Raw genomic sequence first — 238,282 nt, 5'->3', positions numbered from 1 at the left:
TGTGGGGCCAGATTTTTCTTGAGTCAAACCAGTCTCCTGGTGCTTGAAGGTTTCATGCACAGGATGCAAAGAAAAGTCACAGTCAGCACTCTTTACCAGGGAAATAAGGCAGTATTTGAATCACAAGATATATTTTTTATCTGTAACCATGGATTCAGTGAAATATAGAGCTTTTTCATTCATTAGCTGTCACGGTGTGAAGGACTGACAGCCTGTAAAGATAAAAGATATTTATATTTTTGTATAGTTGTTTTCATAGATTTCTCAAAGGCTGACGTTTTCAACCTAGAAGATGATGAGATTTGTACTGAGTATAGAAATGTTTCCTATCTAGTTTGTAAATAATCATGGTGCACTTGAGGGGTCTCTTGGAAACTCCTAGGGACAAGAATCACTATTCTGAAAAATGTATGGACTGGGAGTTAGTTGCTGCATTTTGCCTTTCTTAAATAATTATATTTTGGAATGTAATCCCTGTTCTGTCTTCATTGACAGGATTTGCTTGTGTTGTAAAACACTAACACAAGAGCTTCCAGTGCCTGGGCTGTGCCTAGGTGATTGTGTTTCTTCTACGTCCCTTGACTATATCCCAAATCCCACTCAACGTATCTTCAGACCTGGGTTGTGAGAGCACCTGAGAAGTGGATCTAGCCAGTAAATTGTTATTTCCATGTTTGGTTCCCCTTCTGTTAACTCTGGTAATCAACAGACTGTGAGGGTGTATGACATGTGCAAGTTACAGATGAGTGAATTCTTTACTTTCTAGACTCGCTCATCAATGCTTAAACTTTCCTCCACTGAAAGTAACTCAAGAAGCTTGGAGTAGGTGAAGAGTGCTCCTCAGCCTCTCGTCCTTTTTGTTTTTCTGCCCAGCAGATTGCGTTCAATGCCTTAGCCAAGGAATCCAGCACCTGTCTCCCTACTAATACTTGTCCTGGAGATGCTAGTACTTTAACCCAGGTAGTCGCAGTTTTCCCACTGTTTTTTCTTGCTTGTCTCTTCCCCACATTGTCTCCTGACTTTCCAAGGCTCTTAATGGCTTTTGAAGGTCAGCCAAAGAACAGGCAAGTAAATAATCCTCAGGAAAAGGACCATTTTAGCTTCTGAGCTTTCCTTTTTATGGAAGAAAATAAGAAAACCAGTGGTAATCTTGATGGGAGGGTGTTTGACTCTGTTTATGAACGGTGTGCAAACATGGAGATGGGGTTGAATCTGTGTTCAGGGAAGGATGCAGATGTCATATTGCAGATTCCCAAGATAAAGTGCTCTCAAGACCTGTTAGAACTAAGAATTGCCAGAGCTAATTAGAGGAGGGCTTAGTCTTCAGAAAAATTTTGTAGGCTTGACAGAAATCTGAAATCTCCAAAAACTTTAATGTAACCCAGGAGAAACTGGTCTATGAAAATTACACGTGTGGTTCTGAAAGATGAAGTTGAGTGAGAAGCGTTGAGGAACCTGAAAGACAGTGAGCTTTCACTCTCTTTTAAGAAGCATGATCTCACTAGATAAATAATTTGCCTTTTTATACACATCTGTAAATAAATGGAATGTTTTTAAGAATATAATTATGCCAGATTTAGCATTTCCTTTTATATATTAAATATATATATATATCTTTGCTTTTCTGCTTTTGAAAAGTGACTATTTTTTTAGAAATTGAACAGAATAAGTTTGGTGACTGAAAGGCATAATTTAAATCTGAAGTAAATTAGCTGTACTAATTTAAAGCAAGGTTTGTTGTTGGGAGATCTGTGCTGAGTTGGAAATAGAGAATTCTAATCCCCTGAGGTGTGTTTGAGAGAGGTGTCACCTTGTTTTATCACAGGAATTCCTTTCTGTTCTCAGAAGTTTCTAAAATGCCATTTGGGGGAAGTTTTTGAAGTTTTGATACTATAAGACTTTGAAATTTTGTACAGCTCAGTTACAGGTATTTGTTTCAGAAGTCATCCTACAGTAAAGAAAGGCTGACGTCATGGCACCAGCATGTGCAAGGCTGTTGTTATCTATTACCTCGAAGAATAATGAGACATAAACAATCTTAGTGGCTAAGGACAGTAGGTGTTCTTAAGATATGTGAGGGCACTCCAAATAGTTTGTGGAAAATTAAATGAAGAGATGTTTATTTTGGTGCAGAAAAAGTTTGAGATGTATAGTTTTTTCATAATTACATTTTTCCATGAACTTTTTTGGAGACCCCCCCTTATGTGTTAACTATTTTCATAATTTACAAAGAGGTTTTATTAAAGCAGTCCTTTAGACATTGAGCTACTCTTAATCTATTTAAGGTCACTAACAGATCAAGCCCAGTTGTGTAAGTTTCATACAAATTGTACACTTTGTGTAATTTTATAGTTCATGAAGTTTTCTCAGAATTATGAATGAAATACCTGATGTTAAGCTTTTCTGTAGCAAAGTTTGAAAATGTTTTGAACACGGAAGAAAAGGAAACAATCCTTATGTTATTTTGGGCAGGGTTTAGCCATATAAATTTTTTTTCCAGCTGTACTGGTTAAGATGCTTGAATGGGGTGAAGCTAAATGAGAAACAAATGTAATTTGAAGACTGATGTGGAAAATAGTGATAATTCATGGTCCTCACTACCAGAAACCTTAGAAATGAACAAAAGCCAAAAATCATGTAGGCAGCACATTTCCAGGTGTTAATAGAGATGACTGATAACCAAGAATCAGAATATGTTTCTTGCAGATTGGTTTTTGAAGCAAGAGTTGTAAGGGTGTCAATACTTTTATGTCATTGTATTCTTGTTATTGAAGTTTTAAAAGTAGCTGAGTGCTGAGAAAAAGCTGAAGAATTCAAACTCACTGCCAGGTGGGGGAAAAAAGCAGTTAAAATGCATTTTTGGAGTGGAAGTAATTGACATGTACAACTTTTTAAACTGAGGTGTAACTGTAGAATATTAAATGTGAACTGCTCTACAAAAGCATCTAAGTGTTGAGTGATAGTGGTGGAGGTGTGTTGGAGGATGGGGAAGCTACACAATGAGAACCTGAAGGAACAAATCTAGACTGTTAAATTCTGTTGTAAACTCTGCTGGTAGGAGAGATTGTTAAATGGGAAAGCAGCCTTGGGAGTGTTGTTTTAGACCCATCTTGTTTCCAGTTGCATTCACTGATCTCTGCTGTCTCACAGTGCCTTGCATGGAAAGGTGCTCAATAAATATTTGAATTGATGAGCAAATGTTTACCCTAGCCTATTAGCATCCAGGATCTTATAATTGCATCTATTTGCATGTTAACCCTAGAGTGAATTTAAGAATTTGAGCATAATGCTAAACAAACAACTGTATACCATCTTATTTTCCCCCATCCCCTGACATCTGGAATTTCACAATCTGGCAAACACCTTGTATGTATGTTTAGGACACACAAAGCAGAATAAAAAGTGAAATAGTATATGAATGATGACATACTTAGCATAAAGTTCAACTGCATTTGGAGGGTGGGATGGCAAGTATTTACTTTTAGTGGAGAAAAAAGGAGTTAATACTTAGCCTGTTCACATTGGACTCAGGACTGCTGTTCTCTGCTGAATTCATGAAGCATGGGAGCAGCATGTTCTCTTGGCACCTCAAAGGCAGTGTAATAAACAAAGTCTGACTGTAGTATGACCCTAGATGCGAAGTATGCATATTCCAGACTTAAAACCCCATATTACAGTGTTCTTAACTGTTCATCTAGAGGATCATAGACAAGGAAAGTAAGAGCTGGGACTTGCCTGTGCTTGGGGAATTTTTTTTTTAATACACTTTTAAAAATATTTTTATTGGAAAGTCAGATATACAGAGAGGAGGAGACAGAGGAAGATCTTCTGTCCGATGATTCACTGCCCAAGTGACCTCAACGGCCGGAGCTGAGCTGATCCGAAGCCAGGAGCCAGGGATTTTTTTCCAGGTCTCCCACGCAGGTGCAGGGTCCCAAGGCTTTAGGCTGTCCTCGACTGCTTTCCCAGGCCACAGGCAGGGACTGGATGGGAAGATGGGATGCTGGTGTTAGAACCGGCGCCCATATGCGATCCTGGCCCGTTCAAGGCAAGGACTTTAGCCGCTAGGCCGCTGGACCTGGGGAATATTTCTTGGGGGTTAAACCAGAGTAATTTGGGATAGGAAATGTCCAGTGATACTTAGTAAACTTATTTGCTTGAGTGGTTAGAAAATACTAAATGAAGAAACTGCTACTGCACAGAAAAAATGACCTGGAGTACATTAGGGAGAATCGCGTGGACATCTTGTTTTGTAGGTGGGATGGCAGTCACTAGGGTGTGCAGCATACTGGTCACCAGGGGGCAGCATTTATTAGCATTCAGTTATGCCAAGGTGCGGTCAAATCACCAGGGGTTGAAGGAAGCCATCTCTCATGCAGTTGTGCCTGTAGATTGACCTTGTGTCAAAGTTTGAGAAATAAATCTGAGAATCCTGTTTTATGTTGCATTACATCTGTAGTGTGTGGTTGAAGAGGGAAGGAAGACTTGTGCCCTGGGGAGCAATTGCCAGTTGGTCTAGGGAACGACGGCCGTCATCTCTGTACCAAATCGTAAGCTTTACAAATCTTCCGTTTCACGTGTAGATGCGGTACACTACAAGCACATGCCTGCATTGTCACTTGACTGTACCAAGCCCGTCTACTGCAAAGTTAACTCTTGCCAACATGTCATCTTCAGGGATTCCAAAGGTTTGTAAGGGGACAGACAACTGGTCTGAACGTCTCAGGTCCGAGTCTTCCAGGTTAGACTAATTTCTGATAAGATTTAGTTTCTTTAATAACTTTAGAGAGTCCAGGGGCTTCTAGAAAATAAATTGCAAAGTAGCAGGTAAGATATCACTCCTTGCACAAGGTTGGAAAAACAATTTAGCACCAGCAAACTTGGGTGGCTTAAGTAACAGTCCCAGGGTGAAGAATTCACAAATTTTGACGTAAGCGAGGAAGGCATCTGGAGTAAGAAATCCTGTTTTAACTGGATATAAGAGCATGCGGAGGGATGCTGGATGTCGACGACGAAACCGTGAAGCAAATAGATGTTGTAGGCGTGTTGGCTGTCTTCCCTGCAACTTGACCAGCACACCCCCCCACACCCCAGCCATTCCTTGTATTGGATGAGTCAGGTAGCGAGTGCAAAACGCTGTTCCTTGCGTTTGGAGTGAGTGGGTCGACGGCGCGCTAAAAATATTGAAGACCTTGGGAGTACTCAAACGGTGCATGTTGAGGGCAGAACTTTTCGCCTCACCGCGACTTTATGTAATCCAACCAGAACTTAAGTTTGATCTGCGGCTATGAAATGCCAACCTTGGCTCCCGGGAGGCGTGGCTAGCGTCCTGGGGCTTCGGGAGGCGCAGTTCCCTGGGACAACAGTCCTGGCAATACCATAAAAGGCCTGATTGCCTTATTCTGGAGCCAGGCTCCGTGGGCAACAATTCCTACAGACCATGATTGTGTGAAATCCTTGGTTCCCGAGTCCTTAGTCCTCTGCTTCCTTGCCTGCCTGCTGACTCCGCCCCTCGATAGCCTGGCCTGTCCACCCTGGCAACGCCCTCCTGGCTGTGGGCCGCCCCGTCTCGTGGGCCCCGCCTACCCAGCCCCTAGCTCGGCCCAACCGGCAGTTCGCGTTTTGAGCCGCTCGTGCCACCATAGCTGCGGCTGCGGCTGCCGCTATCGCGGCGGAGGTGAAATCGCTGAGCGCGATGCCTGAGGGCGCAGTGAGCCGGGCGACCCTCGCGCTGCGGGGCTGGTGAGGCTGGGCGCGAGCGGGGCGCTGGGAGTGCGCGAGGTGGCGGCCTTGTGAGTGGGGCGAGAGAGAAGTCGAGGGCCGTCCTGGGGCGAGGGGGTGGAAGAGGGAGAGCGAGCTCCCGAGGGTCGGGGGTGGGGGAGGAGGCTCCCGAGGCTGGGTCGGTTGTCGGGCCACTTGGAGACCCCGCGACCGCCGGCACAGGTGCCCCGGCTCCCTACGGGACGCGACGAGGGGCCTGGGCAGCTTTCTGGCTTGGTTCCCCAGTTGCCATGGGAACAGTTGGGCTTTAACGGGGAGCAGACCTGCACTGGCCCTGCTCGGGGCCCATCCCATCTCTAATGTTAAACGCCTCTGGAGGGTGTGGGCCTGGCATTTCTTTGGGACTCAGGATTCTCCCGCCCCCCCTTTTCATGGGGTTTCCGTTCGGCGTTGTGAGAAACCACTCAGGGCGTGAAGGTAGGGATAAAGGGAAAAAACGTGGAGGTCTGAGCCATAAGTCGCCTCATGCGATGCTTAGGCGGCATCTGTCACCTCAGGCAAGGGCTTATTGGAAGGTCCTGTGGAGTGAGAGGGCAGTGCCAATGTTGAGACACGACCAGAGGGCTCCTCACCGTGATGGCTGTGGAAGGATCAACCATTACCAGCCGGATCAAGAACCTGCTGCGCTCTCCCTCCATCAAACTGCGCAGGAGTAAGGCAGGAAACCGGCGGGAGGACCTCGGCTCCAAGGTGAGTCCCAACCCTCGCCTCTCCTCTGGGTTCCTCTTTCTTGGGAAGCCCCTGTTGGCTCCAAACGATCAAACGTGCCCAGAGAGCAGACAGGGATCTGGCTTTAGTAAGGTTGAGGGGAAAGGCAGCAGGGGTGGGCGAACATGCTGAGATTGGTTTGTGAAATGGTGAGTAAGAGGAAGGTAACACAGGTTCATTTGTGACCTCACTCTAAGTGTGGGCTTGGGGAAGCTGGTTGATATGCCGTGACTCAGTTTCCCTTCTTGGAAGCTGCTAGTGGGGCCCTGTAAAAGGCTGAAGTTATGACTAATGGAGCTACAGATGTTACTGAAACAGCTGGAGTTACGTAAGATTGTAGTAGCAGAAAAAGAAGCAAACACTTTGATGACTTAACTTGGTAATTGGTCTTGTGTGGATTCAAACAGATTTATTAGTATGTTTAAGAGACCTAGGTTAGGTGGAGCTTCCTGGTTTGTAACTTGCAAAGAGCCAGATATCTGATTTGCCCCTGAATGTTGCTTATCTGATGTACTGTATGCCGAGAGCCACATCCATCCTGGTTACGGAAATTCCTCGGAGGCAAAAATCCTTTTCATTTCCTTCACTTTGTCTAGGTTGGGGTCCTTATCCTCTGTCCAGTTCAGTTGAGTCCCAAAACTTTGGGAATGCAAAAATAGATAAACTGAAATGTATTTAATCCCTTGAGGGAATCCAGGGCTTTGTTCGCACAGGATCAGATTAGATTTTGTGTCCTTCTAGGTGACCTGTAAATACAGTAGCTATGCTTGGTCCAGTCTGGCTTGCCACAGGCAGAGTCATTTCAGACAACAGCATTTTATTGCCTTGCCTGGGTCGCTTCAGAGATGAGTAAACCCAGTGAGGAATGATTTAGAGTGTTAACGTATAACGTGGCAGGGTTCTGGGAGGACTTGGTTCAGATCCCTGTTCCTTAGAGGAACCTTAACTGAATTTGGCAAGAGGGTAAATAGTTTTCCTGTGAATCCAAATCTGCCACATGGTGCCATGGTGGTGGAGATAAGGACCCTTCCAAAGCCTCTTGTTCACCCTCCATGGCTCCCGTGCCCTGGGAGCTGGAGCGTGAGTCTGACTGGGGGAAGACGTCTCTACTCCCTCATCTGCAAGTGCTCTTCCCAAGTTCACGGAAAATGAGTATCATGAGCAAATTGTGCACGGCTGTGCGATTTGTGTGTGTGCCAAAATAAACATGCTTTGATTCCGTTTTTCCAAGAATGTCTTGAAGTGCTCTTGTATTCTTTTTTCTTTTTAAGTCAGATATACATAAAGGAGGAGAGACAGAGGAAGATCTTCTGTCTGTTGATTTACTCCCCAGGTGGCCTCAACGGCTGGAGCTGAGCTGATCCAAAGCCAGGAGCCCGGAGTCTCTTGCAAGTCTCCCACACAGGTGTAGGGTTCTAAGACTTTGGGACGTCCTTTCGCAGACCACAAGCAGGGAGCTGGATGGGAAGCAGGGCTGCCAGGATTAAAACCGAGGCCCATATGGGATCCCAGCACGTTAAGGACGAGAACTTTAGCCACTAGGCTATTGTGCAGGGCCCGCCCATGTATTCCTGACAGGTGATTTGGTGCTGACCAGCATGTGAACGCAGTCTCATTGTCTTTGGCTCCTGCGTGTGTGTGTGTGGCCAAGAACGGTATGTGCAGTAGGAACATATAATGGAAGGTTAGTTTAAATTGTTAATACTCACTGAAATTTTGGTCTGGGATCCACAGGATAGTCATTCAACAGTAACACATTCAACAGATGTTTGTTGAATGTCTATTAGGTGTGGAATCAGTGATGAATAAAACATAATCCTTGCCATCAAGGAGCTTGTGGCTAGTCAGACATGTAAACAGATAATTACCAGTGGTATGGCGAGTGCTGGCTTGTAGGTAGTTCTTGGAAGCATGCAGGGGGTGGGGAGGGCTCTCGTCAGCTTAGGGGAATTAGGAAAGACTTCACATACTTACCTGGCAGGAGAGATACCATGATCAAGGAAAGACTTCACAACCAGAGAGGCAAAGGGAGAAGAACTCTCCAGACAAACAGCAGAGGGGATAATGAGTGTTCCTGGCATTGCCACCAAACCCCATTGTTTCCAATATAAGTTCAGTGTTTCAGATAGCTGCCAATGGCTTCATCCATCCCAAAGCTGGGTCGGAAGGGAACGACCTCTCAGCTGAATATAGTCTTACATAGTCTGTGGAGCCAGAGCAAAGAGATGGATATTTAGCCCCCAGTGTAATAGCTGTCTGTGTGCGCAGGAACTTTGCTGGGGCCCGTCTCCTGTTGTGATACTGAATATCTACCTGGTAGGAACAACCCGTAGGACCTGCACCATGGCTGTGGGCAGTCACCTTCAGGGAGCTTGTTTTTTTCCTTTACATCACACTGTTTAGAAAAGTGTAGACAACAGGTACTAAAGGAATACATGAGTTAGAACAGTTTCTTTACCCAAATATAGTGGAGATAAACTTGGAAGTGCAGAAGAACACAAAATGCTTAGAAGGAATTTGTGATCTTTTTAGAAGAAAAATCAAAACTAGGAATAATAAAATGGTGAAAAAGGAGTTGAGATGTTGCCTGTTTGTGAAAGCCCTAAGAAGGAGAGGTACACAGATGCAGAGTGATGCACATTAAGGACGTTTAATACAGGAGAAATGTGGGCCCAGCACAGTAGCCTAGTATCTAAAGTCCTCTCCTCACATGTGTCGGGATCCCCTAGGGGTGTCGGTTCTAATCCCGGCAGCTCCACTTCCCATCCAGCTCCCTGCTTGTGCCTAGGAAAGCAGTCAAGGACATCCCAAAGCCTTGGGACCCTGCATCTGCGTGGGAGACCCAGAGGAGGTTCCTGGCTCCTGGCTTCAGATTGGTGCAGTTCCAGCCATTGTAGCCATTTGGGGAGAGAACCCCTTTCTCTGTGTCTCTCCTTTTCTATCTGTAAAATAAGACTTTGAAATAAGTAAATTTTATATGAATATATACATATGTATATGATAAAAATAGAGTTGGAAGCTGCAGTAAGAAAGCCAGAAGAGTTGGGATTTTATTAAAGAATAAATGAGAACTAGGATTTTTATAAAGTTTTTTCAAAAGGAGAGGGGTGTCTGTACTGAAAGGAATAGAAAAAACAGCAACTTTTTTTTTTCAGAATTTAAAAACGTATTTTCTTTTTTCTTTTCTTTTTTTTAAACATTTTTATTGCATTTCATTTTTTTTTTAAATTAATTACATTGCATTATGTGATACATTTTTTATGCACTGGGATTCCCCCCGCCCCTCCCCTCCCCTCCCCCCACGGCGGATTGCTCCACCTAAAAACAGCAACATTTTATGCCATTTCTGCTGAGTCTTGTTGAAATGTAATTGTAAGTTTTTGGTGTACATTTGTCAGTTCCTGAAGTTAGAGCTGTGTTTTCTTTAAGAAGCAAATGTGTATGTTGTTCTTAGCTCACTCTCCCTGTCCTAAAGTTTCTAAAAGATTTTTTTTTAAGATTTATTTATTTTTTTAAGATTTATTGATTTTTTTATTACAGCCAGATATACACAGAGGAGGAGAGATAGAGAGGAAGATCTTCCGTCCGATGATTCACTCCCCAAGTGAGCCGCAACGGGCCGATGCGCGCCGATTCGAAGCCGGGAACCAGGAACCTCTTCCGGGTCTCCCACACGGGTGCAGTGTCCCAATGCATTGGGCATTGGGTCGTCCTCAACTGCTTTCCCAGGCCACAAGCAGGGAGCTGGATGGAAAGTGGAGCTGCCGGGATTAGAACCGGCGCCCATATGGGATCCCGGGGCTTTCAAGGTGAGGACTTTAGCTGCTAGGCCATGCCGCCGGGCCCAGACAATGATTTATTTATTTTTATTGGAAAGTCAGATATACAGAGAGGAGGAGAGGCAGAGAAGAAGATCTTCCATCTGTTAATTCACTCCCTAAGTGGCCGCAACCGGAGTTGAGTTGATCCAAAGCCAAGGCCAGCAGCTTCTTCCAAGTCTCCCACGCGGGTGCAGTGTCCCAAGGCTTTGGGCCATCCTCGACTGCTTTCCCAGGCCACAAGCAGGGAGCTGGATGGGAAGTGGAGCTGCCGTGATTAGAACCGGTACTCATCTGGGATTCTGACAGATGCAAGGCGAGGGCTTTAGCCAAGCTAGGCTACCATGCTGGGCGCAGTGGTTTGTTGTTGTGTGTGATTTTTTGTTTGTTTGTTTTAATGGTTGCTGATGTAATACTTTTCTTCCCCCAGGTTTCTTGTATGATTATAAGGTGGCCTGTTGAGCCTTTTAATATGTGGTTCCAATAAGAGTTTGTATAGGTGGGTTTCATGAAGGAAAGAACACTGACACTAATGTAATTTCAGCTTTTTCTCAGTGTTTAACCAGATATCAGTATTGGAAGTCTTTATTGTGTATATTTGGTAATAGAAAACACTTTTTAAAAAATATTTATGTTTGGGCCCGGCGGCGTGGCCTAGCGGCTAAAGTCCTCGCCTTGAAAGCCCCGGGATCCCATATGGGCGCCGGTTCTAATCCCGGCAGCTCCACTTCCCATCCAGCTCCCTGCTTGTGGCCTGGGAAAGCAGTTGAGGACGGCCCAATGCATTGGGACACTGCACCCGCGTGGGAGACTTGGAAGAGGTTCCTGGTTCCCGGCTTCGGATCGGCGCGCACCGGCCCGTTGCGGCTCACTTGGGGAGTGAATCATCAGACGGAAGATCTTCCTCTCTGTCTCTCCTCCTCTGTGTATATCTGGCTGTAATAAAATGAATAAAATCTTTAAAAAAAAAAAAAAAAATTATGTTTTTTTAAAGGGAGAGTTGCGAAGAGATGGGGGGGAGAGAGAGATCTTCCATCTGCTGCTTTACTCCCCAATGGCAGCAACAACTGCGCCTGGGCCAAGCCAAAGCCAGGAACCAGGGGCTTATTCAGGGTCTCCCATATGAATTCATGGGCCCAGGAACTTGAGCTCTATTCCACTGCTTTCTCATGCATATTAGTAGAAAGCCGGATCAGAAATGGAGCAGTTGGACTCCAGCCCACACGGATGGACATATGTGATGCTGGCTCTGCAAGCTGTGGCTTATCTGGCTATGCCACATCACTGGCCCCAGGAATATGTGTATACACACACACACACAGAGCACACTTATGGACCATTAACTCCAAATTGATGTCTCTTCACATGGGAGATAGGCTAGGATGACAATGAGGTATCAGAATAACTATACAGCATTTTAAAAATACACATTCCTGGGTCCCATTCTGTTAGAACCATTAGGGTTAGAGTTTGGTAGCAAGGTATTTGTTGAGTCGTACCAGAAGCCTGCTGCATCAAGGTACAAAACCCTGGTCTTTGTGGAAGGACCCTGAAGCCTGTTGGACTCATGCCAAGTCTTCACTGAGGTGTCCTGGAAGGACTAACAACCCCAGCCTGGGAAGTGTATTTTCTTTCTCTCTCTCTTCTTTTTTTTACTTATTTGAAAGGCAGATTTATATAGAGAGAAAGAGATCTTCCATTCTCTAGTTCACTACTCGAGTGTCTACAATTGCCAGAGCTGATCTGTTCTCAAACCAGGATCTTCTTCCCATTCACGCACATGGGTGCAGGGCCCCAACTACTTCGGCCATCCTTTGGTGCTTTCCCAGGTACAGAAGCAGAGAGCTGGAAATAGAGCATCTAGGATATGAACCAGTGCCCACTTCGAATGCCAGTTTTGCAGGCAGTAGTTTTGTCCGCTATGTCAATGGTGCTAAATCCGTAAGTGTACTTTTCCTCTTGAGTAGATTTTATCTCCTCTGTATCTTCTATCCTCTGTAAAATGTCAGGGATAGTGAGAGAACTACACTGTTAGAGGTTAGATCTGAGGAGCTGATTATTGCCTTGCTGAGGAATTTCCCTTGTGGGCAGAAATAAGAAAGTTGGTGATAATATCCCTGAGTCCAAGCCAGTCTTTTATGTCACTGTTCCACTACCCGATTCCCTGTGGACTCATTGAAACCATCATATTTTAGTGTTTGGTGTGCACTGTCTGGGCTCCCTGCCTAGAACAGATGATGGAGGGTAGAGATCCATATGACATTAACTCTGCCCCTCATTGGTGTTTGTGTGAGTGAACAATCTCAGTCTAGTTTGCATTGGGTTGTCCAACTCTCATATGTTCTTGTATTAAGGCATGTGAAGTGTCTTGAGCTCCTCAGAACAGGTGCTCTTCTGGTTTTGCTTCTTTGATCTCCATTTCATTTCTTCCGGTGCCTGCAGCTGCCCTCAGCCTTCAAAGTGATTCTCCCAGGACACCCTCTGAACTCAACAACACCTCTTCCTTTACTGCCTAAAAATAGCCCAGCCTCCTCAGACTCAGTTGTCTTGGGAAGCCCTCCCTCCCCGCCTTGGTTTCAGGGCTCACAGTGCCACTGCTGTCCAAGCTTTTCCCTCAGCCAGTTCCACCTTGTTGGATCAATTGGAGTGACTATCTTATTCCCTATCAGTATTTTGAATGTCTTTGGGCCACTGATATTTGTCTGACTTCACTATCTTCTACTGGTCACCTGTGTGTTGTTTCTTGATTAATGAAAAATCTCAAGTTGGAGTGTGCCTTCAGTCTGCCCCCCACCCCCGCCCCGCCACCCTCCCGGAGCCTGCCAGCCACCCTTGTCCACGCCCTGGGTCTGAAGTTGGGCTTGTGGGTATTCTCACTGCCCCTTTGTTTGGAGAAGAGTTCAATTTGGAACTGTGTTTATCCAAACTAAGCTTCTGTAAGAACAGTGGTCTGTTCCTCTGTTCTCATAGTAACTTGGTTTTATTCATGTTCAGGCATCAGTGTTGGCAAGGGGGGAAATGCTCAGTGTTTTCAGTGGGATTTGTTGCATTACACATCACATTCCCTCTGCTACAAGTTCAGCCTCTCTGGGATCGATTGTTGAACATGGGACAAGACCAAGTTTTCTGTCAGTTTCCTTTTTGTGGCAATTCTCAGCAGACTGGAATGAGAATTGCTCACCTTCTTGGGTGTTTATAACCCCATCTATGGATTTTATTGTAACTTCTTAAAAAGGGGGGGGGGACCCAGCGGCATGGCCTAGCAGCTAAAGTCCTCGCCTTGAACACCCCAGGATCCCATATGGGTGCCGGTTCTAATCCCGGCAGCCCCACTTCCCCTCCAGCTCCCTGTCTGTGGCCTGGGAAGGCAGTCGAGGATGGCCCAGTGCTTTGGGACCCTGCACCCGCGTGGGAGACCCGGAAGAGGTTCCTGGTTCCTGGCTTTGGATCTGCGCAGCACCGGCCGTTGCGGCTCACTTGGGGAGTGAATCATCGGATGGAAGATCTTCCTCTGTCTCTCCTCCTCTCTGTATATCTGACTTTGTAATAAAAATAAGTACGTCTTGAAATAAAAAAGGGGGGGGGATATGGCAGAGATCAGCAGAAGTGGGCTGGGGTTGGGGGTTGAGAAATAAATGGCTGGCTGCCAGACTGAGCAGTGCAGGCTTTTAGGGTGGCTACTGGATATTCAGATTTTCCAACTCTTTGCTTCCTTGAGATAGTTCCAGCAGCAAGTTCATAGTCCTTCTTAGTGGACCGCAGTGTTTGCTTCTGCTTTGGAAGGATGCTTGGAGAAGAGTGAGTTCACAGTGTGTACAGCTCCTCTTGGTCTTCTAGGGAGGGAATTCCGCCCTCCCATTGTATCATTTTATCACAGAGAATGTTTGCAATGCTTTTTGTTTCCCTAGTTCATAAAACAATGTTGTTTAGAGTGGGTTCCCAAGTTTACCCACTTTGTCTCTCCCCCTACAACTGAAATCAAACTAAAGAGGCCAATGTCTTTCCTTTCCTGCCCTTTCATTCATACTTGAGATTTAAATTCACTTGAAGATCTTGGAACAACCTTTCCTGATGCCATATGGCTGAGCTTTTTCCTCATCACTCTGTCAGATGCTCTTTTGGAGGGATCCTGAGCAGGGAATTGATTCAATCCTCAGGATTTAAACATTGCTTCTTTTTCCTGCTGAGCTCACCACATTCTCTAACTTCTCATTACAAGTCTCATCTGGTTTTGAATTCTGTCTTCCCGTAGTGGTACTTCTTGCTGGTCATTTATTCAGAAGTTCAGCTCACACCATTTTAATGCTGGTACAAAAAAATGAAAGAAAAAAGGTTTATTTGTACGTATATATGTATGTATGTATTTATTGCAGAGAAGGAAAGACAGAGACTTTCTTCCATCTGCTGGTTCACTCCACAAATGGCTGCAGTGGCCAGAGCTGAGCTGATCTGAAGTGGGAAGCTAGGAGCCTCTTCCTGGCCTACCATGTGGGTACAGGGCACAAGGCTGTCCTCCCCTACTTTCTTAAGCTACAAGCAGAGAGCTGGATGGAAAGTGGAGCAGCCGAGACACAAATCAGCTCCCATATGGGATGCTGGTGCTTGTGGGAGAATTGTCATGCTAGCCCAAACAGAACAAATTCTTATAGTACACAGGAAAGTTGATGAAGTATAATACTCTCCTGTGAATAATCACACAGTGATTCGCTCACACAACTACAACACAAATAAAAAATAGATAAATGCCATGGTGTTAGCTGTTTCCACAGTATAATGCTAATAATATTAGTGGGGCGTGAGGGTAGAGATGAGGTTTTTACCTTGTATAATCAAGTTTTTTGTTTGTCTTAAAGACTTAACTATTTATTTGAAAGACCTACAGAGAGAGAGAGATCGACCTTCTGTCCGCCGGTTCACTCTGAGGATGACTGCAATGGCCAGGGCTGGACCAGGCTGAAGCCAGGAGCCAGAAGTTTCCTCTGGTCTTCCATACAAATGCCAGAGTCCTAATAATTGGGACATTTTCCACTGCTTTCCCGAGGCCATGAGCAGGGAGCTGGTTCTGAAGCAGAACAGTCAGGTTTGGGACACCTGCGCTACAGATAGCAGTTTAACTTACTGCACCGCGATGCCAGCCTCAAGCTGTTTTTGTTTTGTTCTGTTTTGTTTCTTTTAATTAAAATATCTTGGGACTAACTCTTGACCTTTTCCCAGCTCTTACAGATTTGTGTCTTTTAGCATTTTCAGGCAGTGTGTTTACCAGAACCATCGCTGTGCAACCTTTGTTGGCAAGGGGCAGTGGTTCTTGACTTCACTGTACTCTCTCAACAATTATTTAAAAAAATGATAGTCTTCCTAGTAGTAATAATAACTTTTATTGAATTTTTGCTGTGACCCAGGCACAGTGCTAAGCATTTTACATATATTGTCTTGTTTAAGCTCTGTGCAGCTCTGTTCTAAATACTGTTACTGTCCTCATTTTGTAGATCAGGAAATTGATAAGTGAGGTTAGGTGAGTAGTTGGTGGTGACACAGCCAGTAAGTGGCTGAGCTGGAATCCAAAAGCAGGCTAAGCCCAGTGCCCACCCCTCATCTTTCTTCTGTCCTCCTATGAGGGGGTCCTACAGGGTGGGTAGCACATGACATTGAGCATGGAAGTATGGCTAGTATTGCTCTAACCAGTCATACCCTGCTTTAAGGTTGGGAAAAAGTAGTTTAAAAAAAAATCGCACTGCTTCCCTCTGTGGGTCTGCGTTAATAAATCTCTCAAACTGTTATTTTAGATCTATCATTTAGTAACCTCGTCTCTCCACATCCTTGCTCCTCTTCTGCCTGCTCTCCAACTCCAGATTGCCTGAACTGGCGTTTCCACCTCCACCCTGCGCTATTGCTAGGAGCTGTGCCACTGGTGGTTCTGTGGGGGGATTTAAAGGTTTAATTGACAAAAATGCAGCTGCATGGTTCCAGATGCTGCATCTTCCTTGGGATTGGAGGAGGCACAAAGTGGAGACTGACAGATGCTGTGGTTGTTTTTGTGTGTGGGTGTCCTGGGGCTTCAAACTGTTGTGCTCTTGCTTGACAGACTGATTGTGTGGTTTATGCTCTTGCTTAAATCCGAGTGCTACCCCACATCGCTTCCTCTGAACTTCACTTGGGTAGTCTACAACTGACTTGTTTGTTTTTGAAGCTGTGTAGAATAGCTGGGTCAAAATGCCCTTTTCTATGGTGTGTGTGGGGGAGCGGGGAACCCTGGATCTAGCTGCCCTGGGCCAAGGCTGGCCTGGATGGTGACAGGATTTAGTGAATTTGAACGTGGGCAGAAATGAGATCTCTTATTCACTTGACTCCATTTGGCTGTTTGGGCACCAACGTTGCTAAGTTTCTTGAACAAATGCCTTGATCTCTTTTGTATTATTCTGGTTTCTTTTCCCAAATAATCAACTTTGCTACATTCTAGGTACAAAAGTGTATTGGCTGAAGGTCTGCTGCCCTGCACCTCCCCAGGCTGTCTTCAGCAAAGGAAGCAGCAAGTCAGAGGGACTGAATGGAGGGCAGCCCTCAGCTTGCTGGGGAGGTGGCGGAAGCTGCAGCTCGCAGATCCTGACCTTTGCCTCCTCTCAACCCCTCCTTGGTAAAGAGAAAGCAGCTGCTTGTTAGGACTGAACTTGCAACTGGCCAACCTGCCTGTGTTACCGTGATGCTCATTGGCTGCTTTTCTCAGATTTTGGACTTTATGATAATTTTCCTATGATGTAATAACTTGCTGCTGACTCTTCTAAACACGTCCTTTCTGCTTATGATGCCCTTCCTTCTCCAGGCAGCTTTAATCTCCTTTTGCTCATAACAGACCCAGAACTGACTAGTCAGCAGGACATCTCAAGGTTAATTTGTAGATCGCTAGAACAGGATTGGAAAGAGGACAGAAGACTTTAAAATTCAGAATTAGGGCCACCCTGACACTTTGCTTGCCTACCAAGCTCCCAAGCATGGGCACTGCTCTTGGTTGAGTCACACCAGGCTGTGTGTGTGTGTGTGTGTGTGTGTGTGTGATGGGGAAGGGGCTGTGGGTACCTTCCTCACATCTGAGGGAACTGGATTCTGACTATAAAGTTGAAATCCCAAAGCTTGCTTTCTGGGGGTTGCTGTCAGGCTTAAGTGAGATTGAATGTGAAAGCACATTTTAAGGTCTAGCTAATATTATCAGGGTCTTTCTAGAATCCCAAAGAATTTCGTTCTAATTTTCTGGCAAGATTTTATTTCTTCAGGTTTCTATTTATGAGAAGTGTCTTTCATGTGTTCAGGTCTATCTGTTCCAACATTTAATAGCCTCTGCATGGTTTTCACTGGAACCTATCTTCAGTACCTTTGTCTTGCCAATATTGTAACTTGTATCCACAACACACACAAAAAGGAGGACTTAGCAAATGTTCTTTTTTGATACTAGTTACTGCATAATTTATCTCAGACTATGGTTTTGATTTTGGGGGTAATTTTTTAAAAAAATCAAATCAGTGAAATCCAGGAATAAGAGAGTTCCAGTTTTCCGTGTCTGATTAGAAACCGTTTGAATGATTAACATGCTTTTCAACAAGAGTAATTTCTTTTCTAGGCAAAGACATTTCTTTTTCCTCTTTTGGGACTAATTAATTTATATTTAGAAATAATTGGAGAAGTGTATGATTAGTCCAGTAGCATCCTTTTAGACTAAGAATTTACAGGAAGAGTGAAAATGTGTTAATTTTATAACTTACTGTTTTACATTTCCAAAGTTGTGACCCAAGTAAAATATTTTTTTTTAAAGATTTATTCATTTTATTACAGCCAGATATACAGAGAGGAGGAGAGACAGAGAGGAAGATCTTCCGTCCGATGTTTCACTCCCCAAGTGAGCCGCAATGGCCGGTTCTGTGCCAATCTGATGCTGGGAACCAGGAACCTCTTCCGGGTCTCCCACGCGGGTGCAGGGTCCCAATGCATTGGGCCATCCACAACTGCTTTCCCAGGCCACAAGCATGGAGCTGGATGGGAAGTGGGACTGCCGGGATTAGAACCGGCGCCCATATGGGATCCCGGGGCATTCAAGGCGAGGACTTTAGCCGCTAGGCCACGCTGCCGGGCAAGTAAAATATTTTGTCTCAACCATTTTGCCTAAATATATGTACACACACACACACACAGGCTGTAGGTACAGTGGTGCTCTGGTACTGCCAGTGAAAGAGTGCATGAGTTCAGCTTTGGATTGCAAGTTGGAAAGACCCATTTGAAAAAAAATTTGTGTATCCTACGTTTGGGTCTAACCATTAAAGTGCTGGCGTCGTACCCTATATAAACGCACAGGCTGCACAAAGGTATACATAACAGGACATTTTTTGGTGTTATTCGTAATAGTGAAATCTTTGAGATAACCCAAGTAGCTATGAATATATTTTATTGTACATGCATAAAAGGAAATTCCTTGTGCTTGCTGCAAAGAATGAGGTCAGTGTAAATGTGCTGACAGAGAAGGATATGCATGTGACAGGTGGAGCAAAATAGCAAGTTGTGTAACAGTGTTTTTGTGTTAATAATTATTTGGGTTTTTGTTAAAGTTGTGGATGTGTTCATACATGCATATAAAAAAGCAAAGCTATAAATACCAAACTGCTGTCAGCTGTTCTCAGGGAGGGATGGTGGATCATGGTGGACTTGGACATTTGACGTTATGTATTTCTGTAATGTTTGAATTTTTCACAGTGAGCCTGTATTTTTGTAACTAGGGAAAAAAATAAAGGTGAGAGTCTCTCCAATTTTAACATGTGTATTTGGTATTTAAATCTAAGATATTTAAATTTAAAATTGGTATATTCATTAAGGCAGTTATGCACAAATGTCATTCAAAAATATATCTGGTATAATAAGCTCACTTGTTTTTGATGTTTCTTTTTGTACCCAGTGGACATAGAAATATCTTCCTGAAAAATCCATAATTAGCTTTTGAATTTGATTTTTTTAAAAGATTTATTTATTTTTATTGGAAAGCTGGATATACAGAGAGGAGAGACAGGAAGATCTTCCGTCCGATGTTTCACTCCCCAAGTGAGCCGCAATGGCCGGTGCTGCGCCGATCCGAAGCCGGGAACCTGGAACCTCTTCTGGGTCTCCCACATGGTTGCAGGGTCGCAAAGCTTTGGGCCGTCCTCAACTGCTTTCCCAGGCCACAGACAGGGAGCTGGAGGGGAAGTGGAGCTGCCGGGATTAGAACTGGCGCCCATATGGGATCCCGGGGGCGTTCAAGGCGAGGACTTTAGCCACTAGCCGCCGGGCCCAGCTTTTGAATTTGAAATAATTGATTTCTGAAATTTTCAAAAATATTTCCTTGGTTAGCTTTGATACATATGCTTTCTAGAAAGATATTATACAGAGAAGTATTGTGAAGAAAATGTCCCATCCACAGTGTCAACATCCAAAGATAACACTGTGAATGTTCTTATAATTACATCTATTTCTGTTTGTAATACATACTTAAAGATTTTTTTAAAGCAACAACACCGTCACTTTTGTCATTGATAATAATCCCAGTTGGATTCATGAAAGCTGTGCCATGCATGGTTTTCCCCAGGTCAATGTTTGTGATCATTTCAGACACATGGATTACTCCGTCTATTCCTCCCTCCATCTTTCCAAAATGTATTATAACCTTGCTTCTAGGGCAGGCCATGATAAATAGTGAATTCTTTTACTTCCTAGTGAATTATCCAACGAAGATTAACAAAAGTGTACTTATACTTTTTTTTTAGGTTATGTATTTATTTGGAAGGAAGAGTTGAACGAGAGACATGAGAGAGAGAGGTCTTCTATCCATTAGTTTACTTCCAAAATACTTGAAACAGATGGGCCTCCCGAAGGCAGAAGATCTGAATCCCATCTGGGTCTCCCAAATGGATGGCAAGGATTCAATGACTTGAGCCATAACCCAGGGTGCACATTAACAGGAAATGACATCAAAAGTGAAGCAGTGACTCAAATCTTGGCATAAATCTGGGATGTGGGTGTTTTAGCTGCTGCACCAAATGAATTGCCACTATTTTTGAATATTTTTTGAGTCCATGAATGAGTAGTAAACAGTGCCCTGTGCTTTAGAATTATACCATTAATGGCTTTTGCCCTCTAGCAGATTATAAATTAACAGGAGAGATAAGACAAATTATGAAAAGACACAGTAGAAATTCATCGTAAGGTACTAAGTAGAACACCCATGTGGATGATGCAAAATGTGTGCTGTGTAGAAATCCTACAAGGGAAAGAGTTATTTCTGGGTAGGTGTCTCAGAGAGGATCAGAGGCTATGTGACATTTGAGCTGGTCCTTGAAGGAAAGGTAGGATTTCAGTGTGGGTTGGTGAAAGCGGAGGGCACATCAGGTAGAGGAGTACTAAAACCCTGAGGCTCCTTCCCAAAATAATGACTAATCCAGATTGACAAATGCATATGATTCAGTGAGTAGGAGAAAGGCAGGGCACGTGGGTGCCTGACTGACATTTGTACATTAGTTGACAGTCAAGAGTCCTTGAAGGCTCGGCAGCGTGGCCTAGTGGCTAAGGTCCTCGCCTTGATCCCATATGGCCGCTGGTTCTAATCCCGGCAGCTCCACTTCCTCTCTATCTCTCCTCCTCTCAGTATATCTGACTTTGTAATAAAAATAAAAAAATAAAGCTTTAAAAAAAAAAAAGAGTCCTTGAAAATTCTTGAGCAAGGGAACAGATATATGGCTAATGCTATTCCCTGAAAAGATTATGCTGGTGGGTTGGGAAGTGCACAGCATCTACGAATAAACTGTCAGTTGGGGCTGGTGATGTGGTTTAGTAAGTTAAGCCACTGCTTGTAACTGCAGTATCTTGTATGGGCACTGATTAGAGTCCTGGCTGCTCCACTTCTGATCCAGCTCCCTGCTAGTGCATGCGGGAAAAGCAGCAGAAGATGGCCCAAGTACTTCATTATCTGCCGCCCACATAGGAGACCTGGAAGATACTCTGGGCTCCTGATTTCAGCCTGGTCCGTCCCTGGTCACTACAGTGCATATGGGAATGAGCCAGCAGACAGAAAATCTCTCTAATTCGGACTATCAAATAAATAATTAAAACAAACAAGCAAAAAAGTGGTGATTATACCCAGCAATGTGGTATAGTCCCAACACCTGAACTAGAGTGTTGGGATTGAGAATGGAAGAGAAGGAAGCATTTTATAGAGAGTAATAAATCAAAGAAATCTTTCCAGTTGATGTGATCACGGGGCACTAAGAGCCTGTCCACTGCCAGTTTTGTGCCTGAACACCCAATCACTTTGTACACTTAGTTCAGATAAGGAATAATGTTCTCTGTGGTTACAAAGTTGGAAACTAAGAGATTACGTAGAGTTAGTGGATGAAGAGGAATTAGTCACCTTTGATGATCAAACTCTTAGCTCAGAAAGCTCAGTGGTTCTGGTCTTGCTGTAGAGAGGGCCGAATTCTCACTGCATACCACCCCATGCCACCCACCCCTGTGCTGTTTATTTAACTGTGGAAGATAAAGAGCATGTAGAATTATCTCTTATTCCAGGAATGTGCTTTTTTTGTTTTGTTCCATGTTTCCTTTAAAGATTTGTTTGAAAGGGCTCGGCAGCATGGCCTAGTGGCTAAGGTCCTCTCCTTGATCCCATATGGCCGCTGGTTCTAATCCCGGCAGCTCCACTTCCTCTCTATCTCTCCTCCTCTCAGTATATCTGACTTTGTAATAAAAATAAAGTAAATCTTTAAAAAAAAAAAAAAAAAGATTTGAAAGGCAGAGTTCTAGAGAGATGAGGAGAGACAGAGATCTCTGTTGGTTCACACCCTAAATGGCTGCAGCGACTGGGACAGAGCCCAGCCAAAGCCATGACTTCTGGGTCTCCCACATGGGTGGTAGGAGCCCAAGCACATAGGCCATTTTCTGCTGCTTTCCCAGGCACATTAACAAGGAGCTGGATCAGAAGTGGAGCAGTTGGATTTCAAATCGGTGCCAATTTTTAATGCCGACATTGTAGGGAGAAGCTTAACTTGCTGTACCACAGTGCCAGTCCCAGGCATGTGCTCTTTCTGTTTTGCTTTTAAGATTTATTTTTTTCTTAAAAGTTAGAGAGCGGTCTTCCATCCATTATTTCATTCTGTAAATGGCCACACTGTCCAAAGCTGAGCTGATAATGAAGCTAGGGGTCAGGACCTCCTTCCAAGCCTCCCATGTGGGAACAGGGGCCGAGGGACTTGAACCACCTTCTGCTATTACCCAGGCAGAGAGCTGGGTCAGAAGTGGAGCAGCTGGGACTAGAATCAAACCCATGCGGAATGCTGTTGCCACAGGCAGAAGATTAGCTTGTATGCTGCCGTGCCAGCCCTCAGGCCTGTGCTCTTAAAGCTGCTTTCTGGGGCCCGGCGGTATGGCCTAGCGGCTAAAGTCCTCGCCTTGAACGCCCCCGGGATCCCATATGGGCGCCAGTTCTAATCCCGGCAGCTCCACTTCCCCTCCACCTCCCTGCTTGTGGCCTGCGAAAGCAGTCGAGGACGGCCCAAAGCTTTGGGACCCTGCAACCATGTGGGAGACCCGGAAGAGGTTGCAGGTTCCCGGCTTTGGATTGGCACAGAACCGGCCATTGCGGCTCACTTGGGGAGTGAAACATCGGACGGAAGATCTTCCTCTCTGTCTCTCCTCCTCTCTGTATATCTGACTGTAATAAAGTGAATAAATCTTTAAAAAAAAAGAAGCTGCTTTCTGAACTTGGACACGTGCTGATGACTGTACACTAAGTGAACCCTTTACCTAGAGTTCCTCATTCCTCTCTTTCCAGGCTGACGCCTTACTTGTCTCTTTCTCAGTTTGCATACAGAATTAGATTCTCTTGCTGTTGACACTGCAGTTCTGGTTGCCCTGGAAACAGGCTGTTAGCTGTCCTTTTGATTGTAAGCTGTAGCACAGCCTGGACATGGGTTAGTGCTAACCACATAGGATATTCTGTCTCCTTTTTCTCTGTAAGTGTCTCAGTGAACAGAAATCAGAACCATTTTAGAGACCTATTTCAGCTACTGATAAACTTTAGGTTGGTTTGGTTTGGTTTGGTTTTAGGAAATATTAAAGCTGAAGCCAGCAATGTAGATGCTACCTGCAATGCCATATGGACACTAGTTCATCCCCAGCTGCTGCACTGTTAATGCAGCTCCCTGCTAATGTACCTGGGAAAGCAGCAGAGAATGGTCCATGTGCTTGGGTCCTTACGCCTTTGTGGAAGAAACTGTTAGCTCCTGGTTGTGACTTGGCTCAGCCCTGGCTGTTATGGCCATTTGGGGAGTTAATCAGAGAATGGAAGCTTCCCCCCTCCATTCTTTCAGCCCCTCCCCCACTTCTCTCTCTAACTCTGCCTTTCAAGTAAGTAAAATGAATATATATTAAATATTTATCTTTATTGGAAAGACAGATTTTACACAGAAAAGGAGAGAGAAAGATCTTCCATCTGCCAGTTTGCTCCCCATTTGTAGCCATTGTGACCAAATGACTGGAGCTGAGTATATCCGAAGCCAGGAGCTTCTTCTGGGTCTCCCACACGTGTGCAGGGGCCAAGTGCTTTGGGCTGTTCTTCACTTCCTTCCCAGGCCACAAGCAGGGATCTGAAAGGGAAGTGGAGCAGCTGGGGCACTAACTGGCATCCTTTGTGGGATCCGGGCGCTTGCAAGGATGAGGACTAGCCAATTGAGCCATGCACTGGGGTCTAAAATAAATATTTTAAAGAAAAGAAAAAGGGGAGCATTACAGCTAGCATGAGAGAGGTACTTGTTGTTCTACTTCATCCTGCTGCCCTCTGCCTTATGTCTTGGTTTTAGGCCTGTCCCCGAGGCCTGCGCAAAGGTGTCGTGAGTTTCAGAAACTGACCCTCTGGTGATGTTAGAGACCCTAAACAGCCCTGGGTTTAATTCTTGGTTCCTCCACTTACTACTTACCTTGTAAAGTGGAGATGCTATTATTAGTCTTTCATGACATTGTTAAGAGTGAGATAATCAGCATGAAGTGCTTAAAACGGTTCTCACAGAGTTCACATTCAGTTAAAGGGAGCTTCTGTTTCTCTCTTCACAAAACTCATCCTGGGTTTTCTTATAATAATACTTGAAACATTGTTTCCTCTTATTCCCAGAAAGGGCTAAGGTTGGGCAAATAAAATGCATTAGTCTAATAGTTCCCAGCCAGATTAATCATTAGAAACACCTGGGGAACTTTGACTATGCAGCTCCTTAAATCCTGCTCTGCATCTGCTGGTTGAGAATCTTTCAGGAGTGTGGGCTAGAGTGGGAACTGCTGTGTGAAAAAAACCCTGGAATCATTTGCATAATTCTGTTGATCTGCCAGGTTTGGAAGCTTGTTCTACTTTCCTTGTCTCCGAGGGCTTCTGGCTGGAGGATATCGAAGGTCACCCCCTTGCAGACAGTGGCAGGTTTACCTCCTTAAAAGCTGAGCACAGGAGAATGGGCTGAACTCTCATTCTGGAGTGCGAAGCAGGAGAGCCTGGTGTTTCTGTCCTGTTGCCTCTGGGAGGTTGTGGTATAGAGGGCAGAAGTGCACATCAGTCACACTGGGTAGAGCAGGAGAAAGCAGGGGCAGAGAGACAGGGTCTGTTCCCCCATCTTGGGGTGGCCAGTGCTGCCTCACCTACCTCCTGCCAGGTGGCACTTGAACTGTGAAGGGGTAGAAGTGAATGAGCATGGCATGGTGACATGGTCCAGTCACTGGGTCCCTGCCCAGCTGCTGGACTCTCTGCACAAAGCCTCTGGCCTTGGACTTCCTCTGTGGGTTTTGCATAAGTGGCAATTTTCAGAATCTCATCCAGAATGTGCTTTGTGAGATTAGAGTGCAGTGTGTGGGCAAGAGACAGTTATTCTTAACCTGCAGGAAGAGAGGGTAAAGCAGAGTGCTCTGTCTTGGACAGATCTCCGACAAGCTTGTTTATAGAAATAGCAAGCTGGTGGTTTGGCTGGAATGTTTTACAACTCAGAGATGGAGGAGTGGGGGAAGGTAGTAAGAAGAAAATGGAAGCTAGTGGCAACACAACGTGGCAAGGAAAACAGATCAGTTTTCTTCCAGTTGCTGGAGTTTCCTTACCAGTTTGAGGTCAGCCAAATCCGAGGTAACCCTGGCCTTTTGTGACTCTGCCCCTTCTTTCTCTGTCTCAAGGGAGCAGCCACTCCCCTGCCAGTGCAGATTCCCTCCCTGTACACCGAGAAGGGGAGAGCACATCCTACTAACAAAAGCTGTGGGGGCAAGCAAAAAACCGTCCCCCCGGCAGTGGCTCCACGGATGGGCTCTTTGTGGACTGGTGCCTCTGCTCTAATTGGGAACTTACTGGGACACTGGACTTGAGAGAGAGACTGTGATTAGAAAAGTTTAGATGGGCCCGGCAGTGTGGCCTAGCGGCTAAAGTCCTTGCCTTGAACACGCCAGGATCCCATATGGGCTCCCGTTCTAATCCCGGCAGCTCCACTTCTCCTCCACCTCCCTGCTTGTGGCCTGCGAAAGCAGTCGAGGACGACCCAAAGCTTTGGGACCCTGCACCCGCATGGGAGAACGGGAAGAGGTTCCAGGTTCCCGGCTTCGGATTGGCAGCACCGGCTGTTGCGGCTCACTTGGGGAGTGAATCATTGGATGGAGGATCTTCCTCTCTGTCTCTCCTCCTCTCTGTATATCCAGCTTTCCAATAAAAGTAAATAAATCTTTAGAAAAATTTAGATGGCTCTACTCACAGAGTTCCAGGGTATTTTAGGGTTGGGGACTATTTGGGACACTGTGCTGTGCCATCTGTGTTACCTTTGGCTCTGGACTTTCTTCTGTTTTCTTTCTTTTTTTAATATTTATTTTATTTTTTATTGGAAAGCCAGATATACAGAGAGGAGGAGAGACAGAGAGGAAGACCTTCCATCTGTTTATCCACTTCCCAAGTGGCCACAATGGCTGGAGCTGAGCCAATCCAAAGCCAGGAACCAGGAGTTTCTTCCAGGTCTCCTGCGCAGGTGCAGGGTCCCAAGGCTTTGGGCCATCCTCTGCTGCTTTCCCAGGCCTCAGGCGCATGCAAGGCAAGAACTTTATCTGTTAGGTTACTGTGCTGGATGCCTTTTTTTTTTTTTAAGGATTTATTTATGTATTTGAAAGGCAGGGCTCAGAGAGAGAGAGCCCTCTGTTAGTTTACTCCCTAAATGGCCACAATTGTCAGAACTAAGCAAGTCTGCAGCCGGGAGCCAGTTTTTCCTGGTCTCCCACGTGGTGCAAGGGCCCACGGACTTGGGTCATCCCCTGCTGCTTTCCCAGGCACTAGACACCTTGGTAGGGAGGTGGGTGCGAAGTGGCGTGCCCTTCTAATAACAGGCTGCCTACACCATAGGCCCCTGCAGCAGCAGCTCCTAGACTCCTTTCCTGCCTCCTTCATTTACAGCATTTACATCCATTGTTTCTCCTTTCTGGAAATTTTCTCCTTCACTCACTTTTTGGTTCTCTTCCTTTCCAACATCTCAGACACCTCATGTTCTCTGTTTTCTAAAAGTAGATATTCCCCGATGTTTTCTCCTCTTCTCCCTTTGCCTTTTCCTTCCCTGTTTATGTACATCTTACATACCTCATCACCAAAACATAGTTTTCATCATGTCCTCAGCTTGAAATCTTCCCATGACTTCCTAGAATCTACAGTTGAGCCTATAGAAGTCCCAGTAAAAGTACTGCTCTAAACCGTCTTTGCTTTTACCGTTGCTCCACTCTGCTGCAGTTTCCTGCTGCTAAACTTTAGCTCATATAGCTTCCTCAAGGGAGAATTGCTTTTAAATTTCTACCTGTCAGGATCCTTTTACAGTTTGAGGCATAGTGCCTTACACCATCTTACCTTCCAAGAAAACTTTCTTGGTCCTCTCTTTGATCCTGTTCAGAAATCATCTTTCTCCTGTTTGAGCACTTCACAGCTTTTTTATGACCCTTGTCACATACTGGATTGCTTAGTTGTAAATCTTCTGTTTTCCCTGATGGATGTTGACGATGGGGGATAGAGTTTGTTTATCCTTCATCCCAGGATCCTGGATTGCATCCCAGTAGCTTTCAAATGTTTTGGAGGACAACCTACAGCAAGAAATGCGTTTTGTGTTTTGACTGAGGACACACGTATGCCCATGAACCCAAAGTTTCAGAATGAATGCTTAGCCTTGCTACATGCCGTGTGGTTCATTTCTTTATTCTACTTATTCATTACCAACTAATCGGATGTCAGGTTTCATTAATAGGTTGCAATCTGCAGGTTAGAAAATAACTCTTGTCTGGTATGAATGAGTAGTCCTGTCTCGCCTCCGAACCACCTGCTTTTTCCATCTTACTTAATAAGAGCCAGAAGAGCACTTAAACACATGGCTTTATTCTTCCCTTCTCCCTTGGGAACTGGCCATTATGAGGTTACCCTTTATCTCATTGAAGTGGGGGATGATTTTGCCTGCAGCCTTTCCCTCAGGAGTCTGTACTCCTGCCCTGCCCTGTTCCTCGGGGGAGCCCTCCCTCAGTCTGCCTGTGGTAATCCTCCCTTCCACAGCTGTACTTCAGGGGAAAGATGACACCTCACTGGGGTTCACTTAGACTTTCCCTGGCTAGTATTCCTCACCTGCCAAAACAAAAGCAGGGCCACCACCTGGGTGTCTTCCCGCTGCCTGGCTGCGTTTTGGATGTGGAGACTCTGCAGAATACAGAATGAGCGCCCTATGTTCTCTTTTTTCCTTTGCGTCTGAGGCAGTGTCCCCAGAGCTGTGGGTGTGTGCCAGCTGCCTGTAGCTGTTGTGCCTCCACCCACTGCCTGGGCGCATGTCTCCTTTGGGTTACATTTCAATGCCATGTTGGTCTGACAGGTTTGAAGTGAAGTTCTTATCAGAACTTGAGAAACATCCAGACACTAAGCGTGGCTGTTTTCTCAGAGGGTCCCTTCCCTGCCTCCATGAGCTCGCTTGCTCTGTTGGAAAGATGCCAAGGTGTTTCCGAGAGACTGGGTCATTGGTTCTCACTTGGTCTAAGAACATGTGTGATCCACAAAATGTTCTTAGGTGACCTGGAACATCCTCCCTTTCCCTACTGGATATCCAAATGAGGCCTGATTTTCTTCCTATACTTAGAATAACATCATAGCATATAGAAGGCAGGTGCAGATAGGAGAATTTTGTTCTATTAAGTCAGACATGAAAAAAGTTTGCAAGAAAACCAGTGCCACTTTTCTCAATATTTTTTTAGAAAACAGTTACCTATAATAAAAATGTTAATGTATAATTTGCTTATTTAATGATGTTTTAAAATAAATTAATAAATACAAATATTTTCCATTGTAACGTCAAGTATAATGAATATAGGTGAGTATAATCTGTATAAACAAAAGCTCTTGGGAGTCCTTGACATTTCATATTTAATTCTGCATTTCAAATGAGCAAATCTTTTTTCTTAAATTATTTTTATCTTGAAAAGCAGAGTTAGAGAGCGAGAGACAGAGAGATGTCTTGTGTCTATTGGTTCGCTCCCCAAATGGCCACAATGGCTAGAATTGAGCCAGGCCAGAGCCAGTCTAAAGCTAGGAGCTAGGAGCTTCTTCCGGGCCTCCTACATGAGTGCAGGGACCCCAGGACTAGGGTCATCCCCTGCTGCTTTCACAAGCAGGAAGTTAGATGGGAAGTACAGCAGCCAGTATATGAACCAGGCCCATTTGGGATGCTAATGAGGCAGAGAGAAGTGCCTACTGTACTATAGCACCGGTCCCCAAATAAATAAATCTTTTTTATTTTATTTAAAGATTTATTTATTTCACTACAAAGTCAGATATACAGAGAGGAGAGACAGAGAGGAAGATCTTCCGTCCAATGATTCACTCCCCAAGTGAGCCACAACGGGCCGGTGCGTGCCGATCCGATGCCGGGAACCAGGAACCTCTTCCCGTTCTCCCATTCGGGTGCAGGGTCCCAATACATTGGGCCGTCCTCGACCGCTTTCCCAGGCCACAAGCAGGGAGGTGGAGGGGAAGTGGAGCTGCCAGGATTAGAACGGGAGCCCATATGGGATCCTGGCGTGTTCAAGGCGAGGACTTTAGCCGCTAGGCCACGCTGCCGGGCCCATAAATCTTAAAAAAAATAGAAAAGAATCACTATGACATGACATAGAAGGCAGGGGGCAGGGAGGACACTTGGCAGTCAGAGTCATCACCACATTGAGAGGGGAAAGTGACGGGAGCCCTGTGGTGCCCGCCTAAAGGTTTACAACTGGGTGGGGAAGAGAAGCTAGGACTTGTGAACTTGTGCTGCTTCCTCTGTGTCTTCAGCTTCTACCCCTGTGCTGCTTTCCAGGCTTCCTTGTGCTGGTCCTGGACACACAAAGCAATGCACAGTTGGCGTTCCTGAGCTGCTGTGAGGCAGCAGTAGCACAGCGCCAATGGCACATGGGCACCTTCAGCCTGTGCTGTTTTCTCAGGGTCTCCAGGGTTGGCTCCATTTTCTAGAGCAGGTGGAAGCTTTCTCTCGTTTTTGGAAAGAGAGGGTCCAGGAAGAAAGTTATCTGAGGGAGAGAGTCCATTTCTAACATCGATTGCTTTGGAACTTTGCAAAATAAAAGCCTAGATGTTGGAGGCCTGCAGGAGCTCCTGACTCTTGGCTCCTTGCAAAGTAGAGCCCTGCCCCAAACCTCTCTGCAAACAGGAAGCTGGGTCGAGTTAAGAACATAAAATAAAAACCAGCTGATGCCCCTGAATGTTTTCCCTGCTCCTCCCCTTCCACAGAGCCAAAAGAAACTGCTCCCCCCCCCCCGCCCCCTTTGGATAGCTGCTTAGAAAGCCAGAAAAGGCGAAAAAACATAAATCCTTTGAGAAGAAGCCAAGCTTTGAACCCAGGCAAACTCATGCCCATGGGTTTTCCGGGTCCGGAAGTGTGTTCTGCTGTGCGGAGTTCCCGGAGGAGAGTGACAGGAACACAGCAGAGCCAGTGTGGGTTTCCCAGACTTGAGCTTCCAGCCCATTAGTAGCTCATGGGATTGTCCTGTGCAATTGTTTTAATGAAATTAAATAAATAAATAGAGTATGTCACATGCAATATTGTTTTTGTAAAGCTTTTACTTGCTTTATACACAGACACACACATACATGTGTATGTGTGCATTGGGTGATAATGTCGACTGTGTTTCTCACTGCGGATGGTGGTCCAAACAGTGAGAAACACTGGACTAAAGTACCCCTCTGAGTACCCTGAGTCTTCTTCCTGCTTTGAGCTGCCATTGAAAAAAAGCTAGTTTCAGAATCAGTTCCCTATAGAAGCACATCGTCTGCCCACAGGACACCCACTCCCCACATTCCTGGGCAGCTGAGACCCAGCACATTTGGTCTGATTCTTTGGGAGCAACATTCGGGAGGAAAGTGGTGGGAGCAAATGTGATTCCAAAGAATCTGAAGGGTCATTTTGGGGGCTGAGCAGTGTTCTGATTCACTGCACTGGCTTTGCGACCTCTTCCATCTGTGGGGTGCGGCTGGCCTTAGGCTCCTTGCTCTCCTCTCCTCAGTAGGTAGTGAGGGCAGCAGGAACACCTGTCCCCCTGGACAGCCACAGGCACCCTGCAGGGGACTGGGCATAGTGACCTGAACTTTCAGTCAGTGTCAGGTGACGGGTGTGGGGGTGTCATGAATTCAGGAGAAAGTGGAAGGAGGCCTGAGTCCAGGCAGACTACCACGAATGTCTAAGGTAGGCTGAAGGCAGCGCATTCCATGTTAGAGTTAGTGTCTCATAGACATCAGGGTTCTTGCCAGTTGGCTGCATGTTGATGCTCTCTACCTACATTGCTTCTGTGACTGAGTAGACACTTGTTGGTGTCCACATCTCAAGAAGGGTAGAAGCTTCTTGGGGACCTACTTGTATCTAATCCTAGAGACTTATTTTTGTCTTTGGCCACCACAGGGCATTTCTTTTCAAACTCATTTAAACTAAAATGGTCCTCAGAGATGAAAATTTAAATAGGCCCTTTAGGAGTACTTCCAGTTCTCCCAATGGGATAGTGAGAGAAGAGAAATCCTAAAGCTGTCTTAATTGATCCCTGGCTTCCTGCCTCTAGACACTTAACCTGGTGGAGGAGTAGACCACCGAGAACCCCTGAAGTGTCTCTGGTTCCTGTCACCCTCTTGGGACCTCCAGGGTTCTCCTCAGAAGCAGGATTTTCTAGCAGAATATGCAGCCATTAGTACATATTTCCTAGCCTGTGTACACAGCTGTTCTACCTCTAGAAGCCCAGGTAGGGCATGGGCATCCCTGAGCAGGGCAGGTGCAAAGAGTGCAGATGATTCTAGCGGAGGCTGACCTGAACAGAGGCCACAACAGGGCAGTGCCTCTCACACGGCATCATTTAGCAGAGATTAGGGTGCTGATTGAAAGTTAGCCCTTTTCAGTCCCAGGGACTGCAGACAGTAGGAGACAGACAACACTGAGGATGAGAGAGGTGGCCGCCTGCTGTGACCCTGTCCTCTAGCACGTGACACAAGTCTCCCTTTCATCTCTATGGGAGTTGTGGTTTAATAATAGTCATTAGCCTACACTGCATCTGTACTTTGCTGAACACAGCATCAAGCTGTACTTCTGCCTTCTCAGCTTGTCATCTGTATGAATTGGTACACATCTGGGAGGTGGAGCCGTTCAGTGGTGAGAAGGGTTTGATGGGGTGTGATGGTCAGGGACACTATGAGTCACCTAATTTATACCTAACATTGGCTCTTGCTGAGTTGGAATGCCTTTTTTTTGTTTGTTTTTTTTTTTTTAAGATTTGTATTGGAAATGCAGACTTACTGCGAGGAGAGACAGAAAGATGTTCTATCCATTGGTTCATTTCCCAAATCCCCTGCTGCTTTCCTAGAACATAAGCAGGGAGCTGGATCAGAAGTGGAGCAGCAGGAACATGAACCAGTGCCCATGTGGGATGCTGACACTGGCAGGTAGAGGATTAACTAATTGAGCCACCACACTGCCCTCCCTCCACCCTCAAAAAGGTTTTTTCTTCATCCCTTCTGTGGTACGAAAAACGGTGACCACTAAGTCTCTCAAATCCAAGAGCTCAGGCTGAGGACCCAAGGACTTAGCTTGTAAATGATGCCTTGCTGGATTGGGAGAGTGTTTGTTGCTTTATAGCAGGGCTGTGCTTGAACTAGTTGACATTCTGCCCTGCGGTACCAGCTCACCGAACCTTGCTCAATTCAGATGATGCCCAGTGGCTCTTTCCCGTAGGATTGAGAGTCTGCGTCCAGAACCAAGCCTGGAGAGATCATAGCCGTGTTCTCCTGAAGACAGGGCCATGAGGAAAGCAGTCAGCACTGTAGGATAATCGAGGTGCCTTTAGCACCTCCTGTCCACAGTCACTCTGTCTATGACATGTTACTTCTCTGTCTTGCTCAACAGGTGACCTTGGAGAAGGTTCTGGGAATAACAGTGTCTGGAGGCCAAGGACTTGCCTGTGACCCCCGATCAGGTTTAGTTGCCTATCCAGCTGGGTAAGTGCCTTGGGAGAGATCTTGGTGTGTGAGAGCTTATAGCTAGCTATGCTGGCTGATTGCAGTGGGCAAGTGGTTCTGTTGTTCTGGGAGAAGTGCTTAGGTTGAGCTGGTACTGTTGTGCCGGATTTTGATAACCCCAGAAAATCATCAAGTCTGAAGTTTGTGCTAAGGCATAAAGGTGGTTTATTCAGGTTAACCTAGGTCTCCCAGCCGTCTCCTGTAGCCCAGCAGGGCTGGAGGGGGAGGGGCAGCCGCAGCCAACAAAGGAGAGGGAGAGAGAGCCCCTGGTCGAACAGCGCAGGGGTTCTTATACATTTTAGGCTATTAATTATACAGTCATGATTTAACAGGCTTCTATTGGTGGGTTTGAAGCGAGCAACTTTCAAAAAGTACAAATTGATGAGCTATAGGGCGGAGGATCTTAACAAACACCAAGCTACCTCCTTCCTGAGGAGTGGTCTGCCTACGTGACCTGCCAGGTGACCTGCCAGGTGACCTGCCAGGTGTCCTGCTGGGTGTCACATAGACTATCAGGCCTGGAGTTCACACAGCCCCCAGCCAATCAATTAAGGCAGAATCACAAAAGGCAGAAAACACCTAGGTTCTTCAGTACGGGCCAGATAGATGTTCACTGCTATGAGTTGCCCATGTATACATATGTATTGACACTTTCTTTGCCACATGGCTCCTAGCACCATCTGTAATGGCTACCTTCTGACCACTTTTATAAACAGCTGTGTGAGGTGTGATACCACACATTTAAAAAACATCCAATTCAGTGTTTTTTAATGTATCTGCTAAGGGATGCAGCCATCACCACAACCAATTTTAGAACATTGCATCACCCATAACCAAACTACACCCCCATCAGCAGCCATTTGTCTAACTCCTTGCTGGCCCCCAATTCCTCATCCCTGGAGGCAACCACTTTCTGTCTTCACCACTGAGCTCATTCAGACACTCTGTATAAATGGGATCATGCTACACGTGGTTTCTGTAAAGAGCTTAGCACCATGCTTCCAGAGCTCCTCTGGGTCAGCATGTGTCGGTGCTTGTATTCTTTTTTATGGCTGAATAACAGTCCATGTTATGTGGTGTGTGTGGATACACCCTGTTTTGCCTGTCAGTTGATGACGTTTGAGTTGCTTCCACTGTCTAGCCATTACAGATACTGCTACTGCAAGTGTCCATCCATGTAATCACTGTGAGAGATGCCGGCACCACGGAGAAGCAGAGGCCTCAGGTGCCTGGGGTGCCTTGGGTTGACAGTGATCGCTCTCTGGCTGCATCTTCACACACACACACCCTGTGCTCCTGCAAATGAGAAACTCGCATCAACAGTTTCTGAGGTTACATGTTTCCTTTTTGTATGAATTTTTAAGATTTATTTGACAGGCAGAATTACAACAGAGAGAGAGAGAGAGAGAGAGAGAGAGAGAGAAGTTCCATCCTCTGCTTCATATCCCAAAAGGTTGCAACGGCTAGAGCTTGGCTGATCCAAAACGAGGACTATCAGGAGCTTCTTCTTGGTCTCTCATATAGGTGGAGGGTCCCAAAAATTTGAGCCATCCTCTGCTGCTTTCCCAAACCATAAGCAGGGAGTGGATTGGAACTGAAACAGCTAGGACTTGAACTGCATCCTATATGGGATACTGATACCACAGGAGAAGGCTAACGTGCTAAGCCACAGCTCTGGCCCTGGAAGAATGTCTTTTGAGGAAGCTTAGGGCTCTTTGTCCTCCATTTGTCTGTCAACCTCAGTTGCTTGCTCAGTTGTCCAGGAATACAAAAATGAGAAGAGTGGCTTCTCTACTTTTCTACCATGCTATGCTTTCAAGAATGTGTAGTTTCCCAATATGGTTTCCATAGCAACCTTTGGTTTTTGTCCATGGTTACATGATTTGCTCAGCTTAGTCCTCACAGGAGGATAAGAAAAAAAGCTGTCTTCAGCAAATGCTTCTGCGCCAGGCCCTTTTAAAAGACTTTGCACATAGCGTTTCTCAGAACCAGCCTCTGAGGTTGGTACTGTCACCCCGCTATTCTAGTGGGGGTAACAGAGCTCTAAGGAGGTTATGGATGTGCTGTAGGACACAGAGCTGGTATGGCTCCAGGCTTCCAGTTCAGGTAGTCAGAAGGAGGAGCTCTGACTCTTAAAATGGCCTCAGGGGGAGACCACAGGGCTGGCTGCTTATTTTTAAAGCTGCAGACCTGCCATTTGAATAAGAGCCCTGTCTGGGGGCAGCTCAGCCTGTGCTTGGGAGACATTGGCACCTGGGTTCTGGGGTCACTGTCTCTCCTGAGTGGCCTTGCTGGGGCGGTGCTGTTGGATGGCCCAGTGCAGCCTGCCTCAGGGGAATTCCACTGGGCTCTTGCCTTTGCCTGGGAAAGCCAGGTTTCTTCTTGTTGGAGGTGGGGCAGGGCGGGGGCTTGATGCAGGATAGGCAAGACAGGCCTGGGGTGCTGCTCAGTGCATGCTGAGCCCTGTGTCCCTGCCCTGGGGAGGGTGCAGCCCTGCCCTCCACCCTTTCCCACCTCCACCCCAGGCCTGGCACCATCCAGGATGTGTGCTGGTATTTATGGGTAGGTCCCAGCCCAGCCCGCGTGCCCAGAGTCCTTCCAGGTAATGGATGGAAGTTTTCCCGCTACCACCCCTAGTCAGTTTTCTTGAAGGTACTTGGTTCAGACTGCTCTGGGCCGTGCCCTTACTCTGTTTTCTAACCTCCTCACTTCTTAGAATTTTAAGTTTTCTCTTTGCAAATGGCTCCCTTCTGGGTATTTTAGTTTTCTTCTGTGCTGAAGTCCCCTGATGTTGTTTTGGGGTGTCTGGAGCCCAGCAGTTTGTAAGCACCTAAATAGGTTTGTTCCCTTCCTTGCCTGCCTTTTCTTGCTATCTGGTAATTCTACATCACTCCCAGCCCCCGCTTGCTCTCTAGTTTCTATTGCGCCTGTTGCTCTAGCAGCCAGCTCAGGTATCCTAGAAACAAGAAGAGAAACAAAACTCCGAAAATGCTCCCAGAGGCCTAGAGGCAAGTATCAAACCAAAACAAAGTTTTCTGAAAGGAAATGAAACAGCACAGGGAAGGGGGTGGCAGTGTGGGTTGGGCCAAGGTGGTTGGCTGGAGAGTGCTGAGTCTTTGGGCAGAGGCTTTTTTGTTTTGCTGGCCCCTGCTTCTCTCCTCCAAAGGCTCCTTCTGCCATCGTTTTCCCCTCAGGAAGTCGCCTCTCACCTGTCACACTGAAAGCCCTCTGCTGTAGGGTGCCAGGCTGGTTGCCAGACAGCTCTTGGGAGGACTTAACTGGATTGAATAGCCTAACTGGATTGAGAGCCCCTGATGTCAGTGTGGAACAAGGAATTCTGAAAGTGGGCTTCTGCATGGCCAGAGTGGCTGCGTGAGTGCTATGCATGGGCTGCTCCTGGCCTGCCGGACGTGTCCTGGCAAGGGGACCAAGTCTGCGCAGAGGCTAAGCAGAGACCTTTTGGTTGCCTTCTGTGGGGAGAAGGACAGGGAAAGCTGGTGCACCTGAGAAGCCCCCTGTCTGCTCAGCCCAGGCTGCACATGGTGCAGAGCTGCACAGCACTGGGAAGGCTGGGCAGGACCTCCTCAGTGCTCACCTGACCTCTGTGCTGAAGCCTCACCGTGTGGGATGGTGGAGAGATGGAATGGCCTGAGGGAGAGAGTTAGGTCTCCTGCTTGGGTGGCAGGAGAATCTGCCTGTTTACTTGGTTTGTAAGTGTTAACGGTTCACAGAGATTCACCTCTTGTCTGAGAAAGGTGATTGAGTCCTAAGGGCAGGAAGCAGCTTACTGATAACTGGCCACCAATGACTATGTTTTAAAAAAACCAAACATTTATTTGTTTTTATTGGAAAGTCAAATATACAAAGAGGAGGAGAGACAGAGAGAAAGATCTTCTGTCTGTTGATTTACTCCCCAAGTAGCCTCAACTACCAGGGCTAAACCGATCTGAAGCCAGGAGCCTCTTCCGGGTCTCCCACGCAGGTGCAGGGTCCCAAGGTTTTGGGCTGTCTTTGACTGCTTTCCCAGGCCGCAAGCAAGGAGCTGGATGGGAAGCGAGGCCGCTGGGATTAGAACTGGCGCCCATATGGGATCCCCACACGTGCAAGGCAAGGGCTTTAGCCACTAGACCAGCATACCGGGCCCTGACCATGTTGTTAACACCCTGTCTTATGCCTTTGATTAGGCATTTTGTATGTATGTAATAGAAGCAGAAATGTCAGTGGGTCTCAGAGCCTTGGCCAGATTGCAATCATTGGATTCCAGTCATAAAGAGGGCCACAACCAAGGATACCCTGTCGCTGTCCTGCAGCGATGGACTTGGTGCACGGAGCCGATAATAACACGCTTGCACTACTGACTGATGATCAATAGCCAAAATTTATTAGGGGCAACAGACTTTATATGCTGAGGGTCATACAGGATTAGGGTAGAGATACTTAGTTCATCAACAGAACCATCAACTGTTTCTATGCCTTAGTTTGGAAGTCCTTTTGCCTTTATATTACTTCCCAATCAACTGTTTTTATACAAATGATATCTCATCAGGTATACAAAAGGTAGCCATACAGTTGTTCTCATGCAAAGGATATCCAATCAGTCACACACAAGACATCCATTCAGTTGTTTATCATACAAATATTGTCCCATCAACTGTAATCCTGTGCTCCCTGACTACGGTCGCTGACCTACAGTCGCTGACCTACGGTCACAATGTCCTCCTACAATACCCTAAGAAACATCCTAGAATGAGTGTCTTTTGGAGTATATAAAGCTGTAAGATTTCCCCTTTGGAATTGAAACTGTAATTCCAAACCTGGGTGAGAGTCCTAACCTATCAGCAGTCTCCAGCAAGTCCTGCATGGAATGCATAGTGGGACTTCCCTACTGCAACTGCTGCCCCCCAGTCTCTTTTTGTTATTGATGTACATGGATCCCCTTCAGGAAGTTGACTGAGAGAACCATGCAGATTGCTTAGTATAATACCACTTTCAGTGCACACAATCCTGTAAAGTACACACTGTGTGTGTGTGTGTGTGTGTGTTAAGATTTATTTGTTTATTTGAAAGAGAGCAAGTGAGCAATCTTCCATCCACTATTTCACTCTGCAAGACCACAATGGCAGGTGTTGTGCCAGGCTGAAGCAAGACTCTTAGAGTTTCTTCCAGGCTTCCCACATAAATGCAGGGTCCTACTCACTTGGGCTGTCTTTTGCTGCTTTCCCAGGCACATTAGCTGGCAACTGGAAAGGAAGTGAAGCTGCCTGGACTCGAACCAGCACCCATATGGGATGCCAGTGTCACAGCCCTGCTACTCCATAATGCCAACACTGATACTGTTTCTCTTTTACACATGGGGGAACTGAGGTCCAGAGAAGTGAAGGGATGTGACCCTGATCTCATGGGATGCTAACAGACTAACCTGTCTAACCCCAGGGTTATTGACCTTGCTACTGCCACAATATCTTTGAATACCCATGTACCCTAAATGCCTAAGGTGGGGGAGAGCCATGGGCCCTGGTTCACAGGTCTGTTTACCCAGGAGGTTCCTCAGCGGCCAAGGTTTTGGAATCTTGCAGCTAGTGACTTAAAGATTCAATCACTCATTCACAAATATTTATTGGGTGTCTGTCTTTCTGGCCCTTAGGACAGTAAACAAGAGACAAAAATACTACCTTCAGAGCTGGCAGCCTAGTGTGTGAAGATGGGCTATCTGCCTCCCTGAATGTAATTTGGATGGAGTATTACTAGTCAGAATATGCTTTGGAAACAGTGTAAGCACTAGAAACAAAAGATGACTGGGATTGTGGGCCTGTAGGGTTGTGGTAAATGGGGCTAGAGGGTGCCTGTGAGCAAGACATGCAGAGTCCTCCATGTGCTCTCCTACTCTTAAGTGAGAATCTATTTACCTGGTCTGCAAGAGGAAGTCTCGAGGCTCAGGGTCTGGTTGAATCTTCCTGTCCTGCTCTGTATTTCTGCTGTTGTATCCATAACTCAATCAAGGACTCCTTTGATTGCCTCCTGAAGGCTGAAGAATGGTGGGAGGTGGGTCCTGTGGCAATGGTGGGCTCTGTGTGATGGCAGTAGGCCCACACCTGCCAGGAAAGGAGGGTACCAAGGGCTTTGGGCTCTCCTGGCAGCAGGCCTAGCAACAGGACCCTGGTGGGCAAGCCCAGAGTGACTAAGGCCTCACCTCGCCCCTGGCCAGGAAGCCATCACTCTGGACCCTCCAGTTCTGAGTTGTGGGAGTCAACCTGTGGGACCAGCAGAGCCCAGCCTCTGTCATGGGGAGCATTTCAGTTGACACTACTGCATAGGCCTGACCTACTGGGCAGGGTTAAGGGAAGAAGGAGGAGGGCCGTTCTTGTCTCTCTGGCTAACTGGGGAACTTGATCAGAGTTTACTGGGAATTCCAAGGAGGCTCCTCAGTGCTTGTTCTTTTTTTTAAATTTTATTTATTTATTTAGAAGGCAGAGTGACAGAGCAATAAAAAGACACAGAAAGAGATCTTCCATCCTGTGGTTCACTCCCAAAATGGCTGCAATGGCCAGGGCTGGGCCAAGCCTAAGCTCAGAGCCAGGAACTCCATCTAGGTCTCCCACCTGGGTGGCAGGGGCCCATGTAATTGAGTCATCATCCTCTGCTTCCCAGTTGCTAGCAGGATGGCGCCTTGACCAGGCTGCACCACAACAACTGCCCTGTCGTTGGTTATTTTGTGAACAAGCCAGGCACACAGGAGATCTTGGGTATTTTGCAAAAAGTATCAGTTGAAGGATCTGCCTTTGTGTTTTCTCCCCCTTACCTTGCTTTTCTATCCCACATCTGAGGATTTGCCAGGTAAGCTTGAGCACTGGGGATGTTAGAAAAGGAAGGGGTGACTTCATCTGCCTGTGGCCCCAGTCACCCTTCTATCCATGTTGGATAATTACACACACACAAACACACATGCACACCTTAAATGCAGTCTGATACACCAAACTTAAAGGCTGCTTTAGGTTGATCTATTTAAGGCAAACCCGTAAGCTTACCATGGAGTCCTCAGCATGCACTTTTTCCAGATTTAAAATATGGTTTGCTATGTTATGCATCGAGTCAAATCAATTGGGTTGTCTGGTTCTGAGCCCCTTTGTTGTGGTCTGTCTGGGCCCTGAGCCCTTTGTTGTGGTCTGTCAGTAACAGTAATAAAGTTAGAGCACTGGGACCTAGGCGGGTTGGAAAGCCTTTACTGAAGCGATGAGCCTGTACAGAGGGACTCCCCAGCAAGCCAACATAGCTTGCAAGGTGCTAGAGAGCTTGCTGGGCTCTGGATTCATGATGGTGGCAGGCCTATGGCTATTATTTCTTACTGGATCAAGTATTGAAGTGTCTGTGTTTATGAGCTTTGAATCATAGTTGACTTGATTTAGTGTAAATTCAGGAGCAGTGGGGCACAGAATTCTAAATCCATCTTGTTTTGTCATATTTTTTAAGACCCTCTTAACTTTGGCATTCTAGAAGGAATAAGGGAAAGAGAACCAAGCATGCATAGGATCTAGGGAGGGGAGAAAGGGGTGGTGGGACTCAGTGTGCCAAGTCTGTTGCGCAGTATGGCAATTCTGGGCCAGCTGGTCACAGCCAAGGTCCCAGTGTCTCTAGATAAGATTATCTGGGGTTGGACCTGATGTGGTAGCCTAGCAGCTAAAGTCATTGCTTTGCACATGCCAGGACCTCATATGGGCGCTGGTTTGTGTCCTCGTGGCCCCACTTCCCATCCAGCTCCCTTCTTATGGCCTGGGAAAGCAGTTGAGGATGGCCCAAAGCCTTGGGACCCTGCACTCACGTGGGAGGCCCGGAAGAGCTCCTGGCTCCTGGCTTTGGATTGGCTTAGCTCCAACTGTTGTGGCCACTTGGGGAGTGAATCATTGGATGGAAGATCTTCCTCTCTGTCTCTCCTCCTCTCTGTATATCTGATTTTTCAATTTCAAAAAAAGATTACCTGGGGAATTTACTTATTGGAGGGAATTTTTTTTTAAACTGGAAAGGCAGATTTGCAGAGAGAAGGAGAGACAGAGAGAGAGATCTTCCACCCAGTGGTTTACTCCCTAAGTAGTTGCACACAGGTGCAGGGTTCCAAGTCTTTGAGCCGTCTTCCACTGCTTTCCCAGGCCATAAGCAGGGAGCTGGATGGGAAGTGGAGCAGCCAGGACACAAACTGGCACTTATATGGGATCCTGGTGCTTGCAGGGCATAGGATTAGTCAATTGGGCCTTTGCTCTGGGCCCTGGAGGGATTTCTTGAGCCTCAGATACCAAACACTCCCTAGTAACTGGTTACTGCCACCCCACTTCAAGTTTCCAGGCAGCAGTGGTGTTCAGATGGAAGGCGGCAGCAGGTTCTACTACGAAGGTTAGGTGGAGGAGTTTCTAGTCTGCTCACACTCCTCTCCTGCCCCATTCCTGGTTGGCTCTGGTCAGCCAGTTCTGGTGCTGATGAAGAGGTGAGGCCAAGAGGCAGTGGCCCGGGCCTCTCACAGCCAGGGAGCGTGGTGAGCACGTTGCCTGGCTCTTGGCCTCCAGCGTCTTGCCTGGGACTGTTGCTGCCTGGCTTTCCTCCTGGAGCCTCATATGGAAAGTCAGTCTGGACCTGAATGCATCTGACGCGCTGAGCGGAGACCTTGTTGCCAGCCTTCTTTGCAAGGTGCCTGGAGTCTCTGAATGTCTCCTTTTGTGTCAGGAAGGCCCTTCTCAGGTTTACTGGGGCTAGAGTGTCTCTGAGCTGGGACCTGCAGCTCTGTGGCCCTGTTAGCTCCCAGGCTTTCTCCCTAACCCTGTGTCTCTCTGAACCTCCCTGCACTTTGGGTCCTTCCCTGGCCTCCTGCTACCTGTCTCATCTAGTAGGAGGGCTGAGTGGTGGCCCTGCTAGGTACGCACACCGGTACACATGTGAGCAGCCTCAGCCCTGTTTGAAACACAGTGCTTGGCACGTGCGTGGCTCCAAACCTGCTTCAAGCTGTGCCCCTCAGGTCTACTTTGTTCAAATGATGTGTTTGCTCTCCTCCTGTACCCTCCTCAGGTGTGTGCAAGGAGTCATAAAGCCTGTGTCCCTGTGCTCTTTGTAGCTGTGTCTAGAGAGGGGGCTGGTACTTAGGGTCCTGATGTGGTTAGACTTTGAAGGATCCCTCTCACCCTCACGGGACTCCGGAGATTCGAGTAGGGAAGGGGGCCCCAGGAGCAGGTTTCCAGGAGAAAGCTGCCTGCTGGGTGGCTGGAAGTCCGGTGACCAGTAAATCCTAAGGGAACCATGGCCTATTGCTGAGCCTGTTGTCTCACTCCCTTCCCCAGATGTGTGGTCGTGTTATTCAATCCCCGGAAACACAAGCAGCATCACATCCTTAACAGTTCCAGGTAAGCAGGCCTGCATTCTCAGGGCGCAGCTCTTCCTCCTGCGGCTATGAACAGGGCACTGTCCAGGGCAAGGGTGGGGAACATCCAACCCAAGACTTTCAGGCCCATAGAAATGCTTGGTTTAGCCCTGCCAAGGCAACCATAGGTAGGACTCGAAATTCCATACGCCTACCGCAGGAAAATTTTTAAGTTGATAGTTTTATATGACCTGTGGATAATGTTATAAATATCCAAGTGGCCTCTAGCAGAAAAAAGTTCCCCACTCTTGAACTGTGGTCTTAATCAGGGCCAGATGAGGAAGTACTACAGGTGCCATCAGTGTTGGCTGGCCTTACCTCTGAGAGGCTGTTGGGGGCCAGGCCTAGGCCAGCCTGCCAGTGCCCCTCTGAGCCTGTCCATCCATCTCTTGCAGGAAAACCATCACAGCCCTTGCCTTCTCCCCTGATGGCAAGTACTTGGTCACTGGCGAGGTGAGTTGGGAAGAGCAGCAGCACTGTGCCAAGGGACGCTGGCCTGGCCTTAGCTGTGGCTGATGTCACAACCCTTCCTGAACAGAGGCCAAGTCCTGGTGTTACCATCCTTTAGAACAGTTCTTAAGTTCGGGGTGCATCTGAGTCACTTCCAAGGCTTGTTAAAGCCTGTTCCCCCCACTGCCTGCCAAGTTCTTATAAACCTCGAATGGGGACCCCTCAAATTCACATTTCTGCCCAGTTCCCAAAGTAATACTGATGGTTAGGGAAGCAACTTTGAAAAGCCACTGTCTTATAATACTCCTTGTCCCTGGAGGCCACCTGCTGGGCACATGAGGAACACCTCTGCCTTCCCTGCCTCTTGGCAGGAGGCAGTCAGGGAAGGAACACAGAAAGGTTGGGGTTCTCAGCCCTGTCTGCCTGGAAGCTCTGCGCGTACCCTAAAGTGCAGACCCCTACCCCAAGGTCTGAATATGATCTTGGGCTGCTTTCCTGCTGAGGGAAAGTGCCATCCTTGGGCATTTATTTTATTCCCTACGCACCTGTGCTGTTTGCTTTTGGCAGGGCTCGTTAGAGGCAGTGCCCAGTAGCTGAGAAGTCAGGGCCCCTTGCCATGGAAGGTGAGGGAGGCTGCATGTCCGCGGTCCTCACGTGCAGTTCTTGCCTCCTTTCAGAGTGGGCACATGCCCGCCGTGCGGGTGTGGGACGTGGCCGAGCACAGCCAGGTGGCAGAGCTGCAGGAGCACAAATATGGGGTGGCTTGTGTGGCCTTCTCCCCGAGCGCCAAGTACATTGTCTCTGTGGGCTACCAGCATGACATGATCGTCAACGTCTGGGCCTGGAAGGTGAGCAGGCTGGGTGGAGAGGCCTGGCACGTCACGGATGGCTGGTAGCAGCTGGGGCGTCAGGAAGCTGCCCGTCTGAGCTGTTTCCCTCTACCTCTGAAGCAGCTGGGTGGCCAAGCATGCTGCGGGAAAGCGCTAGCTCTGTGCCGCAGGGGGTGAAGCTTTTTCAACTACTCAAAGGGGATCTACCCCACCGCTTTTTCTGACCAGTAAATCCCCTAAAGGAAACACATTTTCAAGCGCAGGCTCTTCCTAATCCCCCTCCATTTTCTGAGCCTCTTTCTTCTCAGCCCCAGAGCCTTGATTCTTTCTCTTCCCTTCTCTCCAGAAAAACATTGTGGTGGCATCTAACAAGGTATCCAGTCGGGTGACAGCAGTGTCCTTCTCTGAAGACTGCAGCTACTTTGTCACTGCAGGCAACCGGCACATCAAATTCTGGTACCTGGATGACAGCAAGACCTCGAAGGTGAGATACTAGGGCTGAAAGTCGCCTGAGGCTCTGGTCCTACTTGGCACAGCTGCCCCAAGACTGCTCCACCTCTTCTGGCTTAGCAATCTTGCAGGAGTTTCAGGGGAGCCAGACACAGCCCAAGCTTGAGAGTGTTCCGGGAGTGGGGCGAGGGGGGCAGTGGGACCCTGCTGCTTCCTCTCTCCTTATTCTGTGGCAGGCTTGGGGGCTGGAAAACAGCGATTTGTCTCCACAGGTTAATGCCACCGTGCCCCTGCTGGGCCGCTCGGGGCTGCTGGGGGAGCTCCGGAACAACCTGTTCACTGACGTGGCCTGCGGCCGAGGGAAGAAGGCAGACAGCACCTTCTGCATTACATCCTCAGGGCTGCTGTGCGAATTCAGTGACCGCAGGCTTTTGGACAAATGGGTGGAGCTGAGAGTAAGTCTCTCTCTCTTTAGTGGGTAGGGACTTCCCAGGTCCCTGCTTAGGGGCGAGCTGGTGCTGGGACTTCCGGGCCGTGTGTGCAGGAGAAGGCGGCTTGGGGGGGCTTGAGCTAAGCCCAGCTCCCACCCCCTGGTGATCCGTGTAACTGCCTCCTCTCTGCTCTCTCCCTCTCTGTCTCTCTTTCCCCTGCTTTCCTCTTGAGCTCAGAACACAGACAGCTTCACAGTAAGTGCTGCCTGCGTCTTCCTCTCTTGCTCATGCTTCTGCTTTCTCTTTGTGGGCTTTTCTTCTTTTGTCCTCTTGGCCAGTGCCTGGGAAGGGTTCCCAGTTCCCATCCCCCAGCTGCACAGCACTGGAGTCCACTGGCCACCTGCTGCTGGAGGGAGGGCAGCAGATGATAGCAGGGGGCTCAGAACAGAGCAGCAGGGCTGCTTTCCCCTCACCCCACCTTGGCCCCACTGTCCTCCTGGCCAGTGACTGTTGATGGAGGCAGAGTGGGCAGGTGGCTGCTACTAAGCTGATCCCCTCTGCCTACAGACCACGGTGGCCCACTGCATCTCTGTGAGCCAAGACTACATCTTCTGTGGCTGCGCCGATGGTACCGTACGGCTCTTCAACCCTTCCAACCTACACTTCCTCAGTACCCTGCCCCGACCACATGCCCTGGGCACAGACATTGCCAGCGTCACTGAGGCCAGGTGAGCTCTGTGGGCCCCCTGTCTCCATTCAAAGCCTCTTTTGGTGCCCAGGAACACCTCTGCAGGCAAAGGTAGGTCTTTCAGTACTTAGTGTAACCAGGGCAACCATACAGGATGGAGGATGTGGGAGTGTCTCAAGAAGCATGTGTCAGAAGGGGCTTGCGGGATTTGGACTTATAGTAGGTGATGCTTAGGGATGGTTCAAAGGGCCCAAAGTTGTGTTCTGCTCTGATGCTGTCAGGAAGTGGACACATTTCCCCATCAGTCATGTTGGGCAGGGGAGGGCACCGTTGGCCCTTTCTGTGGTTTGTAGGGTGAGGTTGTGTTTATCTTCATGCAGATGTGCTTCAAAACAGTCTTATTTTGCCCCATCCTGGCTACAGAATCACCTTGTGTGCCGCTGGTGTTTGTGAGTGTTCTTACTCATCATAAGAACACTTGGCCCCATGGCCTGTGCTCAGCCAGCACCCGGCTCCTGGACGCTGGTCTCCTTCCTCAAGCAGCTCTGGCCAGGGCTCCAACACTCTGTCGTTCTCTTGAGTATCACTGGTTTGTTCTGTCCTTTCCCCCACAGTCGCCTCTTCTCTGGTGTGGCCAATGCCAGGTATCCAGACACCATCGCCTTGACCTTTGATCCGACCAATCAATGGCTGTCCTGTGTGTACAACGACCACAGCATTTACGTTTGGGATGTGAAGGACCCCAAGAAAGTGGGCAAGGTGTACTCAGCCTTGTACCATTCCTCTTGCGTCTGGAGTGTGGAGGTATGTGAATCTGGCCGGCTGGCTGGGTGAGACTGAGCAGCTCTACTGGCATCACTGTTACAGAGCAGAAAGCGCGTTTTGCCAGATGCCACCTCCCTTTTCACCATCAGAGTCTCTGTGATGGGGCCTGTGGGTTGAGTTGGAATGTTAATTCTTCCTCATCTCTGACATCTTCCAGTGTGCACTGCTATTAGTTAAGCCTTGTCTGGGATTGGTGATCTCGCCAAAGTCATTAACTTGGCTGAGTCCCAGTTTCTTCAACTGTAAAATGATGTGTCTGATCCACCTAACTGTTCTAAGAATAAAGTATAATGAAGACCGTGGGATGCATGGCAGAATGCCTGGTGCATCATCGGTGCTAGGTCAGTGTACTTTCCCTTAGATACTCATGTCACGACCATTGTGCCTGGCACCAGGCTGGGTCTTGGCTAGCATTCTCTCTTTAGTTCCCTTCTTCCTCCCCACATGGCTGTCTAACCGTGTACTCTGTGCCCCTGCAGGTCTACCCTGAGGTGAAGGACAATAACCAGGCCTGCCTGCCCCCTAGTTCTTTTATTACCTGTTCCTCTGACAACACTATCCGCTTGTGGAACATGGAGAGCTCCGGTGTGCATGGCTCCACCCTGCACCGAAACATCCTCAGCAATGTGAGCACTGATGCTCTGGAACCCCACTCTGTACTTGCTACCCCAGCCCCTCATAGCTTTTGTCTCTCAGTCGCAGGCCCCAGATCCCTAAACGTGATCTCCCAGTTCTTGTTCAGCTGGGTATTGTGAACCAAGAGTTTGTCTTGCCCAGCGTTTGCCTCCCCCTGCAGCTATGCTGTGTGGATCTGTCTTATCCGCCTCTTCTGACCTTTCCCACTAGGACCTCATTAAGATTATCTATGTAGACGGGAACACGCAGGCCCTGCTGGACACTGAGCTGCCTGGAGGAGACAAAGCCGATGGGTCCCTGATGGATCCCCGGGTGGGCATCCGCTCTGTGTGCATCAGCCCCAATGGACAGCATCTGGCTTCAGGGGACCGGATGGGCACACTCAGGTAATTCCAGGCCCAAAGTGGCTGTACCTGCCTCCCAGGTGCAGGCTGGGCTGGTCAGGGCCTCAGGTACAGAGTTTTATGGAAATTGTCTCACAAAGGCCAGGAGCAACATATTTTTACCTATAAGGGAAAGACAGTAACTTTGCTGTGAAGAACCCCAGCAGGAAGTAGCTTGACCAAGTGACCAAGGTTAATACCCTTGTATCAGCAACATGAAGCCATTCTATGAAGTTTGTAATATTGTTTCTGTGGTGTCCTTTCCAAATATGCATAAAGTTAACACAGTCATGAGAAAGTACCAGCAAACCTGAATTGAGGTGCATGCAGCCCAGAGCAGCTGATCTTCAGAACTGTCTAGGTCATGAGAGGGAAGGCAAAGCAGAAGAACTGCTACAGATGGCAGAAAGAAATAGCAACTAATGCAGTTTGGACTCTGGGTAGGATCCTGGATCCTGAAGGAAAGAAAATGGGTGAGCTGTGAATCACAAGGTCCTTAAGGAATCGTCTTGCACTGGTGTACATTTCCTGGCCCTGATACACTATGAAAGGTGTTAACATTAGGGAAAGCTTGGTAAGGGGAGTATAGAAATCAGACTCATCTGTCATCTGTAAAGTGTAACAGAGGAAGGGGTGAACCCCTCCTGCTGTGGCCTGGTGGTGACCCCCTCTCACCTCCTCTGCAGGGTGCATGAGCTTCAGTCCCTGAGTGAGATGCTGAAGGTGGAGGCCCATGACTCAGAGATTCTGTGCCTCGAGTATTCTAAGCCCGACACAGGTGAGGGGGTGCCCCGTGCCTGGGCTGGATGGCATGGCGTTCCTCCAGTCCCACCAGGGCCACTTACCTCCGTCCTGGTTTCTTGGTGCCTTTGTAGGTTTAGTGGAGGACAGTGCCATCTCTGCTCTGTGGTTCATGTGGCTCAGGGACATGAGGCTCTGTTCCCTTGGAACCTGCAGTTGGGCTCAGCTAAGGACCCACTCGGGGCTGACAGAGTTGTTCTTTCAACCCCAGGTCTGAAGCTGCTGGCGTCGGCAAGCCGGGACCGGCTGATCCACGTGCTGGACGCTGGGCGGGAGTACAGCCTACAGCAGACGCTGGACGAGCATTCCTCCTCCATCACCGCTGTCAAGTTTGCAGGTGGGGGGGTTGGGCAGATGAGACACATCCCACCCCTACTGCCACTTGTCCTCCCTCTGAGAGAGGGCTCTGTCATCTGTAGGGGAGTATTGAACAGCAGCTGAAAGGTCTGGGGTTGGGTGGGAAGACAGGTGTAGACTCAGGCTAGAGGACCCTGAGCCAGCCAGTCTGGGAGAAAAAGAAAAACCCAGGGCTAGAGAGAAGCATTTTGATTGGATTGGTTGTGTCTGCTGTGCTCAAGAGCACAACTGGGGGAACTTAGGGTGGGGAGGCAGGGAAAAGGCTGCCCCCATGTGGTAACAGTGACAACGGCGTCACCTCCTTCTCAGCCAGCGATGGGCAAGTCCGCATGATCAGCTGTGGAGCAGACAAGAGCATCTACTTCCGCACTGCACAGAAGGTGCGTGTCCTGGGCTTCCCAGCAAGGGACAGGGGTAGGGGTCTCTGCCAGTCCCCTGTCTGGGGCTCCGAGTGGTGAAAGGAAGTGAAAGCAGAGCTCGGTGGGCCTGCTGGGGTGTCTGGGTGTGAGTCTGCCCATATGCTGCTCCCTGCAGTCTGGAGATGGTGTGCAGTTTACACGGACACACCACGTGGTGCGGAAGACGACCCTCTATGACATGGATGTGGAGCCCAGCTGGAAGTACACAGCCATCGGCTGCCAAGATCGAAACATTCGGTGCGACTCCCCTTCTTAGGCCTTCCTGCCCTCATGTCTTTTTGTCCAGGCCTTTTATCCCCTTGAGTCCGCTGAATGAGTCCCTTGCCTCCCCTAAGAGATGGTAGGCCCTTTGGCCCCTTCAGTGTTGGCACATAGAGAGAAGGTGCTGGCTGGGTTGCCGATATGTGGCATCCTGGGTGAATGGCAGTGTGTTTCTTTGCAGGATCTTTAACATCAGCAGTGGGAAGCAGAAGAAATTGTTTAAAGGGTCCCAGGGTGAGGATGGCACCCTCATTAAGGTAAGGGGGCCTGGTAGGGTAGGCACTGGGGGCCCTGGGTGGAGAGGGACTGGTACCTCCTGTGTTCTTCAGCTGTGTGGCCCACTCCGCAGGTGCAGACAGACCCCTCGGGGATCTACATTGCCACCAGCTGTTCTGACAAGAACCTTTCCATTTTTGACTTCTCTTCAGGCGAGTGTGTGGCCACTATGTTTGGCCACTCAGGTGAGTATAGCCCTGGAACCTTCCTCTCTTCCCTGAGCTTCTCAGGCCTCAGCAGCACTGCCTGCCCCACCCTCCAGCTCCCATCTCCATTGCTGGGCCAGAAAGGAAGTCACTGGCCACTCCGGGCGGCTCACAGACCACAGTCTTTGTTCTTCACAGAGATTGTCACTGGCATGAAGTTTAGTAATGACTGCAAACACCTCATCTCCGTGTCAGGGGATAGGTGAGCTCTCTGTGCCAGCGGCACATCTTGCCTCCTCCCCTCTTTTCATCTCACAGATGTCTCTGGGAAGTGGAACTGAGCAAGGGTATTTCTTGGGTGGGCCTGGCCTGGGAGGAGGAGGAGACCTGTGGCTCCCTTTGCCAGCTCACAGGGTTGCCACCTGCGGAGTCCTGCCCTGTCCCTCCTCACCCAGCTCTGTGCTCCCCTAGCTGCATATTTGTCTGGCGCCTGAGCTCCGAAATGACCATCAGCATGAGGCAGCGTCTGGCCGAGCTACGCCAGCGCCAGCGAGGGGGCAAGCAGCAGGGCCCCTCTTCTCCCCAGAGGACTTCTGGATCTAAGCGGTGAGAACAGATACTGTGGGCACGTGTTGGGGGTGTAATCAGATGACTGGCTGGGATCCCACTGCTCTTCCCTCCGCCCCCATTCTGGACCTGCTCTTTTGTCACTGTGAATCTCCCAAGACCTTGCGTCTAACACAAAGACCTAGGTGAAGCCTCTTTTACAATGACCTGCCTTGTTTTGGTCTCAGGTGTCAGGCCCCACCAATGCTCTCAACCGGACCAGCTCTCTCATCAGACAGCGACAAGGAGGGAGAGGATGAGGGTAATGAGGAAGAAGAACTCCCAGCTCTGCCCACACTTTCTAAGATGACCAAGAAGGATCCAGGTCTGTGGTAGTCTGCCATGGGGCCAGATAGGCACCTGTTGGCAAAGTGGCTAGATGAGCACCTTCCGGGACTTGGGAGTGAGAGTGATATGAGCTGAGGGGACTGGGGTACCACTGTGGTCATGCGTGGAATAGGCCGGTGTGGGGCCTGGGCTTCAGGGATGGGTGGGCGGGAGGTTCTCTCTCTGACTGCCTGTTTCTGTCTTAGCTGCAAGCCCCAGCGCAGCCCTGCCCCGGAGCCTGTCCCATTGGGAGATGAGTCGGGTGAGTCGCCATTGATGAATGTCCTTCGAGGTTACAGGAAGTGAAGGCAGGTGAAAGCGGGGCTGTCTGGCCTGGGGAGGCATTTGGGTTTGGGGCCTGCCCATGTGCCTCAGTCCTGTATGTGAGGAAGACCTTGTGGGGGAGGTCAGTAGCTGGCTGCTCCTGGGGTGGCGGGGCCGAGGGAAGCCCCAGTGTCTCCTCCCTGTGGGGCTGGGTGAGGTCAGTCCTCACCAGGGGAAGTGCCTCAGTGGCTCAGCACCTGGGGCCTGGGAGGAAATGCCATCAGGGTACAACCTATAGAAAACCAAGGGTGCCAAGAGCAGAAATCTGGAAAAATCATCATGTTAAGGCCCCCAGTTAGGAGATTAGCTCAGAACTTTCATAACAGTTAGAGGGAAAGAGCTATTAGAAGACTGATAGCTGGGTGTGGCCAGAGCAAGCCCCAAGGCTGTCCAGCTCCTACCTGTGCCAGCCCTGTCCATCGTCGGCCCCAGTGTCATGGCAGAGCTGTGGTGTGTTGTCTTTCCGGCCCAGTTTGAGATGGCCTGCCTTCAGTCTTGGAATTCACCAGCAGGTACTGCAGCCTAGCCCAGCTTTGCCCACTCCCAGCCCCAGCCTTGGCCTTCATGTGAACTGGCAGATGATGTGGTCCAAGTCAGCTTGGCCTGCACCCCATCCTGGCTCTCACTCATGCCAAAAGAAAGGGACTTTTAGAGATGCCTAGCTCTCAGGTATCCATGGCACCAGATGGAGGTAGAGCCTAGGGGTTCCTACGTGAGAGAATGTGGGGTGCAGCTAAGAGCATGAACCCTGAAGCCAGCCTAGTTTGTGAGCCCTTTATGCCCTGGGGGTCTTGGACAGCTCATTTCTCATCTATAAAATGGGATAGTAATAGTAGTCACTTCAGCAGGCAGTTATGAGGACGAAGTGAGTTATAATACAGGTGACATGCCTGGCACATGGTAAGGGATTATTTGTCCCCTCTGCCTCCTCACCCCCTTACCAGACACAGGAGCCAGTGGAATTCCTGGATCCAGCTCCTTCAGCCAACCCAGGACCCAGGAGAAGGGGGCGCTGGGCTCAGCCAGGTGTGGAGCTGAGTGTCCACTCCATGTTGGACTTGCGACAGCTGGAGACACTGGCCCCAAGCCCTCGGACCCCCAGCCAGGACTCGCTGGCCACAAGCCCATCTGGTCCTGGGAAGAATGATCGGAAGGACTGTGAGACCTCACATGGCAGCCAGGTGAGCCGGCTTTCTCTTAGCTGCAGAGCGCTCCAAGGAACCCTCGCTAGCCTTACAGTAACAGCTAAGGCCTCAGCACCATTCTGGGTCTGGCTGCTCTGCCCCTCGGCTACACGGTCAGAGTGAGACTGGCCAGGCTGGGTGGCAGGATTAAGGTGGACAATGGAGGGGTTGAACTACAGAAGGAAAGATGGCCATTGCCCTGGACTCGGTTCCTTAGAGGACACTTGGTACCAGGTGGTGACTGGTGTTTGGCAGCCCAGAGTGCTAATATAGTTCATGCAGAAACACATAGAGTCAGTTGGGACCCAGCCTGGCTTCTCAGCGTCTTTCTGTCTTCAGAGCTGGACTTTTAGCTTCCCCAGAATTGGCGCACACTGAGTTCTTGCCCACATTTGTCTCTTCTCCAAGGCCCCTTTCTCCTATCAGCAACCCCAGTGATGCCCCTTTGTGTGTTCCAGAGTGAAAAGACCGCTCGGTCACAGGCTTCCCAACCCTGTTCCTGCCCCCACATTATCCGATTATTGTCACAAGAGGAAGGGGTCTTTGCCCAAGATCTGGAGCCTGCACCCATTGAAGATGGTGTTGTCTACCCAGAGCCGAGTGATGGCCCCACCATGGATACCAGGCAAGGGTTCTGCCTTGGCCCGAGCTCAGCGGCCTGCAACCCCAGTCTTCCCTTCTCTCGCAATGTTTTTTAACTTGGGGGAGGTCTGACCTCTAGGAAGTTCTGGGCTCGGCCACCACCTCATCCCTGTCTGGTCCCCAGCCCTCTGATGCTGGGGCTCAGGCCTGCTCACTGTCTTTTCTTCCCTCTCCTGGCAGTGAGTTCCAGGTGCAGGCTCCAGCCCGAGGAACCCTGGGAAGAGTGTACTTGGGCAGCAGGGGCTCAGAGAAGCACAGCCCCGACAGCGCCTGTTCAATGGATTACAGTGGCAGCCGCCTCTCCAGCCCCGAGCATCCCAATGAAGGTGAGGCTACAGTGCCCTGGGAGAGCCCTGGGCTGGGGGCGAGGGTGCAGCAGTGGAGGCCCTGGCAACAGACAGGTGTGGAATGATGCCTCTCCCCATCCCCCCACATCCAGACTCCGAGAGCACGGAGCCCCTGAGTGTGGATGGCATCTCCTCAGACCTTGAAGAGCCAGCTGAGGGTGATGAAGAGGAGGAGGAAGAGGAGGGCAGCACGGGCCTATACGGGTTGCAGGAAGGCAGCCCCCATACGCCGGACCAGGAGCAGTTTCTGAAACAGCACTTTGAGACTCTGGCCAATGGGGCTGCTCCAGGTGTGGTCAGAGGGCCAGCTTCGGGTTCCCGCAGCCTGCCTACCTTTCTCCTTTCTCCTTGCCTAGCTGAGAGGGAGGGGGCAGGGCAGGCAAAGCCTTGGAGTGACCTTGCAGGGGAGGCAGAATGCAGGCTGAAGGCTTGGCTCCTGCCTTCATCCTTTATATCCACCACCCTGGCAGGGGCCCCAGTTCGGGTGCCGGACAGGACAGAGTCTCGGAGCATCTCTTCCCGATTCCTGTCACAGGTGCAGAGTCCTCCACTCAGGTATAGAGCCCTTGCCCCACGGCAGCGCCAGCTCTCCTCGCCTCGTGATGCTCCTGCTGGAGCAGCAAACACCCACTACTAACGCCCCCAGGGGTCCCTCATCCCACACCCAAGGGTGTTTTGTATTCCTAGTCTTGGGAAACTGACTTGCCCCAATTCTGTTTTGTGTCTGTTTTCTCCCAGTGCCTCTGTGGTGCTGAGAGCTGCTCACCATCTTGGCAGGGAGAAACATGGAGCCTTCTCTGGGTCTTCTTGCACATTTCTTCCCTTAGGGAACTATCCCCCTCCTCAAACCCAGCGCTGACGTCAAGACCAGTCCAGGTGCCACAGGCATCAAGCAAGCAGCTGAGAGGCAGTGGGGCCAATCCCCCTGGAGCACCTCCGGACATGGAGCCCTCCTCTGGCAACCCTCGCCCTGAGCAGGCCGTGCCTGTGCTGCTGCCACGACGCCGTCACAACTTTGACAGCAGCCGGGCCCCCAAGAGAGTAGCTGCAGCCGGCTCCTTACCTGGCCTCCAGAAAGCCCAGTCTGTGCACAGTCTGGTACCACAGGGTGAGGAGCAGGGTGGGCCCGGCTCCAGGGTGTGGGGGCTACCAGGGTTGCTTAGTGGACACATGCAGGGGAAGAGCAACTACCAGGGCTGGAGCTTCACACCTGGGATGCCTCCTTCACTCAGAGATCTGCGTGTCTCTAATCCACAGATGAGGCCCCTTCTTCATCAGGTCCATTGCTGTCACGGGAGATCGAGACCCAAAATGGACTGGGCACCCTGCCCCAGGCTGATGGCCATCCATCTCGGCCCTGCTCCTACCAGAACCCTACCACCAGTTCCACAGCCAAGATAGCTCGAAGTGTCTCTGTCGGGGAGAACTTGGGCCTGGTGGCCGAACCTCAAGCCCCTGCCCCAAGCCGAGCTGCGCCACTCAGCAAGCTGGCCCTGCCCAGCCGGGCTCACCTGGTCCTGGACATCCCCAAACCGCTGCCGGACCGCCCTACCCTGCCTGCATTTTCTCCTGTAACCAAGGGCCGGGTCCGTGGTGAGACAGAGCCACCTGGTGCTTCAGCCGTTGTAGGGAAGGCTCACAGCGCATCTGAGAGGCGGGCCTGTTTGAGGGAGGGTGCTACTCCCAAGCCCAAGACAGAGTACCAGGCTCATTCTGGGTCCAACAGCCCCCGCGCCCAGCAACTGCCAGCCAGCATCCTCCTTCGAGGCCCCGAGAACTCGCAGTCCCCAACCCCCGAAGAGACTCCCAGTCCCATGGAATACACCAGGCCAGGGGCAGCCCTAAGCCAGGACTCAGGTGTGCACAGCTCCCCGGTCCTCACACTCGCCTCATCCTCTCTCTTCGTCACTGTCGGCCACTCTCTGGCTCCATCCCATTTCTGTGTGTCCAGCCTGTGGTGTTTTTCATTCTGTCTGCTCCTGTCTGGGTCCAAAAGTCACGCTGTGATGGTGAGGCACTCCTGCCAGCCTTCATGATCTCCTTGTGTTCCACTTCACCCTCCCGTGCCTTCTGTGCCCAGGGCAGGCCCTTGCCTCTGGACCCTGTTGTTTTCCGTGGTGTCGGGGAGGGTACTGGAAGGAAGGAGGCAAGAGGGAGGGTCTGGGGGCCAGGACAACTTGCTGGGCCTCTCTGAGCTCCAGCCATCTCTCTCAGACCCCGTGCTGAGCCTGCAGCAGTGTGAGCAGCTTGTGGCAGAGCTCCGTGGCAGCGTGCGCCAGGCTGTGCGGCTCTACCGCTTGGTGAGTGTTTGGCACCAACCAGGGGGAACACAGAGTGCTAGGTTGCTCATGTCCAGAGTGGTACAGATAAGGCTGTTCTTCCACCATGGGCATGGAGTCCTTAAGAACATCCCAGGAAGAGAACATCAGAGTTCGAGCCAGGCCTCTTAGACCAGGACCTTGTGGATCATTGCTGGCTAAAAGCTGGTGACTTCCTTGTGCAGGAGGAAGGGACATAGAGACTGTCTGCTCTGGTTTGCTCAGGACAGTCCCAGTTTGTTCTGGACTGATTATCAGCAGTATCCCCTATTCATATCCAAAATGATTTGGCCATTCCTGATATAGAGGATAGTCCGGCAGGACCCAGGCTTTGACAGAGGAGTTGCTGACGAGATGTAGACTGTTTTGTAATCTGATGGGGTTCTCCAGGGCCCTGCCTGTGGGGTCGATATGAATCCCATGCCCCCAGTCCTACCTGCTGGCCTTAGAGCGTGCAACTTGCGCCAGGCCCCTCTGGGGCAGGGATGACTCCGGAGAGCCTCTGCTCTCTGCCCTACTGCACTCCCTGGGTCCTGTTGTTGCAGGTGGCTGGTTGTAGGACGCCCTCGGCAGAGCAGAGCCGCATCGCCCAGCTCCTCCGAGACACCTTCTCCTCCGTGCGGCAGGAACTAGAGGCCCTGGCTGGTGCCACACTGCCCAGCCCCAGTGGGAGCCCCGGGGCCGTGGGGGCTGAACAAACGCAGGCCCTGCTGGAGCAGTACTCAGAGCTATTGCTCCGAGCTGTGGAGCGGCGCATGGAACGCAAGCTCTGAGTTCCAGAAGCCTGTCCCCTGTGAATGCTGCCCCTGCTCTGGACTGCGGCCCCTCCTCCACTCAACAGACGCGTGGGGACGTCTGAGTTGGTGGCATGAGGCAGTGCCTGGAGGCGAGGCGGCTCTCCCAGCCGCTCATGGAGCGGCGCTGTATTTATTAATTTATTTCCCTGACTGTTGCCTCACTTCCAAGGAGCTTCTGCCTCCACGGCCCACCCAGGGGCGCATGGCAGGGGTTGATCTTGGGTCTTCGTCACCTTGGTGCTGGGAGGGCTGGGAGGGCAGCTTGCCCCATCTTGGCACACTGGGAAGGGCCACCCTCTCTTCTTAGAAGCCATTTGAAACTACTTCAGGGATCAGCAGACACAGGGTACTCCGTGGGGTAGAGGTGAGAGGGTATGCAGTACCCTTTAGCCAACTGCATACCTTCACTTCTCTCTCCCCTTCCCCTCCCACACCAGCTGCACTCCCCCGGAGCAGGGGAGGTTTGCCCCACCTCCTGGCCCTCCAGGGTGACCCCAGCCATCAGGAGACTTGAGTTGGCATCAGGACCTGAGGCTCCACATTCCACTCCCTTTCTCCCTTGGACAGGACCTGTCTCCAGCCCTGGTCCCCAACCCCTTTCTTCTGGCCAGAATTTGGAGAGCCAGCTGTGGGACGTTGCTGCGGGACAGTAAATCCCTCTGCTGGGCAAACCTGAAGCCCTGGCCTCCTTCACTCAGCCCCTTGGTCTTCCCTAGCCTCCGACCCTGGCCCCCCGGTAGGCTGCTGGGGCCCCGACACTGCCTTGCCCCTGCATCCTGAGTGATGCTGTCAGCAACCTGTGTTTGGAACTTCCCTCTTGGTTTCCTGAGCACCAGCCCACCTTCTGAGGCCCTTGGCCACCAATGCAGTCACACACCTGCTGGCTGAAGTGTGCCCGGCTTCCTCTCACTCCTGCCCCAGGCTCACCATCCCCGCTCCTGTGGAACGCCTCACACGGAGCACAGGAAGTTACAGAACACATTCGTTCTGGATTTCGGGTGTCCCCAGGCCAGCTGATAGGAGATGGCTACAGGACAAAAGGTTCAGGCAGGAAGAGCCTCCTTGAAGGAGTGCTGGGTGCCCCCACACGTGCTCTGAATGTGGAGGCTGGTGGGAGGGAGATGCAGTGGCCAAGAGACACACTAAACAGGCGGTGGGAGGGACAGGTAAGTGGCAGGGGTGAGAGGGTAGATTAGAACTAGAGAGGCAGTTGTTAGGTGCAAGGGGAGGAGATGGAGCACAGCAGGTAGAAACCGTAGGACCAAGCAGGCAGTAATTGGAGTTGGGCAAAGCACCTGTGTCTCTGGGCCCTCCTGCCTCCCTCCACCCCCAGGTAAGTTGGGGCATCCTTACCACAGCTTCAGGCCGAAACTTGCTTCCCCGCCGTGCTGGATCAGCTGGCAGGGATTGATGGTGAAATTGGGTTCTGAAGGGTTTCCAGCTGTGCTCCATCAGCCCCATGCACTGGGTAGAGCCCAACCTGCCCGCCGCCACGCGGCTCCATCACCTCCACCTGCATGGGCAGCCTGCGGTGAAGCCCTGGGCCCGGAAACGCGGCCTCTGCGCATCCGGCCTCAGCCTGCTTCCGGCAGGGTCCGGGCCTGGCCCTCTGGCCCAGGTTCTCCGCTGTCCTCACCCAGCCTGCCCTTCGCCAGGGGGACACTACATTCCTGCTAAGGTGCGTGAGAAGGTGGCCGCCTTTCCCTCCCCTCTGCCCCGCGTGGCCGGCCGCAGGTCTGTGGCCGGCGCTCCCTCCGGTTCTGCATGTCTGAGGCCACTGGCAGCCGCCGACCCCGTTTTGAAAGCCCCTTTATTTATAACTTTTATACTTTGTCCAGGCCGCGGCGCTTCCCCGACCCCGGCTGCGCGGGGTGGGGCTGATTTTAACGTGTCTGTTTGTACTGATGTATGAACTTGTCGAATAAACACAGTCGTTTGTTAAGTCCAGCATGCTGGCCAGCGTGGCACCCGGCGACGGAGGGTGGGGGAGGGGAGGCGGCGCGGCTCGGGCGCCGGGCGGGGCGGGGCCCGCCGGGGCGGAGCCTGAGGGTGTGGCCTGCGGTGGGCGGAGCGCCGAGCGGGCGGAGCCTAGCAGTAAGGCCCGCGGGCAGGGCGGGACGCTCGCGGCGTCATGGCGGAGGCGGCTCTGGGCGCCGTGCGGAGCAAGTTACGAGAATTCCCGGCCGCGGCCCGCGGTGAGTGGATTAGCGCGGAGCCTGAGTCCCTCCCGGGCTGCACAACTCGGCGCGTGGCCGGCTGATGCCCGGCTCGGGTCGTCCCTGGTCGGTGCGGCCTCCGCGGCCTGGACCCGCAGCCCCTCGTGCTCCCCGGGGTGACCAGTCACGCCGCGGCCGGGGCGGGGCTGGTGTGCTGCGCCCAGTCGGCGCCGGGGCGCTCAGTTGTCCTTCGCGCATTGCAGGTTTCGTGGTTTGTTTTTAAGGTTTCGTTTGAAAGGCCGAGTAAGAGGAAAGCTCTCCTTCCCTTCTGGTTCCCTCGTCCAAATGTGCACAGCAGCCGGGCTGGGCCAGGCCGAAGCCGCAGATATGGAGGGTGGCAGGAACAAGGACTTGAACCATCACCTGCTGCTCCCCAGAGTGCGGATTAGCTGGACTCGAACCCAGGGACTCATAGGAGTTGCAGGAATCTTAAACGCTGGTCTCTGAATATGAAAATGTATAAATATGGTTTCTTTTAAAAAAGTTATTTTGGGTCCGGCACCATAGTCTAGCTTGGCTAAAGTCCTAGCCTTGCATGCTTCGGGATCCCATATGTGCGCCGACTCTAATCATAGCAGCCCCGCTTGCGGTCCAGCTCCCTGCTTGTGGCCTGGGAAAGAGCTGGAGGACGGCCCAAAGCCTTGGGGCCGTGCACCCGCGTTGGAGGCCTGGAAGAAGTTCCTGGCTCCTGGCTTCGACTCAACTCAGCTCCGGCCGTTGTGGCCACTGGGGAGTGAACCAGCGGATAGAAGATCTTTCTGTCTCTCCTTCTCTGTAAATCTGACTTTCCAATAAAAATAAATAATTTTTTTTTTTTAAAGATATATTTCTTTGAAACTCTGGAGGGGAGAGAGAGAGAGCCTTCCACTTCTTGCCGCTCCAAATGGTGATAATGGTCAGGACTGGGCCAGGCCAAACCCAGGAGTTTCCACTGGTTCTCCACAGAGTTGCAGGGACCCAAGGAGTTGGGCCGTCCTCTGCTGCTTTCCCAGATGATTAGCAGGAAGCTGAATGGGAACTGGAGCACCTGGACGGCTCGGGCAGCAGCTGATACATTTTACTCACATTTTACTCCCTTGGCCACTGCACCAGCCCCATTAAAACCTTAGTCCTTTTTTTCTTTTTAAGATGTATTTTGTTTTGGGAGACCCGGTGCCATGGCCTGGTGGCTAAAGTCCTCACCTTGAATGCGCTGGAATCCCATATGGGCACCGATTCTAATCCTGGAAGCCCGTGTGGGAGACCTGGAGGAAGTTCTTGGCTCTTGTCTTCAGATCAGTGTAAAACTGGTCGTTGCAGTCACTTGGGGAGTGAATCATCGGACGGAAGATATTTTTGTCTATCTCTCCTCCTCTCTGTATATATTTGACTTTACAATAAAAAAAAAATCTTTGAAAAAAGATGTATTTTATTTTTATTGGAAAGGCAGATTTAAAGAGAGAAGGAGTGACAGACGGGAAGATCCTCCATCTGTTGGTTCACTCCCCAAATGACAACCACTGGAGCTGAGCTGATCTGAAGCCAGGAGCTTCTTCCAGGTCTCCCACATGGGTGCAGGGTTCTGAGGTTTTGGGCCGTCCTCCACTGCTTTTCCAGTCCACAAGCAGGGAGCTGGATGGGAGGTGGAGCAGCTGGGAGTGGAACCAGCGTCCATATGGGATGCCAGTGCCTTAGATGGAGGATGAGCTAACTATGCCACCATGTCAGCCCTCTAAAACTTTATTCTTAATGTCAGGCATATGGAGGTGGTGGTAAGCTTCTTGGTCTGGTTCCTTGCGTGAAGGAAGCAGCCTGCTCCGAGCTGTGTGTGCCCAGAGCTTTGGGAGAACGATAGCTGACTGTCCTGGCTATCCTGTCTCTTCTGCCTGGGTTCTGTTCCTTTTTCGCCTCTCTCCTTCCTTGATTGCCCCCTCCGTCCATCCCTACTTCGTTTTTCTGTTCTGAAATGGCTTACCACACACACACTGATGTACAGCCGGGGGGGCATGTGATATGAAAGCAGTCCACTTCTGGCCCTGGCCCTCTGAGCAGTGTCTCTCTGTTCCCAGGCCCCTCACTTTAGACGTGGGGGCTCTGCTGCCCTGTGTGTGGTGGAGACTGTCCCATAGCCCGTCCACCTGGGCGACCGTCACACCAGGTGCTGTAGGTAGTCATTGGTACAGTCCAGAAAGCTGTGAGGGTCATTTCCTCACTGAAATCACACAGCAGAGCCGTGTAAGGATTCGTTTGGCCAGTATTAAGTAGCCATTCCATGCTGGGCTCAGGATCCATTGAGGGGGGCAGGCAGCTGTAAACTGGTCCCTTTAGCGAGCAACACTGACGCAGGTGAGAAGGCAGGTGGGGCGAGGGGAAGGCGGGGGACAGGGTGCCAGGTGAGTCTGGGTTCTGAGGATGAAGTGTGTGTGCCTACCCCCAGCACAGGCAGGAAAGCATGCAAAGTCCCTCCTCACAGACTCCTGTGCCCACTATGGGGGCTCGTCTTGCTTCCAGTTGTGGAGGGAGCACACACAAGCACCAGTTCATTCATTTGGGTATTCTGGGCGTGCCCAGTAGTCTTCCCACTCAGTTTCTTGTCTAAAGATGTTGACCTTTTGACAGCCACATGGCGTGAAACGCAGAGCCCCCTGGAGTGAAGGCCACTGTGGTGGTCCTTGGAGCAGTAACTGCCAAATGGGTCAAGGCCCCAGGTACCGAGGCGGAGCCCTCCGCCGCTTGTGAATGGCCCCTCTGGGAGAGAGTGAGCTGCAGAAGGGCATCCAGCAGAGACCTGGCAGGAAGGGCCGGACGCCGGGGAGTCCAACCAGAGCAGTAGCTCAGGCCCAATGTGGACAACCAGCGTGTGTGCTCTGGCAGATTGTGTCCAGGTCGCAACAGGGTGGGACCCAGTTTTGCAATGGTTGGTTTTGAGAGGGAAGAGCAGCCATTTGGCTGGGCTGTTGGGCTTTGGTTCAGTCACTCAGCAAACATTTTTTTTTTAAAGATTTATTTTTCTTTTTATTACAAAGTCAGATATACAGAGAGGAGGAGAAACAGAGAGGAAAATCTTCTGTCCAATGATTCACTCCCCAAGTGAGCGCAGCGGCCGGTTCTGTGCCAATCCGAAACCGGGAACCAGGAACCTCTTCCGGGTCTCCCACGCGGGTGCAGTGTCCCAAAGCATTGGGCCATCCTCAACTGCTTTCCCAGGCCACAAGCAGGGAGCTGGATGGGAAGTGGAGCGGCCAGGATTAGAACCAGCGCCCATATGGGATTCCGGCGCATTCAAGGCAAGGACTTTAGCTGCTAGGCCACGCCGCCGGGACCCACTCAGCAAACATTTTTAAAGCACCTATTACATGTTCCTGCCCTTGTCCTGGGGTCAGGTTGGTGAGCAAGGCAAGCATGTCTGTCCATGTGGGTTCCAGTGAGGGAGACAGACCCCTTACACACATGTGAGACATGCAGCACGTCATACGTAGGTGCGTGCTAGGGAGAGAACTGAGTACGGGGGGGAGTCAGTGATGACTTGGATAGCCATGTTCTGGGCCAGAGTTTTGGCAGCACAGGTGTTTGGTGCAGTGTTTAAGTCTGCCTGTGGAACACCCCACTTCCCTTCCCAGATTGCCTGGTTCAAGTCCCTGGCCTTTCATTTCTAATCCAGCTTCTTGCTGATGCATGTGATGGGATGTTCCCTGCCACGCACATGAGAGACCTGGCTGCATTGCAGGCTCCTGGCTCTGGCCTGGCCCAGTCTGCCTGCTGTGGGCATTTGAGACAGGAAGTCTGTCTCACCACCTGTCTCTCTGCCTTTCAAACAAAAGATGAGTAAATGAAAATGCCAGCCCTGGACCCCATGGCATTTGAGTGAGGAACCACAGGAAGTGGCCTAAGAAGGGTAGAAGGGGGTAGGTCTGAGAGGTGGAGAGGTGGCAGCTGCAAGACTTGGGGCCAGTGGGTGATGGGAGGAGGGAGACTTTGTTAAGGGAGCTGTGGGCCACTGTAGACACCTGTGCAGCTGCCCCATATGCATGGCCCTACAGTCTATAAGACCAGCCTCCGTGGGGTTCTCCAGGCGCTTCATGTTGGAGCTGGTACCCCACGGAGGCTCTCGGCCTCCCGAGATGATCAGGTCACCTGAGGTGCTCCATAATGCCACCCCAGGCTGTGGCCCTCCTTGCTCTGGAGCACCTCAACTTGGTGGCTTGCAGGGTGGCAGGCCTCCCAGGGACCCGCCCCAATGTATGTGCCTCAGCTTGCTCTGTTAGCTTTCTTCTTCCTCATTCTATTCCTGGTTGGCCTGGGTCACTGGGGGCCTTGCTCAGTGACGCACTGTGGTCCTCTCAGGGAGGGTACCCTGATGCAGAAAAGCAGGGTGACACAGTTCTCACCCACCCTACCCCTGTTCCCCTCTCCTCTCAGAGCTCAGTGTGCCCACTGCTGTGCCCTACCTGGATGAGCCCCCAACCCCACTCTGCTTCTACCGTGACTGGGTTTGCCCCAATAGGCCCTGCATCATCCGCAACGCCCTGTGTCACTGGCCAGCCCTGCACAAGTGGTCCCTCCCCTACCTGAGGTGGGTGCCCCTGGGGGAGGGGCAGGTGGGCCCCCCGGGACCTAGGCAGAGGCTGAGTGTTCCCTCCTACCCCCAGGGCCACAGTGGGTTCCACAGAGGTGAGCGTGGCTGTGACCCCAGATGGCTACGCGGACGCTGTGCGAGGGGACCGCTTTGTGATGCCAGCTGAGCGTCGCCTGCCCCTCAGCCAGGTGCTGGATGTGCTGGAAGGCCGGGCCTGGCACCCAGGAGTCCTCTACGTGCAGAAGCAGTGTTCTAACCTGCCCGCCGAGCTCCCCAAGCTGCTGCCCGACCTGGAGCCCCACGTGCCCTGGGCCTCCGAGGCCTTGGGTGAGTTGGGCCAGCCTACTTGCGTATCCTCTGCTCTCGGTGGCGCTGGATCCATACACTCAGCCCCTGGCTCAGGGGCTGCCTATTCAGCATCTAGATCCCCCAGCCAGCCATGACTTTGCGTGACTGCTGTGCTTCAGCAGGCAGCTGCTCCACTCCCATCCCTGGGCGGACAGGGCTGCACCTCTGGCTCTCTGCTCTCAGCTCTGAGCTGCAGCATCTGCATGGTGGCTGTTCACAGCCTGGCCCTCATCATTCAATCTTTGCCTCACAGGAAAGATGCCTGACGCTGTGAACTTCTGGCTTGGGGAGGCAGCTGCAGTGACCTCTTGTAGGTGCCTGGGGATGCGGGTTAGAGGGCAGGGGTGGAGACAGGACACAAAGTTGGGCCAGTAGGGCACTCAGTAAGCAGTTTTTCTGAAGCTTCTCTTGGGGTTCAGGTCACTGTGCAGCCAAGGTCGGGTCAGGTACGCATGGCATTGATGGGGAGAGCAGGCTTCACTATATCTTCAAGATCTAGAAGGCTAGAGAGGGCAGGGGGTGAATGAGGGGCTCGTGGTTGGCTCCCACTCCCCTGCTGGAGATGAGCCCCAGGCGCAGAAGCATCTGGTAGGCCCCTCAGGGGCCAAGCACTGAATTGTGGCCAGGTTCCCTGGCATCCCTGGAACTGCCAGGGTGTAGGGTACAGGGCAGGGTTGGGCAGGCTGCTCTGCCCTGGCGACCCTACCCTCAGGACCTGCCTGGGCCAGCAGTGCACAAAGACCACTACGAGAACCTCTACTGCGTGCTGTCCGGGGAGAAGCACTTCTTGCTGCACCCGCCCAGCGATCGGCCCTTCATCCCCTATGGTAGGGATGGGGCCCCAGTCCCTTCTGTACCACAACTCCTAATCTTCTTGCCCCTCTACCGAGAGGGTGGGCTGACTGGCGAGGCCAGGGCCGTTCCACTCCCTCCAAGGTCTCCCACATCTCTTGGGGCCTCAGAGCTGTACACGCCGGCTACCTACCAGCTAACTGAAGAGGGCACCTTCAACGTGGTGGATGAAGTGGCCATGGAGAAGGTGTGTGTTCTGTTGCTGGGCCTTGGTGCCGGAGAGAAGGGCAAGGACTGGGCTTTCCCTTCCGGGAGGAAGCAAAGAAGGCCTGGGGAGGTGGCGTTTCCCTTGACAGCATCCCCTGCTGTTCATACTTTGAAGGTGCGGGCTGGAGGGCCTGCTCCCTGATGTGTCTGCTGTGTCTCCAGGTACCCTGGATCCCACTGGACCCCTTGGCCCCAGACCTGGCCCGGTTCCCCAGTTACAGCCAGGCACAGGCTCTTCACTGCACCGTGCGGGCTGGTGAGATGCTTTACCTGCCAGCTCTGTGGTTCCACCATGTCCAGCAGTCCCACGGCTGTATTGCTGGTGAGGAGGGCCTGGGCCGGTGAGAGGCAGGGGAGGGGGTGGACAGGCCCTGCCAGGGCTCTGGGGAGTGTTACGGGAGCCAGGTGGATGCTGTAGCTCTCGCATGGCCTCCCTCTCTCCACAGTGAATTTCTGGTATGACATGGAATATGACCTCAGGTACAGTTACTTCCAGCTGCTCGATGGCCTCACCAGGGCATCAGGCCTCAACTGAGGGCACGTGGCCCTACACTGTGCCAGAACGACTAGAGGGACTGAAGGGATAATGTGGGGGCGAGGAGTGGGTAGGCCAAGCCCCTCTTGGGCAGGGTCAGCATCAGTGTCAAGACCTGGAGGTCGGGGCTGTGCCGGCTATAGGCTCAGGGTCTACTGTGCTGAACTTGGGCTTGGAGGACTTCGGGGTGGGGTCAGGAGGCTGAGCGAGGGTCTCCAGGAAGTTGGCACACAGCTGAGGAGGTGCCATTGATGATCCGGGTGAGTCAGTACTCATTGGCTTCTCAGGCCCCGCCAGGGTGTAGACTCAGCTAATGACGGTTGTGCCCCCAGGGCTGTTGCACGGAGATGGCATCTGGGAGCCCTGCGTGGCGGCTCCAAGGAAGTATTCAATAAAAGCTGCCCTGATTCACACATTGCGATGCTCCCATGGAGTGACCCTACTCAGGGATGGGGCCAGAGTTGGGGGGAATAGATTCAGTCCTGGGGCCCACTGCCCAAACCCTCCTCAGGGCAGGCTAGCCCAGGCCTCAGTCTTACAGTCCTGCCGGCCATACCCAGTGGCTCAGGACCACAGAGGCAGCTCCTGGCTCCAACTTTCCTTGAGCAGCTGGTCGGCTCTGACCCAAGTGACCACTCTACCCCAGTTTCTCCCACAAGCATGTTCCCTACGTACAGAGGCTGGCCGCTCAAGCAGGGGCCTTGGCCCACCCGGCCCCTGGAGGTGAACAGCCCCCACCCTCACCTTCGCGTGCTGACTTGTAAGCCTCACCACAGGCCACCCAGCACCATGAGTGGCAGCTGCCCAGACATTGCTTGGAAGGGCTGTTTTATGGGCCAGAGCCATATCCTTGCTAGGTGGTGATGGCACTAGAGTGGTTCCCTTGGATTGGCCAAGCCTTTCGGCATAGACCGGGCATTCCTGTTCTACTGGCACTGGGGGAGTTGCGAAAGGTCCACCTCCAGGCTCTTTGGTCCATGGCTGCTCTGCGGCCTCCTATCCCTGGACCCCGTGCTCTGAATCAGGGCTGGGCGGGGCAGGCCTGTGCCCCTGACTGGACCAAGCAGGTCTTGCAGGGAGCCACTAGGATGTCAGTGGGTTGAGTGTAGGTTTCAGGTGCCTCACTTCCCTAACAGGTGGCTGGTTCAGGGGCAGGTGCAAGGTTTGGGTGGGGTGGAGGTGGCAGTGGGAGGGGCCAGGGAGGAGCCCAATGCCAACTGGGACATTCAGCTTGGGGTTAAAAAGTTGACAGCCGCGGCCCTGCGGCCACCACCTGTCATCGCTGCTCCTGAGGACTCGGCCTCATGGCTCTGGTAGGGCCCTGTGGGGCACTGGGTCCGGTCACTTGGTGTGGTAGAAAACCTGCGGAGGCCAGGGCAATGGGCAGAAGCCAGGGGCAGGCAGAGCCTGGTGGAAGGGACTGACTTGAGCTCTCTCTGCCCTGGGAATGAGGGCACAGAGCTCCCTGGGACTGGCTTTGGGTCCTGGGAACTTGGGCTCCCAGCGGCTGTTATGGTGCCAGGAGGGAGGGAGAGGCTGGTGGCTGCTTGGGGTAGGGATGCCCCAGAGCTGGTGCAGATGGCTGATCATCCCTAGCTCTGCCCCTAACCCTAGGAGCTCTATCCTAGAGGCAGAACCTGTGGCCTAGGTCTCCCCTTCCCTGCCTAGCCCAGCCCAGCCCAGCCCAGCCCAGCCAGCCGCCCCATGAGGCTTAGGGCTGGAGAGAGCTGTGTGGGGGTCAGACCCAACCCAGCTCTAGGAGCCACAGAACTTACCAGTCTAGGGGTAGTCAGAACTGGTCACTGCTGCCCCCTGCTGCAGCAGAGAGCCCACTTCTGGGCTGGCCTAACCAGCGGTGGGGAGGCCAGGGAGCTGCCCAGGAACCTGAGGTGCCTCTCCTGAGGGGCTGCCCCTGCGGCCCCAAGCTGGTGAGCCGTGACACAGACTGTGATAGTAGGATGCCCCTCGTTCAGGGAGAAGAATCAAGTAGGGTGTCTTGGCACTGCCTCTCCTTTGGGTACTGGATGGCTTAACTTCTGTGCCCCAGTTTCCTCATGGGCTTGATTGCCATCAGTGCCTGGTGGCTGATGTGTGACACATCTGGCCCAGAGTGTGTGTGAATGCTGGCTGGTGGCCTGGTGCCATAGCTCCCGTTGACAGCACATTCTGCTGGGGTGGAGGGCAAGCTGGGCTGAGTGGGCCTGGCCCTTGTGGTTTGGATTTAGCCACCAGGCTGCCATCATAGTCCCTTTACCCCCACCCTGTGGCAGCCTATGGCAAACCCTCCCCTCTCCCTGTACAGGCCAAGGTGCCCGGGAGCTGTTTGCTCACTGTTCGTGTCCTACAGGCCCATGGGCTGCCTTCCAAGGACCTGGGTGAGCGTGAGCTTCCCTTGGGCCCCATGCTGGTGGAGGTGGGGGAGGAGTAGGAGGAGGAAGGCACTGCTGCTAGGTTCCCACGGGGCCAGAGCCAGAAGCAGACGGGGCTGGCTGGAGGTTCTGGGAACAAGGGGACAGTAGGGACCCAGCCCTGTTGTACGCTGATCTTGGGGTTGTGGGAGAAAAAGAGGGCGTTGCCAGGGCTGCAGGAGCTGGACAGACAGGGTTCTTGGTCACTGCTGAACACACCTTCCTCATCCCGGCAGTGACTCCCTCTGACTATTATGTCACCCTCTGGCTGCCCATGGCCTGCAGCCACAGGCTCCAGACGCGTACAGTGAAAAACAGCAGAAGCCCCGTCTGGAATCAGAGCTTTCACTTCCGAATCCACAGCCAGCTAAAGGTGGGCCGGGCAGAGCCAGCGCTACCCCCAGCCCCTGCTTCCTGGCTACGCCCAGCCCAGCTTCCCACCTGATCCCTCTTGGCCATGTGTTTGCCCCCTACTTCTTTCCAGAACATTCTGGAACTGAGGGTCTTTGATCAGGACCTGTTGACCCAAGATGACGCCGTATTGTCAGTGCTGTTTGACGTGGGAACTCTGCGGCCTGGTGACTTCCAGCGGGAGAGCTTCTCACTGTGCGCCCAGGTAAGGCCTCATTGGGTTAGCCAGTGGAAAGGGGAGCACAGCCCTGCTCTCCAGCCATTGGTCTAGGTTTCCCAGCATGGCGGAGGCCTTGACAATCCAGGACTGTGATCCACCCAAAAGCAGTCCCTACCCCAGGTTGCCTTCTTGGCCTGTGAGCCAAAGGGCAGTATGTTCTGGGAGCAGCCCAAGGCACAGGAGCAGGGTGGTCTAGGCTGCACTATGGCCTCTCCCCATCAGCCCTCTCTGGTATCTGGGTAGGGGTCTACATGCCTGTGCACAGACACACAGGGTGGCATGCTTGCACCTTGAGCTCACACCTCAATTCCTTGCTTGCTTCCCTCTCCCCAGGGTGCAGAGCGACTGGAAGTAGAATTTCGGCTTCAGAGTCTGTGAGTCTGTGGACAGAACTGGCGGGAGAGGGGGGCGTGTGGAGGACCTCGGGCAGTTGGGGGAGCCGGGACACCTGGGCTGATGCTGAGCGTGTGGGGGCCTGTTCTAGGACAGACTGTGCCGAGCAGCTAGCCAGCAACAACATCCTGGTGGTAAGTCAGGCTCGCGCTCCACAGACAGGACTGGGACCCCTCGCCACCTTGTCCTCTTGCCACCTTGGCCCTCGCCATTTGCTTACCCTTCTCTCTGGGCCTGAAGCTTGGACCCCTGGGCTAGTTGAGTTTTGTGGTTAGGGTGCCCAGAGTGTGGTTCCTGAGGGAGGGAACATAGTCTTGAGCAGGTGCTTCATGACCTGTGGCCAAAGCCATGAGGAGCAGGAAAGGGTGTGAGGGTGGATGCAGGTGCCGGGACAGGGCTGCTGGCGTCTGAGGGCTCGACTGTTGACTCAGGCGCGGGAGCTGTCCTGCCTGCATGTGCGCCTGGAAGACACGGGGGACCAGACTGGTAAGTCCCCAACTAGTGCAACAGCGCCTGGGTCCCTTGGCCTGTTCACCCATCCCCTACTCTGAGCGGGCTGTGGTGGGGGGAACCTCGCACAAATGGCCCTGAGATGCCAACAGCAGGAGCAAGGTGTGGTGCAGCTGCCTGGGTCTCCCTGAAGCCCTTCACAGAGGTACTGTGGTGGGGTGTCACCTCTAAGTTCCTCTGACAAGATGGGGTTTCCTTGGGCAGAAAGCCCATTCCTGGCTTCAGCTCTTGTTTCTGTCCCCAGGGTTGGAAGGCAGAGTTCAGCTGGTAGTCCCTGGAGCCTGTGAGAGTCCACAGGTGGCCTCCGTGGGCTCTGGGCCCTTTCACTTCCACTGCCCTGCCTACTGGGAGCAGGAGCTGAGCATTCATTTACAGGTATGGGGCCTTGCTCCTTCCCCAACCCCAGTCCCAGCCCTGGCTCCCACTCCTCTCCCTGCCAACAGGAGGATCCGGAGGGAGATGGGCTGGTGTGTGCCAGGAGAGGGGCCATTTCCTCTGTTCTCTGCAGGGGGCCCTCCAGGAGCAGCTGAAGGTACCCCTGAGGGCCCTGCCCTCTGGCCAAGTGGTGCGGCTAGTCTTCCCCACGTCCCAGGTAGGCAGGGGGGCTGGGACCGTCCTGCTTCAGTGGCCCACCTTGCTGCATGAGCTGTGTTCTGGACAAGTGCCAAGGGGCAGGCCCTGAGGTGGGGCTGAAGGAATATGGTGGGTGGAGTGGGAACAGCCCCTGTGACAGGGACATTTGTGGTTTCAGGAGCCCCTGATGAGGGTGGAGCTGAAGAAAGAGGCAGGGTAAGAAGCAGGGGTGAATTGGACAAATAGGGTGGTGGCGGATGGGGGAGAGGAGATTGGCAGCAGCCACTGGGGTGGTGCAGGAGGTGTGGGGGAGAGAGCTCAGCGTGTCCTGGTGGGCTTCCTAGGACTTGGCCCCCACTTGGCTTTGCAGGAGGGCTGTGTGTCCAGCCCTGGGTGGGGGAGCACTTAGTAAATAACTCTGCTAGGAAAAGCAAGTGGGAGGGGCACCAGCACTGCGAGGGGAGGCCGTGCTCTTGCTAAGGTGGGCCTCAGCTGGCCTCCATCGCCAAGTCACCCCACACAGGGTGGTACCATTGTTTTCACATTCCTGTCCTTCTATCTTTTCTGGAGTTGATGGCAGTGGGCCTCACAGGTCCTGCAGGCCCGAGTGCACCTGGTACCCACAAAGCCTCCCCCACCCTGATCTGCTGTGGCCTCCCCTGCTGCCTTGGCTTTGCTGTGCTCCCTGCGCATCCTTGGGGTGTCTAGGCCCCGCAGGTATCACACTAAAGGTCTCAAGACACACAGTTAGGGCAAGGGGAGAGGCAACAGCACCATGGGCTATTCAGGCCAGAGGGGCCCGGAACTGCCTGGTGTTCTTTCTTGCTCAGGCCTAAGGAGCTGGCTGTGCGGCTGGGCTGCGGGCTGTGCACAGAGGAGCAGGCCTTCCTGAGCAGGCGGAAGCAGGTGGTGGCCAAGGCCCTGAAAGAGGTGCTGCAGCTGGACAGAGACCTGCAGGAGGATGAGGTCTGGGAGCTGTGCTGGGTTGTGGATTGGGGGTTATCCCAGACTTGCCCAGGACTGTACTTGACACCTCTTGTGCTGTAACCAGGCCCGAACCAGCACTGACCCGGGCTTGCAGCTGCCTCCTGGCTGCCCAGCCCTGCTCCGCTCCCCTCTGTCCACGTAATCGGGAGCAAGGTGGGTGCTGAGCAGGGAGGTGTGGAGCTTGCAGATGGGGGTGCCAAGCCTGCCCAGGTTTTGAGACTGGCCCTGCCCTGAGTGATCGGTGCTATGGTCCCCTTGTCTGAGGCGGCCTGCTGGTCCTCAGGGTTCCAGGCAAGTGGGGATGCTTCCAAGGTAGTTTCAGGGCTTCCAGAAAGTGACCAGCAGCCTCACTGGGGCCAAGGCCCAGGAGATGAGGCCTGCTCCTGAGTGGGCTGCTTTCCTGGAGGTGTCACAACGCCACATGCCCGACCACAAAGTCTGGCTGATCCATTCACTAGCTCACTCTGCAAATGGCTATAGAGCCAAAATTCAGTCTGTATCTCCCACACTGGGGGTAGGACCCCAGCTCCCACTGCCTGCTGCCTCTCAGGGTGTACATTAGCAGAAATCTGGGCCTCACATGCAGGCACTGTGGTGTGATGTGGACATCCCCGGGAGTGTCCCCTCTAGTTCACCAAGTGCCTGTCCCCAGGCGGACCTGGACTGGCCCCAGCTGTTGGGTGAGCTGAGTGAACTTGACTTGCTGCTTGCCCTTCTCCCGGGGCTGTTCCCCAACTCCAGGTCCCAGTGGTAGCTGTTATGGCCACTGGAGGTGGCATCCGGGCTATGACTTCCCTGTATGGTCAGCTGGCTGGCCTGCAAGAGCTGGGCCTCTTGGATTGTGTCTCCTACATCACAGGGGCCTCAGGCTCCACCTGGTAAGCTGTGGGTTGGAGTGTGGGATTGGGGGCTGGTGCCAGCTGGCAGACCTCTGAGTGGCTGCAGGCAGTGAGAGGGTGTGCAGCACGGGTCCTGGGAGGGTCAGCCAGGCTGCTGTTCTGGAAGGCCCCCAAAGGGGCCTGCAGTGACAGCCTGCCTAGCCTGGGTTCTCCTTCCTCAGGGCCCTGGCCACCCTCTACGAGGACCCTGAGTGGTCCCAGAAGGACCTGGCGGGGCCCACAGACTTGCTGAAGAGCCAGGTGACCAAAAGCAAGCTGGGCGTGCTGGCGCCTAGCCAGCTGCAGCGGTACCGGCAGGAGTTGGCCGAGCGTACCCACTCAGGCTACCCGTCCTGCTTCACCAACCTGTGGGCCCTCATCAATGAGGCACTGTTGCATGGCCAGGTGCTGGGGGCCGGGCTGGGGGGCGCCTGGGCCCCAGTGCCAGAAGCCAGGGGGCTCAGGGCTCCATCTTTCCCCAGCCCCGGGAACACAAGCTCTCGGACCAACGGGAGGCCCTGAGTCAGGGCCAGAACCCTCTGCCCATCTACTGTGCCCTCAACACCAAGGAGCAGAGCCTGACCACCTTTGAATTTGGGGGTGAGTGGGAGAGAGCCACTCAAGGGAAGGTGGGAGATTTGGGGGGGGGTTTGGACCTTGAGGCTAAGGACATGGCCTTCCCACCTCCCCAGAATGGTGTGAGTTCTCCCCCTACGAGGTCGGCTTCCCCAAGTACGGGGCCTTCATCCCCTCCGAGCTCTTTGGCTCCGAGTTCTTCATGGGGCGGCTGGTGAGGAGGCTCCCCGAGTCCCGCATCTGCTTCCTGGAAGGTGAGGGGTGGCTGGGCAGCAAGAGAGGGGGCTAGGGCAAGGGTGGGGCTCCCGGATGGGCTCTGACAGGATGGGTCTGTCCTTAGGGATCTGGAGCAATCTGTATGCTGCCAGCCTGCAGGACAGCTTGTACTGGGCCTCGGAGCCCGGTGAGTTCTGGGACCGCTGGGCCCAGCACCGCGCCAGCCTCGGTATGTGCTTGGGCTCCCGTGGGTCCTGACCATTTCCCACGATGGGTCACCATGGAGGCCCAGGTAAAGGTGTGGGAGTCCCCCCCCCCCCAACTCTTGCTCTCCTGTACAGACAAGGAGCAGGTTCCCTTCCTGAAGATAGAGGAGCCACCCTCAGCAGCCGGCCGTATCGCTGGGTTTTTCACCGACCTCCTGAGCAAGCGCCCCCTTGCCCAAGCCACCCATAATTTCCTGCGCGGCCTGCATTTCCATAAGGACTACTTCCAGCACCCTCACTTCTCCGCCTGGAAAGGTACCTGCTTCTCACCCCAGGTCTCCCCATAGCAGCCCAAATCTTGGCTCTGTAGAACAGGCCCTTCCTGTCCCCTGCTGGGCTCTCTTCCTTTGACTGTGGGTCCTGGGGTGATGACGTGGCAGGAAACAAGCAGGGGCCCGAGGCCATTGTGCCCATTTTTTGCTCAGGCAACTGATGCCCGTCCCCCTGAACTTCTGCAGCCACGAAGCTGGACGGGCTCCCCAACCAGCTGACACCCGCAGAACCCCACCTTTGCCTGCTGGATGTCGGCTACCTCATCAATACCAGCTGCCCACCCCTCCTGAAGCCCACCCGGGACGTGGACCTCATCCTTTCACTGGACTACAACCTTCAGGGTGCCTTTCAGGTGGGGTGACACCACACAGGCCCCTGTGCCCTGGGGAGATGAGTTGAGAGGTCCAGGGGTGGTCCAGCTTCTCTTGGGAACTGCCTTGGTGGCTCAACATACAGGGTGGGTCAGCTCCCCGCAGCCTGCCATGCCGAGCAGCTTTGGTCCTGGGGCTGCCTTTGCTGCACCTAAGGAGGGCTTGGCCTTTGAGAATTCTCACCCCATCCCCGTTCCGCTCTCCCAAAGGCACAACAGCCTAGAACTCTCAGGGTTAGGACCTTTATTCAAGGTTGGCCTGACTCCCTGGAGGAGCCCTGGAGTCTGACCATGTTCATGGCCGACCCTGGGGTACACACTGACATCTCTGCACTTGCAGCAGCTGCAGCTCCTGGGCCGGTTCTGCCAGGAGCAGGGCATCCCGTTCCCACCCATCACACCCAGCCCAGAGCAGGAGCGCCAGCCGCAGGAGTGCCACCTCTTTGTTGCCCCCGACCAGCCTGAGGCCCCTGTAGTGCTACACTTCCCTCTGGTCAACACCTCCTTCAGGGAGCACTCAGCCCCTGGTGAGTCCCGCCCCCTTGCTCCTCTGGAGGGGTGATGCATGCATCCCCTCCATGCCTGTCTGCGCTCTGTCCACAGGTGTCCGGCGGACACCCGAGGAAGCAGCCGCGGGTGAAGTGAACCTGTCCCCATCTGACTCACCGTACCACTACACGCAAGTGACCTATAGCGAGGAGGATGCCGACAAGCTGCTGCGCCTCACGCACTACAATGTGTGCAACAATCGTGAGCAGTTGCTGGACACCCTGCGTCAGGCCGTGCAGCGCAGGCAGCAGCACAGACCCCAGTGAGGGCGGACCCCGATCCAGCTCTGGGTCGGCACCAGCCAGGCCTGTGCACACACCGAGCCAACACCAGCCGCAGCCCTGGCTGAGTCCGAGTTGGAGACTGGCGGCAGAAGGACTGGGGCCTGACCTGGCAGGACACTGAGCATGGGAGGGTTTCTGGCTTGGGTTCAGCCAGCACACAGAGCAGACTGCTGCTTGTGAGCTGTGGTCATTTTCCCTTCCACACTGTAGGGAGGCTGGGGAAACTTTGGACATTACAGAGGCCTTCAGGGCTAAGGTGCTGCTGAGACTCGGTCATTGCTGCAGGTCCTTCCAGGTACACATTGGCCAGGTTGGATTTAAAAAGCAGAACAAAATATCTCCCTAGGTCCCTTAGAGGGCAGGTTGTCAGTGGTGGGCATTCCCCAAAGAACAGGACACCTGCTCATGTCCCTGTCTACCTGTGCTGGAGCCACACAGGCAGCCAGTCCAGCCGCCTCCACCTGGGCACTTCTCCAGGCAGGACTTCGGAGTGAGGCCAGACAAGCAGTCCAAAGGTTCCTTCCTGCCTTGTAGGTGTGGCCAGGACAGGACCAGATGAACCAGACAGACAGGTGATGCCTACAGAGGGGCCCCCGGTCCAGCAGGGAACTTCAGCTAGAGGCTGGGCCTGGGTGCCTCTCCAAAGCTCTGTTCAGGTCCCTTCCTGCTGCACCCTGAGGTGGGAGGATGGCCCAGACCTGCTGAAAGAATGGGAGGATAACTTCAGGGGCTCGACCACCTTAAAGCTTCCCCAGCCCACTGCCCACCCCCAAGCCCCTGCTTCCTTCAGCCTCAGTGTGAGCAGTAGCAGTGACAGGCAATAGGGGGTGACTGCTCTCACCTCTCCACCCCCACCCCCAACACACACAGAGTCTCACTCCATCTGTCAGTCCCAGCCAAGAGGCCAGAGTCACAGAGGCAAAGAAATCACTGTGTCCAAGACAGAGGCTGAACCCTAGTCATGTCATCTGTGGGATGACACCTGTGAGTCCTGGCTGCCACCGCACTGTGAGGGCTCCCAGCCTCATAGCTGTGCCACTGTGCGATCAGGCTCCATGGTGAAGGTGTTTGCAGCCAGTCCTGTTACATGCAGCCTCCCATGCCCCAGCTTGGGGCAAGGGCAGTAGGCGGCTGCCTATGGCCCTGATCTACAGCAAGGGCCCCTCTAACTCCTGAGAGCAGGTGTGAGCAAGGATCTGGCTGCCCTGTGAATGCCGCATCAGAGCAGAAAGGAGAGGGGAGCAGAAAGTGGGAAAGTGCAGCTAAGCAGACAGACGTAGGCAACCTGTCCTGTACATGTGTGGAACCCAGGGCACAGGAGCCTCACCTCAGAGCTGGCAGGAGCCAGAGTGGCGTGCAGCACCTGGGGCAGTTTCCTCCACAAGCCCCGACTCCTGCGGGGTCTCCTCCAGTGCAGTAGGGGCAGAAGGCAGGGTCAAGGCGGAGTGAGCCCCTGGCAGGAGATGGCTACTCCACCTGGGGGGAGGGGAGCCTTGGGGTCTGGCCTCTCTGCCATCCCTCTGGGATGGAGCAGGGCTTGCACTCAGAGCAGGCATGCTTAAGGCCTGATGTGTCTCTGCATCCCAGCAATCCAAGTCTCAATGCCCTGGGCAGAGGGTGGCAGCCTCTGCCAGACCAGGAAGCTCAGTCCCCCACCTCTCCACCATCTACCAGCATCCCACCTGAGCTGAGCGCCCTCGCTGGGCCACACCTCCACAGCATGCTGTGACATCTGGTCTGTGACGCTGATAGGGTTGGCTGTGAGGTGGGTAAGGGGAGAACAGCATCAACATGTGCCCTGCCGCCTCTGGGGAGCTCCCCACATTGCAGGCAGACTTTCCCTATTGCTCAACTTGTGAGGGGAAGACCCCTGAGGCTGGGAGAGCACCCTGGAGGTACAGCCAGGATCTCGAGAGGGCCAGGGCCCCAAGCATGCTGTCTACCCACAAAGAGAAGGAGGTCTGGGGAGGAGACCCCAGCCTGGCCACTGCTTGCAGGACCTCTCTAGGGAGCAATTATTTAGCTTAGAGCCATGTGGCTTCAGGCAAGTTACTTAATCCCTCTGAGCCTTATATTCCCTGGCTGACACTGGCTTCTTGGGGGGGGGGGGGACAGGCAAATGTGCACCCCCAGGGATGCATGTGACACCAGCCGTAGCAGCAACTTAGGGACCCAGGAGTGATACCCCTGCTCCAGCTTCCCCCTCCCCCGGGGCCCAGCCCACCTGCTGTGCTCCCCAGGGTCGGCCACAGGTGCTCCTTTTTGTCAGATGCTACCAGGCTTTCTGCCTCACTGCCGGAACCAACACACAAACATCGGGGGTCACATTCCAGATCTCTGCCAGGCCCCTACCTCCAGTCCCCCAGCCAGGCCTGGGTCTATGCATGCCCACCCTTACCTCAAGGGCACAGAGAGGTTCCAGCCACTGATGTCCCTCAGCTGCTCACCCTGGGCTTGGGAACTCTGGGACGCCAGCCTCTGAGAGACCAGGAACAGGTCACAGTGGTGGTCTCTCCTGCGGCCCCCCTCCTCCCCTAAGGAGCCAGGGTTGCAGGCTGCTGTCAGGCCTCACTCCAGCCCCCCATGTGCATCCAGAGGCACCCAGGTCCCCATGAGGAATAGAGAGATTGGGGGGCTCAGGCAAGGAAACCAAGGCCAGGAAGAGCCTCTTCCCCTGTGGCCCTGTGGGGAGGGGCTCAGGGCTGGAGCTGCTGAGGCCCCATACCCCTCCCTGGCAGCCTGTGTCTCCTTCCTGGGGATGTCAGGGGGGGCCCTGGCTCCACACAGGCCCCTCTGGGAGGTGGGCTCAGCCCCACAGCTCCTGGCCTGGTCCCGGTCCAGTTACCCTCAGCTCCGTGTGCAGTAACCCTGCTTCCTTGTGCCACAGGACACAAGGGCTATCCCCTCGTCCCCTGGGCTCCCGCTGTCTACCTGTGGCTCCAAGGAGAGGCAGGCCAGGCTGCAGGGCCCTTTCCTCAGCCAGCTGTACTCCCATACGCTCCACCTGCAGGGCCCACTCTGGAAGTTGCCTGCTCTCCTGGGCTTTAACACCTGTCCCCACAGCAGTTGCTGCTGAGGTTCCATCTCGGGGAGGGGCAAGGTGAGCCAGGTTATAGGCCAGGCAGTGCCTGTGCCCCCTTCAACAACACCTTCCCTGCCCTGAGTCAAGGAGGCCATCACTTTAATGCTCATCACCTGCTGTGACCCCTGGGGACACCCCTCAGCCACATGACGCCCCTAGCTAGGGGTGACGGAACTGCAGCTGGCAGATTTGCTGAAGGGCCCATTCCAGCAGGCCCTGGGGGAGTAGATTTGCAGGCTGAAACAGGGGCCGTCCCTGCCCAACCCAACGCGCTCAGGGTCCCACCTCTGTGGTCTCCTGCAGGTGGGTGAACCGCTGCTCCTGCACCGCCAGCAGCTTCTCCAAGTCCCCATGTCTGTGGAGTAGCTGTGCTACCTCGGAAGTGGAGTGCTGGGGAGAAGTAAGACCCAACTCCTGGAAGTGCCCGAGTCTCCCCTCTGCCCCCCAACACAGCCTGAGACAGCCACCATACGCACCCCGCAGTAGGGCTCCTGTAGGAGGCATTCCCAGGAGGCCAGCCATGTCTCTGCCTGCTCCAGCTCCTGGCGCTGCTGCTGCAGAGCCCAGCTCTCCTGGCAGCGCCGCCTGCACAGGGTCCAGGCCTCCTGGAGCTCACGGAGCTGACTGTCCAGCTCCTGCAGCCTCTCAGTTACCTAGCAGGGAGGAGCTGCTGCAGGTGAGGATGCGGTCAAAGCTCCCACCCCAGGTAGGGCTGCAGAGGCAAGGCTGCGACCCCCTCCCCTCGACCTCTCCACACCCCTGCCCAGCCCTCTTGGCCTGGTTTTACTGACAACCAGAGGTGCAGAGGCCTTGGGTGGGTGTGCAGGGAGGCGCACCTGTGCTTGCAGCTCGGGGGTTAGCAAAGGACTGTGGGCCAACAGCGATTGCCCATCATGCCACAAGGCCTGGACATGAAAGCCATGCTCCTTGATTTCCTGCCCCAGCTCCTCGTGCCTCCTGGTGAGATGCTCTGCCTCAGCCACATCCTGGGTCAGCTCCTCCTCCAACAAGGACACCAGCACCTTCTGCTCTTGCACCTGTGTCCTGCAGGGCAGGAGAGAGCTGCCATGGTCAGACCTTGCAGGATAGCAAGGGAGCTACCATGTCCCCTCCACCCTCCTACTCCCAGGGCAGATCCTGGCCTGGGGCCAAGGCAGAATGCCACTTACAGCAACTCCTGACAGTGCCCAAGGAAGGTGTGGCCCTGGACAGCCTGTGCCAGCTGCTGGCCCTGCTCCTGGGCCATTGCCTTCAGGGTGGCCCAGGCCTCCTGCAGTGCAGCCAGCTCTTTGGACAGGCCCTCCTGAGCTGCAGGATGGTGCTGACACAGGCGCTGGGCCTCCATCTGCATATGGGCCACGGCCTTCTCCATAGCTGCCAGCTCCCTCTGCAAGTGTGGGTGCAGATCTGAGGCTCCCAGCTCAGGAGCGCCCAGGCTTCCCTGAGTCCCTATCACTTCTGCTCTGTTCACTATTTCCCTGAACTAGTCTACAGCTGGGTGCCCAGGCCACAGTTGGGGCTGGGGGTTACCTGTCCCCTCTGGTGGGGAGGGGAAGCTGGAGACAGCTGAGCATCCCTGCCCTCCTTGTAGGAACAGCTGGCTTCCCTGGGCAGGCCTGTGGGTAGGTGAGGGCCCTTACCTCCAGACGCCCATGCTGTCGCCGCAGCATCTGTACACAAGCTGGGTGGAGGCCGTGCAATGCTCCTTGGGCCAAGGCAGTTTGCTCCTGCATCCTGCCCCGCAGCTCGGCTGCTGATTGCTCAAAAGTGCGAAGCTCCCGGGCTGCGGCCAGACCCTGGGAAGGCACAGGGAAGATAGAGTGCTGGGACTGAATTCTGCTCCCTGCCTTCACCTGGACACACAGCTCCCAGGCCGCCACCTATGAGCAAGGGACCAAGGGAACCTCTGCGTGCGGTCTGTGCTGGCACCCAGCGATGGCCTGCACAGGGCCTGTGCTCACCCATGCAGCCTTCAGTGTGCGCCCAGCGCCAGGACCCTGGCTGGGGTGGATGGGGTCCGGCTGGGCCAAAAAATGAAGAAACTAGGCCTAGGAAGCTGCTGTGATAGAAGCCAGGGGCCGGGCTTGGAGCTGAGGCTGGGGGTGGAGCCAGAGGACAGAGGCGCCCAAAGTGGGGAGCGGAGGCAGGTGCCAGGGATGGGTTCAGGCCATAGTTGGGGATATATGGAGTACCATCCCCTCTTGTGGGAACGGGAAGCTGGAGACAGTTGGGCTGGAGATGTGGAAAGGAGCAACAGCACGCTGAGGGCCCCTTGGAGCTTCTGTCCTGAGTACGTGAGCTGTGTTTGGAGGTTCCCTTCCACCCCGCAGATCATCCCAGGCTGAAGCTCCAGGAGGGGGCTGTACCTCTTGGCAGACTTTTATGGCCTCATGCAGCCTCTCCCAAGCAGCTTGGATATGGCTTTTGTGGGCTTGGATGTGGAGAGAGCAGCGGGGAGCTGCCTGCTCCAGGCTGCCTGCGTGTTCCCTCAGGGCCTGCATACGGGCCTGGCCCAGGCTCTGTACTTCCTTGCTGAAAGCATCAAACTTCTCCTGCAGCACCTGCAGGTGGGAGTGGGGAGGATCACTCTGCTTCCTGCTTCCGGGAGCTGCTAAAAGGCTTGGTGGAATCTGGCACAGGGCCCTCCTGCAGCCCCAGCAGGGAAGATGTGGGGGTCCAGCAAGGTACACCACTCCAGCTCTCTTCTGCACACACCTCAGTTTTCCTCTCATCTGGCACACACAGACTTTGCGGGCCTGCTCAGCCTCCACCTACTCCCAGCTAGCTGCCTCAGTGACTTGCCTCGACAGCCTCCAGGTCCTGCCCAAGCTCCTGGGACTGCACGCGGGCCAGCTGGGTGCTGAGCCACGTGTCCAGGAGCAGGGCCTCTTGCTCCAGCTGGTGCAATCGCAGCTGCTCCTGCAGGCTTCGGGCCCTGCTCTCTGCCCTCTGCCCCAGCTGTGTGTGGGCTTCCCTCACTGCCTGCAGCCGGGCGAGGACCTGAGGACTGGGACAGGAAATGCAGCTTGGGCCAGGGCCAGGGCCTCCCCACCCCACTGGGGGGAGCCCCCTCCACCTTGGGGGAGCCCCCACTGCCCTCTGCACCTCTGCCCTCACCTTTCCGGGCCCTGCCTGCCCTTCAGGAGCGTGGCAGTCTGCTGCAGCCGCTCCAGGTGAACCCTAAAGCCCTGCAGGTCTCTCCGGGTGGCCTCCAGCCGCCGCAACAGTGCCCGCGTGGCCTCGGCACTCTGGCCCAGGTCCTCACTGTCCAGGACATGGTCCCGCTTGGCCAGCCAGGATCCTGCCTCTAGGAGCTGGGGTGATACAGCAGAGATCAGCCTCCCCGCCTACACACACAAGTCAGTGGGAGACAACGGCCTCCAGTGCTCCTGGCCTGGAGTCAGAGCTCGGGTTACTGGCCCGGTGGCCTTGGGAGGCACACATGGGCTGGGCACCTCCCTACCTAGTGGTTGCCGCAGCTGGGCCTGAGCGCAGTGTTCACCAGAGGCCTCAAACGATCCCTCTCTGCCCCCAGGAAAAACAAAGATGCCCCAGTCTCGGTTCCTCAGTGGCAATTCTGCTTGGTTTGCTTAACAAGCCCACATTTCAGCAAGCGCAGCTTGCAGTGAGTTCCTCCCGTTTTGTTCTTCCTCACGGTCTTGCTTCCTGGGCTGGCACCATGGCTCAACTGGCTAATCTTCCATCTGCAAGTGCTGGCATTTTATATGGGCAGTGGTTCATGTTCCAGCTGCCTCAATTCCCATCCACTTCCCTGCTTGTAGCCTCGGAAAGCAGTTGAGGATGGCCCAAAGACTTGGGACCCTGCACCCATGTGGGAGAGCCAGAAGAAGCTCCTGGCTCCTGGCTCAGCTCTCCTCTCTGTAAAAATACATTCCCTGCTGGAAGGTACCTGACAGCAGGGAGAAGGTTCCAGTTGACACTGACAGTGCACTGGGGCAGAAGAGACAGAACCAATCACTCCAAGGCCTGCTGGCTAGATGGATAAGGTCTTAGGGGCCTGGAGATCCAAGATGTAGAGCCGAATTCCTCCAGGGGTCCGGTTCTGGGGAGCTTCACACAAGAGCAAACCCTTCTGTTCCCCCAGCACCCTCTCACCTTCATCAGAAACTCCTGGGCCTCCTGAGCCTGGCGTAGCTGCAGACGCCTCTGTACCACCTCCGCCCGCAGGTGGTCCATGGCCGTCTCCAGCTCCTGCACCCGGGCAGCCACCTTGCTGGTGGCAAAATGCCCAGCCTGCACCAGCTTATGCCCAGTGTCCAGCACCACCCGGGTCAGAGCCTCGTGGCTGCTCAGCTCATTCTCCAAGCTCTGTGATGGAGGAGGAGGGGACAGCAACTGGTAGTTGCTACAGGAGCCCACCCCCACCTCAAGACATGCCCAAGACTTACTCGCCAGGGAGTCAGTCCTCAGAGGACTCAGGGCAGCCCCCAGGCTGAGGAGCCTTAGGACTTCTGAGCATGCCCCCCGCACCTGCTGCTGCTCCTGCAGCTGCCGCACGGCTTGCAGGCTCTCGCCGTAGTCCTGGGCCGTGGCCAGGGGCAGCTTCTCCCGCACCCAGTCCATCTCCTCCTCCACGTCCCTGAAGAACTGTGCAAGGAGACTCCGGGCTTCCAGGGCTGCCCTGCGCTCCTGCAGGGGCACCGTCAGGCTCTCAAACCTGTAAGGAGGTGACCTGAGAGACAAGAAGGGGCACTGGGCCTCATCCCCAGGGAAGGCAGGGAAAGGCAGGTACCTCTGCAGCAGCTGCTGTGCCTGCTCCACCAAGTCTGGGCCAAGGCACTGGCCTTCCCGCATGAAGGCTTGGATCTGGCCCAGCAGCGCCTGTGCCCGCCTGGCCTGCCTGTCCACCGCTGCCTCTAGCTCCCCCTGTGCCCCCAGGAACTCGTCCACTGCAGGCAGGTCCTGCCCTACTACGGGGCCTCTCAGCTTGGCCTCTACAGGCTCCAGCCAGCTGCCCAGCTCTTCCACACTGCGCTGGAGACTCAAGGCCTGCTGGAAAACATGTGGTGGGCAGCCAGGGAGCAGGCCCAGAGCCCTGGCCGGCAGCTGCAGGGTCCGCACAGACTCACCTCACGGGCAGCTCGGAGCCTGACCACCTTCCTCTTGCAGTTGGCCTGCACTTCATGCCACAGCTGTCCCAGTTCCTGCAGCCGCTCCTGGACCATGTCCGGGGCCGGGAGGCCCGTCTGCAGCAGCCTCTGCCCCAGCTGCAGGCACAACATGGCACACACGCCAAGGGCACATGTGCTGGCTCTGAGCACCAGCCCCAAGGTGGCAGGGCCCATGTGCTGGCTATGGGACCTCTCTGGTCTGGGTTGTCTTCATCCACACCACGCTGATCAGGAGGTTGTTTTGTTTATATGATGCAGTTTACACAGCACTTAGCAGGTCCCTTGCATCCGAAGGGGCTAGGCAGGGGTCAGGACTATCTTTTTTCCCCTAAAGATTTGTTTATTTGAAAGGCAGATTTGGGGCCCGGCGGCGTGGCCTAGCAGCTAAAGTCCTCACCTTGAACGCACCAGGATCCCATATGGGCACCGGTTCTAATCCCGGTAGCTCCACTTCCCCTCCACCTCCCTGCTTGTGGCCTGCGAAAGCAGTCGAGGACGGCCCAATGCATTGGGACCCTGCACCCGTGTGGGAGACCCGGAAGAGGTTCCAGGTTCCTGGCTTCGGATCGGCGCACATCAGCCCGTTGCGGCTCACTTGGGGAGTGAATCATCGGACGGAAGATCTTCCTCTCTGTCTCTCTTCCTCTCTGTATATCTGACTTTGTAATAAAAAATAAATAAATCTTTCAAAAAAAAAAAGGCAGATTTACAGAGAGAAGGAGACAAGAGATATTAATCTTCCATCTGCTGGTTCACTCCCCAAATGGCTCCAGTGGCCAGAGCTGGATTGCTGTCAACTCAGGAGCCAGGAACTTCTTCCAGGTCTCTCACGTGGGTGAGACCTTGGGTTATCTTTTGCTGCTTTCCCAGGCCACAAACAAGGAGCTGGACCAGATATGGAACAGCTGGGACTCATTGAACCAGTGACCATGCATTGTCAGCACCACAAACAGGCTTAGCACAGGCCCTTGCCAGGGCTTCTTTGTGAGTGGGAAAGGGAGCATTAAAGCACACTGCTTTGATTGTTGGCTGGGTACTCTGATGACGTCAGAATATGACCTTCACGGCCAAAGCACTTGACTCAGTGGTTAAGATACTTCCCTTAAGATAGCTACACCCTGTGTCCCAGTGCTGCGTTAGAAGCCCAGCTCTTCTTGCGATTGCAGCTTCCTCCAGTGCCCACCCTGGGTACAGCAGGTAATGGCCCAAGTGCTTGGGTCTGTCACTCAGCTCCTGGCCGCTGGCTTCAACCTAGCCTGGCCTCAGCTGATGCAGGCATTTGGGGAGTGAACCAGCAGAGGAAAGATCTGTTTGTATGCATTTCAAGTCAGGCTAATAAAGTTTTAAAATAACTGAAAAGGCCTCATTTGGGGAGTGGAAGCGACTGTTTCTTACTGCTTGACCACGACTAGCACAGCAGTGAGTATACTAGGAAGCTGTCATCCATGACTCAGGGCTGACCTAGCTGCCCCCAGCTCCCCGCCCCTGGGCCTTACCGCCTGCAGTGCCTCGTGGTGCTGTGCACTGGCGTCCAGCTCTGCCTGCAGCTCCTGCTGCTGTCGTACCTGTGCCTGCAGCTCGCCGGGGGCCCACCTGCCTTCTTCCAGGGCCTCTGTGTTTTTCTCCCTCAGCCACACGACCACCTGCGCACACGGGGAGAGCCAGCTTGGCCCTGCTGCCAGGGCTCTGCCCTCCCTTTCCCCTCTGAGGGATCCCCAAGGAAGGCGTGGCCTTTTACCCCACCCCTCACCGCTGCCAGCAAGGGAAGGCACCTCATAGGAGTCCTGCAGGAATGCCTGTAGCTGCCTGAGCTCCTCCAGCTGATGGCGGCGGGCACCTGCTCTTTCCAGGAGCGCCTTCTTCCTGCCAGAGGAAACTCATGTGGGTCCAGAGTCCAGGTGGCTACAGGGATGCATGTGTGTGTCCTTCCAGCTAAGGATGCCTTCCCACTCATCCTCACATCCTGGGCCTGGGGCTTCCTCTGACAGAGGCATGCTGCACCCCGCTCCCCTGTATGGTCGTCTGCTACAGGGCTGAATGAGGGTGGAGGCTCCTAGGGGAAGCCTTAACCCCCAAAACTCAGGATGTGACCATTTGGGGAGATGTGGTGTTTACAGAGGTCCTGACTCAATCGGACCGTGGTCCTTGTGAGGGGGTGGGGAGTTGGCACCAGGCACAGAAGACACAGAGATGACATGCTACCAGCAAGCCCCAAGAAACCAGTGACACCCCAGTGTGGACTGTGAGCCTCCCAGAATCGCAGCAAACAAACCACTACTGTCTGTTCCCATCCCGGACCTGTGCTATTGGTCACAGCAGCTTGAGCAGACCACATTCTGCCACGAGAATGGCTAATGCACAGACAGTGACACCAGAGCAAAACCTAGTGGCAGTGCTTCATAAAGGCCTAGGCACCTCAACCCCACACCCCGCACATGCCCCATGATGCCCGAGGGCAGGGCAAGTACAGGACACATAGAGGCCAGACTGCCACTAGGCACCAGCACAGGGAACCAGGGCATGGGCAAGCACTCTGGAAAGAGTGGCCCTAGCAGCCTGGGATCTGGCTTTGGTCCCAAAGTCTGTGCAACTGTAAGGTGAAACCATGCCGATACAAGGCCTTGGGGGCTACCCAGGCTGTGCCTGTCAAGGGGTCATGCAGCTGACCTTGATTTAGCAAGCCTAAGAGACCTGCCAGCCTGCCCATGAGGGCTGGGCCTGCATTCCTGGCCACAGTCCCAAGGCCCGTGCTGTCAGCCCTTCTCACCATGCAAGACGGAGCCACCAGGACATCAGCCTCAGGGCCCAGCAGGAGAGGAGGCAGAAGAACTTGGGACTGTGTGCCCCCCACAAGCCCTCGGGGCCTGGCACTAGCCAGTTCACCAGATGGCTTCCCAACGGGAACATCCTTGATCCCAAGGGAGTGTCCACTCCCCTTCCTCCCAGTGGGTGAAGTGGGTTGCAGGTGACCCTGGCATCTGATCTCAGCCATGGAAAAGGCTGCTGAGCATGGGAAAGGGCAGTAAGGGGAGGCTCGGGTGCCTGATGTTTACACACCATCCCAGTGTGGTCCCCGCCATCCCGGCTTGCCATAAGTACCTCTGGAGCACAGCCTGACACCTGCCCAGGGCACTCTGGGCCTCAGGGTGTCCATGCTGGAGCAGGACTTGGGCTGCAGCCTCCAGGGTGCCAATCCTCTCTGCTTGCGCCTCCAGGGCCTGTTCCAGCATCTTGTACTTCCACAGGAGGTTCTCCGTGTGGTTAAGGGGGTCCTGGAAGGGTCAGGGAGGTCGCCGTTGTCCATGGGGCTACCCCTCCTGGTCCATGGTCCATGCTCTCCTCCCTGGAGCCATCCTACCATACCCCACCCCACAAAGTCACTGCCCTGTCCAGATGCCCCTTGACACCCAGGGCTGCTTCAGACCTGGGACAGTGAGTCTCACCTAGGAGACAGAGGCAGACAGGAGTGTAAAGGGGTGAGGATCTGGATTGTCCAACCAGCCCTCCCCTCTGCACTTCCACCAGCCCCTAGCGACTCCCCCAGGTCTCCTGTGGGAGATCAGGACAGTAGTGAGATGTGAGGAGGGTAGTGGGACAGAGCCAAGAGCCAGACAGGGCCAAAAAAACCTTTAGGATTGACAGGGCAGTGACAGTTGTGCTGGGGGGTGGGGGAGAAGCACTTTGTGAGCCTCCTACCCCTGACCCTGGCCACAGCACTGCCCGGCACCTACCTCCAGACCCTCGTTGGCCAGGCAGGCCTCCTTGCTGCAGAGCCAATGTTCCACCTGCTCCACTGAGCTCAGAAATGCCTGGTGAGAAAGCACAAGGCTGGAGCAAATGGGCAGAGGGGCCAGGCTCTGCAGGTGGAAGGACCCTGGCTTCACAGAATTAGTCCCTGGCAGGCCAGGCTGCCATGGGCAGGGAGCTGGGCCTTGGCCCGGGGCCATGGCTGAGTTGGACAGCCACACACCTGTAGCTCCAGGGCCTGCTGTAGCTGCCGCTGCCGTTCCTGCCAGGCCCCTTCCAGGCTATGCAGCTCCTGCTCCAAGGCAGCCAGGGCATAGTGAATGCCAGGGGTAGACTGATGCCCAGTGGCAAGCAGCTGCTGCCCGGTGGTCCGAGCCAGGCGGATGCTGTCTGCCCGTGAGTCCAGCTCAGCCTAGAACAGGGTTGGGCTCAGACTCCAGCAGAGTCTGGAGGCAGCCCAAAGGCAAGGAGGTGCAAGACAGCTGAGGGGTGCATGGGAGAGGAGAAAGGACCCAGCAGCAGGTGGGACAACACGGGGCAGGGCTGTAATGAAGGGGGGCAGTGGGAGGCAATGGGGGGAGAAAGGCTTGAGAGGGTGATGGGGCAACGTGGGGAGACAGTAGGGGAAAGGGGACAATGAGGGGGTAACAGGGACAATAGCAGTGGGGGAATCCCAGGATCCTCCTCCCCGCTTACCTTGCGTGCCTGATGCTCTCCCACCATGCGCTGGGCTTCAGTGGGGCTGCAGGGGTTGCTCAGTGCAGCCATCTCTGCCCGCAGCTTCTGGGCCCAGACCAGCAGGTCCTGCAGTACTGCCTGGAGCCCCTGGGCTTGTTGCAGGACATCCAGTGCCTCCCTCCTGCCCACAGGGCTTAGCAGCTAGACCTGGGGTCCCAGCCCCTCATCCCTCCCCTCCCGCAACATGCCCTCTGGGAACCAATGGAGGTGACAACACTGAATCTTAGTGGAAAATGGTGGACCCAGGGGAAGCTCGGAGACATGATACTGGAACTGCGCAGCCTGCTGGGGGTGAGGACCACAAGCGCCTACCGCTTCTGGGTAGAGTTCTGGAGCTGCCGCCAGCTCTCCATCATCACTTGCTGCTTGTGACTGAGGCTGCTGGCTGCCCATGAGCTGCTCCGGCAGAGGCGGTTCACCTTGTGCTCCAGGGTCTGTGGGGCAGCAGGGTCAGAGCCCCTGGCCTTGTGGCTCCCATGACGACCCCCACTGTGTGCATCAGGCAGGTCCCCACAGAGGTAGCCTCCAAGCCCAGCTGCACACCTCCACCTGTGTCTGCACCAGGCTCACTTCCCGCTCCAGGACTGCGAGCCTCCACTGCATCCTCTGCGTGTGCTCCAGGCCTTGCCCGTTCTCGTCCAGGGTCTGGATCAGGGCCCTCTGCAGGGAGAGAGGCCTTAGCTTCAGCTTGCTCACTGCAGTCACGCCTGGCTGCCCCAGCAGCTGGTCCATCCTGTGGCTTCTGGGGCCTGGAGTGGCCACTTGCGTGGGGGGCAGGAGGGGTGAAGGTCAACCGTGGCCTGGAGATTCTCCTGAGATGAGAACTTTGTTTCTGTAGTGCTTTCTCCTTGTCCTTCTCATGTCAGTCTTTTTGAGGAACCTGAAGGCTAGGAGGGAGCTGGCAGATGCAGAGGACAGCCACCGGGGACGTGCCAGGGCAGGCTTGCAGGCTACTCGCACTCTCCCACTGCCTCCCTCTACCAGCAATTGGTTTAGAATCCTGTGACTGGTGATGCCCTCCTGGGGTGGCCCTCTTGTGCGTCTTGGGCTTGCTCAGGAGCTGGAGCAAGTGGCATGGGATGCTCTGATCTCTGGATCCCAGCAGGTCTGGGGAGAAAGGACCTCAGAGCCTGAAATGGGGCTTCCATGTTCCCATTCTGTGTGTAGCCCAAGGACACAAAACCCACTGGACCAGCTACCAGGTGTCCAGTGGAAGAAGGGTAGCCAAGGGGCAGGGTGCGTGGGGGACCAGGCAGCACCTGCTTCCTTCCCTGCGTTTGCTCCCACTACACACCAGGCCCCGCTCTCCACCACTCACCTTCTCCCCGATTAACTCGATGATGACGTCCAGCTCATCAGACAAGGTGTGTACCTCCAGGGCCAACTCAAGCTGCTGCTGGTACCTGATCAGGTTGCCATGGAAACTTGTCCACCTGGTTAGAGGTGATACAAAGTCAGCTGGGGAAGGATGAGGCCCTGCTCCTCTCCCGGCCTGCTGGCATGGGACTGGCCTGCTATGGAGCTGGCTCTGCCGTTGGCACGCAGTCCTGACTTCCTCGGGGTCCTGGCTCCTGAGCCGCAGCGACAAGGCATGGATGCTCCTGATGTGGGCATCACCTGCTGTGTCCTACAGGGGGGAACAGGCCAGGACACATGGCTCCTGACCTCTCAGGGTCCCTTTCCTGGCTCTGCAGTTGGCGCTCTGGGGCCTGTCGGTGGGCTCTGAGGTGCAGCTGTGTGGGGCACTGGAGGCAGCAGCTGCCTCTCCCATGGCAGGTGTGTGAGCAGGTTCAGCTGGAGCCCGTAGCCCCGGGGTTATGCTAAGGGTCAGGAAATGCTCCCAAGTAAGGAAGTGGGGGTGTGGGCGTGGCTGTGAACAGAGGCTCTCTCAGTGGGAATGCTACTTCTGGGGTTGAGCCATTTTAGCCGGTGGACTTGCCTGGCTGGGGCTCAGGCCGAGCAGAGTTTATAGGCAAATGTCCAGGGTGGGCAACACAGAGCTGGCTTACACTGCCCACACTCTACCCCAGAGCCGTGCACACTGGGAGGCACGGATGGAGGTTCTGCTCCTCCTGGAGATGCCAACACGAGTCAGAGGCAGTGGGGGCCGAGTGTAGCAGAGCTGGGACTGAAGCCCAGCTCAGTGAGGTCTAGTGCCTTCCCACAGAGCCCCTGGCATGGTGCCTGTGACGGCACCATTCACACCAGCTACCATGGGATAGAGGCTACAGCCTTTCGGGAAATGCCTCTGTACTTGTACCAGGTGGGGGAGGTCAGCCTTGTAGACTCTAACATCTGTTTGGGAGTGCACTTGCCCAGTTTCTTTCCTCCATTCTGCCTAACTGAAACAGAGCTTTGAGGGAGTGTGGCAGAGCAGGGGGTGGAAGGTCAGTGGAGGTGCTGAAGCGGGACAGGGTACTGTCTCATTAGAAGTACATACTGTCTCACTAAAAAGTTCTGTAATTACAGATGCACAGAAAATGCCACAATCAGCCCAGAATGGCTGGCGTCGCTCCTCATCAGGTAGACACCAACCTGCAATGCTGGCATCCTATGTGGATGCCACCTCATGTCCCTGGATGATCTACTTCTATTCAAGTTCCCTGCTAATGTGCCTGGGAAAAGCAGAAAATGACCCAAGATTTTGAGTCTGCCACGCATGTGGGAGACCTGGAGGAAGCTCCTGGCTTCAGCTCAGTCCGACCCTGGCCGTTGCAGCCACTTGGAAAGGGAGCCAATGATGGAAGATCTCTCCATGTCCCTCTATCTGTAACCTCTGCCTTTCGAATAAATAAATCTTAAAAAACAAACAGGGCCCGACACGGTAGTCTCACAGCTAAAGTCCTTGCCTTGTACATGCCAAGATCCCATATGGTCAGTGGTTCTAACCTGGTGACCCTGCTTCCCATCCAGCTCCCTGCTTGTTGCCGGGAAGGCAGTTGAGGACAGCCCAGAGCCTTGGGACCCTGCACTCATGTGGGAGACCTGGAAGAGGCTCCCAGCTCCTGGCCTTGTATTGGCTCAGCTCTGGCCATTGCGGCCGCTTGAAGAGTGATCATTGGATGGAAGATCTTCTTCTGTCTCTCCTCTCTATATATCTGACTTTCCAATGAAAATAAATAAATCTTAAATAAACAAGCAAAAATAGAACAGCCTGAGAGGTGCCATGTTCCTGGCTCAGCACCTGGCATGGTGATGGCTCACACGGTGTGGCATGACTACAACCTTGAACTAGGAGGCGACGTGGAAAATCTGTGCACTGTGAACACTCTCCAGAGCTCCTAGGGTCTGCTGCATGCATCTGGGTAGGGGTGGGGCTACAGGCTCCTGTCACCCAGGTAGGCCTTATTCTCATCTCAACCATGAGGAAGCCTGAGTTCGGTAACTCAAAGAGCCTCCCTATATGCACATGGTCAGCTTGGAGGCCACACCTGAGCCCCATGAGCCAGTTTTCTGTGTGTGTGTGTCTGGGCAGGGCCCCCTTACCCCAGCCGAGGCACCGAGGAGCTGGCGGAGCTGGCGGCGGAGCTGCAGACAGTGGTCATGGTCCCGGCCAAGGTCCCCAGCATTTACCATCGCCTCCTGCAGGGGCCGAGGCCAGAGAGGGGGTTCCCCTGAGCATCGACCTCAGGTACCCCGCCTCCCACAGCTGGGCAGTAGTGGGAGCAGTGTGTGTGTCGGGAGGCTTTGGGATTTACTGCTGGGCCCTGCCCAGAACCCCACTTCCCTCCCTCACCTCAAGCCCCTCTCCTGGCACCTCCAGACTTTACCCAGGTGGGCCTACCTTTCCCTGGATCCAGGCCTCTGCCAGGTCTACCATCTGCAGGAACTCCAGGAAGCTCCTCTTGTCCTCCAGGATCTGACCCCGGAGGGCCACTGCCTGCCTCAGTTTCTCCCAGTGCTCCTGTAGTGCATGCAGGTGCTGAGAGATCTCTCCTGCCCAGGGGTGGCTCTGTGCCAGCAGGTCCTGGCCCTCCTGAGGACAGAGGGGACCGTGAGAACCCTTAGATGCCGCTTGCCCAAGAACTTGCCCTTTCCTTTATCATCTGGGGTCCCTCAGGAGCGGGTGAGGGGCTGAGGGGCTGCTGTTACCTTGGTGACAGAGCTCAGCAGCTCCTCGTGGGCCTGGACCTCGGCCTGGGAGGCCTGGTGTCTCTGCAGGTGCCTCAGTTGGTCTCTCAGGCCCCCAGGGGACACAGGCTCCATCAGCCATAGGGTCCGCTGCTGGATCCAGTCCTTGGCCTGTCAGGGACCGGGGCATGAAGCCTATAGTCTCCACAGCCTTGCCTCCCACTGGAGATGGTTCTAGGGACTGCAACTGGGGCCTCATGGAGGAGCTGGGGTCTTCCTGCTCCAGGGCTACCACGCAGGCTTCGCTGCCTCCCATGGTCAGCATACAGGTGGGGCCAATGCATATCAGGACTCAGAATTAAAGTGCTGGGCTGCAGGTGTGCCTGGGGAGAGCTGCTGCCCTATGCAAGCTGGCTTCCCTGGTATGGTACAGGTGGGGGCAGGCAGGAAGGGGCTCTGACCTGGGTGGCGGCCTCTGTGAAGCGAGCATACAGCAACGAGGTATGCAGGGCCTGGCTACGACTCTCTGCCATGTCTTGCACTCGGGCCCGCCGCACCAGCACTGCACCAAGCCAGTGCTGCGCCCTGCTGCCCCCACTTAGTTGGCTCAGCTGCTCCCGGAGTGCTGCTTCCTGCAGGGTTGAGGAACAACCTGCTCTTCCCCAACCCTGCAGACTACTACAGGTGCGGGCACTCTACTCCACCTTGGGGCACACAGTCCTTCCCTGCAGAGACCTGAAGTGTTTCCCTCAGTCCCAAAAGACAAGGGCTGGTGTGCTCACCCAGCTCTAACCAGAACTGTGGTGTTCCTTGGCAGCCAGACGAGGTAGATGGAGCCAGCTGCCCACTGTGCTTCTGCAGTGTGGCCCACTGCCGGGCCCTCTTCCTGAGCCGTATCAGCAGACTCTAGGTCCACCCCAGGCACCTACATGCCCTGACCCCTCCACTCCCCACCTGGCCCAGGACTCTCCTACCCCTTACCTTCATGTCCTGGGCAGTCAGCAGCTTCTGGAAGACCTCATGCTTGTGGATCAGTCGCTCCACTTCTTCCACGGAGCTCCCCAGCACACTGGTCCTCAGAGAAGTCTGGACCCATCCAAGGCACAGTCAGAGGCCATGGAGGACTCCGGCCCCGCCAGTGCCTGCGTCCACAGTGGTCTGTGCTGGCCACTGGGGCCTGGGCAAAGCAAGGGCCCACAGATGGGGTAGGGACTTCTTAGGGCAGGGGCCCTGACATGAGAGCTGAGCAGGATCCTTGGTGGGAAGCTGTGGGGAGCATAGGAACTGGGCTGGGGGATTGCAGTTCCCCCAACATCTGCACAAAGAAGAGAGGATACCCTGCCCCCGGCCTGGGATGGGGATGTTGGTGATGACCCTGGGAGTTTCGGTGCTGCAGGCAAGCTGGGAAGCCCTGGGTAGGACCACAGGAAACAGCAGAAACCCAGCATGAAGGGGCTGAGTAGGTAGAGGGCCAAGCAGGAGAGGAATGGAAGGCAGCTGTGTGTGGGTGCGGACAGGGGTGGGAGCACGTGCCTCCTGGGCTACGAGCACTTCCTCCAGGCGCCCGCAGGCTCTGATGAAGAGCTGCTCCACCTGCGTGGCCTGTAGCCGCTCCTGCTTGCATGACCAGGCCTGGAACACCTGGTCCCGCTCCTTCTGCAGGTCACGCAGCCCTTGCTGGACCTGCAGGTGGGCATGGGTGGGGGGAGCAGGGGCTGGAAAGGGCAGAGAGGAAGAGGCTCCAAAAGAGGCAGGGCAGGTCACCATCAGGTGGCCAGGGAGGCGAGGCCAGCTCAGAGAAAGTCTGGGCACATCAGGGAAGGGGCTCACCTCGTTGGCAGGCATCCCAGCAGTCAGCAGGGCCTGTTGACCCAGCCGGGTGGCCTCCTGTTGTTGTTCCTCCCAGGTCTGCAGCTCTGCCCAGAGTTGCTGGTGGGCAGTGAGCTGCAGGGGGCTGCTGCTGGGCTCCTGGGTGCTCTCCTCCATCTGCAGTTCCTGCCGCACACGGGCTGCCCAGGAGGTGTAGTCCTGCACCTGATGTAGCAGATAGGCCCACTAGAGCAGGGCAGGGCTCAGGTACGGAACCCCAGCCCATCAGCTTCACTCACACATCAAATAACCTTGTCCTGGGTCGAGGGGCAAGCAGAGCCCTTGATCCTCCAATTTCTTTGTTCTTTTAAATCTGATTCTCCCAGGTTCATGGCTGGCCCATCTGTCCCAGTCCCTCCAATTCCCCATAAGGGCTCATGTCAGCAGCAGCAGTGAACTTAGCCAAGCTGAGGGGGCAGGAGAGACTCACTGACTCTTCGAGGGCCGAAGCTGCCCTGACCTCAGGAAGCCTGTCCTGTCCTTGCTTTTCACTGCTCTCCCTGTCCCCACTCATGTATCAGCGCGTACTGGTGGCCTGATGTGAATGTGTGCACGGTCGCACAGTGTCCACATTGGCATTGTGCAGAGGGATGAGGTGACTGGCACCAGGTTTGGGAAAACACCTTACTCCAGGCCATTATGCTAAAAAGTGACAGGAGAGGTTCTTAACCTCAAGCCTTTTGGGACTAACATAGTTTGGGCCTCCTGATTTACCAGACATGAGGATTTGGGGATTGCCCACGGCCAGGACCTGATGTCCCTGCCTGATGCTCATCCGCCCAAGGCAGGTGGTCTCCAGGAAGGCAATGATTGCATCTTCCAGTTTCAAGATCCACCCCCTACTTTGTTCCACTCACAGCTCCTAGCAGAGGTCACATAGATGTTGAAGACATCTCCAGTTGGGGGCTTCTCTGGGCTGTTCCTATTGCCCAGCCCTGCCTAGGACCCCATGTGACTGCCTTGTTGCTCACCTGGACTGGCAACCCAAACCCAGGCAGTCACTGGCATGCCGTGTGCCCAGCCTCCTACCAGCCAGACTGACCACCAGCTGGGCACCTGCTCTAACTCCCTGTGGCCATGCTCGATTCTCCCTGTGGGGCCTCACTTACAGCTGTGCATGCACACACAGACCTCAGCTAGGGAAGGTGATCTCACCGCCGTGTGGAAATGGGCCAGGATGCATGCACGCTCCAGCTGAGCCCTGCGCTGCTCCACGCGCAGCCGCAGGGCCTCCCAGGCCTGGGTCGCAGCTTGCTGCCCCTGTTGCACGGCCTGAGCCCGAGGCCCTGGACACAAACTCTGTACCTTATTTGAAGTCTCCAGCAGCTCCTGCAGCTGGGTCGGGGAGGGGAGAAAGGGGTGAGGGGCAGGGTTGGGGGATGGGGGAGGAAGGCTCACTCCCACTATAGAGATTGCAGGGCCAGCTCCCCCAGCCCCCAACTCCCACACTTTGGGACTTGTCCTGATGGCCCCAACTGGGAGCCCAGGGCCAGTGGGAAATCCAGGCCCAGTTCAGGGGTCTGAGTGGGGGACCGCCAGGGGGCGTACTTGCTGCTCAGCTGCCGCCAGCTCACACTCTAGCCACTCATGCCTCCTCAGCTGCACCTCTACCCCATGCAGGTCCTGGACCACATCACTGGACAGGCTGGTGGCTCGCTCCTGAGGAAAGGGAGCCCAGGGCTCAGGTGTGGAGGGCAGCCCATAGAACCTGGCGGATCCCTCCCTCCGCCTGGGTGCTCACCTGGATTTGGGCGAGGGCTCCCAGCAGGTCTCTGTGCACCTGGAAGGCAGTCTCAGCATCTTGGAACAGGCGGCCCCGGGCCTGGGTCAGCTCCTGCAGTTCTGACCAGGAAGCCCTAACACCAACACATGGAGGGCCAAGGGTTGGGCAGGCCATCTCAACTCAGGGTTGCACCCAGGTCCCAAGCTCCACATGACCCTCCTCGTCAGCAGCCTTTGGTGACCTTAGCCCTGCCCACAGCCCTCACTGCAGGTTTCCTCTTGCTGTCACAGTGCTGGGCTCTAGCTGGTCCCTCCACTCTGTGACAGCCAGGTGGAAGAAGCCTCAAAGGAGGAGGCCACAGCTTTCCTCATTTATGTTCCAAAACTCCTACTGAGCTGTAAGGCCCCCCACCAGGCTGTGCCCTATGTCATTACAGACAAAATCATGACTTTGCCCCAAGGTCCATGGAAGCAAGGTGGGCAACAGGAAGGGGGCAGGGGCTGTGTCCAGTGTGGGGGTAAGGGAAGTTCCCAGGAGGCTATGTCCCTGCCTGAGCAACCTCTGCTCCAAGTTCCTCCTTTTTCAAGTTCCAGGAAGAATTGTGGGCAATATTGGAAAAGTGCCCCAGGGACTTGGTGTGGGCAGGGCTCTGTGGCCACTCTGGGCAGAACCACAAGGCATTCCAGCTGCTACGCTGTGCCTGCCTGCCTAACTTCCTCCCCCAGAAGCCGTCCTCTGGTCTGGCCGTACTCACTGCAGATCCTGCTGCGTCTGCCAGGCCCTAGGCACAGAGCTGGACCCATGCTGCAGCAGGCTCTGGGCTAGCTGCTGGCAGGTGGCCATGCGCCGGCCAGCCATCTCCACCTGGTGCTGAAAGGTCGCAAACTTGGTGTAGAGGTGCTGCTAGGAAGAGTAGACTGGGTGAATGGGGCAGCCCCCCAACTGTGGAGCAAGGCACTCCAGGGACCCACTGGGCCACATTGGGGAGGAGGGTGGTTGGGTATCCATAGAGCCCACCCCTCTATGTGGGAGGGCACCCTCTACTGCCCCTCCAAATGGGAGGCCATACTGTGGCTTGTGACTCCACGACCACCTGCTCCACACAGCACATCCCCTACCCTGCCCTCTTCTCACCAGGACCTGCTCCTCGTCCTCTGCCTCTCCAGGGCTTGCCTCTGCCAGGGCTGCCTGCTTCTGGGTGGCCAGCCAGCTGTGCAGGTCCTCAGCCTCCTGCATGTACTCAGCCAGCCTCAGGCCCTCTTCTAGCTCCTGGCCCCTGCAGTAAACCCAGAAGTTAGTTCACCAAACCCCCAAAGGACAGCTGGGTCATCACAGGGGCTGCCTGAAGGGTGAGGGCATTGAGGTCTTTGCCCAGATGTCAGGAAGGTTCAGGGGGAGAGGAGGGCTGGGAGCTGGGGCCACCCCGAGGGATCCGTTCATAGCAGTGGGCCACACTTGGCAGCGCCAGCTCTCTCCTGGCCCTGCCTCACGGAACTGGCCAGGGCCATGGCTTTCTCCCAACTCAGGCCTGGGCTATGGCAACAGCTGTGGCCAAGCCCCGGGGCCCACAGCACCCCTCACCGTGTGGCTGCCATCTCCTGCAGAGCCTGCAGCTGTTCCCGCAGCCGCTCCTGCAGCCCATGCAGCTGCTTCAGGGATGCAGGGCCAGCGAGGGTCTGGGCCCTCTGGTCCAGCTCCTCCAGGGAGCGCCAGTGAAGGGTGAGGGTCTGCTGCAGCACCTGCCAGCACAGGGTCTATTAGGCTCGACCAGTGGGCTCCTTCACCCAGCATTCTCCAGTCTACCACCCCCAAGTCTTCATCTCTAGTGTCCACTCATCAGGTCACAATCCATCCATCTGCCTGACTCATCCACCTACCCGTGCACCCACCCATCCATGCATTCACTCATTACCTCATCCTCCTCCATGACCTAAGTCCACACCAGGACTGGTACCTTGTTCTTCCTGATCAGCCTCGAGGTTGCAGCCTTGTCTGTACCGCAGTGCTCACTGTTCACCAGTGCCCGCTGCTCCTCTACCCAGGCCTCCAGCCCCGACACGTCCTGGAAGTACTGCCACCAAAGAGTGGGGCCGACTCACCCACAGGAGGCCATCTCCCACAGCAGCCCTCCCCTACAGGGACATCCTGTTGCTGCTCCCCACACTGGGGGCCTGCGGACCCCGTACTGCTGCCTTCTGCCTGCCCACCTGCTGGACAGCCTCAGCCTGCTGCAGTGTTTGGGCCTGTGTCACACATGCCTGCTGCAGCTCTGCCCAGCTGCCTTCCAGTTTGTGGCACCACTCTGTGGCACCCTGGGCTTGGGGGTGCCCTGAGGCTGCCAGGCTCTGTCCGGAATCCAGCACCCACTGCACCTGCGCCTGGTGAGCTTCCAGTTCAGCTTGCAGCACCTGCAGAGAGCAATGGGACAGTTGCCCTGCCTGTCCCCTGGGGGGTCCCTGAACCATAGCAGAACTCTAATAGCATCTCCAGACCCCACTTGGCAAGACCCTCCAAGCCAAGAACACCTATTACAGAGGTTTGGAAACCAGGGCACCCAGAGGAGGGGTTAGAGGCCAGCACACCCAAAGACCAATGGCAGAGGACTTCCAGGGTCTGGGAACAGGGCAGGTGTCAGAGATTCTGGGAAAGGGCCACCACCTTGTGCCTGTGGCGAAGGCTCTGGACACTGGGCCAGCACTCAACAGGGCCAGAGCTGGGCATGTGCTCTGCCACCCACAAGAGCTCCAGGTCGCTCAGGTGGCAGAACTGGCACAGCTCCACCGAGGTCTGCAGATGCAGGCGCCGGGTGGCCAGGTGTCCCTGCAGGGACTCGAACCTGAGTGGGAGAGGAAGAGAAGTGGGGACTGGGAAGAACAGGGCCTGAGGGCCTGTGAGGCACATAGGGAGCCTTGGGTGGTGGGAGGGAGGCAGCTGCTGGCCCAACCCCTCCTCCCCTAGGAGGCAGAGGGTACCAGGCTCTGCCTCAGGGCCCCTGGGTGCCTTCTTGCTTGTCCCTGGCTTGCCCGGGAGGTACACACAGCAGGGCAAGAGAGAACAAAACTAGAACCCCACCTCTGCAGGCACTTCTGGATCTCATGCAGGACAGACTGGGAAGTGCCAAGGCCCAGAGCCTGGGGGCACAGGGCAGCCATTGTGCCAGCCAGTGCTTGGCCCTCGGCTTCTAACTCTTGGAGCTGTTTCTGCAGCCGCCGCTGTCTGGAGCCCTGGTCTTGCTCTGTCTCTGTCTCCTGCTGGGCTCCCTCTAGCTGCACCATCTTCTCCTTGACCTCCTGGGGAGGGAGAGAGGGGCTACATTAAGCTCTCCTTGTCCTGGACCTCTAAGACCACAGAGTAGCAGCAGGTTTACTCACCACTGCCAATCCCAAGCTGCACACCCAGACATTCTCAGGTCCCCTCCTGTGAGGGGTCATGCTGACCACAGGCAAAGCACACAGGAGACAGCCTGGGTTGGCCAACTGGTGAGCAGGGCTGTGCCTGATTTGTGGCAGGCCAGGCAGGTCTCCAAAGGTTCCAGGAGGCTCTAGTGGCAGCATAGCCTCCAACTCTTGCCTGCTACTCTCCATCCTGCCCACTCCCACCCTGTTGTGATTTGGCCTCTGTCTACCTCCTGGGCCCAGTCCCCTCCCCAGGGAACCTGCAGCAGCCCCAGGAGCTGGTCCTGCCGTTGTGCCTGCCGGAGCTGGTTGCCACACTCTGCCACCTTGCGGTTCAGTTCTTTCCACTGGCTGTTCAGGCCCCAGAGCTCAGCCTGTATGTCCTCCTGAGCCTGCAGCCTGCTGCCCAACAGCTCTGTTCCAACCTGCAACACAAACAAGACCCCAGGGTCTGGCCAGGCTGTGAGGAGCATAAATGGCCTTGACAGGCTGGCTCCAGAGGCAGAGAGGAGCAGCAACTCCAAGCTGGTTGTTGGCACCAACCCTGGGGGCAGCAGCAGGTGTAATTTCTGATGCCTGGAAGTAAGCATCTGGAGCTGGTCCTGGGGGGGTTGAGGGGCAGGCATGCTGTAGCTTTCTGGGGAGCCTAGGAGCCAGGGCTGAGGAAGTAGCTGGGGTCCCTGATACGTGGGAACTGGAGTTGGTTCTCCCCTCAGTGACTGTTCCATGGCAATGTCTGGCACTGTGAGGGTTGGCAATGTGAAGATGAGGCCACCTCCCCTCCCCTCCGCCCACCTGCTGCAGGTGCTCCACGTGCTGGAGGGTGACTTGCAGCTCACTCTCAACCATGGCGAGCCGCCTGACTTTCCGCAGGATGTTATGGGAACCTGGGCAGGGCACCTCCGCCACCAGCAGCTCCTTCTCTTTCATCCACAGCACCAGCCCCTCCACATCCTGCTTCCATTCCTGCCCGAACATGGCAGACAGTGGGTCTTCTGGCCCTAGGGACCAGGCCTGCGGGGAGGACCTGCCTCCAGGGAGAGGAGTTGCTGCAGACACACCCTCCCCTGCCAACCATGAGAAAGAGGAGCTGGAGCTGATGATGGGGTGCACTAGAGGTGGGACCTGAGTTCTCCCCAAGCCTGGAGGAGCACCACGTACTCCTCCTACCTGCCCCCTCACCCGCCCCCAAGGCGGAACCCTCACCTGGAGCTGGAGGGAAGCCAGTAGTTGTAGCCGCCTCTGCTCACTCCTCTCCTGGACCCTGGCCCACTGGGCCTGGACATTCTGCAGCTGTTCTCTGACCCTGCTTGGGAGGAGGGAAATGCAAGGGGGAGGGTGTCGCTCTGCCCCAAGGTCCAGTCCAGCCAGGGTAGCACCCCTTGCCCTTCCCAAAGCTGTTTCCTCTCTTATGGCAGCACTGATGCCAGCTGAGAAGGCCAGGGTTGCAGGGATGAGCACGGGGGGCCAGGCTCACCTGCGTGCAGCAGGATGCAGGCTCTGACCCAGTTTTTTGCCATGGGCCTTCAGGGCCTCTGCCCGCAGGGCCAGGGTGTCCAGGAGCCACCCAAACTGCCGGTGCTGTTGCACGAGGCTCTGAGCTGCCCTTAGGTCCTCCTGCAGGTATAGAGACCTGAGTCATGCCTGGCAGGATGGTGGTCAGCACCATCTCCCCCACCAGCCTGGCTCCCTACCCCGATGGTGTCCAGGTGCAGAAAGGCCTCATGGTTGGCACAGGTGGCAGCAAAGCCATTCAGTTCTCGGCTGAACCTCTGTAGCTCCAGCCCTTCCTGCAGTCGCTGCCATCTCTGCTCCCATGCAGCCTCCAGCTGCAGGCCATGTTGGCTCAGCAGTCTCAGGGCGCTGTCCACTTCCTGGGCCTCTGGGGAACCTGAAGCTGCCAGATCCTGGCCCCGTACTTCTAGCCACTGCAGCCTGTCCAAGATCACAGGCAGAGGGTCAAACCCCACCGGGTTCCTCTCTTCTCCAGCTCTGATGTGAGGCCAGCTGGCAGGAGGGATTGGGGACTAGATATCCTAGCTGGTTCCTTTGTCCTCCAGGACCCTGTGAGAGGCAGTGTGTGAAAGGCCCGGCACAGTGCTCAGGACCCAACAGCGGCCAGGTCGCACACTGGTCACTGTATGGACAGATGGGCAGATGGGACAGCACGGCTTAGCATCATGTGAGCCACAGATGCACCTGGCTGCAGCTCCTTTTGGAACTCTCAGAAAAGGCATCCCCTTCAGCCATGTGCCCCATAGGGCTACACCATTGTGTAAATGAGATGAAGCCTTCACTTCCTCCAAGCTGCCAGAGTCGTGGGCCTGTTACACTGAGAGGTGGTCGCCTGAGCCATTGGATTCCGGGGACTATGGGTTCTGCATTAGCCAGAAGGGGACAAGGAGGGCTGGATGACCCTGCCGTGGCCAGAAACAGTCATTGTGCTCAGCTAGGGGTGGGAGTAAGGATGGCCAGGCCTCCCCTGGGGAGTTGCCTGGCAGGTTAGCATCCTGAGACTCCCACCAAGGTGTCCTGGGATGCCTGCTGCAGGCCCAGATCACAGCCCTCTTGTGTCCTGTTTTAGGCACTGAACAGAATACCCCAACCTCTTAGAACCACCGCATTGCTTCCTGCCATCCTCTCTCTGGGTCCAGCCCTGAGCACACACTGTCTGCCCCCATGCCCTGACCTCTCCTGTTGCAGGCGGATCTCCTCCTGCAGGGCTCTGTGCTGCCTCAGCAGTCGCTGGGCTGAGGCCTCATCTGCCAGCTCCTCCTCGCAGTGTAGCTGAGCCTGCATGCTCTCTGCCCTCAGCAGCAGCTCTCGGCTCTCCTGCAGGAAGTTCTGCCGGGCCCCAATCTCAGCCTGGCCCCGGGCCTGTTGGGCCAGTTGCCTCTGCACTTGCTTCAGCAGCCTCTTCAGTGCCTCCGTCACTTCCTGGTTCTCCTTCAGCCTGGGAGACAGGTATGGTCAGTGGTCAGCCCAGGGCTGGGTCCCCAGGTGTATGTCCTCTGCCAGGGGAAAGTGACGATGACCCCGAGAGCCACCCCTGCCCTTGACCTGGGGGGATTCTGGACATGTGGTTCCTCTTTCCATGAGCATTTTCTCACTCTTCTGGTCTACCTCTGTCCAGATCCTTGTCCACACATCCACCATCCCCAGTGTATCTTGGGTCTGCTCCCTTCCTCCCTGCATGACCTGCCCCGACCTCTGTCTTCACTGCCTCCTGGGGCACCACCACCAGGCTGCATGTGAGCCAGACCTGGTGGCCATGCTCTGCAAGTGGTGAACCCTCCTCTCCAGCCCTGGGAGCTCCTGCTGGGCCCGCTGCAGGGCATGGCAGTTGTCCTCTGGGCTGCCTGCCTCCACTTGTAGCATCAAGCCTTGCAACTGGACTTGTAGAGGCCCGAGCTCCTGCAGGAAGCTGCGCACTTCCATGCCATGTGCCAATTCCCAGTCCTTCTCCTTCTTCAGGGACTCCAGCTGCTCCCACCTGGCAGAGGGCACAGGATGTCTTGGTGACAGGGGCCTCACAAAGGGAACAAAGCAGCTGGCTGGGCTTTCCCTGCTCCCTCCTCCATGGCTTGGTCATGTCCAGCCTCTCTTGGCTCTGCAGGCCAGCCAGGGCCTCCCCACTCATGATCACCTCCGGCTCAGATCTTCCTGCTGTCGCTGGATCTGAGTGGAGTTCCCAGGCCAGCTCTGCATCAGGTGTTGAGCCAAGCAGTTGAGCTCAGCACGGGCGCCCTTACCCACAGCCAGAACCGTGAGCAAGTTCTAGGGGATAGGAGAACCCAGGGCTCAGGGTGGGAGCGTCTTCCCTTCCTCCCACAGGCCCGCTGCTCCCAAGGTGCTTAGAGGCTTGACTCTGCAAGACCCAGGAGGGCCAGGTGACCTGGGGGTGAGGATGCCCTTGTGTCATATCATAGAATCTGTACTCCACACCCCAGCTCCAGCTATGGTGACCCTGGGAGGCAGGGGTGATGTGCAAGTGACTGGTCCCTGCCTCCTGCATGGGAGACTCAGGTTGCATTCCTGTTTCAGTCTGGCCCAGTACCAGCTGCTGCAAGCATATGGGGAATGAACCCCATGTTGTTGGCAGATGGAGTTCTCTGTTTCTCTCTCTCTCTCCCTCTGCCTCATACATAAAAAACCTTGAGGCCAGTCCCCTCCTGCCCCCCACATGGGGCCACAGTGTACCTTGTATTTGAGCTGTGTGGCTTCCCAGTTGTGGGCCTGGAGTTGTAATGTGGACAACACGGCCACTTGCTTGTCCAGCCAGGCCTGGTGTTCCCCACATGAGCTGTAGAAGCCAAATAGGGCCACTGCCTCCTCCAGCCGGGCCCTGCGGCACTGAGGGGAGGCAGGAGGGGCCAGGTAAACGGCAGTGCCTTCCCCAGAGCGCAGAGAGCAGGTCCAACCAGGGCACTCTTACCACTGCACCTCTTCCTACTCTCATGCCATCCTCTTGGCATCCAGCAAAGAGCAGGCAAGAATCTGTGCTTGCTTGGTCTTGCCAACCCCAGTGAAATACACACTCTGGGGGTTGGAGCTTGGCTTTGACCAGCTGGGTCCCACCACCCCTGACCCCTATACTCCGGGCAGTGTGGCCTTTGATTCCTCCCCCAATCTCCCTCCTGCCCTAGCTCGGATCCTGGGGGCTCCAGGATTTGCATGCCCTCTGCTGTTTGCTCAAGTCTCAGCTTGAATCCTTGGGTCTTCCCTAACTCTGAGCCTGACCTGGGCTCCCCTCTCATGGGCTCACTTGCCTCACTTAACAGTTTGCCTGATATGGCTGGCTGTGACAGAAGCTCCCCAAGGGCAGGGAGCAGGAAGGTCACTGCCCTGGTTCCTGCAGTTGAGTCCCAGGAGCCAGGGAGGTGCCTGTTGACCATTTATCCAACAGACAGCGTTACCTCTGCCAGGGCCCTCAGGTCCTCGTAGTCTTGGCTCAAGTGGTCCTGTGTCTGCAGTATGGTATTGGGGTCCAAGTGGAGGTCAGGCTTGGCTGGGAGAGCTGTCTTCCAGGTATCTCTGGGGCCAGGGTGGTAGGAAGCCTCCCCCAGTGGGTTCAGGGCAGGTGCCACCTGTGCAAAGGGCAGTGTGTCCCTAGCTGCCCACCCCCGGGCAGTGGAAGCCTTGGCTGGGTACTTTTGGCAGCTCTACCTGGAGCTCCTGCTCCACCACATAGCCGATGGGCACCTTGTCCTGGCAGCTTTCCTTGTCCCCCAGCATCCAGGTATCCAGGGCCCGTCCTGGGAGCAAGGTGAAACATGTCCCTGTGGGAACATGGGCTCTGAGTGCCACTCATCCTTGGGGACAGGAAGGGGATCACATAGTGCCTCCCCAGGTCGAGCCCTGCACCAACTAGAAGGACCAGGGCCGGGCCATCCGCCTGGGAGCTTCCGGTCCTCTGAGGACTATAGGCTCTGAGAGCCAGAGCAGGCAGGATGCTAACCAGAGATGTTCACAGACAAGCAGGTAAGTTGAAAAGCTGACAGAACAGGTGCCCAGGGCAAAGTGGCCTGTGACTCTCGGAAAAGTTACAAGGATAATGTGGGGGCTCCAGGCTCCCTGCCAGAGGAGAAGCATTTGCAGAGGGGTGGGGCAGGCAGCTATGGGTAGCTGAGAGAAGCTGAAAAGACAGGAGGCCTCTGGTGTAGGGGGTGGATCCTCTGTCACTGGGCAGAGATCAGAGGGCCACTGCAGCTGAGGCTGCTCAGGCACAGGAAGGAGAGTTTGGGTGAAGACCAGAAGCAGCAGCAGGATGAAGTGGGGAATTCCATGCTGCACAAGGCCCAGATGACTCTCTCCCTTATACTTTCACCCCATGGCTGGGGGCCTGCTCCCCAGGACAGCCCAGTCTGCGTCCAGGTAACATTAAGCTCCTCCTTCTACACAGATCCCATTTGGGCTCCCTTGGAGATACACACAGAATACTTGGCTCCTTCATTTGGCCCAGCTTGTTACAGCTGTCATTTGGGGTTCTGACCTTGCATCTCTGTTGGCGAAGTCCACTGAGACCTGGGGCATGAATGCTGGTTACCTGGCACTGTGATGGTTTTGGGGCTATCTTGGGGCATCCTGGTCATATATCCAGCAACCCCTCTCCAGCCATCAGAGGCTTCTTCCTGCATGGGGAGAAGAGACCTTGCTGAATTGACAAAGCAGCTCCCTATCCCCCAGCTGCGGGGAACCTCTGCAGCCCACATCATGGCCAGTACCAGCTGGGTAGCAGAGGACAGAGGAGAAGGACATGGCACCTCAAATTCACTCCCCGAAAGAATAAACTCCAACTGGGGAGGCAGGCTGCACAGAACACAAGCAGGCCACTGTCACAGCTCTACACCAGGTAGTGTGCCAGGGGCCAGCCACATGGCAAGGAATGCAGCAAGGGAGAAGCAGAAGCAGCCAAGGCCAGGGGCTGGCAGGGGTAACAATACATCCCTGGGCAGTGCTCGGGTGCCTCTGAGCCTGGCTCATGACATCCCTAAAGTGACAGGTTGCTAAACTGCTAACTACATGGTCCTGAAATCAACACAGAGGAAAAGGGGGAGATGACCTGGACTGAGTTAGCCCACAGGCCTTTCCGACCTGCACACAGCACTGGCTGGGGACAGAACGCTATGGTTCCATCTCCAGTCAGCAACAGCTACAGGCCAGGGCACCTCGGAGACCTGGAGGCCCCCAGTTGCAGCTGCAAGGTGTTTGGCCAAGGGTGGGCAGAGCAGGGTCTAGGACACAGTGCTTCCTTAGGGATGCAGATCAGAGGTGGAGCAGTCAGGACTAGAAGGGTTATCGACATGGGCAGTCAGCACTGTTAGCAGGGAATTAGCCTGATGTGCCACCTGGCTGGCCCCATGCGTACGCATTCTTAAACACTGGGAACTCAGGGATGGCATGGTTCTGCAGGTTCAGTCTCCATTTGCCACATCTGCACTCCCTTTACAGAGTGTGGTTTAAGTCCTGGCTACTTTACATTTTCCATCCAACTTCCTGGGCACATGAAGGCACAGGTGATGGCCATGGGAGGCACAGGTTGATGGTCATGTGCTTGGGTCTCTGCTGTTCATGTGGGAGACCTGGATGGAGCGCCTAGCTCCTGGCTTCAGCCTGGCCCTGTTGGAGATGGGGCATTTGGGAGAGTGAACCAGCAGAAGAAAAACCTCTCTCTCTCCTTCTAGGACTCTGACTTTAAAAGTAATCAAATATTTAAAACAATAAAATAAAAACTGGGGCTCAAGGAACTGAGAGGGGTTTTTGGCCCCACAGGGGATGAGCTGGGAATGAGCCAAAAGGAACAAGGAGAAGTATCACCCAGGCCTCGTGGGGGGACATGAGGAGGACTATGCTGCAGTAACATGCTTTGCACCGCTCAACTGTGAGGAAGAGGGAGCCCAGGTGTTTCTGGAGGTTTTTGACTTATATAGGGACCCAAGAGTCAGGTGAGAGGCGGCTGCATACCGAGAAGGCATGCACACGTCCACGGGGGGGCCCCAGAGGCCCTTCCACTTGTGCCCTCTCTGGGACCTATTGGCAAGGCAGCTGGGAACCTAGGTGCCCTCCCTGTGCCTGCTCGCACCCCGCATGGCGCCCGGGCCGCGGCCGCCCGCGCCTGCTCCTCCAGCTGCTGCAGCTCGGCTGCGAAGGCGCGCACGGAGCGCTCCAGCTGCAGGTGGCGCCGCAGCAAGCCGTCGGCGGCCGCCTGGTCTTCCCCGCAGAACCTGCTCTCCACCGCCGACTGCCGCTCCCGGAGCCAGGCCGCCGCTTCCGCAGCTTCCGCAAAGTACTGTGGGGCGGGGAAGAACGAGGGCGGTGCTGAATGGGGACGCAGGACACGGAGCCTCACCCGCAGCTCCCCTCCTCCCTACCTGAGCCACCAGCAGGGCCGCCTGCAGCCGCGCGCCCTGACGGGCGCACTGGGCCCGCAGCAGCTGCGACGCGCCCTGCACCACCTCTGCTCGTTCCCGGGGGTCCAGCTGCGTTGGAGGCCCACGGGCAGCGAGGTCGCATCCTCGCTGCACTAGATCCGAGCATATGGTCTGGTGGTGGCGGAGAGCGGCTTCCAGGGCCTGGTGGAGGGGATGGAAAAGGGGGAGCGACTGGGGCAGGAGAGCGCGTGCTGGAGGCGAGGATGGGGGAGCGCAGGGGGGCAGGCAGGCACCTTGTGTTTCCGAATGGCACTTGCGATCCGGAGGGGATCCCGGCTCAGGGCCTCGACGTCCACCTGCCGCCTGTGCTCCTCCAGCCAGGCCTCCTCTTCCTCACAGTCGCGCAAGAACTGGGCTCGCTGCAGGGTCTGCTTCAGCAGTACCCGCCTGAGGGACAGATAGCGAGAGCCACTGAGGGTCTTGGGGCATGAAGTGTAGGGGAGGGCCAATCACACCAGGGTCAGTCTTTCTCCTTAGTTCATTTCCCTGGTGAGATAGAGAGGCCTGGGGCCAACGGGTGATTTGGGAAAGGGCTACCTGCTGGAGGAGGTAGGATTAGGGGTGACTTACCGGGCCCTGACAAGAGACATGAGGCTCTCCTGGAGCTGGGCCAGTGCCCTGGCCTTGGCCTGTAGAGTCTTTACTCCATTGCCCAGGGAGGGATCCAGCCTTGTGGTCTGGTACACCAGATGGCTCACATGAGCTCCCAGGTCTTCCCCCTGGGCTTCCAGCAGTTCTTGCCTCTGCAGCACCTCCATGACCTCAGCCAGCTGCTGCCCACAGGCCTGGGAGGTGGCTGACACCTAGGCAGAGATGAGAGTCATTGTTGTCCTTGTGGGCACCGGCTCTGGGGAAAGTGCCCGCTCCTCTATGTTCTCCGAACGGCAACTGCTCCAGCACCCACCTGCAGCTCCTGGAGCTGGTCCGAGGTGGCCTCCACCTCCCGCAGCAGTCTCAGCACAGCCTGTGTGCCCGCGACCTGCCTCCTCTGCCCCTGTACAGCCTGGATGAGGCCCTGCCAGCGCCGGGTGATTTCCTGTTGCCTGGAAGACACAGAATGCGGGAATTGCTTTGAGTTCCTTCCAGGGTGTGTCTGACCCCTGTCTGGAGACTGTGTGTGGTTGTGAGCATCCTGGTGGGGTGGCAGAGTGGTGTATCTTGCCCCTTGGCCCTGGAAGGAAAGCCAGAAGGAGGGACTGGCAGGTTCAGGCCACCAGGGCCCCGCTCACCCTTCTTCCCAGTTCCCATCTGTCTTTCCAGAGACCCAGAGTAAAATCTTGGTACTGCAGTTTCTCACTCTGACATCTAATCTGTCTGCAAATCCTGGCTGGCTACTTTCACAGTGTTATCTGGAATCCCTCCTCCTCCCTCCCTCCCGCTCCCCTCCCAGATTATTGCTGTGGCTTTGTTACTGATCACTTGTCTGCCACTGTCCCCTGGATCTGTTCCCAAGAGGCATCCAGTGAGCATCACAAAACAACAATCACACGTTGTCACTCCTCAAGCCATCCCTCCCCGATTTCCCACCTTTCTGTGAGTAAACACCAAGTCTTGGTTCGGGAGTTGGCCTGTTTGTAAGCCACAGGCTGGTTTGTCAGCATCTCAGGTTGAGCTCCCAAAGCATACACTCTGGGAGGCAGCAGTGATGGCGCCAGGGACCAGGACCCTTCCACCCATCTGGGAGACTGCCTAGCTTCAGCTTGGCTCATTTAGCCCCAGTCCTGGCTTCTCTGGCATTTTTCAAACTTGCCAGGCCTGTGCCCACTGTGGGCCACTATCCTCACCATGGCCCCAGCTAAGACCCTCTGCCCTCTGCAGCTGTATGGCTGGCCCCTCACTTCTCTCCAGATTCGGTGCAAAAGTCAATGTTCCAGAGAGTCTCCTCTGTCATCTAGTCTTCACCTGCTCCTCTCCCTCATCTTGGCCCCTCCTAGTCCCCATCCTGATTTATTATTTAAAGTGTTTGTTTCTTTTCATCTATTTGAAATGCAGTCACAAAGAAAGAAAGAGGAGAGAGAGAGAGAGAGAGATCTTTCAGTTGCTGTTTTATTCCCCCAAATGCCCATAAATAGCCTGGGCTGGCCCAGGCTGAAGCCAGGAGCTCCAACCTGAACTTCAACACAGATGGCAGAGACCCATGCCCCTGAGCCATCACCTGCTGCCTCTTAGGTAGGGTAGCCTGGATTGTGCTTCTCAGGCACCAAGCTAGATGGAAGTAGAACAGCCAGGACTTGAACTGGCATTGGGATAGGAGATGCAGGCATGCAGGGGCTATGGTGCCTACCTCTTCTCTTCTGTTTTTTTTTTTTTTTTCTCCTCACATGCTCTGTTTTTCTTATTTGTCTGTCTTTCCAAGGAGTGGGTAAGCTTCATTAAGGGAGGAAGTTTTGTGTGTCCTCTTTCCTGCTAACTCTCCAGCACCAAGGACAGAGCATGGAACATAACAAAAGCTCAATAAATGCCTGTTTAGTGGGTGAATTATCAAGTGCGCTACCTAGAAAGAACAATGCTTCATCCAAAAAGATGGTGGCGGCATCCCACGCTCCAGTGGGAGATAAAGAAAACCTTGAACCCATACACTACCCATGTTCTCTGTAGTCAGGACTGGGGGTGCAGGAGAAAGGCCCTGGCCTGTGGTGAGGATGGTTTCCAGGCCTTGGACTCACCTGTGGGCCACATCTGCCCAGGAGGAGTACTGCTCCTGCTGGAGGACGTCTGTGAGCTCTGCCAGGGCCTGGAAACGCCCCTCCTGGGCCAAGATGTCAGCCTCCAGCATACCCAACCTCTGGGTGGCCACCTCCACTGTGGCCGGGCTGGCCAGTGGCACTCCAGCCTGCTCCAGTGCCTGTTCCGCCTCCTGCAGAAAGCTCTCCCGCAGGGCCACCTTGTGCTGAAAGCGCCGGGCCAGCATGTCCAGACGCTCCAGCCGCAGGAGCCTCTGCTGCAAGGCCTGGTTCCCAGCAGCCTCAGCCCTCTCTAGCCCAGCCCAGCGCCAGGCCAGATCTGCAGTGCCTAGGCCCTCAGGGGGCAGGAAGGGTCTGCGGTTCTGGGCCCGAAGTGCTGTCTGCAGCTGGAAGAGTAGAGCCTCCAGGGTCCCTCGCTGCTGCAGCCGTGGTGGCTTCTCCTGGCTGCGGAAGGAGGCAAAGGCTGCCAGGTGCTGCCGCAGGGCAGGCAGCGAGTCTGGCAGTTCAGGTGCCTCCAGCTGTGCCTGCTGCTGGATGATCCAGCACAGCAGGTCAGCTGCCTGCTGCTCATACCGGATCTGTAATGCCTCTGTCTCCTGGAGCTGGAGCAGGACCTGGGTGGGGGAAGAATGGGGAACAGGGCGGACAGCAGCTCCAGGCAGGTCCTTTTGGTCACTGGGTGCCAGCTGGAGTTGCCCTGGTGGACAGTATTCCTGTCCCTCAGAGAGGATGCACTAAAGGGGTGAGGGGTGGTCAGTCCCCAGAGAAGGGGATGTGCCTCCATTGCTCACTCAGACCTAGGAGTGTGGGGGTCCCTTGTCCCTGCCATCCTTATTCTCAGGCTACCCCATTTGGTCTCACCCCCTTGCTCCCCGCCCTTGGCCAAGGCATTCACCCTGCCCATAGCCCTCCCAGGTCGTAGCCTCTGCCATTGTTCCCAAAGAGTAAGGGAGCCCCCCAGGAGCATGGAGCCTATAGAGCCCCCCCTCAGCAGTACCTGTTGTGGGTGCCTGTTCTTGCAGTTCCTGGCCCTGTAAGCCTTTTCATCCCATTAGGAGCTTAGCAACTTGCGAGCAGAGCAGTGAGGTGGGGGGCAGTGAGGAGGAGCCACTGCTCGCCATGAAGGCTAGTGCTGGGCCTGGCTCTGTAGTTATGCCCTCCTGGATACGTGCAGCATTGTCTCCTCCATATGCCAAGTGCAAAACAGGGAAGCTAGGTCACGTAGCTAGGAAGGGGCAGGTTCCACCTTGGACTGCCTGGCCTGGGAGCCCCTTCTACTCCTGCCTGTCCCCAAGGCTGTACCACCTATGGCTGGCTGGCCTTGCCTGGCCACCAACCTTGGTGAGCCTCCTATAGACGGTGTGGCCGCGTTGCAGGTGGGAGAAATGATGGTGGTAGAGCGAGACATATGTCATGATGGAGCACTCATCTGGCTGTGGGCCTGCCACGTCCTCGGGGTCCAGCAGCTGTGCGATGCCCAGCTTGCACTCAGCCACGTGGAACACCAGGGCGAGGTTGTGCAGTGGATGGTCTGGGTGCAGTGAGTGGTAGTCCAGCAGGTTTGGCCTGGACAGACAGAGGGAAGACATGGGCTAAAGGTACGGCTTTGGGTGAAGTGGATTCCAGTTAGTACTTAGTGGACATCCTGGCTGAGGGGACAGGACCCTAGAGCGGGGGAGGATTGAGAAAGAAAGCAGGAATAATCCTACACTGGGTTTGGGGTTGAGAAGACAGTCCCAAGAGCAAGTGCTTCTGGGGAGAAGACTGAGAAAGGAACCAGGGCACAGATGGTAAGGAAGTGGTGGGCAAAGGCAGATGTTGCTGGCTGCATGGCATTTCCTAGGGAAGACTGTGGGGCTGATGTAGCCCAAGGACTCTGTTTCACTTGCCCTCCTCCCCCGGGTTGCTCACAAGTGAGCGTGGATGAGGGCCCCAAAGGCCAGCCCATCATTCCAGCTGCGGGAGAAGTCGGTGATGTGCACGTTGGCATAGGTAGCTGTCTTCCGTTGGCACCACAACAGCAGGGCTTCCTTAGCAGACAGCAGGGCTGCGCTGGCTCCAAACTCCTCCTGGCAGGATGGGGCATCAGGGTCAGTGTGTGGGGTCAGGGACTGAGGGTGGGCAGCTGAGCCTGCAGGCTGGAGGTGCCTCGTCCTCATGCACTGCGACATGGTGATTCCCACATTCCCACACCCCCCTCCACCTCAGTGCCTCTGATCTTAACCCCATTTCATCTGGCATGGGTGAGAAAGGTGTGGGCCCAGAGGAACTGGCCATGGGCCCAGGCCCTCTGCCCTTTGCCCAGCAGCTGGTGACCCTGACAACAACAGTTGCTGACCCTGATCCTGTCCCACGGACAAAACACTGTTAATCAACCTCAGGCCTCGTGGAACATGGGTGCCCTCCCCACGCCCCCAGCCCCGCATTAGACCTGGTCACAGCCATGGCCCTGCTAGGCAGGCACTGTCAATATTTACCTGCCACAGGTGATGGAGCAGACATAGGAAGAATGGGAAGACAATGAGCAGAGGGGCTGGCCTGGACCCAGCAACCTTGAACTCAGCCCCTGACCTTCCATGCTTCATGTCCAACCTCTGGGACTGCCTTGGGCTGAGAAATGACTCCGCCAGCTCTGGGTTCAGTCCCTGCCACCCTGCCCCATTCCCCAGGGAGGATTCCCCATGTCTCTTCTGCTTGCATGCTTCCTTCCCTCCTCCATGTTTCCAGGCTGTGTCCCTCCTGCTGTCCCCTCTCTCCTCCCTGCAGACCATCAGAGCTAGCAAGGAGAACCTGCTGTTCCAAAGAATGAGGGCTGCAGGAGGCAGCTGGCACTGGCTCCTGGGCCTGGGAGATGACCGCAGCCACTAGGAAGAGTTCAAGGCCAACTGGCAACTCATTTGTTCTTTCTTTCCCTGAAGAGCAGCCCTGGGTGCACAGGCAGACATGGCCCTGCTCCTAGGGCTCAGGTGACACCTTGAGTTTCAAGGGTCCCCATTGCACTTGTGTCCTCCTGGCTGTCCTAACATCCTGGAATGGGGTTTTAAGTGGCATCTGGGGAACATGAAAATCAGCCAATGTATAGGCCTCATGTCAACATGCTTTCAGAGAATACGAGGGAACCCTGTTTTGGTCTGCAGGGCCCTAGGGGCTCTGTCAGCTGCCTCCACCAGCAGGTTGTGGAGTGAACAAGGGAAGTGACATGAAAGGGTGAGAGTGAGCACTGGGCTGTCAGTCCCGCCCCTCCCCTGGGCTCCAGCCAGGTCTGAGCCCCCATCCTGGTCCTGGCTTCCACACAGGACATTTCTCTGATGCCCATGGTGAGAACTGAACATGGATTCTGTAGAAGGCCAGGCTCTGCTGCTCTGTCCCCAGGGGTCCCAGGTGAGGTCAGGGCTGTGGAGGGGTAGGGTGGAGGTGGGGTAGAGGAGACACACCCTGCCCAGGGAGATGTGGGCGATCTGGAAACGCAGGATGATGACCCAGAGAAGTCCCAGGACAAGAGTCTGGTCTCCATCCACGATGTTCTCTGGCCCGATGAGGGGTACAGACACCTGTGGGGACAATAGCCTGGGCTGGGCATGGACCCTCATGCCAGAGAGGGCGTAGAGGGACTGGAAGGCCCAGGTGAGGAATCCTAGTTGCAGGATTGGTGGGGGAGCAGCGAGAATCACACAGACAAGGCTATACTGGGAGGAGCTGGTTTTCCTGGTTTTCCAGATGTGGTGGCAGGGAACCTGGCCATACTCAGCAGGCCAGCTATGGCGGGCAGAAATGCAGGGTCATGGCCTTCTACATGAGGCAGAAGATCATAAATACCCACCTCCAGCTCCCAGCACCTCAGGGGGAACTGGGCCCTGCTCCCCCCTGATTCTAGGTCTCCCCCAGATGCACAGTGCTTCCTATATATCTTGACTCAAATGTTACTCTCTCAATGAGGCCTCTGCCCAATCATCTTATTACAAGCAGAACCAGAGAGGTGGTACTGTAGCGGGGTGTCCTGGCTGTTCCACTTTTGAGCCAGTTCCTTGGCAGATGGGAGGTCCAAGTGCTTGGACCCCTGCCACTCATGTGGTTTTGGCTTCATGCAGCCCTGGCCATAGCAGCCATTTGGATAGTGAACCAAAAGGTGGAGTATCACTCTCTGCCTCTATCTTACAAATAAATAAATACAATCTTTAAAAAAAAATTGGAACCCAAGGACTATGCCCTCCCTCTTCTCTGCTGGGGACCTTGGTTTTGTGCTTATCTTATATAGTGTCTAGTCATGGCAGGTTAGTACTGAGGAGACATTAAGGGATGGAGGAAGGGAGGAGGCTCCCATAGGACCTGTAGGGCATCCAGCTTGGGCTACCTGACAGCCCTCAGGGCAGCGGGGCAGCCAAAGGAGGCAAATCCCTTGCGGTACTTGCTGTTTCTCTGGGTGGTCTCTAAAGGGGTCCACCCTGTACTTTCCTCCCCTCTCTCGCACGGGGGTCCATGCTGCCACCTCTGCAGCATGGAGATGGGCATCTGGGTGGTGTGGGGGAGGGAACCTTGAGTCTCCTACCAGCCCTGTATTACAGTATCATGCTGGTGGCTTGAACTTGGCCATGAGGGGAGGGATACTGCTGTGGCTGTAAGCCGATTTTGCACATTAGAGCTGTTATTGCCTCTGGAGAGGTGGTTGTTAGAAGTGGCCAGCACAGTGCTGGACTGGGTTTAGCCATGTCTGCCGTGTAAGTCCCAGGCTGCCTGAGGTCAGGCTCAAGGCGCAACACTGGAGCAGAATGCCTGATGCATGCTCAGCTCCCAGAGGACTGAACAAAGCTTCTGTCAGGGTGGCTCAGCCTGGCCCCAGAACAATAACCTGCAGGCTCCAGCACCGGAGGCCATGAGCCCCTGGTCTATACCACTCCTGCCCCCTTGGCACCAGTGATGGCTGCACTGCTTTCCAACCCTGGCCTTGAGACCTGGGAGTGCCCCACCTGCATTCAGTGACCATCTCTTTGGCTTGCTACCTCTTTCCCGGCTGCCTGGCTCAGGGTCCAGGCTGGGGCATTTCCTCCAGGCTTGGCTGGGAAAGGATTTTAGAAAGAAACAGGAGACACTGAGGTGTCTCCAGCCCAGAGTCCTGCGGTTCTTCCAATGGCACTGCCGATTCCCATCAATGGTGACCATTCTGGCACAGACCTGCTGGGTGTTAAGTCAGGGGTGCCGTGCAACGAGAGAGCCCTGCTTCCCACTGTCCTCCCAAATCCAAGTCTGGCCCCAGGTCCTGGGTTCTGCCCAGGAAAGTTGCTGCTGCAGTCCAGCCTGCCCAGGCTGCCCAGCCCATGGCCTAGAGCCCACCTTAGCCCTGAGGAAGGCCAGAGCCCGGTTGTTGTTCTCCAGGTAGTGCACGCGCAGGCGGCCCCGGCTTGGCGGTGGCAGGGCTTCCCCGGAAATGAGCTCCAGCAGCCTTAGGAGGTAGGTGCCAGTGGCCAGATCAGCATACAGGTTCTGGATCTGGATTCCCACCTGAGGTGGGATGGGAAGGATGGGAAGGCTCATAGTCGGGCCAGTTTGTCCCCCGCCCCCAACCTCCTTCCAAGTCCTAGCACCTGGGAGATGCAGGGAGGAAGGAGCCTGGTGTGGCAGCCCAACTCACCCGGGCGTGCTGGAAGATGTTATTGATCCACTTGGTGAAGGTCTTCTCCTGCATCCGTGTGTGCCGTGCCTGCAGCTGGCGGACGAGGCCCATCTCATACTCAGAGGCCATGACCACATCTGCAGAGGCCAGGACCCGGAGCTCAGGGGCTAGACTTCCTATAATAGGTGCCCTAGGACCCTGAGGAGCTGCATGGTGTCAGGGGCAGGGGGATTGTAGCCCTTTGTCCCCAAAGGCGATCCTAGAGATATTGGGAATACTGGTAACCCTTCTGCCTGAAGTCTGGGGGCCCTGCCTGCCAGACCACCCTCATATTTGGTGGGGCTTGGCTTGTGACTTGGGACACTGCACTTGAACTGCCCAGGGCATCTGTGCTCCACCCCTCCCCTGAATCATGTTTGTCATGAGCCCTGCTGCCAGGCTCTCACCATAGGGACTGGCTGCTACTGCTTGGGCTTACCAGGGCAGGTGGGATGGCTCACCTGGGTGATGGCAGGTCCTGGAGATGAGACCCTGGTCGCTGGAGAGTAGACAGCAAGGGCTGGGCAAGGAATGATACAGCAAAAGCGGCTGCGGCAGGCGCTGAGGCCACACCACAGCCCCCAGAGGCGGCGGACTGGGGTGGCTGCACACAAGCAGCATTGTCCTCCCACCTGCTGCTGGGCGTGGCCAGGACTGGGAGGAGGTGGCTCAGGAATGCTCGGGCCCTGCAGCTAGAGGGTCTCCTCTTCCTTCTCCCACCTTAGCCCACTGCTGCTTTCTCAGTGACACCTGAGGGTCCTGCTGCAGGATGCAGACGCCCCAGGGATGGCCTTGTGGATTCTGGTGGGAGCATAATGGGGAGCACAGTCTGGGTTGGGGGGTTAGTCTGAGATGGCCTCTGCACCCCACAGGGAACTCTTTGTGAGTGCCCTCAGGTTGGGGATGGGAAGAGGCGCTGGCCATGCTCTATACCCACCCTGGGAACAGTGTACACAGGCACTTGTCATACTCTGGGTGGGCTTGGTTTTCTGAGCCTTGGCAGTGCTGGCCTGATGGGCAAGGATGCCCTTGAGCCCACGAGGTGGCTGTCCCTAGGCAGGTGTGGGGGGTGACCAGGGGTGGCCAGGACAGAGAGGTGTCATGTTGTATTGCCAGGGTTCCAGGAAGCTGGCTATGGGTATGCATAGGGGACCGACGGGCTCTTGACCCTCCCTCCAAGGCCACCTGTGTGCCGGTGGGAAAGCGAGTCTAGAGGTATCACAGTAGTCTCTTGCTACATTCAGGCCTGTAGGCACTGGGGTGGGCTGTGTGATACAAGTCACACATGGGGCAGCCTGGGTCTCTGCAAGCAAGTCCACATTCCCTGGGACTGTCACTGGTGGCCACAATGATGAGAACTGGGCTGGGGGTGAATTGCACTTGGACTCCAGCCTGGGCCTGAGGCAGGGAGGGAGGGGTGGTGCTGAAAGGGATGGGACCCCAGGGTGTGCCTAAGAGGAGCTCCCCCACCTAGCTCCACTGTCCCTCCATGAAGGTCCCCCCACTCCTGGCTGGCTTGCGGGCACTTCACATGGCCAAGAGGTTTCCTCTTCTACAGCCCTGCACACAGCCCTCCCCAGGGGCTGATGCCATGGTGCCTCCCAGCATTGTACCTGTCCCGCCTCCTACCACGACTGTAGTGAGTCCATTGTCTATGTGGCCGAGGTACGACTAAGGGAGTTCTGTTTAATTCAGCTCCAGGGAACTGGCTAGAAGTAGGCCTCACAGGAAGAAGGAATCTGTGACCACCAAGCCTACTCACCCAGGCCCTCCAGGCTCCCGGGACAGGGCTGGGAGCTGTACTCTTCCCTTCCTGTTTCTGTCATCTACCGTTTAAACCCTGCTTTGGTCAGGAAGTCCTTCCTGACCACCTTCACCCAGACAAGAGTGAGCCATATCCCTTAGCCCATGTACCTCATGTGACTCCGTGAGCACCAGAAACCAGCCAAGTTGTGTGGTGTTCCCCACACAGAGGTGGTTGCTCACGCAGTTGCTGGGTGGGGCTGGGCAACTGCCTTTTCTATTCCCTAACTCAGACACAATCAAAGCCTCTGCATTTTCGTTGTGGACCGGTCCCTCCCTGGCTGTGGCTCAACCCCGAGATGAGAGCTCAGTCAGTGTAAGCTGCGCTGCAAGTAACTGCACCTGCTAGTTGAACTGGTGTGAACACTAAAAAGGAAACATATTGGCTTGTGTTGACTGGAAGAAAAAAAAAAAACAGAAAACAATACTTTTTGGAAAAAAAAAGTTTAGCAGTGATGGGATTTCAGGTGAAGTTTGTTCCAGCAGCCAAACCAGAGGGAGCCTGGCCTGGGTTCCCTCCTGCCCCCAAGAGCTTCTCATTCAATGCCATTGACACCGATGCATCAAAACATTCACTTCTTTGTACTCAATATGCCCCAGGAGTTGGAACAGACATCTGTGGGTCCTGGCTTCTAGGGCTAGATTATCTACAGGTGTTTTTGAACCAATGCATGTGGCTGGTGGTGTGGGAGGGAGGGAATGCACCCACTCTGAGAAGTGGGCTGAGGTCTGCTGTGGCTTAGAGGGAGGGTGGGATGAGGGGAGTGCTCTCTAGCCAAATTCCAGGTCCAGATCCCTGACAGGGTGGGTGGGTGTCAGCGGGAAAGATCCAGGTGTCTATTCCATGTGATGTACACTGGCAAGGCCAAAAGCAGGTAACCAGGGCCCACCCTAGCACAACCGCACCTGCAGCTGTAGGGTCCCACCTTTTGGCTGGGAAAAGGCCCGGGAGGCAGGCCCACATCCCCCAGTGCCTCCAGGCTTAGCGCCCTCCCAGCAGCCCCTCCTGTCCCCCTTCCCCCCATGGAGCAGCATCAGCCTTCCTGATGGAGGTCAATCAGAGTCAGCAAGCTCTGACTCAGTCCCTCTGCTTCATTAGGAAACGCATGCTTGGGGCCCACAGAGATGACGGGACTCAATGCTAGAAAACCAGAGCCAACAGGAGGCAGCAGGGTGGGGATTTTCTTGTAAGTTTATTGATCAGTTGCCTGTGGGATTTTTTTTCTTTGACACTTCTAAATAGGATTACAAAAAAGAAAAAAGTGGAAGCATGTGTGTTAATTGCACCGGTTAATTACCACGCAACCTGACACTCTGCCATCAGGACCTGTGTCCTGAGTGTTCAGTGGTTTTTGGTCCTGGAATTGTCCTCCTTCTCCAATCTAGGCCTAGGGGTGAGGATGGGGTAGGCAAATGTAACAGGCCCTCCCATCTGCACAGCAGCTTGTCTGTGTCCCTAGAGTCACTCTGGGCACCAAGGGCTGCCATGGTTGCTGCCTATGGAAAGGGGTTCAGCAGAGAACTGAGGCCAGCGCTGGACACACCAAGTCCCAGGAAGTGAGCAGCTGTCCCCCCAAGGCTGTGGCTGGGTCAGTTGTGTCTGTGGCAGAGCGGCACAGGGAATGCCAGTCAATTGGAAGGACAGGTTTCTGTATAGATGGCCTCTGAGGACCTTGCCAGCGGCCTCATAGCTGGCAGGATTACCCCAAGACAGTAATGGCTGCACAGTGTAAACGGAGGTCCAGAGATGGTGGCGTCAGGGAGAGAACGGATGTTTCTGGAGGCCAGGGACCTCCCACTCTGTCTCCTACAGGGCTGCCCCTCCTGGGAGGGCAGTCACAGGACAAGTGACTTGATGATAGAGACCAGGATATGAAGTGGCCACATCTGGGCCCTAATTTTCCCCCAGGAACATCCCTGGTTCCCAGCAGGGAATGCGGCTTGAGACAAGTCTTCCCAGGCAGAAGCAGCACGTGGCAGGCCTGCTGGGCAGCCTGACATTGGCCGTCTCTACCTGCGTACCCATGCGTCACCTTAGCACATATACATCCATGTGACACAGGCATGTGTGTCCACCTGCATTCCGCTGGGACAGATAGGCCAACGTAAATAAGCAAGGTTATTCTGAACAGGAGGACAGAGGCAGGACAGACTCCCAGCCTGCCCTTGCAGCCTAAAAATGGGCTTCATGCACTCCAGGAGTCCTGGACTTGCCTGGCAGGTCAGGAATTGCAGACTGCTTCCCCCATGAGTCTATTGAAAAGTGCTAAGCCTGCAAAACACATGAGGCACTTGTTGTTCTCACAACACGGTTATGCAAGGAGGCAAGCTGGGGGAGCTAGGGGTGGGGGTGGCATTGGAGCAAGCACTTGCCTCAGACCATGTCTGGAATTGAGGTCACCAGAAAAGTAGTTATGAGGTTTGGGGAAGGCTCAGAGGAGTGGTGGTGTTTTCCAGGGCCAGTGAGCTCCTGGCATGTGCCATTCCCTGCTCCTCTGGTCCTCTCTCTTATTGCATAAATAATGTGGTAGGCACCTGTGGTCCCCTGAGGCAGGTGGGTGAATGGGTGGTCCTGAGAGGTCTGTAGGGGGACTCAGCCATCACTCCACAGCCAGCCTGCAAGGATGAGGAGGGCATAAGTGAGTGGGGCAGCCTTCAGCTGGGAGGCTTCATAAGAAAGATTCCCTTTTGTTTCTGTATAAAGGCTTTTATCTTGCAAGAAAAACAAACTACAACACCCCCCCCCCACCCGTATCTACTAAAAATGTGTTTTCTACCAGGACAGCAGGGAACTGCAGCAGTAATCCCTCCATCTCCTGCCACTTCGGTGTCCACGGGGCCGAGGACAGCATGTGTACTCAGCCTGGGGACACCGAGTGTTGGGGGCCACCCTGCTGGATGACCAAGGGCTCCTCCTCCTGCTCTTGCTGCAGGGTGGGTCCTGCTTCCTGCACTTCCCAGCCAGGCAAGCTGAGCCTCAGACTTCACTGGGATCCCAAATGCAATCAAGAACTCTTGCCAAGGGCTAATAGAGTCCTCCCCAAGCACAGCTCTGTAGGGAGAGCCTGGGAGGATGGGTAGGGGTGGGTGACGGTGGCAGAAGGTGGGTGGAAGCGCCCTGCTGGCATGGCCTAGGTGCCCTTCAGCCCAGGTGCAGCCTCTGGCCATGCCAGGGTCCTCTGCCACCTTCTCTTTGGTAGTCTGGAGAGAGCAGGACTGCCCTGCTATTTTTCTCACTACCCTGTCACATGGCAAACCCAATAAATACAATAGCTGAGGCCCCCCTCCTCCGCCAATGATGAGCTGTTCCTGAAGCCCCGCAGGTGTGGCAGCCCCAGCTCCTTCCCCGCCACAGGTCCCTGACTCCACATGTTTCTTTCTCCAGGACTCTGGGCTGTCTTTGGACAATTATGCTTCCTTCTTTACCCTCTGGTTTCTGCTCCCTCTAATGATTTCATGGCAAGTCAGGGAGTTTCAGAGGGGAGAGGATCTCTGCCTGGCTTCCCCATTCTACACGTGGGGAGACCAGGACACAGAGAGAAAGCAGTGTGTGTCCCTGGGCGAGGTCAGCGGCAGAGCAGGCCTCACGCCTGGCAACCCCCACCCACCCATTCCCATCCCACACCGCCCGCCCCTGCTGTACACCCTCCCTCCCGTTCTTCAGTCGGCCTTGGGCAGGGACTTCCTGTGTGAGGGGGGCACGAGGTGCGGCGGCAGGATGCTGGGCAGCTCATAGCCGTCGAGTTTGATCTTGATGAGGTGCTTGGCCAGCGCGAACTCCTCCTCGTCCAGCATGCCATCACAGTCGCAGTCAGCCAGCTTCCAGATCTTGCCCAGGACGCTGTTGGGCAGCTTGGAGGTCACCATCTCCTTCTTGGCATTGACACCTGTGATCTTGCCATTGATGGGCGACAGGGTGTAGAAGAGCTCATCATACACGGGCTTGTCCTTGGCCACCACCCATTCCTCCTCATCAGCGCCCTCCTTGGCGCCTTCGCCATAGCCCTGGTTGAAGGGGCCCTCAGCTGTGCCGTCGAAAGCGCCACCCTGCACCATCTGTGTGGGCGCGCTTGTCTCCTCCTGGCTGATGAGGCTCATCAGAGAGGAGATCTTGTTGCTCAGCATGTTGTCCACTGCCTCAATCAGCTTGGGCTTCAGCGAGTGGAACTTGGTGAAGTCGTAGTTCTCCAGCTGTTCCTGTGGTGGGTGGAGGGGACAGACCACAGACTGGGTGACTTGGCACTCTCTCTTTGGGAAGAGGGGCTGCTGGGAGGTGGGGGTGGCTCTCCCAGCACCCCCAGTTACTCTGGCGGATGAGATGGGTTTCTAATCTAAAGTAGTGATCTCTGCAGGTGGCCATGTGAGTGACAATGGCCCCTTGGGCTGAGAAATGCCTCTTTTGCTCAGCTCCAGGAAATCAGGTTGAATTTTTGCAAGTCATTGTGACACACTTCAGTTGACCATGCTCCCAACAATCCTAGGAGTGTGTGGGGCGCAGTCAGGGCAAGTGAGCCTGTTTTATGAGAGTCACATCAAGACTGAGTCTGTATTTCTTGAGTCTATGTTATTTCATGTTAATTCTTTTTTTTTTTTTTTTTTTTTTTTTATTGGAAAGCCAGATATACAGAGAGGAGGAGAGACAGAGAGGAAGGTCTTCTGTCCGATGATTCACTCCCCAAGTGAGCCGCAACAGCTGGAGCTAAGCCAATCCGAAGCCAGGAGCCTATTCCAGGTCTCCCAAGTTGGTGCAGGATCCCAAGGTTTTGGGCTGTCCTCGACTGCTTTCCCAGGTCACAAGCAGGGCGCTGGATGGGAAACGGGGCCGGCAGGATTAGAACTGGCGCCCATATGGGATCCCGGTGCATTCAAGGTGAGGACTTTAGCCATCATGCTATCGCGCCAGGCCCTATTTCCTGTTAATTCTGATTGACACATCAGGACACATGTTTCTGCACTACAATGTGATGTTTTGCTTTAAGCATATATTTGCAACGATCAAATCAGAGGGATGGGCCTGTCCATCACTTCAAACATTTAGCATTTCTTTGTGGCAGGGACACTGAAATCCACTCTTCTATTTGCTTTGAAATACACAACACATTATTGTGAACCGGGGTTGCCTTGCTGTGCAACACAGCACCAGAACTTGCTCCATCTGTGGCTGGCACTGAAGACCCAGCCTTGCCTACCTCGGGTATCCGGGGGTACTCATGCACACTGGGACCCTCCCTTCACCCATCCATCCATTGGTCCGGTCCCTCCTTCATCCATCTGTCAATCCACTCCCACCCTGTCCATCCTTGGAATCATCAATCCATCCATCCATCCATCCATCCATCCATCCATCCATCCATCCATCGGTCTACCCACCCACCCACGTATCTTCCCACCCAACATTTACTGGTCACTTGCCACAAACTGGACCCCATTCTGAGACCAGGGAAGAGAAGTCCCAGCTCTGAGCGAGCATGTGTGGTAAAGGTAGAACACTCCAGCTGTTGAGTTGCTGTCTGTTTTGAAAAGGATCAATGTAGCAGACACATGCCGCTGGGAGGGATGAGCAGAGCAAGTGGGAGAGAGGAAGGCAGGTGTTCCTTGCATCGGACGGCAGCAGCTGGAGGAATATCCTCTGGGAGCCACTTTGAGTGCCTCAGCCACCCAGGGACTCCCAGGGACCCTTGCCCATCCCTACATGGGGAGAGAGAGGACCCATTCACTGCAAGCCACAAACTCCCAGGTCTTGGGCTGCGAGTCATACAAAACTTTAAAGAGGCCTGGAGAAACATCACCCACAGGACTTTTACAAACAAAAGCAAAAAAATGGTTAATGTGTGGCAGCTTTTGCCGGGCCGCTCAGTGAAGTACGTCTCTATAGGCAACTTTTTTTTTCTTAAATCAGATATACAGAGAGGAGGAGAGACAGAGAGGAATGTCTTCCATCCATTGATTTACTCCCTAAGTGGCCACAACAGCTGGAGCTGAGCCAACCTGATGCCAGGAGCCAGGTCTACCACACAGGTGCAGGGTCCCAAGGCTTTGGGCTGTCCTCAACTGTTTTCCCAGGCCACAAGCAGGGAGCTGGATGGGAAGCAGGGTTACTGGGATTAGAAACATTGCCCATATGGGATCCCAGTGCATTCAAGGCGAGGACTTTAGCCTCTAGGTTATTGTGCAGGGCTCTATGGGCAACTTCTGAAGGGCACAGAGAGGCCGTCTGTGTGCAGTAGTCACATCTGACTATTTTGGGCAGAAGCAATATGACGGCTACTAGAGGGAAAAAGGCATGACCATACTTTTATTATAAGATAGCGAGGAAAAACTGATGAGCAAATACAAAAATATTAGATAATAACTCTCACCCATCAAGAATCATGCCTAACATGTTTAGGAGTGCATTTCTAGCCATTTTTACACACATGAACACTTGTGCATGTGAAGTGAAATAACATTATACTGTACAATAGCCCGTTTTTAAAAGATAGATGTGTCATATCATAGATTAATTTTATATGATTTACTATTATAAAATGTACAATTCATTGAATGTGTTTATTTGAAACAGAGCGAGAGAGAGAGATATTGAGTTTCTGACTACTGGTTCACTTCCCAAATGCTCACAACGGCTGGGGCCACAGCGGCCCCACGACGGGCCGGCTTCCAGGTCTCCCATGTGGGGGACATCACCTGCTGCCTCCCAGGGCTGCACACTGGCAGGAGGCTGGAGTGGGGAGAGAAGCCTGGACTTGAACCCAGGAGTCCAATATGGGATGAAGGTGTCCCAGGCAGTGTCTTCTCTGCTATACCAATCCCATGTCCTAGAACCTGGTTCTTGATAGCTAGTAATACTGAACCTGGTGACTTGGCCCAGTGGAGAATCATAATTACAGCTTGCGGATGCAGGGCAGGCAATAGGTGCTGGCAGGGGACAGAGCTGACACTTCTCTGGGGTAGGGCTCTGACACCCTTCCCAGGGAGCAGACCTGGTGCCATCAGAGTGGGGCTGCACCAGACATGGTCTGCGCACATACAGAGCAGTGAGGGCCCTAAATGGTGCACCCTATCCTCCCTGGCAGATGAGTTAACCACACCATGAGCACCACATGATGGTGCCAGCACCATAAATTCCTGCTGCCAACCTCTGCCAAGGGGACAGAAAGCAGAACGCACCAAAGGAGGGGGAGTGGACATCTTATACCAAAATCCCGGTGCTGCCTGCAGTGTCCTGGGTGCATGGACATCTCCCAGAATGCCCCACGAGTGGCCAGGGCCCTGGGTGTGTGCACACACACACAGCCTTGGGGTCTGGCTAAACGGATGTAAAAAGGTGTAGCCTGCCCAGATCTTTTTCAGTATTCCCTGGGGGCTCCCATGGCAAAGCTCTGGAAAACTGGGGATGGGAAAAGGCCACAAAGGGGTGGACAGAAGGAAGCAACTCTTCCTGCCCCAAGGGGGACATACAGAAAATAAACCCTGCACTCCTGTCACTTTCTGGCCGCACAGACCTGGCTGGGGGTCAGGCCCTCAGCAGCCCCTCCCATTGAGCAGGGTGCGTCCCTACCAAATACTTCCTACTGAGATGAGTGCAGTGACACACTGCAGTAATGGGCAGACAGACAGGGCAACAGCTGCCATACAAATGTTGCCAGAAAGGTGACCAGAAAGGCTTCCAGCCCCTTGAGCCAGCAGGGAAGGCTCTGGCGCCCCCTGCTGCTGGAAATGCCCACAGCGGCCACAGCCAGGACATTCCCCGGCCAGTGGGAGGACGCTGAGATGGCGGAGCCCAGCATTCCTGCTGGTCTGGAGTGCTGAAACATCTGGGCTCAGCGTCCCTGCTCCATCCTACGTGTGTGGCATGGCCCCTGCCCTAGTACCAGAGAGGCACCTTCAAAATCCAACTGGGCTTTGGGCTACCCTGACAAGCTCAGTCCACGGGAACAGGAAGCTCTCTTGTGACCCTGACATGGTCCAAGATGCAGTGGCGTGAGGCTGAGTGCTCCTGTCACCCAACATGTTTCACTCAGTGTACTCAGGGACACCTGTTACCTGCATGACCCTGCAAAGCCCCCTGAGTGCTGGCAATGAGCCGCAAGTGTCCCAAGTCAGTACCCTTCTCCAGCAGGAGTTTCCTTCCAGCTTCCAGGCCATTGCTCCAGACACTCCAGGTCTAAGAGCTCTGTGCAGGGGCAGCCATTGTGGCACATTGACCCAAGCTATTGCTTGCAGTGCCAGCATCCCACATGGAATACTGGTTTGAGCCCTGGCCGCTCCACTTCTGGTCTAGCTCCCGGCTAACATGCCTGGGAAAGCAATAGAAGATGGCCCAAGTGCTTGGAGCCCTGCCACCCATGTGCAAGACCCAGATGGAGCTCCAGGTTCCTGGCTTCAACCCAGACCAGCCTGGGCTGTTGTAGTCATTTGGGAAATGAACCAGCAAATGGAAAATCTCTATCTCCTTCTCTGTCACCTTCCCCTATTTATATAAATAAATAAATAGATGCCCTGTGCAATTAGGGAATGGGTAAAACCTACAAAACACCCATTCCTGGTGTCTACTCTGGCACAGGCATACACAGACTGACACATTTATCCCACATGCATTAAGTGAGCACCTGTTACATCCTAGATGCTGTGGACATGGCTGTGAACAGGACATGGGTCACTGGCTGTGTGGAGCTGCAGACTTGTGAGAGTGGGCTGAGAGAATCCAGACAGGAAATAATTCAACCAGCCATGCTGCAGCAGCACAACATGCACACGGGAGACCCACAACAGGCCTGGCTGCACCAGCTGCAGACCAGTCAGGGTGGTGCAGAACCCTCACTCCCAGCTCCCCTGGTGTCAGTAGCAGGCCGGGCCCCCAAGCAAGTTCAGCAAAGACTCCGACCCTGGCCATGTCCTTGGCACTGCTGTGATATGAAGGTCTTCCTAACTTTCATTTAAGTCAGGGTGCTGAGTTCCTTCCTGCCAAACCTGACAAGTGGAGGCAGCTTGGTCCTGGGGTGCAGGGCATAGCCCGAGGGTGTGAATGGGGAACTGACTTAGGGGGCCCTTGATATGCCACCTGCTGATCAGAAAAGGGGTAACTCACTCTTGGAGTGTGGTGATTACCTGTTTCACTACTGGAAGTCAAGAGGCGTTTCTGTCTTCAGTTTCAGCAAACACATTTGGCTACACATAGAGAGGCAGCAGAAGCCACCCTGGGGTCAGCAATCTATCAAGGCTGATGGTAAAACCTGCCCAGCACCAAAGCCTCCCTTCCTGGCCAGCTGATCCCCCCCTACCCCCTCCCCGCACCCCCAACCCTGGCCACCATCCTGCGTCTGGCCATGCCTGCTCGGTTGCCCTTGCCAACCACACTCCAACTTCAGGGCTAGAAATCGCTGTGGCCAGAGCAGTCAGCACACAGGTGGGCTCTGTCTGGCCTCTGGAGTACTTTTTGAAGGTTTGAGCCCAAATCTGAAAATCGTGTGCTTTTCTTCCTCTTTTAAATAAGTTTATTTTGTATCACTTAAAGAAAAAAACTAAGTTGGAAGATAGACAGTAACAGACAGGAATCTCTGGTTCACTCCCCAAGTACCCTTAATAGCCAGAGCTGGGCCCAGTCAAGGTCAGGAGCCTGGAACTCAATCCAGGTCTTCCATGTGAGTGGCAGGAACCTGGGTGCTTGAGCCATTACTTGCTGCCACCCTGGGGCACATTAATAGGAAGCTGGAACTTGGAGTGGAGCCAGGCCTTAAGGCCAGGTGGTTTGCACCTGGGATGCAGATGTCTCTCAGGTGGCATCATAACCCCAAGCCAGGTGCTTTACGCACAACCCCAGATGTTCAGCTTCTTGGTGTTTCCACAGAGCAGTGGCCTGGACAGGACCGCCCTGAAGGTGAGGCATGCTTTCTCTCATCTCCCCCACTGTGGACCTCCGACAAGTCCTCAGTCCACCCTTTTGTAGAGACATAGTTCATGGAACTCACATCTCCATCCAATGTGGGAAATCAGAAGAAAGCCAGAGAAGCTCAGCCAGCTCTCCCTGATGCCTGGCCTCTTCCCTGGGTGTGGAGTTGGTGGGTGGCTCCAGACACAGACACTGCACTTGGTGTCACTGGCTTTGCAGAGCCACGCAGCTGACTGCATGGGCACAGCTATGGGAGTAGGGCTGGGCCAGAGGCCATACAGGCAGGGGGATTGCTCAGGAGGCCATGCCTGGCTGACGTCAACCTGGGGCGGCTGAGTGCAGCCCCTATTCAGGCCCAGACAGCTCCAGGGGCTCTCAGAGATAGAGGAAGGCCACCAATGCCAGCCTTGCCATAAACCCTGCCCGTGTTCAGTGAAACTCAGCCTTGGCTGCAGAGTTTTGTGTGCCTGATGGGACCTCTCAAGCTTGCAGCAGGGACACAGCCTGAGCACTTAACCTCAAAAGGTTGGGCAGGGTATGGAGAACCTGCCCAAGGTGACCTTCAAAGCCATCCTGGCTCTGATTTCCTTAAGGTTCTGGGAATTCTAAAGAGAGGAACTCACTGGACAGCAGAGCTGCCTCCCGAACATAGTCTAAGAGGGTTGTTCATGTGTGTTTTCCATGTGCTGTCTCCTGCTGAAGTGCCATTCCTGCCCCATGTTAGGTACCTATGCGCACGGATCAGCACTCAGGGAATAAATCTGTTGCATTCTCCTCTATCCTAGGTCCCAAGACCCTCAAGCGTACCCGGGAGGCAGCCAGACCACCTGGTGCTGCCCAGGATGCTGGAATGGGCTCCCTGTACCTGCATCGCCTTGACCTCTGGGAAGTCCCCCGCGGAGATCTGGTATTCTCGCTGCAGCTGAATGTAGATTTCCGGCAGCCTGCTGATGAGCTCCCGCTTCTTGTTTTCCTTCCCAAAGACGCTGGGCATCTCCTTCTTCAGGTAGCTGATGATGTAGGCATGCACCTGCAGGGGTACATTGCAGGTGAGGGCCTGCCATGCAGGTACCCACAATCAACCATGTTCAGAGGCAGAGGGAGGGTGAGGCCCCCAGGGGCCAAAGCAGAGAAAGCTGACCTCAATGATATATTTGAGTTGGGGGCAGGGCAGATCTACAAAGTGGATGAGCCCCTCACCTCCCTGGGAGAGTAAGTGGAGAGAACCCCATTGCTGAAGGTCGGACAGAAGTGCAGGATCCAGAAAAAGGCATGGGGAAGTGAAATGTGACAGAGCAAAGGAGGAGGGGACACTTGAGTGGGCCTTGAATGGTGGGAGGAATGAGTGCCAGGGTGGGTAGAGAGCGTATGAGGGAGGGTGGTGGTGACAATAGGACCAGAGTCTGCGGGGTCACGGCACATGAGGTGGGTGGGAGGCGTGGGCAGCATTTAGCCTCTGCTCAGGAGGTGCTGGGAGCTGCTGGAGGATATAGAGGGAGGTTCTGCCAGCGCAGTATCTGAGCAGATGATGGTTCTGGAAGAGGGGGCACACTAATGCTGTGAGCTCTCCTACTTGCCAGGTGTGCTGGTAAGACCGTGGGGGCAAGGCGGGGCTGCCCTGAACATCTCTTTCGGCTTTCTGCCCTGAAACAGATCCGAGGAAGAGTGGCTAACGTGGGGAGATTCCATGGCCATGGCTGAGTGGAGTCTCCAAGGGACAGGAAGTGAGCAGATGGCCAACAGCTGAGCCTGGTGACTGACCAGCAGACCTTAGAGACCGTTTCACCTACTGCTTGGAAGCACCAGGAAGTGAAACTGGAGGTGACATAGATGGCTGATCTACCCGGAGATGGTGCCTCATGAGCAGTGAGATCAGAATCCAGCACCTCCACAGGCAAGGTGAGGCCCCGGGTCCGTGCAGGCTCGGCATCCAAATCATTTCTTTCTTTTTAAACAAGATTTATTTATTCAAAAGGCAAAGAGAGATATCCATCTTCCATTTGCTGACTCACCCTCTAAATGCCTGCAGCAGTGGGTTAGGGCCAAGCCAAAGCCAGGAGTCGGGGACTCCACTGGGTCTTCCACATGGATGGCCCAAGCACTTATGCTATCATCAGCTGCCTTCCCAGGTGCAGTGAGAAGGAGCTGGATCAGAAGCAGAGTTGCTGGAACTTTTAAAAAACAGATTTATTTTGCTTATTTGAAAGGTAGAATTATAGTGAGAAAGAAGAAGAGAGAGATCTTTCACTCTCTGTTTCACTCCCCAAATGACCAGTGACCAGGGCTGGACCAGGCTGAAGCCAGGAGCTTCTTGTGGGTCTCCTCTTCATGTGGGTACAGGGACTCAAGCACTTGGGCCATCTTCTACTAGTTTCCCAGGCACAATAGCAGGGACCTGGGTAGGAAGCAGAGCAGCTAAAATTTGAAGCAGCACCCATATGTGATGCAGGCACTATGGGCAGCAGCTTAACTTGCTATGACACAGCGCCAGACCCAGGACTTTGCCCTAGTATACAGACACTGAAGTTATTTTTGCAGGAGGCCAGCTGCCTGGGCCCAGCTGGCAGGAAGATGCTCTCTCTCTGGGATAGGATGCCTGGAGGCCCAAGGGTGAAGCCCCAGAAACCTGGATCACAATGCTTGCTGCTAGTTGGAATGGGACATCCCATTGGGAGAGCTCTGTGGCCACTTCTTCAGCATTACCCCTCCCCCTTGTGCTAGGCCCACTCGGGGACAGTAAGCCACACTCATTACAAAAGCTCCTTTTGTGTGGCCTGAATTCTCCAGACAATTTAGAAGTCAAGCAAGTAACTAAAATAAGTGCAGATGGAAAACAGAAGAGTGATTACAAAAAGCAAACAACAACACAGTTATGGAAAATCCTATTAAAGAGAACAGACTCCTACTGTAATCTTGGGGCAGAATGGAAACTGAATACCAGGGTAGACAGAGACATTCCACAGCTTGCCTGATGTAAGCTGGGCAGGCCCAGTGCTTGAACGGGCTAGGACGGCTATGTGGGGGTTATGTGCCTAGAGCACACACTGCTGCCACCTTCCAGTAGATTTGGAAAGATGACTCTAACTCTGTCACTGGCAAACTGGTTCACTTCCTTGGTGTTTCTGATGAAAACAAATGAACAGCCAATGCTTCGAGAGATCCAAGCAAACCAAAGTTTGGGAGCCCTTGATTTCCGATTCTGGCTTTCAACTGTGTGCCTGAGGACATGATGCTGACTAAGCTGTAACACCAGAGAACCCTGCCATGGACGTGAATATCTGGTGTGCAGTATGGGCAGACCTGGGGTGGGGTCCCCCAAAGACATGTTGGTATTGTCACACTCTGCAGCCCCTCTCATCACTGTTGTGGCCTCAGCCATCCTGGAAACCTTGGTACTGGAGCCAGCCCCTGGAGCAGGAAATGGCTCAGCTTCCCATCCATAAGGTCTTCTCACTTAGATGCCCTCTCCCAGAGCCTGCCAGGTGGGCACCTCTGAGCTGCCAACCCCTGACCAGGCAAGGCTTAGTCCCTGCTCCCATATCCATGCACCTGCCACACCTCTCCACCCACTGACTGGCCTCACCTCTGTCATCTTAGATCCTGTGATGTTTACTGGCCGATGACTGAGGTTACTACACAATGCGTGCACGGTTTCCAGTGCCCTGATCTCGTGCCAGGTCTCAGTTCCCTCCACCTCCTCCCACTTGCCTCATATTATCTGTGTCATGACCCTCAGGTGACCTGCTCATATGGCAGGTTGCTCTCAGGCCCATCCCCTAGTTCTAGAAAGTTCCACTGGCCTGCTCTGCCACAGCCTCTGCATGGCTGCCCCACTCTTATGTCTTTCCTGGAGTGTCCTAGGCAATAACCCAGGATCAGAGCTCCCACAGGGGGCAGGCGGGTGCTGATGTGAAGTTTGTCAAGTTCCATGGCAAATGGTGATTCTGGGAAATATGAAGACTGAATCTGGAAGGGATCTCTGCACTGACGTTATCTTTTGATTCCAGGAAATTCAAATGATATGTTCAAGGTCATACAGCTCGCCAGGAGATGGCAGAGCTGGCACTGCACTCAATGACCTCACTCCTGTCCTGCTGGAATTAATTAGTCCTGTGGCTATGAACTAAAATCTCCAACACTGCTAAAAATCTGGAATTCCAAATGAGGTGTGACCTATGGAATAAATGTATGGAAGCTGTGGCTGCAGGCATGATATCTGATCAGCCCCAGGACTTTGGGAAGTTCTGGAGGTCACTAGTGTACCAGAAAACAGCTATGTTACTGCACACCTCCTAGAACACCACATGGGCATGCAGGAAGAGCCCGCACCTGAGGGGCTCAAGGCCACAGCCAATTCCAAAGGCTGACACCTGCCCTAAAGGGTAAAAGATCCCAGCAAAAAAGCACCAGAGGGCCAGCCCTGGCCACAGAAGCAAGTGGAAACAGAATGAGGGTTTCTTTTCTTCAGGATGAAGCAGAGGAGGAGTAGGAAGAAGAAGGAAGGGAGGAAGGGGTAGGCTCAGGCCCTGGTCCTTGCCGGATGAGCTGCTGCGGGGAGCAGGCATCACCCACATATCCAAGTGTACCTTGCCGTGAGAAGAGGAGTGTAAGTGTCCCCTGCTACTGACGGCTGAGGACTAGCTGGAGTGGCAGGGACTGTGGAGGAGGCTGTTTGACCTTCACTGAACCATGAAGGAATTCCTCAGACATGAGGGCTAACAGGAGGAGTGTGTAATTCATGAGGATAGGGCACTGCTTCAGTTTTGCCTTTCCCTACTTTCAAACAGGAAAAGCCCCAAGTCAGCTACCAAGGATGACTGGGGGCCAAATCATACAGAGCCAAATGACAAAGTGTCCAAAGTGTCAGTTTCTCTCTGGGAATAATGACTTGCTGTGTGGAGAAGGATCTCCTCTCTCTGAAATGCACCTGAATTCACACACTGTTCTCACCCTAGAGAGGCTGCCACAAGTGCCATTAATGTGTTCAGCAATGTGTGTGTATGTGTCCCCAGCAGTGAGATGCTCGGACTTGAGTGCCGTTGCTTATATTCACCCTAGGCATGGAGAGCATCCCAGGCAGCTGCGGTTGGGAGCTACCAGTGTGCATGGCAGGACAGCACCATTTGTGGAATTAACTGCTGGGCAGTAGCTAGAGCAAGGCCACCTGGCCAAACCCAGCCCCACATTGGCCTCTACTCGTTATAAACACCCCCACCCCCCGAAAGCCTGTGTGGCGAAAGCCTGCATGGTGGTAAGCTCAGCCAGAAAGGCAGAGAACATGTAGCAACAGGCAATCAGCACATTTTAAAGGTGGGTTCACAACAACATGTCAATCTCCAGTGAACAAACCGGAGCCCCAGAAGCCAGCCCACAGGGTTGGTGAGTGTGAGATGGCGAGGGGGGCCAAAAAAAAGCTTTGTTATTCTGTTCAGATCAAAAGGCACTCCGAGAGCACGTGGTTTTCCACATGGTCAGAGGGGGACTTGAGGATCCCCCACAGTCACCTAAGGTCAGTCTTCTGAGAGAGGCATCCTTATAAGGGCTCTAGCGCTCCCACCAACAGCTCTGGGCTGCCTGCTGTGCTATTTTTAAAGACCTGCCTGGGACCAAGCATTAAAGCAATCTCATCAGCCGCTGACAGAGATTTACCCTTGAGCCTACATCCAGCTGGGGTGCTAACAACATCTGATTTTTGCATGGGACAGCCAGGACAGCCGGGAAAGCTGGGCTCTGCCTGCAATCTGTGCAAGATTAAGCAGAGAACCCATTTAGAAAACCAGCTGAATCCCACAGAGCAGTAACAGGGAGCCCTGGGAAATTGCTGAGTGTTTCTCTTCAGTTTTATGGGTTCCTTCCTCAAATGTTGCCTCATTTTTTTGTTGAGCAAAGATTTCCAAATGGGTGGGACCCTTTCCTGTTCTTGGGCAATGCATTCATGAAGGGTGAGGTCTGGCAGTGAACAGGAAACACTGGACTGCCATGCACAGGTCCCTGTAGCACTGCTATAAAGTCTGTAAGCTCTTTCATGTGGCTACTTTAATTACAGCTAGAGAATATGAAGCTATATTTTCCAAACCCTTGTTGGGGTTCTCACAGGATAGCTTACTTTAAAGAATCCTTCCGTTACCCTGAAGGGCATCTCAAAGTGTGAACAGCCTTAGGAGGGTGTCCCGATCGCATAAAATATGATCTTGAGGTTAACCCAAAACCCATTCCAACAGGCTTCTGGTTCCTTAAAATGGAGAGTTATGAAAAACAAACAACAAAAACCAAATCTAAGAAAAAAGAAGTAGGGTGATGCTGGGAATTCACAACAGCTTTTCATGCTATCATAAAGCCACGACACTTGGAGTTTGATTAAGCTAAGAAGGCACCTTCTGGATCAGATGGGAATATGATGTTCCAGGAATAAACACCCCATCCCCTGCTCTGCCCCAGATTGGACACTTCTTAGGTTACCCCTTAAGTTGTGGGTTTCTGTGGATGGAGTATTCTGTGGAAGAAACAGAATGACAGCTAATTGCAGAAAGCAAGGACACAGGGAAGGAGCTAATATAGATGCTGTCCATTCCGGCTTGTGGGCGGACACTCCTGGACCAGCAGTCTGCCTGGGGTTGGAATCTCTATCTTGCACCCTGCAGGCTATTATGGCTCAGGGAATTAGTTCATCTTTTCCAGCCTTAGTTTCCTCATGTGTGAAATGAGGATAACAAAGCCAAACCACATGCAATGAAGGACAGGATCTGATAAAATGACATAAGTGGTACATATCGTGCAACTTCTGGAACCCATTTAAGGAAAACTGAGGGAAGGGCTGCTATTGTGGCCCAATGTGTCAAGTTGCCACTTGCGACACCAGCATCTCAAATCGGAGTGCCCGTCTGACTCCTTGACTGTTTTCGATTTAGTTGCCTGCGAATGTGTCCGGAAAGGTGTCAGAAGATAGCCTGAGTACTTGGTTTCCTGTCACCCAGGTGGGAGACCAGGATGAAGCTTTTCACTTGCTAGCTTTGGTCTGGACTAGCCCGGGCTGTTAAAGTCTAGATGGAAGATCTCTTTCTGTTACTCCTCTAAATAAACAGATACATACTTAAACAGAAACTGGACGAGGTAGGCAATTGGCTCAGTGGTTAAGATGACACCTGCATATCACAGTGCCTGAGTCTGAGTTTCGGCTCATTTCCAGTTCCAGTTTCCTGCTAATGTGCACCCTGTGACAGTCGAAGCCCTTGGGTCCCTGCCACCCACAAGAGATCGATGGGGTCCCAGTTCTTGACTTCAGCTTGGCCCAGCCCTGGCTATTGTGGGAATCTGAGCGGTGGACCAGCAGACAAAACTGGTTAAGAGAAGGATGAACCTGCCCAATTAAAATCCTTTTAGGAAAAACAAGCCCTCCCAGAGGGAAGCATTCAGACGACTCCATGTGCACATAAGAATGACAAGTGCAGGGGCACAGCCTGCCAGTGTGGCAGTGTGCTCCCCAGGCTGTGCCTTAGTGCTGAGCTCGGCTTCTAGCACAGCCAGGAACATTTCCTGTCCCCACTCTCGGTGTGGTACTGTGCTGTGAGCAGCTGGCACTGCAAAGCTCTGACTGCAAATATCTGCACTTCAAACGTTTTCCTTTGTAAAGAGGAACAAGCCAGATACTATTCTTAGGAAGAAAAAAAAAAAACCAACAAGCTTTCTTCCCTTCAGAAAGCTCGGCAAGCTTGGCCACCCACCCGCCGTGCAGCACAGGGCCTGTATTCTCCACAGCACATGAACACAGAGCCACCCTCTGTCTTCAAACCCAGGCTGGGCCAGCTCCTGCAGAAAGGCCTAGCACCCAAGGACAGCAGGCAGCTCTCTACAGCCACCGGGGCTCAGCACTTCCAGCCAGCGCTTGCTCCTTACTGACCTAGAAACTGGAACATGGCTGCAGATGCTCAGCCCTAAGCAGGGCCTGGGGTAGGCATTCAGCCCTGTGGTCAGGATGCCAATGCCCATATTAGAAATGCCTGGGTCTACCTTTTGGTGTCCACTGATGAATTCCAGCTTCTCATCAGTGCAATGCTTGGAAGTGGCAATGATCACTCAAATACTTACATCCCTGTCACCCACGTGGGAGACCTGGATCCAGTTTCTAATTCCTCTGCTTTGGCCCACACTCAGCTGTAGCTGTTGCAGACATTTGGAAATGAGCCAGCAGATATGAGCTCTATCTGCCTGTCTCTCAACTCAGGAGGGGAGAGACTGCAACTCCAAACCAGCCTCCTGTACAGGTTAGCTTGGAGCCAGCATGCTCCTGGGGACTGGTGGGAGGCTCACTAGTTCTGTCCACACTGTCTGACTGCATTCACTACTTATGCCCGGTACCATGCTTAGCATTTTTGCACTGACAAATGGTCACACCGCATTCTCTAAAGTGTCTTGAGACCCTCAGCTTCAGCCACCTGCCCAAGGCCACAGAGCCTGGGACTAGAATGTGAGCAGGGTGCCTTGGGTTTGGGGCTCCATTGCTAACCCACCATGTGCTCTAGCCCTCATGCTTAATGGAGTAGAGTCCCCTGCCCCTCTCCATTGTGGCATTCATGGAGTCTCCCGGCTTACCTTGGCCAGCCTTGCTCGCTTGATGAGGTCATTGAGCTTGCGTACGGCCGCCTTCTGGGGAAGGCTCTGGATGTCCCTGAAGAGGTCCTGAGCCTCTGCCTCGAAGAGCCGGCGGTTGTCTGTGTTCTGCAGGGGCTGGGCCCAGAAGGAGCCGATGTACACACGCAGCACCTCAGGTGTGTTGATGACCTTGCCCAGGGACCACATGAGAGCCCCGTACACCCGCATCAGCTGCTGCGTGTCCACCTGGTCAGCCTTGTTCAGCACCACACGGATCTTGTCATCCTGGCCCCGGAAGGCCTTAATGGCTTCCGAGAACTCATCTGAGATATCCAACTTGTGGGCATCGAAGAGCAGGATGATCCTGTCGACCCGCTCGGCAAACCACTGCAGGACCTGGCAGAAGTCATACCCTGATGGGGAGACAAGGGCATGTTGTTGTTGAAGGATGAGGCACTTGGAAGGGCGTGGGGGTTGCCTGTGGAAAGCCCTGTGTGTCAGAGGGAAAATCGCTTCACTTGGGGCCCTAGACTGGCTATTCCTGGTTATTGCCAGGTTCTGGGCTGGCATGGGTTGAGTTTTGCCACCTTCTGTGTTTGCAAGCCCATGTAGTTCCCATGCATGTCTTATTTCACCTGGAATTAGGAGCTCTGAGCCACTACAGACGATGGCTCAAAGTTATGGCTAGTCTCACATCCCTGGGAGCACTCAAGAAGCAGGGTGGAAAGTTTGGAGGCTGCTCCCAGCTGCAGAGTATACAGCAAGTGTGTGTGTGAGGGGGTGACTCTCTGAATTCAAGCTTGTAGGGTGTGAAGAGGTCAGAGGTCAGCCAGGGCATGACTGTTTATCATTTGGACTATTCATAGCTTAAGTGGTTCACAAATACACATATTTTTAAAAATTATGTCTCTCAGCCATTCTGTGAAGTAGCCTCTTGCCAATTTCTTTTTTTAAATGGCCAGGTCCACAACATAGTCTGTTCAGCTCACTTTGGCCACCGACCAATTCAATCCAAATCATGCAGCTAAATAAACCCTCTTCGGCCCGAGGTCAAGACTCTCAGGCATGTCCTTAGGGAGGCAGATTCCCACGAGAAGCAAACAAGAGGAGGCCAAGCCCACCAGGGCTATTTTTAATCTCAAGGGGATGGGCGGCACAAGTGGAGCCTCCATCTGGCTCGGTCGGCCCCCACGTGCCACCTGCTCTGACTCCCATTCCCCTGGCCAACTGTTCCTTTCTGACTTTGGAAAGTCTCAAATATAGGAGAGTCCTGCCAAGAGTTTGGGGGAACACAGCAATAAAAGGAAGGCTTATTCCAATGCACAAAATTTTGGAACCATCCATAGCTTTGTCTTACTATGCATTTTCCATGAAGATTATGTCAGAGTCCAGAGTGTGGATACACTACTTCCAATATATTTTGACCCTCTGCCTTACTGGCCTCATTCTTTTTTTTTTTTCTTAAAGATTTATTTTTATTTCTGTGAAAGGCACTGTGAGATGGAGACTAACACAGAGAGATCTTTTGCCTACTGGTTCACTTCCCAAATGATCACGGCAGCCAGGCCTGGGCCAGGCTGAAGCTTGTAGCCTAGAACTCCAAATGGGTGACACAGACCCAATGACTCAGACATAAGAATTTGTACCACCTTCTGCTAGATTTCCCAGGTACATTAGCAGGGAACTGGATTGGGAGGAGAGCAGCTGGGGCTTGCATTGGTGTACCAATATGGGATGACAGCATTGCAGGTAAAGGCTTAATCTACTATACCACCATGCTGGTCTCTTAGATATATGCATATATATTTTAAGTTTGATTTATTTATTTGAAAGGCAGTGAGAGAGAGAGGGAGAGAGAGGGATTTTTTTTTTCATCTATTAATTCACTTTTCAGAGGGCCACAATGGCTAGATGTTGATCTGAAGCCGGAGCTAAGAGATCCTTCCAGGTTTCCCACATGGGTGCAGGGGTCCAAGCACTTAGGCCATCCTTTTCTGTTTTCCCAGGACATCAGCAAAGAGCTAGATTTAGAAGCAGAATAGCTGGGACTTGAACTGGCACCCATATAGGATGCTGGTACTGTAGACGGCAGTTTTACCTGCTATGCTGCAGTGCTGGTCTCCATTTCAGATACTTTTTAAAAAGGAGTTGGTGTTGGGCCTGGTGGCGTGGCCTAGCGGCTAAAGTCCTCGCCTTGAACGCCCCGGGATCCCATATAGGCGCCGGTTCTAATCCCGGCAGCTCCACTTCCCATCCAGCTCCCTGCTTGGGGCCTGGGAAAGCAGTCGAGGACGGCTCAATGCATTGGGACACTGCACCCGCATGGGAGACCCGGAGGAGGTTCCAGGTTCCCGGCTTCTGATTGGTGCACATCGGCCCGTTGCGGCTCACTTGGGGAGTGAATCATCGGACGGAAGATCTTCCTCTCTGTCTCTCCTCCTCTGTATATCTGGCTGTAATAAAATGAATAAATCTTTTTAAAAAAAAAGCAGTTGGTGTTGTGGTGCCTGTGTCCCATATAAGAATGTCAGAGTTCAACAGTCAACTTTGGCTCCTGACTCTAGCTTCCAGTTAAGGCAGATCTTGGGAGCAGTGGTGCTGGCTCAAGGAGTTGGGTTCCTGCCACTCACGTGGGAGACCTGGATTGAATTCCTGGCTCCCAGGTTCACTCTACTCCAGCACCTGTCATTGCAGCTATTTGGAAAGTGATTAGTGGATGGGAGGAGTTCTTTCTCTTTTCCAAGCTTAGTTCACTTCACTAACAAAATGCTACACAGCAGGGAAGACAGATTTATTGTCACAACTTCACTTGTCAATACAGGTAAATCTCCTCCCCCTCAACCCCACAAATGCCAAGTAAAAAATGTATTCCAAAGGGTAACAGCAGCAAGATGTCACTCACACAATGTTAAAACACCAAGCCAAGTTCCACAGTCTCTAGTTCAGTACTGCAGCATAGCTGCGAAACACGAGGAAGAGTTAAGGATGTTGCAGTCTCTGGGGATGGGGGAGTGTGGGATTCAGGGCAGATAGACAGTGTCTGGAAGGGAATGACGCATTCATCAAAAGAAGAGGGGTCGGTGGACTTGAACCCACGTAAAAGGGAACAGTTGAACAAGTAGCTTTAAAAAAAATAAAAACACAACAATCAGAAATGCTCTCAGCCTCCCTCTGCCCCTGAGTATCCCTTACCAGAGGAAGCCACTGCCTGGAGGGTGGGGTCTGTGATAAGTGCACATCTGGCCTGCATAGGGCACACTGTCACTTGCCACTCTGCTGCCCTGCTGGGGGATGAGGAGGGCAAAAAGGCAGCACTTGGAATATGGGCTGAGTCTGCCTCGCGCTCCTTCAGCAGCTAGCTCAGCTCAGAGGGAAGCCCAAGACTCCTTGAACAGATTCTACAGATATATGCAGACTTTGAGTCAAGATCTCACCCCGAGTCCTGTTCCTGTAAGGCCATGACAGTCAGCCTCCCAAGAAAACCCAAGAGACTGTCGTGGGCCCAGGCCGCAGGTGGGAGACTCCCAGCAGAGGAACTGATGCCTAGGAGCCACCCGGGGAGGGTGACCGGCTCAGCAGAGCCACGGCAGGAGGTCCTATGGGCGGCTGGCCAGCTTGGCCCTTCACCCAGACACCCTTTCTCTGTCTCCCTGGGGATCTGAATTAGGGTTCCTGAAGGCTCGGAAACAGAGGAAAGGGAACGCTGTGTCCAGGTGTATGTTGGAGTGGCCATGAGCTGGCTGTTTGCTGGATGCCTTCTGTCTGGTGGGGGGTGTCTTTTGTGGGCCACAGAAGCTGAAGGTGTGACGCTGTCCCTTAGCAAGTGGGGGGCACAGGTGAGTGATCTACAATCAGACATCCATCCATTCCACCAGAGTGGAATGCTGAACCTGAGGGAGTGGTGCAAAGTCCCAGGAAAGAACACATACATTCATAAGACAGGTGGTTGGCTCAGTGTAGCGGTTACAATTCCTCCAAGGATGTCTGCATTCCATGTTTGAACACCTGGGTTTCAGTCCCTGTTCTATTCCTTCTTCCAGTTGCCTGCTCAGTGTGCACCCTGGGAGGCAGCAGGTGGTGGTTCAACTAGGTCTCTGCCACTACACGTGGCATGAGTTCCGGACTCCTGGCTTTACATGGTTCAGCTCTGGCTGTTGCAAGCATTTAGGGGGTGAACAAGTGCAGGGGATATTTCTTTACCTGCCTTTCAAATAAACAACTGAAAACTAAAACAAATATATCTGTGGCAGTGTTGGCTGAGCTGAGAGTCCAATGGTGGAGGTTTCTTATCCCTTTCCTGAGCCTATTTATTTCACCTTCCCATTAAATTTGTGAGTTATCTGATCCTACAAAAATAACTGGGTTCCTGCCACCCACCTGGGAGAGCTAAGTCAAGTTCTGGTTCCTGGCTTTTTTGTTTCTCTACTAAAAAACTTTAAAAATTTGTAAAAAGAAAAAAAAAAAAAAAAAAAAAGACAGTCTTATTGCATCTAAATAGCCACAATCGCCAGGGCTGGTCAGGCCTAAGCCAGGAGCTGCTTCTGGTCTCCCAAGTACTTGGGCCATCCTCCATTGCTTTCCTCTGTGTCCTACTTTCTCCTCTGCGAAGTGGGGCCAATAATCGTGCCCAAAGACCTCACAGAGCAGCCAAATTAAGATCAGGGAAGCATAGAATCTGCTGGGTACCCACAGAGCTCTCAAAAAATGTTATCTGCTGTCCATTTTTAAAACTTTTCTTTCCAGTGTCTGGTGCAGAGTAGAGGTGGGAGGAAGTGCTGTGCATGCAACAAATGTTTGCTAAAGGACTTCAGTCTGGGGGAAGCAGAGTATGCATCCAGGGGGTAAAGAAACAGTGTAATGACACTTATGCCAAAGGAGAGAGGCAGTGCATGGAAAATGGATACGAGAACTCAAACAAGGAAAAACCATTCCTATTTTATAAGCAGAGCAATGGGCTTGGGAAGGCCTTGTGGACTTCCTTTACTTGCTTGGAGAAGGGATGGCATTCTACCTGTTGCTTTTAAAGAGGCAATAAACCTGGGATTGTGGTCATGGACACTGGCCAGCTCCAGGAAGCCGCCTGGGAACTAACCTGGCTGAGATAACTTGAGGCACACATCTGTGCCTGGCAAGGTGGCAACAAGGAGTATTCTCAACATTCTGTTACAGAGGATGCTAGCTTCCTATCAGAACCATAGTCAGCCACCCTGCTAAGCAGGCCTGTGAAAGGCTTAGCCACCAAAAGCTGATGAAGAGCCATTGGTCACCCTCAGACTGCATGTGGCCCTGGGCTACTGTTTGGTTTGATCTTCACAGGGTTGTTGTAAAGATTCATTTATTGAACTGAAACTCACATTAGCAATAGCCAGAGCTGGGTCATGATGAGGTAAAGAGCCAGCCTCTTGATCCAGTTCTCCCGTGGGGGTAGCCAGGGACTCAACTACCCAAGCCATCCCTTGTTCCCTCTCAGTGTGTACATTAGCAGGAAATTGGAATCAGAAGCAAGGCTAGTACCTGAATTCAGGCACCCCAATACAAGAGCTGGGAATTCAAAGCAGTGTCTTCATCTTAATTTGCTTGCCCAGGAAAGTTTTTATAATCTCGATGATGGTGGTGGTTATACAAGTACATGCACTTACTTAACACAAACCTTGGAATTTTCCAATTATTATACAAGTATGTTATTCCAGGCACTTAGGAAAGTTTGTAGAAAGATGAAATTAAAAGTTTGTTTCAGTGCAAAGACTTTTAAGACTCCATACAGTGTCTTCGCAAAATACATTTTCCATGAATTTTTTGAAGACCCCTCTGTGCAGTGTTCACTTTCTTTTTCCTAACAAAATAAACATCTGTGAACCTGCCACAACTTAGTGAAATGCCCTTCTACCCTGATAAAATTGGCTTATAGAGTAAAAATATGGAAGAAAAAACCGCAAGGTTGCTAAACTTGTTTAACGAGACCCATTTCCACAGCCTGTTGAATGGCCCAGGAAGTGGAGATGTGTTTGTTCAGGGGCTGGGGTAAATCATCTGGCCATATGTGAAGGCAAAGGTGGTGAAGGGAAAAGCCCAACCTTTAGAAGCAGTTCAGTCTTAGCAGCCATTCAAGAGCCCTAATGTAAAATCAGGCTCCTGACTTGAACTCTGGGGGCTGGGTAATTTCCTCAGTGCCCTACCTTCTGGTCAAGGCAGTAAGGTAGGCAGGCTCTCACGGTGACAGGAGAAGAGCAAGAAGGCTCAGAGTTTCTGAGAATCAGTTTCGCATGGCCTAGATAGTAGATCTGTGTGTGTGCTTGTGAACAGGCATGTGGGAAATCGTGTGTGTATGCCCATGCAGAAATGCACCCAATATCAGAACCTTCCCATGGTACTCACCATATTTTCAACCTTTACTCATTCAATTATGGGAAGGCAAATTCCTTAAGAATTTCAAGTACTTGTTATGGAAGAAAACAGAGGTGCAATCAGGCCACCTGTTTAAAAATCCCTTGGCAATAGCACCCAAAAGCTTTGGGAGCTGAAAAAAGAAACTTTGTCCTGCAGAAGGTGGCAGCCTGGCATTCCTGGCTGTACATTCTGGGAACAAAGGGACGGGGCAGGAAGGAAGAGGCCGCTGCCACCCAGCCAGGCGCTTCCTTTCAAAAGGAACTTTGGTCCTTCATCCCCACCAGGAAATGGCACCTGAGGAGGGAGCAGGTAAGCCAGGCAGGACTCCCCGAGGCGTCACGGGGGCTGTCTATTTTTAATAGAACAAGAGGAGGAAGAAATGGTCTCAAGTTCTTCCTGGAGCCAAGCTCTTATTTATATGAGTTCTGAACAAGATGTGTGTCCATAAAAGGACGCGGGATAATGGATGAAGCCAGAACCGTGGCCAAGTTCTCACTCCCCACATAACTCCCTGTACCCTTGGGGTGGGCAGTTGCTTGCCTAACTGAAAACAGCTAAGCTGCTTCCCAACTTTCCTCTTAGCCCAGATCACCCTGGCCTTTTGGGAGTCAGCAGACCCTGATTCAGGCTAAGTGTCATGTCTACATGTGTCAAGGGGATATGACAAGTAGCTCTCCTGGAGGGCCCTGCAGGGACACTGTTCCACGACTCTACTTACCACTTCCTGGGCTCATTTGCTGGCATGACCCCAAGGTGCCAGGCTTTACATTGACCTTGTTGTCCCTCCACACCTGGTCCAGCCAGTGCCCAACAGAGATAGACACAGAGAGCTGATGGTCCACCTGCCTCATCCCGCCCTGCCTTGTCCCCTGTCCTTTTCTTGTCTCCAGCTCTGTCTTCTCCAATCCAGTCCTCAAACAACTCTCTCCCCTCACTACACAAAGCTGATATCCAAAACTGTTTTATAGAACACATTCTCCATGGCTAGCTTTGGCCTTTTCTCATAGTCTTTTTTTTTTTAAAAGATTTTATTATTATTATTATAAAGCCGGATATACACAGAGGAGGAGAGACAGAGAGGAAGATCCTCCATCCGATGTTTCACTCCCCAAGTGAGCCGCAACGGGCCGGTGCGCGCCGGGAACCAGGAACCTCTTCCGGGTCTCCCACGCAGGTGCAGGGTCCCAACGCATTGGGCCGTCCTCGACTGCTTTCCCAGGCCACAAGCAGGGAGCTGGATGGGAAGTGGAGCTGCCGGGACTAGAACCGGCACCCATATGGGATCCCGGGGCATTCAAGGCGAGGACTTTAGCCACTAGGCCACGCTGCCAGGCCCTCTCATAGTCTTTTAAAAAAAAGATTTATTCATGCATTCATTTATTTGAATGGCAGAGCAACAGAGAGACAAGGAAAGATAGAGTGAGCTCCTCCATCCTCTGGTTCACTCTCCAAATGGCAGGAACAGCTGAGACATGGTCAGGCCAAAGCCAGGAGCTGAGAACTCCATCTGGGTGACCCCCGTGGGTGCAGGGGCCCAAGCACTTGGGTCATCCTCTGCTGCTTTGCCAGGATAGGTATCAGCAGGGAGCTGGATCAGAAGTGGACCAGCTAGGACTCAAACCAGCACCCCATGGGATGCCAGGGCTGCAGGCAGCGGCTATCCACTGTGCCACCACGTCAGTCCCTCTCACAGCCTCTTAGCAGGTCTCACTCTGCCCACTCTCCCCTAACACCCTGCACTTCCCTGTCTCCACATTTTTGCTTGTTCAGTATGCCTGGAAGGCCCCTTCTCTCCTCCACCTACTGTCACCACCCCAGATATAGTGACTCCTTCATGCTGCTCTTGCCAAGCGCTCCTGTGAGCAGAGCCAAGCCTTCTCCATGTCTGCCACCCCACAGGACGGGCTCTGTCACATCCACGTGGGTTCCCCCCTTGCAAATTCTCACAGAGTTCCCCACTCTGTAATGGTGGGTTCCCTTGATATTTTAAGGTAGAAGTTCTGTGAAAGCAGAGATTCCAGCCCCTGTAGCTCCTCAGGACTCAGTGTGGCTTACCCCTCCAAAAGTCTAAAGAGAGCTGCCATGTGCCCTGGAGCCAGCTACCAGGCTCTGGTATTCATTCTAAAAGACTGCAATCAGGGGTTCCGTGAGACACCCATTCCTCCATGATCTAGCAGATGGGAGTTCTTTCTCCCGTCCTTTCTCAAATAAATACGAAATTTTTCTTACATGAAAAATAAAAATTTATTAACAGGATAGACCTCAGGTGTTTATAATTTGGGGCTGGTGCTGTTGTACAGTAGACTAAACCTCTCCCTGTGGCACCAGCATTCCATACAGGCACTGGTTCATGTTCTAGCTGTTCCACTTCCCATCTAGCTCCCTGCTTGCGGCCTGGGAAAGCAGCAGAGGATGGCCCAAAGCCTTGGGACTCTGCTCCCACGTCGGAGACCCAGAAGAGGCTCCTGGCTTCAGACTGGCTCAGCTCCAGTCATTGCAGCCATTTAGGCAGTGAACCAACTCCTCTCTGTAACTCTGCCTTTCAAATAAAAAATAAAATAAATCTTAATACAATTTATTTAAAAGGCAGAGCATGAGCAAGAGACTGAAAAAAAAGGGAGAGTGGGACATGGGGACACACATACACACATCTTCCTTCTGTTGGTTTGCTCCCTTTCTTTAAGTGTGTGCAAGAAGGCCACAGAAATACATTCTACATTTTTCCCAGGCTGAGTTTACTTAGCAACCATAAAAAGCTGTCTGAAAACATGACTTACTGAGTCCAAAAGGATAGTTCAAAATAATCAGTAAATACTGACTCCTGTCCACTGCACTCCTGCCTGTTCTGACAGCTTTATATCAACACAGGGAAACAGTCCAAGGTGAGCCTTGTGACATGCCCATGAGGCAAGTGCTGTTTCGTAGCCCCCTTTACAGGGAACCCAAGAGGTGAAATAACTGAGGGTGTGGAGCCAGGCTCAGGAACTTGGATCCCAGAGCCTACATCTGTATCTACTGCACTGCACCCATGACTATATAGCCAAGAGTGGAATTTTTATTTTCTTCTTTTCGGTTTGTGGCTTATGAAGCACTCCACAATGAACATATGTTTATAATAAAAATGAGCATGACGTAATGTATTTGGGCTAACATCTTCTATGATGGGGCTTTCAGGTGGCAGGCATTTGGTCTAGTGGTTAAGATGTCCTCATCCCAGGTCCAAGTGCTGGGGTGCCAGCTCCAGCTCCTGGTTCCAGTTTCCTGCTAACACGGACCCTGGGAGACAGCAGGGGATGCCTCATGTAGTTGGATCCCTGCCACCCTCATGGGAGACCTGGATGGACTTCTGGACTCCCAGTGTTGGCCTGGCCCAGCTCTGGCTATAGTAGGCATCTGGGGATGGGACTGAGCCAGAACCAGCAGTGGTGGTGTTGCCTCTGGTTGTGCTAAGGGTGAAGAAGTTTCTGTCCTTGCATCTTGGCCCTTCTCCTGGGGAAGAGGTGGCCTACAATCAGCAGCCATTTCCAGAACAACAGGAACAAGTGAATGAGAACACACACAACGGTATGCGTTGTTTTCTCTGCCCTCTATGCACCCTTGCTATGGAGCTGGAATCCACCTTCCCCCTCAGCTGGCGGGACATGGCGCTCTCAGCAAAGGGAGGCTCCAGTGTGGGGAGCCCAGAAAGTCTGTTTGGGGAGCAGAGGCTGTTCTCTGCTTCTAGGCTTCCATTTGGGAGTGGCCACCCTGGGAGAATGACATTGGCTACAGTGAAACACAAGGTTGCTGGAACTCCAAGTCTTAGGGTATAGTCCCTGAACACACTGAGATTTCAATGAAGCCAAGTGCCAGATGCTCCTAGCAAGTGGGCTTTATTTGTTTTGTTTTGAAAATAGATTTCTGCTTTATTCCCCAGAAAGCCATAACAGCCAGGTATGGGCCATGTCAAGGGCAGGAGCCTAGAACTCCATCCAGGTCCCCCACGTGGATTGCACTTGGGCCAACTTTGGTTGCTTTCCCAGGCACATTAGCACAGGCTGGATCAGCAGTGGGGCAGTGAGATGCGAACCAGCACTCTTAACATGGAATGCCAGTGTCACAAGTGGTGCCTTAACCCACTGTGCCATGAGCTGGCCTGACAACAGGCTTCCTGTGCACTTCCTCAACTATCCTTTTCCCATCCCTCCCCCCAGGGGGTTTAGAACAAGACTCTGTAAATCCATTTCTCTGTGCCTGTTTCCTCATAGAATAAACAAAGCAGCCTCCCAGCCCGTCCTTTTCCTCTGGGGGATGTCGCTTGTGACTATGACACATGGCAGATATATGGGCCAGTGTCCATGCAGGGTCCTTCAGGAGAGCTGCCTGTCACAGGAGCCTGACACATGTGGACGTGAGACAGCCTGGTGAGGTTGGCTCGTGTAGTCACATGACCGAGTGACTGCTGGGCTTTGCATCTCAGATTGGGGATGAGGTTGAGAAGCAGGCCTGGCTGGGGGGGGCTGAGGGCTGGGCCCTGGGTAGAGATAGCAATCCTGGCTGGAGGGCGAGACAGACACAAACTATGAAGAGAAACCTCCAAGTCCCAGAGCCAGGTCTAACTGCTTCATCCCACTGGGCCTTGGTTTGTGCATCTACAAGATGCATCAGATGACTGATATGACATCATCCAGGCCTTAAAGTACAGCTACAGGCGATGGTGCTGCAAAGGAAACTTCTCTGAAACAAAAAGCCAATTTCTCAGAAAGATCAGTTCAACTAAGTGCCCGTTTAGTGCAGAGATCGACCAATCACTATGCCTGTGGAAAAACGAAAAACCTTCCAGGGCAAAGTGTTATGTGCAAAACATAAGGTGCCACTTGGTATGTCGACATGCCTTATGGGAGTGTCTGGGTTCAAGTCCCCACTCCACTCCTGATTCTAGCTTCCTACTAATATGCACCCTGAAAGGCAACAGTGAATCTGCCACCCATGGGGGACACCTGGATGGAGTTCCTGGCTAATGGCTTTGGCCTGGCCCAGCGCCAGATGTTGTGGGCATTTGGGGAAGAGAACCAGTGAATGGAAGATCAATAAGATAAGCAATCTTATTGAAAGAAACGCCTATCAATAAGATAAACAATTACTTCCAGATGCACATGGAGGGTATGGCAGTACACTGGAGCCTGCAGAGGACACCCGGAACCATAACAGAGGACAGAGGACAGAACAAATTGATCAACAACCCCAGCAAAGAGTTGGCAGTGAATACCCGGGCAAGTGGATACTCTAAGGTGGACTATGTCAGCCAGTGGAGTCTGGAGAGATTTCATCACGAATGGAGTGGCAAGATCAGCAACAATACAGAAATGTTGAACTATCAAAGCCACTTGAGCAAGACCCCTGGAGCATGCCCCATACTGGGGACCCTGGGATCGTTGGGAGGCTAGGTACGGCTTCTCCCCTTATCTTTCTCTTCCCCACAAGATACAGCAAGGAAAAAACAAAATGTCAAAACAATGATGTCACCCACTTTCCTCTAGCCCTTGACCCTTCCCACCCTAATCAAATACGTAAAAATTACCAAAAATAAAATGTAGTCCACCTTAGTGTTTCCACTTGCCCAGATTTTCACTGCCAACACTTGGTTGGGGTAGTTGATCAATTTGTTCTGTCCTCTGTTCTGGTACCAGGTGTCCTCTGCAGGCTCCAATGTACTACCATATCCTCCATGTGCACCTGGATATACTGTCCAATACTCTGTCTGAGCCACTGAGGATGCTCAGCTTTGATACATGCATCTTCCTGGTTGGGGTTCTGAGTCCAGCAGTTCAATTAGGGTGCCTGTGGAATGGCCAGATTGGCAGCATTCAGAACAGTTGAACTATCGAAACCACTTAAGCAGTGCCCTTGGAGCATGCCGCACATTGAGGACCCTGGGATGGTTGGGTGTGGCTTCTCCCTTTGTCTCTCCCCTTCCCCCAAATACAGGAAGGAAAAAAGAGAATGTGGAAACAATGGTCTTACTCACTTTCCTGTAGCCCTTGACCCTTTGAGCCCTAATCAACTATGTAAAGATTATCAAAATTTAAAAAAAATTATTAAAAAATAAATAAAATTTATACAATTAAAAAATAAATAAAAAACCTTCAGATGCTACAGAAATACAAATGAGTAACTCCAAATGGTAAAATTTCAAGTAGCAGATTTTATTATATTCTGTCCCCTGGATTCATGTGCTACCTAGCATTTTTAAAAACTTTTTTTATTTTAAATTTTGAACTTTATGGTACAATTCTGTATAGTCTGGAATTTCCTTCCCCCCAATTCCCACTCTCTGACTGATTTTCCCCATATTGTCACAAAAGTACATTCCTTCATAAGGAGTTACAATTCCATCAGTCTGCTTTTTAAGTGTGCCCCGACATTGCTGGTACAGACAATGTCAAATAGTCCACCGCTACATAGCATTTGGGCCAATTCCAAGGGTTTGGGGTTGTTTTTACAAGGGTGATTAGTTGCCTTGAAAACTTGTTTTTCTTCTCATTTAATTCCAAAAGACTCTATAACTGTAAGAAACTACCAGAGGGAAAACTATAGATCTTAAGACTCTCAAAGATGCTGCCGAAGACATCCAATTTAACCTCCTCTAATATTTTAAGTGGAATCCAGGAATTCATGTCCTGTACATGGAAAATGCCCATTCCTCATTTTTCCAGGGGGCTTCATGTACGTCAGGGAACAAAGTTACACACAATACACCCATAAATCAGGCAGAGTGAGTCTGGCCAAATGTCACGGGGCCTACAGGGGCTGGAGGCGAGCTGCCAGTGACAAACAGACTCCACCCAAGCCTGAGAAGGCCAAGCGGGGCTTCGACCTTGGCAACACATCTGGTCATTCTGTGGTTCAGAAGTGCAGAAAGTTACTGTTTCTTCAAGCTACTTTTCCCAGGAGAGATGGGTCAACTGGAGTAGCAACTGTGGGACCAACAACTGCTGACCCTGCCCTCTCCTCCCTCTTCAACAGCCCAGCTTCGCTTGAAGATGCTGTGGCTTGTGGAGAGCAACTGGTCACAAAGTCAGTACTAGCAGCTGAGTGTACAGCTTAGTGACTCCCGTGGCCAGACTCTTACTCAGACTTGGTCACTCTGGGCTTTGTGTCACAGATGGACAGACAGATCCAGTCAGCTGGGGAGCCACGTGTGTCCTCAAGGCCTCTTATAAAAAGATGACTGAATGGCATTTTCAAAATGCTTCGGCAACTTGGGGCAGGCGATTCTTTTAAAAGGCTGTGAGCCTTTAAGAGGCCCATTCACATCAAGAGTGAAAGATAAAAATCTGAACGGCAAGATGTCCCCTATTAGATAGTAAAGGGAAAACAAACAGCTGGCAATGCCCTGGGAACAGGTGCACTGCACACACCACTGTGCCCCTTCCAGGGGGCATTCCAGCACCAGTAAATACACACAGCCCTGAGCTCCTTTCCATGCAGCGATTCCAATTCTAAAACAGAGACAGAGACAGCTCCATCTGCCAGATTGCTTCTCAAATGCCCACAATACAGAGGCTGGGCCAGAACAAAAAGCCAGGAGCCTGGAACTTAATCCTGGTCTCTCACATGAGTGGCAGTGACTCAGTCACTTGAGCCATCACTGCTGCCTCCTGGAGCATGCACGAGCGGGAAGCTGGAATTGGAAGCAGTGCTCTGACAAGAACCTAGACATTCCGGGCCCGGCGCCATGGCCTAGTGACTAAAGTTCTTGCCTTGAATGTGCCAGGATCCCATATGGATGTTGGTTCTAATTCTGGCGGCCCTGCTTCCCATCATGCTTCTGCTTGCGGCCTGGGAAAGGCGTCAGAGCTGGCCCAACGCCTTGGGGAGCCTGTACCCACGTGGGAGACCCGCAAGAGGCTCTGGACTCCTAGCTTTGGACTGGTTGAGATCCAGCCACTGCGGCCACTTGGGGAATGAATCATTGGATGGAAGATCTTCCTCTCTGTCTCATCTCCTCTCTGTATATCTGACTTTCCAATAAAAATAAATAAATCTTAAAAAAAAAAAAAAGAACCTAGACATTCCAATAATGAATGTAGGCATTCCAGGTTGTGTCTTGATCTCAAACACTGGGCCCAAGACCTGACCCAACATTTGCATATTTTTCCCTTTACTAGCCCCCATTTATCTATTTTTTTGAATTATGAAAATAAAGCTTGTACATATTGTTTTGAAATATATATGTACTGTAGAACACCTAAGCTAAACTAATTCATATGTGTGTGACTGCAGGTATATACATTTTTAATGAGGAAAATACTTGTTTATTCTCAGGGTCAGATGTTTAGTCTGGTGCTTAAGAAGTTAGTTACCGGGCCTGGCAGCATGGCCTAGCAGCTAAAGTCCTCACCTTGAATGCCCCGGGATCCCATGTGGGCGCTGGTTCTAATCCCGGCAGCTCCACTTTCCATCCAGCTCCCTGCTTGTGGCCTGGGAAAGCAGTTGAGGACAGCCCAATGCATTGGGACCCTGCACCCGCGTGGGAGACCCAGAAGAGGTTCCTGGTTCCCGGCTTTGGATTGGCGCAATACCTGCTGTTGCGGCTCACTTGGGGAGTGAATCATCGGACGAAAAATCTTCCTCTCTGTCTCTCCTCCTCTCTGTATATCTGACTTTGTAATAAAATAAATAAATCTTAAAAAAAAAAAAAAGTTAGTTACCGCCCAAGTGCTTGGGTCCTACCACCCATACAGGAGGCTCAAATGGAGTTCCTGGCTTCTGACTTCACCCTGACCTCAGCCATGGCTGCTGTGGCCATTTGGGGAGTGAACCAGCAGATGGAAGATCTGTCAGGCGCAGTGCAGTGGCTCAATTGGCTAATCCTTTCCCTCCAAGCACTGGGATCCCATATGGGTGCCAGTTTGGGTCCCAACTGCCTCAGTTCCCATCCAGCTCCCTGGTTGTGGCCTGGGAAAGTAATAAGGACGCCCCAGGTCTTTGGGACCCTGCACCTGTTTGCGAGACTGGAAAGAAGCTTCTGGTTCCTGGTTTTGGATCAGCTCAGCTCTGGCTATTGCAGCCACTTGGGAAGTGAGCCAGCAGATGGAAGATGTGTCTCTGTAAAATCTGCTTTTCCAATAAAAATAAATAAATCTAAAAAAAAACTCTCGAGGGGTTCGGGCCTTGGGTTTGGGGGCAAGTGCTGCTCCTCACAGTGTGGCGGCTGTGGGGGTGCCCCTGCCGGGTCGGACCCAATGCTGGGGGCTCATACCAAAGACACTGCCACAAGGCAGTGAACAAGTCCTTGGCCTCCCCCAGGACCCAAGAGAGCTCTTTCCTCAGGATAAGTGCGCCATGAGGGAACTTGGGAACTGGGTTAAAATTCCTAGCTCCGCCCAGCTGCTGATATCTTGCAGCTGGGTGAGTTTGGAAGGGGTTCGGGCCTTGGGTTGGGGGGCAAGTGCCGCTCCTCACAGTGTGGCGGCTGTGGGGGTGCCCCTGCCGGGTCGGACCCAATGCTGGGGGCTCATACCAAAGACACTGCCACAAGGCAGTGAACGAGTCCTTGGCCTCCCCCAGGGCAGCCAGTGCACCATGTGGTGCCAGGCTTTGCCTGCAGGCCGCCTGGTGGCAAACTCTGGGGTTTTTTGATATGTTTGCTGCCTGGGGACACCCAATTTTAGTGTAGGTGGGTAGTGAATCTTGGGTGATTCCCACTCACAGGGTCATGGAAGTTTTAGGCATGCGTGGGGACTGAGACCTGGTGGTTTGGAGGGAAGTACCCAGGAGACAATTACGGTTAGTTAGATACACCAACCCAATTCGGAATACAGAAATGGCCTGTTTGTCTAGAACATCACTGATCGTCACACACCAGCCCACACCAATGCTATGGATGGGGACCTCTTTGGCAGTGATGGGTACCATTACCCAACTGTTTGGTGGAGTGGTGGAGTGGTCACATTTGGCAGGGTCAAGACTCTATCCAGCACGCGAGAGAACCTAGTCTGGGGGTAGACTCTATGGGGTTGTGTGGGCCCAACCCTGTGGAAATACAAGTTCCCCTGGTTAGCTCGCAAGCTGGGGTTGGGATGGACTAAGCTAGATGTGACCATGCCACCTGCCATCACACACGGGTGCAGGAACCCAAAACAGTCAGCGCAGGTCAAGGCAGCAGCACCTGAAAGTGCATCCTTTAACAGGATGTGGGGTGGGCCGTGCTGCCACTGGAAGGGGACAGAATGGGCAGGGCTGAACAAACCTTAACTCACAAGAAACAACAGAAATCAGGTTGGAGCACAGGTCATGCCAAGTAGGTCCTTGCACCTACTGATCTGCGTAAGACAGGGATGCTAAGCCACAGCATCTAAGGGGACAGGACAAGAGAGGGGCTCTACCAAGTTGAATCAGAGCAACCACTGGCCTTCACGAGATCTAAGGCTGGGAATAGGCCCAGTTGGGCAGCTAAGGGTATACTCTAGCTGGGTTGAGTTTCCCACCAATGAGCGCATGGGCTGCAAATGGGGCTGCGTTCCGATCAGGATATGAGTGTAATCCCACTAGGCACAAGTGTGGACTGGGAATGGAAGCACCAAGCCGGGCCAGACTCCAACACCATCTGGTGCTCTGCAGGACCAGGGGAAATGTATGACAGACTAGGCTAGGTCTCAGCCCTTACTGAACCATGTGTAAGCTGTATGGGGGTATGGAAGAGCCATGGCTGGGTTGAAACATCCAACAATAAGAACCAGATTGGGTTGAAGAACAGTCAGGAAACACCACTGTTCCTGCTAGGACAGGAGGTGAACTGAACAGGGCTGGCTCATGGACCCACTGGTATGCGCGAAACCTGGCACTGGGAGAGTTTCTGATGGAGGAGCCTGGGAAACTCCTCTGGCAGGACACAGTCCCTGCAGGTAAGCGCAAGAAGCACAATAGGAAACAGCCCAGAACAGGCTATGGAAATTATCCCACTGGTATACACATGGCATGGATTGGGGGCAGACCAGGCTGAACCTGTTCACATCACCCGCTGGTGAGTCCGAGCGCCAGAACAGAGTGTGGTTCGACCCAGGTTCGGTTGCGACACATACTAGTACACAATAAGGAATGCCAAGGTGAGATGAGCCATACCAGATGTGGTTGCAGCGCCCAAACAGCACATGTGATAATCAGGGGGAGGAGGCAAAGCTGACAGGGGAATGTGGGCTCCCCTGCTGGACAACTACTTCAATTGGAAAGCATGAGTCAGGATGGGGGCAGATCAGAATAGGCAGGGCTGTTACACCTGTGGGCCTCATGTGGGCCAGATAAGGGAAGGGCCACAGTGGGCTGACTGTTTCGACTGGTGCAAGCAAAAACTAGAGTGGGTGAGAGTTGGTTGGGCTAGCCGCAGTACTAGCTGGCAGAGGCTGGCACTTGGAGCTAATTCTGTCAAGTCAAATGCCAGAACTACCTGGAGAGTGCATAATCTGGGAGTGAGTGTGGCCTAGAAGGGAAATAGTGGGCACCTCCTTCGGGGCTACCACTCTCATTGGACAGCATGAAGACCAGGACAGGGGCAGGGGTGGCTGTTCAGAAGTGCACCTGCCAGTAGGTGTGTGGGCTGGATAGTAGGTTGGTTGGGTTGAGCTGGGCTTCAATGCCCATCAACACGTGCGAGAGCTAAACAGGATGTGGGACAGACTCAACAAGCCTGCAGTGTGTACTGGCAAGCATGGGAACCAGGGTAGGGAGCAGAACTGGTGGGGATCATGGGGAGTCGCCCCAACCAGGCTGCAGCTCCAACCAGTTTGCGTGAGGACCGAGTATGAAGTGGGCAGGATCGAACTGGACTACAACACCCGCTGGTTCACAAGGAAGACAGGGCTGGAAACAGAACGAACCCAGCAATCCCGACGACCAGCATGAGCATAAGCTGATTGGTGTGACGGACAGTGTCGGACTCTGTACTAGCAAACCTGCGCAAGAATCAGGCCTGGGATCATCTCAGATGAAGTTTCTTTGGAGATCCCTCCAACTGAACTGCTGATCTTAGAACCCCAACCATGAAGAGACTGTCAGCCAGTGGATTATGAATAGGATTCATTGCTATTGGAACTGAGAGATTGGCAGCAATCCAGAACTGATGAACTATCAAAACTGTATAGCAGGACCCTCAGAGCGCGCCTCCCGTTGGGGATCTGGTATGGGTGGGAGGTTGGGTGGGGCTTTTCCCTTTGTTTTTTTCCCTGACCCCAGATACAGGTAAAATGATACTGCTGTGGAAACAATGGTATTACCCACTTTCACCCTGTAGCCCTTGACACTTTGTTCCCTAATCAACTAAGTAAGATTATTAAAAAATAATTTAAAAAAAATAAATAAAATATATATATTTTTAAAAACTCTCTCTATATATAGCTAGTGAAGACATTCATTTTCTATATTCCCAGCTCCACTCTGACTCCAGCTTCCTGCTGGTGCTGAGCCTGGGAGGTAGCAGTGACAGTTCAAGGAATTGGGTTCTTACCTTCATGAGGGAAGACCTGGATCGAGTTCCTTGCTCCTGGCATCAGCCCCACTTGGGTACTTGTTGAGGGCATTTGGGAAATGAACCAGGGAATAGGATCACTCATTTTCTCTGTGGCTTAAATAAGTAAGTAATTTTTAACAACTTTCCTCTAAGCAATTTCCAGGTACACTGGCATACCATTGTGCAAACTGCATTTACCTGCACTAAAATTGCAAAACTGACTATTCACTGTGGCACTGTCTGTGCTGGTAGATTAGGAGCAGCTTGAATTTCATGTATCAGAAGCACATTACTCTGGCATTGCTGTAGGATGAAGATAAGAGGGAGGCTGTTCCCAAGCAGTCACCTGGCCAAGCTCCAAGATTCACTGCAAATGGAAAACCAAGGCATGGGATAGTGTGCAGTCCCCCACCGCTGCAGGTGTGTGTGCATGTAGCTACACTCAGAGATAGCCCAAGAGGAGGTGCAGAGACAGCTGATGGGGTTTATGCTAGCATAGGAACTGGAGCATGTGGGCAGGACAGATGTTCCTGACTAGCTGGTCTTTTGTAACTTGACCTTTTTTGTCCTGTACACTCACATACCACATAGTCCAGGGTCAGGACTGAAGAGCACATCAGAAAGGAAGGGAACATGCTGAATCTCATGTGTGTCCTGTGCTTTGCAACATGGTATATATTCCAACAGGAGGTGGTTTTGAGGAGCAGACTAAAACAGCCCAGAAGTGGGGCTGGGGGAGTTTCTTAGGGAAACTGCATCATGGTATATCCCTCAGCTACAAGGAGGTAGATGCTGCAAAGAATCAACAAAGTGTCAAGAGCAGGTCCTTTGCCACAGGGCACACCTCTACTGGCCACTGGATTTCCCTAACTCCAGCCTTGCCTGTACTCTCCTGCTTGCTTGCTTTCTTTTTTTTTAAGATTTATTTTTATTTTTATTACAAAGTCAGATATACACAGGAGAGAGACAGAGAGGAAGATCTTCCATCCAATGATTCACTCCCCAAGTGAGCCGCAATGGCCAGTGCTGCGTCGATCCGAAGCCGAGAACCGGGAACCTCTTCTGGGTCTCCCATGTGGGTGCAGGGTCCCAAGGCTTCGGGCCACCTTTGACTGCTTTCCCAGGCCACAAGCAGAGAGCTGGATGGGAAGTGGAGCTGCCGGGATTAGAACCGGCGCCCATATGGCATCCCGGGGCATTCAAGGCGGGGACTTTAGCTGCTAGGCCACGCCGCCAGGTCCACTCTCCTGGCTTTACATGATTCTAGGTCAAGTCCAGGCACTTCATTTCTACCTCTGCCATCCTTCTGGTGCCCAGAAGAGTAAGCCCTGGACTGCCTGGGTCTTGGGACTTTGCCCCTGTCTACTGCCCTCTAGGACATGCCAGAGCTGGCCCCATGATCTTGGTTACTCCATCCTGGGACTACCCAAGTTCTAGAAGACAAATAGCTGCCATCTTCACAATTATGAATCACAACCTACACTGGATGATCTGCACATGTCCCATGTCAAAGCAGCGCTGATGACACCCCTGTTCCTTCACAGAAGTACAACTAGAGATCTACAGGACCTCCCCTTCACCACCTTCCTCTCTGTGTTCAGGACTTGCAGAAATCCCTGCCATTCCCAGTATTCCCACAACCACAAGTCCATGCCAAGTACACAAAACCTGAATTCCATCCCATTGTGGATTTCACAACCAATACCTGCAGAACACCTGGACTGGTGGACCATTCACAAAACCCAACCTTGTAAGGTAAAGTCCTTTCCTGTCCATTTTATGGAGGGCGAGACAGTAACTTGATGGGCCACCGGGCTAGTGGTAGGTGGGAGAGTCTGGGAAATGCAAAAATGTCCTCAGCCTGCAGTTCACTGCCTGTGCTGCTCCTCCCTGGCCAGAATTCTGCGTGGGCATCCCTGTGCTGTGGCCTATATGATCGCCAGCAGTGGAGGGGTTTCCCACACACAACAAGGGGAAAGAGGTTGAGTAAATGAAATGGAGGCTGATAAACACTGTAGGTGCACTCAAGAAACTTTAAACACAATCCCTTCTTACTTGCACTATAGGGTCTGAAAACTGCTTCCCTAGAGGTCTAGGCTGGGGTGAGGCTGCAGGTAGAGGCCAAACCATGGCTTCCTCCCCTACAAAGGCCTGTGAGGTCAGTGGGCACCTGGAGACACCTGTGGGGCAGTCACCTCTGCTTCCACTGAGGCTCCCCCCCAGTGCCGGTGGGGAGGGCCACAACTGCTGTCCCCATCCCTCTCACTGGCTCCTCCCCTGGGAAACAGGTTGGATGCAGCTCAAGTTTGCTGTGCTGGGTTTCCGAGTTTGCCATCACCTTTCTGTTTTCTTGGTCTGGGGTGGTGGAAGGGTGTGTTGAGAGGACAGCTGGCAGCAGAGGCTCAGTGTGACCCAGATTCCTCCAGGGACTGGTCCCTGCAGTAGGACCCTGGATAGGTGGTGTTGGGGCCTGGCCTGGTGCCCAAAACCAGAGGTCAGGAGGCAGCTTCTTAACAAGCTCCCCTGCAGAGCTCCTACTCCAGGCCTGCTCACATTGTTCACGGCCCTGTGGACTCAGGGGCAGAGGGAGAGGGGACCACACAAAAAGGCATGGATGCGGCAGCCCCATACCAAGGGAAGAGAAAACCAAGCTGACAGAACAATAGAGCACTGTGGTCCCAGGGCAGTCCTGCTCCAGCCCAGTTCAAGACCCCCACAGGTTCTCACAGTGATAATGCTGGGTAACCAGGAGAAGGTTCACAATGATTAGCCTTCGAGGGCTTCTTATTCCTCTCAGGACACAACTGGCAATGCTGCCCCAAGACCCCTAGCTCTGCCTGCAGGCCCAGACTGCAGCACCTTCTGTACCCCAAATCTTCCAGGTCTGATGCACCCCTGGCACTGGCTGTAAGCTCCTTCTCCAGCTCTCTGCCAATCCAAGCATCAGCTCCTCAGAGGTCCTCCCGAGAGTAGCAGCAGCTGCTGCCATGGGACCAGCCACCATATTGCTTGCTGTGGGATATGGTCACCATGCTGCAGTTTGTGCTTGCTCTTTAGCCTCCATGAGGACAAACTCGGGGGTGATCCTGATGTTTGTCACCCCTCAACACCTGGTCCCCGTCACTGAGTGCTTAAGAAGTTGACTGCCAACCCCCAGCTGACGTTGAACCCGAGAATACCTCCTCGCCTGTCTGATGCCCTTGAATGCAAAGTGGTGCAGTATCTTTCCTGAATCTCACACCTTCAATGACTCCTAAGCAGATGTCCCTCTCCTCCTCCTTCACTTTAGTGTTGCTTGTTTTTGCTTTCTGCTTTTTATTAAAAAGTCTAGGCTTTAAGTGTATCTTCTTCCTGATCCATTACACAGTTAAAATATTAACAGAAGCTAAAAATAGCTGCCGGGGCCTGGCCAACACCATCTGCGAGGATCTCCTTGCCTTAGACGAGGCACAGCCTCACTCATGGTGTGGAATTTCCCGTGGCACTGGCGGAAAAGCAGTCCGGGATGTGTTTGTCAGCAAACTTCCCTGAGACAAAAAGAAGCCAGGATTTCCTGCTAGCAGCTCAAGCAGCCAGTGGGGTCCAACACCTCTCAGCCTGGCCTCAATCTAGCCTTGGCACTAGCTAGGGAACATGGTCAGCCAACACTTCACCAGGGGCAGTCCCGGATCCTCAGTAGTGGGCGGTGGGGGAATGGAATATCAACTCCGAATCACGCATGGTGGCAATCATTGGTTAACGTCTCCATATGAAAACAGCTTTGGGGCCCCAGCTCTGCTCTATAGCATCCACTACCTCACCCCTTGGTAACCCATGCAATACTGATGAAACCCAGTCTCCTGTCTTGTGTCCCTCACCATGTACCCACATTTCATCCACCTGGACCTAAAGCGCCCCAAGCGCCCATCCTTTGATGCAGGCCATGCAGTAGGTGTGTATAGCACGAAGGTGTGAAGAGAACAGCTCCCTGACTGGCAGGGCCCGGGGAGCTACCAGCTGCTTAGCAGGGCTAAGTGGATTCATCTCTGACCACCTTGACGCAGTTTTCACTCCCCCTCGCATGGACTCTCAACCACCCCACTATGTAATCTATTGAGGCATTGTCTGCCCCTGTGAGATGGCTTTTACAACCAACATGAGCTTAAGAGTTAATGTTACTGAGGATGTCCTGGTGAGTGGGCCTTTAACTACACACAGGAGTATAATTAAGTCTGTGCTGTTTACCCATTGCCAGAAAATCTGGCCCAGATATTTATCATGCTTTCTGGGGAATGGCTTGATAAGAGGAACCCTAAAAGTTATCCTGTTACTGTGACCCTAAAGGTCATTCTGCTATGACAAAGAATATAGTTACTATGACCCTAAAGGCCATACTGCTATGACGAAGAATATAGCTACTGTAACCCTGAAGCCTATCTTGCTAAGGCAAAAAATATAGTTACTGTGGTCTTAAAGGTTAGCCTGTCCTTGCAATTCTTTAGAATATAGAAAATGTAGCTGTTTTAGTTGTTTTCATAAAATTTTAGCTAGAGGAAATATAGGGTGATTTCACTAACATCATAAAGAGATATTTTTGATTATTGTTTGATCATTTATGAAGTTGTAAAGCCTGCAGTTGTGGAGGAATGTAATGTTTATAACTTTTTGTCTTAGATCTTCATGTTTTTTCTCTCTTGATGTATTTCTCCCATTTAGTGATAGATAAGTTGTAGAACAAGAATTGTATTAGGAGTGTATTACTGCATAAGATGTGTTGTCTACTGAAAAACTCTTGGTTGCAACGTTGGAATGGATAATGCCTTGCCTAATACTGAAACAATTTGTAGAATTGTCTTTGGAAACACTCACTCACCCATTGTAGAGTTGAAACTTAAATAGAGTAACTTAGCTCATTGCTAACTGCAATTCTTTCCGCCGTTTTTACCCTTGCTTTACTTGTTTGGTTAACAAACTGTGAGCTTACAGACCTATGGCCAACTAATGTCAATAATCCTGATCCCCATAGAACAAGGCCCCAGTCCTTTTAACTCATACAAGATAGGGGTCTGGTTGATACAGATGGCGCCTAGGTTATAGCCCAGACCTGAGGAGAGCAGATGAAGACTGGCAAGCCAAGATAAGCAAGGAATGTGGAATCCTTCCTCAATCCTTTCTCAGGAAGTTGTAAATTGTGCCCCCCTGAAGCTATGTTAATATGCCCCTAAGAAAAAACTTTGTACTGCTTCTGTATAAATAAAGCGGACAGCTTTCTCGTTTTGTCCACTACGATCAAGGAATCTGGTGGTCCGTCTCCTTCTTTCTTTCTACACGCCTCATCCACGCACCCTTCCCGAGCTCCGAACCTCGGCTGGAGCTGGACTCCGGCAATCCTTCTTGGTTCTTGCATGCACTCTTATGTCTACAGGAGGGAACAGCCGTGGTAATCTCTTCTGAGACTAGGTGCCAGGTCAACACTGGTTAAGAGCATCACATCATCATCTTCCTCAGCCATAAGTCAGAATGAAGTATTGATAAGACAACATAGACAACTCTTTGAGGAACTTCATCTCTCTTGTGTCTGACTTCTTTCATATAACATCTTTTAAAAGCTAATCAGCTATAGAAATGACATATGCAGAAAAAAGGCAGAAACAATTATACAAAAACAGCAGGTCCACCTCCTGAATAGGAAACTCCTTAATTTAACTAACTTGACTGAGAAGAGAAATGAATGCAAGAAGACAAAACTCAGCCCCCAGAAACTCTGACTCCAACAGTACTACAACAATGCTGACGGTAGTAACAGCTAAGGTTTATTGAGCACTTATTTTGTGCTAATCTGGGTACTATTTTATACTTACTTATTTGAAGGGTGAAATATTCAAGATAAGAGAGAAAAAGAGGGCCTGGCATGAGAGCCTAATGGCTAAAGTCCTCACTTCGCATGTGCCGGGATCCCATATGGGCGCTGATTCTAATCCCGGCGGCCCCACTTCCTATCATGCTCCCTGCTTGTGGCCTGGGAGAGCAGTCGAGGAGGGCCCAAAGCCTTGGGACTCCCACACCTGCGTAGGAGACCCGGAGGAGGCTCCGGGCTCCTGGCTTCAGATCGGCACAGCTCCGGCCATTGTGGCCATTTAGGGAGTGAATCATCGGACAGAAGAGCTTCCTCTCTGTATATCTCTGACTTTCCAATAAAAATAAATAAATCTTTTGAAAAAGAGAGAGAGAAAGAAAGAGAGAGGAAATGAAATTTTCCCTCTGCTGTATCATTCCCCAAATGGTTGCAACAGCCTGGGTTGGGTCAGGCAGAAGCCAGAAGCTGTGAACTCCCTTTGGGTTTCTGATAGGTGTTCAGGGGCCCAAGCACTTGGGCCATCTTCCGCTGCTTTCCCAAGCCATTAGCAGTGAACTGAATTAGAAGCGGAGCACCTGGATCCCAAACAACGCTCCTGTATAGCTGACATGCTGGCACTGCAGCCATAGCTTACCTCACCACATCCCAACACCAGCTCCCATTTCTAAGTATTAACTTATTTATCACAAATCCTCTTCAGTAGGTACGATTATTGGTCCTGTCCCTATTACAGCCAGAATTACAATACTGCAAGGCCACATGATTTGTGAAAAATTGATCTGAACTTGAACCCAGCCCATCTATTCCACTCCATGTCTTTTCACTGACGACACAGTATGGTCTCCCAGGGCTTCAATCCCTTGACTGGGCCAACAGTGATTTGTGGTTGTATATAAACTAAAATTGAAATGTCAATGAAGAAGTCACAGAACTTGCTTTTTTTTTTTTTAAACGAATTGGTTACTCAATACTATGTCCACTAATTCCATAATGTTATAAATTGTGGCTGATGTTATGTTGGGGTTTTTAATTGATCGGGATGATACTCTGCTGGCTCTACCTTCAGACCAGAGATGGTCTCCCCAAGAAGCCGTTGAACTTATCTGGACAATAAGATACTGGACGCTATGCTTGGTATATGCTTGCAATGAAAGAATATCAACTGAACTTGAACTGTGGCAATGCAGCAAAGTGGAGGAATCCACAATTGGGGGAGGGTTTGGGGAGGGGTGGGGGGGAATCCCAGTACCTATAAAATGTGTCACATAATGCAATGTAATTAATAAACAACAACAACATCAAAGAGTGATTTGTTCATATAGAGTAGTGAAGGTTGTAGAAATGACCTCAGAGATACACAGATTGGCAAGAATTCAAGTCCACAGGTGCACATTTGATTCTTGAGATGTTTAAGTATCATCAGAAACATCAGGTAAGGGCCTGGTATGGTAGCTTAGTGGCTAAAGTCCTCACCTTGCATGTGTCAGGATCCTATATGGGCACCATTTCTAATCCCAGCTGCTCCACTTCCCATCCAGCTCCCTGCTTGTGGCCTGGGAAAGCAGTAGAGGACGGCCCAAAGCTCTGGGACCCCGTACCTACATAGGAGACCTGAAGGAGGCTCCAGGCTTCACACTGGCTCAGCTCCAGTCATTGTAGTCACTTAGGGAGTGAACCAGCAGATGGAAGATTTTTCTGCCTCTCCTCTCTTTGTAAATCTTTCAAATAATAAATAAATAAATCTTTAAAGGAAAAAAAAAAAAATGGTAAGCCCTTTACCTGGGCTTGCTTCACAAGGTTAGCTCCTTCGCCTGTAGGGTCTTAGCTGAAAGGTCACTCACAGGCCTACTTGCTTTTCCAGAGGGTGGCAAGCCACTTCATGGACTCCTCGTCAAATTCAGCACCATATTTGCTTCCTCTCTGGTATTCGCCATGTGTGATGAGGAAAATCACATACTTGCTTTTTCTGCCCCCGGGGTTTTCCCTTTGCTAAGGGAAGTAGCCTCGTCTGTCTGGCTGGCTTGCTGAGTCCCAGCTCAAGAAGCCCATCTGTGTTCAGGTGACAGTGTTCCCAGGCAACACAGGTGCAGCAAGTCCAGGACAGTGAAGGCCCCTTGCTCCCCTGCACATTCCCAGCTCCTACCTGGAGGCCTGGCTGCCAGGAGCTCATTCCTTATTGACTGAACTTGTCCATGGCTGCAAACAACCTGGATAGTAGTTGGTAGCTCCTACTGCTGTGACTCAAGGCTCAGCTTTGGGCCCTGCCTGCTCCACTGCTGCAACCCAAGGAGAAGATACAAGGGTATGGTGATGAAGTCCCTGGAGACCTACAGCTGGGAAGAGGCAATGGACAAAGAGGAGGTATGAAGGCTTTTAACTGCTATCAGGTCAAAAGACTAAGAAATGAAGTGAACTGCTGGGGAACTTGATCCCAGTCACAGGATGGGGAGTCAGTGTTAGGAGCAGCACCTCGGAGAAAGGCTGTGGGTCCAATGTGCTCCAGTGACCAGAGTGCAGTGCTGTGGATAAGCTGGCCTAGTTGTGGGAGGCACCTATAATGGCATGGTGACCAGAATGGGGGTGTAGCCAGTGCTGCTTTACAATTTGCCCTACCCTTTAATTTTATTATTATCTCATATATATATATATATATGTATATATATATATATATATATTTTTTTTTTTTTGGTAACACTGCCAGGGCAAATCCTTGGTGTATTTGTATCCAGGGGCACCAGAGAGGCCCCTCTTGGGAAAATTGAGAGATTTAGTGCTGATGCCCACAACCTCTGGTTGCCTGTTGGCCTCCAGCTCCTGACCTGCCCCAGGACCTGTCAACCACCCATGGCTCTGCGTAGGCTTCCTCCAGGGTCTTTGTAGGCCAGAACCTGCTAATAAAGCACTCCAGGCCTCCTCTGTCCAGTAGGAGAAAACCCACATTGCGTATGTGTGCATGAGTGTTTTCCTCTCAAGTCCCTCTCGCGGCTAAGGCCTGAGAGGGGAAGTCATTATTATCTAGACATCTCTCCCTGTCCTCTCTCCTTTCCTGGGTAGCCTTCAAAATCCGGTCTTTTGTCTCTAAAGTTCATACAACTTGTCAAGTAGCTGTGGCTGCACTTCCCTGATTACAGGCTGTTTTCGTCTTTCCTATCTTTTCCTGCACCCTTATTTATCACAGCTTGCTTCCCTACTTGGTCGGTTCTTTTGTGATGTTATGTTTGGGTGCCCCGGCTGTGCCTGTGGGTTTCATCACAGCCTGCACATCCTGAGCTGGCAGGAATCACACATCTTTCCTATTCTTGAGGGCCTTACTTAACATGGCCAAGTCTAGGAGGCCTTAAAGATGCATGTGGCTACTGAAAGGTCAATCAATGACTCTGAAGCTTCTGTCGTGGTCTGTTACTTGCTAGATCCTCCCTGTTTTGTATCCTCTTGATTACTGCTTTTGTTCGGTTCTTTCATCATCACCATCTTGTCAGTTCCACGCTCCAACTTAGAATGAACGGACTGGGACAAGGACTTAGACATCAGGAAAACACATCCTCAGATTTCCACCTGATATGCTGTCAATGCAGGCAGAATATGCAGAGGCAGTGAGAAGTGGACACCTACGGCCTCTTTTTTCTAGAGCTATTCAAATTTTAAGAGGAAAAAAAGTATTTTTGATATCACAGTCAAGTCTATTGAGAGCTACACAAAGTCTCCTACTCTCTTGGGCCCGGCGGCATGGCCTAGCGGCTAAAGTCCTCGCCTTGAAAGCCCCGGGATCCCATATGGGTGCCGGTTCTAATCCCGGAAGCTCCACTTCCCATCCAGCTCTCTGCTTGTGGCCTGGGAAAGCAGTTGAGGGCGGCCCAATGCATTGGGACACTGCACCCGCGTGGGAGACCCGGAAGAGGTTCCAGGTTCCCGGCTTCGGATCGGTGTGCACCGGCCCGTTGCGGCTCACTTGGGGAGTGAAACATCGGACGGAAGATCTTCCTCTCTGTTTCTCCTCCTCTGTGTATATCTGGCTGTAATAAAATGAATAAATCTTAAAAAAAAAAAAAAGTCTCCTACTCTCAGCTAACTGCAGGAATAATTAGTTTTGGCTAATAAAGCCCCTCCAGAATGCTACCATGCCGGGTAGATCGACAGGTCCATCTGCTACTACACCAGAATTTTTCAAAGCATTATCTTCCTTAGGTGGGAACTTTTGTGATAGCAGCCACATCCCAGAGACGTGTCCCAGATAGCTGAGAACACAGAGCTCCTTACACCGAGTTCTGAGATAAATCCCAGGTTCCATCTACATCCAGTGTGGCATAAGCGATAGTACTGGAAGCACATGGTTCAGGGGCTGGAACAGGAGATAGGAAATGAAAATAAGGATGTGTGAGGAGACGAGTGATGTTCTCTTTTCTGATCACGTGTCAAAACCCTGGCTGCCGTTACCAATGCAGCACAAAGAGCCCTCCAAGGAATGGCTCAGCTGAGGTTTCACCTGCCTGCTTCAGCAAGACAAGTTAGAAAAAAAATCACAAGAAGTAAAACGTCCTTCTATTGGCCAATAAAATACAAGAAAAGGTTCCAGAGGCATTTGTAGGACTTGCAGCTAGCCATTCCTTGATTAGAATATTATTACAAACTCATCAGAACATTTGCATTCCTGCCTGATGGGAAGTCAACATTTTATATGGCCAAATAATGAAACCGACATCTTTTTTTTTCTGTTCATTATAATAAAATTGAAGGAGCATTTGAAGGGTAACAGGTGTCCATGTGTAGTGTGGAGCACACTAAAAATCACTCCCAAACCAACTCACACATGTGGCTCCTGACGTGGCCCCTCAGCTGACGGGTCCTTCCCTAGAATGCTGATGCAGAACTCACTGAATCCCTCAGTGCTCCACTGCAAGGAAAGGGGGCAGGGAATGCAGCCCTGACCACACAGTTGCTCTCAGAGTCTGCTGACGGGGCAGGCTGAGCTAAGGCACAGTATAACTGCCACAGGCCACTCCAAATACCCACGTGGGTTGGCCATGGACTGCCTCTAACAGCATAGATTGCAAATGTCGGGTGGTTTCTGCGGTCCCCGAGTAACTAGTTCCTGGATCCAGGCTTTGCCTATCTCCACTGGATCCTCAGCGAGGAAGCACAGCATGGAACTGCTCACCCACTGCAGGTCTGGCGTCAAGCTGACGGGAGAACTGTTTCGTGGGGTGCCAGGATCTCCCTGGGGTGCTCAGCAGTCACCTCACACCCCCCTCCTTCCCACCCGCCTCTCCAGTGACACCACCTACCCTGCTTGGTCTGTATGGTCACCACAGAAACTAGAGGTCTGGGCTATCAGGAGTAGTGGGACGTTTTCACAGTTCCCACCAGGCCCTGCTTTTCTGGAGATGTGTTAGAGATTGGGGGACCCAGGGCTGGCTTCTGGAGGCTTCTGATAGTGTTTAGGTTTAAGTGGGATAATAAATGTTAAACAATAAGCACAGCATAGACACAGAGCAGGGACACTCAGTACCTGAGACTATTACACTACTATCAACCCACATCTCTGCGTGAAAGGGGTACACTTGCTGAAGGGAACCGGGGGCGGGGTTAATCCATCAGCTGCACTGTAGCCAAGAGAGAGGCAGGAGGATGGTAAAGTCCTCGGGAGACGTCTTAGATGTCTACGGGGCCACCTAGTCTCTCATGCAGGGTTGATGCTGATTCCTGGTGAGGCGGAGCTGGAGAGAAGCACTGAGCAGAGCAACAGCAACAAGAGAGCAGGTGGCACTACAGGCAGCAGCATAAGGTGGAGTAGCTTTCAATTATGGTGTATTTGTTGCAGTAGAGTGTTGGCTGACTCTAGCCACCAGCTTTGTGTTTAATGCCATGTGGCTGCCAGCCTGAGGAAGCTGCTGTGAGCGACAGAGCTGCCACACTTTGCAGCTTCAGATGCCTTGCTGGCAGTTGCTTTGTCCCTGAGAGCAGTGGGGACTGGCAGACTGACTGGAACTATACGTGCTATTTCTGTGCATAGGATGTGAGCAAGTACAGGCCACAGTAAGTCACACCAGGATATGAGTCAGAATCTACTATAGAGCACTAGGATGAACCCATCTTCAAAGCATGCTGAAGGCCTTATGTCATACTGCAACCTGATTCAACAGGAGCTATGACTGATACAAATACTAAGCAAAAGAAAAGGCCAAAGAATGTGGCCAATTAGGATTAGCCAAAAGCCCACCAACGAAAAGAAATAAGATACTGTGGGATCCAAACTCCAGAGGTCTTAAAATTAAAGATAAAAAGAGGCCTGGCATGGTAGCCTAGTGGCTAAAGTCCTTGCCTTGTATGTGCCTGGATCCCATATGGACATCATTTTTGTACCCTGGCTGTTCCACTTCCCATTCAGCTCCCTGCTTGTGGCCTGGAAAAACAGTAGAGGATGGCCCAAAGCCTCTAGTGGATATGTGGGACCCTGTATCCACGTGGGAGACCTGGAGGAGGTTCCTGGCTCTGGATTGGCTCAGCTCTAGCCGTTGCAGCCACTTGGGGAATGAACCCTGAAGATAGAAGTTCTTTCTCTCTCCTTCTCTCTGTAAATCTGCCTTTCCAATAAAAATAAATAAATCTTAAAAAAAAAATTAGAGATAAAAAGAACATTCATCAGAACCATATCATTTTCCAGTACACTTAAAGATAAAAGGAGTGAAATAATACAGACAACTCAGAAAAGCTGTACAATATGACTAGCTTCATTTTCCTCTTAATTTTTTTTTAACCTGTTGCAGAAGAACTTTCCTGGGCCAAATTAAAGATCCTGGGCTGGCCCTTAATAATAACAACAAATTGTTTGAGGTAGGCATTCAGTGCAGTGATCAGGGCGCCTCTTGGAACACACTCATTCCACCCAGCAGTGTCCATTTCTAGTTCTGGCTCTGCTTCTATGTCCGGTTTCCTGCCAGTGGACAGCCTGGGACACAGCAGCTGTCGGCTCATGTGGTGGGGTTCCTGCTGCCCATGGGGGAGACACAGACTGAGTCCTGAGCTTCCGCTTCAGTCTAGTCTAGTGGTGGGCATTAGAGGAGTGAACAGCAGACACGCACTCACTCTCTTTCTCAGTCTTTCTGTTTTTCAAATAAATAATAACAAATAAACAGTTTTAAACTTACTGGCACGGAGTTATAAACATATATCAAAAGCATGATTGTCTCAGGGTTGGCACTGTGGCTCAGTGAGTTAAGCCACTGCTTTTAGCACTGGCATCCCACATGGGCACAGATTCACGTCCCAGTTGCTCCACTGTCTATCCTGGCTAAGCAGTGGAGGATGGCTCAAGTCTTTGAACCCCTATACCCATGAGGGAGACCTGAAAGAAACTCTTGGCTTCTGGCTTCAGACCAGTCAGCTTTGGCCATTGTGACCATTTGCGAAACGAACCAGTAGATGGAAGATCTCTCTGTTTCTCCCTCTCTTTTTTCTCTGTAACTCTGCCTTTCCAATTAGAAAATATATATATGTTTTTTCCAATTAAAATATAAATATATATACATTTTCTAAAAAGAAAAAAAGTTTGTAAGGAGCCAGAAAAACCCATTCAGTGTGTTTAGTGCAGTGAGATTTTCTTAGGCTTTCATTCACATTTGAATCCTTTATAACAAACATCTGTTGCTTTTGTAGCGGAGGATAAGACCAACAAAGATATCTATGACAGAATTAGCCTGGTTGTTTTCTATATAGCCTCCCTATATACCTATGGATGCTGCATCTGCAGATTCAACCAACCAAGGAGAAAATATCTGGGCAAAACCACTGTGCATATCAAACATGTCCAGAATTGCCTTCCTGCCATTATTCCCTAAACCAGATGTAAACGGGTGTCAGAGGGCATTGTACCGGATGTTGAACATTGTACTAGATGCTGTAAACCAGGGATGATTCAGAGTGTACAGTAGGATGTGTGCACATTAGACTTATGTACATTACTGGGCAGGAGGGCTGCGAGCATCTGTGGATTCTGGTAACTGACCAGGGTCCCAAGGCATGACTGTCACTACCAGGGTCTTGGAGATCCCAGCCTAGCCTGATGGCAGAGTCCCTCAGAGAACCAGGGGAGTCCCCCCTCAGGATAGCCTCATGTGGGCAGTAGGGCAGGTACCTCTGCAATGCCTTGAGAAAGCTGAGCTCATGGCACGAGAAGCCCTTTGTTCACCCTTGCCCCTGGACTCCTGCCTGGCTGTAACAATGCTCCTGCTTTCTGAGCTGAAGGCCAAGCCACTGGCATGTGGTGGCCGTAACCATGATGATCCCAGACAGGTGCTGTGTGGCCTTGGCAGGCCTGTACATCTCAGTAGGCCATGGCTTTGCCATTCAAGGGACTGAAGGAGTGACAGCAGCCATCCATGTGCCCCACTGCCTCCTTCTCACCAAAGCCTTCCAGAACCACCTCTGCACGTCAAGGACCGGGAGCCAGGGAGAATTGCTTGCCCTGCATTGTGGTTGCAAGGCTCCACCCTCACTCCCCAGGAGCCAGACATTTCCTTTCTGTTAGAGAGCTATGTCCAGGCACCTGCCCTGTGGTCCCTGTCTCCAGCAGGGCAGGGGAGATGACAGGTGCAGCTCTAGAATCACGGCCTCAAGGCCCTGCCCTCTAGAGGCTGAAGCAACCCTTCAGCCCTGACCTCGTGGCTCAAGCACTTTTCCCTCTTCACAGGTCACTTGGGAGAGTTGCCCAGGTCCTCCTCCCCAGCCAGAGCATCCCTTAGGTAATTCCTACTCTTCCCCAGAGCCTGGTTCTTTCAGGGAGCTTCCCCAGCACCTCCAGGCAGACCAGGGCCCTAATCCCTGCACCTTGCTCTAGGGTCCATGTCTCCTAGGATTTATTCCAGCTCATCACCTGTTTCTCTGGATTTATTCCAGCTCATCACCTGTTTCTCTGTGTGGTCACTGGGCCACTGCCTGCTTTCTTTACCAGAGTAGAGGCTTCTCCCTACCAGGAGCTGCCTCCAGACAGATGCCCAGTGAAGCCGTGCTGTGTGGGAAAGAGCTGTAGGTGCTCAGGGTTGGATGTGTGTGGGGACAAGGGAACCCAGGCTGTGGGAGGAGGCCTCTCTCTCTCCCTCTGAGCCCCTTCCTCCTGTGTTTCTGTCCTAGGTGGATCCCGATGGCAGACAAGAGTTGAAAAGCATTCAGAGGATGTGGCTAAGATCCAGAAGGGTTCACAGTTGGAAGGGCAGAGATTCTGATGTGCTGACCTCCAGTTTGTTCCCAGGCAGGGTGCCTGCAGCTGCCCAGGAACATGGGAAGACAGGATGGCAGGCTTTGCCAGAGATGACAGGGTTAACAGGGTTGGGTGGGCACTGACCTCGGCTGATGCGCTGCTTCTCCCCGGACAGGATGCCAGGGCTGTCGATAATGCTGATGCTCTTCAGGACCTGGTTGGGCAGCTGGGAACACATGAACCTGAAAGACACAGGTCAAGCTGAGGTCAGAAGCCAGGCCTGGCAGAGTGCTCTAACTGAGGACCCTTCCCAATGCCTCCCACACAGCAGGGACTTGGAGAAAGCTGACAGCAACCTCAGTGGGGCCACAGAGAATAGATTCTAGGCCGCAAGACAGGGATGGAGTGCACATTGGCATCTGCATCTACCTACCAGCTGACTCTGTACTATTAGTTTTTACCTGAGCTAACATTTCTCAGACACTGAAGTATTGCATGAACATCATCTCCTGTAAGAGGGTACTTGTTGAACCAACAAGGAAGAAATCATCATCACCCTGACGGGGGTTAGGTAACTTGCTGGAGTCACTCTAGGTTGTAAAAATCTAGGTCGGAAAGCCCATGAGCCTCTCCTCCCCTCCTCCATGCCAGGCACCTGTGTCTCTGCATTCAGGCATCTTACGTGCTGTCAGGGCTCACGGTGGCACTGGAACTCTGTCTAGGCCCTTCCCTCTTGCCAGCCTGAATGTTGAAGGAGGTCCCAGACTCTGTTTCCATGCCCCAGGGAATCAACAAGCAGCCTCAGGCCCAAGGAGAAGCTGGCAGCTGTGAGCCACACCCCTGGTCTTCCAGGTACATAGGGGCCCTAAGAGATCCAGCCAAGGGTGGAATTTGGAAAAGACCCTAGCTGAGCATCTCCAAGTCTCCAACCCGCCTGGTACCATACCTTCTGACCCCCATCCTGCCTGCTACAGCCCCAGTCAGCTGCCTCTGGCCCACAGAAGTATGGTAGCGTGGGAGGAAAACTCAGAACTGGAGAGCAGAAGACCTGAGCTTGAGTTCTCCCTGGCCTTGCCCAGGCACTGTCTAAGGGCTCCTGGACTAGGGCCTACTGATCCTCGTGTGTAAAGGGGATGTCTGGACAGGCACTGGTGACGTCCTTTGTTGACTCTCACTGTGTAATTCCAAGCACAAGGAGGAAGTTCCCTCCCCTCCCCTGCAATGGTCCCTGAAGACAGGCACCGTGTGCCGTAAATGGCTGCTTGCATTCTCTGTACGGCAGAAAGCTCAGAAATGCTTGGCACCAGCTTAGTTCTTCCCTTCAGTGCAAGTGGTAGGAATAGTCAGAAGGCAAGCATGCCAGTAATTTGGGGTGGGGAGGCTGCCAACCTACAGAGTGCATATGGCAGGGTACAGCTCAGGGGGCACTCTCTGGTGGGCTAGGGACGGCAGGCCTGAGCCCAAGATGCTATTATCCACGCTTCCACACAACTTTCTCTGAAGGTGCTCAGGACAAGTTTTTCACACATTCTGTCTGGTAGTGTCAAAGACACAGGGAGAGGAGATATCCCAACCTTTGGGTTAGGAGGAAAAGCAGAACAGAAAGCACTTGTGACATCTGGAGGCTATGCCTGACTGTCTGGCTGGCTGAGGCTTGATACCCCAATGGAACTCAATATTTACAGTGAAAAACCCCTAATGCTGGCAAAAGGAGTCAGGGATCAGGTTGTGTCACAGTGGGTAAAGCCGCTGCTTGTGATACTGGCATTCCATATGAGTGCTGGTTTGAGCCCAAGCTGATTCACTTTTGATCCAGCTCTCTGCTAATGCACCTGGAAAGGCATAGAGCACCACCCAAGTCTCCCACATGGGTGGCAGGGGCCCAAGTACTCAGACCGTGTTCTGATCCTTTCCCTGGTACATTGGCAGGGAGCTGGATTGATTCAAATCAGGCTTGTATGTGATACTGGTGCCACAGGCAGTGGTTTAACTTGGCTGTGCCACAGTGCCAGTCCCAGTGATTGGCATTTTAAAAATAAGACTTTTAAAAGCCTCAGAAAGCACTCATATCTATAGTAGGCTTGGCAGTAAAAACAGGCACAAGCATTTGCTGACCTCTCACAGTATCAGACTTGCAGCATGCATTTTCCATGTGTGTTAATTTTATCTTGACCTCCACTTTACAGGAAGGAGATAAGGCAAGGCTTACTGAGTCTCACGCTGACCTAGCTGGCAGTTCCAGGTATAGGTTCCTAACTGCTATGCTGCTCCCAGTGTTGCCACAACCACTGCCAGGATCAGGAGTGGGTGTAGGACAGCTCCCCGTGGCCTAGGAGCACACACAGCCCTGGAGCTCCTCACTGAGGTACCTGGGGCAGCTGGTTCCCTTCCATAGTGATGCATAGTAGGCAGATGTGGACTGGAGCCTGTCTCCCTTGTCACTGGCCCTGTGACACTGCACAGTCTCTGAGTGACCCTACCAGCCCCCAGGACTTCCAGGTTGATGCCAAGGTTCAGGTAAATATAAGCTCACCGCAGAGGGAACCCAGGGCCATTTCATAGCACCTTGCTGGACTCCAGCTTATGATGGGAGTACACCTAGAGGGCTGAAGCACAATTTCCTAAACAGGAAAGCAAATAGACAAAAATCTACCAAGATTTTGACAACTAAATTACAAGAATTACTATGACCAGGCCTGGTATGGTAGCCTAGTGGCTAAAGTCCTCACCTTGAATGCTCTGGGATCCCAAATGGGAGCCGGTTCTAATCTCGACGGCCCTGTTTCCCATCCAGCTCCCTGCTTGTGGCCTGGAAAAGCAGTCAAGGACAGCCCAAAGCCTTGGGACCCTGTACCTGTGTGGGAAACCCAGAAGAGCCTCCTGGCTTCTGGTTTTGGACTGGCTCAGCACCGGCCATTGTGGCTGCTTGGGGAGTGAATCAGTGGATGGAAGATCTTCCTCTCTGTCTCTCCTCCTCTCTGTATATCCGACTACACAATAAAAATAAATCAATCTTAAAAAAAAAAAAAAGAATTTCTATGACTAGCAGCCTAACATCCTGTGCCCAGAAAGAACTCATTGCACATCCAGATGATGCAAAAGTCCCTGGCTGGGGCCAGTGTGTGATATACAGGTAAAGTAGTCACTTGAAATATTGGCATCACATATGGGTGCCAATCTGCTCCACTTCTGACCCAGCTCCCTGCTAATGTGCCTGGGAAAACAACAGAAAATGGTCCAAATGCTTGGGCCCCTGCACCCATGTGAGTGACCCAGAAGCACCTGGCTCCTAGCTTGGGACAGGCCCAGCTCTAGCAGTGTGACCATTTGAGGAGTGAACCAGTCAATGAAAGATCTCTCTAACTCTGCCCTTCAAATAAATAAAAAAAAAAAAAAAGTGAAAATTTCTGTAGCTACCTCTCCTATTAAGCCGTACAAAATGATCCCTTTTAGGGGTAAAACATGGTCGAAGATAGGCAATGCGTCAATCTACATCTGTATCTTTGTGAATCTTCCCTGATGGATATGGGACAGGCCTTGTGCAATGTGCCAGCTGGGAAGGGATATCAAGCAACAGCCTGGGGAGGAAAGCTGGTTTTCTAGAACATCAGGACCAGCAATGCACAGGCAGCTGCCAATCAAGAACAATGTTTTAACCACTGGGGCCAACATAATCCTGAGGTGAAAGATTCCTGGGAAAAGCTTCTGCAAGTTTACTTTGGATACATAAACCACAAAAAAAATCCAGATCTTTCCCTGGACTAAAATGAAACAATTCTACTGGGGAATCAAAATTGATTCCTGGCATGAGTTCACTTTTCTTCATCAACGCAGCCAAATTAGCTTGCCTGCCAGCAAGTGCCTGATTGATGCTATGTACCTGTAATGAGGCTGTTTGTTCTTTTCAAAGATGGATTTTCTATTTGTTTGAAAGACAGAGTTACAGAGAAAGAAGAGACAAGAGAGTTGGGGTCTTCCATCTACTAGCTCACTCTCCAAATGGCTGTAGGTTGAAGCCAGGAGCCATTCTCTGCTCCTTTCCCAGGCACATTAGCAGGGAGCTGGATCAGAAGTAGAGCAGCCAGGATTTGGGAGGCTGGCGTCACAGGTGGAGGCTTAACTTGCTATATCACAACATTGGCCCCATGAGTCTATTTTAGAAAAGCTCCCCATGGTAGGTATATGATACACAAAATTCAAGAACTATCACTGATTGCAACCTCAGAGAGTAATAAATAGAGATATGCCTGTATATTCTCCAATGGCTAAACCCTGGCACTGGCTCCCTGGCACCATCATCAAGGCTCACTCCTCCAGCAGAGATCTAGATGGACTGTCTACACTCCTCCAGCTCAGAAGCAAACTTTGTAAGGTCAAGTCCAAGGACTGGGGCCTAAAGTGATTTTCCAATGAGAAACAGAGACAAGGGAGAAATGAGATATCAAGCTTCTTGTATAGAAGACTGAAACCTACAACTGTACTTGATTGCAAAACAAAAAGTAAACAATTATCCTAGGTCATAAAACTAAATCCATATATACACACGCCACCATTTCAGCAAAGTAGACTGAAGGAGAAACATCACATCCACCTCTGAAGCAGACAGCATGGGGCACCTCTCAAAGTGAACTGGGCTCTCAGGTCTCTCCCAGGCCCCACAGGTCATGCCCACCTGCTGCTCCATGACAGGCAACTGCTTCCTGATAACAAACTCTGAGTGTCACCCTGATAACAAACTCTGAGTGTCACCCACACTCAGGAGCTCCTGGATCACACAAACCTGTCTGGCGGAGGCCAAGATGTGCCATTCAAGCTGTTGCCTTGGAACTCTTTCCATCCTGACTCCTGTGGAATTGTAATCATTCAACGCCCAACTCTGGCATCTTGCCTCCATTTCCTTCTGATGGACACCCTCAAGCACTGGCCCAGAGAATTCAAATGTCAAAACTTCCTCTTTTGCTGGAAGAATCTGAAACGTTTACGCAGGGTCACTTTGGGGGCGGGGTTGGGGTGGGGTGGGGTGGAAAGGGCGGGGAAGGAGGAACCTGTCTCCATTTCTCAAAAAAAAAAAAAAAAAAAAAGGTGGGTAGGGGGAGAAAGAAAGAAAGAAAGAAAAGAAAAAGAAAAAGAAAAATGCCTGGGTTGCTAAAATTGAGATGTCAATGAGCTAATCATAGGTTGTGGTTAGGACTTGGTTTTTTGTTTGTTTGTTTGTTTGTTTTTTGTTTTTTGTTTGTTTTTTTGTTTTTGTTTTTTAACATACTGGTTACTCAAAACCATGTCAATTCCATAATATTGCAAATTGCTGTTGATGTTATATTGGGACTCTTAATTGACAGTGAGGATATTATACCAGCTCTGACTTCGGACCAGAAATGGTCTCCCCAAGAAACTGTTCAACCCATCTGGACAATAAGTAGCTGGACTCCATGCTTAGTATATGTTTGCAAGGAAAGAATCTTGATTGAATTTGAACTGTAATGCTGCATCAAGGTGGAGGAATCCACCAGGGGGGAGGGGAGGGGGAGGGGTGGGGGAGATTCCCAGAACCTATGAAACTGTCACATAATGCTAAATGTTAATAAAAATTTAAAAAAAAATGCCTGGGTTGCTATCTTTGGGAGCAGGACGCAGGTGTTAGCTTGCAGGTGTCACTGGCTATGACCTGGGCATGTACTTAAAAGGCTGTCTGAGACATCCTGGGAGGGGCAGAGGGTCCATCCAATGCCCTGTGACCCTGTTGCAGTGAGATTCTGTGACTGTGGGGGTGAGGAGGTGGGGAAGGGTTCCCAGAACACACCCTAGCTGCCTTCCTCCTTGGAGTTGGATTTTGACCCAGCTCCCAGGAAGTATGCTATGGGAGAGGAGGTTGGGCCCATCAGTGCTAGCCTGAGGACAGACACGCCCTCAAGGATGCTGTGGTTATAGCCACGCCCCTGAGCACCCAGCAAGGATCCTCTCCAGCAACTTTTATGTGCCAAGCACTGCTCAGTTAGGCTGTTACCTACTGTGCACACAGCCGCCCCACCCCTCATACAGCTTCCAGGACAGCGGGGAGGACACAGACTCCTCGGCAGGTGCACCACAGAGGTGCAGGGAGGCAGTCAAGGGGGAAGGGGACTGGAAGTCTGGTCCTAGTCCTCAGCAAGTCACCTCTTTGCTTTCAGTCTTGGCAACCCCAAAAGTTAGTGTCCCTGAAATGACCTAAGCCCTACCCAAGGTTGTAGTCCCCGCCGTCTTCACCATCTCTGCTAGAGGGTCACATAAGGAACACCCTCAAAAAGAACAAGAAGAGGCCACGAACAGTGATTCTCAGCCCACATACCACACCCTCTGGCAGGTCAGTGTAGTGGTAACCAGCAGGCCTGGGTTCTGATCCCAGCATGCCCACTTCTGGGCTGAATGGCCGGGTATAAGTTAAATTAACTGCTCTACCCCTCAGCCCTCCTCTCTTCCCTGGGAACCTTATAGCAGCTCCAGCACCCAGTTTCTGCAAAGAATTTAGAGCTAATGTATGAGTAAAGTTCAAAGCAGTTCTTGGCATGCAGGAAATACTCTCTCACTATTTGCTCATTTTCTGTGCATTACTTGGAACTCCACTAACCCTGGATGACATGCTGTGTGGATTATTTTTTGGCAAGTTTCAAATTCTGAGATCATGAGCCTTTCCATGCGAAATTGCTCCCGAATACTTTTCTGTCTTTGTCTGCTGTGTGTTTGGGTTTTGAAAGAAAAAACAGTTGCTGGGAAAGCAAAATATGTGCCCAAATCAATGATTCTACTAACCACTCTTCCCCAGGCCACCCCCTGTGAATGGGACTCTGAAAAATTTGACAGCTTACTTCTGTTGATGCCTTTGTCTGGGCAGGGTGGGGTCATGCAGGGCAACGCCCCTTGGGATTTCAGAGCAGCTTGCCACACACCCTGCATCCTGTGTTTTCCGGAGCCTCCGGAACCTTGCAGGGCCAGCCCTGGGACAGGAAGTCTGCCTCTTGCCTGCCCTACTGAAGTATCTCCTCCACCCACCACTTCTGCACTTTGGTCCCAGACTGAGGGATGCAGGGAGCTGGCTGGGCTTCATGTCCCCCACAAGGAGCAGCTGAATTCTCATAGTCTGGGCTAACATGAATGCTTCCCTTCCCTACCTAAAGCTGAGGAGCAAACTCGCCCTGGGAAGAGAATCCTACAGGCTGGACATAAGCTTCCAAGTAGTGGTCTGCAAATGACCGTGAGCCATGTGGTACGACCAGTCCTACCCATACCTTGCCTGATACCTTTTTAGGGGTCCCAGCCTCCCTGCAAGAAAAGCTCCTCAGGAGAATCCTCTGTGCTCAGCACCAGACAGCTTGCCAACCTGACAATGCTGGCCCATAAAGCCTTTACAGTCTCTCCCAGGGAAGCATCCCTAGGGGAAGCCTGCTGGGCTACCTACTCTCACAGCACCGAGGATTAAAACCTTGTGGGGAATTTTACCCATGTCACACCCAGCAGACCCTTTCTCTAGGAGACAAGAGAGGAGGGATGGAGAAAGGCAGGAAGAACTGGACCCCGCTCCCTTAGAAGCCCCAGTCTGAGCACAGACTGCAGACTCAGCTCTCGGCTCTTTTCCTGAGCCACCTGCCTGGCCTACCTTTGTGTTCTCTCCATTAAACCACGTAGCCTTGTTCTCCTCAGTGTGAATGCCATGGCACCCTCTCAGATTCTGTCCAGAGAGGTGCCCATCTGTTCTGACAGATGCTTTATCCCATTCTACCTGCTCCCTTGCTCACCAGTGCTCTCTGTCTTGCATTCCAATTCCTTATTGCATCAAGACAAGGGCCCATCCCACCCTTTTCTGTGAGCAGTGCCTTGGCCTGTGGGGAGGATCAGTCCTTGCTTTTGAAAACATCTGGAAGGGAGAAGTGCAGCCCAAGGCGCCTGCGTGTCAGCACTCCTGTTACTTCCTCTCCCTGTATGTGCTCCCTCCACTGCTCCCTGCCTCTGCCCCTCCAAAACCCCCTCACCCAACACACCATTCCAAAGAAGCAGGTGGGGGCCGGTTGGTATCCTGGTTGCTCCACTTTCCATCTAGCTCCCTGCTTGTGGCCTGGGAAAGCAATTGAGGATGGTCCAAGGTCTTGGGACCCTGCACCAATATTGGAGACCCAGAAGAAGCTCCTGGCTCTTGGCTTTGGATTCACTCAGCTCCAGCCAATGCAGTTACTTGGGGAGTGAACCAGTGGATGGAAGATTTTTTTCTCTGTAAATCTTTCCAATTAAAATAAACAAATATTGGGCCCGGTGGCGTGGCCTAGCGGCTAAAGTCCTCGCCTTGAACGCCCCGGGATCCCATATGGGTGCCGGTTCTAATCCTGGCAGCTCCACTTCCCATCCAGATCCCTGCTTGTGGCCTGGGAAAGCAGTTGAGGACAGCCCAAAGCTTCGGGACACTTCACCCGCGTGGGAGACCCGGAGGAGGTTCCAGGTTCCCGGCATCGGATTGGCGCGCATCAGCCCGTTGTGGCTCACTTGGGGAGTGAATCATCGGACGGAAGATCTTCCTCTCTGTCTCTCCTCCTCTGTGTATATCTGGCTGTAATAAAATGAATAAATCTTTAAAAAAAATAAGCAAATATTAACAACAACAACAAAAGAGAAGAAAAGAAGAAGAAGAAGCAGGCGGAAAGAAAGAAGGAATAGGAATGGACACCAGAAACAAGCAAAGAAGGGCCAGGAGTACCATGGAGGATGAGGCGAGGCAAGGAGCAGCAGCGCTGCGGCCTGTGGAAGGAGCAGTCGACTGTTCCCACTCCTACATAGGTAAGAGTCCCTGGGAACTCTGAGAAATGTTACACACCCGACACAAACAAAACAGGCCCCCAGCTAAGCCACAACTTCAGCAAGCCCACAACTGCCTGCTGATAGAAAATGGCCTCATCCTAACCTGATAAGCTTTCTGGGTTAGGACTTCTATTCCCACTGCTCTGCACTAATGAAGAAGGAAGCAGCTCAAGGTGTGGCAGTGAGAAGCAAAAGGGATGGCCAAGCAGGTGAGGTGGCCTGACCTGGAGCCAACAGGCTAACCTCGGGAATCCCCTAAGCTGAGTTCTCAATTGCAGGTGGGCCCAGCACGCCTTGCCAGAACTGTGGCCATCTGGCCACCACCTCACACTGCTGTCAAATTAGGTGGGAAGGTTGGTCTTGCTGTGGGAGACACAGGCTAAAGAACAAAACTGGGAAATGCATGCAGTTGATGAGGGATGAAACATGGACGCCAGCCTGGAGGCCACCTATAATCCACATGTGAAGTCCTGCCCGTGTCCCCTAACCTTGTCCCCCTTGCCAGGGCACCTCCGGGAATCCTGCCAGCCCTGTATCCAATAATACTGTGCTGACAAAGCCCTGGGATGGACATTTCACAAGCTCTACATCCAGAGAAGTCAGCAAGATGCCAGCAGAAGGGGGAGTAGCGAGGAGACATGGCGGCCCATATCCATATAGGAACTCCAGTATGAGTGCTGGGCCTTGGCTGAGATGCCCACCTGGCCCACCAGAGGCATCCTCACCATCACATCCCACTAACTTGCTGGCTGTCAATTAGTCTCACATCCTAGGTTCTGGTCCAGGAGGCAAGATGAGAACAGTGGTGCAGTCGTCTGCAGTAATGGTGGCAGGGAGCTCCCTCCCTCCAGAGGTGACCTGTTGTATGTGTGTGTGGCTCCGGTATGAGAGATTGGCTCCTCTATCTGTGCAGCTTCATTGCATCTGGGCCTGGGCCCCAGCTCTGCTCTGCTACGGAGCAGGTGTACCAATCACCTCCTGTGACACTCTCCTCTCTTCTGGAACAGATGCTTTTGGCTGTGGTCTGAACCCATCCGAACGACTGGTAGCCAACCAAAGAGAGAACCTAAACACCATGACCAAGGAGTGGAGGACACAATGTTGTGGGCCTTACCGATTCAGGAAAGCATTTCCAAAACGACTGAGCTTCCGAAATGGCTTTTTGGGGTCCACGACCAAGGCGTTTCCAGGGGTGTTGCCCTCAGTGTCCCCATACATCACAGCGATGAAGGAGTCAGTGGTAGGCTCAGGACCGATCCTCATGCCTGGGAAATCCTGTTCCAGTAAATATCTGCAAGGAGGGAAACAAGACAATAGAACTTAGCAGAGAGCCGCTGGGGTTGCCCATTTGCACACAATCACGGAAACAACCACCAAGAAAGGGAAAGTATCTTGGGGGCAGGGGTGGGGTTGTGGGGGAGAGGCAAGTTGCTTGATCTTTAGCTGACAAAGAGCAATCAAAGTGTGAAAACTATAAATCTACTTGTCCTGGTGAGAGGTGGTCCAGTGAGGGGGTCTCCACAAAGCACGCCTAGCTCTACACAGGAATTCTCATACTGGTTTCATTGAAAAGCAAACACTGTGAGGCCCCGCCTTTCCTGGATGCCCTGCTGAAGTTCCCCTCCTTAGGGAAGCTGCCCCAACACCTGTTCTGTGTTCCCCAAGCACCCTATGCCTGCGACCCTTACCTGGGGCCCTTACCTGTCTGTGGGTCCTGCCAGGTGTCAGATGCCCCAACCCTGACATGGGAATGAATGACACTTCAAGGGAAGGCACCTGCATGAGTCTCTGACTCCCTACTTCTATTGCTCCCTGTCCAGCCCATCCTAATCCACTCTTCGCTTCTAATCAGAACCTGTGACTCTACTTCCAGAGATGAAGGAAAAGAACTGAGCCAGCAAAGGTGAAATGCAATTTTTAATTCTATTTGAGATGCCACAGAGATTTATTTATCTATTTTGAAAATCAGAGTTACAAGGGGGAGGGAGGAAGCAGAGAGAGATCTCCATCCACTGGTTCGCTTGCCACATAAGTGCAACAGTCAGAGCTGTATCAGGCTGAAGTCATCAGCCAGAAGTTTCATCTGGGTCTCCCACATTGGTGGCAGGGACCCAAACACTTGAGTCATTTTCTGCTATATTTTCCAGGCTCATTAGCAGAGAGCTGGATCAGAAGTGGAGCAGTGAGCCAGCATGGTGACCTAGTGGCTAAAGTCCTCGCCTTGCATGCGCCGGGATCCCATATGGGCGCTGGTTCTAATCCCGGCAGCTCCACTTTCCATCCAGTTCCCTGCTTGTGGCCTGGAAAAGCAGTCGAGGATGGCCCAGAGCATTGGACTCTCCATAGATTGGGGGTTAACAACAATGGCAGACTGAGACAGCCTAACGATGGCCATATTGATCAAGAAGGTAGATGAGAAAACAACTGTTGGTGGGATAAAAACTAGTACAATCACTAGGGAAGACAGTATGGAGAGTCCTCAGAGATTTGAAAACATATTCACGCATGACCCAGCCATTCTACTCCTAAGCATATTCCCAAAGAAAGTGAAATCAGCATATCAGAGTTATCTGTACCCCCATGTTTATAGAAGTTCAGCTGATATGGAACTACTCAGATTTCCAAAAACTGAGGATTGGATAAAACAAGTGTAGCATATATACATGACAGAATATTACTGAGCCATAAAGGATGAAAATTTTCCTGTGTTTTGCAACAAAATGGATGCAACTGGAGACCATTATGTTTAGCGAAATAAGCCAGTCCCAAAAAGACAAATACCATGTGTTCTCTGATTTGCAGCAGTTAATATCTAGAGTACAAAATAAGCAGTGTATACAAGTGAAATTGGTATCTAGATATGTGATTATTCTTACAGCCTTTGTCTACACTCCTACAGAACAACACTTTCTATGTGTTGGATTCCTTATTTGTTTTAGGATTAAGCTCATGATTATAAAGTTGAAAGTATGTTATCCCAAATTTAAAACAAAAAGGCAGGGAAGGAGGTAATGTTCTTCAAAGTATATGCATGAAATATATGAAACCAGTTCTCAAATGAATAAATAAACTCATTTAAAAAAAAAGAAGGTAGATGAACCCAGTAAGAACCCTCTTACCACCTTCAGGGGCAGGAGCTGGGCACGGAGGCCCACCCTGGGGAGCTGGTTGCAGTGTGGCCCCTTCGCTGCACCTTGAGCAGCCCCAGGTCCAAGTCCTGGGGATGTGAGTGGCCCTTAGGCAGGGTAGAAGGGCCATGTGGGTGCTGTAGTCACCCTTTGAGTCCCCCACCGGCTGACCACTCACATGCAGTGGGTGTTCAGTTGGCTGAGTGCTGCTCTGAATGCTGGATTACCTTCTGATAATCCATGTCTGTAAAAGCACAGCAAATCCCAGTAACTCAGCAATAATAGGGGTTTCGTGAAAAATCATAAATAATAAGATTACCCGATGAGCAGGTGTTTTCTACTTCTAAGCTGATATTGTCATCAGAAGCAAGATTTTCATCAGAAGCAACTGTGCCAGAGAGAATGTTTAACAACTAGCTATTTTAAAAATCTTCTGCAAATGTGAAACAATTTGAAGTAAAAGGTGCCTCTTCAACTTCAACCCCAGGAAATCATTCAGGCTCTGGGCCCTAGACACAGAGGAAGAAGAAGGGAGAAATAATATACCAGGAATTTGCTTGTATTGTTAATTTGTTTAGCAGCACTTTCTCCCATAGATGATAAAAAAATCAAATATCGATGTTCAATTTTATTTTCCAAATAATGCCAAGTGCACACATGGCACACGAGCCCATCCCACTCAGTGCTGGGGAGGATGCTGGGGGAGAATGAACCACTACAACCTCATGGCAGAGCTGTGTGCTCCTCTGTGTCACAAACCTCCCAGGAGAGGCTGTGCTACAGCCAGTGTCCTCTCGCCAACACTGGGGTCATTCATCCACCTATTTTCTGTTTTCCTGAGGACTGGTGGTGCCTGCAAGGCTTGGTCTACCCACTCAGAACTTCAGAGCTCCAAGATCTCTAAGCCATGAGCCAGGGAGGGCCCCATAACCCAAGACTTTCACTTCTACAGCAGGCTTCATCCCACGGACTTGGGTTCCAGGCCACCTCCAGCTCACCAGTACTCTTAGCAGGAACCGTCGCAAACATGATTTAATACACAACACACTCTGAGGTGACTTCTCCAAAGAGTTCCTGCATGGGGAACTTCATAAGCTCGGACACACCAGTCCTCACGCTTCCAATTAATGCATGACCACCGAGGCGTGAAAACAGTAAACGGAGGATTCTAGAAATGATTGCTAGGTTTTAAATAAGGTTTATTATGACATTATTATAGCTTCAATGTGATTACTGCTTATTGTTGTGAACCTCTCACAGTTTCTAATTTATCAGTGGTATTTTATAGTAGATATGAGCATATAGGAAAGAACATAGCAGAAACAGTGACCTCATGGGCACCACCTATGGTTTCAAGCACCTGCTGGCACCTGGAATGCATTCCCTCTAGACAGGCAAATGAACGAACATTTATTTCACACTGCTGGGTGGGCAAGCACATGACAAGGCCGAAGATCTAACAGCATCCAGGACACTGAGTGTTTAATGTGAAAAAAGGGAGAGGAACATGAGGAGGCTCAAAAACAACAGCTTGGGAGAGAAGAGTGTGAGAGGATGCACCTGGTAGATAAATTGCACAGCCGCCATCTGAGGCTGGCCAACTGGGGGAAGCTTACTGGAAAAATCAATGCATTCCAAGGAGTCTCTGGGGCTCTCTGCAAGAAAAGGAGTCCAAGGGAAAGGACAGAAAGTCAGCGGCTGAGATGCTGGCTCTGCAGGCATCCTGTGCTAAGTGACAGACGGGAATGTCTGTCCTTGACTCCCTCTGGCTCCCCCTTCCTGTGTTCTGAGAGGCCTGCCAACTCTAGCGGTGAGCACGCCAAGGTCCTTGGGCCAAGCCGTTAACACAAAAAGGTACAGACATTTGGACTCCAAGCAGCTGGGCGGAGGGGGTGGCAGGGTGAGCAGAGCCTGGGCACAGCCAACGCCTGGCATAAGCTCAAGGAACTGCTTTAACACAAGGGTACACGTGGATGTACCTTCCTTTCTTTACTGCTTTGCAGAGAAAACATTGCCATAAACTTTATAATACTAGGTTTTCAGCATACATGTGGGCTGGGCCTGAGAGCAGGTTAGGCTGAGCTAAGTTTGAAGTACCATGAGGTGTGGGACAGACTGGATTAGGCTGCAGCACATGCTAAAACACAGAAAAAATGGGGCTGAGGGTGGGCCTGGTGGGGTTATTGGGACACCACCTGCTGGGAGGCATGAGGACCAGATCTGTGGTGGGCTGGCTGGACTGAACCTGACCCTGTACTGGCTGATGCACACGAGTCAAGTCTGAGGTTACTCCAGGCAAGGTTTCTTGGGGGACTCCCCAACTAGATGACTGGCCTCAAACCCGCCACAGGGAAATCACAAGATATATGGTCTGACTTCAAAGTGCATGTGTCAAGACTATGCCTCTTCAGTTACTAACGCCTGTACAGTGGACAGTATGTACATGGGGGACATGACAGCCAGTTCACCTAAGCTAGCAGAGAATGTTGCGAGCCTCATCAGAAGATGAAAAGCAGAAAAGGTTGGACAACTCTCCTGACCAGGTTCGTGGGCCTGTGGATACACTAAGGTGGACTTTGTCAACCTTAAAAAGATTTTCTCAGTCCTGGTGCAACAAAGTCAACAACATCTCAGAATTATCAAAACTATCCAGCACCCTCAGAACACTCTTCTCCATGTTGGGGTCTCTAAGACATCATCAGATGACCACCCCCTCATCCCTGGGTGCTGATGTGGTTTGACAGCAAGGAATGCCTCTCTCCCTTTCCCTCACTGCAGACACAGGAGAAAAAAAAATTCAAACATTTGTTCCACCCACCTTCCTCCATGCCTCAGCCCTTCCCACCCTAATGAGAGGCCCACATAGGCATATATCCCTCTCAACTATGTAAACAATATTAAGAATAAAATAACATCTGACTTTTAAAGGAAAAAAAAATAGGTTTTATCACAAACAAGGAAAAGGGAAAACCCTCAAGACCAAGAAAAGTCCCCTCAATATACCACAGATGGGATTAAGAATGACTAACACGCATCACACGTATGCGTGCAACAGAAAGTGCTAATGTTTCTTATACTACCCGACACCTGAGGACCTGATCTGTGTGAGAGGAGGTCAAAAAAATCTCATTTTGACCTAACTACCATGAGGGTAGGAACTACTGCATCCCCATTTTACTGACAAGGAAGCTAAGGCTCAAACAGGCTAAATTTCACACAAGCAGTTGGGTTTCTTATGGGTCCCATGAGAAAAGAATTTTTAATAGGTACTCAATAATTAAGTAGTCTGAAGTTATAATGTGGTGCACATATGTTTGGGTATTATTTTTAGATTCTTTTTTTTTTTAATTTTTTTTAAAGATTTATTCCTTTTGTTACAGCCAGATATACACAGAGAAGGAGAGACAGAGAGGAAGATCTTCCGTCCAATGATTCACTCCCTAAGTGAGCCGCAACGGGCCGATGCGCGCCGATCCGAAGCCGGGAACCCGGAACCTCTTCCGGGTCTCCCACGCGGGTGCAGGGTCCCAATGCATTGGGCCATCCTCAACTGCTTTCCCAGGCCACAAGCAGGGAGCTGGATGGGAAGTGGAGCCGCCGGGACTAGAACCGGCGCCCATATGGGATCCCGGGGCGTTCAAGGCGAGGACTTTAAACGCTAGGCCACGCCGCCGGGCCCTATTTTTAGATTCTTAAAGCAAAGTCTAGAGAAACTGCCTGTATAATACAAATGGGACTTTTTTTCTTTTTAAAAAATTTATTTTATTTTAATTATTTTTTATTTTTAATGATTTTTACGTAGTTGATTAGGGTGCAAAAAGGTTCAGGGGCTACAGGAAGGTGGGTGAGACCATTATGTCAACATTCTCTTTTTTTCCCTTCTTGTATCTGGGGGAAAGGGGAAAATAAGGGGAGAAGCCACACCCAGCCTCCCAACCACCTCTGTACCCTGGGATGGAGGACAGTCACCCGACACCACTCTAGGGTACTCAATATGGGACAAGCTCCAAGGGTCCTGCTCAAGAGGTTTTTATAATTCAACAGTTCTGTATTGCTGCCATCTCGCTACTCCAAGCACAATGAAATCTCTCCAGAATGCACTGGTTGACATAGTCCACCTTAGAGTCGCCGTTTGCCCAGATATTCACTGCCAACACTTAGCTGTGGTAGTTGATCAATTTGTTCTGTCCTCCATTCTGTTATGGTACCAGGTGTCCTCTGCAGGCTCCAATGTACTGCCATATCCTCCATGTGCACCTGGATATACTATCCACTGCTCCGTCTCAGCCACTGAGGAGGCACAGCTCTGACATGCATTCCACGGTCAGACCATGGAACCTGCAATTATCTCTATGGTTGGGGTTCTGATTCAGATGGAGGAATCCCAAGAAACTTCATCTGATGTGATCCCAGATCTGATTCTTGGGTGTGCTTGCCAATACAGAGTCCGGCACAGTCTGTCACCCCAATCAGTTTATGCATATGCTGGTGGTTGCAATTGCTAGGTCAGTTCTATCTCCAGCCCTGTCTTTTACACGAACCAATGGGTACTGCAGCCCAGCCTTAGCCCAGCCTAATCCTGCCCACCACACACTCGGCTCTCACGTAAACCAATGGGAACGGCAGCCTCGTCGGAACGACCTGCAATAACCCCCACCAGGTCTGCCCCATGTCTTGGTTCCCGTGCTTACCAGTATGTACAGCAGACTGGTCCAGTCTGTCCCACATCCCATTCAGTTCTCATACATGTCAATGGGTATTAAAGCCTAGTTCTTCCCACTATCCAGCCCACACACATGCCAGCGTGAGTCACTCTGTCCAGCCATGCCGGCCCCAGTCCTGGTTCTCATGCTCACCAGTGGGAGTGGTAACCCAAGAGGGAGGTGCCCACTGTTTCCCTACTGGGCCCACTCCCACTTCCACATCTTGCATTCTGCAGTTTAACTTGGCAAAATTTGGCCCCTGTGTCAGCATCTGCCAGTTGATGCTGCAGCAAAGCCCAACCAATCCACACCCACTCTGACTTACGTATGCACCGGTAGGAATAGCCAACCCAGTCTAGCTTTCCCCTGATTCAGCCCACATGAGGCCAACAGGTGTTGTAGCCCTGCCCAGCCAAGTCCACCCCCATCCCAGCTCTCACATTCACCAGGGTGGTCAAGCAGGGGAGTCCCTCTACAGTCCCCCTACCAGGTTCACCCCCTCCCTTCTGGGTCTCACTGTGCTGGTTGGACATTGCAGCCCATTCTGGCAATGCCCGCCTCACCTCAGCATTTGCCAAAGGGTGCGAAGCTGGATGAGCCGAACCCAGCTCAACCTCACCCAATTCCAGCTCACGCTGGAGGGGGCTATAGCCTAGCCCAGCTCAGCTGACCCCTAATCTCAGCCTCATGTGGACTGGCTTGTGCTGAGGCCTGACCCGATCTGACCCACATTCCATTCTGGTGCTTGGATTCACCAGAGGGTGATATGAACTGGCCCAGCCTGGGTCGCCCCCAACCTGAACCAAATGTACACAAATGGGTTTTTTTAAATGTCTGTGCATACAATGTCCCTGCAGATGGAAAGTTTGGTTCAGTGCTTTTCCCTGAAACAGTTGTTTTGGTTTGTTTTTAGAGCATTAAATCAACCCCAATAATCATCTTATCTCTTTGAGTCTTACTAAGATTTTAAACCACATACACAGGGTATAAACATCATTGGAAGTATAACTTACAAGTTCAGGGGAGAAATATTTATTTTAAAATCAGGTCAACAAGTTTAAAGTCTTATTTTTAAGTAGATGCATCTTACATCTATTTTTGTTTTTGTTGTTGTTTTTATTACTGATAATACTTGCTCCATGATCTTACAAGGACAGGAAATGAAAAGAAAGGGTTTATAGCCTTTCATTCTGATTTGACTTGAGCTTTTAAGAGCAGTTTCCACTGTTTAATCTATCCTGGTGTTCAACAGAAAGAAATGAAAATGGGATAATTGAACATCATTCTTTAAAAAATTCTTAGAGGGGTTGGCATTGTGACAAAGCACATTAAGCTTCCATCTGCAGTGCCAGCACCCCATATGGGCACTAGTTCTAGTCCCAGCTGTTCCACTTCTAATCTAGCTCTCTGCTAATGGCCTAGGAAAAGCAGCAGAAAATGGTCCACGCATTGGATTCCCGCAATCATGTGGGAAGAAGTTCCTGCATTCTGGCTTTGGATTGGCCCAGCTCCAGCTGTTGGCGACCATTTGGGGGGTGAACCAACAAATGGAAGCTCTCTTTTTCTCTGTGTAAACCCCTGTCTTACAACTAAAAACTAATACATCCTTTTTAAAATGTCTTAGACAACGGTCCAGGATATGTAACAGTTTCCCAGCACTACTGCTATCTCTATCACCATTACTTCGAGATGCCACCAAAGAACGAAGACCATCTGGAACACTTTATCACACATTTACCTCATTTCATTCTCACTGTCAGTGGAGGAGGTATTTTTATCCCTGGCTCACAAGGGAGGAAAATGCACTAGACAAGTTAAGTAGCTTACCTGTGGTCACACTGCTAAGGGGAGGAGAACCGCTTTTCTGGCCAGGGCCATTTGGGTATTTATATAACCATTTAAGTGCCACACACAATTACCAACTTAAAAACTGGCCTGCTGCAGAGTGACTGAATTCCCAATTCTACCTGCAGCTGCTTCAGCGGGGCCAGACCAGATGCTTTCTGGGTCTTAGCTAGCCATCCCCCAGGGAAGGGTAATATTTTAAACTAAATATCCAGTTATTTTTCTGTGAAACTCTTTGCAAAAATTGGATTCAGTGCATTTAAACAACTTTTGCATCTAATTTTTTTTTTCTTTATGCCATTAAAAAGTCTTCAAAACCATAAAAGTTGCATACTATCTCTGATGAATATTACTGAGCTGGCCATTTCTTATTGGCTACTTAAATAGCTTCCATTTTTCACTGTTTTAAATAATGCTGAAATAAACACCTCAGGTGTTTTAAAATGTTATCTTTGGGGGCCAGCATTGTGTCACAGCACATAAAGTCAGCCACCCCATAAGGATGCTGGTGTCCTGCATGCTCTATTTCAGTTCCAGCTCCCTGCTAATGCACTGGGAAAGCAGTGGAGGATGGGCCAAGTGGGAGACCTGGATGAAGCTCCTGGCTTCATTTGGCCCAGCCTGGTCACTGTGGCCATCTGGGTAGCGAACTAGTGGAAGGAAGATCTTTCTGTCTTCCCCTCCCTCTCAGTAACTTTTTCAAATACTTCTTAAAAAAGAAAAAAGTATCCTTGATTTACTAAGAAAAAAAAAGTGTATCTTCATATGCATCACTTTGTCCTCCTTAAGTGTGATGCTGAAGTTTTCCTATCCTGAAGTCCCTGGCTGTTTGTTCGGTGGTCCCTGAAGCCACTTTCCTGATGCAGGGAGGAGACAGGACCTGTTGGGCTTTTCCCTCCCTGACTCCTGTGGCAGCACTGAGTAGTGTCAACTGCTCAGGGCTGACCTGCACTTAATGGCCACTGGTGTCCAGGTTTTCGCCACTGCCTGGGGCTGCTTCAGTTCCCAGGTTGCTCGGGAAGAAGGGCAGAGAAAGGGAGAGGGGTCTTCCTTACATTGTCCTGTCTCTTCCTTATCAATGCAATAACTACTTACTATCCTCAACATGACAAGTTGTAACTGGTGCCTGGGACACAGCTGTGGGTGTAGTGCTGCAGTCTGGAAGCACTGCTGCTTGGCTCTGGAACCCTGCTCCTTTCCCTTGAAATACTTAATGATAAACACAGTTTACAGAGCACAGGTCAAAGCAAAAGGGGAGAAGTCATTTATTGAACATCTCTAGTCATTGCTGGCAATTAGAGTGAACCAGGGAACAGAAGGTTCTCTGCATCTCTCCTTCTCTCTGTGTAACTCTGCCTTTTAAGTAAAATAAGTAAAATGTACAAAGAAAGGAAGGAAGAGGGAAAGGGAGGAGGGAGGGAGGAAGTGAGGAAGGAAAGGAGAAAAGAAGAGGAAGGGAGGGAGGGAGGAAGAAGGAAAAGAAAAGGAAAGGAAGGAAGAAAGAAAAGTCTGAGCCAAAGCAATGCTGAATTCCTCTTGGGAAGAGCCAATATAAAAATGTAATTTACAGTGGGTTGGCACGGTGGCTCAACAGCTTAATCCTCCACTGCCAGGCACCAGAATCCTGTATGGGTGCCAGTTTGTGTTCTGGCTGCTCCACTTCTGATCCAGCTCCCAGCTTACAGCCTGGAAAGGTAGTGGAGGATGGCTCAAGTCCGTGGGATTCTAAACCCACATGGGAGACCCAGAAGAAGCTCCTTTCTCCTGGCTCTGGATCGACTCAGCTCCAGCTGTTGCAGCCATTTGGGGAGTGAATAAGTGGATTTTTCTCTATCTCTCCTTCTCTCTGTAAATCTGCCCTTCCAATAAAAATAAACAAGTCTTTTATAAAAATGTAAATTAGAAACATAATGTGATTCATACATAAGCATCTCACTGGCAGAGTTTCTATTTTTCTTTTTTCTTTTATGTGTGTGTGTGCGTGTTTGTGTAAGAACCTAAAAAAGTAATTTTAGGGCCCAGCGGCGTGGCCTAGTGGCTAAAGTCCTCACCTTGAACGCACCAGAATCCCATATGGGCGCCGGTTCTAATCCCAGCAGCTCCACTTCCCATCCAGCTCCCTGCTTGTGGCCTGGGAAAGCAATCGAGGACAGTCCAAAGCTTTGGGACCCTGCACCCGCGTGGGAGACCCGGAAGAAGTTCCTGGCTCCGGGCTCCGGATCGGCATAGCACCTGCCGTTGCGGCTCACTTGGGGAGTGAATCATCGGACGGAAGATCTTCCGTCTCTGTCTCTCCTCCTCTATGTATATCTGACTTTGTAATAAAAAAAAAAATAATAAAATCTTTTAAAAAATAAATAAAAATAAAAAGGTTTTTAAAAAAATAATGTTAAACTTCTCAAAAAACAATGGAAAAAGATGCCTGGCAGTCTTCCAAACCAAAAATGGCAGGCTCATCAGGGTTGGAGCTGCCATTTTGTAAAAAAGGTTGCAAAGTGATATTTAAGGCAGTATGGTGCAGCCCAGGAGTTCTGACTGAGCAACAACAGAATAAGGGCCCAGCAAAGGTGGCAGCTGATAACAGCCTGAGACGAGCCCCCCATGACAGCACAAAATGGTGTGATTATTCAATGAGATTGTCAAACAGTGACAAATGAGGGGCAGGCCTCTGGCACAATGGTTAAGATGCCACTTGGGGTGCCCATACCCCATACTGGAGTATCTGCATTTCACACCAGCTCTACTGCTTCAGACTCTAGCTCCTAGCTAACGTGCACCCTAACTGGCAGTAGGTAAGGTCTTCAGTACTTGGGTCCCTGGCACCCATGGAGGAGATCCAGCTTGAATTCCTGGCTTCCAGCTTCAGCCTGGTCCAGCCCAATACAGCTGCTGTGGGCCTTTGGGGAGTAAACAGATCAGAGATATCTTTCAGGTAAAACAGATCTCTGGGGCCAGCATGATTGTCTAGGCCTGGTTGTCTAGCAGACTAATCCTCCACCTGTGATGTCAGCACCCCATATGGGCACTAGTTCATGTCCCAGTTGTTCTACTTCCAAACCAGCTCGTGAGACAGACAGGTTTTATGAAACTGAAAAACACAGTTAAGCATAAACAAAATTAATCCTATTTTTAAAAAGAAAATATGGATTGGCCTGGTGCAATGGCTCAACTGGCTCATCTTTACCACTGCAAGTTCTGGGATCCCAAATGTGTACCAGTTTGTGTCCCGGCTGCTCCACTTTCCATCCAGCTCCCTGCTTATGGTCTAGGAAAGCAGTAGAGGATGGACTAAAACCTTGGGACCCAACACCCATGTTAGAGATCCAGAGGAAGCTGCTGGCTCTTGGCTTCAAACTGGCTCAGCTCCAGTTACCGCAGACACTTGAGGAGTGAACCAGTGGATGGAAGATCTTTCTGTCTCTCCTCTCTGTATATTTGATCTGACTTTCCAATAAAAATAAATAAATCTTAAAAGAAATATATGGATGGATATTTCCTGTATGTTAAGCTAAAGATTTTTCTAATTGTAAAAGTAATAAAAGTCATTAAAAATGTTAAAATAATGACAAAAGATTGACAGTTGATTTTGAGAAAATATTCAAATTTACCTAAAAGATCAAGACCTCAAGTAAAAGTCGGTACAGCTCACAGAAGAGTCACAATACAGATGTCTATATATCTTACAAATCCAACCTCACTAAAAGGAAGTTAAATAATTCTTTTCTATCAAATTTTGTATATTAATAACTTAGTTTTATTGACTGCTTAAATAGTAATTCACATTTCTGGTAGGAGTCAAATTCAGAATAACTTTTTTGAAAAAGGACAGGCAGATACATAGGTTTAGAAAAAACATAAGCCTGAAAAAAAAGATATATTTTTGAGACAGTAACTTATGCTCAGATTACTCTAAGAAAAAATGTTAGAAATAAAGATTTGTGACCAAAAATGTTCATCACAAAATGGCAAAAAATTAGAAAAACATAAGTGCTCCCAGCTGTACTATAGAACATGGAGCCATTGAAGCTATTTTTGAAGGTTAATGATGTAAGAAAATGTTGATTGTATTGAATGGAAAAGTCATTTTATTAAATCCTATGTATCATATAATCTCCAGCTTTGCAAGCATGACTTGCAGGTCTTCTCTAAGTCCCTGCTACGATGTGAACAGGTGGTTCTTGGAACAGGTGGCAGGGTTACTTAAGTTAGCCTCCCTCTTGCAGGGGCAGGCTGTCTCCAGGCTGGACAATCTCACTGTCTGTCACCCCACTGACTCAACCTTCATCTATCAGCGGCTCACAGATGCTTCCTGGAAGAAGCTACCTGAGAACCCCTCTCTTGCACCTGGCTCTGCCAACTGCCATTCACTACTCTCTCCAGACGCCAAACCAAGGGAGTTCATCAATCCTGGAACTGAACCTGCAGAACCAAAGCTATCCACATGCCCGTGGTTACTATTACCCACCTAACACAGACTCAAGACCAAGCAAGAAGGAGTTGGCCACCTGCTGCTACTGTTCACTTAGCTTTCTGGTAGCAAGGACAGGGAAATGGATAGTGTGTCCCACAGCAAAGGTTCCTGGGGCCGCCTAGGAAGCAGGTGGTGGACGTGGAAGAGGAAGAGCAGGCGTTTGAGGAGAAAAAGGAAGTAGGGCAGAAGAAAACTCCCAGAAGCTGAAAGCTGAAAGGGGATGGGGCCCCTGGCCACCAGAAAAACCAAGAAATCTGGCACCAAGCAGTCAGCTACTCTTGTGCCTGAGATCACAGTCATCTTTGATTCTCTTCCTGTTGAAACATCTGCATTTCTGGCTATAAAATCGTTGCCACACACATAGCTGGTTTGCAGCCTTGTCTCCGGGCTTGCTGCACATACAAGAGTAAATTTTTGTAAAAGCAAAACAAAAAGAAATCAGGTCTATTAAAAAAACAAAACAAACAACAACAACAACCAAAAAAAAAAAAAAAAAAAAAAAACAGATCCAGAGCAGATGCTGACTGAGAAGGTCCCTAGAGATCTGCAAGCAGATTGGGCACAGCCAGACCCAGGGAGCACGGCTCTCCAGGTCACAACGTCTTAGAACTTGGAAAACACATCGACTGCTTTTTGAGACTATGTCAGCTACAGGAAAGGAGTTGAAGAAAGACATCTACCACTACAACAACCAAAACAGCCCGTTTCCCCACCTTTCTCCTAACATTTCAGCTCCACTATTGGGGATCAGGCAGATGATGTCACAAATCGACAAGCAGCTGATCAGTGGGCCTCCCTGTGCTGACAGCTGCTACCCTCTCCCATCCCCCAGAGTTACCACTCTTCTCGGGACCCTTGCTCCAGGTTCTGAAAACACCAGCCACTCCCTCTCTACAGCACCCTCTCCCAGCCACTTCCAGCGCCTGCAAGGTCATGCTTATCTTTAACTACTTCCGTAATCCGCCTGTGACCAGGACATAGCTGTCCTCCTTTGGTGCCCAGTGGCTGAGAGCTTTCTCAATTTGATGTCTCACCTCCCACTCATTCCTCAACGCGGAGCCATCTGGCTTCCATCACCACCACTTAGTGGCGTGGCTCCTGCCAAGGTCACCCTGACTCCTGACAGCTAATCCTCAGCTTCTGTTCCCCTGCTTTTCCCAGTCGCAGCTGACGCCACTGACTGGCACCCAGGCTTTGGTAAGGATCACTGCTTCACCTGACTGGCAGCCTCCTAGGAGCCCCCTCAGCTCCCCAGGGGACCCGGGCTTTGGGGCAAGAAGGCTGCTGCAGCATGTCAGTCCCCCACTTCAAGAACTGGCTTGGGGACTGGCATGTGGTCAAAGTGGAATCAAGGTCACTCAAACCCAAAACCTGTATTGAAACCACTGAGGAAGAGGCTCTGTTCCTCTCCTGGGGCTGTTAAGTCTGTGGAATGTGTGTCTGGAACTAGAGAGGGCTGCATGCACACCCCACAAAAAAGAGCTGCCTGAGAAGGGAGGTGGTACCGGGCAGCAACAGAAACAGGATCCTGGGCATTGACTGAAGGCAGCCAGGTTCAGCAATCATCTGGAAGTTGTCTTTCTTTTTTCCTTCCTTTATTTTTTTTTAAAGAGATATATCTGTTTATGTGAAAGAATGACAGAGAGAAAAGGGAGAGACAAAGATCTTCTATTTGCTGGTTCATTCCCCAAATGGCTGCAATAGTCAGGCTAGGCCAGGCTGAAGCCAGAAGTCTGGAACTTCACCCGGTTCTCTCACATGGATGACAAGATCTCAAACTCTTGGATCATCATCCCACATCTTCCCGGAAGCTGGAGTAGAGCTAAGCAGCTGGGACTCTGGTATAGGATGTTGGTGTCAGCAGCAGCTTAACATGCAGCGCCACAACACCAGCTCAGAATCTCAGCACTAGGTGTAGGATGTTTTTAGCTAGGTATCTGTCACCTGCAGCCCAAAGGGCCTCTGCAGCTCTGTGCCACTGCTGTGGCTGGCACTGTTCCATTTGTCTGGTGACCTCCCCCATGCCAGGTCTTCACAAGCCTCTTTCAAACACTGGTGCTCCCTGGAATCCCATCCAGAGTCTATTCATCAGATGCTGTCTACTGGAGGCTGATCCTCAATCCACGTGTCTATACTCCACTGGGCTCCACTGAGACCTACATTCATAATTAAACTCCATGTTTCTCTTCTAGGGTCCCCATCTCAGAAAACAGCTCCACTATTTGCAAATGGCTCCTGACCATTCAAAATTCCCCGCCTCCCTCCTGGCCCTCCTGGGGCAAATTCCAGCTCATCTTCAAGGCCTAGGCTGCTTGTTCAGAGAGGCCTTTTTGAGGTCTCCCCTGTGCTTCTAGAGCTACAGCCCCAGTCACCCACAGCCACAGTGACTTGTGGCTTCTCTCCTATTCCAGGGCCATCCCTGAAACCAATCTTCTTTGAGTAAAGGGTCTCAGGTGTGCCCTTGTGTTGTATTTTATCCAGTCCATTCTTCCATACAGTTCAGTGTCTCACAGCAGACCATGTCTTTCAGGGCCTGTGACATTTGAGTAAATGTGAGAACCACCACCCTGGGTCCAGTGCTTCCACTGTTAGCCTTGTTTGAGAACATCCATCTAGCTGTTTGGCTATCTGTCTCAGACACTAGTTATTTGAAAAGCAAACAGAATCAGACATCTCTCAAGTGCCAATTAATTCCCCAAATGCACACAACAGCCAGGGCTGGGCCAAGTCTAAACCAAGAGCTGGCAACTCCATCTGGGTTTCCAGCACAGGGAGCAAGGACCCAAGGATTCAAGCCATCACTTGGTGTCTTGCAAGCAGTGTTATCAGCAGGAAGCAGAAACTGAGAGCTGAGCTGGGACTGAGCACGCCAGTACAGGCTGTGGGACTCCCTGCTGGCGTCTTAACTGCTAGGCCATCCTGGGTGTCTTTATTTTTTCAGCCTTGGCTGGCCCACTCTGAAACCACCAAGTCTAGAAGCTGATGGAGACAAACTAGCAGGACTTCATCCCTATTCATAATCCATTTCCTAGCTGTTCTGCAAACTAGGACATCTGCCTGCTTCCAATTTTCTGATACTTTGCACAATTTCTTTCCTAATTTCAAAGAGCCACCTGGCTCTTTGAGCTGCAGGTTTTCTCTCTGTAATCCTCCCACCCAGGTGCTTCCCAGATCTGGGAGAGCCTCCTCCTCCTCGTTACCTGGCTTTGAGTCCCTCTGGGACACAACTGGGCTCCTCTCCGCCATCTCTGAGTCATTTTCTTTGAGTAGTTCTGCTTTCTTAAGATTGCAGCATGGCCCCAACAGGAAAACTGTTGCTTCCTGGTTCTCTTTTTCTTGTCCTCGTCATGCCTGAAAGAGCATCATGACTGTCCCAGGCACCTGGGCTCTCACAGTCCCCTCTAGCTCCTTGATCCTCTACATTGCCCATAACCCTTACCCCTACCTGGGGTCCTTTGCCCCTTCCTCCATGCTAAACACTGTAGCCACATGGTAATACTGTCTGCCTATTTTATTACAAAAGCAGACAAAGATATACAGACAGAGAAAGGAGGGATAGAGAGTCGGTTGGAGGCTGGATCTTCCTTCCCCTGGCTCCTTTCCCCTCCTGTTCATGCCCTAGTTCCTTGCCCCTGTTCTTCCTTCAGCTTTTTCGACTTTGTTTCCTTTTTGGCATCCGTTTTTCTTGTTACTTACTGCATATGGTTGCCAATAGCTGATACTCATGGCAGAACTCTAGAAAGTAAATCACAGGATGCTTAGTAGTGGAAGCTTGGATTCCTTATTGATTTATTTTATTTTTATTACAAAGTCAGATATACTGAGAGGAGGAGAGATAGAGAGGAAGTGGAGCTGCCGGGATTAGAACCAGCGGCCACATGGGATCAAGGTGAGGACCTTAGCCACTAGGCCACGCTGCCGAGCCCGGATTCCTTATTGAGATATTATAATGCAAGTGCTAGAATAATCTGGGATAATCTGGGTTTTCAGCACACGCACAAACCCGCACCAACACCACTATCCAATTTCAGATTTTTACCACTTCAGAAACAAAACAGACAAAACAGTTTTGTAGCACAGAAGGTAAAGCCTCCATCCAAGGTGCTGGCATCCTATATGGGTGCTGCTTTGGACTCCCAGCTGCTCTACTTCCCATCCCTACATCCACGTGGGAGACCTAGAGGAGGCTCCTGGCTTCAGTCTGGCTCAGCTCTGGCCACTGGAGTCATCTGGAGAATGAACCAGCAGACGGAAGATCTCTGTCTTTCTCTCTCTCCTTGTCTCTATAACTTTGCCTCTCAAATCAATAAAATAAATCTTTGAATTAAAACAAAATCATGTCATCTGCAAACAGTTTTCCTTACTTGTCTAATTTCATTGGACAGTATCCCTCTAAGTTCTAGAAAGTTTCTTGTTGACTTGCCTCTAAATGATTCATTTATTTTTATTGGAAAGGCAGATTTACAGAGAGAAGGAGAGACAGAGAGAGAGATAATTCCATCCACTAGTTCACTGCCCAGTGCTTGCAACAGCCGGTACTGAGCCAATCCAAAACCAGGAGTCAGGAGCTTTTTCCAGGTCTCCCCCGTGGTTGCATGGTCCTAAGTACCTTTGACTGCCTTTCCCTGGCCACAAGCAGGGAGCTGGATGGGAAGTAGAGTAGCTGGGACACAACCAGCATCCTTATGCTTGGAGGTGGTAAATTAGCCAGTTGAGCCATTGCACCTCCCTGACTTGCCTCTTTTCTACTCATTAGGATACATTTTCTGGGGGAAGGAGACGGGTGTAGGAGGACGACAGAGGAACTGCCTTCCTTCAAGGCACATGGGCCCTGAAATTTTCTGGAGGAATCTGGAATCTATTTCCCTCACATTTTGCACACAAGCCTGGCAGAGGTCTACATGTACCCTCCCTTAGTTGTTGCAGTCTAAACGATGTGGTCACTTTCCTCAGCAGCCCCTCTTCCCCTCCTGGGCTGATTCTTCCATGCAGGTAGGAGGGGTTAGAGCCAACAGCTCCTTCCATCACAACCTGTCTTCTAAAAAGACTACCAGTGGCCAGTGTGGTAGCATAGCACATCAGAGTGCAGGTTCAAGTTCCACCTGATCCACTCACAATCTAGCTCCCTGCTAAGCCTGGGAAAACAGAAGTTGGAAGACCTGGGTGGAATCCTGGCTCCTGGCTAGTATGGCCCAGATTTGGTTGTTGTGAACCTTTGAGAAGTGAACCAATGGATGGAAGACTGATTTCTCTTTTTCTCTGTGTATGTCCCTCTTTGCCTTTCAAATAAATAAATAAACCTAAATAATAGAAAGACTGTCAGTAAGACAACAGGTTCACCAGCTGTGCTGCTGTCAACGACAGAACCTTGGACACCCATCTCCAGCCATCACAACTGTGGTCACCTTAAGGACAAGTCTGGGAATAGTAGCAAAATCACCAGCTCCCACTTCCACACCACCCTTGTCCTCACAGTCAGGCCCCTTGTGGCAGTCTACATGCAGGAGTGAGCATATTTTTGTCATATTCCAGGCTTTGCATCACCCCCATGTAGGAGACTTTTTCATGTGAATAAGGCACACTTGCCTGTGAATGCCCAGCTTACCAGGTATGAGTAGAGTTCCTACTTCCCCCACACCATGGGGCAGAAGGCGGAAAGAGCATGGCATCATGAACAATGCAATGTGCACACCAAGCGCTCTGTTGAATGAAAAGAGAAGTTCCCCCATGCTTCCCCACGTCAGAAGTTTTGTGACACCAATTCTCAGGATATGCAGGAAGCTAGGTGTGACACCAGGGCAGACCACTGGTACAGGCGTTAAGACACTGTATGGGAGTGCCAGGTTCAAGTCCCAGCTCCACTCATAATTCCAGCTTCCTGTTCATGTGCATCCTGGGGCTCAGCAAGTGGCAGTCATGTCATTCACAGGGAGACACAGACTGAGCTTGTAGCTCCTGGCTTTGGCCTGGTCCAGCCCTGGCTCTCATAGGCATTTGGGGAGTGAACAGCAGATAGGTTAACTCCAATTCTTTCTGTCTGTCTGTCTTTCAAACAGAAGTTAAAAGGAATCTGTGACTATACAGATGGCTTCTTCCCTTCCCCCACACACAGCTAATCATGACCTCTAGTGCGGAATGTCTAGAAGCAAATAACTCAAGACTCTTAAGCAGGATCTGATGCAGGCAGGATCTAGGATGGGGAGTGGCCTGGCCCAGCCCTTATGCTCATCGTTCCAAGTGTGCCAGCCTCCAGGGCAACTGCCCTTCTGCTTATCCTCCTTCCAGAAGCTAAACAACTTCCTCCCAACTCCTCTCTGAAATTCAAGTTCCCAGGGCCTCACCAAGCCTTCTGTCTACACTGTTTTGCTTCTGACCTCACAGGTTCACCTTGTGCCAAGCACAAAGCCACACAGCTCAGGGAAGGCTCAAGAGCAAGCCCTTCCTGCTCAGGTGATCTCCCCTCCCTCCCCACCCTTGGCTTACTCACGGCCCCAGCACCTGCTAAGAAGCAGCTGTCTGATGTAGTCACCAGGACCAGTTCTGGAACCTTTCATAAGAACTATGCTTAGTATTCCATACAGCCTTCCCTAAGTAGTGAAACCAAGAGAAGAAAGTACATTGAAATAGTGATCTGCAGAAAAGAAAGAAAGAAAAGAAAATGGTTGCTACCAGTCTGACATCACCCCAGCCAAGTTTCTTGGGGGGATCCCCAACTAGACTGCTGAACTCAGACTCTGGCCACAAGGAAAATCGCAGGATGTAGTCCAACCTTGCAGTGCATGTATCAGGACTGCACCTCCTCAGTTGCTGGTGCCTGTACAGTGGACAGCATGTCCAGATGCACATGGGGGACATGACAGTCAGCTCACCTGGGCCAGAGGGGACATCAAATGCCTTGTCAGCATGGAAAGCAGAAAAGGTTGGACAATTCTGACCAAGCTTTGCAGCATGTTGCTGGGTCTGTGGATATACCAAGATGGACTCTATCAACTAGCAGATCTTGGAAAGATTTTCTCAACCCTTGGAGCAACAAAACTGACGTGTCTCAGAGCCATCAAAAACACTCAAATAACACCTTCGGAACACTCTTTGCCACATCAGGGTCTCTAAGGCATCATCAAATGACTGTCCCCCATCCCCAGGTGCTGATATACTTGACTGCAGAGAGCAGCCCTCTCCCATTCCTTCCCTGCAAACACAGGAAGAAGAAAAAAAGGCTGAAACATGTGCCCCATCCACCTTTCTCCATAACTGACATGAATCCCTCTCAATTATGTAAGCAATACTAAAAATAAAATTTAAAAAAGAAAAATGATTGTTACTCCTGTGAGTTGGGTTCTCCTGCTTCAGGACTGCTTATTACCCAGGCTCTGGGAGCAGACCAAGTGCCACCTCATCTCCAGGTTGGTACGGCACCAAGGTGGGGCTCCCTAATTACACAGGGTATAAGGCCCTCATGTCAAAGACAAGCACAAAGAAATGCCTGGGGTAATAGGAACATGCCATCACTAAGTCACAACAATGCTGTGTCTCAGAAGAAAGCTCCACCCACTCTCTTACGTCACTGGATTACAGAACTTTATCACCCCAGAGTACCTGAAAACTTGTACCACCTCCAAGGCACCAACTACCTTAACACACCCATGGTTCCTGTTGAGAATCTGAGATAACACAGATAATACTCTTTTGGGTGCTGGAAACAAACATCAAATAAAGTAATTTGAAAGCTCTTCAGTCTTCTCCTCCAGGATTGGTTTATAGTCTAGAACTACTTCTCAATTACATAGTGTCCTTGCTTGGCTGAATTCATTTACAGCATATTTGCAAGTCTGGATCTAACATGATGTCAACTACTCCACTTGCAGGAACTATCCAGGCTACTGCGGCAGAGAAAAAGAGGTCACTACTTCACAGAACCGGCATGTATCCAAATATAGACACAGTGTTCCTAACACCTGTTGACCATCCATGAGGAAGGCACTGTTAACAATTTCCAAACACTGGATCAAAAGTTTGTAAATTATCACTTTAACTATAAGCCAGAAAAACAAGTCTGCTTTCCCAAAGAAGCAGCCCAAACCACAGACTGCTTTGGAAGTAGCACGGCCTGTTAAGGCAGCAGAGGGATTCCCGGGAAACTACAGCTGGGCCGGTCACTTCTGGAGGAAGTTCTAGAATGGAACCATTGGTCAGGCCTGCGGAGGGCCTACTTCCCGAGTACCACAAATATTTTCAGTTGTCAAGGGTGAGGGAGGAGGGGAGGGGCCACGAAGAAACAGAAACTAACAAACTGTAAGGAGACACCGGCCGACGCACAGGTGCGCACGCAGGGCCACGTCCGAGTCCCGTGCATGGGCGAGGCTGGGCCACTGCAATCCCAGGGCGGCCTCCTGGTCCCCTCCCCAACGCCGAGGTGCGGCTCAGAACCTCGCAGAGGACTGGCCACCACCCTCCAGGGCTGCCATTCATTCAACCAACGACTCTACCTCGCGTCCAGCCCCTTCTCCCAGAACACAAAGCTGTCCCCCAGTTCCCCACCCAAGTTTCATCCCCTCCTTCCCTCTCTCTCTGATTCTTCCCGTCCCCCGCCCCCCAGGGCAGGGCAGGGCAGGGCAGGCAGGGCGTGGCTAACAGGAGGGACTCGCTCCTTCCCCACAGCAAGGAGTGGGACCCCGAGAACGCAGGCGGACGGGTTCGAGGACATCCCTCCCCCCAGCCCGTGTGGACGAGAACCAAACGGGACTCAGAGGTGGGGGAACCACTCGGACACTGGAGGGGAAAGCAGCGTGGCGCGTCGGTCACCAGGGGGGGTATGAGAAGGGCTCAGCGGCCCTCAGGCGCACACGTGAGGAACGGCCGCGCCTCCGGGGGGCTGGGGGCAAGGCGGGGAGAGGGCGGCACCTGTACCTGATGAACGTGGTCTTGCCGGTGCTGTACTGGCCCACGAGCAGGATCATGGGCTTGTTCTCGAAGTCGGCGTCCTCCAGCGCCGGCGAGTGGAACTCGTGGAAGCGGTACGCCTCCTCCAGCGGCAGCACCTTGCGCAGGTAGAGCGAGCGCAGGCCGCCCGTCACCGTCTGCACCGCGTCCGCGCCGCCCGTGCGCTCGCGCCCGCCCGCCTGCCGCCCCATCCAGCTGAACATCCTGCCGCGCTCGCCCGTCCGCGCTCTGCTCGGACCCTGCTCAGGCTCGACCCTCCCCTGCGCTGGCGCTCCTCAGCTCCAAGCCCCGCTTGTCGCCGCCGCCCGGACCCGCCTCGCGCTGCCGCAGCCAATCCCCAGCCGCTACGTCATGGAACCTCGTTCACTATTCAGAAGGGCTCTCTCCGATCCTTCCTTATTGGGCCTTTGCGGGCGAGGGGTGGAGGCGTCAACCAATGGGGAGGAGGCTCTTCATGAATTATCGATGACGGGGTGCTTCTAGAAGGCAGGGCGGGGAGCGGTGATCTCGGCAGGGTGCCATAGCCCAGGCACCCCCGGGCGCCCCCTCTGGCCAGGTGGCAAAGCCGGGCTGATAGGACCACGCCTCCCGGAATGTGGAGTCTTCAGGTGCACGGACTTGAGAAAAACTTAACAGGCACTGCTTTTCCTCAGTAGCGGATTATGAATGCCCAGAGAGAGACGGACTCGCAGACCTAAGTGACAGAATCCCTTTACACCGTCTCCACTCAGTTCTGGATCAGTGGACACCCTTTCCCCTTATGTTTTGATTTTCGGTGCAACTGAAAAGTTGAGTCATGTCCTTATGACAACCTTATCCTCATCATCAAGTCGAGTTTCCTGGCATTCTCTGTCTCTGTCTCATTCTCTCTCTCTCTCTCTCTCTCTCTCACACACACACACACAGGGCTGTGGGGGGATGGTAGGACTATTGAAAAGAGGTGGGGGCGTGGGAGGAATGTATGTCTACCTAACCAGGTGTGGCCAATGCTCCTGGCCATGCTCCACACATGATGAGTACCACATGTGAGGTGGAGACTGCTCAGGGCTGGACATCAAAAGATGTGAGCGTGGACCCTGATTAGGTAAATGAATGGTTGTGTGGCTTTAAATGCAGTGAATCCTCTCCTCTCCTCAGTTCCCTAACTTGTAAAATGGAACTCCTTGGGAGTTATTGTATGGATCAGATCTTTAAAGGGAGCTATATGGAACTAGGGAAATGAAAAGAAAGCCAGGGGGGAAATGAAGTTAGATGTTTGATGTTAAAATACAACAAAGACTGAAATGTTAGAGTCAAACGAAAGCAGAAGGCTACTAGAAAAAGCTACAAGTGAAGACTTGTAAGATTGGGGACAGGAAAAGTCTGTCTATTCAACACAAAAGATAGCAGTTATAGAAGCAAAGGCCAATGGATTTAACGCTGAAAAAGCAAAAGCTTTCTTTGTGTGTGTGTGTGTGTATGTATAAGTCAAACAAACCTATATAAACATACTCTTAGTTGGGCCCGGCGGCGTGGCCTAGCGTTTAAAGTCCTCGCCTTGAAAGCCCCGGGATCCCATATGGGCGCCGGTTCTAATCCCGGCAGCTCCACTTCCCATCCAGCTCCCTGCTTGTGGCCTGGGAAAGCAGTCGAGGACGGCCCAATGTATTGGGACCCTGCACCTGCGTGGGAGACCCGGAAGAGGTTCCTGGTTCCCGGCTTCGGATCGGCGCACATCGGCCCTTTGCGGCTCACTTGGGGAGTGAAACATCGGACGGAAGATCTTCCTCTCTGTCTCTCCTCTGTGTATATCTGGCTGTAATAAAATGAATAAATCTTTAAAAAAAAACATACTCTTAGCATAAGGCACAGAGGTCAGTTTTCTGGTGTTTACTGAAATGAACGTGGACATCTGTATGTCCACCTGCATACAGATATCGGAAGCAGCTTTATGGGTAGTGGAAGCAACCAAATGCCCTCCAATATGTGAATGGATCAGAACATATCTAGACAACAAGAAATGATTCTGTGAGAAGATAAGATGCAATAAAACCCTAAATGCATATTACTAAAGTGAAAGAGGTCACTATGGGCAGGCAACATACTGTAGGATTTCAACATTGTTTGACTCTGGGAAGGCAAAATTATGGAGGCAACGAAAAACAAGACAGCAGTTGCCAAAGGTTTGGCAGGGATGGTGATGGCGAGTTTTGAGTGGGCAGAGAACAGAGGCTTTTTACAGCAGTGACACAACTATGTATGACAATACAATGATGGACACATGTCATTTCCCAAAACAATAGAATGTGCAGCACCAATAATGAACCTGAATGCAAACTGTGGACTTTGGGAGACCAGGATGTGTCACTACAGGGTGAGCTGAACAACTCTAACAAAGATACCACTGGTGTAGGATGCTGGTACTGGGGAAGGCCTGTGTGGAGGGCAGGATGAGGTATGCTATGGGGACTCTGCCTGATGGCCCATTTTTCTGTGAACCTAAGGCTGCTCTACAGAAAAAGAAAGCATATTTTTAAAATAGCATATAAAAAACCCCAAATAGAAAAAATTGTGAAAAATTGACAGTCCTATATAATAAAGATTTAAAAATACTAGATGCTTAAAAAGCTTTTACAAAATTATTAAGAAAGAGATGAATAGACCGTTAGAAAAATGAACAGAGGGCAATAAAAGAACTACATTTGGCTAAAAACACACTAAATGGGGGCCAGTGCTGTGGCTCAATGGGTTAAGCTACATCTGCACTACCCACATCAAATACGGGCGCTGGTTCCCTGCTAATGTACCTGAAAAACACCAGAGGATGGCCCAAGTGCTTAGGACTCTGTACCTGACTCCTAGCTTTGTCCTGGCCCAGTCCTGGCCTTTGCAATCATTTGCAAATGGAAGATATCTGTATGTCTCTCCCTCTGATTCTTACTTTCAAACAAACAAATAAAAAAATCTTATGGGGAAAAATAACAGTCACAAAAAAAAGTGCTAGGGGTTGGGGCCATGGCAACATGAGTACTGGTTCGTGTCCCTTTCCCAACTATTCTACTTCCCATCCAGCTTCCTGCTTATGGCCTGGGAGGGCAGTCAAGGATGGCCCAAAGTCTTGGGATCCTGCACCTTGGAAGACCTGCAAGAGGCTCCTGGTTCCTGATTTCAGACTTACTCAGCTCCAGCCATTGTGGTCCTTTGGGGAGGAACCAGCAGATAGAGGATCTTTCTCTTTGTCTCTCCTTTTCTCTGTGAATTTGTCTTCCCAACAAAAATAAATCTTTAAAACAAAAAATAAAAAGTGCAAGTTCTATGTATTGAGAATCACAAAGCATTTCTTTGTTTAAAATTATTTGAGAAGCAGAATAAGAGAGAAATAGAGACCTCCCATCCCCTAGTCCACTCCCTAAATGCCACGTTGGCCCAGAAGCTAGGAACTCAGTCCAGGTCAACCACATGAGTAGCAGGAGCCCTACTACATGAGCCATCACTTACTGTCTTCCAGAGTGCCCATTGGCAGGAAGCTGGAATTGGGAGTAGAGTCAGGACTTGAACCCTGGTCCTCCAATATGGGGTGTAGAAATCATAATTAGTATTTAACTTGGCCTGGCATGATGGCTTAATGGCCAAATCTTCACCTTGCACGCACTGGGATCCCATATGGGTATTAGTTCTTGTCCTGGCTGTTCTACTTCCCACCCAGCTCCCTGTGGCCTGGGAAAGCAGTCAAGGATGGACCAAAAGCTTGGGACTCTGCACCATTGTGGAAGATCTGGAAGCAGCTCCTGCTCGGCTCCTAGCTTCAGGTTGGTTCAACTCTAAACATGGTGGCCACTTGGGAAATAAACCAGCAGATGGAAGATCTTTCTCTCTGTCTCTCCTTCTCTTTGTAAATCTGTCTTTCCAATGGAGAAAAATAAATTAATCTTAAAAAAGTCTTTAACAGCCTGTCTAAATATCCAATCCTAGAAGACCTAAATAGATATTATTTATACCATGCGCATGGATCAAAGACTGAATAGTGTGATGTCAACTTTTCTCAAATTGGGATAGACATGTTCACAGAAATATGATCTTTGATCTATACTGCTTCACTGTGCAGAATAAAATAGATTCTAGAAGTAAACATAAAGCTTAAAATTATATAAATCTAGAAAACAGCAAAATTTCTATGACCTGAGACTAGAGTCAGTGTGCTTTTAAATATTCATTTATTTATTATTAGAAAGGCAGATTTATAGAAAGGAGAGACAGAGACAGATCTTTCATCTGCTGGTTCACTCCCCAAGTGGCTGCAACAGCCAGAGCTGAGTCAATCCGAAGCCAGGACCCAGAAGCTTGTTCCAGGTCTCATGCATGGCTGCATAGTCCTTGACTGCTTTCCCAGGCCATAAGTAGGGAGCTAGATGGGAAGTGAAGCGGCCGGGAAGTGAATTGACACCCATATGGGATTTCAGTGCATGCAAGGGGAGGACTTTAGCCACTAAGTTACTGTGCCGGGCTCTAGGTTGTTTTTTGTTTGTGTCTGTGTGTGTGTGTTTTTTAAGATAATATCAAAAGCATGCTCCATGAAAGAAAAAAAAAGATAAACTGGAATTTATGGAGCTTAACAATATCTGAACTTTGAAAGTACTGTCAAGAGGATGAAAAGAAAAGGCACAGAATTGGGAAATACAGTTGCAAATCACATTTGAGAAAGCACTTGCTTTCAGACTACATAAAAAGGTCTTCTAAATTTAAAGTATGAGTAAACAACTCATACTTAAAAACTCAACTTAACAACTCAACTTAACAAGTGGATAAAGCACCTGAATAGATGATTCACAAAGGATGATGTATGGATGGAAAATAAATATGTGAAAAGATATTGAATATCATAAGTCATTAAGAAAACACAGGTTAAAACAAGAAAAGATGCTGTAACTGCATTCTTTCAGAATGTCTAACATTAACAGAAGTGACACATTAGCCAGCTTTTTGTTATTATGATTGCCTAAGACAAACTACTTAGGAAGGGAGGAGTTATTTTGGCAGCCAGTTTTAGCGATTTCAATGCCGTACCAGGGCAGATCCATTGATCAGGTGTAGGATGAGGGTGGTGGACAGTAGAAGGTGAGCAAAGGAAGAGTAACATGTCAAACAGGAAGCAGAAAGACTGGCTTGGTCTGACTCAGTCTCTAGTACCAACCCTTTCACAAGGACTACCTACCCAGGGCAAGACCCCAGGGACCTAAGCACCCTTCCTGCTAGTCCTACCTCCAATATACTATTATTGGAATCAAGTCTCCAACTCCCAGTGCCACTAATTTCTGAGTCAATGCAGGAGCTGGAACATCAAATCATCTTCAGACAATAGTAACCAACCACTCAAAGCTGGTAGTGAAGACATGGAGTCACGAGAACTCTGGCACTTTGTTGGCAGAATATAAAATGGTGTCACTGATCTGGGAAACACTTGGACAGTTTCTTCAAAACTCACATACTACATGGGACAGCAGGGGCAGAGAAGGAAAGATTACAAGACCTAAAAAAGACTTTAGTTGATGTTGGATTGGGTCACTATTTGGATGGTGGTAATGATTTCATAGTTGTAGACACATGTCAAATTCCTCGAACTATGTAATTTACATATGTGCAGTTTATTGTATGTTGAATATATATCCATTAATTCTTAAAAATTTTTATGCCTTTTGATCAGGAAGTATCATCCTGAGAAAATAATGTTAAAATTTTAATAGGCTATTTATCAGTATATCATTTATGATCGTGAAAAGCTTAACCAGGTGTCTCCCCATGGAGGACTAGTTCAGTAAATGGTGGATTCCTACATAGTCACCAAAAATTGTGACATCTGAGACTATGAATGATCTGCAAAAATAGGTTCAGGATATATTTTTAACAAGAAAGATATTATAGTATTAAAGTAAATGTATATGCAATTGAGATGGAAAATAGCATCATGATTCATCCAAAAATTAAAAATAAAATTAACATACACTTTAGTAATTTCACTTCTGAATAAATATCCAAAAGAACGACAAGATAGTCTCAAAGAAGTGTTGGCACCCATGTCGACAGGCACTATTGACAACCGTGAAGAGGAGAAAGCAAACGCCTGGCAAGGGCTGGACGAATGAGCAAATGTCATAACAGAGTGTGAACAAAATCCAGCCGGGAAAGGAAGGAGACCCTGGCACACGCACCAACATGGGTGAACTTTGAGAAACTCATGCTAAGTGAGCTAAGTCACTTGACTTTACTTTCTAAAGCAGTAAAGTTGGAAGAAACAGAAAGCAGAAATGTGGCTATCAAGAAGTATGGGAAGGAAGAAGTACAGAGCTGATGTCCCATGGGTACAGAGTTTGTTCTGCAAAATGAGAAAGCTGTGAATTTCTCTTTCCGTCTGGAATAAAAACTATGGCTGCACCTTTGTTGATGGGCCTGGCCTCCAGAGGTAGGATTGCTGGCCTATGTTCTGGACTATTCCAATCAGTTACCATGGAGGTGGAGCTAGGAATGGGGAATAGCTGAGGCCCAGCTGGAAGTGTCACTCTGCTGCCTCTATGTAACACTCCCTCCCAGGCTTGCCATGCTGGGAGGTCCTGGGAATTTGCTCTAATTGGCAGGCCTCCACCCTCCCAGAGCTCCTGCCCAGCCCTTAAGTACAGGAGTCATTGCCCCTGGCTGCTCCAGCCCCTGGCAGTGCAGGGCATGGGAGCTGCAGCACACAAAGAGGGAAAGGCTGTCCTTGCTATGCTCAATTCAAACTCCTCACCCACAAGGGCTTAATCAATCCACAGCTATTTCATGCCATTTACCCATTAAGGTATGTTGTTGCCCAGTGAGATATCTGGAAGGGCTAGTTATCCTTTTTTTTTTTTTTTTTTTTTTTTTTTTTTAAACTATATATATTTTTTTAAGATTTATTTTATTTTTATTACAAAGTCAGATATACTGAGAGGAGGAGAGACAGAGAGGAAGTGGAGCTGCCGGGATTAGAACCAGCAGCCATATGGGATCGAGGCGAGGACCTTAGCCACTAGGCCACGCTGCCAAGCCCCGGGCTAGTTATCCTTTTAAAGAAAGAATCCTCTTTTGTTGAAAAGAAGTCCAGAATAATCCAGGGATGGTTTGGTGAAATCATTGCCAGCCGAAACCCAGATCCCTTTATTTTTCCTGCTACTTGGAATGTGGATATGACAACTATAGTTCTAGCTGCAATGCTGGACCAGAAGACAGAGTTTGAACTTCTGATAAGAAAGCCCCTGTAATTTTGGAACTTTAGGGCCCATCATGAAAATAAAGCTAAGCTTCAAAGAGTGACAGAGATAGTAGCTGAAGTCCTGGGTAGAGACAAACTTACTAAAGAGAACATAAAGTGAGGAGAGGGGACAGGAATGCCAGCAGTTAGTTAGAGAAAGGATGCCCCCAGAGGGGCTCTCCCACATTTTGGTGAAAGAAATGAAGGAAGAAGGTATGACTGACCATGCCCCTCCCCTGTGTGGCTGGACTGGCAGCTTCGCCTGTGTGGCTCTGGTGGTGTGCCAACAGGAAGCTCTCAGTACACCACCAGGCTCAGTCTCCATGTGGGCCCAGAAGGAAGCTCCTTGAAGGGTGCAGCCCCTGCTGGGTCCTGTAGAATAGACCTGCACATTGGGCAGGCAGCAAGTGTTTGCAAGCTGAACCCAACTGAACTGTTGTTGGCCAGGGCTCCATGGGAAGGGAGGGTGTCAGGAAGCAGGGAGTGGTCCGTGGCCAAATGCTGGGAACAATCAAGTCTGATAAGGCTGGGAAAGCTGCTGGCAGCCTTTGGCTATGTGCACCTGGAGGCTAGGGCATGGTGACCTCAGGGAGAGGCATTTTCCTGGGGAAGTAGAGGTAGAGGGTAGCAGGGCGGGACAGCAGTGGCTCTGGGTATGGGCTGCTCTCTAGGGAAGGAGAGGAGGAGCCCAAGAGTGAAGGAATTGGGAGTGGGGGGTACCTTTCCTATTTGGTCAGGCTGATAGCAGAGAGCAGAGCCCTGGGAGGGTGCCATGGCTCGCTCGTCTGGATTGATGCCACTTGGCCATTTCAGTAACCAGGCTTCCTACTTCCCTCTTCTGGCATGCACCAGGCTCTTTCCGACTACCCTAATCAGCAATAGAAGTTTCTGGGAAGCAGAGACTGTTGATTGCCTTTTTGGCCCCAAGCATATGCTCCATGGATGCACGTTGCCTCCCCTTCCTCCAAACCTACGTTTCCTGAAAAACAGGCGAGCATGGCCCAGCAGGGACCCAGGTGGGGCTGGGGCACCACTAAGACGTGGCGTAGCTTCCTGGAAACAGAGGCAGCCTCACCATGGAGGGAGAGGAGGGTTGGAGGCAGGGGGACCGCAGGAAGCCCTTGGTGGAGGCGGGGGAGCATGAACAAGGACAAGGCTGCATGGGGAGGCAGCAGCAGTCAGGCGTGTTTTGTGACTTCAGATCATGAAGGCAGATGAGTCAACAGTGGTTACCCATGTGGCCATTTTATTCCGCGCTCCCAGATTACACTGCCTTTATACATTGCACTTTTGCATGACTGAGGGACTCCAGGTTCTGCCGCTGGGCTCCCTCTGGGATAATTGGAGGAGAGCTTGTGTGGCAGGTAGAAAGATGGAAATTAGGCAGGGGAGAAGACAGGCAGCGTTCCAGGTTCGGGCTACCTGATAGGGTCCGGTTTTGCGAGTCAAAAAGCCCAGTTCTTCCGTGGCTCAAGGGAGCTGATTCATTCATTCATGCCTCCCAAACTCAGGGGCCAGGGCATATCCCTAGTCCAGCCTTTCCCATGGGAACATGCGTAGGAGGCACCTGGGTCCATGGGGTGGGAGCAGGGGGAGGAGGACCCCCTGAAAGACACACACACCCTGAGTTGGTGAGTGTGGCGACGGGGAGGTCTGGGAGTCTGCGTTTCCAACTAGCTTCCACCCCTCTTGGCGAGGCCAGGATGCACCCAGGAGGCCGATGTTTCCCAGATTTCAGGGCCTGCGGGCATTTGCCTCCTAACAAGCACAGGGCTGCCTGTTGGTCTTGGTACCTATCCCCTACTCCCACTCCCACGGCTGTACTTTCCAGGCACACTGGACCCCCGCCCCCCAATACCACACACCTTTCTGCCTTCACTTTCTACCAGCCAGGCATCTTCAGAAGGGATCCCCCAGGTTCCCAGTTGGAAGGCTGAGCAGGCTTCCTGCACAGGCTCTGGAAATCTCCCAGGCCAAACTACTTTATCGCAGGTAGATCTTGGTGTTCCCCACAGTTGCTTCCCAGAGTGGGAAGCACTTCCTGGAGTGGGAGGCACTTTTTGTGAGCTGGAGGGCATGTGATAAGTGAGAGGACTCCCATTTAGAAATAAGAAGACCCACCTGGGAGCCGGAGAGATGGCGCAGTGAGAGAACCTGAGAGAACCTTGAGGCCAGCAGCATGAGAATGCCTTGCCTACCTGGCACCTGGCTCCATTTTCAGCCCTCCCCTATGGCAGCCCGGGGCGATGGGCTGTCAGCCTGAGCTGCAGACTTGGCTTTGGAGCTGGTGGCCCACTTGGGATCCCACGAGCTGTTAGCTCTGGGGCTCTGATGCTGCCACCGTCATAGTGGTGCAGAGCCGGATGCCTGGCACTGCATCTTGACCTTCTTGTGTCATTCGTCCTGGTGATACAGATTCACAGAAATACAAATCACACAGCATAAGGACTGAGAGAAGTCCTGAGAGCACAGTGACTCAGAATGGAGAAGACACTTTTCTGGAGAAATTCAGGGCACATCTTCAGTATGCCCGCATTTTCCCTTGGCTGCCATTAGAGGATACAACTGGGATACGGGACCCCAAACTTCATCCCTGTACCTCTGGGTTCTGTCTTAGGTCAAGCCTTTGTACCCCAGCCTGAGGCACATATGGGAGCCTGTGACTACCAGACCCTGCTTCCTGCAAAGACGTATGGAAAGAAATCAAGCGTGGCTCCTTGGTGGTATCCTCACTGTCTCTTTTTTTTCTTTAATTGTTTGAGAAAGTCCAAGCCAGCCTGCCTACATCCCTCACCAGAGAGCAGAGCTGGGGTAGGGGTGGCGGCAGCAGGTGCAGCCAGCAGAGGGAGGAGCTGGCCAGAGCTCAGCTGGCACATGGGCCCTTCAGCTTCTTCTTCTTCTGCACAGCCAGCTGCAGGGCCTGCAGGAGCTTGTCCTTGTTGTTCAGGATGTTGTACTCACAAAGCTTCACCAGCTTGTCGAAGGCCGCCTCTGTGTAGGTCAGCTCCTTGGTGGCATAAGGGGTGTTGGGACCATAGATGTCAACCTGGCCCAGCTCCAACTCCTCAGGGCTCCGCTCCACACCTGGGGGCAGCAGAAGACCTTGCCAGATATATGGTATGGGTGCGTTCCCACTTCTCTCCTGGCAGCCCGCTCATACACACACGCACCATGTGCAAAGCTGAGTGTCTGCTTTTCTATGTGTATTTGCATACACCTCTAAGCAATGCAGCATGCCCTCATTAAGATAGGATTGCTCTAGCAAGGCGGGAAGGCAGGATATGGCCAACACCAAGGACAGCTCAGACAGGGGAAGCCGGTGGATGCCAGGCTCTGGGGGCAGACATAGGTTACCTGGTGCCTTGTACTGTTGGAAGGTGTCGTTGATGAGTGGGAAGAAGACCACAGTGGGGGCCTCAGGTTCATGGGGGTTCTCCAGCAGGTAGCACTCCTTGAGGCTGTCATCGGGCTCCTGGATCTCATAGTTGGGGAAGGGGATGTTCTGTGTGGTGCAGTACTCACATGTCTGTTTCAGAGGCTAGAAAGGCACAGGAAGACATGCGCGAGGATTGTGAAGGCCAGGTCAGTGGGAGGAACATGGACCTCTCAGCTGCAGCTTCCCCACTGCCCTAACCAACAGCTCCTGTCCCCAGCCACCTAGCCACAGCTGGTGATGTTGTGAGAACAAAGCCAGGCTGGAACCAGAGGTGCACAGCCAGACGTGGTCTCCTTCGCTGGGCAACTCGAATTACAGCCCTTTCTGTGCTGCTATGTATGGACACAGGCCCAGGCAGGTGTGGCCAACATTTGAGTGAGAGGACTCCAGCCATGGTGCGGATCTAGGGAGCCCTGTGCCCAGAAAGAGCCCTACGCCGGTGTCACCACGCTTGCCTTGGTCTGGGAGCCAGCGCAGTAGTTGAGGTGGATGATGAGGTCGGCTTTCCTCTCTGGCCTGAGCAGGGGTGGGTAGCTGGAGTTGACGAAGAATGCCGTGTCCAGCAGGCACAAGTGGTTTGCAGACGTTGTCAGCTGGTTTGGGAAGCCATCCAGGACCGTGTCTGAAAGCCCAGGCTTTCGGTTACCCACATACCTGGGACCACCACAGTCTTGGTCCCGGGCAGAGATACCTGGTGTGGACCTGGTGTTTTGCCTGTGGCTGTCTCCACCCCTCAGCCTGGGCCTCCAGCCCAACCCACTCCCCTATTTTAATGGGGCACCATGGAGTCCCCAGCTCTCCCGGGGTGGACTAACAAGGAAGAGTCCAACCTTGGGGTTTTAGCACACCTTGGAGGGGGCTGGTTAGAATCCAGCTGTAGTTTGTGAAATAGCACTATGAATTAGTGCCAAACCTGGGCCTAGAGCCATCAGCCCCTCCTGCCCCAGATGGCAAAGGCTAGGCTTATGTAGCCAATAGGAGGCCATGGCCAAACTAAATATCAAACAAACTGGAAAGTCAGCTTTGGTGACTGGGGTGCATGGCTGCAACAGGCTGAGGTTGCAAGACTACAGTGCAAGGCTGCTCCTTACCACATAGGGTTCTTGAGCTGGGCTACCCATGCCCAACTCAAGGGGCACTCTTAGAGCTCAGGTGCAAAAAGTAAAGGCGTGTGTGTCCCTGACTGTGCAGTGAAGTCAACTCTCCAACGGTTGCCCTGTAGATTCTGTCCGCTGTACATTCAATTAATTAAATGGCCACACTGCTCTCTGCTGGTAGAGCCGCACACTGCTCAAGTCTAGCAGGCTTAAAGCTGAATCCTTGGGTTGGAGAATCTTGGTTGGAGAATCCCTGGGTTGGGGGTCAAGAGGGTCTTGCCAAGGAGTTTTCTCCACAACCATTTTTCCCTCCTGCCTGCAGAGCCAGGCCTGGAGGAACAGCCAGGAATAGGTCACCTTTCCACTTGGAGAATTCGCTGTTTTGGAGGTAGCCAGTGTGCAGCTGCAGCCCAGACAGGAAGTTGTTGAATTCTGACACGAAGGCCCGATAGGTGAGGATGTCTCGGAAAGTATTGGACAGCCATGACCCTGGGATCACTACTGATGTTTCCAGCATGTTGGCATCACATTTGGGGATCTCTGGCAGGAGCGGGTCATCTTCTGCAGGGGATTGAGGGGGCAAGGCACAGGTCACAAGACTTGGGGGCCTGACTGCCCAGCCCGGAGTACTATCTGGTCACATGACCATACAGGTGAGCCACTGAGAGGTGGATTTCACACCTCTCTCTATGGTCACTGGTGCCAGGAGTGCCCAGGTAAGAAGAACAGAATGGGGTGGTTGAGCGGAGAGGGAGACGTGGGTAAGAAGGGTCCCCAAAGCATGGGTACTGGGCACAGAGGTTGTAACCCTTCATGTCATTTTGGAGGACCCAGGTTTGAGTCAGCTGCAGTTTTCTGCTAACTGGTAGGCAGCAGGGGATGGCTCCATGATGGAGAGTCCTGCCACCCACGGGGGAGACCTGCCACGCATGGGGGAGTCCTGCCACCCACAGGGGAGACCCTGGATTGAATTGTGTGTGTCAGCTTTGGCCTGGTTCAGCTATGAGCACTGAGGGAATGGCCTGTGGATGGGAGCCCTCTGGCAGCCTTTCAGTCAAATTCAACAACAGTAAAATGTTCACGGTCCCAGAGAGAACAGAGAGTCTGGAAGAGCATCCCTTGATTGTTTGCTGATCCTCCCTTTTCGGTTCTCCCAGGTGCTGGGAGGCCATGGGACCTTGGCACAGGGGTCCCTACACCTAACACTTTCCCCCTACCCCCGGCTATCTTATATGTCTGTGGGCTCCAGGGATGTCATGGAAAAACATGGTAGGTGTGACAGCCCTTGGTTCATGATCTATCCACCCTCCCCACCCTCTATACCGCAGGGTAAGCCAGTGAGTTACCCACCGATGTCCTGCACTTTCCTCCTCGTCCACCTGTGGAAAAAATCCTCTGAGGTGTGGGACAGATTCCAGGCGTCAAGCAGGTTCAGGGAGAAGATGCTGCTCCACAAACCTGGGGATCCAGGGTCAGCTGTGAGGTTCCCGGTCCACCCAGGTCTCCAGCGCAGCCGCAGCAGCACTCTGAGGCTGACAAGTGCAACTTCAAGTTCAAACTTGTATGCACACTATGCCTCTCAGCAATTCTCACACCCAGAGCGTCAAGGACAGTGCCTGGCATTCAGTAAATGGAATGCCCTCTCACTGTGATGGCTTTAATAGAACATATTCATAACAAGGTATTAAGTCTTTCACATGCATTGAAGCACTGGGATACATCTCAGGGTTGCTTCTACAACCTTGACTGAGGTACAGACTATCTTTGTAACAGTAGCTCTCCAAGCCCTGTGCTCCCAAACAAGGGTGTTCAGAAGAAAGAAGAAGCCACTATGGGCTGGGTGCTTCTGGGTAAGCTTCAAAGCAGATGTCGGACCCTCTGAGATGGGCTGGACTGGGAGAGGTAGAAGAAGTGTAGACACAGATAAACAGAGGGCCCAACTCCCGGATGCTGTGAAGAGGCATCATTGTTCTGAGGTCAGTGGGGACGGGTGTGGTTGGGACTCTGAAGGTGGGCACTGTGAGAGTGGATGTCATGGTCAGACCCTCACTTTCATTGGGTTTGGCCTCTGAAAGATGGGGAAGCTTAGGGTTGGGCCTTTACCTGTATCTCCGGACTCTGTTCTTTATCTCGTAGGGCTCCAAACTCTACCCTTTACCTGTCATCTTCTTTTACCTGGTCTTGGACCCCAAGGGCTGACCCCTAGTGCTCCTCACTGCTCCCCACCCTCCAGCTGTAAACCCAGACACCACTCTGTCTAGAACCAGAGAGGAAGGAAGTGGGTTTTAGGGGAGTTACTGACCTCCTGAGTCCATCCCAGTCTGCCACACCCAGTCTGCTTTTGAGTAGATCCCAGGAAGACCACTGGAGATCTGCGCAGTGGGGGAGTCCCCTCTGATCCCCAGTCAGGTCCTTCTGGTCCCAAGTGGCCAAGTGGCCCTGACGAGACCAGGGTGCTTCTGGAGGTCTAGAGGTAGATTTAAGAACCTCCTCCGGGTCTCCCTGCTTACAGGTTAACTCACAGGCATCTCAGCACAGCAAAGAGCCACCCCATCATTCCTCAAATCCCAGCTTGGGCAGGGGTGCCCAGGGGAGCCCCACCAGGAATCACCTAGCATGTAGCACATCGGGGACTCCGGGATCCTCTGCATCAGCCGTCCCATGAAGAATTTGGAGCCGAAGAGCTCACTGGGGATGTAGGCGCCGTACTTCTGCAGGCCCACCTCATAGGGGGAGAACTCGCACCATTCTGCTCACCAAGAAGCAAGGGGAGGTGACTCTGGCTTGCCGACCACACCCCACACCGCCCTGCAGGCCCTCTGCCCTGGCCCTCCCTCACTGGCTCCTGGGGCTTGGGGAGAAGAGGGTTGTTAGGACAGGGTAGCTGCAGTTCCCCTGCAGGACACCTGGGGACGCCCTTGGCCGGCTTCTGAGGCTGGGAAAGTCTGAACTTTGCAAACTGCATAGTTCAGGAGTTCCTCAAAGCTGCAGAAGTGGGGGGCCAAAATGGCCCTTCACACAGGGCAGGACCTTGGGGTCCCTCCCTCTGGGTGGTTTCTCTTTAGCACCTTTACTGTCCCTGTATGATCAAATGTATACCCAGGGGAGCCACAGACCATGCCACCAGTCCCACTCACGGGGCAGGGCAGACTGGGCAGCAAAGCCTATTGCTTCAGCCCAAGGGTTGGCAGAGGAGGTGGGGTAGGGAGACCTCGAGTGCTGGGACCTTTGCACCTACCTACCCCCACCAAGAAGGGCTCCCTGCCCCTCAGTTCCTAGTCACCAATGTTACCTCTGAAGTCCTGGTTGCTGACGCCATCCTTGACATTGAGAGTGAGATAGATGGGCAGGGGATTCTGGCCCCGGCACAAGGCAGCACGCTGCTCTGACAGTTTGCATTCATTTTTCTGCAAGGAAAACAAAGGGGGTAAGAAGAAGCCATTGACAAGGAAGGGGACAGCCCTGGGCCACCAGCAGCTGTGTCCCAGCTCCTGAGCCACTGCCACTGTGGAGGGCACAGCAGCTACCAGCAAACCTGCACCTGGAGAACGGGCACAGCTTCCTTGGCCATCATGCCGCAGACCCCAAGACAGGGCGGGGACAGGGTGGCAACTGCAAATCAGGGCACAGTTAGTTCAGCCCACACTCATCATCTTGAGTGGGACAACCAGGGACCTCCTGACATCACACCCAGCCCGGCTTTCCTGAGAACCCCCAGGCCTGCTCCTCCAGTGTTCAGACCTCTGGTGGGTGCAAGAAGCCTTGGTGCTTGCCTCCTCATCACACGTGCATGACCACTGGGAAAATGCTGCTAAGGGTATTAACTGCTACTGGCAGAAGTCCCTCTTCCAGAACAGTATAGAACAGGGCTAGAATCTTGCCTGAGTCCAGGAGCCCATGCCCTTGGCCCTAGGCCTGCCCTGTCCATCAGGAGGATGGGTTTAAAGGTGATTAGTTATCGAAGAGCAGGACAGGGTCAATGGTGAGAAGGGATTCCCCACGGGCCAGCACAGGTACTTGGTCACTAGGTTGAAAGAGTAGAGGGAATTATGAGTGACTTCATAAGGGGAACCTTGGATTTTCTGGAAGCGGAACCTCTACCATGGAGCAATCTGTTGCCTGTCCTGGTGTGCACTCAGAACTTTCCAACACCTTTGGGAGGAAAGCACAGGGCCATGGGCCTGGACAGAGGCTGGGAGGAAAAGTCACACAGGGGTCAACCAGCAGTCGAGGCTGGCTCCTTTCTGGGGGCCTGTAATAGCCTAGCAGGTCCTGATGTACAGGCCCATGGTACTCCCTGGAAGCCCTCCCAGCAGCTGCCTCCCAGCCCAGGCTGCTGCTTCTCATCTAAGGCACTTGGTGCTCAGAGAATTGGATTTCAGAGCAGGAAGGGAACACGCCAGGCCCATCCCTGTGTGGTGGCCCTAACAGTGAGCCCTGCAAAGAGCTGCTGTGCTCCGAATGCCGTAGCTGAGTCTGCGCCAAGGCTACACTCCCTGAGAGGGACACTGAAGCAGACCCATGCTGGGGGACACAGGACTATTCCAAGGGACTTCCCAACAACCTCTCTACCCCTTCCAAGGTGAGCCAGTCATCCCAGAAGCTTCCACTTGTCTTTTTCCTATTGCCCCCACTTAGGGACAAGCATGCCCACAGTCAATGCCTCCCTAGCCTTCTCTAGCTACTGCCCGTTTTCTTGCACATGTGCCTTAATGAGGCTTTGGGGGCACATGCTGGCCTACATTGGGTCTCTCCTGATTTGTCCTCAACGTGACAGTCTCAGTCAGCCTTCATAGACTGAGGTGGGGAAGCGAGCCCCCACCTTCCCCCACCAGCGTGCATTTCAGCACCTGTGGTGCTTTTTTTTTTTTAAGATTTATTTTTTTTATTGCAAAGTCAGATATACAGAGGAAGATCTTCTGTCAGATGATTAATTCCCCAAGTGACTGCAATGGCCAGAGCTCAGCTGATCCAAAGCCAGGAGCCAGGAGCTTCATCTGGGTCTCCCACATGGGTGCAGGTCCCAAGGCTTTGGGCCATCCTCGACTGCTTTCCAGGCCACAAGCAGGGAGCTGGATGGGAAACGGGGCTGCCAGGATTAGAACCGGAGCCCATATGGAATTCTGGCGCATACAAGGCAAGGACTTTAGCCACTAGCCTACTGTGCCGTGCCCCGCACCTGTGGTTCTTAAAGCCCAGGATGCACCTATAGATCCAGTCTGACTCCCTCTGCTGTGATAGACATCCAGGATCCTCCTCCCCCTCCCATGATGAAAGAGAGCTGGTTGCCAGCCAGGTGAGTTTGGACCCCGGGTGAAGCCAAGTCTCACCTCATCCCCCAGACAGGATTCCACCAGCAGGCCCCAGAAGTCTGTGAAGGTAACCTTGTAGCCCTCCTGGCTTCGCTGCCGGAGTTCCTCCCGGAACTTGAGAAGCTGGTCCGGGAACAGAGAGGGCATCTTGTCTTTGACCACGTGTCTCCGGGCCTCAAGGACAGCAGGCTCCAGGTTTTTGGAGGACCAATCGGGGTCACGGTACAAGGTTGCCATGGTCCTGGAGAGAGACAGGAATGGCTAACAGGGCTGGTCCAGCCTTGGTCTGATCAATTCTGCCTCCCAGGGAAGGGGGCAAGGTAGGCAGGTCTTTGCAAACACTAAAGCTGCCAGGAGAGGAGCCTGGAGGGAAGGGAGTGGGACACAGGTCTGGCTGGAGTGTGTGTAAACATTGTCGCTCATTTCTTACAGGCCTACTATGTGCCAGCTATAGCATACTGGTTTAGTTATGACCTGGATTTTTCTGAATTCAAAATCAGGCTCTGGGGTGGGCATCCTGACACAGCAGGCTCAGCATCCAATTGGGATGTCTGTATCCTATAGTACCTAGGAGGCAGTAGGTGAAGGTCCAAACACTTGAATTTCTGTCACCCACATGGAAGGTTTGATGGAGTACCTATGGTCCTCCCCCACAATAAACAATATTCCAAATTAAATTTCTAACTGTGGTGTGGAAAGGCAAATATATTTTGTGTCATTTAGTAAAACATTTTCCTTAGTCTAGAAGTTCTTTTGTTTTCTGTTGATGGAAAGAAATGACACATTTTCTGTGCCCCAACCATGCTGTGGGTCTCAGGCAGACGCACTGACTTCCCATAGGGAGGAGTGAGAATGCAGGGCAGGGGCTGCTGCCCCCAAGCCTCCCATGCACATGGAAGGAAGCCTAGCAGGCAGAGGCATAGCAGGGGGCAGGTGGTGGGTCCCAACCCCCAGGAGCCCGAGCAGTTAGCACCTGCATCATTCGAGAAGGCTCGGCCCAGCCCAGAAAGAAGACAGCATCCCCTCCCTAGCAGACTGGGGCTAGTAGTGCCAGGGGTCCACTCACTGTTGAGGGCCATTTTCCAAGCCCCCACCAGAGCCTCAGGGAAACAGTCATGTCAGTGCTGGCCTGCATGCACAGTGCCTGGTATAGAGACAGCCCCTCACACCAGCCCACTAGGCCAGTGCTTATTTTTTTTTAATTATTTATTATTTAACTTCATTAATTACATTGTATTATGTGACACAGTTACATAGATACTTGGGTTCTCCCACCCCTCCCCAAACCCTCCCACCATGGTGGATTCCTCCACCTTGTTGCATAACCACAGCTCAAGTTCAGTTGAGATTCCCCCATTGCAAGCGTATACCAAACATAGAGTCCAGCATCTTATTGCCCAGTCAAGTTCAATGGCTTCTTGCCAGTGCTTATTTTGTCCCCACTTTTCAGATTCAGAAACTGAGTCTCTTGAGGGGTTGGCTGCATGTTTGAAGCCACACAGCTGTGCCTTCATGATGGAGCTTCCCTCTCATGTGAGATGGGGGACAACACACATCAAAGGGACCCAGGCCAGCCCACCCAGTCCCTGCTCTGGCCTCCTTACCAGGTGGCCCCTGACAGGCCAGTGATGTAGGTGGCACAGTTCAGGAGGTTCAGCTTCTGCAGCCCCAGCAGGTGGCCATACATGGAGGTCATGGATCTCGTTCCACCCCCAGTGGCCATGATGGCTATCAGCGGTACCTGGGGAGTACATGGAGGTAGAAATGTCAAGGACAACTCAGGATGGCAAACAGCAGCTCAGAGAGGACAGCAGAGGAGGGCAAGCTGGCGAGAGGGCCAGTTGAGGAGAGGCGCTGCTGAGCAACCTGAAAACTCTCCTTGCACAGAGCAGTCAGGTCTTGAATCCTTCAAGCCCAGTGGTGATGTGGGTGAAGGGCCCTGAGGCCTAAGGCAGTTTGGTAAAGCTCACGGTCACGACCCACAGAATTCTTACCCTCAGGTAACAGATGACCAACCTCGGGCCCAGCTCACCTGTGACCCCTTAGTGGTGCCAATGATGTACCTCCTGTGGACACACTTAAGCTAGGCCCATGCCCAGGCTTGGCATGGGGCATATGCTCAATATACCCTGTGCTGTTCATTTTTCATCTTTTATTTATTTGAAAAATGGAGAGGCAGAAATAGAGGCAGAGAGAGAGATAAGTCTTCCATCTGCTGGTTTGCTTCCAAATGCCTAAAATAGCTGGGCCTGGGTCAGACTGAAGCCAGAAAGCTGGTGCTCAATCCAGGTTCTCCATGTGCGTAGCAGGGTTCCAAGCACTTGAGCCATGACCTGTGAGTCTCTCAGTGAGCATCAGCATGGGGCTGGAGTGAGGAGCCAGGAGCAGGGACACAGCCTCAGCACTCAGAGAGGTGATTCGGGCGTCCCAAGCAGTGTGTTAGCCTCTGCACCCACCCTTGCCCTGTATGGTACACCTCTGATTAACTTTGTGGTAGGGAAGGGATAGTAGCCACCTCTGGGTATGAAAAGTTTAAGGTGCCCTGGGTGAGCTCACCACTGGTGGAGAGAAGGTGCTCTGCTTTCCTGTGAGTGGGCACTGGAAGAGCCTTACATCAGCTAAAGCCCAATCATGAGGCCTCCCCAGGCAGGCACGAGCCTCCTGCCCACTGTGGCCAGGCTGGAAGGTGTGCACTTGGAGGGCTGACCTGCTGCCCAGGACAGTGGAGGGTCTTGGTCCCCATCCGAGGATGGTTGAGGCCCTGTGACAAGGACCCCACTGCTTGCTTCCTTGGAGGAGGTGATGGGCCTGGGAGGTGAAGCTCCTTCTCCCATGCATGCTGCCACTGTGATCTCTGGGGGTGTGTCTGCATATTCCTGTTGGAGTTTAGAGACTCACAGATGGAAGGATCTATGACCTTCTGGGAGGTGTGTCAGGTGCTAGTTTACAGAGTTCAGAGTGCTTCCTGGCTGAGATGAGCAGACCACTTGGCACAGATGCAAAGAGGGCACTCAGCCCAGCCCGTTCGAGCTCATACAAGCAGCAGGAGCCCCTTCCTTGCCAGCCTGCCCTCCCTGCCCTGGGGGTCATCAGTCATATTCTGCATGTGGTCACATCCCTGCACTCAGAGCTTTGGCATAGGAGCAACCATGGAGCATAGCTGGGGAACAGGGCAAGCCTAGGGGAGGGGTAGGCTAGCAAAGCATGGAGGTGGCAGGAGCCGCTCAGTCCAGGATGGCCCTGAGCCCAGTCTCACCCACCTCATCCGCCTGCAGGTCCTCCTCCAGCTGCAGCACCTGCTTCAGTGCCTCGGCCACCACCACCTTTCGCTTCTGCACAAACTCCAGCTCCTCTGGGCACAGGCTGAAGCCAAGCCGTACATCTAGAGTCTCCGGGCTGCGGGAAGATGGGACTGGGCTTAGTAGACCTTTTGCTTCCAGCTTTAAGGAACAGATACAGCTTTAGGATCAGCGGAATCTACTAAGCTGGAGGTCAAGTTCTGCCACGTATCACTTCTGTGACCTTGGACTTCTTTGTTCTCATGTATGACATGGGCTGAAGATACTTAACTTGAACATTGGTTTTCAGCAGTTAAGATGACAAACATCTACTCCTGAGCCTCAGGGGGCATGCTATAAGCTGGGGTTTGGCCAAAGACCACTGTTGTTTCTCATCTCAGGGACTCTTCAAACTCCCTGCCTCCTTGACCAGCAAGTGGCTGTGAGGCCCAGAAAGGTTCCCCCCAGGGGCCCTGCCCTCTCTAGACCATGGCCAGTTGTGGGTGACAGGAACCCTGAAAGTGGCCAGGCATGGCCCTGGAGTGTGGACTCCCCTGAGCTGGACAAATAAGCGCCCATTCCTTTGTGCTCCCATCCCTCACGGAGAATGTCCCGCCCACAGAATAATCACCTCCCTGTGTGTTTGTGCAGCTGATAAAAACCTCACACACCTCACCCCATGGTGCTGGCAGCTGGGGCAGGAGCCACCATGACGTGTTCAGAGCCTGTCCTCTTTTGATCTCATCCCTGTCCTGGAACCTGGGACCCGACCTGCCCTAGTCAGCTTTACCTCTAGCCAATGCGGGGGCCCCCAAGAGCAGCATATGTTCTACGTGTGTGCAATGCCATGGACCCCTGCCTTCCCCAGAAGCTTCTCTGTCTACCCCCATCACTTGTGAGTGGATCTGGACAATTCCTGATCCAAGCCTTGGCTCACTAGCAGCATCCCATCTCAGTGAAGGCAGGGCATGGAGCCCTCCTGGTTCATCTCCTTCATGACTAGCACAAGACGGCAGACATAGCTTAGAGGAAATGCCTCTTTTCTTGGTCTCCTTGGACAAGCATAACAAGACGATGGCAGTAACAGCAGCGTTGCTTGGTCTTGGGCCTGCTTTCTCGCTGGACTGGCAAAGCAGCCCACTAATGCAAGGATTCTCATTACTGCTTCCAATTTAGACATGAAGAAAACTGAGTCTTAGCAAGATTAAATCATTTGTCTGAAACCAAACAGTGAATTGGGCTGTAAGTAGAGATTATGATAAATGACTGATTTTCAATAAGGGTATCCAGATTACTCAGTGGAGAAAGAACAGCCTTTGAACAAATGGTTCTGGAACAAACAGATCTCCTCCCCACCTAATGCACAAAAGTAGTACTAACTCCCTGATTTCATACCAATTCAAAAATTAACTCAAAATCAACCATATACTGCAAGGTGAGATCAAAACTATAAAAGGAAACATCATGGTTTTAGATTAGGTAACAGCTTCTTAGCTATGGCACCAAAAGCACAAGTGACCAAAAAAACAAGACAAAACAAAACAAAAACAAAAAAAGGCTGATTTTGATCAAAACGAGAAACTTTTCCATTTCAATGGATGGCATTAAGAACAAGGAAAGACAGGCCCCAGACTAAGAGAAAACATTTCAAATCAGGTATCTGACAGGAGACTTGTCCTAGAACATACAAGTAAGTCTTAGAATTTCTCAAGGTAAAATTCTAAGAACTTGGGAAGCAGGTGAAGGCTTTGAATAGCTCCATCACCAAAGAGGAAATACACACATAGCCAGCAAGCTACAGTAGGGGTGGGTGGGGTGATCAATGTCTCAGCCATCAAGGACACACAAGGCCAAGCCACAGGGAGACACCACCTCCCACCTGCTGGCACGAACACTCCATAGAGGACAGAAAAAGGGTACTTTACCAGGGTGTGGTCTTCATGTGTAATTCGTAATTCCTACCCTGGGGAGTACAAGATGAAAAACTTGTCAGGGAAGATGAGGCAGGGCTGAGTGACGCTAATCACTGATGTGACCACCCTCCCCGCCACCCTGCCAGCTTGACTCAGCACACACGCACATGCACATCCACTCTTGCTCCATCTCCACGTCCCTTCCCCCATCTTCATCTCCACCTCAGCCTCCCCTTTAGTTCCTACTGTGCAAGACCCCTCTGCACTGAGACCCCGGTGCCCCCAGCCTCTCCCAAGCCTCTCCCCATCTCCCTGCCTCAGGAGCTGCAGGCCAGACGGTCAGGGCCCTCCCAGGCGCAGGTCCTCACCACAGGCATGGTCACCGCCTGGTCATCACAAAGGCAGTCGAGGGGCTGGCACACAGGGCCATTCTTGTGCTCACTGCAGCAGCAGCAAAGCTGGAGGGGATGGAGGGTTCTGTGAGGGGGAGGTCCTACCGGCAGCAGGGCTTAGCCCCTTTCCCCCTACCCCCTGCCCCATGGCAGCTGCTTTGTACCCCACAGCTCCAGTGACTCTTGGGCACCTCCATATGCAATCGTGGCTGGAAGTACTTGGGGTAGTGGAAGCAGGCAGGGTTTGGGTGGCAGAGCTCACGGCAGGGTGGGACACGCAGAGTGTTCTCGAAGGATTCGCTCACAGTCACCAAGAGGTCCTTCACTGGGAGAGAGGACACGAGCATCAGGTCCCTGAAAAGCCTCTTGCTCCCCACCCCCAACCTGGCTTAGCTGACAGCTCTCTGGAGTGGCCTAGCTGGGGTCTGTCAGGAGTCTCTTGGACACTGGGTACAAGACCCACAGAGGCTGGCCCAGGAAAATGTATTGGTATAAGGCTTACAAGCAGTGCTGGATGTGACTAGAAGAAGGAGCACAGCCATCAGAGGGTCCCTCAGGACTTTCAGGGTCCCTCACTGCAGGCTGCTGGAGGTGCCAATAGGGGCAGAACCCATGCTCAGGACAGTGGCCAGGCCTGGGGAGCTCGCAGGTCAAGAGGAAGCCAGCCCTTAATGGAGCAGGCAAAGAAGAGATGGGCTCACAGCTTTGGCTGAGCCCCAACTCCCTGTGAGCTTGGGCCAGGTTGCTGATGGGATGTGGAAGGTTTGCCCTGTCTTGCCAGCATGCAGAGCCAAACCGAGGCTCACTTTTTCCTCTCTTCTTCCGTTTCCTGGACTCTGCTTGGACCTCCAGCCTGGAGACTTGCCGAGACTGCAAAAAAAGCCGAGATGTCAGAGACCTGAGCAAAGGTCCTCCCCCACCTCCAGGCCTCAGAGGGGTCACAGGTGCCAAACTGGGGTTGATGCCGGGGACATGCTGAGAGTGTTCTTTGAACCCCATCACAGCCTGCCACAAGGTGCTGGGAAGCAGGATGCCTAGGAATGGAACTGCTCCACAAGCCCTGGGACCGCAGCCACAGCTTCCCAGGGCTACAGCGTCAGCTGCTGGCTCAGGACCCACCAGATGGAATGATATGCTGAGGGGTCTGGAAGTGAGAGCTGCCAAGAGAGCAGTCACAAGGAGAAATCAGGCTGGCAGAAACCCAAGCTACAAACCCTTGAAGCCCTGCTGTCTGAGGGAGAGGTCTCCTTGAACCCCAAGGCATTGGGTGGTTACATTTAAGTAAAATAGCTTGCCTACAGCTGGATTATGAAAACACTGATATTGGCCTTGTGCTTGCAGACAGATTAGGGACATAGGGGACAGAAGCTGCCCTCAGCAGCCCCCTTTACTGGGGAAGTTCCCATGAGTAGGGATCATTTCTGTGTGTTATGGCATGGTGGTCTGAGCAGTGCCCCTGCCTGTGCCCCACTGGGTTGTTCTTTTTTAGCCTGACTCTGCTGGGCCTGGATGGGACAAGGACACAACCTGGGCCCAGTGCTTGATAATATGAGGTGCCCCATGTAGCTGCAGAACCAGAAAAGACAATTACCACCAGCACGCCATTGGTGACGAGGGTCTCAGGTGGAGAGGGACTGAAAAACAAGATGCAAAGTGATGGTCAGTTACATTGTTCTGGACTGACAGCTCACAACAGTGACACAGAGTACAGCTAGGGTCAGGTATGGAGGGGCAGGGCCTTCTGGGTGCTCATGGCAAGCTAGGCAGGAACCTGGGATATGGGATTCCTCCAGGAGGAAACAGGTACCCTTTTAAACAAAACACCCAGAAAGAAAGATGGCAACAATATGGAAGCACTAAAAGAGTTCCTATTTTCCATCAGAAGGATAACTGCTCATGCTTGCTTCGGCAGCACATATACTAAAATTGGGATGATACAGACAAGATTAGCATGGCCCCTGTGCAAGAAAAAAAAAAAAGAAGACCACTGTTCTTTATGTCCAGCCAGCTGCAAGCGCCTAGAGTTAGAAAGAGGTTGCAAGACAGGGTTGTGACTCGCCAGCTAGAGATCAGCAGCTCCAGGAGCCGACATGACCTAGCCTCCATCCTGGGTCTGATCCAACAGCACATCTCATGGACAGCACCAAGCCAGCCTGAGACAGGTCTGGTCAATGCTCAGAGATCCTTACAGGTTGAGGATATAAACCCTGAAGGTTACATTTAGCTTGGTGAGTCCACAGTTTTCCCTGCCAGAATGAAATATGAATGACTATCATTAGGGGCCAGAGCTATGGTACAGCAGGTAAGGCTGCTACCTGCAAGCAAATAGCAGCGATGGCTGGGGCTGGACCAGGCCAAAGCAAGGAGCCTGGAACTCCATCCAGGTCTCCCACATGGGTGGCAGGGACCCAAACACTTGAACCATCTTCTACTGCTTTCCCAGGCACATTAGCAGGGAGCTGGATCAGAAATCAAGCAGCCCAAATTCAAACCAGTGCCCATATGGCAGAACGACATAGGCACAGGAAGCTTAATTTGTTGTGCCACAGTGCTAGACCTGGTGATAGAAATTCTTCCCAGAGGCCACCCATACTGGGAAGCTGAGACAGGCTTTGTAGTCTGACAACCAATCTTTAAAATAATGTGATGTCAGAGGAATTGGGTGGATCAGGCTGGGGCCCAGGCACCTAAGCTGTGTAGTAGCTCCCAAGTGATTCCCAGGCCCAGGGAGGAGCACCAGGAGGCAGGTGAAGAGGCAGCTGTGTCTCAGGAGTTTCCTAGGAGGCCAGGACCTTGGCCGTCCCTGGGAGCTGGGCCTACTCACCTCTCCTCCAGCAAGAACTCCACCTCCAACTCTTCCATGCCCTTGGTGGGTGAAAGGGAGGAAAAGAAAGGCAGCTGTGAGCCAAGTCTGTGATTCTGTGAGCTGGGGCCTCTGCAGAGCTGCCCTGTCCTCCCCACTCTGCCTGCTGCTGCAGGGTAGAGTAGCTGCTCCTGGCTGCTGCTGCCGCCGCTGCTGCCACTTCCTCCACCTCCCTGAAGCGTCCCCTCTCTAGCCCCAGCCTCCCATTGCTCTCCCTGCCCACACAGGGGTCCAGAGCATGGGGGCTCCCTCCTGTACCACACTTCTGGCCTCACCGGACCTTGGTTTCTCCATGAGGATGGAGGCTAGGTGAGTTCTGGAGTGCCTGTTCCCCATCCATACTCCCAGGCCTGCAGCAGATGCTCTGCAGCTTGCAGTATGATCCATGCCTGACCCTTCTCTGATTGGCAGATTTGCCCTCCTCTCCCCTCAGCAGTCCTAGCAACAGGATAAAGAGGGAAGCAGAGGAAGGGGGCTAGCACTGACTATCCCTCCATCTGGTATAGCCTTATAGCTAGGTGCCTTCTGTACTTTCTCATGTGGGGTAGGTTCCATCACTGCCATTTGATGAGTGAGCAGACACAATGCAAAGCAACCAAGTGAGCTTCATGAATCACTCAGCTAGTGAGAGGCAGCACTGGGACTGGGACCAGTGGTGCCACCTTCCCCCAGCGTGGATGTGTGCTCACTGAACAGGAGACAGGAGATGGGGGTTCTGAGCCCCTGCACTTACCTCTGGGTTGAGCGGGAACTTCACGTGGGTTGTCTTCCTGAAGCAGAGCTTGGTGAGGTCATAGAGAACTGTCAAGAGGTGATCATCTGGTGTCACCGCATCCTCATCACAGACGTTCAACTCCAGCACATTCTAAGGGAGAGTGGGAGGGCTCAAGTCTGGCTGCCATTGTTGCATTGGCTCCTTCCTCGCCAGCAAGGTGCTGCTTCTTAGGGATTGGGTGCCAGCACAGAGGCCCCTCCTTAGGTGGGAGAGACACTGAAGGGGAAATGAACTTTAAAGGGAAGGAAGCAGCCACTCCCTCCTGTCGACCTCTCCTGAGCCTTCCCCTCCCTCTGCTCTGAGTCTCTCACTGCAGAGCCTTGTGAAGACTGCAGGGATTTCCCTTCTTCTGGGAGAGGACAGAAGCAGAGGGAAGAGGTAGAAAAGGTGTCCAGCCATGTACCCCGCGGAACCCAAGACAGCACATGTTGTACTGCAAAGCCAGAATGAATGATACTAATCCCCCAGCACTGCAGGGGAGAGAGGCAGCAAAGATGGTGGGGGTTCTGACAACTGGGCTTGTCTGCCTGTAGATTCCCCAAAACGAGTTAGGTAGCCACCCTGCCATCTGCCTGAACTCTGAGGCCAACAGTTGAAGGAGTTGGGCTGGTCCCTGATGGCTCTTGTCTCAGGGATCCTAGGAGGTGTGGCTGGGGCAGAGTTTGCCTCTTAGGTCCAAATCTAGTGACCATAATGTGGCTCTGGAGGTTCCCAACCAGATGAGATCGTTGACCTTGTCATTAGCAGAAACCCGGGACACCCCAGACGCCACCCAGCAGTATATCATCCTGAAGACAAAGAAGGCCCACACGCTGATTTCACAGTAGCAGATGGCAAGCCTCTTCCTTCACCAAACACACGGACAGGACAGAAAATGTGTTTTTTTTTTTTCTGTAATAATAAATACAAAAAGGACTTCTTGAACTAGACATGGCAACTGTGTTGGAGTGGGCTGGAGCTGTAGAGCCCAAGATACCTCAAGATAGGCCGAGGCCTTGACGACGAGGCCACATTTTTCTTAGGAGCTCTCTGCTAAGGCTGTGACAACTCAGGATATTCTCCCACCAGACATGTGACTGACTTAGGTCACCATGTTTTTGAAGAAGACCCTGCCCCCACCCCTTCCAAAAAGAATTCAACAAATGAAGAAGCAGGAACACACACCCAAGGAAACAGAAACAGCAAATTAATCTGCAAGGGATTCAAAGGAAACAAAACCGTTTGGCTGGAACATAGACTGTTCCTGGGACTAGAGAATGGCTTTTTCCCCTCTGTGCATTCTCCTGCTTGGAACATGCTCTGGGAAGTAGTAGAAACCATGTTTTGGGGGTAAGAGATGCCCAGTTCCATCAACAGTTGGATGGAAGGTCGAGTGAAACCAGAAGGAAGGTAGAAGGATAAATGGACAGAGATAAGCATGAACCAGGCAGAAGGAAGTAGTGAATGAGTGGGAAGATGAGTGGGGAGAAAAACAAGCAGGTAGAAGGAAGAAAACATGGGTCAGGGGAGGACACAAACAGAAAGAAGGACAAGGAGACAAGAGGGGCTAGAAATGCAAGCAGGGCAGACAGAGTCAGCTCTGGGTCTCACCTTTACTTGGCTCTGGATCTGGAAGTTGAAGGCTTCATTCCACTCGGGGTTTGGGCAGTTGGAGATGGTCCTGGTCCTCATCTTCTTGTGAGAGGCAGTGGGAAGCCAGAGGCTCACATAGCAGTCAGTCTGGCTCACTGTTACAGGGAGAGAAGGGTGGACAGCAAGGGTGAGAACCAGCTCAGGCCCAGGGCGAGAGAGTATGGACATAAAAGGGAATCCCAGACAAATCTCTTCCAGAGCAAGACCCCATGAGCTCCAGCTGCTTTTCTGGCTCATGGAGAGCCAGTTCTGTCCCAGAACTTTGAGAAGATCACAGATGGCAGGCTGATCCAGGTCCCACTGATCATTCTCATGGACACAGATGGCCTCTGGCTCTTAACGAAAGTACCCTGGTCTTTGAGCAAACAGCTACCACTCTTGGACAAGCTATGGCCATGCAGTTTTCCCTCAGCCAGGGCAAGACTTAGAAGGCTATCCCCAAAGGGTCCAGTGTGCTTCTGGCCTCAACCCTGGAAAGCCATCATAGGGCCGAGCTCGCCCTCCAAGCTAGGAGACAGGAGGATTGGAAGGGAATGCAGTGTGCCGAGCCAGTCCAGAAGGGCTTAGGTGGAAGCAGGTGTTCAGCAGCATCTTGGAGCAGAAGGAGCGTCTCTGTATGGCTCAACTGTCCCTGGTCAGGCTTCCTGTACCTGTTCTGGTCTCCCAGCAGGAAGTTTATGACTCAAGAAGCCTTCGCATACACGACTCACACATCGTTTTTCATTCTAAATTAGCAATTCCAGTGTGATGCTGCTGGTTGTGTTCTGAGAAGGAACAAAAGCTTTGACCCCCAGAGAGCCCACCCACATTAGAGGAAGGAAGACCCTCTGAGTCTTCCAATTGGAAAAGCAGACAAACTGGGGTGAAAAACAGCATCCTAGACTGACTCGCTCCCTCCACTCAGCCTGGGAGGTGGAAAGGTGAGGGATCATGACTGACTTTCATTCTCCTGGCAATCTATTGGTATAGGTTTCAGGATGCACATGAGATAAACCAAAAATGCTGAGTCATCACTGTTTCCACCATCAGAGAGTCCTCTAAATGGTCAGGTCAGTTTGTGCATGGAAGTTCTAGTCTTGTATGACTGACCCAAACTAGTCCGTAACTACTAATGATTGCTCATCAAAGAGGGAACAGGGCTGCCACCTGTGACTTAGTCTGACACTGTTGCTAACCTGAATGCTTTATCACACTCTGTGCCTCAAGTGTTCCTGGCTTCAGACTTCACCTGTGATGAGTGGTTAATCTCTGAGGATTCACCATTTAGTGACCTGGAATCCACAGCCCTCCTCCTATTGAAAAAAGGTGAGATCATGCTTTCCCTTAGATACCATAATGAGCATATAATCCAGACAAAAGAAAGACCAAGACCTAACAGAACCAAAGGACAATGATGACTTCATCATCCCCACCCATCTCTCCGTGCTCAACCTGCTTCTCCTCACCATCCACTTGGATGTCCAGGCCAGAAACCAAGTATCATCCTTGACCTCCTATACTTAAATAGTTCAACTCTTGCCCTCTCTCAAGCCCATCCTTTTCTCATCTATACCACCACGGCCTTAGTGCAGGCTACCACTGTCTCTAAGACAACTTCCCAAATGGGCAATGTCCTGCTCTATGCCTGAGTTTTCTCCCAAGAGAATGTACAGGTAGTTTTTCAGATATGAGCCTGCCACGTCCCTTCCAAGTTTCAGGCTTTGAATGGCTTCCGTATGCTCTCAGGGATAAGTCTCAACCACCAACATGGCTACCTCAGTCTCTTCTTCCGAACCTCCTGATCTCTTGCCTCATCTGGCACATGAATATGCAGACATACATATTCTCTTTCTATCTCTTTCACACACACACACACACATACACACACCATGCACACCCACATTCTAGACCACAGCCAAACTCCATTACTCCTCGATATTCAAAGCTGCTATGTTGTCTTGCCGTCAGGCCACTGCACATGCTGTCCCCTCTGCATGGGATATCGTTCTCTTCTACTTTCATCCCTTCTTCTAGCTTGTTTCTTCAGGTTTTGGAAGTAGCCCTCTCTGAAAGTCTTCACCATGCCAAGTCTGGGGTCAGCTGCCACCCTGTCCTGGCCAAGCACTTGCTTGTCTGTGCTGTACAGGGAGGTAGACTCAAGTGAGCCCTCCATGCTGTGAGCAACGTAAGTGTTGGGGCACTGTCTTGAAATGTAGTCAGCACTGCCTAGATATTTACTGAATAAATGAGTAAGTGGAAAAAAACTGAACCTCCCACTAAAGAACTCTATCAGATCCCCCAAGAAATTGTGGGCTGAGTCACGGCAGACACAGCTAAGCAAGTCAGCATGTCTAATTGCTCTGCCAATTGAGAAACCAGGGACATGCTTACCCCTCTCGGACCCCTCCTCTGGCTTCCCCTAGATACCAGTTTCTCCCTCTAGGTCTGTAACATTCCTGTCAGGTCAACCTCCTATATAATACGAAGCCACAGGCAGGTACCAACCACTCTAAATCCATTATCTTTACAACTTCTACTTAGTATGCATGATAAAAGTACCTATAAAAAGTACCCTATAAAAGTACCTGTTCCTGTAAAATCACTTTCTGACATCAATCCATGCCTAGAACCCTCCCATCAGACCCATTAAGCAACATCTCAGTATTTTTGTACAAAGGTTTAAAGTTCTGATTAACCTAAAAGTACTCCTGGTGATTTGTGTTTCAGTTCCCATGCTGCGAGCCATTTTCCCTCTGCCCCTCATCCCTACCACACACCCCCTTGTGCTGGAAAATAGAGTGTGGCCAAAGGGGATTGCAACCATGGGGAGTATGAAGTGGGGCAGGTCAGCTAGGGCAGGCACTTTGAGCTGACTGTGATGATGGTGACCATCATATTGGCTGTAAGGAATAGCTAAGCAGTGGTGACCCAGTTGTTAGACCTTCGTGGATTACGGAGCATTTCCTAAACTCAGAGAGGCTCTGTTTCTGTTCCTGCCTCCATGACTGAGGGACTGGTCATCTGAATGACAGGTTTTCTTTCCTGAATTGTGGGTGGCACAGATGACTCAATTATCTCGATAGATGTTCACGACATTGTCTTCCCCCTGGAGACACCTGCCTGGTAACTTTGGGGTGCTGATTTAGGTTTAAATTTCCTTTCCCAATAGGAATGGAAACTCCTGATGAGTGGGAGGCTTGGAGGCCTGTCTCTCCTGGGGTGGGTGAAGCTTTAGTTCCTGGAAATGGGTGTTACCCAGAATCTGTGTTTCCTTTGTCCTCTGGCTCTTTGAAACCTTGGGAATTGAGACACAACTTAGAGCACTGACAAAAGCTGTTCATTTTGAGTTCAAGGTACATGGCAACAATTTCAAGCACCCATAACCCAGCAATAAGAGGGCCCAGTTGTGATAACTACTCGAGTTCAGACATCATGTGACCAGTGTGTCTCACTCAGATGTCACATATACCTTTCACCTTAACTAGCAATGCCAAAGAGAAACATAAATAATAAGGGGGTTCACAAAGAGGATCAGGTACCCTCCTCCAAACAGCAGCTTACATACCAGAAGGCTACATGGGGAAGGTAGAGAGGAAGAGAGGCTGGTAAAGCCAGACCTCAACCTGTCTCTCTGGCTACCTGTCCCCAACCTCTGGATGACAGGTGTGGCAGGGAGGGGACAGAAGAAAGGGCCTGTATGATGGGAAGGTCTGAGCATGCAGGTGTAGGCATGCAGATTGAGTTTGTGGCCAGGGTGGCTCCAGGGGCTGATATAGACACAGTCTGGGAAGTACTGCAGGAAAGTGAGCACTGCTGTGGGTTTACAGGATCTGGGGTGGTCACCGAGGGGAGGGGTGATGTCTGCCTAAGGACAGGTTTGGGGAGTATCTGAGTGATGTACCATGTACTATGTCAGGCAGCAACAAGAAAGACAAAAGAAGTGCTTGCAATGCAGGTGCAGGAGGCATGTCTCAATTCCTTAAGTCACCCTGATGAGCTGCAAAAGCCCCAATAAGTCCAAGGCCAGGTCCTGCTCCTCTGGCAGGTCACTGAGCAGATGCAGGCCCAAGTCCAAGAATGGCTGGAACTGCTCCTGCTGGCACTGGCTCCTCCTACCGAGGCTCCGTCTAAACCCTGAAGATCCCTTTGCTGTCTCCAGGCTGCAGGGCCTTCCTGCCTCCACCCTCCACCACCATCCCTGCCTCTCCCTCCCAGTGCTCCAGCCTTCAGGAAGTGATGCAATCACTCCTCACCTAGAAGGCTCCGATGCATCCTCCCAGCTTGCTGCTTCCGGCTGTCCACCCTCTGGCCCTGCCCCCTACTCCTCCATACCCAAGATCTAACACTGATTCTACTTTAGGTCATTATTAACCCCATGTCTGCAAAACAGATCATCCAGGACTGCCTTCAAGTAGTTCACAGGGTCAGATGGTGTTGGGAGAGGCTCAGGCGTGCTGCCCTGCTCTGAAATGTCCTTGGCCTTCATATCTACATCTTGTCCCTCTGACACCAGACTCTCAATGCAGCCCTTCCAGGCCCCCATGGCTCTTTGTGTCCTTCCTGGTTTTTAAATCCAGGAGTGATGTCATTCATCCAGGTTGATGCCATAAATCCAGGTTGGAATGCCATCTTCTAGTCTACCATCTGTTACGGACAGATGTCTCTACCTGCTGAAATGCATGCTCAGTATCTAGGTCTGTGGCTACTCTGCCCCTCTCAAGACTTCCCTAGACAACCTGTGGTCCTTGAACCAATCCTGTTTTGTGCATACAACCCACAGCTGTGGGGCTCAGGAATGGAGCTTTCTCCTCTTTGGGTGTCAAGTGTCCTCTCTAAAAGGGACAAGGCAAGGCCAGCATGAGGAGGGACTTATGGTTTTGTGACCTTTCAGAATGTCACCCCAAAGACAGAAAGGGGGAGTATCCTGCCCCACTACAATGCCTTTGCTTCTTCCTGAAGCCAGGAGTTTTCTTGGGCCCCCAAGGCCTGAGAATGCTGTAGGAGCTGGGACAGGAGAGTTCAGTCAACAAGAAAACACTACACACACAACTGTCAAATTACACCTAAAAGGTTTCTGAGCATGACAGAAACTAGTATCCCTCAAAATGGATTCCATTTGGGGGAATTCTAAATGGGGAAATTCCTTTTGGGGAGAGGAGAGAGAGAAAAGCAGAGCTCTCAGATGGGCTCAGGCATAATGACAGGTACTGATAACAGTGAGAGGCCTGGGAAACACATGAATCTCAAATTCTGGAATACAGAGCAAACAACACACACACAGCAGAACCACACACACACACATGTGGCTAGGCCCTTTGCCCACCCAGGCCCTATGAGCCAAGGAGGATACTTACCCATATCGGCCTGCCGCACATTTTTCATCCGGATGACCTTCACTGTCAGCAGGTGGCATGGAGATAGCCCTTCCTGTGGGTTGAGAAGACATGGACTCACTTTGCAAGCATCCTCACAGGACCCAGGCCCCCAGGGAGGAGGGGATGGAAGAAAGGCCTCCCCAGACCTGTCAACCTGACTATATTCACTGCCTGTGCTTGGCATTGTTTGAACTTCTGTCTTCTCTCAAGTCTAGAAGGTTGTGACACTCCTGAGAGCCTGGGGGTCCTGCTTAGATTTTCATCTTTGTACCTCTAATCCCAGTAGCACACCAATTGACAGAAGGTGCTCGGCAAATGCTTGTTAAATGAGTGAATCCATGGGGCTGACTTTGTGGACCAGTGGGTTAAACTTCTACTTGCAAGGCTGGGAAGTTAGCAGAAGATGGCCTGGGTGTTTGAGCCCAACACTGATGTGGGGAAACCCAGGGAGACTTCCAAGCATCTGACTTTGGCCTGGACCAGCCCTAGCCATGGAGGCCACTTGGTGCATGAACCAGTGGATGCAAGATCTCAAATTTTCTGCTTTTTCAAATACATACATAAATCTTAAAAAAACAAAAAAGAAAAACAAAACAAAAAAAAAAACAGAGTGATGCCATGAATGAAAGCTTTAGCCAACCCCAACCACAGAATGACAACTAGTGACAAGGAAGGCTTGGTGCTTCCACTGTCATCCTTTCCTCAAGAAGCAGCTGCTCATTGGCATTGCCACTGAGACAAACACCACCTCCCCACAATGGCAGCATGCTTGGGAGGCAGGCCTGGGGAGGCTTGGCAGGTGACCAACACCGATCAAGCTTCAGCCTGGACTAGCTGGGAGTCCTCCTGGCAGGTGCTCTTTACTCCTGCAGAGTGGCTTAGCTTCAGCCCAGGAACATTTGTTTTTCCCTTGCTCATGAGCCCCTCTACCCAGGGCATTGTCCCCAAAAGCCACCCATTTCCTCCTGACTGTGGACATTGTACCTGTCTCCCCTAGATACATCTTGCAAGAGCTACTTGTGATATCATGGCTGGTCCCTGATGACTTCTCTGTCATGTTGGCAAAAGTGCCAAGGCATCCCCCATCCAATGACTGGTGCCCTGCCTGTCAGAAGCCGCTGTCTGTAGCTAACCTCAGGCAGCCAGAGCCCCGAGGTCTGGCCATGCTACAGAACCACCTGCTCACCTCCTCCCCACATGAACACACCCTGGGCACACTCTCCTGCCAGCTCCTCCTAGGTTTCTTCCACTTCCGGGGAGCCCTGCCATGACAAGTCCCTGGGCCATGGTATCTGAGGCAGTATGAATGGCCCGCCCAGATCCTTCCCCGGTGCTCTGTGAATCACCCATTAGCCACCAGCCCTCTACCACCTTCTCTCTACCCCCTTTCTGTTCACTGCAGATTCTCAGCTTCTCAGACCCCCTAAACCACCTCTCCCACACTCCCCAGCTCTTCCATATCCTGCAGCTGCACAGTGACCTCAGATCGTCTTTCCTACCCACTGGGGACCCATCCCTCTTTCTCCCCATAGTACCTCCCCTGCCCACTGCCCTCGCCCCAGCCATGGGGTCTGTGAGAGCAGCCGTTTCATCCCAGTTCTCTCCACCCCACCTCCATGAAGGTTAGCCTTCCAGAGCTTGGGGCCTGCTGTGCTTGCTGAGGTGACTCAGTGTGTTGCCCTCCTTCTCTGCAGGAAGCAGTCAGGTTTTCCAGGTCCCTTGACTTTCAGGCATCACTTCTGAGCACCTGATGTGAGCCAGGCCCTGTCCCGGCTGCTTGGGAGTCAGGAATAAACATTACACAGAAGAGAGAATTTAAGGTAAGGAAGGTGGGTGATCTTGAAGGGGAGGCAGGTCAAGCTGGTCACGGGCTCCTACTGGCAGGGCTGGGAGCTACTCCCTGGCTCCAGAAGATTCTTCCACAGTCCATTATGTTCCTGAACTTGGTAGGACCCTCCTGGCCCTTTGGAGTCAAGGCTGAGAGACAAAAAGGGCTTTCATCCTGGCACCTCATGCAGTCAGTACACTCAGGAAGGGAGGCTGCTTCGTGCTTACTCTCTACAGGCAGCCTGGCCCTGTGTTCTGCAGTTTGTGCCTTTTCTGTTTGAAGGGACTTGAAGTATTTTTCCTTAGAGTTTTACTCAAGTCTTGACCAACTTTTGTTACTGCTCACCCCTAGCCTGTGCCCATAGCAAATGCCACTAGACACCCCAAACATCTGTGTTAATAGAGGCCTCTGAACTAGAACACTTATCATGTCATCTTTCTTGTGCCCATCTGCCATTAGAACCACTTAGTGCCTTTTTACGATGATGCAGGGACTATCATTGTGGCAGGGTAAGTTAATCCTCCACTTTCAGCACTGACCTCCCATAAGGGCATCTGTTTGAGTCCTGGTTGCTCCACTTACTACCCAGTACCCTGTTAATGTGCCTGGGAAAGAAGTGGAAGATGGACTGAGTACTTGGGCCCCTGTACCCACTGTGGAAGAATCAGAAGACAACTCCTGGTTTCTGGCTTTGGCCTGGCCCAGCCCCAATAACAGCACCCCCTGTGAAGTGAATCAGCAGATATAAGATCGAGTTCTCTCTTTCTCCCTCTCTCTCTTTCCGATAAAGTAAATAATAATAAAAACTCTTCTGTTTTAATAATATTGAAGCTTAGAGGAAAACAAAATATGAACAAAAAATACAGTCCTCATAATCCATCCAACTCAATTATCATTTTGTTGTCTTTTATCTGGAGACTTCCTGGGCCTTAATTCTAATCAGCAATAAAAACAAGGCCTCTGGGAAAGCACGGTTAGTTAGTTCCTGAGTTAGAGGAACAAGTAGATTTTGGGGTTGCCTCCCTCTCTCTGGCTAGCAGCTGCCTCAATGTGAAACTGAGTCATTTGTAGGGCTGAGGGCTGCTTGTATGGGATTAGCTCTCAAGTGTTGGATACTTTTCTGGTCAACAACTTAAAGTTAAAGCATTTTGTGGTGATATGGTGAGTTGGGTCAAAGCCCATATTCAGTGTATCTGGTCTTAGAACTGTGCCTGTGGTTTGGGCCAGATATTCCACCACCATAGCTACCTACCTGAGCATGGTGAGCTCCTTATTTCTCACTCCCACTGGGCAGGAAGTGGTCCTGGTCTGGCGAGGAGACAGGAGCTGACTTTCACAAGACAGCAGCCCTGGCAAAGGCCACTATATCTGAGGGCAAATGGAGGTCAAGTTTTCTACACCAGCAGGACTCTTGAGCCTGGCACTGTGGGCCTCATGGCCATCTTGGTCCTTTCTCCCACCCCTAGCAAGGGCTTCCCATGGCCCAGCACTGCCCTGCAGGGTCCACCAGGAAGGGAGGGACCAGTCATGGCTTGCTTCGGGCCTCACTCAAGGTCTCTGCCTTCCAGGAAAGTTTTCTCCTGTTATCTAGCCCCAGAAACTTCCAGTGAGGTTCACTAGTTCCTCCTGCTCTAACTCACAAGTATCAGTGCCCACATCACCTACTGAGTGCCCTGTCATGGGCCACGTGCTGCTGCATACACATGTTCCGCGTGGTATCTTGCTTAATCCCTGTAGACACCCTTGAAACAGTCATTACTTGCCTCAGGTTACAGATGGAGAATCTGGGGCTAACTCCTTTGATGTGGGGCTCTTGGCTAGAATTAGAGAAACTCAAGTCTGAATCCAAGCCCAATTCTCTAACATGTGTCTCTAACCACTGCCGTCCTTGACTGCACTGTCAGGTGTGGCTCATCTTCATCTCTTCTCGCTCTTCTTGGAATCAATTTCCCTGGCATTGTCCTCATTTCGCATCCTGAACTCCCCACAAAGCCCCAAACAGCTTCCAAACACTATTCTTCTGCTAGTTGTACTCTTACTCGCTACACTTCTATGGACACACTCCACAATCACTCTTTTTGCAAAACTCTACAGCGCAGCACAGCTGTCAGGGTCCTTGAAGAAGTTCCTATTTTTTTTTTTTCTAGCAGACATGAGGGCTCTTTTATGGTCTGCTATGGGGCTCAGCTCACCCTTTTAAGCTCAGGAGTTTTCATGGGGATCAAAGAGCAAAGTACCCCCACTCAGTGCTCTTAACATTTGCCCCTGGAAAGATATTTGACAGTAATGCAAGGAGAAGCAGGTTAGCAGGAAAGAAGCTGATGCTAGGATTTCAACATGGCTGGTACTCTAGAACTTCCATTGAAATTTATTCCTGTAACTGCAACAGGATGGGGAGGCAGGCCCTTAAGGGGTGATTTGTTGTTCAGAGGGATTAATGCAGTTCTCCAGGGAATAAGAGGTTATTATACAGTGAGGCTGTCTCTTGTTCGCTCTGCCTCTATCACACCTGCTTGCCCTTTAGCTTTCTGCCAAAGTTGAAACTAAAAGAGGCGAGTATTAGAAAATGAGCAAGATGTCAATCCCCCATGCTTTCAGACTTTCTGGCCTCCAAAACTATGGGCTGGAATAAGTCCCAGTCCCTGATACTCTGTAGCAGCACCAGAAACAGAATGATGGGTCAAGGGCCTAGGTGAATTCCAGGAGCCAATCTAGGAAAAAGTGACCGGGGGTTACCACAGATGTGAAGTATTTTGCTTCTGAGGTCACAGCTCAGTCAGAGTAGTGTTAGCGACTCATTAAAAAATCCACAGCTACACAGGTCATTGATCTGCAGCAGAACAAACCACAGCATCTGTGGGTGAACGAATGGGAGCCAGAGTCCAGTTAGGCTATGAAATCCAAGTTTTTGGAGTCACCTGCAGTGTGGTAAGGATCAAACCTTGAGGGATTTGGACAAGCCCATCCTGAGAAAAGGATGTCCTGGCTGGGATCAAGCAGCAGAGGCATGTCAGAATAGTCAGTAACCTTCCCACAGTTCATGAGGATATGAGGACGGCCCTGGGCAACCCTCAGCGAACACTCAGGGACTTGGAGATCAAGGTAGAAACTACTTGGTGAGCGCTTCAGAGATGTCTGCGACCACTTCAACTCCATCCCCACCCCTGCCACTCCGTGCAGTTACACAGGATGCAGGTCTGGGAAGCAGAGTTCTCAGAGAGAGTCACTGTTCAGGTCGCACACATATGGGGTCCCAGCCTCATCTCCCCCAGAGCTGGCCTCTGGGCTTGGTCTTGCCATCATTGCATTTTCCTCTCAAGATCTACTTAGTATTAGGCACTCGTAGGATAAAGAGACAGCTCCTTGGTTCTCAGGACTGACTATTATCCAAAGCAGTGCTCCCCTTACTTGATAGGCAGGGCCCTAATTCTTGAAGTGCTTTGGTGGAGGCGGAGGACTACATTGATATTGTTCTCTGGTACTCCAAGCCCTGATCTGCTCTGGGTGCTTTGCATAGGTGTTGCTGTGCTGGGCAGCTACCCACTGAGGAAGGCACTTGTAGCCCTGCTTTGCACTGGAGAGGCCTGAGTTTCAGGAGATTCTCTTGCACATGTTCATGCAGACCATGCAGACCATGCAGACCAGGAGTAGCAGAGCCA

General features: G+C 52.1%; 6 protein-coding genes and 1 pseudogene across 13 annotated transcripts; 4 read left to right on the top strand and 3 right to left on the bottom strand.

The window, feature by feature from the left end:
- The first annotated feature begins 5,010 nt into the window (after positions 1–5,010).
- MAPKBP1 (mitogen-activated protein kinase binding protein 1) lies at positions 5,011–56,632 on the top strand. 7 transcript variants are annotated; one of them, XM_058666020.1, is made up of 31 exons: positions 5,011–5,742; positions 6,279–6,471; positions 32,756–32,847; positions 42,186–42,248; positions 42,661–42,718; positions 43,393–43,563; positions 43,892–44,029; positions 44,268–44,450; positions 44,994–45,154; positions 45,729–45,918; positions 46,419–46,565; positions 46,786–46,961; positions 47,645–47,736; positions 47,971–48,096; positions 48,426–48,496; positions 48,651–48,772; positions 48,978–49,053; positions 49,146–49,257; positions 49,417–49,480; positions 49,690–49,824; positions 50,013–50,086; positions 50,358–50,413; positions 51,426–51,656; positions 52,118–52,284; positions 52,482–52,627; positions 52,741–52,938; positions 53,119–53,203; positions 53,476–53,756; positions 53,906–54,505; positions 54,863–54,948; positions 55,512–56,632. In XM_058666020.1, the coding sequence occupies exons 2-31, from the start codon at positions 6,358–6,360 to the stop codon at positions 55,737–55,739; spliced, it is 4,443 nt and encodes a 1,480-aa protein (XP_058522003.1). In that variant the 5' UTR covers positions 5,011–5,742; positions 6,279–6,357; the 3' UTR covers positions 55,740–56,632. The 7 variants fall into 7 exon arrangements, with proteins under 7 accessions (XP_058522003.1, XP_058522002.1, XP_058522000.1 ...); XM_058666019.1 differs by having other exon boundaries at positions 51,420–51,656; XM_058666017.1 differs by having other exon boundaries at positions 50,013–50,149.
- Positions 56,633–57,222: 590 nt separating this feature from the next.
- PLA2G4B (phospholipase A2 group IVB) lies at positions 57,223–73,688 on the top strand. Its single transcript, XM_058665289.1, has 20 exons — positions 57,223–57,441; positions 66,779–66,851; positions 67,121–67,257; positions 67,369–67,500; positions 67,849–67,889; positions 68,000–68,042; positions 68,340–68,394; positions 68,663–68,793; positions 68,927–69,010; positions 69,170–69,207; positions 69,822–69,957; positions 70,720–70,856; positions 71,039–71,261; positions 71,339–71,456; positions 71,549–71,686; positions 71,773–71,877; positions 71,990–72,169; positions 72,373–72,539; positions 72,898–73,084; positions 73,161–73,688. The coding sequence occupies exons 1-20, from the start codon at positions 57,223–57,225 to the stop codon at positions 73,370–73,372; spliced, it is 2,556 nt and encodes an 851-aa protein (XP_058521272.1). The 3' UTR covers positions 73,373–73,688.
- JMJD7 (jumonji domain containing 7) lies at positions 57,842–64,893 on the top strand. Of its 2 annotated transcripts, XM_004578155.2 has the most exons (8): positions 57,842–57,958; positions 62,378–62,531; positions 62,608–62,861; positions 63,136–63,192; positions 63,614–63,709; positions 63,845–63,921; positions 64,104–64,263; positions 64,388–64,893. In XM_004578155.2, the coding sequence occupies exons 1-8, from the start codon at positions 57,895–57,897 to the stop codon at positions 64,474–64,476; spliced, it is 951 nt and encodes a 316-aa protein (XP_004578212.2). In that variant the 5' UTR covers positions 57,842–57,894; the 3' UTR covers positions 64,477–64,893. The 2 variants fall into 2 exon arrangements, with proteins under 2 accessions (XP_004578212.2, XP_058521994.1); XM_058666011.1 differs by lacking the exon at positions 63,136–63,192.
- A 170-nt stretch (positions 73,689–73,858) lies between the features above and the next one.
- Positions 73,859–113,566, bottom strand: SPTBN5 (spectrin beta, non-erythrocytic 5). Its single transcript, XM_058666012.1, has 67 exons — positions 113,389–113,566; positions 113,091–113,258; positions 111,197–111,313; positions 109,674–109,831; positions 109,100–109,328; positions 107,745–108,376; positions 105,983–106,121; positions 105,649–105,881; positions 105,312–105,465; positions 105,019–105,219; positions 104,730–104,936; positions 103,194–103,278; positions 102,314–102,426; positions 102,064–102,234; positions 101,348–101,500; positions 100,794–100,924; positions 100,410–100,640; positions 99,837–100,100; positions 98,842–99,082; positions 98,625–98,764; positions 98,354–98,453; positions 97,943–98,113; positions 97,408–97,572; positions 96,825–97,042; positions 96,411–96,588; positions 95,960–96,160; positions 95,707–95,823; positions 95,334–95,491; positions 94,887–95,028; positions 94,507–94,652; positions 93,771–93,885; positions 93,578–93,688; positions 93,185–93,364; positions 91,991–92,194; positions 91,694–91,843; positions 91,142–91,246; positions 90,622–90,792; positions 90,182–90,331; positions 89,874–90,065; positions 89,576–89,671; positions 87,601–87,716; positions 87,408–87,522; positions 86,633–86,749; positions 86,402–86,523; positions 86,048–86,210; positions 85,575–85,763; positions 85,336–85,413; positions 84,704–84,876; positions 83,377–83,467; positions 83,101–83,247; positions 81,563–81,700; positions 81,226–81,482; positions 80,964–81,150; positions 80,589–80,801; positions 79,590–79,786; positions 79,275–79,479; positions 78,839–79,033; positions 78,113–78,268; positions 77,642–77,859; positions 77,309–77,516; positions 76,949–77,125; positions 76,758–76,862; positions 75,789–75,868; positions 75,615–75,682; positions 75,073–75,148; positions 74,718–74,866; positions 73,859–74,088 (listed from the first exon to the last, which is right to left on the bottom strand). The coding sequence occupies exons 1-66, from the start codon at positions 113,497–113,499 to the stop codon at positions 74,719–74,721; spliced, it is 10,887 nt and encodes a 3,628-aa protein (XP_058521995.1). The 5' UTR covers positions 113,500–113,566; the 3' UTR covers positions 73,859–74,088; position 74,718.
- Positions 113,567–118,626: 5,060 nt separating this feature from the next.
- EHD4 (EH domain containing 4) lies at positions 118,627–199,783 on the bottom strand. Its single transcript, XM_004578154.2, has 6 exons — positions 199,468–199,783; positions 177,528–177,704; positions 167,738–167,835; positions 133,691–134,103; positions 125,967–126,131; positions 118,627–119,409 (listed from the first exon to the last, which is right to left on the bottom strand). Exons 1-6 carry the CDS (start codon positions 199,701–199,703, stop codon positions 118,873–118,875), a joined length of 1,626 nt encoding a protein of 541 aa, XP_004578211.1. The 5' UTR covers positions 199,704–199,783; the 3' UTR covers positions 118,627–118,872.
- Positions 199,784–208,857: 9,074 nt separating this feature from the next.
- PLA2G4E (phospholipase A2 group IVE) lies at positions 208,858–232,844 on the bottom strand. The gene is made up of 19 exons (XM_004578415.3): positions 232,775–232,844; positions 227,400–227,536; positions 225,768–225,899; positions 224,996–225,036; positions 223,763–223,805; positions 222,978–223,041; positions 222,336–222,496; positions 222,148–222,237; positions 221,792–221,829; positions 219,849–219,984; positions 218,193–218,329; positions 216,607–216,829; positions 214,569–214,683; positions 213,888–214,025; positions 212,627–212,734; positions 211,634–211,837; positions 210,635–210,801; positions 210,098–210,281; positions 208,858–209,827 (listed from the first exon to the last, which is right to left on the bottom strand). The coding sequence occupies exons 1-19, from the start codon at positions 232,800–232,802 to the stop codon at positions 209,607–209,609; spliced, it is 2,367 nt and encodes a 788-aa protein (XP_004578472.2). The 5' UTR covers positions 232,803–232,844; the 3' UTR covers positions 208,858–209,606.
- LOC118759300 (U6 spliceosomal RNA) lies at positions 224,068–224,168 on the top strand (annotated as a pseudogene).
- Positions 232,845–238,282: the final 5,438 nt, after the last annotated feature.

This window comes from Ochotona princeps, chromosome 6 (genome assembly GCF_030435755.1).
Source record: "Ochotona princeps isolate mOchPri1 chromosome 6, mOchPri1.hap1, whole genome shotgun sequence".
NCBI classification, from domain to species: domain Eukaryota; kingdom Metazoa; phylum Chordata; class Mammalia; order Lagomorpha; family Ochotonidae; genus Ochotona; species Ochotona princeps.
Note: the sequence above shows the minus strand (reverse complement) of the source record. Positions and strands in the feature narration are given on the sequence as shown.

What these genes read in the sequence shown, in the direction of transcription:
- MAPKBP1 (XM_058666013.1), top strand. Translation starts at nt 6,358, where the DNA reads ATGGCTGTGGAAGGATCAACCATTACCAGCCGGATCAAGAACCTGCTG. An exon ending in GCCAGCGTCACTGAGGCCAG is followed by an intron (nt 45,155 to 45,728) that starts GTGAGCTCTGTG and finishes TTTCCCCCACAG; the next exon opens with TCGCCTCTTCTCTGGTGTGG. An exon ending in CCCATTGGGAGATGAGTCGG is followed by an intron (nt 50,414 to 51,419) that starts GTGAGTCGCCAT and finishes CCCCCTTACCAG; the next exon opens with ACACAGGAGCCAGTGGAATT.
- PLA2G4B (XM_058665289.1), top strand. Translation starts at nt 57,223, where the DNA reads ATGCACTGGGTAGAGCCCAACCTGCCCGCCGCCACGCGGCTCCATCAC. An exon ending in AGCTGAGCATTCATTTACAG is followed by an intron (nt 68,794 to 68,926) that starts GTATGGGGCCTT and finishes TGTTCTCTGCAG; the next exon opens with GGGGCCCTCCAGGAGCAGCT. An exon ending in TCACTTCTCCGCCTGGAAAG is followed by an intron (nt 72,170 to 72,372) that starts GTACCTGCTTCT and finishes GAACTTCTGCAG; the next exon opens with CCACGAAGCTGGACGGGCTC.
- JMJD7 (XM_004578155.2), top strand. Translation starts at nt 57,895, where the DNA reads ATGGCGGAGGCGGCTCTGGGCGCCGTGCGGAGCAAGTTACGAGAATTC. An exon ending in ATTCCCGGCCGCGGCCCGCG is followed by an intron (nt 57,959 to 62,377) that starts GTGAGTGGATTA and finishes CTCTCCTCTCAG; the next exon opens with AGCTCAGTGTGCCCACTGCT. An exon ending in ATGAAGTGGCCATGGAGAAG is followed by an intron (nt 63,922 to 64,103) that starts GTGTGTGTTCTG and finishes CTGTGTCTCCAG; the next exon opens with GTACCCTGGATCCCACTGGA.
- SPTBN5 (XM_058666012.1), bottom strand. Translation starts at nt 113,499, where the DNA reads ATGGCCTCTGAGTATGAGATGGGCCTCGTCCGCCAGCTGCAGGCACGG. An exon ending in CAGGAGATGGCAGCCACACG is followed by an intron (nt 95,029 to 95,333) that starts GTGAGGGGTGCT and finishes GGTTTACTGCAG; the next exon opens with GGGCCAGGAGCTAGAAGAGG. An exon ending in TGGCCAACGAGGGTCTGGAG is followed by an intron (nt 84,877 to 85,335) that starts GTAGGTGCCGGG and finishes TGACCCTTCCAG; the next exon opens with GACCCCCTTAACCACACGGA.
- EHD4 (XM_004578154.2), bottom strand. Translation starts at nt 199,703, where the DNA reads ATGTTCAGCTGGATGGGGCGGCAGGCGGGCGGGCGCGAGCGCACGGGC. An exon ending in GGAAATGCTTTCCTGAATCG is followed by an intron (nt 167,836 to 177,527) that starts GTAAGGCCCACA and finishes TGTGTCTTTCAG; the next exon opens with GTTCATGTGTTCCCAGCTGC. An exon ending in GAAGCAGCGCATCAGCCGAG is followed by an intron (nt 134,104 to 167,737) that starts GTCAGTGCCCAC and finishes TCTCCCCATCAG; the next exon opens with GGTATGACTTCTGCCAGGTC.
- PLA2G4E (XM_004578415.3), bottom strand. Translation starts at nt 232,802, where the DNA reads ATGAAAAATGTGCGGCAGGCCGATATGG. An exon ending in GAGTTCTTGCTGGAGGAGAG is followed by an intron (nt 223,806 to 224,995) that starts GTGAGTAGGCCC and finishes CTTGTTTTTCAG; the next exon opens with TCCCTCTCCACCTGAGACCC. An exon ending in TCACCAATGGCGTGCTGGTG is followed by an intron (nt 223,042 to 223,762) that starts GTAATTGTCTTT and finishes CTTTTTTTGCAG; the next exon opens with TCTCGGCAAGTCTCCAGGCT.